Raw genomic sequence first — 288358 nt, forward strand, 5'->3', positions numbered from 1 at the left:
CAATGGGAACAGTTCATGCCTTTCATTCAGACAATGTTCTATGCCCCCACTAAAGCATGTATGGATGTAACATCTTCTCTGAGAGTATGGCTGCTATATTTACACCATTGCACCCAAAACACTCCTGTGGTGTTCGGGTCATTGTATGTTTGTTTTACAAAAACAAACTCCCAGTTTGTGGGTTTGCTTTGGTAAAATAAACCCAATTTCGAGTTAATGCATGAATCATGGCGGCCACTAAACAAACCTTTAATGCTTTTTGAGGAGTAGCTGTAGGGGTGGCTCCTCTGCAGGCATATAGATGTCCACTAGGCAGACACGGATCACTTAAAATAGTGGTTATTACTATCCCAAGGCAACTGAGATTATTACCATTCTCTTGTGGCAAAAGGTGGGCTATGCACTAAAGTCTCTGAGGTGGTAAGTATCCTAAAAATATATAATATGTACAAAAATCATTGAAGTTGAGGTCACCAATTTTGCAAGTAACAAGTCACACCCATCTTGCAGTAAGCTTTAGAAATATTTGATTTAAAGAAGATTAACAGTCTTCTACAAAATCTAAGCTGGACTGGCATCCAAGTTTACCTCTTTGTCTGTCTTCCTCATTCAAATAAAGAGTAGCTGAATATCTTCACAACCAAACAGAATAAACATCCGTAAGGTTGGTTATTCCTTTGGCTACTTTCAGGTACGCTGGGTATCCTACTTTATATTAAATATATTCAATACGCTTTAAATAATCACTAAACTAGAACCTATCAAATAAACTTTTATAGTTTTTTGGCTTCTCATCATATTTGGATAAGGTTTCATGAAATAGATTGGGATTCTTTAGAACTTGATATCAGTCTTTTGCGATGCTACATTCTGAAACCCAGGTCAAGGAGATGTGGTTAAATTAATTAAACTTCATAGCTGGGTGCCAAGGTCAATAATGGTTATTAAAGGCCCTGATCCTGTGTGGCCTATAATGAAATTGAAGCCCTTTAACAACAGTTGCAGCTTGAGGTAGTAGGGCTATAAGAAATCAAAGTATGTTACACACCGAGGGTAGAATGCTATAAATTAAAAAGGTAGAAACTGAAAAGTGAGCTAAATTTTGAAGTAGAAGGTGTATATCAGCTGATATTGCCCAGGACTACTCCTTTGCCTAGCATCTCAATATTTTAATTCTTATTCCATCCCCGGCTATGGACAGGACCATGACCAGTAGTCCTAGTATCAATTGATACACTGTACTCACTAATAGATGATAAACGATCTGTGTGTGTCTTATTCAATTTCACTGGCATAGCAAAAGTACCATAGGTCCAAATCCAAGCAGCAAAATAGGGACCATCTGGCATCACTTTTGTTAAGAAATAAAAGGTAACTATAATTGGAGTGCTGTAGACCCCTCATATACCTGGACCTGTTGCAACTGTGGCTGTAGCACTAATGATAGCTACACTGTTTAGTTGTTAACTTGTTTCCGCAGAGAAATCCCTTTTTAACTCATCACATCCAAGTTTTAATCGCGATTTAATGTCACTAAATTGGATCCATGATATGTTCAAGAATTTAGGGCAACTGATGGATAATTCTGTGCTTATTTATTGCACAAAAGTTCCCTCAATGTATGGTATATTTCAAATTGATTTTTTAAGTAGCTACAGCTCCCACTTTTATCAAAAGGCTACCAACTGCTAATTTATACTTAATCAATCAATCTACGTTTAAAGCGTGCTAACTTACCCATGAGGGCCTCAAGGCACTGAGGGGGGGTGGAGGTGCTGCTACTTCTCGAAGAGCCAGGTCTTGAGAAGTCTTCTGAAGGTGAGTAGGTCTTTGGTCTGCCGCAGGAGGGTAGGCAGGGTGTTCCAGGTCTTGGCGGCGAGGAAGGAGAAGGATCTGCTGCCTGAGGTCACTCATTGGATGCGAGGAACAGTGGCGAGGGCGAGGCTGGCAGAGCGGAGTTGGCGGGTGGGGTTGTGTAAGCTGAGTCTGCAGTTAAGGTAGGCTGGTCCGGTGTTGTGGAATGCTTTGTGTGCGTGGGTGAGGAGTCTAATGGTGATCCTTTTGTCGATGGGGAGCCAGTGTAGGTCTCTCAGGTGGAAGGGGGATGTGGCTGTGGCGAGGTATGTTGAGGATCAGCTGGGCGTAGGCGTTTTGGATGCGTTGAAGTCGTCGTAGGTGTTTGGCTGAGATTCCTGCATAGAGTGCGTTGCGGTAGTCCAGTCTGCTGCTGATGAGGGCCTGTGTCACTGTTCTTATTGTTTCGGTAGGGATCCATTTGTAGATCCTGTGGAGCATGCGGAGAGTGTTGTAGCAGGAGGAGGAGACGGCGTTGACCTGCTTCGACATGGAGAGGGAGGAGTCGAGGATGATTCCTAGGTTGCGTGCTTGGTCAGTGGGTGTTGGCGCTGCTCCCAGCATGGTTGACCACCAGTAGTCTTCCCAGGCTGATGGGGTTGGTCCGAGGATGAGGATCTCCGTCTTGTCTGAGTTTAGTTTTAGTTGGCTGCTCCTCATCTATTCGGCGACGGCCTTCATACCCTTGTGGAGGTTGGTTTTGGCAGTGTGCGGGTCCTTGATGAGGGAGAGGATGATCTGGGTGTTGTCGGCGTAGGAGATGATATTGAGGTCGTGCTGGCCGGCCACTTGTGCAAGGGGGTCTTGTAGCCTTCTTTTGGATTCCGGCTTCTTGGAGGCGTGTCTTTAGTGTGTGGTGGCAGACCGTGTCGTGAGAAATATTGAAAGAAATTGATAAACTTTTTGGAACTAATATTTATCCCTTGTTGAAGGTGATACATCCTGTATAATCCAATAATATTCCTTCAAAATTGTTATAATTACTCAATAAGTGCATAGGTTTCTATATTACGTATGTCTTTCTTTCTTTTTTCTCAAATTACTTGTAGTGAATAAATAATGACTGTTTATTAATTTTTCTTTATTTACCCTTTGAGCAACGTTAATACATCTTCTTCAAAATTAAAAATAAAAGAAGAAACCTCTTCTTCACTATTACCTAATTTTCAAGGCTGCTCCACCAAGTAAAATAGTGAAGGTTGTTTTTTTATGTCATGAAAAACATGTTAAACTTTCTTGATTACAAGAAAAGCTGCACTGTGAATATCTCTCGCTGCCACACAAGGGGGAATGAGCTACATCCAAACTAATTAGGGATTTTGGTTTTGGTCATAGATCTTTTCAAAGTAGGATAAAGAGGGTGGCTATTATGAATCAAATGTTCCTTGATGGCTCGAAGACTTGAATCATGACCCTCAGTGATAGGAGCAGGGGGGTAACTTAAAGTTATGAAATTAGAACCAAATAAAGTGTGTTTACAGAAAACCATTTGCTGCTTTAAGATTAAATCAGTTGTGTTACCACTCCACTCAATTAGAAGTCTAGTATTTTCAGTTGAGAGATCGCTTGCATCAGCTTTATACTGCTACCGCACATCAGTGCTCCTAATAGTCTTTTTAGTTCTGATCTAACTCCATCCTGTCAAAACAGAACAGTTCTCAGGAGACCCCAGCGCTACAAACATATAACTTTTTATTTATTAGTATGCAATATACAATGCAAAAAGTATTGTGAAATGGGCATTTAGCATATAAACATAGAATTTCTTATCTTCTATCAGATACCCTCATATTTCTGCCTTAACTAAACCTGTAGTGTTAAACCTTCCTCCTACTCTAATCTCGTTGTCCATTGTGTGAATACATTGTTTTTCAAACTGTTATGTGTCAAGGAATCTTTGAACACATCCATTAATATCCAGATACATCTTTTAACACTGCCAACCCCATAACTATAAAATGACCCTTACCACCCTTTACAGCTACCCACCTCCAAACCCTTAAATCACCCTTAACATCCTCTACCATCGCTCACTTCATAACCCTAAAATGACCCTTATCACCCTCTACTACTACCCAACCCTAAACCCTAAATATACCCTTACCACCCTTCACAACTACCCACCCCAAATCCCAAATTTAACCATTCCTAAACCCTAAAATGACTCTTACCACCCTTACCACCCTTTACCACTACCCACTGTTAAACCATACATTTAGTCTTATCTCCTTTTACAACTACCCACCACTTACCTTACCAATACTTACCATGTGTGGTAAAGACATATGCAGTAAATACACACATACTTACCTGTGGGTAAAGGCTTTCCAGGTATAGGCATTGCAAGGTAAAGGCATAATTGTGAATACTATTTCAAACACCATGACGTCAATATTTGCAGTATTCGCAAACTTTGGCTTAAAAATGCCTGAACTATTGAGGTTACATAGTGGGAATTAGCATTCATGATCTCAAGAGCAGCAGAGATAAAAGAGCTAGTGGTTTATCCTCTTTTCAGCACGTCATTCCAGAGTCCAGATGTTGCCTTTTGGTGGTGAATGCCTGCCACTACTAGATCACAGAGATAGGCTGGAAAAGTCAGGATCAATGGATTCAGAGGCAGCTTAGATGGCAAAGGTAGTGAACTCTTCCAGACTATTTTGTGCACTATCAGGTCACAATGTTAGACCTCGGACGTGCCAGGAGTATCAGGGAGCAAAGTTTGCTCCCTGCTACTCCTGGCACATCCTTTGCGACCCCTAGCCTCAGAGGGGGAAAAACCTTTGCCTCCTGTAAGGCCCGGGGTCACAAAGGAAGTCCCTGGCGTAGCAGGTAGCAAACTAGAGGTCACAACTGTCACCCCTGACAACCTGCAAATTACATCCATGAGAATACTTCCACACCTATATAGAAACATGGGGCTGATTAGGATGGAGGATGCGGAGAATCCTCTGCGGACCCACCAAGACCCACTGCCACATTAGGATGGCTGGTGGGTCCTGGTTTCTGTTCGCAGCTTTTCCTCCGCGGTTGGCTTACAACCGCGGCGGAAAAGCACTAATATGGTGACGGTGTCTCTCAGACACCGTCAGCCAGATTAGGATGTGCTTGGAAACATGCTTTTCCGCGGCGGCTTTTTCGCCGTGGAAAAGCATGTGTAACTTCACTGCGGGAGCCCGTTGCGGGCCCCCTAGGTGTAGGGGGGGTGGGGGTGCACATGGGGGGTACCTATGGTACCCCCCTGCATTTGTATGCAGTAAGCGGCAGGCACCGCGCGGTGCCTGCCACTTTCTACATACAAATGCAATGCATGCATTTTTAACATTGCTGCGGGTGCAGCTTGAAGCTCCACCTGCCGCAATGTTAAAAATAGAGGATGTGACCGCCACCCTGGCGGTCACATCCAATCTTCACAGAGGGAACGCCGCAGCCCATGCGGACGTTCCCTCCTACTCAGGGGTCCCGGACGGACTCAAGTCCGTCCGCAATCCTAATGACTCCCATAGAGTGCATTTTAATAAATGATTTCACACCAGAATGACACAAATCGAATTAGTAGAACTAGAGTTATGAATTTTTAAAGTTTTAGGTAAAAACGAGTGTTTATAAGATCGGACATCTAGACACGGGAAACTGGTTCAAAGTTGAAAAATATGGCAAACCGCAATGGAACATGGTTCAGATACAAGAAGTGGATTAGACCCAGTCAGTGCTTACCTATGGACTTAAAATATATTTTGAGAAGAATAGCCTGAAAAGGTCAATTTCAGCAGGGCAGGGCGGCAGGTGGGTGTCCGAGGAAGAAGCATTGTCATCAGAAAGCCTTGGGTCGATAGCAGCAGTGAAGATATTGATGTTCAGACTTAGGGCCTGATTTACATCTTGGCAGACAGGTTACTTCATAACAACAGTGACAGATATCCCGTTCACCTAAACATAAATCCCATAGGATGTAATGGGGTTTATATTTTGGCGGTCAGGATATCTTTCACCATTGTGAAAGTGTAACCCACCTGCCAAAATCTAAATCAGGCCCTTAGTTTCTTTTTCAGAAATCAAAAATCTCAAGCCAGACAAGGGAGGCTGTAGGCAAAGACAGTTTCAGGGCTTTGGATTTCCCTTTGGTGAAGGACGGCTGAACATGATTTGATGCTGTGCAGAAGAACGTAGTAGAGCAACTGCAAATTCAGGCCAACCAGCAATGCACCTTGAGCAGATAGACTAACAGGTTGGTCCCGGTCTCCCCTTAGTTCCCAGAGAAGAATTTAGCCAGGAATATTTGGCTTTTGGCCATCTGGGCACCTTTAGCACCACAGGACTGTGGGGCACTACTTTGGGGATCAGGACCCACTCAGGCTGTGTCCAAGTGAAGGTTCAAGATGGTGATAGCCTTTTGTGTCAGAGAACTAGCCCTTGGATCAGGTGTACTCAGTTGTGACTCTGGGGAGTTTGCAGGCACCAAATGGCGGCTATAGGCAGGAAAATGACAACTTTCTAAAAGTGGCATTTTCAAAATTGTAATTTAAAATTCAACTTTACCATTTAAGAGCAATTTTCATTACAATTTCATAGATATCAAACATGACCAGGTCCCCATCAAAAGTTAGCACTTATTAAATATATTAAGGCAACCTAATGTTATCTTATGGCACTGGCAGTGAAAAACGTATGTAGGTGTTTCTTCACAACCAGGATATATTAAACCTAAAAGTACATGTCCAAGCTTTTAGTTAAAAAGTACCCTGCCCCATGGCTTACCTAGAGCCTACCTTAGGAGTGGGTGCCTATTTGCAATAAAAGACGAGTTTAAGGCTTAGCAAGGGGGTTATATTGCCAAGTCAAATTTGGCAGTTTAAAACAGCATTCTGGCTGCAATGGGAGGTCTGGGGCATGTTTTAAGGGTCTACTTCAGTGTGTGGCACAATAAGTGCTGCAGACCCACTATTTTTTGTGAGAGGGGAGTTTGAAATGTCTTATTGTATGACAATGGTTTCCTGAACAGTGGACTGACATATAGTTATGTGTCAATTTATGTTTTGCATGTTTTGTGAACAATTATGATATGCATTGTGTTTCACACTGATTCAACTGAGATACATTCAATGTGACTTTATAAAATGCAATAAAGTTTTGTGTTAAAAAATGTGCTGCAGGCCCACTAGTGGCATTTCATTTGCAGGCCCTGGGTATTTGATATACCACACTACAAGGGCGTATTAGTAAATTAAGAATGCCAATCAGGTGTAAGCCAATTAAACCATTATTAGGGGAGTGAGTACACACACTTTAGTAATTATTAGCAGTAGTAAAGTGCACAGAGTCCTGCAGACAGAAAAACAATTCATTAACAAAAATAGAGGCAAGTAGGCAAAAGGTCTGGGTGTAGACCACCCTAAGGCTGCCAGGTCTCACAGTTCTGCACTCTTCTGATAAGAGACAGACCTATCACACTGCTGAAGTGACAGTGGCCTGACTTTTCAATGTGGAGCTGTTGAGTTGGTCATGGAATGCATTGTCCACAAGTGCCCATGGTACAAAGTACTTTGTTGACCGCCTAGTTGTGAAACCAGAGGGAGCCTTGTATTAGGTCCCTTGCTTTACTACATGGATTTGATCAGGTAGATTCCCTGATGGCTGGACATGGATCTCTGCTTGAGAAACTAATGGTTTTCACATTGGTATATGATGTCCAAAAATGTAACCTTTTACACTTATTACCCTGGTGGCTGGAATGTGTGCAGATGTCATCAATAATGCATTACAGTGATAGCTACTGTGTGGAAAGGTGATAGCTGTGAGTAGTTACAGTATAGATTAGATATGCTGGGTATTGTGGTTCAGATTGCACAACTATGCTAATAGAAAATGACACCTATTACTGGCCTTTTTGCGTTCCTGCTGAGATTCTGTGGTACTCAAGTTAGCTGAGTCATTCAAGAAACCCAGAAATTGTTTATATTATGCATTAAAGCTCAGTTATGCACACATATCAAATGCATGTTGTAGCTGCTGTATTTTGAGGGATATCGTGAGTAACTCTTTGATGGAAAAGTGTGTGTAACTGATGGGTCCCATTCCAAGATTAACGGATCAGGAGTCCTAGAAGTCATTATGTGCTTCTTATATATGATGTGGGTACCATTGTAAGGTGAATTGGCATGTTACAGGGTGTTTGAGAGATTATATGGCTTTTCACAGGGCTTTCTGTAGGATACTTGTAGTATTGTAATTGTATCTTCAGTTACTCCCTGAAGGGACACAACTGAATTGAACCATAATGGAGAAAGAACCTTTGTTTCACCTGACATAGCCTGAGTGTGTTTTTAATATTGTGTTGTTAGGCCAACCAGGCATAACAGGTTTGTGGTGATGTTCTAGATGACTCTTAATCTCTATAAAGATTTTCACTTTGTTTAGTCAGACGCTTTCTTTTTGCCAGAACCTTCATATGCAGTGGTCTCTTTTCCTTGTCCTAAGATCTCATGTGAATTTGTATGTGCCAAATGGAGTTGCAGAAAAGGAGTTTGAGCACTTCCTGCGGGTCCTTGAGATCAGCGGAATCCACTTAATTTGAATTCAGATCTCTATTTTGGTTGGTGTTTTACCATGATGCCATCAGTGTAAACCTGAGAGTTGTAGGCTAATGTGTGCATGATCCAATGCCGATTCTTTTCTTGAATATTATCTATAATAATATTGACCTACTGACATACTGAGGTCAAAATATTGACCACCAAAATAATATGAACAATGTGCTTTTAAATAAAAGAAAACAAATGTGGATTACAAAATATTGTTCTACTAAATCTTCAAAGTTATAAAAACGTTTGCTACAAAATATAGATTTTAATTATACTGAGTTATAAAATGAACATTAGAATTTACAAAAATATTGAAAGCCAAAATCTTGTGTGAAAATATTGATATAATTATTTAAAAGTAATTAAACAGACACTTCAAAACATTGCAGTTCTTTTCAAACTTATAATTTGTATAATTAAAATAGTTTGAAAATTAATAGGTATTTGAATTGCAATTAAAAGCATTATACATTTTACATTACAAAATATTTATTTTGCAAAGCATAGATTAATTCTAAAAATATTTAAAATACTTTGCTAAATATCTATTTATCTACAAATAAAAGTAAAATTTAATCTTTTTACAAATATTTTTATTGTTTCAAATGAATAATAATTTTATAGAAATATATAAACTTTTGTAATACATTTTAATTATTATTAAGGAAATATTTATACATAAACTCATAATCTTAACTAATACAAATTTTATAACCATATATACATATATTATACAAAATATTTAATTAACGAATTGGCTAATGACAAATGAAAAAATATCTCAATGTGAAACAGCAAATCAACAGAAATTCCACAGTGAATCTAAAATATTTAGTAATACTAACTCATTCGTTAAAGTTATTTAAAAAAAATCTTTACATGTGGAAATTACTTTGTTCTGTTCTTATGCTATTTCAACTAACAATGGGGTTATCATTAACTTCACTCCTTCCAAAAGTGGAGATCGTGCATCTAGTTATGGGGTCAGCCTTGCTATTCAATTTCTCATACGACCAGCATTAGAAATAATCCATATCTCGAGGCTGGCCAAATTTCCTATTCTAACTCAAGTCTGAAGAAAATTGGGGAAAGTGAATATATTTGGGGGGTCATAGCTTTACTATTCTAAATCATCAGAAACTAAAATTAGGCAAAGTGCATCTACTTGAATTGGTGTTGTGGTCACTGTTTATATTCTGACACCAATTCAAATAACAATGGAGAAAGTGCTTTTTTTAGGGTGGTCAGTTTTACTAATCTAATTCCATTTCATCTAACATGTGAGTATGTGCATACTTTCTCAGAGAGGCATATTTATAATTTTATCTCTAGTCTAATAAACATTGTGATAAATGTATATATTTGTTGTCAGAGCACTTTTAATAATCTACTTCAATGCAAAAAACATTGAGATCATTTTATATAATTGGGAGTGTCACAAATAATGAACAAACTACATTTTCAAAAATACTACTTATTTAAAACATGTTTTTAAAAAATAACTTAAACAATTTAAATCCAATCCTACACATATTGTTAATTTCCAAGTTATTTAAAAATATAACACATTTAAAAGATGTTAAATATCAATAATATATTTTATAAAGATTCAATGTATCTTCATATTATAGTTTGTATTGTTTGAATATTGTTAGCATTAAATACAATAAAATAAATGTAAAACATTAACATACTGCTAATACTAAACATCAGAAAGGCATTTCATAACTTAAATATTTTTTAAAACAAATCACAATTTATGGGAATGTATATAACATATGTTTACACATTTTAATTTATTTTGCAGTCCCTATTATTATATACTTAAATATTTACATGTTTTCAGAATCCATATTATAAACAAAATGTTGAATTATTTTGATAATAAAATCTAATGACTTACTCTCAGTTATTTTTTTACTTAAACCACTAGGCATCCTATGCCCTAAATAAAACTCAAAATCCCTATATAAAACAATCTTAAAACATTTGTACAATAATAACATATATTAATAAAATAATGTTCATACACAATTACTTAAAATATCAAAAACATACAAAATAAAATAGTTTTAAAAACAGAAGCCAAGCTATTAAATACCCCAATAAAACCTAGCAATACAAAAAAAGATAACTTTTTATGCTATGTTTTATATTAATGTTAACAACATAACAAAAATCTATCTCAAGAGAAGACAAAAACAATATTTATTTCTATGATATTCCAGCAATAAATAATGTAAACTTTGATATTATTGTAAAACAAAATGCAATATATTCCCCTTCAATATTCCCTACTTTGATTTTTTTGAAAGTCAAAAGAATTTGAGTTCGATGCTAAACACCATAAATTTTCTGGAGCTGATATGTTAACCTTATGTTCAGGCAAAGCCAGAGAAGATGATTCGCTTATTTTGTTTTTCTGTTCGGCTTATGCGGTAGCTAGAAAAAGATGGATTACACTGCTCTGTTTAAATATAGGTTTGAGATCACATAAAGAGGCAGAAAGGATTTTAAAGGCTGATACTAGTCAGGTTATTATCTTTGGTATTAGTAGGTTTTTGCTACCAATAAATCTTATAGGAGCTAAAGCCGGCTTGAAATTTTAGAGAAATGTTTGTACTGTCACACAACATCGATTAAAATAGAAGAGCTGCTCTAATGAAATAACACTGTTAATCGTATTACTAAATAATTTAAAATGTACATATATAAAATGGCTTGATTATTATATTAACCCTGGAGCTTTTTGATTAACTATGTCCTCAATTTTGAATGTCATATGTTTTTTTATTTATCACAAATGCCTTTTTAACTATTTAAATAAGGTTTTAAATGTAAGGATAGACACCCCACCATTGCCTCCTTGTAACAATCATCGGACTGCACTTTACTTGGTATCTGTAATAACGTCAATCTATGTTTTATGTATTAGTACATGTTTTTATGGATCTTTTATGGTACTAATGTACCGAAATAAAGACTATGATTTAATAAGCTCTGGTTGTGATGTTACAATTAATTTAGAGACACTGCACTTCCTTGATTTGTATTAATTTGTACCTTGCATTTTATTGCATGTGCGCTTTCCTTACCAGAAATGTTTTTCTTTGCACGCTTCTGTGTCTGCTCTCCCATTTTTGTCGTTAATAATTAGGTGGGAGTTTGCCTTTTGTTCAGGTTTGCACAATATGTTCTTATGTCATTTCAATTTTCAGGTGTGAGAATCAAAGTGTGGCAATGCAAGAAACGTGGTTGTTGTTTTGTGTACTTTTTTGCTGCCTAATCTCAGTCTTGATGTGACCAGATCAAGCCACGCTGTGCTGATGACAGTGGTTGGCATAAGACCATAGGGTGTGTGTTGGCATTGGCTGGACCCAGATCACTGGAGCTGCGGTGACTCTGCTCCTTAACTGGTTCTTCCCCAGCTACTGACTGCCCCACCCCGAATTGCAGGCACATTGTGTCCTGTGCACCCAATGCTCAATTCTGGCCCCCAGTCATAGTCGCAGTGCCATGTAGATGCAAAGGGCCAAGTGGCAAAAGCTGCAGAGAAGCTACTGGAGACTTTGGGGACGGACGCTGGACCATACTGTGGAGAGTAGGCGAGGCATTAGGACAGGGTGAAAACAGACTGAGTCTGCTGAGCATGCCATCTGGACGCTAGAGGCCCAAGCAGGCCCTCAATGATCACAAACCCCTCCCACAACCCTAAAGCCTCCCAACCCCACAAACCTTAAGCCAAGCAGGTCACAGAGGAGGGTGCTGATAGGGGGTAGCAGCTCTGGTTGTGTTTGGAGGTGGCCCATCCAGGTACCTGTACGGCTTGTGTGCCCTGTAACCCCCACCAGACTTCTGGATCTGCGGACAACTGAGTACCCAGCATAAGTCTAGCATAAGCGCAATTTTAAGAGATTCTATCATGAGGTCTGAAGGCTCGGATCTGTCCTGCCGGTGGCTGCAACAAGAAGGCGAAAAAACCTCACCAAGAGCAAACACCCCAGGTCAGTTCCCATTACGTCATGGGTGTCTCAAATGCAAGCCCATAGACTCATAAATAATCCCTTATCCCCCACTGGTGGTTGCCTCTTTAATAAGTCCAAAGAAGAATGCAGAGCTTTTTTTACCGGGTACAGAAACTTTCCCAAGTAGGGCTTCGACAAGTAGAGAGGCTGCCAACCATGCCAGCATTGGCAAAAGTCCAAAGGGGGATGGGAATGGGGTCAAAATCTTGTGCACAACTCCAATGTGGATTCTCCAGAAGCAGGCACCACAGGGAATGGTGCAATGAGCTTGCCCTGTCAACATATAAATCACATTATGAACCTTAGCACAGATTGTATTTAGTTTAATCTGCCCAGACACCAGGATCATCGCGATGAAAAACTATTAACGGCGACCTCAACATCAAACCCCTTTCCTCCCTTTGACGCTAACTGTAACGTTAGCTCAGATCTTGCCTGAACCATGACATCGTAGGGGTCTACTCCCCAAATAAAAGGGGCAGGCAAGAAGAAAGCCTTGAATGCGAGGAGATCCATCATTTAAACCATATTATTCATGCCCCTGTTCTACAAAATCTAGATAGCTGCCCAATAGTGAAAGGCAAGTGATCGAGAAACCTAAAAGCACAACTCCTGGAGCCACACAGTTGTTTCCTAGTTCCAACGGGCTTGGTTCATTAACATTCATGTGGCCACTATACTTAAATGAGCAGCAATTCCAGGCAAAGGAATCAGCAATAATTCAGTATGTTGGGCTATGCTCTTGGATACATTACAGGCAACCGTGGAAGCAATGAACTTCCATTCAGCGAAGTTAGTACTGCAGGTCGAGGTGTTAATCACCATGAGGTCATTAACCCCGGGAATAGATACCAAGCTGGGGGCTCTAAATAAATGAGTCTCCAGAGTCCAGAGAGATTCCGAAATCATATTTGCCTTGTGTCACTGCTCACATATTAAGGAAAAACTGTGCACACCGCCACGGTTTCTAAGCAGCCTGGCGGCGGCACTAAAGAGAGACACGTCAAGTGCACTTATTTTTTTTTTCAGTTTGAAAGCTTTATTGAGATTAAAGGATATATAACAACAAGGTGACATCAGCAGAACAAATAGGAACAAAATGCATGGGAAAAACATATGGAAATAACTTTAGACCGCTGATGACAACAGTGAGAATCTAAGCATTTTCTAATTTTTAGGGGGGGAGGTAGGGGGAGGGAAGAAAGGGAGGGAAATAGAAATCATGTCAGTACAAGTCATGTTGATATAAAAAATTGTCGGCAGATAAAACAAATGCACAATAACTGAAAAAAGGATATACAATATGTAGAAGTCTATAATAAAACCAGAACTGTGAATTCTAAGAAGCAAAACTGCAGGCGAGAGTACAAATCTTCAAGGGGGTTTAAAGTTGTCGGAGGAAAGGTGAGTGTAACCTCTTTTGGCAGAGTGACCTAAGTGTAGGGTAAGGGGTAACCAGTAAAGTTCAACATTGCGTGAGGGTTTACAGGAAGAAGCAAAGGCAACATCAAGTCTATGGAAATTACATAGTAAATTCCACCAACAACGAATGGAAATTTTAGTAAGGGACTTCCAGTTGGAGGCAATGTGTTGGAACGCAAGGGCCAGCATAAGGTCAAAGATGCCAAGTGATTGTGGCGGGAGATTCAGAGAGTCCGAGAGACTCCCCAGAAACACAAGGGAATTAATAAGGAACAGAATGTGTAAAAATGCATGAAATGTAAGACCAGACCTGCTTCCAGAAGGTTGCAACAGAAGGACAGAGAAAGAAAAGATGAAGAAGATCAGCATCAGGTGCGCTATATGTCCAGCAATTATAATTGGAGGAAGAAAGAAAGTGAGAGAGAGAAAGGGGAGAAAGATATAGTCTATGATAAAAGAAAAATATAGATTGAGTGAGGGAAGCAGAACGAGAAGTCTTCAGGGATTTAGACCATAATTTATCCCAGAGAGGAACAGGCCACGAACAATCAAAATCTGTTTCCCAAGAGAGCTCCACTTTAGTCTTGGGACGCACAGGGTTGGGGGCAGAGAAGAAGCGATAGGTAAGAGAAGCTTTAGGAAAAGTGGTAAAGATGGCGAGAAGAGGGGAAGGGGGGAGAGGCGACTCAGAAGATGAAGAGAATAATAGCGGTCGAGGACAATTTCCATAAGAACATAGTATTTCTGGGCGAACGAACGAGGACAACAAAACTGCTTTTGAAATTGCGGGAAAGAACAAGGTGACGAGCCGTCGAAGAGGTGATGAACTCAAATAATGCCCTTCGACCTCCAAGAAGACCAAGCAACAGGTCTATTCTTTAGTATAATGAGCGAATTATACCAAATGGGCAAGAGTAGGAAAGATTCGCGAGATACAGTCAATGGGGAAAACAAGGTTTTCAAAAGAGAGGAAGTATGTTTAAATAGTGGAGGAACTGTATAAGGGGATTTAGAGGTAAAGCGAAGTACATCCTGAAATGAAAATGGCAATAATAAAGAACGCTCAATATGAAGCCAGAGGGGGGAAAATGGAGATAGCTCTGACGATAACCAACGAGAGGCTTGACGTAGCGAAAAGGATTTGTGATAGAGACAAAAATACGGAAATTGGACCCCTCCATTTGATTTGGCCTTGCGAAGAGTTGACAGAGATATCCAAGCTTTTTTCTGTTTCCAGAGAAATTTGGATAGAACAGAATCAATACGATTAAAATAAAGAGCCGGAATATGAACTGGAAGCATAGAGATTAAATAAATCAAAATAGGAGCAATCATCATCTTAACAGAATCAAGACGACCCCACCAAGAAAGGAATAGAGGGTTCCAGGAAGAAAGCTGATGTTCAATTCTAGAAATACCTGCATTCATGTTGAGTTTGATAGAGGACGAAATAGAGTTAGAAAATAGAACACCAAGATATTTTATTTTAGTGCTATTCCAAGCAAAACCCGTAGAAGTGAAGAAATGCGGGAGACAAAATTTAGTTAACGGGAGAATCTTCGTTTTATCAGAATTCATTTTATAGCCTGAGACAAGAGAAAACTTCTCAAACAAAGCTAACAAAGAAGGAACAGAGGATACTGGATCTGACATAAATAAAAGAATATTATCGGCATAAGCAGATAACTTGAGTTGATGCTCTCCATATGGAAAACCGGAAATAGAGGAGTTGTTACGAATAGAGGAGATAAAAGGTTCAAGAGCTAAGACAAAAAGAAGAGGGGAGAGAGGGCAACCCTGACGAACTCCACGTTGAAGCGTAAAAGAGGAGGTGAGTTGACCATTCACAAGGACGGAGGCTTTGGGCATGGAGTATATCAAAGAGATAAAAGAAATAAATTTGGGGCCAAAACCATGCCATTTCTTGGAAGCAAGTAAAAAAAACAGTCAACCCGATCAAAAGCTTTTTCAGTGTCAACTGAAATAGCTGCTAGGGGGATAGAGAGAGAAGAGGCTTTATTTAAGACATTGAGGAAAAGTCTAGAATTATCCGAAGTAAGGTGCCCATTAACAAAACCGCACTGTTCTTTCCAAATGAGGTGTGGCATGAAGGGATCAAGACGTAGAGCGAGCAATTTAGCAGAGAGTTTATAGTCCACATTGACTATGGATATTGGTCGGTAATTTTTACAAAACCTGGGTTCGCGGCCTTCTTTGGGGATTAGGCAAATAGTAGCATCTTGAAAAGAGCCCTGAGCAAAACCGGAAGAGCAAAACGATTGGAAGAGAAAAATAAGTTTAGGTAAAAGAAGGTCAGAGAAGTGCAAATAGAATTCAACCGGAAATCCATCCGGACCAGGCTTTTTGCCTTTAGTGAGGGAGGACAATGCAGTAGAAAGTTCATGGAGGGAAAATTCTGCTTCAATGTCTGAGAAATGGAGTTGAGACGTATCAGGCTTGGATAAGTTGTCAAAGTAAGACTAAAGAAGAGCCGGCATGGGGGGTGCTTCTGGAGTGTACAAAGATTTATAAAAGGAGTGAAATTGATCCAGAATCTCCTTATTTGTGTGTAGGAGAGTATTTGTGGGGGAATAGATAGATTCGATAAAAGTACGCTCCTTACGCGATTTAAGGTAATTGGCAAGGAGTTTGCCCGATTTTGTTATGACCACCGTAGTAACGCGCACTACTTCGAAGAAGAAAGGAAGAAGCCGAATCAGTGGTAAGTTTATTGAAGGCAATCTTGGCTTGAAGAAGCTCAGTGGACATGTAATTAGAGGAAGAGGTATAAAACTGATGCTCCAAGGTTTTGATATGGGTTAACGCAACCTTCCGCTTTTGAAGAAACTGTTTCTTTTTCTTAGAAATGAAGTCAATAATGAAGCCTCGGGCTGTAGCTTTGAAGGAATCCCAAAGGACATGGGGGGAGATGAGAGGATCAGAGTTGAGGTGGAAGAATTCATCAGTGAAAGAACGGAAGGAAGAGGAAAAATTGGGATCAGTTAGCAGGAAGGAGTTGAATCGCCAACGAGAGGATTTAGGAAGAGGGGGAAGAAAGTCAAAGTCTGTAACAATAGGAGCATGGTCCGAGATTACAATAGGTTCAATAGAGGAAGACAAAAGATTTTGAGATAAGGAAGAGGAAAGAAAAATATAATCTAGATGGGAAAAAGAGGCATGGGGAGGAGAGAAGAAAGAAAAATCTAAAGTATCTGGGTGAGTGAGTCTCCAAGAGTCCACACGGTGTGTTTGTGAAATGGTATCCAAAAACTGCTTATGGGGTTTATGAGGTACAAAACGGACAGAGGACTTGCAATCCAAGAAAGGATCAACTATCTTATTGCAGTCGCCTCCTAAAAGGAAAAAATTATCTTTATGTTGAATGCCTTTGGTAGTGATTATCGGCCAAAAGGAAGGATCAAAGTTAGTGGGACCATAAACATTAAACACAGTAATTGGAATTGCATTAATAAGTAATTTAGCTAAAAGCCAATGACCTTAGCATCCTTTTCTTCTAGTATGATCTTACATTTGAGTCTTTTATGAATTAAAACAGCAACCCCATTCTTTTTATGATACGCCGGAGAAAATAAAACAGTACCAACCCAATTCCTTTTCAACTTCAAAGACTCAATTCCAGAGAGGTGGGTTTCCTGGAGAAGGACAATATTGGGATTATAAGAAGATAAATGGGAGATTACTCTCTGCCGCTTAATGGGATTATTTAAGCCTTTCACATTCCATGAAACAACTCTAAAGGATTAAACAGGATAAACATGTCAAATTCAGAAAGTGCAAAAAATACGTTAACATTAATGAACAGAGCATTAAAAGGCTGGAAAAGAGGAAAAAGGAAAGAAAGGTAGAAGAGGGGGAAAGGGAAAGGCAGGATAAAGGAAAGGAAATAGCACTAGAGAGAGAAAGGGGGGAAAAAAGCCAGAGAAGACAGTACAAATCCATAAGGATGACTGCAAAAAACATACCTGAAAGGGGAATACAAGGGGAAAGCGGGGAAGTGGTGATGCGTAACAAGACGAGACAGCCGAGGAGCAGGGACACAGCCGCACCGGGACCTCACAGAACCACAAAAGGAATGTTACAAGGTGAAGGGAAGGAAGAATACAAATCTGCAAGAGGGAAGAAAGATAACAATTAATGAAAATCATAACTACAGCAAAACAACACAATACGTAGAGTACAAACTAGAAACACGCAATAACGAAGCATTAAAGAGAGAGGCGTAGAAATATAAACAAAAGGAACCAGTGAGAGACAAATAATAGGAGCATATGGAGCATACCAAAAGAGCAATAGGGCAACCAAAAGAAGAGAGCAAAACTAAAAAATAAAAAAATTAAATTAGGTACAAGAATCAAAGAACATCCAAAAATTAAGTCAAGAGCATCCAAAAGATAGTTCAGCCACTAGAAGAAGGGGAGGTCTCCATTCCTCCATTATTTTTCAGAAGGATGAAGTTTCGGAGTTCCCCCGGGTCTTGAATCGTCCAAGTCTTGTTTTGGTAGGTAACTATAAAAGTGCAACGATGAAACAAGCCATAACGCGCTCCAAGGGAGCGCAAGGAGGGACGGACAAAGAGCTAGGAACTCCTTTCGTCTAGACGCAGTGGCATTAGAAACATCGTGGGTCAGGAACACACGTTGACCTAGCCAGGAAACCTGACGCTTAGCTCTAGCCGCAGTAGGACCGAATGAAGATCCGTGAATTTAAAAAAAAGGATGATAACACCACGAGGTTTTGTAGATGCAGTTGTGCGTGGACCAAGTCTGTGAGCTCTTTGAATGCTGACGGAAGTAGATGGAGGCATGTCCAAAAGTTTTGGAAGAAAGGAGGTGAAGAAGGTAACTGGGTCATCCCCTTCAAGGGATTCAGGTATGCCATAAATACGCAGGTTGTTCCTCCTGTTGCGATTTTCTAAGTCCTCCGTATGTTGTTGAAGAGAAAGAACAGTTTTTTTCCAAAGAAGCAATACGTTGTGAATTGGATTGTACTGCAGGAATTTGCTGTTCGATTGAGGAAATACGGACGTCCATGGCCGACCATTTGTCTTTTAAGAGTTGCATATCTTTACTTGTTTCTTCAATGAATAGGCACAATGTGCGGATTTCTTCCTAAATCAAGTCTATGGAGGATGAAGAAGGAGACTTATCCAGGTGAAAGAGGATCCTGCTTTAGTCACTTGGAAGAGGATGCAGGAGGCGAAGATTTATTTGAAGTGGGTTGTACAGCAGAAGAACGAAGAGAAGCAGAGGCAGCCATTATGGTAGTATGTGAAGAGGCACACAGCTCTGTAGAAGGACTCTCAAAAACACTTGTGGAGGGAACAAAAATAAATGTTGGCTTGCGGAGTTTGACCATGAGAGAGAGACCAGTCCAATTTTATTCGAAGAGGTAGCTGTCCACAGAAAGGGCCCTTAAGTAACTCCAGGGAAACATACAGTGCAGCATATGACGTTGAGGTGCAGTGGGAGATGGAAGTGCGAAGTATAAAAAAGAAGTCTAAAATGGCGGTGGCACGATCCACTGTGAGAGGAATAGATCGCAGCCACTATATAGCGCTGTCATTCGGAAAAGCCGGGGACCACTACAAAAAGGCACTGGTGTCAGTAGAAGGAAAACATTGTAGGTCTAATGAAGACCATGTCAGTGGTTAAGGTGAGCCTTACAATCAGGGAGACATACACTTGAGGCTGTAGAGGGACCCATGCAGACCATCCCAGAAACAAAGAAGCCTCTAAATTCGTTGTTGAATGGGCTTAACGCAGGATGACAGAAAGTAGCTGAGGAAACATTGTCAATCAACAAGAAAAGTAAAAGCTCACCATGACAGGGTTGGTGCAATGTAGATAGAAGCTGCAGGTTCCAGCAACAGTATGTGGCGAATAACCTCCATGAAAGAGCCACATAAAGCTCCAATTGGACGGAGAGCGAGATAATGAAGAGGCGCCGTTAATGATGTCAAAATGGCGGCCTGCCAATGTACGACATTCGCATCGTGAATTTCAGACCCAAATAAGGAGTAGGAGGCTTCGGAAACCACCTATTGGCTCACTGCGGGTTCCGACTTGCAAAAACAGCAAATACACTAAGAACGGTTCCCGTTTCATGAAGAAGTCAGTGAGGAGGGTTGTCGGTGCGGCAGAGCTCCGCAACTAGCCGGCCATTTTGCACGGCATCCTAGCCACGCCCCCCGTCAGGTGCACTTATTGAACAGTGATAAAGAAAGAACCCAAACAACATCTAATATAGCTCCACCTCGACTCCAGGAGGTGCAGGATCACGACGCCCCTGTGTTACATTGGTCTATATTTGGTGTAATAAAATACACTCCAGGTAGCACATACTACAGAGAGCAATTGTTCATGATTTGTAGACTGAAAAGAAGCAGTTGGACATGTATCCCTTTTCCTATTTCAGAAACCCCATCCGTACTGCAAATTCGAGTCAATGGGATCAAACTGACAGATCTTAAGACGGAAAACTCTGTGTCAGAAGCACCCCACATGTCAATGCCCTTGCAAAATCTGATTGCCCCTGGCTCCCCTAGGCCTTGGCGGAAAAAAACTGGAATCATAAATGGGGAACAAAGTGCAACCACCCACCAATGGCCATCAGGTAACTGACGAAAATGTACTGACTGCAGCCCCAATCCAATTCTGTTCATTGAATATATCAGGAATACATGAATGTATGGCGTTACAAAGCATACCTTTATGGAATGGAATGGAATGGAATGGAATGGAATGAGGATTTGTATAGCGCGTTGGCTACCCAGGGGACGGGGTGTCCCAGCGCTGCGAAAAGATTGAGTTGAGCCGGAGGTGCTGGAATGAATGGAGCTGAATGATGATTTAAACCGAAGTTTTGCTGAAAAGCCAAGTTTTAAGAAGTTTTCGGAAGGTAAATAGATTGGGTTCTGATCTAATTGGGAGGGGGAGAGAATTCCAAATCTTGGCTAGGTTGTAAGAAAGCGAGCGGCCTCCACACCTGGCTTTTCTAATGCGTGGTACTGAGGCGAGGTGGGAGGTCGCAGATCTGAGGGGGCAGGAAGGCTGATAGGCTTTCACCAGGGGGGAATTGATGGAGGGGCCTGTTCCCCAGTAAGAGCGGTTTATAACACATGACTTTACAATGCAGTTTTTACACCACAACATCCCTTACAATGCATACATTTACATTACATGTCATTACAAAAAAAAATTCAAACTACATTTACAATGCATTCCATTACATCGCATTATACCATTACAATGCATACCATTACAACGCATACCATTACATTGCATTTAGGTAAATGTTGGATAGTGTAGTGGTAAAAATTGCTATTCTAACTCCAAGGGGGTGCAACAGTAGGGTAAGTGTTGGATAGTGTAGGGGTAAAAATTTCTATTCTAACTCCAGAGGGTGCAACAGTAGGGTAAGTGTTGGATAGTGTAGGGGTAAAAATGACTATTCCAACACCAGGGGATGCAACAGTAGGGTAATTGTTGGATAGTGTAGGGGTACTATGCGTTGTAATGGTATGTGTTGTAATGACATGCAATGTAATGCCTGCATTGTAGTGACATGCGTTGTAGTGTCATGCGCTGTAGTGACATGCAATGTAATGGCTGCGTTGTAGTGACATGCATTGTAAAGGATGTTGCGATGTGATGACTGCGTTGTAAATGTAGCGCAATGTGATGACTGTATTGTAAATGTTTTTTCCCGGAATTCACACCAAGGTTACTAGGCCAGAAATGGTTGACTGCCTCAGGAAGTTCCAATTTATATTGTTACAAGAGACATGGGCCGAGCATTAGGTGCCCCTGAAAGAGTATATACATTTTACCAAGACCACAACTAGATCAAGCGCCAAAGGACAGCTGAGTGTGGATATAGCAATATAAATCATGTTACATTCATAAATAAAGGCCAAACAGCTAATCTGCCCAGAGAATTGGCTACAGGCAGTCAAAATAGAGGGTTGTGTCCAAGGGGAAAAACATCCACTAGTGCTACAGAATGTTTATCTCAATCCTGCTCATAGAAAATGGGCAGTGATACCGATGCTGGAAACAGTGAGGGCTGATGCATGTAAACTGTCATGGGGTGGGTAAAGGAGGTGAGGGGTGGATTAAGGATGGTCAGGGGGGAGAACAAAAGGGAGGGATAGCATGTATTTAAAAATTAAAAATAAAAACGTACCTGATGCTGCTTCTGCCGCCTTGTGCCTCAGTTCTCTGATGCTTCCGTGTACCAGCAGCCCCTGGGCCAGCATCAGAGACTCCTTGTGCAATCCCTGCACTGCTCTCAAGCATGAGAGCAGTGAGGGGATTGGCCTGAACAAGCTACTTTGACACTCCGCTCAGAACAGGGAGTCCGTGCTGCTTCTCCAGCTTGGCTGTTCATTACAGCCGGGCTGAAGAAACCTAAGTGCACATGTGTGCCAAATACACATGCACAATTATAGTGCAGGAACCAGTCCTCCTTCCCTCCAACGGCCCCAATCCACCGCTCCCTGCACGCAATGGATGAGAAAGCAGGTGAAAAATAAAACAATACTAAAATATTGTTTTATGTTTTCCCTACTGACTCTCAGCCAGGGAGACACACCCCTCCACCATTGCGGAGAGGCCGCCACTGGCTGGAAACAACTGTCAACAATCTAATAATAACTCATGATACAAAGTTTGTACCTCACAAGAGTATGATGAAACATCACAGCACAAAACTTAGAAATGGAATATTCTGGAACTGTGAGCCCCAACACCAAGCTGAAGCGATACCCAGGGTATTTGGCTCACTATGTGGTTAACAGACTCAGGATTATGATTCCTAAATGGGGGATTCAAAGGGGACAGTGATTAATACTAGAAGGACCTTTCCCCTCCTGAGGCGGAAGCCGGGAGGTCTCTTTCTTTAACCTTTGTTTTGTAAAACCCTAGGAAGTGTATTTTAACTTTGTAAAATTGTATTTGATTGCAAAATCTTTTTTAAAGTCTGCATTCCCTAGCGTGTTGCCCAGCGCTTGACCAAAAAGCGCTATAGAATCGAGACTCCTTAGCGCTCCTAAGCGCTCTGTGCCCCTCCCTTACCAGGACCGCCCTCGGCTGAGTATCGACGCCGAGGGCTGGGAATAGAACTTGGCGGCCATATTAGGTGTGGGCCAGGCCAATCGCGCGCTCTAACAGCGCTATAAAACGGAAGCAAGAACAAACCTCCAGTGATTAATACTAGAAGGACCTTTCCCCTCCTGAGGCGGAAGCCGGGAGGTCTCTTTCTTTAACCTTTGTTTTGTAAAACCCTAGGAAGTGTATTTTAACTTTGTAAAATTGTATTTGATTGCAAAATCTTTTTTAAAGTCTGCATTCCCTAGCGTGTTGCCCAGCGCTTGACCAAAAAGCGCTATAGAATCGAGACTCCTTAGCGCTCCTAAGCGCTCTGTGCCCCTCCCTTACCAGGACCGCCCTCGGCTGAGTATCGACGCCGAGGGCTGGGAATAGAACTTGGCGGCCATATTAGGTGTGGGCCAGGCCAATCACGCGCTCTAACAGCGCTATAAAACGGAAGCAAGAACAAACCTTCAGTGATTAATACTAGAAGGACCTTTCCCCTCCTGAGGCGGAAGCCGGGAGGTCTCTTTCTTTAACCTTTGTTTTGTAAAACCCTAGGAAGTGTATTTTAACTTTGTAAAATTGTATTTGATTGCAAAATCTTTTTTAAAGTCTGCAATCCCTAGCGTGTTGCCCAGCGCTTGACCAAAAAGCGCTATAGAATCGAGACTCCTTAGCGCTCCTAAGCGCTCTGTGCCCCTCCCTTACCAGGACCGCCCTCGGCTGAGTATCGACGCCGAGGGCTGGGAATAGAACTTGGCGGCCATATTAGGTGTGGGCCAGGCCAATCGCGCGCTCTAACAGCGCTATAAAACGGAAGCAAGAACAAACCTCCAGTGATTAATACTAGAAGGACCTTTCCCCTCCTGAGGCGGAAGCCGGGAGGTCTCTTTCTTTAACCTTTGTTTTGTAAAACCCTAGGAAGTGTATTTTAACTTTAAAAAAGATTTTGCAATCAAATACAATTTTACAAAGTCTGCATTCCCTAGCGTGTTGCCCAGCGCTTGACCAAAAAGCGCTATAGAATCGAGACTCCTTAGCGCTCCTAAGCGCTCTGTGCCCCTCCCTTACCAGGACCGCCCTCGGCTGAGTATCGACGCCGAGGGCTGGGAATAGAACTTGGCGGCCATATTAGGTGTGGGCCAGGCCAATCGCGCGCTCCAACAGCGCTATATAAACGCACGGTCATGACTCCGTGCAGCGGACGCGCACAGCGGACGCCCCAGACCTGCGCCGGAGTCGTGCCAGAGTCATGCCCGTTTGCGCCCGTTCGCGCACAGTCGGGCTTAGGGCCCAAGACTCTTGATATCTATACCACATGCCCTATAACATACTCCCGCTCGCATTTACTTACGCTCAATAGGACACTCCCATCACATTGCAGCCATTCGATTGACCTTGGTCTCGGTCCCTCCTCCTGTAATAACTGCCCTTTCAGTACCACTGAGGCCATTATTAAAACCACGCCAGCACAAAACAATAAGACAGTAGACACCGCTCTAAAGATGGCACTAGTTAATTGCCGTTCCTTACCAAAGCACTCCACAGAAATAGCTCTATTGATCGAAGATCTAAACGTGGACGTTTTGTTTCTAACAGAAACGTGGCTTGGCCCGTCCTCCGGTCCCGACATCACCCAGGCCCTACCTGCTGGATACCTGATCCAACATAGAGACCGAGAAATTAAAGTTGGCGGAGGGATCGCCATTTTATATAGGGAACATCTAACCTGTCGCCTGACTAACACGACTATCCTAGATTGTGAGAGCACACTATTCTCTATCTCCTATTCTCCAGAACTTTCAATCTCCGGTCTCTTAATCTATCGCCCCCCCGGCCAAGTTGGCCAATTTATTGAACGACTGATCGAAACTATTCTGGACTCAGCCACTATGGTATCTAATTTTATAGTGTTAGGAGACTTGAATCTCCATTTTAACAACCCTTTGGACACTATTGCTATGGAATTAATCAAAGACCTAGCCGCATGCCAACTCAACTTGATTGTTCAACACCCTACTCACTCTAAAGGCAACCTTTTAGACCCAATATTCTCCAATGTCGCGAACTTGTCTACATCCGCACCTTATTCTATCCCTTGGTCAGACCATATGGTAGTACCATTCTTATGGAAAATTAACAGACCTTGTACCAATCAACCCCTTCATAAACCTCTAGGCAGGCGATGGACAAAGTTAGAGCCCAGTGATTGGATAGACTCGCTGAAGCAGAACGAACCTATAAACAATCAAAATATCGACAAGGCCAACACAGATTTTAATCAATGGATAGAACAATCATTAGACAGTGTGCTTCCTAAAACACGCATCTCTAAGAAAAAAGGTCCAAACAAACAGCCCTGGTTCAATTAAGAGCTGAGGCTCCTTAAACAGGAGTGTAAACGAGAAGAAAGACAATGGCGAAAACTTTTTGACGAGGAGAAAAAAATTAAATACAAACTCACAGTCAAGAAATACAAGATGGCACTCAACGCAGCCAAATCCACTTTCTATGCCGAAAAAGTTGAGAACTCTACCAACGCTCCGAGAGAAATGTTTAGAATAGTAAAAACGCTGATTAAGGCCCCTGACCCCCCTACATCTGAACTTTCACCGGAAGAATCTGGTGCTCGTTGCAACGAACTAGCAAACTTCTTTGCCACGAAGATTGAAAAAATTCTACTTTCCCTTCCCCCACCCCCAGTAGTAGAGCTCAATCCTCCATTGAGGGATGATATCAATTCTACCTCACCTCATTTAGCATTTTTTCACCCCCTCAGTGATGACCTTTTCCCCTCCCTTTTCAACTCCATAAAGAGTGGTTCCCCTCTTGACCCCGCCCCTATGTCTATCCTGAAATTGGTCCTCCCCCATGTTAGTAGAAACATCATTGATCTTGTCAACACCTCCTTGGACTCCGGGATAGTACCTCAAGATTGGAAATTAGCCATGGTAAAGGCCCTGTTAAAAAACCAAATCTTAACCCTCACGACTTCTCTAATTACCGCCCCATTTCCCTCCTCCCCGGTATCAGCAAGCTTGCTGGAAAGTGGGTCAATAAACAACTGGCATCCTATTTGGAGTCTCAAAACCTGCTACATCCCACACAAACAGGTTTCCGAAAAGGACAGGGAACTGAAACAGCTTTGTTGAGGGTGGTTGAGGTATCCAGGAGGATTCTGGACGCAGGTGGCAGCGCGGCCATTATCCTCCTGGACCTCAGCGCCGCCTTTGACACGGTTAATCACCGTGTCCTTCTTGCCCGTCTAGAAAGAATTGGAGTCACAGGCAAAGCTCTTGAATGGCTTGAATCTTTTCTTAGCAATAGATTCTTCAAGGTCTTCTCAGATACCAACTGCTCCCTCCCAATACCATTACAGTGTGGGGTACCACAGGGCTCCTCCCTTAGCCGCACACTGTTTAATGTGTACATGGCCCCCTTGGCAGAGGTAGTAGCCCCCTTCGGAATCCAACTGGTGAGCTACGCTGATGACACCCAGCTAGTAGTCTCCCTCACCCAGACAGACTCCCCTCAGAACAATTTTTGTAGCTGCCTGGGTGAAGTCGCAGAATGGATGGATGCCTCCCATCTAAAACTGAATGGAGGAAAAACCGAGCTGATGTTGCTCGGAAGAAAGGCCACCTTTAACACCCCCTCTATGTGGCCCTCCTGCATGGGACCTGGACCTACCCCCAAAACGGAGATAAAAAGCCTAGGGTTTTGGCTCGACACAGAGCTTTCTTTTAAAACTCAGGCAAAAAAGACAGTGGCTACGTGCTTCTGTCTAATAAAAACCATTCGTAAAATTCTTCCCCAGCTACCTGAAACTGCGAAGAAAACCATAGTCCAGTCCCTCATTTTATCGAGGCTGGACTATGGGAATGCTCTCTACTTAGGAGCCCCCACCTCAGTCATCCGTCAACTGCAGATAGCTCAAAATTCCGCAGCAAGGCTACTCACCGGAACCAGCCGCCATACCACCGCAGCCCCCGCATTGAGGGCCTTACATTGGCTCCCAATAAAAGAGCGAATACATTTTAAAACTCTCTGTCTGGTCCATAAAACTCTCTATGGGAACGGCCCCCCCATTCTGAAGGATATGATCAGACCATACATTCCATCCAGGCACCTTCGCTCTAACCAACAAAATCTCCTTATAACACCCAGGACCAACAAAGCCCGATCTGGGGACCGCCTTTTCTCCCGAAATGCAGCAAAGCTGTGGAATGCCCTACCGCTATCACTTCGCTTAGAACCCAGCCTGCTGGTGTTCCGAAAACAGCTAAAAACAGCATTGTTTCCTAGGCCATAAACTAGTCTTCTCCATCTTTCAATTTCTGCATCACCCTTCTATTTAACATCAAGCGCTGGGATGCTTCCGAGTAGCCATGCGCTATATAAGAGCCTTTCAATTAAATTCAATTCAACCCCTCAGCCTGGACACATATCTAAAAAAAATCCAACACAACGACAGACTATCTGGCTGCCTCGCTGGCTCTTTCAAATACATCACAGAATTTTAAAATCGAAGAGTGCAAAGGAAGCGCTCACAACCCAGAGAAACAGTATTGAATCTCCAGCCACAGCTTCACTTTTCAGCCAACATTTAAATTTTTGACAAAACAATGAAAATCCGAAGCAGTTGTGATGGCAAGTACACCAGCAAGAGGAAACTCTATCATATTGCATGAATTTATTAAATGAATATGAATACCCATTTGCACCTCCAAATGCAATTAACTGCTGGGAACAGTTCTATAAGACTCTGATAAAGTATGGCAGAGAGAAAACATTCTCATTCCAATTACCCACCAAACAGAAACTCTAGCCGTAGCTTTCAAAACAGCTTACTGTAGGAAAATGGATATTAGTAGAAAAGCAATCACCTCAAGGCTCAATAAGATAAGTGAGGAAACTGCACCGAGAGTATAAGAAGACAGCATTCCAAAAATGTCTGGGGCAAATTGCTTCCTAAATGCAACAATAGAAATTCCAGATTTTTTGGGAAAATAATAATTGAATTAAACAAGGATCACAGTGAAGTTTACGGTGCAAACATAAGCGAGGAGTTCTGGGTACACCATCTTTAGTAATGCTATTCTATCATGCCAAGGAGATGATGGAAAATTGAAGGCAAGAAAACTTCTGCTTCAACAAAAACCCAATTAACCATAGTAGTATCACCCAGGACACTGGAGCTAGATGACCACTCACCTAACACACAATCAACCACAGTAGTTTCATCCAAGTCCCCAGAGCCAGGTGAACGAGCAGCTAACAGGACCTTCACGTGATCCAGCTGTCCATTCACCTAGATGCCCTCACTAAACCACACAGACCGAAAGAGCATCAATAAGGACTGAAGTAAAAAAAAGTGGGGTGGTCAGTCTGGGCGTACAATAGGTCTAAGGCTAGCTAATCGAAAAACAAGCCCAAAGAAACTAGCAAAAGGGTGAGCAAAAAAAATGGGGCTCCTGGACCGAATGGCCTATCTCAGCCTTTTATAAAGCATTCTCAGAGCTATGGGCAAAAAACACTCGAGTTCCTTTTTAGTGTGGTGAGCCTTCAAAAGGCAGTCCCAGACTCGGTGTGGATCCATAAACCACCCAGTTTTCAGAGTTGGTCATAGAGACAGCTGCGGCCACCACTTACAAAAGTTAGTGGGGCAGGGAGTGGGGTGCGTGGGAGGGCAAGCGTGGGGGAGAATTAAAAAAGAAAAAAGTACCTTCAGTTGATGCCGCGTCCGTCATCCTACCGGATGCTTCTTCTTCAGTGTTCCAGCAGGAGCTGGAGCTCCATTAAACTCCCTGTCCAATCCATGCACTTATGAGCAGTGCAGGGATTGGCCAGAGCAAGCTAGAAAGATACCCTGCTTAGAACAGGGAGTCTGTGAGGTTTCTCCAGTGCTGGAGAAACCTAAGTATGCATGTGTATTTTGGTCAGCCTGAAACGGCCGTCCAAACACAAATTTGCACTTAGAGAGTGCACATAGTGCTCCTCCTTCCCCCTCCCAGGCCTAGCCCCCACCATTCCCTGCACACGCTGGCTGAGCCAGCTGCTTAAAAATAAAACGATAGTCGAATATCATTTTAATTTTAGCTGCTGGCTCTGCTAGTGGGGCGATGCTCTTCCGCCATTGCGAAGGAGCCGCCCCTGGATAGAGATGGCACAACAAACTACAAATTAGTAGCCCTAATCGACATTGTATCCAAGTACTAAACAAGCCTAGCACTGCAAGATCCACAACAATGGGTTGACAACCTGGCACTCATTTAATGGAGCCAAACAGGATCCTGGACAGATCAGGGCACACTCTCAAATTTGGCAGCACTAAAACTTTATATTGAAAAGGCCTTCATCGCACATTCAACACTTCTTGCTTGCTTTTTCGATTTCAAGGCAGCATTCTACAAGGGTCCCTCGAAATCTCCTCTGGGGGAAACTCAACAGTAATGTCCCCCTTCTGAAAATAATGAAAGCCATCCCACTTCTCTATAACAAAAGGTGGCTAGTTGTCAAACTTGGAGTTGCCACTAATCTCTCACAGAAAATCCATACTACAGTTGGCCTGAAACAAGGATGCATCCTCACCCCTTATTGTTTATCTTCTACATTTCAAACCTGTCTATCGAATTGAACCTCATCCAAATCTAAGGAGCCATCGCCTTACTCACCTTTTATACATCAACTAGCTTACCCGTCGCGCGTTGCTGCAATCTCAGAAGAAAGGAAATTTAAGGAAATTTGTTATGATAACATTCAATTTACATTGTGTCATTTTTATTGAAACTTATTCATTTTAATATGGAAAACATTTTAAAGTGTTGCTTTAATTCTGTTTATTTATTCAAGTGCTTGTGGATACACAGTATTTTTTGTTTTCCATCTGGTGTGTACACGAATAAATCAGAAGGTTTTCCGACGCGTGAGCTGGCCACATACAGTTGTCCATGTGAGAAGCATGGATTCTCCAAATCTATTCTACACACTTGCAGCAATTGATCTTGTGCTTTGATGATGGTCATTGCAAAAGCGAGTCGCACCGGAAACTGTAAACGTTCAGTATTGGAAAGATTATAAGGGCCCTGGGGGGCCAGGAGGCCGATATTTGACGCTTTTTTTTTTTGCCAGAAACCTTCGCGGGAGTGTACTCAACAACTTTTAACAATTTTTTTTTTGTCAGAAACCTTCGTGGGAGTGTACTCAACAAATTCCCAAAGTTTCATGCCGATCGAATGAATGGTGTAGTAATGCATAAAGAACAAACAGACATACTTTCGTTTTTATATATATAGAAAATGACTTGCTCTTAATGAGCCTGAACCCCTGTAGGGCTGCAACAGCTTCTAGACAAAGTGACATAAACTTGAAATCAATTATAAAAATACAAAGGCTGTGAAATGTAGCAGTAAATTAAATATACCTGGATCTTGGACCATAGAAGGGTTGCAGCTATCCATTGAATCAAAATGCAAATACCTTGGGATGGTATTTGATTCAAGAGGCATCTTCATCCCACACCTGGGCACAATGAAATCTAAAGCCGCCTACCTGACTTCAGTATTGCGTCTACTTTCAAGATCAATGCAAGGTCCCATTTTAGGACCTCTACAGGAGGCCATGGCAGCTCAGTTGCTACCTTCCATCACTTATGGCTGCAAAATAATGGCAGGAAAGAAGGTGGGAAGGTTACTATACACCTGCTAAATCTATCGGACCATCTGCAGATGTCCAAATTACACATCTGCATTTAGAGTTGGGCTTAACAAAACAATGACTCGCTACAACATGCTCTTTTGTAAAAATATGCCACAGATTTAGAACTGCAAAAGACAACTCATTAGCGGCAAGCGTCTGGCTCGAAATAAATAAGTGGAAATCAAAATTAATATTCAGAAGCTGCTTAAGCGATGCTCTGCAGCCAATGCAAGCCACTGACTTATGTATCACCGAAGCATCAGGCGGTGAATTCAAACAAATCCTCAAGAGAACCACTTGATTCAATTCCATGCAAGAAGATAAAGCGACTTTGGCGAAGCAGGCTCATGCCTGGCAATCAGGGCCCATCTGGCAGTAGCGGGCACTGGACATTTCCCCGGTGGACCGGAGGGGTAGGGGCCACTTTTCCAACTGGGGTCCTGCAATATCGGCCCCATGTAAGAAATGCGGGAGCTATACTTTTTGCTAGCACCCCTCCCCCCACACTCCGCGAGGGCCGGAGCAGCAACCGGACAGGGCTAGTTGCTGCTCGCAGTCTTGCCCTGCTGGCAATTCATTAACACTAACAAGTCTTTAAAATCACCTCTCTATTACAAATTTGGATTTCCATTTCTGATCAAGCTCATGCACCTCCTAATTTGGACCAACCACCCCCTTGGTTAAAATCTGTCAAGACTGCAGAATGCAGACTCTGCAGTGAGGAAAAGTAGAAAACCAATACATGTTCTTTTCTCTGTCCTGCAATGTTACCCGATCGTAGAAGGATGCTGAGTGGTGCCGCTAATGAAGCCGCCATTTGAACCTGCAAGGAAGCCCCCATAACTGCACTCAATCGGGAATAGACACCTAAACATGAGGGTGCAGATTTACTAGGGAGTTCCACAGCGCAGCATTGCAAGCCCTTTGTTTGCGCCAGCTGCAGCACTTCCAAATCACAGGAATGCGACGTATTTACAATAATATGTCACATTTCTCTGCTCTCCCCTGCGCTGGCGCAAAAACAGCTGCCATGCGCCGGCGCAGGCAGCCTTGCACCATGGTGCAAGGATGCCTGCATCATGGGTAGATTGTTTTTGTGCAGGAAGGGGCACCTTCCTGCACAAAAACAATCACTACAGGCATTTCCCTCTTTCAATGCATGCATGCAATGCATGTATTGAAAGAGGAAAAAACGAGGAGAAATTAAAACACATTTCTCCTCGTTGCGCCTCCCTACGCCTCCCCTGGGGAGACCTAGCATTCACACGCATTTAAAGATTTACAATTCCTCGTAAATCTGGATATGTGTCTAGTTCCATGGGTGTTGCCCCTTTCACGCAAAGTGCTGCGTATAAAAGGGTCATATTTACAAGGACAGGAAAAACCACGCAGGGTGGTTTTCCTGTCCTTGTAAATATGGAGCAGTAAAATACGCCACCTATACGTCCCAAAAAGTGATGTACTGTTGGCGCAGGGTGCTTGTAAATCTGTCACCGGATGGTAAAGATCGTAGAAATTTTCACAGCAAGAACAAAGGCCATCGTGGGGAAATGAAAAAATACAATGGTAGCATGTGGTACTGGCACCCAGGTGCACACTGATTTTTATCCAAAGCAAATACATTTTAGATGATTTTCACAGTAGGGGTTATGACCCCACATGTCTGACATTTAGAGGCCGATGGTGGCACTACAGCCAGCAAAGGATGCTGTGGCAGAGCACCATCCTTCTGACGCAAGGGGCTTGTAAATAAGCCCCTGAAACTTTAGCAAATTTTGCATAGCTATGTTTACGGTCGAGCACTGACACTTTATTAAACTATGCACAGCCTTGCCCATTACTTTCTATCCAATAAGAATACGTTGCACTTTAAATATGCATTTTATGATTCTTTAATCCAATTGAATGAGTCCATTTTATGCATCTAATCATAGTTTTACTGTATACTTTTAATTGTAGTATTGTTTTACTGCATGAAAGTGTACTGGTTTTAGTTAACAATGAACATTAGCAATAAACTTGAACTTGATGGTCACAGCAATGGCAACGTTATGTGAATTAAGCTACGATTTCAGTTGATGAAAGCTTTGTAATCAACCAAGGGCAATGTCATGAACAGTAGTACTTGCTCTATGCAGAGGTCTGCACCTGTTGATTTGCATGTCCAATATCTAAAGCGCACACATGTAACTTGGAATTTTTCCTAGTTAGTACGATTTACATATAGCACAACTTCGATAAAAACTAACAGGAGTTGCCTTTTTCATTCCACAAGTTGTCCTACCTGAACATCATGTTCTAACTAAGAGAAATTCAGGGTTATGTGTATACATTTTAGAAGTCACAAATGCTTAAAAAGAGACACTAGGCGTAATAAGTATTGGCATTTTTTGCGCCCTACGCACCTTTGAAAAGGTGTATGCGCTGCCCCCAAGGCAGTGCATTCAAGTGAAAACACGGGGCAGCCGCTCCATGTTTTCACTGTGCGAAGGGCACCCGACTGCACTTTCAAAGGGGTTTAGAGATCCTGACACTTATCTGAGCCGTATTTATCAAAAAGAGGGAGGAGGATTGATCTTCTGATCAATGGACACAGATTACCACCAAGGTTGGTGGAAGGTCCAGTCACAGCTTGTGTCCGATATAGAGGATACAATGGGGAGATTGCTGTACTGTTCCTATGTAGAAAGGAAGGGAGGTTAAACTGGCATGACCATAGGTGTTAGACTAACACCCTGGGGCATCCATTATGTTGGATGTATTTGCCTCACACACCCCGAAGGATGTCATGCTTCATCATCGGCGTTTGCTCCTCGTCGGGGGGGCGGTGCAATCCCCGACGGGCTCACCTCGAGAGGGGCTCTTTGGCGGAGATCTTTTATCCAACAGCCTTATGGTGAAGTGGGGGTGTGTGGGCAGGAGGGTATGTGATGATTGGCTGATTGCTAAAATGTAGCTAGGGGTACCGGAAATAGTTTTATTCTGGGGGTCCCCTGGCTGCAGTTTAAAATGTGAGACTAGCTTACTAGATGTCAACAATTTAGGTTGAGTGATGCTAGAAAAGACTAGGAGTCAAAGGGGTCAACATGTTTCTCGCTAGGGGTCGAATCACCCGCGATTCATCAGGACCTATACAAACAGTGAGAAGAGGGGGGGGCACATGCTCGTGTCATGTAAGTGGTGCGTGTTACCTCTATGGGGTCTCCTATGCCCAGGGGTCAAGGACTAGACACCTCATGAGGGTCGGCGGGATTGGAAAACGGGGGCGAGCCCAATGGTTGAGGCTCTGCAAGCCCGTTACCTGGCCGTAAGACCTACCCGTCGCCGCCGAGCTCGAGTGTGAGGCAAATACATCCAACATAATGGATGCCCCAGGGTGTTAGTCTAACACCTATGGTCATGCCAGTTTAACCTCCCTTCCTTTCTACATAGGAACAGTACAGCAATCCCCTACTTATCTGAGCCGGGCAGGAGACTACAGCCCCCAGGCTCCACCGCTGCTTCCCGTCTTTCTCATTGGTGCCAGGAGGCACATAAGCCCAACGCGAGGCCCCGCTGTGCGGGATCCGACACGTATCTGAACTGGGGCAGGAGACTACAGCCCTAAGGCTCTACTACTGCTTCCTGCTTTCCATCTTTCTCGTTGGCACCAGGAGGCTCCGAGCTGCTGGAGAAGCCTCCTAAATGGGGAAGAAGAAGACAACCGCAATGGAATCGAATGGGCTAACTATAACAGCTCTTGATTCTTTTTTGGACAAAGCTTTCACTGCCATTTCAAAGGAGATTGCACTAACCGAAAGAAGGTTAACGCATGGCGGGGAAGGAACTCTGACCAATCTAACAAACGTTACTGACAGTACACCTCAAGATAACTCAAGTAGCAAAGGTGTAAGTAAAGGTGATAGTATACCCCATGTTGATTTGGTTCCTCCTATTCCCTTAGGCAGTGATCTAATGTCTCTGCTGAAAGATATACCACGAAAAAAGAAAAGAGGACCTCCTAAAGAACCTTTATGCTAGTAATCAAAGAGACTTATAAAGACTTCATCTATCTAGATCACTCCTAATTCTCAGCCAGTAATACAGGAAACAATACAGACACCGACAAATTTAGATATTGGATTGGATAAACTGGTCTTAATTTTGCAACCCATAAGGCAACAGCTTGACACTATTGAGTCAAAAGTTCAAAATATAGTGGAAAACGGTTTACTTGTCCTGAGGAATTTAGATGGTTATGCAAAACAAACACACCTAGAACAGAATCTATCTTTAAAACTACCAGTTACTGTATCTGAATCTGAACCTACTATAATCAATCAAAGGAAACAAGGGACAAATACTAACAAGAGCTGGTCTACACTGGATCAATTGCCTAGAACACAGGGCATAAATGTGTTGGTTGCGGTTTCAACCAACCAGCTGACTTCCAGCCCATTTTAGAACCTGTACTCCTGAGGCACAGCCGGGAGCTACGTCCGTGGAAACGATATTTTAAAATTGTGTCTGTAAATTGATGTGAATAATTTGCGCACTAACTCCTCACCTGTTCTTTATTTTGGGGCACTTTCCCTCACTCGATCTCACCCGTGCAGCCGATCTGAACGCTGCCACGGGTTAGGAAACTGACATCGCCGCCATTTGTGAGCCTGTACTCAGGCCACGCCCACCTGACAAGGCCACGCCCTAACTCCAGTATAAAATATGTGCATTCCGCATACGCACAGCGGACGGGCGCGCCGTCAGCGCGCCGAAGGCGCGCCAAAGGCAAGCCCGTCTGCGCCCGTCCGCGTCCGACCGGGGCCAGGGGCGACACCCCCTGCGAGTCCTGCCCAACACCTGCAGATGCCCATTCACTATTCTCGAAGCGAACTGCTAACTCTCCAGAAAGACAACAGAGGTACTAAAAGACACCAATGTACCCGCACAATGCCAGGTTCCACTTACGGACCCATCTCGTGCCTTGCCTGTCACTGGTCCAGTATAACTCCAACTCCACTAAACAGCCATTCACCCCATATGAATAACAACCTTGCACTGAACTGCCTATATTTCAATGCTAGATCTTTACCGGGACATGCTCTAGATATCTGGGAGCTAATCATGTCTAAGACACCGGACCTAGTTTTCGTAACAGAAACCTGGCTATCTGAGTCCAGCGCCCCAGACCTGGCAATTGCTATTCCCCCTAACTACAAAATCATCTCTAAAGATAGAGCCGGGAAAAAGAGAGGAGGCGGGGTTGCTGTTATATTCAGAGAGCATTTAACCTGCCTGACTGAACCAATGACCGCCCATATCGAACATGAAATTTTACCGTTCAAAATACTCCTGGATGGTTTCACTATGTTAGGAGGCGCAGTGGTTTACAACCCCCCAGGACAACAAAAAAGCATTGGCGCAAACCTATTAAAACAACTCCTGCCAATATGTTTAAAACACAAAAACTACATGATAGTTGGTGATTTCAACATTCACTACGAAAAAACTGATGCCCCAGGATCTTCCCAACTGAAATCTGATATGGAAATTCTTCAACTCAAGCAGTGGATTGTGGGGCCCACGCACTCTGCTGGTCACACATTAGACCTATTATTCACCAACATTAATTCTACCAGCCTTAAAGAGACCAATCCGCTGCCTTGGTCAGACCACTTTCTTATAGCTTTCTCTCTCACTCTTCCTGGACGACCCCCTAAAACCAAGACCGCTCAACAGATATCTAAACAGGCTTGGAGGCTGATTAACGAAGCGAACTTTGACTCTAACTTCCCAAAAGACAAGGTCATATTCCCGGAGGATTCTTCTATCTGCCTTAATGCCGCCTTAATTGAAGAGGTTATATTGCAAACATTAAACACACTAGCCCCGCTGAGAAAAGCCAGAACTAAAACCATATCAGAGAAATGGTACACTCCTAGCCTAAAAAGCCTTAAAAAAACCTACCAAATAAAGGAACATCTATGGAGGCAGTCCAAAGATGGTGAAGCCAGACTAAATTACGTTAACACACGGAAACAGTATATTCTTGCCATAAAACAAGCAAAAAAGGACTATTTCACACAACGCATTCAAGAAAACTGTAACTCAACAAAAGAGTTATTCAAAATAGTTAAAGAACTCGGCAAACCCCCCAGTACCTCACAAACACTCACCCCCTCAACAGAGGCCTGTGAACGCATCAGTACATTCTTCTCGGAAAAAATCAGAAACATCTACTCCTCCTTCATCCCCCAAAACATCAATCCGCCCGACACCTCCTCCATACCTGTTCCCCCGTTAGAAACACACACAGACCCTTCAGATCTAGATACTGGGCCTCATCTTACCAGCTTTGAGCCATTCTCAACTAAGGAGGTCCTTGCAGTGCTGAACACAATTAAATCTGGATCCCCCTCAGACCCCTGTCCCAACGTTGTGTTTTCGAAAATTGCATCCACGCTCTGTCCCCTAATTACCCAACTTTTTAATAAATCACTAACCACAGCCACTTTCCCCCACGCCTGGAAGCACGCCTCTGTTACCCCTTTATTAAAGAGAGCAGGAACCGACATCCTAAACCCCGAGAACTATAGACCAATATCACAGCTTCCCTTTCTCTCTAAAGCCTTGGAGAAACTGGTCAACATACAGCTGACCAGATATCTGGAGAATAACTCCCTCCTAGACCCGTCTCAGACTGGGTTCAGAGCCAACAACAGCACTGAAGCAGCATTGTTGGCAGTGTCGGACAGTATCAGAACCTCCACCGATCAAGGTGGAGCGGTGGCACTGATATTGCTCGACCTCTCAGCAGCCTAAGGCTTTGGATTGGTTCCATTCCTTCTTGTCCAATCGCACTCAGTCTGTACATATGGGACAGTTTCACTCCAGACCAGACACCATCAGCTGTGGGGTGCCGCAAGGCGCCTCCCTGAGCCCCACCCTTTTCAATGTCTATGTTTCATCTCTAGCCGACATTGGGAGGAAGTGGGGCATTGGAGTCTGCTCATATGCAGACGACACACAGCAGGTGGTGACTATGGACGAAGGCCCCGAGGTCATTAAAACCAAATTACACAACTTTCTGGGAGAAATGGCTCAATGGATGCACAAGCATTCCCTGAAATTGAATGCTGGGAAATCAGAGATCTTACTGTTTGGGGGAGCAAAACACTTGTGGGATGCCACATGGTGGCCTCCCTCACTAGGAACGGCCCCCTCTCCCAGTCAACATGCCAGGAACCTGGGAATCATCATGGATGATGCACTTTCCATGAAAGATCATGTTAGATCACTCTGCGGAAAAAGATTTGCCATACTTAAACTCCTTGCCAAAATATTCCCCTGGCTACCCCTGGACTGTAGACGGTCTGTCACTCAAGCCCTACTGGTCAGCCGCCTGGATTATGGCAACGCACTTTTTAATGGGATGAATGACCAGCTATTTTCACGCCTACAGATTGTGCAAAACCAGGCGGCCAAACTTATCCTCAACAAAAGTAAACACGACTCAGCATCGGAGTGCTTGAGTAAACTTCACTGGCTCCCGATGCGTCAGAGGGCTGCCTTCAAATTACTCAGCCATGCTCACAAAACTCTACATGGAACAGGCCCTTCGATACTTCAAGGAAGGATCGAATTCTACAGACCCAACAGAAACCTGCGATCCTGCCAATCTGCTTTAGCGAAGCCTAAACGTATTTACAAGGTCAGAACAGGTGGACGTTCCTTTTCCCACCTGGCAGCCAAAAGGTGGAACGAGCTCCCTTCTGACCTAAGACATACCACCAACTATCTTCAGTTCAGAAGGAATCTTAAAACGTATCTCTTTCCCAAGCCGTAAGTTTCAGTATACACCTCAGCAGCCTTCCTGGTTCTTAGCGCCGTGATAACCCTTGGGATGAGTGATGCGCTCTACAAAAAAAAAATGCAATAACTGCTAAGGGGCTTATGCGATACCAGAGTCTATTTATCCCATCACCCTAGAGTCAGCAGGAGAGGCAGATGTTAGTTCGGCCCAGAAAATAAGAAATCCCCCTACTAGGGACCAATTGCCCTGCCCTATTTCTGAGCATACGAGAGGAGGTAGCTGCCAGGCATTACATCATCCACCAGCTGCCTGTCCTCTCATCCTAGTATTGGTTAATACCCCAGTCCTGAGTTTGGCACAAGTGGAATCTACTGCCCAACTTATGAATAAAGCAAAGCATTGGCTAACTAAGCATGCTAGGATGGGGCCTTATATTGAAGACCAACTGATTATGGCTAGGAGAACACCATGGGTTGGCCAATCACCTAAGACATGCATGGTTCTCAATTTTAATAATGCGAATGCTATGGGAGAGTTACAAGCACAACTCCCAGCAGCGTGACCGCCAGGTCTCAGATATATCCATTTCCTCTTGACCAGCCCACAATCCGAAACCACCGCTTCACAGGTCAGATACTGGTCCAATTACTGATAGAAGCTGTTATATCTCAACAGATAATTCGATAAACCCCATTATAAATAGATTTCTCCCTTTAGAAAAACTGGGTTCTCATGATTGACTTTTGAGCTCTTCTTCATCATTATTCACTTCAATACGTTTATCAGGGTCCTATAGAAAGAACGTAGAAACCGATGATACTGGAGTTATTAGTAATGTAATTCGCAAACCCTCAGAGGTAGTGGGTTCTAGTGGGGTATTAAAGGTTGCACATTACAAGGATATAGATGTAGCTAAATTACTCTTTTTTGTCATAGAACATAGCAGGATATAAAAACAAAAAGGATAATAAGAAGTGGCTAAATGAAATAACAAAATTCCAGATTATATGTGTCCAGGAAAGTTGGGAGTATAACTAATTTATTTAAATGGATATCAGTCTTTTAATACCTCAGCCCTTCCACCGATAGGAGGGAGAGCGAAGGGGGGTATTCTTACTATGCTAGCAAATACACCTACTTTTAAAGTTTGACATTCTGGAATAACTCGCCTTACTTTCATGTATTGATAATAAAAGGATACAATAACTGGGATTTATTGTTAATAAATGTCTATAAAATCAACTTTGAGAATCCCACACTAGTGACAGAGTGTCTTGATAGGGTTATGGAAAACATAATCCTTCGTCACCCTATCCCATTACAAAAATTCTGGGTGGGGGATTTTAATATAAGGAAATGTCCAAGAGAAGAACCAAGATTTTGTGGGATAGTGGACCAAAACGGCAACCAAATATTCCCCTTTATGCTTTCACTTTATGGAAATTCGCTAAATTCTATCTTGATGACTTGGGTATTAGAACCTAGGAATTATCAAATTTTAGACATTGTAAATAGGGTTCCCACCTTTCAATTTGCCGCTACCATTCAAAGATCAGATGGCAGGTCTACGATCGACTATGTAATTACCTGTGATAAGTTTCAAAAATAGTATTGTGAAAGTTAAGGTTAAAATGACAGAATTCAGTGACCATGGGATGCTTGCATGTAATATGATTTGGAGAGATGAAGGCAAAAAGATAAGGAAATCTGTACTCAAACCCATTCTCGCAACAACAAAAAAATGGTTATACTATAAAGTGGAATAAAGTTGATGAGGTCTATTTACTCATCAAGTCTATAAATACTAAGTATAATGATGTCCTGCTTTGTTAAGATTCCTCGAAAAACGATGTAGAGGTGGTTGAAGTATTTAAAAAGATCCTAGAAGAGTTAAAATTACAATTAACCCACCTAAGGCCTACCCATGTGGGCTATGAATATCATTGGTTTGACAAAGCCTGCTCAGAAGCATCAGCAAACCTACGCAAAGCCTTAAAAACTCAACTTAGAGAAAAAGATCTATTCGAACCTTAAGGGGAAATTATAAAACGGCCAGAGTAAATACTCAGAAACAACTGAAGGAGGAGGCTTGGGACAATTTAAAGCATGCTTCACTTCCCAATGATAGTAAAGCTTGGTGGATTATGATCAATTCCCCTTTATGTCGGGAAAAGGATGGAGCAAACCTTGATGTGCATATAAGTGAAAAAAAGTGGATAACCTACCTCCGAGCTATATTTCAAAAGGACAAATATCCCGCTCCAATTGAGGCAACCTTCTTTTCTAAGGAGATACATTTGATGTCTTTTAGTTTAGAAGAAATGGAACTTGCTCTTTCGCAGTCCCCTTCTATGAAAGCAGCAGACCCAGATGGTATCCTGGCGGATGTTTCCTTGCAAATATTGAGCTATGGTCCCCCCTATTGACAATTGTTTTTAATTCAATAACCAAAAAAGGGCCACTACTTTCGTGGAAACATTCATTGATAATACCAGTGTAAAAAAAAAGGTGATCTGTTTAATCCGGCTAATTATCGTCCTATATTATTGATAGATGGCACGGTAAAACTTATGGCGAGGCTTTTACTAAATCGGCTTGAGAAATGGGCAGATGAAACAAAACTTTTGGCTGAAGTTCAGTATGGTTTTAGGAAGGAGAGGGGAACCCTTGGCCAATGTCTGAACTTGAGCCAAATAGCGGCAAAATATACAATTGCAAAGACAGGCAATCTTTACATGGCATTTATGGACCTGTCTGCCGCATTTGACTGTGTTTCACACAACAAATTGTGGTCTATTTTGGAGACGATGGGTGTAGAGAAATTAATAAGTGTGTTCATAAGACAACTCTACACTGATGCAATAGCTTCAGTTTGATATGGGATCAAAGGGGAGTGTACCAAATCTTTTAAGATAGAGAAAGGAGTCAGCCAGGGCTCTGTAGCGGCCCCTTTCCTAATCGCCCTTTATACGAAGAACCTGATTGAGAGCCTGATGGAAAAGATTAAAGATGTTCCAAAAGTACACGAAACCACCCTTCCGATCCTATTATATGCGGATGACTCTGTTTTATTAGCTCGCACCCCATTGGCTCTTCATTCACTTATAGAACAATACACGACCTTCATGGCCAATATAGACCTGAAGGGTAACAAAAATAAATCTTTATTTTGATCATAGGAGGAACTCTAAAGAAGTTGCCTACTTTCTATCTAGATGGGAATAAGATTCAACAAGTTGATCATTTTAATTATCTAGGCGTACTTTTCGATTCCAAACTGAGATGGAAAGAGATGGTTCAAGATGGTATAGACTGTCTAGGTAGGGGTATAGCTGGAATTTTTAGATGTCCCAAAAAATTGGAATCCAAACCCATACAAGAAATGGCTAAGGTTTATCTTGCAAAAGCAAAATCTATAGGTACATATGGGGCATCAAATTGGGGGACAGTAGATGTGGGGGGACCACAAAAGATGGAAGATACATTTGTGAAAAGATTACTGTCTGTATCTGAGGCATGCTCAAACTTCACATCTCATAAAGAATTAGATCTCCCTTTTATGTGTGACACTTTCAAAATGGCTCCACTTTTATTGTGGCTTCCAATTTTAAAACGTAAAACAGTACTGTTAAACCAAATGATTTTAAAAGATGTGATGAAGTTAGATTATGTTCTTAAAATCCAATGGATATTATATGTTAAAGAAACTTTTCTCTCGCTGGGTTTGGGGGATCTGTATACTACACCAACTTTGTGCAAAAGCTTTCCAAAAATTAAATTGAAAGAAATCTTCTTGAAGAAATGTAAAAGGTACAAGATGGGAGTGTCATAAAGGGGAAAGTACAGTTTTGTTATACCAAGCCTTACTGAAAGCACAATATGGCTATTTGTGCATACTTTTCCTTTGTAGAGAATTCCCAGCATTGTTTCATTTTGATGAGATTTCGCCTGACTTATATACTGCTCATGCTGGGTTATCCTCTGAATGTATACTCAATAAGCCATGTCTCCCTCTGCCCCTATGATGGAAAGTCTAAACAAACTATTTTGCACATAATATTTTTCTGTCTTTTTCATACCGCTGAACGGAATAAATGTATTGTGCCATTGGTCCGGAAATTTTATCAGCAATATATTAAGGAGGTATTACTGGTTCTTCAACATCCAGAAACCCCATTTGCATGGTATGCAATTGCCTCTTATTTTTGGGCAGTTATAAAGGTGCATGGAGTTGCAAATACACTATTAACTGAATAAGGGATGAATGTGATGACTGCTTTAATAGGACTCCCTATGTTGAAAACACACACTGACCATAAAAATATAAATTATGTGTGAGATTTTAATTGAAATGATTTAGCGGCTATGTTCTTAAATTGCAATAGTGGTATATTTGTTTTATATGGTCCTTATTAGCAATGACTTTCGTTTTAAATAATTTTATAAAAATTAAATTGACCTGATTACTGTTTTGGATTATATAGTAATAACTTTTATTGTTTTATATGTATGAAATGGATTTTGTCAGATGTACTTTTATGCATTTTATCTTTTGAGATGTGAAATAAAGTTAAAATGACGATCTCCTTGCAGGTGGGTGGAGTCAGTGACTGTACCCCCTCCAAGGGGATGTCTGGGGGGTCCATGGGACCCCCTTTACCACCTGCACAGGGCTGCTGTCATGAGGCACACTGCCAGTGTGCCACCTTTCAAATGACGCACTGTCAGTACCCCTTCTGAGGGCTTCTTTAACTCTGCGCCCGCGTCTGTAAGATGACACAGGTGCAAAGTCAAAGGACTTCCCTCATTTGCACAGAGCACACCCCATGTGCAAATGAGGGAACACCCTCTGTTGATAGCGCTGGTGCTTTAGATGTGCCGGCGCTAACAGTATTACAGAAGGGGACGCACAAGCATCTGAGCCCCCTTCTATAATACCAAAGTGCCCCGGGGGGCGCAAAGTAGGCGCAAATGCCTGTTGCGCCCCTGGGGCACCTTATGTAATACGGCCCTAGTGGTGACTATTGCAGATTTGGGAAATTCCTCAATTACCGTTTATTCTGCCTCTGTTTTCTGCACTCAGCTTTTTTTCAAAATCTATGATTAACAATCTGGGCCTCTCAAAGTCCTACGGTGCATTGTTTTGTAACCTCCAAAGCTATCTGACCGCGTTACCTGTTCAATTGAAAAACAGCTAAGGCCTTGTTACGACTAGCCTACAAACTTTGATTAAACTGTAAACTTTTGAGAGCACCAGAATCAGGATTAGGACTGATGGAGTTTTTTTGTATTTTGTATTTCTTATTTTTGTGCATTAATAACAACTTGCAGAATGTTGTTTTATTTTCAAATTTGCATACACATACTGACATGATGTCATTGCGTTTGGAACAAATTTGCTATATCTTGTGAAAATGCCTTTAACTATGCCGCAATTTATGCCTCAACACCATCTTGTTCAAAACAGATGTCTCCTCCTGCGTATGTACTGTTCATTATTTCTGAAGCGCACATTCAAACAGACTCATGTTTGTTTATTTCCATTGATGTTGTTCCTGCTGTTCTAGAAGACATTTTTCCAACACGGACTCATTAATGTTGCGTTTTCCAAGGCCCTTCTGCTAGATCAATGTATTCAATTCAATCATAACAGCAAGCTGTTGTTCTTGTAACTAGTTTGTCCTGCCATCTCTGGATGACATTAGCATAGAGTGGCAGCATCAATATTCATGTTGTGGGATAGTGCATAGATGTTAAGGTAGTATGATGTCTTGCAAAATTGTGCTCTGATTTGCTGGGCTTGTAATTCCTATGCTCACATCATAATGGTTTGCCAGAAATTTGTAATTTTCTATGGAAAAAACTGCATATAAACGCTCAATTTTGGAGGTGAGCTGAAGCCTACCTTTTTAGGTCTCGCCTGTCGATGCGCATGCGCATCGAGCAAGCGAGACTATGGGGGCTTATCCACTCTTTATCCACTGCAAGGAATCGTGGCGATTCCTTGCAGTGCCCGTGACTTTTAAGCTCAATGCGCATGCGCATTGAGCTTAAAAGCGCGTGCACGTCCATCTTGTTTTACCCGCTCCGCCCCCTCCCCTTCCCGCCGTGTCGCATTTCTCCTCCCCCCTCCCCTCTCTTCCCTCCGTCTTGTTTATTTTACCCGCTCCGCCCCCTCCCCTTCCCGCCGTGTCGCATTTCTCCTCCCCCCTCTTCCCTCCGTCTTGTTTATTTTACCCGCTCCGCCCCCTCCCCTTCCCGCCGTGTCGCATTTCTCCAAACAGGGTGTTTGTTCGTCAGCGTCTGATTGATCTGGGCATCTTTTTCCAGCCGAGTACTTTCCCCCCTTTTTTCTCCACTTTATTGTCCTCGCCCTGTTGATAATCCAAGCACGGGCAGCGAGGATCTAAGCCTGCTTTATTAGAAACTGGCAAATTCTCCTCCACTTCTTCTGTGCTCCGGTTCCTGTATGTGCGTTGCGGGGAGACTGGCCTTCAGAGCACCGTGGACAGCAGAGAGGGCAGAGGAAGTTCATTGTAAAAGGACTCCTAAAAAGCATCCCTCCTACAACTCAAGTTAGAGGCTGGCTTTGACTGACGAGTAGGCTTCCCACTTGGCCAGCTTCCGCCACACATCACCAGTAATGTTGGAGCTGTTAAAAATAGGTAAATCACCTACAGCTAATATTTTTCCCATCAGTTCATACTTGAAACACGAATAACCCTTTTAAAAAGTGTTCTACCGTTGCCCATACGATCCCCGACTGATAAAGTAAACAGACAGAAAAGCGATGCTAAAAAAACAAGCATTGGCTATGCTGATCTGTCTGGAATTGGCTAGCAGTCTTTTAGCTTTGCCACTGCCCATTTTGCTTTGCCATGGTTTTTATGAAACATTGTGAGACCAGCCAAGACCTGGCCAATATTAAAAACGAATAATAAATAAAAACATATTTGTGGTTCTCAAAGAGAACTGTGCGGTGCTACAGTCGTTCCTGGCACTGCAGCGAACTAGTTTTCTTGTGTTGTGATGTGCTCCTTGTAGAAGAGCAGAATGCTACCAAAGCACTTATTTTCACAATTTTAAAAAAAAACACATCCTCACCCTCAAACGTGCACCCTCAACTCCTCACTCACCCTCACTCTCACTCACCCTCACTCAGCCTCAACTACTCCCCCTCACCCTCACTCACCCTCAACAACTCACCCTAACTCACCCTCACCCTCACTCACCCTCAACACCTCACTCGCCCTCACCCTCACTCACCCTCAACACCTCACCCTCAACACCTCACCCTCACCCTCACTCACCCTCACCCTCACTCACCCTCACTCTCACTCACCCTCAACCTCTCACCCTCACTCACCCTCACTCACCCTCAACACCTCACCCTCACTCACCCTCACCCACCCTCACGCTCACCCTCACTCACCCTCAACACCTCACCCTCACACAGTGCAATAAGTCTCAGACCATTTCAGTTAGAGCTTTTAGAAATGTTTATGGCTTTTTTTATTTGTAATTCATTTGCATTGGCTACAGGAAACAAAAATGCTAAACATTTGCAAAAAAAAACCCATAAACAATTCTAAAAGCACTAACTCTAATGGTGCGAGACCTATTGCATTTCCAATGCTTGTTTACTAGGCAGGCTGTCCATGTTCTTATAGATATCGCTGCTCAATTGGAACTTCAAATTTTTTCTAATTCTGCACATTATTCTGTGTAGCTCTGTTTACTGAATGCCTCCATGGCAATGATTTTATGCAGTTGTATTTATGATTCTGATACTGCATACTGATACATTTGTAATAATTCCTTAAAATGTACTTCTGCCCTAGAAAGCAGTTATTGAGTCTATCCTTACTTAAATAACTGTAATTTTCGATGTGCTCTGAGGAACCTTATCTCAGGATCACTCTCCTTTTCTGTTCTGTTCTCTACTCTTTTCATGAAACTGAGGATTACCAACAATTCCAATTCATCTGCCTGTTGGTGTTTTAAAGAGGTAATATTTTAGGGTGTACAACGTTAGGGGTTTGCCATTCCCCCACTGGCAAATGAAATGCTGACATCTAACTGGTTTTTGCCTGCGTGATTTTACAGAGCAAATCAGGCAGGCAAACTAATCAGTTTACATATTTCTTCACCATAGATGGTTGAAAATGCATATTATTAACTTGGTATCAGTGGCGGCTCATCTGCTAAGACGGAGGAGTGTCGCCACACAGCTCAAAGTCAAAGAAAAATTATAATAACTTATTGTTATTATCATTTTATTTTTCCTCTTGAAGTCAGGCTCTCGGGCGGGGTTGGCCAGAGCAGGGAGAGGAGTGGTTTACACTCATTAACTGTGCATGACTGCTTGGTCGGCCCAAGAACAATCCTCCGCACTTTGATCTTCCACACCAGGTTTGCTTTACACAGCCTGGTGAGGAAAATGCAAAGCCCCCCAGTCCCCGTCTGAGCGCCGTGGTTCGGTGCTCAGACCAATCACCACGCTGCATTGCAGCGTGGTGAGTAGCTATGGGGAGCCTGTGAGCCCAGGTGCTTCCTGCTGCTTCCTGTTGCCTGAGACAGGAAGAAAAGGACAGAGGAGAGGTGGCGGCGGCTGGCCCAGGTAAGTGAGTTTTTTCATTTTTTTTCCTTCCGCTCCCCCACCCCGCCTCACCACTCCCGATTGGTAGCAGCCATTACTGCTTGGTATGCCCTCTTTCTAGGTCTGAAATTTAAAATAATTGCTCACCTGCTAAATACAATATTCTGACTTGTGGTATCGGAATCTCTTGGATGCACACCCATGATAGCAAGCACTCATAAGACAGTCGAAACTGTGTTTCAGGTGCCATAATATGATCTGATTTTAGTTCCTGCAGCCCATACATAGTAATTTATTGAGCAAGAACACAGGCAACACTCCCTGGCCATTTTCATGTACAAGGTCTTGCTACTTGCAACTTTTCACACAAAATAGTATTTGTTTCCCTCTTCTAAGAACATTTGCAAATTTCACTTTGTGTGAGTGCAGTTTTTCTGACTGGCCATATTGATTATTGCTGTTTTGTTGTGATGGTGTCCATTTTGAGTAACTCATAATACAATTCAGAATACAATAAACTGTATCTAGCTATTACATTTAAAGAGAATTTAGTACATCAACTCGTATTGCTTACACAGCAGCTATGCTCCCAAAACTGATTTTGGCTGTGTCGTGGGAGGGGCCCTGGTTCTTTTGTAGCTCGTGAGGAACTGGCATTGCAGTCTGATTCCTATGAAACTGGGAGTAACGTCCCTTCACTTGAAAGATGAATGTGATTGCAAAACCTGCAAGCAGTGTAGTTGGCAATAACTACAGACTGGCATAGAGGAGGGGGGTGCAGAGTTCAGGCTGAGGTGGAAGAGTAGTGAAAGACATACTAGGAAAGGAGACAAACACTGTAGACATTGCAGTCTAGGAGGCTGTGAAGGAGAGACAGCCAGGACTTTGTTTGTGAAAAAATAAGTGCCATGGCCCTCCTCTGGAGGCCACCACAACTTGCACCACCCATTGCCCCTGTCAGCACTGTCATCACAGGGTCTACACAACTACTAATCATTACAGTGCTACAAGTGTCATCATTCAAACTGTCTGAGGCCCCCAATGATATATGAGTGGCTTGGGCAGGAAGTATTAGTTCTTTTAATGTATATTGAATTATTAAAACAACTGTTCTGCTGATCATTAAATCATACAAATAGCGTCACCATGTGACAGCTGTCATAGGTGCTGGTACCGACAATTAAGGCCCTCATTTTGATGTTGGTCGGAAAGTCTCCGACCTGTGTTTGGAGGCTTTCTGACTGATATCTTTAGTTTCACTTTAGACCACTGTATTACAATGACGGAGGTTGGAACTGAAAACGGCCGGTCATTCCAGCTGGCTTCGGACAGGTTCAAGGAGCCCGTCGGCCAGTCGGAACCGGCACGCAATCCCTTAAGGACAGCGTTTGCACTGTCAGGATTACGATGTCAGTTTCCCACAGGCTTTTCATGTCAGGCTTTCCAACAAGCCTGTCAGAAAGTGACTTTAGGGGACCCCTAGCAGGGCCACCTTGCAACAGTGGCCTCTGGTTGGAGGTCTGGGGGCACATATGGTGCCCCCGGTCAATCCCTGCACTACGTGGCAGGCACCATGTGGTGCCTGCCACACAGTGCAGCGATTAACAAAATCTCCCATTTCTCTAAGGGAGCATGTGCTGTGGCCAGTTTCCGACAACAGCACAAGCTCTTATAGAGAAATGGGAGTGTGCAACCTCACTGTGTGCGATCAGATCCTAATGCTGTGGTCGGACCTGCCTACCAGAGGCCTGTTGGTCATGATTCAGCAACGGTTTCGGGCAGACGTGAGTCCGCCCAACATCATAATGAGATCCTGAGTGTCAGTGCTGGGCACCAGAAACCCCAGGCTTACATATAGCACTGGAGGCAGCCCAAATAGTCTTAATGGGAGTAGTTTGTGCACACAGATATTTTGTATCAGACACATCAACTCCCTGGCATATATGATTGGTTGTAGAAATTGTGACAAGCAGGTTACATTCAACCTCTTATAGAAGATTCACAAGCTCAATCAAATATCCTTCTGGGATAGTAAAATTCGCAAATCTCTGGACCAAGCACAAACCTACTGATCTGCTTTTCTAGAACCAGAACTTATGACCCATGGGCTGTATTCAAACTTCTGTGGTATGCTCAATAACTCTTGGACTGTTTCTCGACTTTAAGAACAAAAAGCCTGTAACCTACACAGCGAGCGGGGAGCAGAGGTGTTCAACTATTCGCCAGCTAAAGAGCAGTTCCATTTAAAGACAAAAAACGCCTGATGCGAATGAAATCGTGATGGAGCACCAGTTGCAGGATCCCTATCAGTAGTATTCCCAGGGAACCAATGAAAGTTAATCTTCGGTTAATGCAGTATTTGGGATACATTCAACAATTGTATGTTCTGTTGTAATATCTATTTGCCAAAATAGTAATTATTTTCGTTTTTCGTAGCTAAACAGCATCAAAACACTACGACTAATGAACTCCCTTCAGCATTTCAGCAGACAACACGCTTTTGGGCGCTTGGTTTCGAGAATCATGAACCTTCTTTCTGTACTGAAGCATTACAAAGTGTTTTGAATCTAGAATTTTGGAAAAGTTATTTGTGTTTTATTTCAGTGGCAGTGAATGAAATCATTGTTTTGTGTATGTCATTTCATGGTGGTCAGATGGTTTATTGCGGCCAGTTCCCAGCCAGAGAAGTTAAACCCATTTCCCTAGCCTTCAGGCCTACTTTAGTAGCCAAAATGTGATCAGGTATTCATTGTACCGCCTTGCATTATTGCCGCCTTAGTTCTACAGTTTCAACAGCTGATATATTTTAGCTCATTTAAAGACCATCCCTACTCATTGTCAAATATTTTTATGTGCTGCCTATTTTTTTAAATTAAAGCATTTGAATGTAATTAGGCTCGGCCACTGGATAACAACCTAAAACAGCAAGAGGCCATGGAAATGTCAAAAGATGTGTTATAAAGGAAAATGTAACATACCGTACCATACTAATGCATCGCCCTGCAAAATTACATGACAGCACATACCATACCATGCACACGCGTCACTATACAAACCGTGGAACGAAACATATGTGGCGACATGAATGCAGTTCTATATTAAAAAAAGTATGAGTATACATCATATGAATGCAGCACTTTACAATCATAATTTATCAAAACAAAGCGTACCAAACTATACAATGCACACAAAGGAAGTGTATCAAAAACAACAAAATAAGTCATATTATACCATGAAGAGGGATGCACCATAGAACAACAGCATAACAAGGGTCATTCTAACCTAACATACCAGAATAATATAGCATATCATAAAAAACGATGTGGAATATCCAAACATGCAAAATAACATGGGGCCGGATACAATGTTGGTAAGACTGACACAGACGTGCTGTTGGTGCTGACCCCACCGACATCTATATCTGCATTCAGTCCGCTGCATTATGATGCGGTCGTTTGGACTGTATTGCCCCAGGGACTGACTGACAGCTTCTGACAGGCTCAAGGAGAAGTCGGGCAGTCGGTCGGATCGCATTCCTAAAAATGGAGGCGTTGACTGTGGGGATTATGACCCACCTATACACCAGCAATTTCATGTCTATTCTTCTGAAGTAAAAATGCTGGCGAAAAGAATGAAAAGGGGGGCCCTTGGCCCCCCGCCCGCATGGTGGTGCGGTTTTCCCCTCTCCCCTTGCCTCCCGGTGGTGGGGGTGTGACCTCCCGGGGTCCAATGATGATGCGGGGGTGTGTGCCGCACCACCGGCTGGCTGGCGCCCGATCCCTGACCCGGAAGGCGTTGTGCAGTCTTCCAGGTCGGAGGGGCGGGCGGCTGGGGGGCGGGGGAGGGGGCGTGCCGCCCCCTCCCCACGATTCGGGGAATAAAGGAGGGGGGAGCGCTCAGGTGGCCCTCTTGTCGCCTGGACGCTCCCACACACTGGTCGTGCCCCACGCTCGGGCTTCCTAATTTTCTTTTCTTGTATTTCAGGTTGTTTGTCGGCGGTCAAGCGGCTGAAGGAGGCGCCGAGTCCTGAGAGGACGATTCAGAAAAGGGGGTGGTGATGAACAGAGTGTCTGAATTAAGCAGACCACTCTTACCCAGTCCAAAGATCAGGGCTTGATCCATCACTGTTTTTCAGCTCACTGCACCATCCCAGCTCAGAACTTGGCTATATGCAAATTAGTCTGACCCTGGCCCAGTCCTGAGAGGACAGCGGCCGAAAGGGAACGCGTCGAACCCGGCAGCGCCTTGACTCAAAAAGCCGTAATATTTTCCCTTTCACTGCAGGTCAGCGCCGAAGTGAGGACTTCTGTCTGGGGTGTGTGGGAGCGCGACATTGGAAGCAGGCAGTCTGAGCGTGGACTGTACGTTATGGAGCACTGACCGGGACCTTGGAACACGCAGGACGTCGGTGGTAAGAGGAGAGCGGGGGGCTCGCATTTCATTGCTTTTAGTGGCCGCCGGGTGGGTCTACGTTAGAGTTTGGTCACCCCTGACAATCGGACAAGCCGGTGTGTTGCGGTCGCAGTTGCATGGTGCTCACAGCCCCCTGCGTATTCTCAGTCTGTTGAAGGTACAAGTGTGCACGGGTCGCGAATCTGGGCAGTAAGAGTGTTGTACAGTGGGCAGCAGAATGCCAGGAGCTAAGGAGGCTAAGGGGACGAAAATGGAGATGATGATGCAGGCCATGATGCGTAGGATGAATGCCATTGATAAAAGGTTGGGTAAGGTTGACAATCTTGAGGCTTGCATGAATGAAGAGGATTGATGGTATTGTGGGCCCACAGGCTAGGCCCAAACAGCAGAGTACGGCGCCTTTGCCAAGGGGGGTCTTCGACACCTCACCTAGGAGGAGCAAGGCCAAGAGATCTAGGCGCAGGGCACTCGTTCCTGCACCTCCGGCTGATCCCCCTGCACCCGAGCCGGTAGTACCGGCTCCCGCGGCACCGGCTCCTCCTGTGGGGCCGACCCCGTCTGCCCCGTTGGGTCGCCTCCGACGGCCCCCGTGCCAGCACCTATTGGGCCCCCCTGCCACCGGTCGCCCCTTTACCTAGCCCATCAGCGCCGCCGGGCATGCCCCCAGGGGGGCCGTTAGTGCCGGCAGTTGTGCCAGATTCAGAAGCTCCAGTCCCGCCCGAACTAACAGCTCAGATAGCGGCCATATTGCCTTGGTTGCAAAAGGGGGGTATGTTGCCCTGAACGTTGGATCATACAGCTGAGGCGGCTAAGATGGTGGAGAAAATTAGAGCAGCAACGGCTGCTGGTGGTGCTGCGGGCCCCTCTTCTTCTTCAATTGCAGGTGCGAATACCGCTCAACCGAACGGAATCGAAGGTGGACCGGCTCAAGTGTCCGGAAATGGTAAGGAAGTGGCTCTGCCTCTCTTGGGGGATGGTTCAATCCCGTCCAGGAGTGAGGATCTAGCACAACATGTTTCCCGGGCTGTGAAAGAAATGGTTTGGGCTGGAAAGTATATTTATATTTTTTCTCTGTTGCTGGACAATAGGGAAATGGAAAATGCCAAAGTACTTAAAGAATGGATGCATCCTTGCGAATGGAGGGTACAGTGTGCAAAATTCAGGGTGGAGGAAACTTTGCTTAATTGGAGCAGGGCTTTCTCGATCCTTACGGTTATCACCGTCGAACGCCCTCCTAATGTACAGGCAGCAATGGCTTGCTACCAGAGCAGGATTGTAGGGTGGAGCGAGCAGTACCCTGGGGAGGCGTGGAAAGAGTATGATGTTAATTTCAGGAAATCTAAGGAATTTGACTCCTCATTGACATGGGACAAGGTTGACTCTTTGTCTTGGCATAAGCAGTTCTCAGGGAATACGGCCCCGGCCCAGTCCACCAGTGCAGTCAAGGTGTTCTCTCTAAAACCTCAGCAGCCCTTTCGGTCAGCGCAGGGGAATGACTTCCTGGGGAAGAATAGGGGGGGGGTGGGGGGGAAAGGAGGGGTGTTTGCTGGGACTTGAATAAGCGCTCCTGTGCAAGGCCGGCTGGCACATGTAAATTTAGACATGCCTGCGCAATTTGCGGTCACACCTCCCATCCTGAGACAACGTGCAGGTCCAGAAATGGTAACCAAGGTCAGAGAGGGGGGAAGAAACCAGAATAGGGTAGAAGGCACGGTTGGTCCCACTCCCGTAGACGTCTTGGCAATGATCCCATGGTTGAACAGATACCCAGACCACACAGCGGCTGCCCTACTGCAGGAAGGTTTCTCCCAAGGTTTCCGGATCCCGGCAGGGATATACACAGGCAGCCCACATTGCAGGAATCCGTTATCGGTAAAGCAAAATCCTGGGGTAGTGGCTGCTAAGATTGGAAAGGAGCTGTCCTTGGGCAGGATAGCTGGACCATTCCTGGAGGTGCCTGTCCCCGACTTTGTGTGTTCGCCACTGGGTGTAGTATCCAAGAAGGAAAAGGGCGAGTTTAGACTGATTCACAACCTATCTGCACCAAGAGGGGCATCTTTGAATGATGCGATAGATGAGGGTGTTTGTAGTGTGAAGTATGCTTCATTTGACCAGGCCGTGGAATTATTGCAGAGATTAGGGCCAGGCGCATTAATGGCAAAATCGGACATTGAATCTGCTTTCCGTCTCCTACCTGTCCATCCTTTGGACCACCTCCTCCTGGGTTTCGCTTTTGACGGCAAATTTTCAATGGATAAGTGCATGCCTATGGGTTGTTCCATTTCATGTGCATACTTTGAGACTTTTAGCTCTTTTCTAGAATGGGTCATGAAGCAGTCGACAGGCCACAAACAGGTCATGCATTATTTAGACGATTTCCTTTTCCTAGGAGCGGCGGGTACTCGGGAGTGTGCTTGGGCATTGCAGGAATTTTGTGTGCTCATGCGGGCTTTCGGGGTCCCGCAGGCGCCAGGGAAGACGGTTGGCCCTTCCACCTGTTTGCAATTCCTTGGCATTGAAATAGACTCGGTGGAGGGGTGCTTCAGGTTGCCCAGGGACAAAGTGTCAAGGTTTAGGACTGTGCTGCGTCAGTGCCTACTCAAAGACAAGGTTACCTTACAACAACTGCAGGAGACGGTGGGGCAACTGAACTTTGCATTGCAGGTCATCCCAATGGCACGCCCCTTCTCACGCTCTATTGCCCAAGCCATGAAGGGATTGCGGGAGAAACATCACCGCACTAGGTTGTCATCTGAGGTTCGCCAGGATATGCGGATATGGATGGCATTCCTGGAGGACTAATAGTGTGGCCCGGCCCCCACACCGCATCAGCAGAGTTGGGTTTATGGACAGACGCTGCTGGTAGCGTGGGCTTTGGCACCATCCTGGGGACCAAATGGGTCGCCCAGAGGTGGCCCAAGGAGTGGAGGTCGTGGGGTTTGACCACCAACATCGGCTTTCTGGAACTGTTCCCGATATGGGTAGCATTGATGGTCTGGCCAGAACACCTATACAATCAGTCGGTGGTGTTCTGGTCTGATAACATGAGCGTGGTGAAATGCATTAACCAGTAAGCGGCACGGTGTCCATTCATACTGCGCTAGGTAAAGGAAATTGTGCTGCAATGCTTGAAATGTAATGTAGTTTTCAGAGCCAAACATGTGCCAGGTGTCCTCAATAATGCGGCTGATGCCCTTTCTCGCTTCAAAATGCAGGTATTCAGGGAACAGCTTCCTGTAGCAGACCCCTCGCCAGCACATTTCCCGGCTGCTCTCTGGCAGATTGGTGCCCCAGACTACCGCACCTCGTGGCAGCTAGCTTAGCTCCCAGGACCAAGACAGCATACGAAGGGGCGTTCTTGTCTTACCGTACTATCTTGGGGCACGGTGGGAGGTTAGCTGGGCGCAAGAGGACAGTTTTGTAGCTTATCTGGAATTGATGCACAAGGAAGGACGCTCAGTGGCAGCGGCAAATAGGCATAGGGCAGCTGTCTCCTTCTTCGCACAGGCCAAGGGCATGAGGGATCCTACGAACACTTTTGTGGCGCGCAAGGCTTTGAGGTGTTGGCGCTGCATACAGGTACACTCGACGGATACGAGGAAACCGATAGGTCTGGTAAGGCTCACAGCCTTATTATCGGCACTTCATGACGTTTGTAGCTCAACATGGGAGGTGCTGCTGTTCAAAGCTGCGTTCGCACTAGCGTTCTATGGAGCGCTAAGGATAGGCGAGTTTGTAGCGACGTCAAAAAGTGATAAACAGGGTGGCCTCCAAGTGGCCTGCGTTGTGATCAGAGAGAATACAATGCGGGAGACAATTCAAAGATCAAAAACTGACCAGGAGGGACGGGGGGATACCATAGTGCTCCATCGGGCTCGGACCAATCCTTGCTGCCCGGTCTCGCATGTAGAGGTCTTTAGAAGGCAGCGTGAGGGTGCGGCGGGGGGGAACTATTGTGTCACGCCGACGGTACACCACTGACCAGGTATCAGTTTAGAAGAGTCTTGGAGTTGACGGTCGCAAAAGCAGGCTTGGATCCTACGGAATTTGGTACCCACTCTTTTAGAATTGGGGCAGCAACTGAGGCAGTTGTAAGGGGACTCTCAGTAGAGAAGGTTAAGAGAATTGGAAGATGGTCGTCTGAATGTTACAAACGATATGTACGGATTGACATGCTATAACATGGCAAGGTGACTCACGCCTGGTATTTTCTGGTCTTTGCAGTTTCTCAAACTTGTCTCGCGGGGGAGGAACTCGACGAGGGGCGTCAAGGAACAATGGCAGCTCAACGCAAGCGACATTAAGATCAACGGACATTGGTGACTTGGATTGTGGGCCACTCTTATGTGCGGCGCGCTAAACATGTTTTTCTTTCAAGTGAAAGGAGGAGAAGGGCGGAGAAAAAGGGGTTTTGTGTTTCCTTCTTTGGAAGGGGGGGCCTATGCATCAGCCAGTTCAGAGATTACTTTCAGGAACTCTTATCTCAGCAACCCGCCCCCCCGTCAGTGGTGATACTTCACCTGGGGGAGAGCGATTTGGCCAAACTGGGGAGGCGCCTCCTTATAGAGGAAATCATCTCCACTGCGGGTCGGTGGCCAGGACATGCCCAGGTTGCACGGTAGTTTGGTCGCAACTTATACCTCGGTGGCAGTGGCGAGGGGGGGACTCGGTCAAGGCGTTGAATCACTTGGTAAAGAGGATCAACACACAATTGGACAAATTATTTCGAGCCCCCCGGTTGCAGACGATACCTCATGGGTGTATTTGGGGGGGAACATTTCTACCTGCGGGACGGGGTACACTTGACTGATACAGGGAACGTGTTGTGGTCTAATAACATATTGGCATGGCTAGAGGGATTTGCGAGGTGAGTATGACCTTTCTTAGGAGTAGGTAGGGGGAGGCCAGATCGTCGGGTAACAATGCTGGCCTGTGGCGGTAAGGTCATGACCGGTGAGCAGCTATTTTAAGGTCTGAGGGGGCGACATCATCCTTTGGAGGTGTCCGCCCGGGGGGGGGGTTACTGGCCCCTCCTAGAACTTCAGGGGCAGGTATAACTGGGGCTGCATAGGGGTGCGGGTAGGGGAGTCACGCTGTCCTTAGGCTGGTAGCCACCCTGCGCGTACTCATGACATCAGCGTATGACACGAGTAAGGGCCCTCCTTCAGTGGTTAAATGGAGTTCACGGAGTGGACCGAGTAATTAACGGGCTCGGCTGCACGGGTGGACCGAGTAATTAACGGGCTCGGCTGCGCATGCGCACCTGCTGTAAGGGCACAGCTTGTAAGACCTGACACCGGTTAGCGACCTCGCCATATGGCCAGAAATGTTAGTATGCAAACATTTTCAGAGGAGGATGTTCGATTCGGTTAGGAAACAAGCTGTATTAGAATCTTGTTATGGTTAGCCTATCATACTTGTTGATATGATTGTATCTGATGTTCCTGAATATTTTTGCATAAAATTGTATCATTTGTTTAATAATTTTATTATTTTGTATCTTAATAAATACGGCCGGGGGGTCTTGCGATCCCTTCCAAAGACAATCACGTTCTGTGTCAATGTGTTCTGGGTTGATGTGGGTCCACAGGGAGGGGGGCGGTAGCTGTCACTGACCATGATGTATTGGTGCTCCTAGCTGGTCCCCTGACCCCTTTGGCCCTCTGCTATGGTCCCTGATCCCCTAAACATCCCTGCATCACGTGGCAGGCACGTTTAAAGAATTTGAATAATAAAAGAAAACTTTTTTAAAACACTACAACTCTCTTGGACTTCTACTTTTTGTGCACCATCCTTACCTATATGATCCCCTAAACATCCCTGCATCACGTGGCAGGCACCGCATGGTTCCTGCCACAGGGTGCAGAATGTTTAAAAACATGCCTTTTGACATTGTGACTTGTGCTGCGGCCCTTTTCCAGGCCGCAGCACAAGCCTCAATGCAAAGAGGCATGTTTCCTACTGCCTCAACAGCGGTTGGATCCTAATATGGCAGTCGGGACTGCCGACTACCTGTCTGTCGGTCCCTTTACTGCAGCGATGGCATTGGAATCGGCCCCTTAGTATATGACTGCTGTGCTACACCAAAAATAAATAATACAACGTACCATTTCATAAACTACCTAGTCCTTAATTTGTCCTCAAAAAATTCTTAAGGGGCCTCAGCCAACTTTCAGTGTTGGAACCACCCATTTCCACCACTGCTGCTGATTAATGAAAATATGGTGTTATGGCAGCATAGTTCAGGCTACACCCTTTATACGTCACAATCATACACATATATATTCAAACACATTTCTATTCAGTGTGCAACTTAACCATATGAATGTGTGTGATGCATTAATCTGATTAATAGAGACCTAATGCATAAGAGTATTAGATTGATTAGTTGTTCAATGTAATCATGTGTTATTCAAATTGACATCTCTCATTTATTCTCAATATATGAAATGTATGTATGTATACTTGTGTATCTAACATTCATGCTGACTACTGAGTTAACCCCTTCGCCGCAGGGGTAATGCTCCCATGGCGGCGGGGTGGGCGGGCACCATGGTACTTGTGACAAGCCCAGCTTGTCGTAAGGCACAGTGGAGCTGTGCTCATGGCAAGCTGGACTCGTCATGACTCATCCCACTCCTTCAGAACGCCCGCACAGGTGGGGAATTCGCCAAGCTTGGGAGTGCCGCAGCCGTTATGACGAGCCCAGCTCGTCATGAGCACAGCTCCACTGTGCCTCATTACGAGCTGGGCTCGTCATAGCATGGATGTGGTTAACTTAGCCTGATTTAGGCCCTAACTGAAATTGTGTTTTAACCTTGAAATTCTGTTGCCTCTTCTTATTTTCAGGTTCATCATATTTCTGTTTAATTAGAGAAAGGCTCTTTGCTTGTATTAGACATCTGATAGTGAGAAGGAAGGACATCCTGTCTGTGCAATTATCTTGATTTTCAGATCCTCAGAGGCAGTCGCCCTCAGTCTTCAGAGCTGCACCTGCCCGACCCAAGCCCCAGGAGGAAGAGAGGCCCTAGAAAGGTCAGGACAGGTTTCTGCTCAGAGAGCAGATTCATGAGAACATATTCTGAAAATTAATAAGGAAAAGAAAACTGTAATACTTGAGTCTGTAATACAATCTTTTGACATCTGTATCCTCCAGGAAACTTGAAATGTGATACTAGTGCATATGCCAGGGTATGTAACTTACTATTGTCCTGCTACCTCCAACAAACCAGGACATCCTTCTGGGGTTTAGTGATATGGGTTAGGATATCCCTTTGTTGAAAAATTATCAAGCTTCCCTCTGACAGTTTAGACATCTTAGGAATACAACTTAAGGACCAATCAGGTTATATTTGAGACCTTTATATTGTCTGAGCTAGAGGAACTGGGGAGCAGGTTATCAGCTACCCTACAAAAACTTGAAGAGCTTCTGGATGAAAGAGGCTCCCCTCCCCCTTGATACTAGCAGGTATTTTCAATGTGAGTTTTGAACCATTGGATAGGGAGGATGTGTGAAATGCAAGGGAGGAAAATAAACTTTGGTCAGTTCCTTGTTTAGACCTACCCCAATTAAAAAAATAGCTGCACATCATGTTGCAACTAAAAGCTTTGTCCCAGGATTTTAGGGTGAAGGCCACAATAGAAGGACAACATCTGACAAAATAGGAGCAAACACCTTCAATAAAATAATTGGCATACGCCATATTGACTATCCTTCTTTATATTTGAGGCTCTGGCCTCTGATCATCGACATGCTTGCTGGCACAAGTGTAGATAGTGACCATAACCCACTTAGCTTGAGTTTGGTGTCCCCATGGGGTGATTTGCATAGTAGGCCCAGAGACCAGCAGATAATAGGAGGCTTCATCCATCCAATGACAAGCACCCTCTCTAATGGCAAAAGCTGATTCCTGGTGAAGACAAGCACTAGCTTATCAACCAGTATATGCTAGCATGCATGTCAGAGATTACCGCCCAGTACAAGGAGCCCGGAGGGCTGGATGCAATACCTGACATTCAGTCCCACTTTTCTGAGCGATTGGGCTCGTACTTTGTTGTGCCTTCACACATTTGAAATGCTAGCCTGAACAGAAGAGTGTTGAAAGTCAGGCTCAATCTAGAGTGTAGACAATTAAAAAGCCAAATTTCTTTGGCAGTTAAAACGAAGAACTTGGTCACTGTAAGAATATTGAGAAGATCTTACAAAAAAAGTTTCTTGTGATCTTAAAGACTCTAAAAGGTTCTGATCCTTGGTTGTGTGAGGAGACCAATTGAGGCCATCCCCCCTAGCTAACAATATTTCTGTCTCAGCTTGGCATGATCATTTCAAAACCTTATACTCTGAAACGTATATGCCTGAAACACCAGAAGCTCCTCTCAAAATTTGTAGGTTGACAACGAGGACTTATTCACCTTGAGCGAAATTCAGGCTTCTATCGACTCAATTGTCCAATCTAATGCTCCGGGAGCAGACGGCATTCCCAGTGATCTTTTTACATGAAAGAGATATCAGGTAACAGTACATTTTGCTACTTTATAATGCCATATAGGGGGGCGCTTGAATTTCAGAGTCTTGGAAGGTTGCAGAAGTGATTACCCTATTTAAGAAAGGCGATATGAATCTACCCAGCAACTATAGGCCCATTAGTCTCATTGACTCTATGCAAAATGTGTTTTGTCATGCCCTTTGTCTAAGATTAATGAGTGGATAAGAGACTACGATATTTTAACACCTTACCAAGCCGGGTTTAGACAGAAGACAGGGACAATAGATCAGGTGTTTATTCTTTTCCTTTTATTTTGGAAAACCGTGATGATAGGCCAGGGGCTTTTGTATGTTGCATTTATTGTTTTGAAGACAGCCTTTGATAATGTCCCGAGAAATATACTGTGGCAAGTGTTAAAAGATATGGGGATGCTTATGCATATCTTATCCTAAGTTATTCGCCTCCACAAGGCTAATCATGCCAAAGTGCGTTGAGGTTAGCTTACCGACCCAATTAATGTCAACAGGGGCATTTGCCAATGGTGCCTATTAGCACGAATACTCTTTTCTCTCTTCATGAATAATGTAGTACAGGTTTTTATCTCAGATCCCAGCAGAGGCACCCATGCTGGGGAGGGAAAAGTTGTGACTCTAATATTTGTGGGTGACACATTGTTAGTGTTGAAAACACCAGGGGGCTCCAGTTGCTTTTAAACCAATTCAAAAACTTCAGTGACATGTGAAGCCTAGAAATCAATACTTCTAAAACTAAATGTATGATTATAAATCCCCATAAATCCTATAGAGGGAGACCGACTCTTGCCAGCATTTCACTCGAAAGAGTAATCATTTTCGATTATCTCGGCTCAAAATTATCTGAAGACATGTCCTGGAAATCGCAAAAGTCCAAGATGACTCGGAAGCACAAGCAAATAGTTGGGGCTCTTCGGAAATAAAACTGTATATTGATGAGTAAACCTGTTGTGCTGTCCTGCAGATCTACAATTTAAAAGCAGTGAGTTCTGCTCTATATGGGGCCGAACTGTGGGGATTTCACAGAATGGACGACCTTCCCAGATCTGAACAAACGTTTCTGAGGAGTTGGTATTGTTAACCCCAAGTACACCACTTCATCACTTAACGCTGGATATTGTCAGAAAATCCTTTGCAGCTAAGGCTAAATTACAGTCGCTGTTATTCTGGAGGAGAATCAGGTCTACTCCTGAACTGCTCCCTTATGCCAACGCTCTTACAGAGGTTAGCCGCCTGGACAAATTTAATAAAGTAGGGTGGATGAGCTATATTAAGTGACTATTAGCTGGTATTGGGTTGCAAGGATATTGGGAAACTTCAGTAGTTTAGTATTCTTTATTGATACCTTCCACAGATCTTGTGAAATCTCAGTATTGGGATTTGTTGGCTCAATATGAACTTAGTAATACATCTTGGGGTAGGTTAACATCCACATTCATGGACTTTAAACTGGTCAGTTCCCTGGAGAGTTATCTAAATATCACACAGATACAAATGACAGGAAACTATGTATCAATTTTAGGTTCAGTACACTTCCTCTAAATGCATTCACAGGTTCTTGGCACCGTAATCCAGTAGCTACCCAGCTTTGTTCTAGTTGACCACGGATGCAAGAAGCCTGTTCACATGCTCTGTCTCAATTTTCTTGGGTCGTATATGGGGTATTAGGAGAAAAGTGCAAAAGCCTTGAAGTGTTCATTTTAGCATGTAATTATTAATTATACAACTTTCTATATTATCTTTTAGATAGTCTCATTTTATCTTTTTATTCATGAAAGCACCCTCAGTTTTTTTAACACATGTTTGTAAGTGTTGTATGTTTATGGATATGAGCTCTTGATTATTGCCTGTTATTGAAGATGTGAAAACCTTCATGGCATGTATTCGGAAGTAAAGAAATTGAAGCAAAATAACATAGTATGCGATTGCTGTGCTACACCAGAAATAAATAATGCAAAGCACCAAGTCATAAACTACCTATTCCTTAATTAGCAAAAACAGCTACATTGTCCTTTATAGGCCTCAGTTAACTTTCAATATTGGAACAACCCACTTCCACCGCTGGGTGTTGAAAATATGGGGTTGGAGCTGCATACTTTAGGCTACATCCAATATAAGTCACAATCATACCCATATATATTCAAACACAACATTTCTTCTCAGTGTGCAACTTAACTTTATGAATGTGTGTGATGCATTTAATCCAATTAAAGTGTAACCATTGTAGTCATCAGGAACTCATGAATAGGAGTATTAGATTGATTAATTGTTCAATGTAATCACGTTTTCTTCATATTCACATTTCTCATTTATTCTCAATATATATATTTATGTATACATGTCTGTATAAATATATAACCAAAGTTCAAGTTGAACAATTGAGTTAACTTAGCATGATTTTGGTCCTAACTGAAAATGTGTTTTAATCTTGCCAGTATGTTGGCTCTTCCTATTTGCAGGTGCATCATATTTCTGGTTAGTTAGAGAATGACTAATTGTTTGTATTTGACATCTGATCGTGAGGCCTGCTGGGGAGGAAGCTGAAAGCAGGCAGAAAACTCAGAGAATTAATGATCAAAAGAGGCCCCCTGTTTATCACATGTAAGAAGTGTGGGATGTTCAAGGTTGACTGCTGCAGTCCCAGTTTGGAAGAGATGGGAACTAAAGGAAGTGTGCTGCTGCTCTTCACAGTCAACAATTTCCTTGGTTCCTGGTGGTGTAAGGCAAGATAAGGATGTTTTTGAAGGCACTTTTATATTAAATTGTTGTTTTCATAGTTAGTTAGGCAGACCTTGCCTGACTCTGAGAGGGAACAGCTATCTCTTGCTGGGCTTTCCCCTAAGAGTAAATCTTCAGGCTGAATACTCCTGCATTTTCCTGAACTAGAACCGAAGTTCGATTCTATGATGGCACCTTCTTCGCTCACTGAATAGAAATCCCCTTTAGGATCTCTGTTTTATATCTATGTTTAGAATAAAATAGGAAAGTTTATTTATGTTTGAGACAATTGTTTTACTCTCATTATGGCTGCTGACATTTTGTATCTCATATTACGGTTCAACTTATTGAGACATTTCAATCTGCAATTCATATTGCTGTATCTTGTGAACTTGTTTTTACCCTGTTTATATGCTCGAGTGATCAATAATCTCCAAGAAACCCAGTTAACCATAATTAGTGATTCCTGGTTCATATTGTGAAGTCGCATTGGCTTCACAAGTCCGTAGCTACCTTTCAGCACTTCAAATCAACGAACAAAGGTCCATACGACCAATGGGGAAATCTATTTGATGATGTTGCAAAAAGATTACAGTGTAAATACCAGTGGACCATCAGATGGTTACTTATTGAAGCAAAGAGAGCTAGAATACCCTCATATGAGATCTAGACCTGCCCGAGCCCAGACCCAGCCGTTAAAGGCTATGTCTTGGTTTGGAGGATTGGTGGTATTCCAGCGGTTGGGAAAAGAGTTGCAGCATTGGAGAGTGAGTATAGGATTGTGTGTTGCAATTGTTTATGTCAAGCTAGTGGTATTTTGTGAAAATTGTGAAATGCGAAGGCGTCTTAGTTGTTGTACAGATTTAGATGCACTTAATGTTGAACAGTTGAAGTTGTTATCTGCCTAGTCATAGGCCAAGATCCCATGTTAGGTAAGAATCTATTGTGTTGTAAGTTGTCTGCAAAGATTTGCGGTGTCAGTCGTGAAGTGCCATCAACTGAACAATTGACATAGGGAACTGTAACTTGTTTTAAGAGTCTTAACATTGATTGGTGCTAATTTATCCTATTGCAAAGCGGTAAAGCTGCATTAGTCAGGGTGATTTCTGCTGGACAAGATGTCATCTATGTGAGTGAGTAAGTCAGAAAGTGTTACTCTGGACTATTTTTTGTGATTGAATACTTTGAAATCTTTAGTGAAGCAGACAAAGCTTGTGTTTGCTTAGTGTTTCATTGATTATGCTTGCTCAGAACTGTGAAAAAGATGTGCTCATGAAGATTGTAAAGGAAGGTGATCCACTAGAAGGAGTGGGAGTTACATCATTAGGTGCTGGAATTGGATGGTTGGTGTAGGAGCTCTGCTCCTATTGGTTGTTGCATCACAGAGAGCTGTGCTGCAGTAGGACAGAACATGAAGTGCAGCGCTGAGGTTGGCTGTTAGTGCTGGACAAAAAGTTTGTGGCTAAAAGAGTATTTTCCTTTAACTTGAAATAAAATATGCTGTTTGTGATTGTTGAAATTGTCGTAAAAAATGAAATGTTTCAGAGCTATTAGACATTTAATCAGGGTACATAAGATGGATCCTGTTCAAGAGGGTTAAGAAGTGCCTCCTGAAGGTGCAGTAGGTCATTATATGGCCATAAATGTAGTGGTCTGCATGCGCATTTGGTTGAGTCAGTGGCCAAAGATCACAGAAAATGAGGGTGCATTGAGGTTTCCTCGCTATGACAAATTTAATTTAAGAATTATCGAAAATGTAAGAAGGGTATTGTAAGAAATGAAGCCACCCCCAAAGACCCACACAGTATGAAGCACTTAATGCTTGGGAACATGCAACCCATGCTAAAGATAAAGAGAAGAATCAAGGTAAAGTTAGGAGAGCATTGCGTAGTTGTGTTGAAGCCAAGTGGGATGCAGAACAAAAATGGTTCGCAAAAATAATCAAGGGAACCAGGTTACACCTGTTATTGATTAGTGAAGAAACTAGACAAGGAAAAACAAAAAAGGAGAGGGCAAAACAGAGAACACAGAGGGCTCAGGTGGGTTATATGATAGCAATGGCAATTCTAGTGATTACTGTAGTAATGTGTTACTCTCAACCCATCCATTGTCTTATAATGTTGCGCCATCGGAAGGGATGGGTAGTGTTGTTACAGGTGGAAATTCTGAGAAAGCCACTGCACCAGTACATTTAAATCTGATCTCTATGGGAGAGGCTTCGGGGATTCATGCTCCTTTGAACTCTTCAGTTCTTAATGTGCCAGATGCAATAACTGTTACAATTGGTCCTGTAGTTCTTTTGTATAAACCAGAGTTGTCGGGGTTAAAACAACGCAAAAGAATCCTTGTGTCTTGGACCGTCACTACAGAAGAGATTGCAATGGAGGGAACTATGTTCGAGCTTTGGCAGGAACGCTCAACATTCTGTGATTCTGGGCAAATCACGTAATCTCCCCATGCCTAACAAAATGAATATTTCCATCTGCAACACAATTGGTACTCATGTAAAACCCTCGGATACCTTCGGGTCGAGTTTGTACTATATAAAACTACCCCAAAAAATTATGCATTCACCCTCAACAAGGGTTTCAACTTGTTTTTCAACATGCAGTTATAGAGATAACACACTGTCCATCAGCCTGCAAATGGTGTGAGCGCCATTGTATACTACTAACGTGGAAGAGGCGGGGCCAAACAGGCACAGCTTACAGGTGATTTTGCACCTTTGAATACTCAGCAGCAACTAAAAGGGAGAACTGTGGACCCTGCCCTCAGACCAGGAGATTGCAAGAAAGAATCCACTTATCTTGGGCAGTCACTACAGAAGAAATTGCACTCCAATAAATCAATGGTGCATTCACCTCCATCAAGGATTTCAGATCGTTTTTTATCATGCAGTTGTAGAGAAAACAGAGTGCACATCAGCGTGGAAAATGGTGGGAACGCTGTTGCATACTACTAATGTGGAAGGGAGGTGTGCAACAGGCAGAGCTTTTAGGTGATTTGACACCTTTGCATGTGCAGCAGCAACTAAAAGGGAGAGCCGTGGACTCTACCCTCAGACCATGAGCTGACAGAACATTGTCTTGGCTATTCACCACAGAAGAGATTGCTCTCCAATAAATCAAGGATACATTCACCTCCATCAAGGATTCCATATCGTTTTTTAAGGAGCAATTGAAGAAAATACACACTATCCATCCAGTCTACGCTATTCTGTTGTACGCCACTACACTGTACCTCACTCCATGCCACTCAACTGAATGCAACTCTTCTGTATGCTACTCCACTGTACTCTATTTCACCCTACATCACTCCACTCTAAGCCACTCAGGTGTACACCATTTCACTGTTTGCCCCTCCAGCACATGCCACCTCCACCTATAACACTCAACTCTACGATATTCCACCGTGTGCCAGTATACTGCCTTTCACTCCACTCTACTCCAGTCAACTCTTGAACACTCCACTCTATGTCACTTCATTCTATGAAACTCCATTGTACACCACTCCACTATACACTAATCCACTGTATGCCACTCCACTCTAACCACTGTACACCACTACACTGTAGGCCAGTCAATGCTACACTAATCCATGGTATGCAACTCCCCTATAAGGCACTACGCTCTATGCTCTCCCACTCTATACCTTGCCACTGCACACCATTCCACTCTTCGCCACTCTAATATAAAATATTCTACTATATGCCACACCAATGCACACCACTGCATTCTATGCCACTCTTCTTTACCTCACTGCACTATACACCACTCCACTCTATACCTCTCCACTCTATGCCTCTCTACTCTATGCCACTGCACTCTAACCTAATCTCCTTTACAATACTCCAATCTAAGCCCTTCCACTGTACGCTAATCCACTCTCACCACTACACTCTATGCTATTTTACTCTACACCACACCAGTCAATGCCACTCCACTCTACACGACTCTACTGTATGATATTTCACTCTACGACACTCCATTGTACAACACTCCACTATATGCTATTACACTCTACGTTGTTACACTCTATGCTGCTCTTTTGTACGACACTCCACTTAACTCTATTGTACTATATACTCACTCCACAGTATGCAGCTCCACAATATGCCACTACACTCTACTCAACTATACACTTTTCCACTGTGTGCCAATCTACAGTATCACATTCCACATTACTCCACTACACTCTACTGCGCTCTACGACACTATACTCTACTATAGTACACTTTAAAAAACTCCACTCTACTGTACCAAACTCCACTTAATGACACTCCCCTCAATGATAGTAAACACTACAGTTTCAATAAAAAATAAACATTGAAATTCAGTGAAAATAACAAATGTTAAACCTTTGCTATTGTTAGGAAAACATCATTTATTAACTCTATCCAAACCAAACTTAAAATACACAAACATTAGAAATTTTTCAGTTACAATTATTGCTTAAATCAATAATTTACGCTCCACCTTTAAATGATTGTAGCTTTATTTGTTCTTTAGCAACAACAAAAGTTAAAGTACAGAATTGTTTATTTAAAAATGTAGATTTCTAAACGTATACATTCAATTTCGAATTTACGCGACACCTTCACATTATTAGAAAGCAACCACCTCCATATACAGTGTATTCACTTCAGTAGCCGCATTACATTACCATGTTACTCTATCATGCACTGTGTTCTCACAAAAGATTTGATTTGAGATGACATAACTGCTCTTGTCAATACGATTATTTTACATGATATAAGTGAGATAATATAAAACAGTGAATGGCAGTACAACTCTAGAAGGTGTCCTAAGCGGCACAAGTGGTGATGGTGCTAGTGCTCATTCTGATACCTACTCTGACGAAGAGGAGACTTTCGAGGAACCCTACGACGAGTTCGTTTTCGACCCTAATGATTACTTTTTCAATGACTCTGACCCCAACTCCTTTTCCGAGTTAGACCCTCCTCCCTCCTCCAAGGATGCCATCCTTGACCCCCTAGGGGGAGAGATGTTTTCTCCTGAGAATATCTCACGCCCTAATAGCTCTAAATGGTCCCCCCAGGAACATGTCGGCAAGTTTTTAACCAAATGGTTAAGAAACTCCTTGGAAACTGATACAAGGAACATTATGCGGGCTGAGTGCCCGAGACCATGGATTGGGGATAAGGTCTGCCAGACCCCCAACCTTGACCCAGACCTTATTAAGTTTCTTTTTAAACTGGGAAAGGACCCAAGAAAAGGACATGAAAGAACATTTAAATCCTGCCAGGACCGTCTCCTAGACATGCTAGGCCCTCTCACCAAAATCCTTGACCTTGCTGAGGAATCCTATATTTCAGATACTCCCCTTGACACTGTGCTCATTAGGGGTTGGAGCCAGAGAGCTATCATGCTCTTAGGGAATGCTAATTCGAGCCTGAACATGGAAAGGAGAAAAACTGTCCTAAACAGAATTAAGCCCAAACTTGGGGACCTTGCCGACAAGGAGCCTTCGTCCGAGCCCCAAGGCCTACTTTTCGGGCAGGACATGATTAAGTCAATTGGCAGATATGTTGCGGCCTTTACGGCGCTTGATAGGGCTCAAAGCAACTTGAAAAAAGTCTTCCCTTCTAATGTTTTTGGTCAGGCCGGAAGAAGGGGCCGTTCTTCCGGCCGTGCCAACTTCCGGCCCTATAATTCAGGCAGAGGAAGAGGTGGTGCAGGAAGGGGATACTACCCCTCGAACAAACAGTTTTACCCCCAACGAGGAGGTCGTGGTTCCCGAGGCAGAGGCTTCTCCTCCCGTGGAGCACCTAATACCAACACTCCAAGTAAGTGCCCTCTTTTCTCTTTCCCCTCCAAAGGTCGGGGGAACGCTCAAATTGTTTTACCATGTTTGGGAAAGTTATACCAAAGACCCGTGGGTCCTACAAACTGTCCGCGGGTTCAAGATAGACTTCGTGGACATCCCTTACCAATCCACGACTCCAAGACCTTTGGACCTCCCCCCGGAACATCTAGCTATCGCCAAGGAGGAGGTCTCCTCTATGCTGAAAAAGGGAGCTATTATCGAGGTTCCTTGGTCACAAAAGAATTTTGTAAGTACCCTCTTCCTGGTAGAGAAAAAGGACAAAGGTTGGAGGCCAGTGATAAACTTACGGGAAGTAAACAAATACCTAGTTTATCGCCACTTCAAGATGGAGGGCATCCATCTTCTCAGGGACCTTCTCCTTCAAGGAGATTGGTTAGTCAAGCTAGACCTAAAGGATGCCTACTTTACAATCCCCATGGCCAGGGAACATCAATCCTTCCTCCAATTTATTTGGGACGGACACCTCTACCAATTTCAAGCTCTCCCCTTCGGTCTCTCATCCGCCCCCTGGTGTTTCACCAAGGTCATGAGAGCCATTGTTTCGATTCTGAGAGCAAGAGGGGTTTGTTTAATTATCTACTTAGACGACATCCTCACCATGTCTCAAACCCAGGAACAAATTTTAGAAGACCTCAGGGTCTCCATGGAGTTGATAGAAGATCTCGGCTTCATTATAAACAGAGAAAAATCCATCCTGACGCCCTCAAAATCCCTCGAGTTTTTAGGCTTCACCGTGAACACTTCAAGCTGTCTTCTTTCACTGCCGAAAAAGAAGATTGCGAAAATTCGAAAAGAAATCAGGTTTGTCCTGAGACATCAATCTCTCTCCCTACGAGAATTAGCCAGACTCTTGGGTCTTCTTTCTTCTTCGATCCAAGCTATCTTTCCGGTCCCCTAAACTACCATGCTCTCCAGAGGGTGAAAGCTCAAGCTCTCCGGTCCGGTCTCTGGTATGGGACAAGATCTCTCTGGACCAACCAGCGAGACTGGAACTCTCTTGGTGGCTGGACAATTTGGATGCATGGAATGGAAGAGCTATCTTCGGTTCCACCCCAGACTTTGTCTTGGAGTCAGAAGCCAGTCTCCGCGGCTGGGGCGCTCGCCTCCTCGACCAAGACACCAGTGGGGTTTGGACCCTTTCAGAGTCCTCCCATCATATAAACTTTTTAGAGTTGACCGCTGGTCTCTATGCCTTGAGGGGTTTCAGACACTCACTTCAAGGCAGATCTGTCCTACTGAAAATGGACAACGTTTCTGCGGTCTCTTACATCAACCGTCTCGGTGGCACGAGGTCGGCGGACCTATTGGATCTGGCCAAGAAATTATGGATGTTCTGTCTAGAACACAAAATTTCCTTGAGAGCAGAATACCTTCCAGGGAAATCCAATATTTCAGCGGATTGGAACTCAAGGTTCCTTCAAGATTTCAGCGACTGGAAACTCGATGTGACGATCTTCAATTCCCTGAACATTCTTTGGGGTCCCTTCGACGTGGACCTTTTCGCAAGCAAGTTGACTTTCCAACTCCCCCAGTATTTCAGCTGGATGCCAGACCCGGGTGCTCTAGCTGTGAACGCCTTTCTCCAGCCTTGGGCTCCCCTTCGCCCTTACGCCTTTCCCCCTTTTGCAATGATTTAGAGGGTTCTTCAGAAAGTGAGACAGGAACAATGCTCCCTTGTCCTGATAACTCCTTTCTGGCCGTCTCAAGCCTGGTTCCCCACAGCTCTGGAACTTTCTTGCGACGTTCCCTTCCTGATTCCCGCAATTCAGGGCCTCCTCCTAAACGCAGACGGAGAGGATCATCACCTGGTTCTTTCAGGGAGTTTGAACCTTCTTGCCTGGAAAGTCTCAGGCAATCTCACCAATTGTCTGGACTTTCGTCGTCTGCTCTCACTCTCCTCGGAGAGTCATGGGCACCTGGAACCCATTACAGATACAATAACATCTGGAACAAATGATCTAGTTGGTGCTTGGAGAGGAACTTGGATCCCGTGGAGGCTCCTATAGTCTGTATTGTTAATTTCCTTGTTGAAATCTATGATAATGGTCTCTCCTATAGATCAATTAATTGTTTTAGATCTGCAATTTCAGCCGGTCATGCTCTTGTCAATGGTAAAACGGTAGGTAAGAACGTTATTATCTGTAGAGTTCTTAAAAGTATTCGCCTTAAGAGACCCCCTCGTCCTAGATATCAATCCTTTTGGGATGTTAAACTTTTGCTTGATCTCTTTTGTTCATGGCTTAACAATTCTCTCCTTAACAGGAAATGTCTCTCAATTAAGCTTGCCTCTCTTTTATGTCTAGTTTCTTGTCGAAGAGTTTCTGATGTCAAAGCTCTGGACATCTCTAATAGATGTTATGATATGTTTGGTGTTAAATTCGAAATATTTAGAAGAACTAAAACCATGTCCGATTCTATCTTTTACCCTCGTTTTGATTCTCATCCAAAACTATGTGTTGTTGATTGCATGAAGGAATACGATTCCAGAATGTCTAACCTTCGTCCTCCTAATGCAAATCAACTTTTAGTTTCTTACGTTAGTCCCTTTAAACCCATCTCATCATGGTCTATCGCTAGGTGGGTTAAAATTGCTATGAACCTTGCTGGTATTGACCTGTCTAAGTTCCAGGCTCACTCTCTCAGGAGTGCTATGGCCAGCAAGTCATTCTGGTCTGGTGGTAAGTTGGATGCTATCCTTAAGTCCGCTGATTGGTCTAATGCCTATACCTTCGCACATCATTATTGTAAACCAATTGAAGATGTTTCTGATGCAGTTATTCAAGGCTACCAACATGCATAATGTAGCCTCCTGTCTTGTAATGAAATTGCGATTCTCCTATTAACATGACGAGAGAATCTGGATTTCATTAAAGACACGGAGGCTAACATTATCCCTCCCGTCCCTCCCTGAAGGTAATTGTGAATTGTTATTTAATCTGGTTTACAATTCTTTTTTCATGCTCTCTTACTCTGATGTTTCTGTTCATGCTTCTTATGAAGACCTTTTCTCTCCTTCTCGTTGATTTACTTTGTTTTTCCATTTCAGACAATTCTAATTGATGAATCCACATGGAATTCAAGATGGTCTCCTATTCTTCATTCAAGTTCAAGTTTTATTCCTCTGTTTCAACTTCTCCTGTCACTCGAGGCATTTAAAAGAGGCTGATCTCCCTTGGCACCTGGCCTTTATGGATACTATGATGTCACCTAATTCTTATTCTTACCTTTGTGATGTAAGCGGCTGTGTTTGTGAGCTGCATTAAAAGGATTAATGCATAATGTTAGCCTCCGTGTCTTTAATGAAATCCAGATTCTCTCGTCATGTTAATAGGAGAATCGCAATTATAGTTAATGTAGTATGGTGTATTCCTTTCCTCAATTATTATAAGCATTAGTATTCTAATCGGCACTCTGGTTTTCCACATAGGACAGCAAAGCAAAGCCTACCACAGTAAAAACAGCCTTTTCACCTTGTCACAGTTAAGATATCATTAGAATTTTCTACTTGTCCCATTCTTAAATTCCATGCAATCTGCCTTTTGGACTTTAAGGCCTACACAGGGTTGACTTACTAATATTAAAACGGTAAGTTTTGCCTGTCAAAAAAGTTTATTCTGACAAGCTGCACTGCAGGTTTTACACCGCAGTAATCAGACTACATAGGATAGTCATGTTTGCACTGTCACTTCAGTGAATGTACAGTAGGTGCTGCAGTCCACAAGTGGCATTTAACTTAGGGACTTACAGGCAAGTTAAATGTGCCAGTCAGGAGTAAGCCAATTTAACAGTGTTCAAAGGTGGAGCACATGCACTTTAGTCATGGTTAGCAGGGGTAAAGTGCACAGAGTTCAAAAGCCAGCAAAAATAGTGTGCAAGATAAGGTGAAACATCTGGGTTGGCCTTGCTGATAACGCAGATTTCCTTCAGATATGTTAAGTTCAGGAGGTTGTTGTGGTTCTGGAACCAGTTCAACCAACTTTTAAGTCAAAACAGTTCCTGTGATATTGACATTTCAGTCATCTTTGAAAGCATAACCTTAAGCCCAATTCCATTTGGGAAGTTGTCAAGCCATCAGGTGGTGTAGGTACTTAGACCACTACAAAGTTTGATGCCACAGGCAGAATCACAGATATTTACTCATAAGCTTGAGCCACCCTCACGGATCAAAGAAAAACAGACTGTCATTTTTTAACTTACTTGAACTGAACTATGTTTGTACCAAACACCAGAGGCTAGCTCCCTTTTTGCTATTGGCTCCAATAATGAAACTCAGGAAGACCATGTAGGAAATCAGTTGCTTTATTGATGTGGCCTCCTTCCTATCTCAGTGGTAGACTTTTGGAACTTTTATTTTTAGTGCCACATAATCAGCAGCTAAGGTTAAACCAACTCAGTTGTGGATTTTGGACTGCACAGTTGGATAAATAGAGAGACGTGGAGAAAAAAACACCACATCACTAACCCTAGCATAAGCCTGAATCTCATATGGGAAAAATCCAGCTAAGGAAGCAAGAAACACAATGAGTATTGGCAATCTCTGAGTTGACCCAAAGAAGGCCCTCCATATTAACTTCGACCGTATGTCCAATGTTGTTCGAAATCTAGTACACAGCATTTAGGAAGTCAGAAAATATATGTGCATCATGTCTATTTCCATTGAAAGCTCTGGAGGGTTTTGGGACCATATCATAAATGTGTGAACTCAAACAGGGTACAGTTCTGAATCTGTATTAATGCAACTGCAGTGTCCAAAACACACACACACATAAATATAGGAAGGTTGGTGTGCATATATATATATATATATATTCCACCACACTCGTTCACCTTTCGTAAATAACGATGTCCAGGCCAGCAATTTTGTTCAAAAACTGGTGTTTTATTCACAGCCCACTCACCGCGTTTCGGGAACAACTTCCCTTGCTCACGAGTAAATGTGTCTGTTTACAATCCAGTATTAAAGGTATATCATGTGATCGTGGTTACAACAAACATAATAAACAGACTACCAGCTCATTGCTCATCTGGAGCTGTTTAGACAGATTCATCATTCTTGTCAGCAATATGTGGCAAAAATACAGCGTGTCTTTACTTTGATACTCGTATATCAACAGTTGCTTCAAATAACTTGATAAATCATATAACCTTAGTGCGGTCTTATTAACAAAATTAAGTTCATTAAGCAAAAAGCGGGACTAGAGCCACAAATTCTCATCCTTACAGTAAAGCTATGCCTTTATGGCATGGTCTCTGTGCTTGCGTTACCATGGTACTCAACCAGTAGACTGTCCTGGTTAGTTCAAGGCGCCTAGTGTTATTAACAGTTGTGCCGCTATAATGTCTCGTACCGGCATGTTTGAGACAATACCTGATCCTTCTGAAATTAGGATAGTACATTGGATCGCATGCACATGTTCCTAACAGAAAATACAAATAACAATTCTGCATATTTTTTTTTGATAATCATGGGGTGCGCACACCCCCCGATTTTTCCCCCAAAAAACCTTTTTTTTTTTGCCTTGGGACCCCCTGAGCAGGCTTAGCGGGTCAGGTTGCTTCTAGCCTGCCCCCTTTTTGAGTTCTACACCTTGGTTTTTCTGCTTTCCTGTGCCTCAGTCTACCGAGGCACAAGATGGCTGCCAACAATTTCTGTTTTAGAGTGTTGACAGACAGTGGCAGCCAATCAGCATGAAGCTCTTGCACGGCAAGGTGCGCGCACGGTGCGCGCACCCGTGCGCGCTTACAGATATATAATTGATTTTAACTTTAATTTTCACAGCAACTACTGGAGGGATTTACACCATTTAAACAAAAGCGTGATCTGCGTACCAGACCCTACCATTTTCCCAAATTTGGTGTAATTCCGTTCAGCGGTTCGGGCTGTAGCCGCGTCTAAACGTCCTATGGAAATTAACATGGGGAAAACACGTTTTGGGACCCCCCTTTTTTCTCGGCCCCCGCTTGACGAATCTTCCCGAGATTTTCAGGGAAGGAGCGGAGCATAGCGAGCCATCTTCTTTGAGAAATTCGCGGAGATTCATCAACCGGCGCCAAAGTTAATCCCAATAGAATGTTGCAGATTTCCTATGGAAACTAGGTCCTAACTATAACTACCTACTGGCTACCGCCAGTAGGTAATATATATATATATATATTTTGCATTCATGCATTGATTATTTGGGAGCCAAATAACGTACACAAAGGTTAACGTCCCTTTGCACTATTTGTAAATATATGTATTATGTCGCATTAGAATACTGTGGTTAACTATTAGATGCACAGCAGTGCACAATAGTTGTCCGCTTTATTCTCAAAGCTTCTGTTTTGATGATGCCGGATATTGAATATGTATTTAAACAGGAATAGTGAAAGCACTTGCACTTTATTTCCATACCCTGCTCCGTGATTTTGCACATGTATTTGAAACAATGTTTACAAATGTGTTTTCAATTTGTCCGTTTAAGTAACGACCAATCAGTGAAGACGCTGATGCTGCACCGGCACTTTAAATTCACGCAACTTTTTTCGTTGCGCCATGTGACCAAGCCCTCTGTGTAGGGCGAAACGTTATCCTGGCGTGGTGTGCGAAAGAATAAAAAACTCACCTGCACTCTGGGTCTTCCGTGTCCTTGTTGGAGTTGGCTGATCATTGATGGCTGGCGCAGCGGCGGGCACAAGTGGCGATATATATATATATATATATATATATATATATATATATATATATATATATATATATTCACTGAAAAAACCATAGGTTTTAGCCCATATATAGTTAGGGATTAGCATTTACAAAACCTTAATTTACTCGCACAAAACCATAGAAATTCGCATATATAGTTAGATGCAATAACTATATATCGCGCACCCGCAACCCAAAGCTGATGATGTCACATATAGTGAAGTAGTGTGGCTCACTGGTTAGAGGCGGCAGACCCGAGAGCAGAGGACGGCTCGGGACCAGGGTTCGATTCCCGGCGCGGCAGGTTTCTGGACCAGGGTCAGCGGACTCGATAATTCTCTCGCCTCGGTGCCCACTCTGATCAGCGGTCACACTCGGCAACTCTGGGCATTAGCTTGCCTCATCTTCACTAACGGCCCCCCAGACCGCCGGGGATGCCTGGTCGCACCCTGGAGATACCCATTAAGGGCCAAAAAGTAAATTGGAAGGTTCCCCTGGTTCAGTCACAGGGAGGGGAGCAGATACAAAGAAAAAGGAGCGACCCTGTGTGTGTCTTGGTCAATTTCGCTAGACCAATAAGTTGTATCGGCAGTATATTGTGGGTTTGAGTGCTATATGGCTAATAAGGGTGCTATGCAGTATCTATTGAGTTGAATAGTACAGGAAGAAACTAAAAAAACTTTGTGTATATAAAAGGAATGCAGTTTATTAGGTACCTCCCTTTCCAGGGTTACATTCTAAGTTATAAAAACATGTTAAAAAAACATAAAACCATTTTAAATGATTGGAAAAATACCATCTAAGGCTACAGAGTCACACAATGTACGAAATCATTAAGAAGTCAAAAGACAAAGTCGACGCAGCGTTTCGGTGGTTGCAAGGATAGTTCCACCTTCTTCAGGACGTGTTTTGACTAAATTAATAACAAAGATCTGTAAACAAAATGACATATTTTAGATACCATTTCCTGTGCAACAGCGTATTAAATCTTTTTTACTATCTGTGTCCCATATTTACACTGCATAGCCCTATCTCCACCCTTATTGTTACAGAAAAAGGTTCATGTAGATTAACCCTTGCCTCTAACATTTGCAGTCATAGACTATAATTCCTAGTCCCATCATGTACCTTTAAATTGAAGACTTTGTAGTTGTCAAGACCACTTTTGTATAGTAGTGAGTCTGATCAGTCGGAGCAAAACCTTCTGTTAAAATTGAAGGAAAAAATAGCAATTGTTTACTATATATTTATAGGCTAAAAGGTGCATTAAAACCTCAATAATTACTTCTGCCGGTACCTTGTTATGGTTGCCTTGCTCATTGTAACAGTGCAGAGGAGCCACCGATGTTTATTTAAGTGGTTTATTCACTTATTTGAAGTTTTCTTAAAATCCTTTTTTAGAATTAGGATCACTGAAAAGAATAATACAGATAGTGTAGTATTTCTATATTAAATATTCTTTCATTTACTATTTATACTTTTAGGTTGGGAGTTCATTTATACTCACCAGGGAAGAACCGATTTGTTCTTATCTACTTCCAATTCCACTTCGGTACCGTACTCGAAGGGTAGGTTAATGGGCGCTGTATATTCTGTTGGATTAATGTGTTATAAAAGGAAGCATTAGTCCTGTGTTTTATTTATTTCGCAAACCCAAGGCTGTAATCAACCGCTTAACATGCGGTTAGCCCTGAAATCCCCAATAGAAGGAGCGCGCGAAAAAAAGTTACCGAGTGAGACACCATGCACCGGTTTTTTAATAAAGTAATATTTGTAAGCAGCTAAAAGTCTGTTATAGACAACTTTGTTTTCGAAACTCTAAGACCTGATTACATAAAAATAGAAACTAAGGTCGACAACCCCCGGTGCCAAGTTTACATACAAGTAGCCAGCAAAGAAATGGATTTAAAACGCGAAGAGCGTGCGGCTAGCCTAATCTAAGAAAAACGGGACGCATAGGTGTTTTTTTAAAAAAAGCTCCTGTCGCCCACGTGCCCAAACTCCCCTAACAACTATCTAAGGGTCAGCTAGAAAAATAAGCGAGTATAAATAAAACACAGGACTAATGCTTCCTTTTATAACACATTAATCCAACAGAATATACAGCGCCCATTAACCTACCCTTCGAGTACGGTACCGAAGTGGAATTGGAAGTAGATAAGAACAAATCGGTTCTTCCCTGGTGAGTATAAATGAACTCCCAACCTAAAAGTATAAATAGTAAATGAAAGAATATTTAATATAGAAATACTACACTATCTGTATTATTCTTTTCAGTGATCCTAATTCTAAAAAAGGATTTTAAGAAAACTTCAAATAAGTGAATAAACCACTTAAATAAACATCGGTGGCTCCTCTGCACTGTTACAATGAGCAAGGCAACCATAACAAGGTACCGGCAGAAGTAATTATTGAGGTTTTAATGCACCTTTTAGCCTATAAATATATAGTAAACAATTGCTATTTTTTCCTTCAATTTTAACAGAAGGTTTTGCTCCGACTGATCAGACTCACTACTATACAAAAGTGGTCTTGACAACTACAAAGTCTTCAATTTAAAGGTACATGATGGGACTAGGAATTATAGTCTATGACTGCAAATGTTAGAGGCAAGGGTTAATCTACATGAACCTTTTTTTGTAACAATAAGGGTGGAGATAGGGCTATGCAGTGTAAATATGGGACACAGATAGTAAAAAAGATTTAATACGCTGTTGCACAGGAAATGGTATCTAAAATATGTCATTTTGTTTACAGATCTTTGTTATTAATTTAGTCAAAACACGTCCTGAAGAAGGTGGAACTATCCTTGCAACCACCGAAACGCTGCGTCGACTTTGTCTTTTGACTTCTTAATGATTTCGTACATTGTGTGACTCTGTAGCCTTAGATGGTATTTTTCCAATCATTTAAAATGGTTTTATGTTTTTTTAACATGTTTTTATAACTTAGAATGTAACCCTGGAAAGGGAGGTACCTAATAAACTGCATTCCTTTTATATACACAAAGTTTTTTTAGTTTCTTCCTGTACTATTCAACTCAATAGATACTGCATAGCACCCTTATTAGCCATATAGCACTCAAACCCACAATATACTGCCGATACAACTTATTGGTCTAGCGAAATTGACCAAGACACACACAGGGTCGCTCCTTTTTCTTGATACCCATTAAGGGACCATCTCTCAGGGAAGCCAGGAAGGGTTTCGCAGCGGTCGAAGCGCCAGGACGCCTACGGGTAGCAGTGCGCTATATAAATGCCAACACATTTACATTTACATTTACATATTACATCATTCATGACATGGTCAGTGACATCACTGATAACATCACTGATGACTACACCCAGTGACTGTATGTTTCTGTAAAGTTAAAATATGTCTTACATATTGAAGAATGAGTGGATGTATAAGTGTTTGGATGAAGGATTTAGTAGGTGCATGACTGACTGTATGAGAGAATGATTAAATGTGTCTCACTGAGTGCATGGGTTAGTGACTAAACTGTCTTAATTTGTGCATCATTATTACTGTAGTTCTGTAAACTGCTGCATGTGTTGATCAGTAGCTATATGAGTAACTATATGGGTTATTGATTGGTTGCCCAAATATTTGTTTGGGAGACTGAGTGTGTGTGTGGGAGTGGCTGAGAGGTGTGTGACTCTGTGCATAGATGTGTGAGCAGTTGATTCAGTAGATGTATGGGTTCAAAAGTGCATGTGAAAACAGCTGTATGGGCGGTTGACTGTGTGCATGAGTATATTGGTGAGTGAATGGATATCTCAGTGCTACATGTCAAAGTAACTACATATGTAAAACACAGTACATGTAAGAGTTGACATATATAAATAACTGTGCATAAGAGCCAGTGAATGTGTGAGTGGCTGTATGGATCATTGTGAACTTGTATCAGGGATTGTATAAGAGAGTAAATATGTGTTAGTATATGTTTGATTAAGTAAGGTGTGTATAACTGTATAGTTGAGGAAATGGAGGTGTGATTGATTCTTTGCATGACTGACTAGGTGAGTGAGTAACTCCATGGATGAGTGACAGTCTGTGAGAGTCTGTTTACACTGATTGTATCTAAGGTTATATTAGAGTCTGAAGAGGTTGATCGTATTATCACATGAATGATATCATCAGTGATGTGATCAGTAATGACAAATGAGATGTTATCAGTGATTTTACAAGTGATGTCATTTGAAATATCATCAGTGATGTCATCAGTGATGTCACTGACCATGTCATGAATGATGTCATTTGAGATGTCATCAGTGATGTCATCAGTGATGTCACTGACCATGTCATGAATGATGTAATATGTGACATCATCAGCAGTGGGTTGCGGGTGCGCGATATATAGTTATTGCATCTAACTATATATGCAAATTTCTATGGTTTTGTGCGAGTAAATTAAGGTTTTGTAAATGCTAATCCCTAACTATATATGGGCTAAAACCTATGGTTTTTTCAGTGAATTTCAATGGTTTTTTAATAGCAAATATCAAAAGCTGTCAAATGTCAAGTACGTGATAGGTAAAAACTTTTTCGTGTTTATGCACGCTGATGTGCTTTGAACGCAGCCCCCACCCCCTCTTTTCTCTTAGTAGTACTCTCTCTTTGCAGATAGTGAAGGGTAGTTAACGCAGGCCTTTGCCCCCGTTGTAATCCGTCGTGCCTGCTTGTCTCTCCATTTGATTGATTGTTATCCAAGCATTTACTATTTTACAATTGATTCTCTTTGATTCATTCTCTATTTACAAACAAGCACAAAGTCGCAATACTCTGTTTAGTCTTTGCAGATAGTGAAAAATCGTGTAAAAAAACAAAAGTAATCGAGCAAAATCAGTAGGCCACTAATGGGATCTCTTTTTGACCTCGCTAAAATAGAAACATTAGGAACAACCCTTCATGAGAAATACGAAAATAGTGAGATGAACTGAGCTTCACACCATGAGGGCTGCAAGACAGCTCGGCTCCGCCACCCACCCCGCTCAAAATAACGATAAACTCTATGCAAATATTATAAATATATACAACACACCAGCAAAGTAACAGGGTAAAACATTTTATTAAATAAGTATTTAACAACTATTTTATACTTTTTGTTGCCTGATCCGGCTAGCTCAATTGATCGAACATGAAACTCATAAACTCTGATAGCAAGCGTTGCTGCTGATGCTATGCAGACAAAAACTGGTTTTCAGTTTGTACATTCATCAAGATTTTTCCATCCAAGGCTGGTTGAGAGTTTGTAGAACGATGGCTTCAGATTTTCAACATACGATGTGGTGGCGCGGACTGGGAAGGGGCGCTTGGCTCCTGCCCCCTCCCCAAGCCGTGTTGCCCTGGTGTGGCCTAAGATCGCCCCCGACATAGGCGGCCGGCTCCCGGGGTCCGGCGGAACTTTTTGCCTTTTGATGACTCTTCCATTCTGGACCTTGTCCCACAATCCGTTTGACCTGAAGACACGCTGTAGTGGGGCGCCCCTTTACCGTTTCAGTTGCCATTCCGCCCGCTTTTGCTACACTGTGCCTCTTCCACCATTCAGCTGTTTACCGCCCGCTCTTGCGACTACAGCGTCTGGCTCACCATGTAGTTGAGTTGCTCCCGCTCTTGCGATGCAGCGATAGGCGGCTGCCACAAGACTCTCAAAATGGCGGCCGGCTCTTCAGATTTGGGCGTGATCCACTAAAATGGCCCTGGGACACCTTGGAACTCGGACGCTTGTCTGCTAGGACTTGGGCCCCATTCTCGAAAGCGTCCCCTGAGCCTTGAAGATTCTACAAAAGTCTTGGGGGCCCCCGACTCCCGCAGGCTTCTGGTGGGGAGCGGCTGCCATGATTGCTCGTGGAATGGCTACGACTGAGCTACGAGATGGTGGTGCTCTCATGCTGATGCCAGCTTCAGTCTGAAACATCCAGAAACACTGTAGACTACCAATTCGATCAGTTCCGGTAGCGCCCCAACGTGACCCGGTAGGGAAGAACTTGCCCTCCCCTCTTTGACTGATGGTTCTTGTTGCCTGTCCCTTCTGTTGTCATTTAACAGAACTTTTTAGACTACTGAAAGGGGTTGTGTTCCGACCGCTGGTTGGTGGAGACATTTTGACTATATTCTGGACCTACGTTGTCGCGTAATGCGTTATATGACACGCCGCGTTAGCGCACCCGGAAGTGATCCGGTGCGCAAAGCGCAGTTTCCCGGAAGCGATCCGGGGCATGGCGCGTAACGTAAGGTCATGTGACTTGTTTATAAAATTTTTCATTGGTTCATTTTACTTTTGTTATTCTAATGATGAAAGGCTTGGTCATATGACCTAAAAATTACGCTTTTTATTGCTTTCGAACATTATTTTTTCTTAAACATATATGTTATAATGTTCCAGGCTAATGTACTTTCCCGGAAAATTTACAACTGTCCTGCAAGTAAAATAAATTCCTTTTTCTAGCAAAAGGGCGTTTCTTCGTCCCATGACGGAGCCGTTGAGCAAAAGATGCTCGGCCTGCTGTCTTAGTCGCCGATACGCCTGAATATCAGATTCTTATCGATCACTTTATGTTGCAGGAGTAAAAAACACAACAGCCCTTGACCATTTATCTTAACTGCGTTCCTGCGTATTATACCTTTTATCCGTCATGTAATTGGACTGCTTTATTTCACTTGCCTTTTACTGATTCGAAAACAGTGACTAAAATTAAAAACTTTACCAATGTAAATATACTACCATGTTTTGTTTTAAAAACCTTTATTGTGAAAATGTCAGTATACAAATACGGGCCTATAACCACGTGGGCCGGCCACGGAGCAAACTGGAATCGTATATGATGAGGAAACATTTACACTGTAGAGGAACGTAACGAGCGGGCCATTAGGTTGCAAGAACTAAGGTGTCTAACAGTTGCGGAATCGGTGGACGTACATTTTGTAATTAAAATACAACAGGGCCACTTACAATAAAATTTTCTAGATATACATTTGCGGGCAAGTACCATGGGTGACGTTAATTCGAACTTACAATAGTACAGTAATCAATAACACATCAGAACTTAATATCAATAAGGATGTCGAAATATTCAATCAATTCTCGTCCCCGCTCGCCATGTGCTTCAAAACTGCATACGTATCTCGTGATATCAAGGTTGTTCAACCAGTACACAACAAGGAGTTACGAGTCCCATTTATACCGGCGCCATTTTGGGCGAGGCCGGGCAGGTCCAGGATATAGTCAAAATGTCTCCACCAACCAGCGGTCAGACCAGAACCCCTTTCGGCAGTCAAAAAAGGTTCAGTTAAATGACAACAGAAGAGATAGGCAACAAGAACCAACAGTCACAAGAGATGGGAGGGCAAGATCTAAAGCCATTGTTCTACAAACTCTCAACCAGCCTTGGATGGAAAAATCCTGAAGAATGTACAAACTGAAAACCATTTTTTGTCTGTATAGCATCACCAGCAACGCTTAAGTCAGCTTTGTGTGAAGCCGCCATTTTGATTCAATCAATAGCGTCCCCCTGCACACATTCAGGGACCTGGTCGTGTCTTCAGGTCAAACGGATTGTGGGACAAGATGCAGAAAGGAAAAGGAAAAAAGTTCCGCCGGACCTCGGGAGCCGGCCGCCTATGTCATGGGCGATCTTTGGCCACACCAGGGCAATAGTGAAGCTGCAGCAGGTGCATATAAGCTTCAGACAGTGTTACAAGCACTGCTCAGAACTCTCAACTATGGCACCCAACATCCAGGACTTGCCATCCGGATCTTGGCGCCTTGTGCTGGTTCCGACCTATTCACACATCGGTCCGCTACTGACACCACCTCATAAGCCAACGGGGCACCCCACGCCGACTTTCGGCGCAGCATTGTAGGATGGCCACACCAGTGCGGCAACTTGCTGGACACCACCTCGGTGCCATCCGGATCTCGGCGCGTTGTGCTGCCTTCGGCCTACTGTAGCCGCAAGTGCGGACGCAACTCAGCTGGATAGCGAGTGAAACACCAAGGGGCGCCCCACTGCAGCCGAGGAGCCTCCATCTTGGGGGCGACGCACAGCATCACATTGCTTTCTCAAACAGCCCCCACTGACTGACGCGACCTCACAGGCCAACGGGGCGCCCCACGCCGACTTTTGGCACAGCATTGTAGGATGGCCACACCAGTGCAGCAACTTGCTGAACACCACCTCGGTGCCATCCGGATCTTGGCGCGTTGTGGTGCCTTTGGCCTATTCGCACATCGGTCCGCTACTGACGCCGCCTCACGTGCCAACGGATTTTCTACGCTTTTTATACCAGCGCGTAACGTAAGCATAACAGGTCATGTGACTTGTTTATAAAACTTTTCATTGGTTCATTTTACTTTTGGTTTCCTAATGATAGAAGGCTTGATCATATGACCTAAAAATAACACTTTTCATTGGATTAAAACATTTTTTTTCCCAAACAATGAAAGCCCCACCTTGTTTCTGGATGTTTCAGACTGAAGCTGGCGTCAGCATGAGAGCACCACCATCTCGTGGCTCCGTCGTGGTCATTCCACGATCAATCATGGCAGCCGCTCCCCACCGGAAGCGTGCAGGAGTCGGGGGCCCTCAAGACTTTTGTAAAATCTTCAACGCTCAGGGGACATCCGAGTTCCAAGGTGTCCCAGGGCCAATTTAGTGGACCAGGCCCAAATCCGAAGAGCCGTCCGCCATTTTAAGAGTCCTGTAGCAGCCGCCTATCGCTGCACCGCAAGAGTGGGCGCAACTCAACTACATGGTGAGCGAGACGCTGTAGCCGCAAGAGCGGGCGATAACCAGCTGAATGGAGGATGAGGCACAGTGTAGCAAAAGCGGGCGGAATGGCAACTGAAACGGTAAAGGGGCGCCCCAGTACAGCAGACGAGCCTCCCCCTCCCCCCCCCCCCCCCCGGGCGCCCCACGCCGTTTTTCGGAGCAGCATTGTAGGATGCCAAAACCAGTGCAGCAACTTACTGGACATCACCTGGTTGCCATCCACATCTCAGCGCATTCTGCTGCCTTGGGACTATTCGCACAACAGACCGCTACTGACGAGGCCTCCCCCCGCACCACCCGGGACGCCCCACGCCATTTTTCGGAGCTGCATTGTAGGATATCAAAAACCAGTGCGGCACCCAGGTAACATCACCTGGGTGCCGTCCAGAACTCAGCACGTTGTGCTGCCTTGGGACTATTCGCACAAAACACAGCTACTGACCATTGTTGCTTCTTTTTTAAAAAAATGTTTAAATGTATTTACTGTTTTTGTTGCGTTGTATATATTTATAAGTTATTAAAATTTTATAATCCTACTACTTTGTTGGAGTGCTATATATTTTTAATGTGACACATAATTGTAAAAACTTTGATGTACAAAGAGGCATCCCTGGAATCTTCCGCTTCAGACTCGGACCCACACACCCTCACAGTGAGAATCCCCTCCCCAAGCACAATACAGGATGGTTATCAGATAGTAGGAACGCGTGTGGTGTGACGGATCTCATCGGGTGGGGGCCTTGATCTACTGTAACTCCTTTGAAGAGGGGTGATTCTCTACAGCTGGGGCCATAAACTACACCTGCAGGACTAGGTGATAGCCTGGGACCGGCCTGGACAATCGGACACAGAGGAAGAGGAGTGTCAGAGGGTGCGGTAGTGAATAGGGTGAAAGGGAGGTGTCGGGCAGGCACAGGGTGTGATTCTCAGAGAAGAACAGCGCAGATGGGAGGAGGTTTCTGGCCCATGCATGAGAGAGAGAGCGGGGGTGACCAGTGCGTGGGGGAGATGCTTGCGAGGGTGGGAAGCCATGCTGAGGATCAGCGGCGTGCAGAGAGTGGGTCTGGTCAAGGCATCTAAAATGGCTGCCGTGCTCAACAAAAGTGTGGCATTGCAAAAAAGGCAAGATGGCGCAGACAATGTTTATCAATAAGGATTAATTTATAACAATTATTTTTAACAAAATATTTAATCGCAGTGACAAAATGGCAGTCAACAGTTCCTGATTTCCATCGAATCGAACGTTAACAGACGTCACGCAGCAAAAAAAAAAACGCTCACGAACAGCGCAGATGGGAGGAGGTTTCTGGCCCATGCATGAGAGAGAGAGCGGGGGTGCACGCAGCAAAAAAAGAAAAACGCTCACGAACAGCGCAGATGGGAGGAGGTTTCTGGCCCATGCATGAGAGAGAGAGTGGGGGTGACCAGTGCGTGGGGGAGATGCTTGCGAGGGTGGGGAGCCATGCTGAGGATCGGCGGCGTGCAGAGAGTAGGTCTGGTCAAGGCATCTAAAATGGCTGCCGTGCTCAACAAAAGTGTGGCATTGCAAAAAAGGCAAGATGGCGCAGACAATGTTTATCAATAAGGAATAATTTATAACAATTATTTTTAACAAAATATTTACTCGCAGTGACAAAATGGCGATCAACAGTTCCTGATTTCCATTGAATCGAACGTTAACAGACGTCACGCAGCAAAAAAAAAAAACGCTCACGCACAGCCGCTGGAAGACATGTATCAACATATATGAGCCTCCTCAGCCACCCTCAGAAAACATAAGGTGTCAGGATACGTCTCCCGTACCCCCTTATACCTAGTAATTTAATTAAATCGAAACACAAAATGGCGAATTCACGTTTCGCTACCAGTTTGCGACCCGGATCGCGAACCGAGAAGCGCTTCTACCGCGAAAAATCAAATTTTTATTATTTGCCCCACGGGACCCTTTAGTAACCCCAACATCATTCCTAGGGGGTCAAGAAGGATCTACCTTGCCCCCTTTCATTAAATTCCCCCTTCGTTTTTCTCCTCCTCTTGTCTCTCAATCCTACCGAGAGACAAGATGGCGGCCGCACCGGACTGTTTAGAATGTTGACAGACACCGGAGAGCCAATCAGCTTCGCTACGCAAAGCTCCGTTACGCGAAAAGTACGAGATCTGGTGCGCTATCTGGGACGCTGTCACAGATATATCTGTTTTTTTAAACGTTAATTTCTCAAAATCCACTGGAGCACATATATTGAGACCCAGCAAAGGCACATCGGGCTAACAGTCCCTATATTTTTGCCAAGTTACGTGTAAATCCATTCAGCCGTTCGAGCTAAAAGTGAGGCCAAAGGCCCTATTGAAAAATGAATAGGAAAAACGCGTTTTGGGACCCCCCTTTTTTCTCGGCCCCCCCTTGACGTAATCCCCCCAAATTTTCGGGAGCTGCTCAGAAACAAAATGTGCCATTTTCCTGAGAATTTCAGCCGATTCCGTCCACAAACGCCAAAGTTATTAGACATAGAATTTTCAAAAGTTCCATAGAGAAAAAATCCTAACTTTATATACCTACTGGCGACCGCCAGTAGGTAATATATGTATATATATATATATATATATATATATATATATATATATATATATATATACATTACCTACTGGCGGTCGCCAGTAGGTAGTTATAGTTAGGATTTTTTTCAATGTTAAATCTCACAATTCTATTTGGAATAACTTTTGCGCCGGTTGACGAATCTGCCTGAAAATTTCCTCAAAGTGGCCTCGTTGAGCTCTGGTACTTCCCTGAAAGTTTGGGGGGGATGCGTCAAGCGGGGGCCGAGATAAAAGGGGGGTCCCAAAACGTGTTTTCCCCATGTTAATTTCCATAGGGCGGTCGACCTCACTTTTAGCCCGAACGGCTGAATGGATTTACACCACATTTGGCAAAATTGTAGGGACTGGTAGCTCGATGTGCCTTTGCTATGTCTCAAGATATGTGCTACAGTGGATTTTGAGTAATATTGGTTCAAAAAAATATATATATCTATAAGCGCGCCCCGGTACGCGCTCCGGGGAGCGCTCCGGGCGCGCCACGCGACTTGCGCGCAGAAAGCTGATTGGTTCTTGGGTGCCTGTAAACATTCGAAACAGTCCATAGCAGCTGCCATCTTGTGTCTCGGTAGGATCGAGACACAAGAGGTGGCCAAAACAAAGGGGGAATTGACCATAAGGGGGCAGGGTAGACCCCCCTGACTCCCTAGGTTTGATGTGGGGGCTATAAAAGGGTCCCGCTGGGCAAAATGTTTTTTTTTTTTCGATTTGCGCGGGGGCAGCGCCCGGTACGCGTACCGGGGAGCGCACCGGGGAGAAAAGAGAATGGCAGACTTTAAAAATGTAAGTCATTTTATATAAATGGGAGGTAGTTCTAAAAAGAACTGTTTTTTTTTCTTTTCGTTGTTTTATATTTTTTTATTTTTGTTTTTTGGAACATTTTTTTGGGGGGGATTTTCAGAACAATTTTATATTTTTTTTGTAGTTTTTCTGGGGTGAAACAAAAGACAGGGAATTGCAAACAGCTCAACTGGAGCTAAAAAATAGAAAAAAATTAAGGTTGCTTGCTGCAGTGATGGTTGTCTGCAGCTCAATTAAGTAAAGTGATGCTCTGCTCACCATATGATATAGTTTTGTTGCAATATATGCAAACAAATTTAAATTTTGAAAATTTGGTTTGGACATTAGGGACCATCTCCCTAGCCTCTGCACCCGATGGAGTGGGTTGGTTGGAGGTGCCTGAAGTTGAAGGATGGGGATGGTTCTTGGTCATTTGCCTGACTTCTGCTCTTGAATAATTGTTTGGGTGCTTCCTCTGCATATGCCTTATCATCGTGTGGTTCCCAAACGAATATTTCCTGTTTGGGTTCCCTCTTGACAGTTCTTGGTCAAAGATGAGGCAAGTGACCTTTGCCGCATTTACTTTTTTGGCACCCCTTGGCATTTTGAAAAACTCCCAAATAAAATGTTCTTTGGGTTTGTATCCTCAGGCAGATATTGCCTCTCCTCCTGCTCCTCTTCGTCCTCCTCTTGTTCATGTCCACCAATAGGGTATTATGGTGGTCTTTGTGGTGGTGGTGGAGGTGGTGGAGGGTGTAGATGCACCTGCAGCTGCTACCAGTGAAGCCATTTCTTACAGAATGCAGGTCTTCTTCACTCAAACAACAAAGTAAAATGAGGAAAAAAGGTGGGGTCTTTCATCATTTTTAAAACAAAACTGTTGTGAACCAATCAAAAGTGTTATTTTCAGGTCACATGACCCGACGCGCTTACGCTACGCGCCCCGGGGTGCGTCCCGGGGCGCGCCCAGGGGCGCGTCGCGTAAGTGCGTCGAATGCTTCCGGGTGCGTTTACGCCGTGCGTATCACGCGGACGCGGCTACGCGATACGTCACGATCATGTTTTCATTCGCGACATTGGCGCTAACGGGACGCTTCCCGGTTCGCGCACCGGGGCGCTTCAAACGAGTACGCTCTCCGGGGCGCTCACCGGGGCGCGCACCGGGAGCGCTCCAAAGTTAAAAAAAATAAAAATACATTTTTAAAAAAATGGGAAAATTGTAGGGACTGGTAGCCCGATGTGCCTTTGCTATACTCAAGTGGTTTTTACGAAAATTAACTTTGAAAAAAATATATATTGTGCTACATTGGGCTATAGATATGTTAGAGCCCAAATGTAGCCCAAATGTAGCCCAATGTAGCCCAATGTAGCCCAAAGATGGCCACCAGAGACAATGCAGGTCTTCTTCACTCAAACAACAAAGTGAAAATGAGGAAAAAAGGTGGGGTCTTTCATCATTTGGAAAACAAAACTGTTGTGAACCAATCAAAAGTGTTATTTTCAGGTCACATGACCCGACGTGCTTAAGCTACGCGCGTCGAATGCTTCCGGGTGCGTTTACGCCGTGCGTATCACGCGGCCGCGGCTACGCGGTACGTCACGATCATGTTTTCGTTCGCGACATTGGCGCTAACGGGACGCTTCCCAGTTCGCGCACCGGTGCGCTTCAAACGAGTACGCTCTCCGGGGCGCTCACCGAGGCGCGCACTGGGAGCGCTCCAAGGCAAAAAAAATTAAAAAATTAAAAAATTAATTAAAAAAAATGGGGAAAATTGTAGGGACTGGTAGCCCGAAGTGCCTTTGCTATACTCAAGTGGTTTTTACGAAAATTAACTTTGAAAAATATATATATTGTGCTACATTGGGCTATATATATGTTAGAGCCCAAATGTAGCCCAAATGTAGCCCAATGTAGCCCAATGTAGCCCAATGTAGCCCAAAGATGGCCACCAGAGACAACAAAATACAAATGTAGCCCAAATATCAGCCATATGTAGCCCAACTATAGCCCAATGATAGAATGTACCAGAGTGTTCCAAAGAACAACTAGAGCGTTAACAGTCTTACTTATAAAGTGAGACTTATAGTTAGGAATTAGCATTTAAAAAACCTATTAAATTCACTGAAAAAACATAGGTTTCACACCAGTTATAGTTAGGAATTAGCATTTAAAAAACCTATTAAATTCACTGAAAAAACCATAGGTTTCACACCAGTTATAGTTACCTGGAAAAGTTACTGACATAAAACCATTGAAATTCCCACGTTATAGTTAGTTGGACTCACTATAACTTGCGCGCCTGCAATGCACTGCTGATGATGTCACATATTACATCACTCATGACATCACTGATGACACCATCCTTGTGACAGAGTGGCAGACCTCCTTTCAGTGTAATGTAACCCTTGAAACACATATTAAAAAATAGAAATTAACATTTTCAAAAAATGGAGATACCCATACCAGTTACAACAAACAATTCAGTAATTCCACCATCTATATACAGATCCACTCATTCACCAACAGTTCTATATAGTCACTCATACATATACCCACTCATCATATGTAGTGATACACCTATACATCCTGTTACACACCGACAGTCATCCAAAAGTTACTCACACATGCAAATAAACTATTGAACATCCATTTATTTGCATATAGAACTATACACACACTACCACTTTACTTCTATGGAAATTTACACATACTTGCTCTCTTAAACAATCACTTATAGAAACACATACTTATTTAAACAGGAACTCTTACAATCTCTCGCTCTCACATATACTCACTTATATACATCAATACTCACATATAATAGATTAAAACATATGTAGTTACTGATAAAGACACTAGTGAGACAGTCATTCACTCACTAACACACACATATACACACTCATCCACCCATACAGTCCTGCACATATGCTGCCTTCAAAACACATACAAAAAGTGAGTCAGTCACCAACCCATGCAGCCTCTTATACACAAAGTGAAACACTGATACATATATTCCAATATTTAAAAGTTACTCGCTAATATATGTATTCACTAAGATACACTTAAGAAGGCAGTTAACAAATCATTTTTTTTAAAACATCCATTTACACACTTATTTAACCATTTATTCTTCCATCGACCTTTACAAATACATATATAAAACAAATTTATTTTTCGGAAAGACACACATTCACTGGATGGTGTCATCAGTGATGTCATGAGTGATGTCACTGACCATGGCATGAGTGATGTAATATGTGATATCATCAGCAGTGCATTGCAGGCGCGCAAGTTATAGTGAGTCCAACTAACTATAACGTGGGAATTTCAATGGTTTTATGGCAGTAAAATTTCCAGGTAACTATAACTGGTGTAAAACCTATGGTTTTTTCAGTGAATATATACCCGTGTGGCAAGTGCAAAGTGTGTGCAGGAAGTAAGAGGGTCCTCTCCATAGAAATTCCCGACACTGGCAGGAAACTTCAGATCAAACAATTCATAACATGCAGCACACCTCTGGCGGTCTATTGTTTGACTTGCCCATGTGGCCTCCGCTACATAGGCAGCACGGTCAACATGCTCAAATTACGAATTCTAGAGCACCTAAGAGCGATTGACAAAGCTGATCAATCTTATCCAGTTGCCCGGCATTTTGCCGAGAAGCACAATAGAGACCGTAGCCAGCTGCAATACTTTGGTCTTGATACTATCAAGAATAATGTCAGAGGAGGCGACCGTCTGCGACGTTTGCGCAGACTTGAGTCACGCTACATTATAGACCTTTCAACCAAATGGCCCAGGGGGATGAACAGTGGTGAAGAAATCGTTTTCCATTTAGGCAAATGATCCAACAAACTGTGCGACTGTCCCACTGTATCCTGTATTTGTATTTCCGTATTTCTGTGGATCATCTTATGAAAGAAATGCTTGTTTGAGTTAATAACGATGGTTTACAAAGATGAATTTATAAACTGAATTTCCATTGTTATTTAAAAACTCTGAATTCACAAGACACATATGGCACTTTTTCAAGGTTTTTTCCTGACTTTTTTTCTACTTTCTTTCTTTTCTTTCTTTCTTTCTACCCTGAACCCTTTAGTCCATACACGTTGTTTTAGATTGTATATTTAATCACGGTTGTACAGAATTCTGAGAAAGAATGTGATGCACCTCTACTTATTATGAGGACTATTGCCGATCCACGGCTATATGAAATGGTGTAAATGTAGCACATTATCTTTGCATACCCTCCACTAAGCGTCTTAACCTATCAGCAGGTTTAACAATGCTTGTTGCACAATGATAACAACGTATAATGCAATGTATATGATGTATCTTTTATCATTACAAGATGGAACTCGCATTAGTTGGAGGGTTTTCTGTCCTCTGTCGATGTCGACTAAGAGGTGTAACCCTTGTACACTGTGAATAATGATAAATGTACCGGTTTGTTCGTGTGGAAACACACACATTGATGAAGGCTAATCGCCGAAACGCGTCTGTGGGCTAGCTTGCAGCAATAAACTACTTCGTGGTTAAGGTGCCTCCCGAGTGCTGTCTTTTTGCAATCCTTGGATTGCTTGGAGTTGTTTGAGCGCAATATATATATATATATATATATATATATATATATATATATATATATAGATATATATAGATATAGATATAGATATATATATAGATATATATATATATATATATATATATATATATATATTACCTACTGGCGGTCGCCAGTAGGTAGTTATAGTTAGGATTTTTTTCAATGTTAAATCTCAAAATTCTATTTGGAATAACTTTGGCGCCGGTTGACGAATCTGCCTGAAAATTTCCTGAAAATGGCCTCGCGGGGTTCCGGTCCTTCCCTGAAAGTTTGGGGGGGATACGTTAAGCGGGGGCCGAGATAAAAGGGGGGTCCCAAAACGCGTTTTCCCCATGTTAATTTCCATAGGGCGGTCGATTTCACTTTTAGCCCGAACGGCTGAATGGATTTCCACGAATCTTGGCAAAATTGTAGGGACTGGTAGCCCGATGTGCCTTTGCTATGTCTCAAGATATGTGCTCCAGTGGATTTTGAGTAATTTAGGTTCAAAAAAATATATATATCTATAGGCGCTCTCCCGTGCGCGCACCGGAGTGCGCTCCAGGCGCGACACGCGACTTGCGCGCAGGAAGCTGATTGGCTCTCAGTTGTCTGTAAACATTCTAAACAGTCCGGAGCGGCCGCCATCTTGTGTCTCGGTAAAATCGAGACACAAGGGGTTTGAAAAAAAAAGGGGCAAATGACCATAAGGGGGAAGAGTAGACCCCCTCTGACCCCCTAGGTTTGATGTAGGGACTAAAATAGGGTCCTGCAGGGCATTAAAAAAAAATTTCGTTTTGCGCGGGGGAAGCGCATGGTACGCGCACCGGCGAAGCACGGGGAAAATCCAGGACCATATTTATGAAGGCCTTGCGCTGTTAGTTTTGCGCTTCTTGTGCGTCAATTTTTGTGACGCACCAGCGGTGTAAAAAAATACGCATTGTTATGCAATATTTAAAAAGTGACGCATCTATCTAGATGCGTCACTTTTTAAATATAGTGCAACGAGGTACATTTTATTACACTGCTGGTGTTATGCGTCACTTTTCTGTGCGCACTCCTTATGACATTCCAGATGTGTCATATTTAATGTATGACGAATCATGTTGCAAGGAGTTACAGATACGTCAGTATTTCTGACATATCTGTAAACATAAAAGTGATGCGAGGCAGGTGCAAGATTTTGATGCAACAGCATCATAAAAGTGACGCAGAGAAATCTTATAGATTTCAGTACGTCGTTATTACCAAGCTTTTTGCGGGGGAATGCCCCCTTTGCATACATTATACCTGACGCAGATATAATGTGGCGCAGAGTTTTAAAAAGTGACCCATGTACCTAGATGCGTCACTTTTTAAAAATAGCGTCAGGTATAATGCATGCAGAGGGGGTGTTCTCCCGCAAAAAGCTTTGTAATAGCGACGCAGTGAAATCTTTGAGATTTCACTGCGTCAGTTTTAGGATGCTGTTGCGTCAAAATCTTGTGCCTGCTTTACAGCAGGTATTAGACTGAGGCAAGACCTTTCACATGCTGCTTTCCACATTTGAAAGGACACATTACTGGAGTTGCGTCACTTTTGTGACGCACTCCAGCAATGCGTTACTTGGAATGTCATAAGGAGTGCGCACAGAAAAGTGACGCATCGCACCAGTAGTGTAAAAAAATGTGCCTCGTTGCGTTATATTTAAAAAGTGAGGTATCTAGGTAGATGGGTCACTTTTTAAAATCAAGCGCCACATTATATCTGCGTGAGGTATAATGCATGCAGAGGGGGTGTTCCCCCACTAAAAGCTTTGTAATAGCGACGCAGTCAAATGTTTGAGATTTCACTGCGTCACTTTTAGGATGCTGTTGCATCCTTTAAATATAGTGCAACGAGGCACATTTTATTACACTGCTGGTGTGATGCGTCACTTTTCTGTCCACAGTCCTTATGACATTCCAGATGTGTCATATTTAATGTATGACGAATCATGTTGCAAGGAGTTACAGATACGTCAGTATTTCTGACATATCTGTAAACATAAAAGTGATGCGAGGCCGGCGCAAGATTTTGACGCAACAGCATCCTAAAAGTGACGCAGAGAAATCTCATAGATTTCAGTACGTCGTTATTACCAAGCTTTTTGCGAGGGATTGCCCCCTCTGCATACATTATACCTGATGCAGATACAATATGGCGCAGAGTTTTAAAAAGTGACCCATGTACCTAGATGCGTCACTTTTTAAAAAATAGTGTCAGGTATAATGCATGCAGAGGGGGTGTTCCTTGCAAAAAGCTTGGTAATAATGACGCAGTGCGTCACTTTTAGGATGCAGTTGCGCCAAAATCTTGCGCCTGCTTCACAGCAAACCTTTCACATGGTGCTTTTTCCATGTGAAAGGACACATTACTGGAGTTGCGTCACTTTTGTGACGCACTCCTGCAATGCGTTACTTTTGTGTTTACAGATATGTCAGAAATACTGACATATCTGTAACTCCTTGCGAATTGATTAGTCATATATTAAATATGACATATCTGGAATGTCATAAGGAGTGCGTCCAGAAAAGTGACGCATCGCTGTTTTCACGTAGCGATGCGTCACTTTTCAGAAATGAGGCCTCCAGTTTATTCACTGTGTCATAACTTTCTTTTCTAACACTCACCTTCTTTCATTCCTCCTACTTCACTTCCTTTCACCTCTCATACCTTTCTGTTCTTTCTTACTCATTCTCCTTTCAATTATCAATGCACTATATTTCACTTACTCTTCATTTTTTAAGATTATAGCTCTTTGATGAGAATTGGAGGTAGTTCTGAAAAGAACTTTTGGTTTTCTTCTTTTAACTGAACAGGAACAAAAACAGGGAATAGAAACTGCTCAACAGGAGCAAAAAGAAAAGAAAAAAATTAGGGGTGGGAAGGGCAGTGATGGTTCTCCAATGCCCGAACCATGAGCAGGACACTTTGCTCCCCATAGGTGAGGAGTTGATTGCAGTATCTGCATCTGACGACCCCATGGTTAAATGCAGGTTGAATGTTTGCTACCTGCCCCTGTGATTGTTCTCTTCCAGAAGAAGTTGCTCCTCCTGTTGATGTAGAGGCCCCATCTCTGGGAACCTCTTGTGCCAGAGCCCTGACACTTTCCCGGGCAAAATTCTGGGGGTGCCTCCTCTCCACATGGCGAATCATGGTGAAGTTGCCAAAAGAGTATTTTTTTGGGGGGTTACCCCGTGACAGGACCTGTTTGCAGATCCTGCACTCTACTTTTGGTGCATTCACCTTCTTCTGGTCTGCTGGAAACTTAAAAAATTTCCAGATGAAATGTTCTTTGACCTTCGGCTGAGGAGGCTCTTCATCAATGAAATCATTGGAGTCATCTTCACTGCTGGATGGTCTGGCAGCCATGATGAATCCAGGAATATGGAGCAGCAAAAAAGGCAGGTCTTTCAGTCACAAAAGTGAAAGAAGAAGTGAAGGAAATGGGTGGGGATTTCATTCATTGTAAAAAAAAACTGTTAGCAACCAATGAAAAGTGTTATTTTAGGGTCACATGACCCGACGCGTTTACGCTGCGCGCTCCGGAGCACTTCCGGTGCGTTTACGCAGCGCGATCGTAGGCGCTTCCGGGGCGCAAACGTGGCGCGATCGTAGGCGCTTTTGCGTGCGTTTAGGCGCCGCGCACGTAGGCGCTTCCGAGGGCACTTACGTTGCGCGCCGAAGTGACGTCATCAATCTTTTATAGAAATGCATAATCATTTTCCATATTAAAAAAAACAAATTTTATTTGTATGGTACGAAATGTTTTGCATTATTATTAACTTTTCATTCATATTTTTTTTTCACGAACGACAGTTGCGCTCTGGGTGCGCTTTCAGATGAGCTCTCGGAGAAGCTTACAGGAGAGCTTAGCTGAAAGCTTCCCGGAGCACGCACCCAGAGCGCAAAAGAAAAAAATTATATAAAAAAAATGAATACTTAAAAAAAAACAGCAAATTGTAAAAAAAAAAAAAGGTTAGAAACTCGATATACAAAGGAATTAGCATTTAAAAAACCTATGAAATTCACTGAAAAAACCATAGGTTTCACACCAGTTATAGTTAGGAATTAGCATTTAAAAAACCTATGAAATTCACTGAAAAAACCATAGGTTTCACACCAGTTATAGTTAGGAATTAGCATTTAAAAAACCTATTAAATTCACTGAAAAAACCATAGGTTTCACACCAGTTATAGTTAGCTGGAAATTTTACTGATATAAAACCATTGAAATTCCCACGTTATAGTTAGATGGACTCACTATAACTTGCGCGTGCAATGCACTGCTGATGATGTCTTATTAAGCCAGTTAACCAATCAATTTTTAAAAACCATCCATTTAGACACTTATTTAAACATTTATTCTTCCATCAACTTTTACATATACATATATAAAATATATTTATTTTTCAGAAAGACACACATTCACTGGATGGTGTCATCAGTGATGTCATGAGTGATGTCACTCACCATGTCATGAGTGATGTAATATGTGATGTCATCAGCAGTGCATTGCACGCGCAAGTTATAGTGAGTCCATCTAACTATAACGTGGGAATTTCAATGGTTTTATATCAGTAAAATTTCCAGCTAACTATAACTGGTGTGAAACCTATGGTTTTTTCAGTGAATTTAATAGGTTTTTTAAATGCTAATTCCTAACTATAACTGGTGTGAAACCTATGGTTTTTTCAGTGAATATATATATATATATATATATATATATATATATATATATATATATATATATATATATATATATATATATATATATATATATATATATCACTTCCTTATGGCTCTCTCCTTCCCCAAATCGGCGCTGCAATCGTGGTCGCGTCACTCCCGCAGTTGAGCCCAACTGCTCTTTATTTGCACAATATTTCTCCCTTCGAGGGTGAAAACACGGAGTCGCTTTCAAAAAACAATTCCAGCACTCCACTGCATTAAAGTTTCATGGTGATTTATTAATCCATGGGGTCAAAAAAACAACAAACACCAACGCGTTTCAACAGCGTCCGCTGTCTTGCTCACGGTCAGTTTGTGTGTGTGGCTCACATTGTTTTGAAACCTTTCCAAACATTACAGGTACCGCCCACTGCGTGTATCATTACAAGCATTGTGGGATTTGTAGTTTTTAGCATAATTGAGGCATTTCTGCAGTTTTAAGACTCAAATTATTTCAATTAGCAATTACATTTCTTAGTGTTGTGTCAATCACTTTTTGACAATATTTCTCACAATGTTTCAAACTCAAAGTCCTGCCCTCCAGTGGGCATATCAATCTACCACAATTATCAGCATTATGGGATTTGTAGTTGGAGTTGCATTCATGTATACAATGTTTCTAATTGCTTGGTACCCACGTAATATCACATTTTATACATTGGAAAACCTTTTGTGATTCATTGCAATTTCATGTTTAAACAACAAAAGTACAGCCCTCCGGTGGGCTAATTTCCTGGTATGCATAAGTGAGCCCATGTGCCAAAGAGTGAGGGAAAAGTGACGTGCAGGGATAAAAAATATAATAAAAATGTTCAGTGTGAAATTCATAACAATAAGGAATTTAAAATCATGGATGAGCGAGAGGAGGCAAAACATTTATAGCATAATGATTTTTCTACTTTAGAGTCCGCTATAGGTGAATATAAAGTTCTTCTGACTGGTTGAGGCCAAATGGAGTCATTGTTCTGAAGGATAAGATGTGTCTAGATTCCTTGCGTCTCAGGAGTTTTTCCATGTGGCCTCCCCTGTCAGAGAGAGCCATTGTTTCCAGACCCCAGAAGCGTAGTTGCTTCCAGTCTCCATTGTGATGTGCCTCCATGTGCTTGGCAACAGCATTACTTCTGTCCCTGTGGATTGTTGCCCGCACATGTTCCAGAATTCTTTTCTTTAATTCGCAGATGGAGCTGCCGATATACCTCTTGTTGCAGGGGCACTCAATCATATAGATAGTGTATTTGCTATTGCAGGTTATGCATTCTTGGATTTTCCAAACTTTCTTATTTGGCATTGTGAGTTCTGTAGTAGGTTTCGCAATCTCGCATACCTTGCAATTGTAGCACTTGATGAAGCCCCGCGTTTGTAGCCAATTTGTTTTTTTCTTAGATGTTTGGAAATGACTGTGGACCAACTGGTCCTGCAGATTTTTTGCCCTCCTGTATGTGATGACTGGGTGGTTGCCAACTTTGTGACCAATTGTTTGGTCCAATTGAAGAATTTTCCAGTTCTTTCTCAGTATACGGTTTATTTGCTTTGCCTCCATACTGTAATCCAGTATTAGCCTGATGGGTTCTTCCTCCACGTTTGCCTGTTTTTGTTTCTTTTGTAGGCACTCTGTTCTCGTGATTTTGTTTGCCTTTTCCCAGCATCTTTGTACAATTTTTCTATTGTATTTTCTCCTTTGGAAACGGTTTATGCATTTGGCACTTTGGTCCTGCCATTCCGTGTTTTCACTGCAAATTCTTCTCAGTCTGAGGAATTCACCGTATGGAATACTTGAGATTAGTGACTGCTGGTGGAAGCTGGTCGCTTCCAATGTGGCATTTGTTGCTGTCTGTTTGCGGTGGAGTGTGGTTTGTATCCGGTTGTTATTTATGTACACTTCCGTATCCAGGAAAACAGCTCTGCTGTGATTTGTGGTATGGGTAAACTTTATGCAGGAAGTACTGTTGTTGAGGATGGTGAAATATTCCATAAATTGTTCTTCCCCTCCGTCCCATACAATGAACAGGTCGTCGATGAAACGTTTCCAAGTGATGATATGCTTGGTATAAGTTTCATATTTGTCCTGCCAGGCTGTTTTCTCCTCCCACCACCCCATGGCAGTGCAGGCGTAGTTGGGGCTGAAGGAGAAGCCCATCGCGGCTCCGTTCTTTTGTCTGTACAGTTTATCCCCAAACATGAAGATGTTGTTTGTTAGCACGCATTTTATCATCGTTCCGTGTTTTCACCCTCGAAGGGAGAAATATTGTGCAAATATATATATATATATATATATATATATATATATATATATATATATATATATATATATATATATATATATATATATATATATATATATATATATATATATATATATATATATATATATATATATACATATACATATGCATAATTTGGAATTTCTCAAAATTAGTGCTTGACAAGTAGAAGCGCAGCTTGGAAAGAGCGAGCAGTGGTTGCCGACCCCTTTTTTCAAGCTATACTGTACGCAGCACTCAAATACATTTTGTGTACATTATTAGCGCTTTGGGAACTGCCATTGCAAAAAACAAGATACAAGCAGCACCCAGCACAAGAGCACATATGCATGTTTTCTTATGGTATTAGAATTCAAACTGTTCTATTTCCTTATATGTATATAAGAATCATGTGCTTATTTGAAGTTATAGCACTGAATACATATTGGTGCTATCGAGTGAATAGAAGCCATTGGCCAACCATGCAATCTGTGATTATTTGCATAACTTTCAAGGCATGTGTTCATATATAAAAACCAGACACATTTGCCTGAAAGATTGATTGGGAGGTAGGACTATAACACATGTGTTTAAGGTAGTTGAGTTTTTTAGAGTTTCTGGACACAACATTCCAGGATGTGCACCCATTAAAATTATGGAAGGAAAGAGATCCAAAGCACAGCCCAGACATGTCTACCCCTCCAACACCCTGGGGGAGAACACAATACTCCCCTCCTCCACAGAAAGACCACAACATCCACAATCTCCAAACTCCCTTCCAGTCACCACCCAACACTGCACAGCACACTGGGCCCGATTCACAGAATGAACTTAAGACTTAATTCTAAATGTACTACCATTTGGTATTCACAGAATGCACTTACTACTTCTGGTATTCACAGAATGAACTTACTACTTTCGGTATTCACAGAATAGACTTACGACTACTAACTTTACGTCCGCCGCCGGGCTGTAATTTCCGCCACCGGGCCGGAATTTACTGAACTCCGGCGGAAATTACGATTCCGGCCATAATTTGCGGCAAAGCGCCATAAATTACGATTACGGCCCGTAATTTACGATTACGGGCCGGAAGATACGATTTTTGGCAGTTGGTTATGTTAGCCAAGGGTAAACACCAGTCCAAGTGCCTACCACCCACCACCATGGATCAGCTGACACACTGCAGCCAATCCCAGCCCTGCAGCATGTATGAATGCAGAGCAGACAAAAACAAACCCTTTAAGTATGTCCCTGAATGTGTTTGTAGCACTGCCCCTTGCTGTCCGGCAAAACTGCTTGAGGAGCAGGATGAAAGCAGAAAGGATCTTCAGACAGAGGACCAACCTATTTGGAATAAGGTACTGAGATGCATCACTGCTAGAGCCCCGAACTACATACAAATGCCACATACACTGGCCATGAGATAAGCGGCAGCAAGAGATTTTTATCTCCTTGCACAATTCCCACGTGTGCTGGGCGCAATTGATTGCACCCATGTGGCCCTTCAGCCACCCTGCCACATTGCACACATCTTCTGCAACAGATACAGTTGGTATTCTATCAATGTGCAAGCTGTCTGTGATGCCAGTGGGAGGTTCATCAATGTGCATGCAGTGTTCCCAGGCAGTACACATGACAGCTTCATATTCCGCATGTCACCTCTTGCCCGGCTTACAGCTGCAGGGGAATACAGGCATGCAAACACTGTACCTCAGCGTAGGTACAATAGGGCACCCATCCGTACTTGAGCCATCATTGAGTGCACTTTTGGTCTGTTGAAGTCGTGATTCCGATGTCTCGACCATACAGGGGGTTTGCTTCTGTACTTCCAGAAGTCGTGTGCAAGATCATATTAGCCTGTTGTGTTTTGCACAACATTGCTTTAATGCATGGCTTACACATGCCTCTGGAACCTCGGCTAGCTCTGAATGTGGGAAACCGGGCCATCGCACATGACCGACGTCAGGGCATGCAAGTCCAGGATCAGTTCGTTGCCACGTTTTTCACATGAGCAACCTGTAGTATCACGGACAACATGTGGTTTGCTGTCTGTTGTCAATGATGAAACTTGGATAGACACGACAGTGTCAATAAATCCCACCCTGAGACGACTTTGCAAGCCACACTAACTGCATGCAAATCAGAGCCGCTGACAGTAGTCAAAAGGAGGAGTGTGCCTCAGGTAATGTGACCATGTCAGCGATCAGTCTAGTGGACATCCCTAAAACCAACTATTCACGCTGATGACAAACAATACATGTCCTGAGAGACATACCTGGACCTCATAAGGATGGGTCACGAAATCACAAAAGGTTGCAAACTCAGGCCTGTGACCTCAACAGATTTTACTCACCCAAAAATGATGGGCCCTGAATGTGAGTGATGATGTTATGGGAGAATCAGGCACCATGGGTCAGATTTACAATAACTGGTGCATCCCTGCATATTAGCAGGGATGCCCCATTTATTGTGCCTCACAGCAGACACCCCTAGCACCATCATGGATATGGGGCAAGTATAGACAGAAGCGCGACGCATGAGCTGCCATAAAGGTGAAGCACTGCTGGAGTTGCGTCGCAAGCACAACGCAGTTCCAGCTAGGCAAGCGGTGACCCTATGCCTAACATGCTGTGTCAATCCTTACCCTCCTACAAGCAGGCACAGGGTTCTGACGCAGCATGGCCATTAAAGTGACTGAGAGAAATCTTGTAGATTTCACTCTGCCACTTTTAGGAGGCGTTCGTGTGCTGGTACGCCCCCCCCTCCCTGCGCAGGAACGCTCAACTGTGGCGCAGGGCCTTACAACAAGACACATTTCCCAGATGCGTAACTTTGAAGATACCCCACAGCATGGCGTGACCCAACTGTGGCGCAAATGTGGCATACAGGGCTCGTAAATCTGCCCCTATGTGTCTGTGACATATCCACACTGCTCCACACCAATGTTACGTAACACATCACACAACTCTGATACTGAGCACTCAATATGGACTACATGCCCCATAATGCAAAGTATGAGAAAATGAAACTGGGGTTTGATGTAACCCTGGGCGGAGTTCGCGGAGTGGGGCTTCGCGGAGCTACGCGAAGTGGGCGAGAAACTACGCCCACCTCCGCACTCCGCGTAGCCCCACTCCGCAAACACCACTGGCCGCCAGCCCCGCCACCCGCCTCCCTCCCGCCCTCCCTAAATACTTTGAAATCAAAGAATCAAATAATTTATAAAGCACTTACCTTGCCGCCGCTGCCCGCCGCGTCCCCGGGGCTCACTATCTTCCGTCATCTATACTAATGCGCATGCGCGGGCGGCCGCGCATGCGCATTTTCACGAGAAAATGCGCATGCGCGGCCGCCCGCGCATGCGCATTAGTATAGATGACGGAAGACGGAAGATAGTGAGCCCCGGGGACGCGGCGGGCAGCGGCGGCAAGGTAAGTGCTTTTTAAATTATTTGATTCTTTGATTTCAAAGTATTTAGGGAGGGCGGGAGGGAGGCGGGTGGCGGCCAGCTACGCTCCGTCTGCGGAGCGTGCGTAGTGCCGCCTGGCTCCGCCAGCTCCGCAAAATGCGGAGTAGGCGGCACTACGCACACTCCGCAGACGGAGCGTAGCTGGCCGCCCACCGTTAGTTTGATGTTGTGTCAGCCCCCCCTGTCTGTGCAGAAATGTCATAAAATGATCTGTTCCCCCTTTTGATACATATTCATGATTCACACCTACACTGTCATGTCACTTTTTCCTACCTCAGAACAACAGGATAGTAGTGGATTTGATTACTGATTGTGGATGGACCAGGATGAATAAAAAATGGCTGCCAACTACTTCCTGTGATGTATTTCCTGTCTCCCACTCCCTCTATAAAATCTCCTGTATGATATAATGTGTTCTGGGTCATTTTCAGAGGTTACGGTGCAAAATCGTAAGTTCCGGTGTCGCAGCATAATGTGCGTGCGCGTAAACGACGCTCCGGAACCGGAAACTACCTTTTTGGGCCGTGAATTCCAAAACTAAACTGGAACACATCATTTCATACAGGCAATGTAATACAGGAAGTGGGAGACAGGAAAAAAGTCAAATCGCACACCACCAGACTACGCCCAACACTGCAGGAACGAGGATTGCCCCATTCCTCTGCCACCACCCCCGTGACGTCCACTGAATCTCAAACACAGTGAACCTATCACTGGGGTACCGGGAGAGGGTGGGAAAAGGAAAATGGGTAAAGACAAGACACGGAGTTTGAGAAAAAAAGCACCTCTGCTGGCCTCCTCCTTCGCCTATTCTATGTAACATAGGGCACGGATTAGCACCTGCATAAGGAGACAAACAACAAACTTTATACATGCAGTATGTGTCTCAATAAACATGCACACACAAGCCCAGTCTTCAATAATAAGAAGAATCCCTTACCAGTCCAGGCTAGTAATGTTTCCTCATACTTGGGTCCAGGGATTCCATGAGGACTCAATGTCCCAGAATACCACTCCTCTGTTTAGTAGGACTAAAATCACTGCAGGGGAAAAAACCCCGTAAACAGACAAAAACCCCTACTATATAGAGGCCAAAAATAAGGCAACCCAAAAAACACAACGAAATAGTGGCCACTACCAAGTAAACAAAAGCAAAATGTGATTAAACAACTCACTCGCGTTTCCACCCAAAACTCAACACAACGACGTGGAGTGGTAGCAAAAGTTCCGGAAGTGAAGAGGACGCGAATCACCGGTACAGCGATATCACGTTTAATGTCCAAGCACAAGGGATTTCACGATAACAAGAGTCTTATTGTTAATTCATAAGGCTCCTCAATGCTACACATATGCTTCCATTTAGTCCACGAACAACAGCAGATTACTCCGATTCTTGCTGCATCTGGTCCAACATGCAGCCTGACCCCGAACCAAGTGCTGGCAGAAAATGAAGGGATCCCAACCAAACAACGATCCACATGAAGACACGGAGTCACTGGAAACTCCAAGACCACGATCCTCTGGGTCAGCTTTAACACAGTAGATAATAAGCACTGGGATCTGCTCAAAAACTCCCTTTGTAAGCTGTTACCAGACCTAAATGTACAATGATTGAGACAGGACTGCAGGAAACTAGACTAATTCCTAACAGTATCCCCCCCAAAGGCCTCCCTACAGGGCGGGGTTTAGTGGGATGATGAAGATTAAAAATACGCACTAGACGGGGAGCATGGACCTCACCTGCAGGCTCCCATGTACGATCCTCCGGGGGATAGCCCTTCCAATCCACTAGGTAATATAACCTTCCCAGCCTTCTCCAAGAATCCAGGATAGCATTCACCTCAAATTCTTCATGCCCATCTACCTCTGAAGGAGGAGGAGGTGGCAGTCTCAATGTAGTTCTGACATATGGCTTCAAAAGGGAAGTGTGAAAAACAGGGTACACACGGTACTCATCAAGCAACTCGAGCTTCATCGCCACAGGATTCACCACCTTAATGATAGAAAAGGGACCTACATAACGAGGCTGAAGTTTACTAGACCCACTTAGGTGCAGATTTCTTGACACCAACCATACCTGATCCCCTACTGCATAAGAAGGAGCAGGTACCCTATGCTGATCAGCATGTCTCTTCATAACCTCCTTAGCTGTCTGTAACTGTTCCATGGCCATTTCCCAAACATGAGTCAAAGACTTGCTAAGTGTGTCTATTGCTGGCACTAGTCCTGAGGGTTGGATAGGGATTGATTTAGGATGATATTCCATGGAAGAAAAGAAAGGGGTCATCCCTAAAGCTGAATGCATGCTGTTATTATACGCAAATTCGGCCAAGGGAAGAGGCTCTACCCAATTTCATGTCAAAGAGGTTTACAAACATCAAAGGTACTGCTCCATGGTTTGGTTGGTACGTTCCGTCTGGCCATCTGTCTGTGGATGGTATACAAATGACAGAGGCACATTTATTTGCAGGTACTTACACAATTCAGTCAAGAAATGGGACACGAACTGTGCGCCCCTATCTGAAACTATTGCTGATGGCAAACCATGCAACCTCACCACCGAGCTCACAAACACCAAAGCCAACTCCCTTGCTGTTGGGACCTTAGGTAGCGGAATGAAATGTGCCATTTTAGTGAATAAATCCACTACAACTAGTACGGCAGTAAACACAGACATAAGGGGAAGATCTGTTCCAAAATCCATACTTATCGTATGCCAAGGGGCAGGAGGAACTGGCAGTGGGTGTAAAGACCAGAGGGACTGGAATGGGAGGACTTACTAATGGCACACACAGGGCAAGATGCAACAAAAACCTGAACATCATGAGCCAACGTATCCCACCAAAACCATCGCAAACAAAACTCCTTAGTTTTTGCCATCCCAGGATGTGCCACCAGGGAAGAAGAATGACACCATTGAAGAACATCGTTTCTTAACTCAGGAGGTATAAACAACTGTTCCTCCCGATACAACAACCCATTCTGTACCACAAACTGAGGGGTAGACAACCAAGGAGTCAGATCTATCCCCTTCAATCTCTCCTTAACCAATAACATGAACTCTCCCACAGAAAAACTTCCCACAATCTTTTCACTCGCTATCATTGGTGTTATCTCCTTCTCTGTCCCCGTTTCTGCTTGATCCACATGTATGCTTGACAGAGCATCAGATTTCACTTGTTGGGCTGCAGGTCTATGTGATAACGAAATCATATTCATTAAAAAACAACACCCAACGCATCTGCCTCGGGGTTAGTGCTCTAGCAGAGTGAAAGAATTCTAGATTTTTATGATCAGTGTAGATTGTTATCGAATGGCGGACACCCCATAAATAGTGTCTCCATTCCTCAAATGACAACTTGATCACCAGCAATTCCCTCTCAGCCACGGTATAATTGCTCTCGGCTGGTAGTAAGGTCTTAGAGAAGAACGCAATTGGATGCATACACCCTGCCTCTGCATCTCTCTGGGAAAGCACCCCCCCCCACCCCACTGCACATAAGGAAGCGTCAGTCTTAACAAAAAAGGGCAAAGCTGGATCAGGATGCACCAGAACAGGGGCCAAGGTAAATTTATCGATCAATTGCTGAAAAGCGGCTTGCGCCCCAGGAGACCAAACAAAAGGAACCCCTTTCTTTAGTAAAGCGGTTATGGGTGCCACCACATCAGAAAAATGAGAAATAAACCACCGATAAAAATTGGCAAATCCTAAAAGGACCTGTATGTCCTTAACCCCTTCGATGCTCATGACGGAACAGTTCCATCATGAGCATCGGTTGAGCTGTGCTCATGACGGAACCGTTCCGTCATGACCACGCCCGTTTGCATTGGGGCCCAGCACAGGGGGGGAATCTGGATAGCATGCATGGGGTTAACACATACGGGTATAGGGCAGGTGACAATGGCTTCAGTCTTGCGTGGATCCATCTTAATGCCTTCAGCAGAAACAATGAAGCCAAAAACTCTACACTTGAAATATGGAACTGACATTTCTCTAACTTCACAAACAACTGATGTTCCTTCAATTTTTGCAACACTCGGTAGACATGTAACTCATGCTCAACAGTGGATTCAGAATAAATCAAAATATCATCAATGTAAACAATAACACTCAAATCCGAAAACTCCTTCAGAACCTCATTAATGATAAACTGAAAAGCGGCCGGAGCATTACATAAACCAAAAGGCATAACACAATATTCAAACAAACCAAATTTCATTCTAAAAGCTGTCTTCCATTCGTCTCCGGCACGAAAACGAATGAGATGATACGCTCCCCTTAAGTCCAACTTGGTAAACACCGTGGCATGCTTCAACTGATCCAATAACACAGGGATCAAGGGAAGGGGATATTTATTTTTAATTGTGACCTTGTTGAGAGCCCTATAGTCCACACACGCGCGCAGACTACCCTCCTTCTTCGGTATAACTATTCAATTTATTTAAATATGATTTTGGAACTCCGTGGAGATCCACATATTATACAATAACAGACAAAATATAATAAAATGAGACCATATATAAACAACTCATGCAGGCAGGAGATATACAAGAATAACATACCTTTCAGCTAATATAGATCTAAGAAACATTTAAAAAAAAATTTGTTACAAAAAATTCCATTTGGGGGACTAAAGATAGCATCCAACAGGGATTTTGCGGATGAAATACCAAACTGGACACATACCGGTTTTACCCAGAGGCGGCGATAAGTCAATAATGCTGGACAAACTAGCAAGACATGTGTAGAATCTTGAACTGAAAGATTACAGTAATTGCACACATTGGATATGCCGTGCCATTTGGCCAACAACTTATTCAGGGGGAGTAGATCCTGCCTAAGAAGTAGCCAAAAGCGGCGTAAACCGTGAGGTATGTTCCATGACAGGTAAGGTTGTATTTGTCTGATTAAACAAGTATCAACAGCTTGAATGACCCCCTTCTTTTTTAGAACAAGTTTCGATCCCTTTCGTAACTTAGCTTCCATGTGGCTTGTTTTAGTTGTAGTTTTAATTGGTTCATGGAAAGGTCTAAAAGAGATACTTCATCCAAGTCCAAGAGAGTAATGGCCTTCCTATAATTCTTTATGAGAATCGAATATTCTTTTAGTGGGCCCATCAACTCTTTTGTAATAAGGGATCTGAGAGTAGCTGGCTTTCCTTTAATTAAACAGGTAACCCAACGGATAACTCCTGCTAAGCCTTGTGCCCAGCTGCTTCTTAGACCAAGTTCTAAACGCAGGGTTGCTGCACTACAACTATTGTTAACAGAAGTTAAGTTTCTCAAGAGGATGCCCTCGACGGTGTCCAAAAAACCCCATTCCACTAAATCGATTAGTTCTACACCGTAAAGAAAGAGTCGGGGGACTTTTGCCCGAAAAGCCTCCAGCAGGTGAGCAAAATGTCTCTTACCTGTTGATTTATACAATGCTTTTAGGCCGTTTCCCTGGGACTTTGCCTTACGGGAGCTATTTTCTATGTGGGATTTGTTACTCAAGCTGCTATTGACAACCATACCCAGGAAAACATATGTCTTTACTCTTTCTAATTTTTGGCCTCCCAGCTCCCAGCTTACGTGCTCCAACTTCAATTTGTTTCGTCCCTCCATGCACATTATCTTGCTTTTGGAGATGTTTATTTTCAGGAAATGCATTTCAGAAAAGCTGTGTAGTGCATGCAGACGGTTGTTAAGACCCTTAGGAGTAAGATCTAAAATTAAAATGTCGTCCGCATACATTAAACAAGAGATGTGTCTATCTCCTAGGCGTGGCGCGATTCCTTCGCATGTAGATATAGTGAGGGGAAGGTCGCTAACATAAAGGGAGAATAATAGGGGAGCTAATAGGCAGCCCTGTTTAAGGCCGTTCGCCGATGGAATGAGCCGGGAAAGACCCCTTTCTCCCCCCAACAGCACTTTGCACCACGTATTATCGTGCAGATCCTGAATCAAACATAAGAGTCTATGTGGCATTCCCAAGGCATGTAGCTTTTTCCACAATACCTGGTGGTCGACCTTATCAAATGCTGTGGAGAAATCTATGAATGCCGCATGACTCTCCCCTTTCTTGCTCTAATATATTTGTCAATTATTACCTGGAGGGCGGATAAATTATCCATGGTCCCATGTTTTTTTCTAAAGCCTGTCTGCTCTAGTGGAAGAATATTTGAGGACTCCACCCATGCATTTATTCGTTTGAGCAGGCATCTTGTAAAAACTTTGCCGATTGCATCCAACAATGCAATCTGGCGGTAGTTCTGGGGGAGTAAACGATCACCCTTTTTAAACAATGGGACCAGGATACTTCCCTTCCAGGAAGGTAGGACCTTGCCGCTAAGTAGGCAGATATTAAAAACTGGGCAAAGGAGCTTGCTCCACTTAGCCCTATTCTGCTTTAATACGTTAATGGGCACTTCGTCTGGGCCCATTGCCCCTGAACGTTTCATTTCCCCGATAGCTAGATCTATATCCTTTTCTGATAAAGGCTCTAACGGTGGACTCGTTTCTATTGGCCATACTTGGGGAGTTACTGTGTAATTACTAGCATAAAGGTTTGAGACAAAATCCCACCATGTTTGTTCCTCGATAGGGATGGGTAGGGGGCTAATTCTCATTCCACACCCCTCACCTATAAGGGACCAAAATTGTCTCATTTCCCCATTAGTTGCAGCTTCCCTTATTTTTACCCAGATCGCATCCTCTTTTTCTTTGCGAAGTGAGACTAAGAGCCTTCTCCTTTTCCTTCTTAATGTTGTTATTTGCCGTATTATGGCGTTTGTTCTATTTAAATATTGGGCCCTTATTAATTTATTCAGTTCTATGTTGAGCAGTTTCAGAGGGCAGGGGATTATGTCAATGGACTTTTTCTTATTCTGTTTTTGTGCCCCTGTTATTACCGACTTCAGGAACAGGGAGAAATGTTCGATTTCGCAACCGTACCAGGAAGGGAGCTCTGATAATGCTACATCGAGCATAACTTCCAGATATCGATGTGCCCTTGCATTCCAATAGCATCTTCCTGATCTGTTACCGAAGTTTATTTGGTCACTGTTCAAAGACCATTGGTCACATTTAGGAGGGTTTATATTCATTGAGATGAATAGGATTCTGTGATCACTTAATGGAGTATCGATTACAGCGATGTCCTTTAATATCTCAAATGATTGGGTCCCTAGTATTACATAGTCAAGAATTGATTCCCCTTGATAGGATTTGTGCGTGAAATTTGCTGGGGAATCCGAAGGGAGTCTCCCATTTGCAATTATCCCATCTGTTTCTGCCAACTCATTTAATAATAGTTTGCCCCGTTTATTTGTTAATATATTTTCGGGGAACATTGCTCGGGGAATATGAAGTATTTCTTCTCTCGTTTTATCACTGAATAAATTTAAACTAAAGTTGGAGATCTTACAGTTCAAGTCCCCAACTAGGATGATGACCGTTCTTGGATCTTTCTCCTTAATACTCTGTATATGGAGGAAGATCTTTTTTAAGATTACGTTAAAACCAGCTTCAGGAGGTATATAGGCATTTATCAGGGCTAGGCAAGTACCGGCTAAGGGATTGCCTGACCCAAAAAGAGTTACTACCTGAAACAGGTTACTCGGGTCCATAAAATGCTCGTAGTCCCAGTTTATGCGATTTGATAGGAGGCAAGCTATACCCCCACTAGCGTGACCTTTTTTATTTGCAATGGCGCTACCTTCTAGTACATAATAATCTTTCCCTATTTGAATATTGCCACTGCACCATGTCTCCTGGAGGCATATTATGTTTGCCTCTAACGACAAAAGGAATGCTGTTTTCTCCGGATTGTTTTTTAATCCTGCTGCATTCCACGATATTATGGATAAATCTTTGCTAAAGGTACTGGTTGGATACTTGATTTCTTGGAGATTTTTCAGCTAGTACTCTGGGGAGCCAGTTCCATTGATCTTTTTCTTCTCCGATAGAGGTTTGATAAGATAACGGAGTAGGATTAACGTAGGATACTACTCGAGAGTCATTAGGCTTACTTATTTTTAATTCTTTGATTTCCCTTACTTTATTTATATTACCTGATGCAGCTTGCAGCAGAGAAAAGGGGGGTTTCCGTTGATTTAGGGATTTGGAGGCATTGTTTTGTTTAATGTGTGTTAGCACGGGAATTACATCTATTCCTCTACTCCGTAGATCTTCTGCACGTTGTAAAATAAGATTAGCTACTAATTTAGAGTGAAATTTCACCCTCGTTATCGTCCCCACTTCAGATTTTAGTTGTTGAACTATGTCTAGATCGGCTGATTGAATAAGTTTCAAGTTGGCAGATTCTTGAAAGTATTTCAGCAAGAGAGATCTATTCAAGATGCAATCAACATCAAAGAGGAGAGAGAATTCTACCCATACAGTATCTATATTCTCCTCTTTAGATTCTTTTGGAGAGGCACCTCTTACAGGAGCTCCCAGAGAGGCAGTTATAAAGGGATTGAGTGATGAAGTTATTTGGGCAGGGGGATTTTGCTCATACCCTAAAGAAGTTGATTTACCTCCCTCCATGGAACCTTTTGGTGGGGCATCTATTGTGGATGCTCCCCGGAAAGCAGATGCAAAGGGATTGAGTGACAGGGCAACTTGGGCAGGGGTTTTTTGCTTTTGGCCTGGGGAAGTTGGTTTGTGTGCCACTATTGTATCCCTATTATTGTTACCTTGCTGACCAAAGGTGTATATGCCAGCTGTTGCCAATGAAGGGGATATATGGATAGATGAAGGAACTTGCGCCTAGCAGAGCGCTTCAGGTGAGCCTTGATGCGCTTCCTCAGTCCACCAGCGCTTTGCTCAGTCACAAAATCAGCAGGTTAGGTTAGGAGAGGTATCCGCAGTTGGGTCAAATCCGGTGCCTTTTCAACAAGTAGCAGGGGGCGTGGCCTACAGGGAGAGCGTCACCGGGTGGGCTTGGTGAAAGGAACTGCTGGGACTCTTGGGAGTTTGAGTCCAGCAGTGTACTCGCTCGCAGCCCTGTTAGCCTACAGCCCTGATTCGGTGACAGCAATGAGTAGGTCCGTGAAGCGGGACCCGCGGAGCGGGTCCGGCGAAAGGTAGCGCCTAGCAGAGCGCTTCAGGTGAGCCTTGATGCGCTTTTTCTGTCCACCAGCGCTTTGCTCAGTCACAAAATCAGCAGGTTAGGTTAGGAGAGGTATCCGCAGTTGGGTCAAATCCGGTGCCTTTTCAACAAGTAGCAGGGGCGTGGCCTACAGGGAGAGCGTCACCGGGTGGGCTTGGTGAAAGGAACTGCTGGGACTCTTGGGAGTTTGAGTCCAGCAGTGTACTTGCTCGCAGCCCTGTTAGCCTACAGCCCTGATTCGGTGACAGCAATGAGTAGGTCCGTGAAGCGGGACCCGCGGAGCGGGTCCGGCGAAAGGTAGCGCCTAGCAGAGCGCTTCAGGTGAGCCTTGATGCGCTTCCTCTGTCCACCAGCGCTTTGCTCAGTCACAAAATCAGCAGGTTAGGTTAGGAGAGGTATCCGCAGTTGGGTCAAATCCGGTGCCTTTTCAACAAGTAGCAGGGGGCGTGGCCTACAGGGAGAGCGTCACCGGGTGGGCTTGGTGAAAGGAACTGCGGGGACTCTTGGGAGTTTGAGTCCAGCAGTGTACTTGCTCGCAGCCCTGTTAGCCTACAGCCCTGATTCGGTGACAGCAATGAGTAGGTACGTGAAGCGGGACCCGCGGAGCGGGTCCGGCGAATGGTAGCGCCTAGCAGAGCGCTTCAGATGAGCCTTGATGCGCTTCCTCTGTCCACCAGCGCTTTGCTCAGTCACAAAATCAGCAGGTTAGGTTAGGAGAGGTATCCGCAGTTGGGTCAAATCCAGTGCCTTTTCAACAAGTAGCAGGGGGCGTGGCCTACAGGGAGAGCGTCACCGGGTGGGCTTGGTGAAAGGAACGGTTGGGACTCTTGGGAGTTTGAGTCCAGCAGTGTACTCGCTCGCAGCCCTGTTAGCCTACAGCCCTGATTCGGTGACAGCAATGAGTAGGTCCGTGAAGCGGGACCCGCGGAGCGGGTCCTGCGAAAGGTAGCGCCTAGCAGAGCGCTTCAGGTGAGCCTTGATGCGCTTCCTCTGTCCACCAGCGCTTTGCTCAGTCACAAAATCAGCAGGTTAGGTTAGGAGAGGTATCCGCAGTTGGGTCAAATCCGGTGCCTTTTCAACAAGTAGCAGGGGGCGTGGCCTACAGGGAGAGCGTCACCGGGTGGGCTTGGTGAAAGGAACTGCTGGGACTCTTGGGAGTTTGAGTCCAGCAGTGTACTCGCTCGCAGCCCTGTTAGCCTACAGCCCTGATTTGGTGACAGCAATGAGTAGGTCCGTGAAGCGGGACCCGCGGAGCGGGTCCGGCGAAAGGTAGCGCCTAGCAGAGCGCTTCAGGTGAGCCTTGATGCGCTTCCTCTGTCCACCAGCGCTTTGCTCAGTCACAAAATCAGCAGGTTAGGTTAGGAGAGGTATCCGCAGTTGGGTCAAATCCGGTGCCTTTTCAACAAGTAGCAGGGGGCGTGGCCTACAGGGAGAGCGTCACCGGGTGGGCTTGGTGAAAGGAACTGCTGGGACTCTTGGGAGTTTGAGTCCAGCAGTGTACTCGCTCGCAGCCCTGTTAGCCTACAGCCCTGATTCGGTGACAGCAATGAGTAGGTCCGTGAAGTGGGACCCGCGGAGCGGGTCCGGCGAAAGGTAGCGCCTAGCAGAGCGCTTCAGGTGAGCCTTGATGCGCTTCCTCTGTCCACCAGCGCTTTGCTCAGTCACAAAATCAGCAGGTTAGGTTAGGAGAGGTATCCGCAGTTGGGTCAAATCCGGTGCCTTTTTAACAAGTAGCAGGGGGCGTGGCCTACAGGGAGAGCGCCACCGGGTGGGCTTGGTGAAAGGAACTGCTGGGACTCTTGGGAGTTTGAGTCCAGCAGTGTACTTGCTCGCAGCCCTGTTAGCCTACAGCCCTGATTAGGTGACAGCAATGAGTAGGTCCGTGAAGCGGGACCCGCGGAGCGGGTCCGGCGAAAGGTAGCGCCTAGCAGAGCGCTTCAGGTGAGCCTTGATACGCTTCCTCTGTCCACCAGCGCTTTGCTCAGTCACAAAATCAGCAGGTTAGGTTAGGAGAGGTATCCGCAGTTGGGTCAAATCCGGTGCCTTTTCAACAAGTAGCAGGGGGCGTGGCCTACAGGGAGAGCGTCACCGGGTGGGCTTGGTGAAAGGAACTGCTGGGACTCTTGGGAGTTTGAGTCCAGCAGTGTACTCGCTCGCAGCCCTGTTAGCCTACAGCCCTGATTCGGTGACAGCAATGAGTAGGTCCGTGAAGCGGGACCCGCGGAGCGGGTCCGGCGAAAGGTAGCGCCTAGCAGAGCGTTTCAGGTGAGCCTTGATGCGCTTCCTCTGTCCACCAGCGCTTTGCTCAGTCACAAAATCAGCAGGTTAGGTTAGGAGAGGTATCCCTTCTTCGGTATAAAGAAAATAGCAGATGACACAGGCGAAGAGGATGGGCGAATAAAGCCGTTTGAAAAAACAATAAAGGAGTAAACCCTCGTGGGTAGAGAGAAAGATAACTCTCTTACAATGAGCACTAGTGCTCTGGTTAGCACATTTTGCCCCAACCTGTTACTGGATAGAGCATATCCTTATAGAAGACCCCTCACTCACCAACCTAGTTGGTGACATGCTTCATCATCGGGGTCCCACCCCATAGGCCGAGTGCCTACAGGGTGTGCTGCGACACCTGATTACAGTGGAGCTGGTTTCGTTTTTATGTGTACAAGACTATCAAAATTGTGTATTAAAAAGGGCCAACACTACTCACTTCAAGTATTTATTCTTGAGCGCTTGAACCCTTAGTAAAAATAAAGTGTGGCACCTTTGCCCAATTAGGAAGGCTTTGGTGTCAAAAAGTCGTGTTAAAATATATAAAAATAGCGAAAGTGTGCTATGTGAATGTGAATGTACAAAACTATTGTTTAAAAAGGTCTACATGTTTCAACCCAAACATGGATTCAAGGGTTTTCGTCAGGACCGTAGGTGATTTGAACTGGGTGGTCCGCCCACGCTAAGGAGCGTCCTGCCCTAGTTCAATTTAGAGATCGTAAATAGGGATCTCGTGCAAAAAGGTGCGTTTTTCACTTTTGAAAAAACCTGTGAAAAGACAGGGAAACAAAAAACAGGAAGGGGTCACACACAGGGGTAGACAAAATGGATTGTACCACATGTAACATATATATTAATGATTATTTAGGAACAATCATAATATCCACGTGTGGAATCATACCAGCATATCACTATCGTGATTAGAACATATCTACTGCGTGGGTGGCAACAGAAATATAGTGATAAAATGCCGGGAGGTGCCTTTCAATCAAAGGGCAGCCGCCAAATGAGAGGTGTCGAAATGGTTTGGCGTCTGGGATACGTGAAAATCAGGGGTCGGTAAATGGGAGAGTGACCTGTTAGCGTGCTGCGCTGTGAACGGCTGCCAAATAATTGTGAGCAGTCGTGAGAAAAAACCGTCTCAATAGTATTGAGGCGGCTGGTTATTCAGTGCTTACGCTTGAAAGCGAAACTCTCGCTTCATAGGCACCAGCGTTACCAAGTGGACAGGATTCCGTTCTCCTGTAGGTGAAAAAACAAGTTTCCAGTGTCAGCGCTGTGATCAGAGCGCATTGACAATCGAGTATTGCCCCAAGAAGAAATAGTAAATAATACAGGCGGTCGTTCCCGCTTAGTGGTCCTTCAAGTGTACTTACTTGTCGCTTCTGTTCATCAGACCGATTAACCTACTTGGTTCTTGCTCGGCGTGCCCCGTGGAGTGTCTCCGGTGCCTGTTTGCCGGTAATGTGAACACTTCCTCGTTGGGCGTGGCCGGGTCACGTGTGGTGAGCACGTGATCCGGAGATGGCCAATCACAATCTTCGGTGAACACTATTGTAGGACTTGCCCGAGTCAAGCAATGTATACATTGCCATGGGAACAGGTGCAGTGATCTCGGGCGGACAGCGCTCGCGTTGCTTAGCTATATTTCTTGGGTATTTTTATCGTGTTTCTAAGCACATACATGGGAGTGGATGGGCAATATTTACAAGGTGTTTAGTATACAGAGATTACTTTCAGGACATAGGAAAATGATTGCCTTTTAGAGACTTTGACAAAACCGGACAGGCATAAGATAAATCCGTCGGGTGGGGTGCTCTCTTATGTCAGTACATTGTTCCACGGAATGTTATCGTTTAAGCCGGTTTTGTGCGTGGAAAGTCTGTAGACCCACCTCTGTTCCTTCTCGTATAGGCGTTTTTCTAGGTTTGTACCAGGTTGTATTTGTTCAATTATTGTCCACTTTATGTCATCAGCAGTGTGACCTACCGACAAAAAATGTTCAGTAAGCTTTGTATTCGTTTTCCTGCACCTGATGGTGCTTCTGTGCTCTCCTATGCGAAGTTTTATTTTTCTGCTGGTCATTCCTACATAATGCAAGTCGCATGAGCATGTCAATCTGTAGATGACATTCTCGCTATTGCAGTTGGTCTGTCCTCTAATTGTCCACACTTTGTTAGGTTCCAACAGTAATGTTTTTGTATTTGTGGTAAAGGGGCAGACACTGCAACTTCCGCATTTGTAGTGACCAGTTACCTTAGGTAGACCCCATAGATTAGTTTGTGTTTCTTTCTTAGGGTGTATCGCTAGGGGTCTGGTATTGACTACCGCATCTTTTATGCTTCGTGCTCTTTTGAAAGAGAATAACGGTTTGTTCCATCTTAGGTTGCCTGTATTCAGAATGTTCCAGTGCTTTTTTATTATTCTTGACACGTCATTGGATATAGTGTTATATGTTGTGACACACGTCAAGGGGATCTCTTCCGGGACCCTTTCTTTTGGTTCCAAGAGCGCTGCGCGAGGCTGATTACGAGCTCGCTTCTGGCTTTTCTGGAGGATTCTGTTAGGGTAACCTCGGTTTTGAAGTTTCTGAGAAAGATCTTTGGCTTGGCTCTTGTAGTCATCCAGTTCACTACAGTTCCTACGGATTCTAAGGTATTGCCCGTATGGTAAATTTTCGCGTAGGGGTCTGGGGTGAAAACTTTCAAAATGAAGGAGGTTATTTTTGGCAGTAGGTTTGTAATGGGTAATAGTAGTCAATTTCCCATCTTTTTTTGTGATTTTTACGTCTAGGAAGACCAGGGTGTCACTGCTTTTTTCATATGTGAACTTTAGATGATTGTCTCGAGTGTTTATCCAGTTGAAGAAAGAGGTTAGTGATTCCTCTGAGCCTTTCCAAATGGTTAGCACATCGTCGATGTACCTACGCCATATCAGGAGATTGGAGCTATAGGGGTTTGTATCGCTGAGAATGTATTTCTCTTCAAAATCAAATACATACAAACCCGCTATGCTTGGAGCAAAAGAACTGCCCATGGATGTTCCACCCGTCTGTAGGAATATTTGGCCCTCAAACTCAAAATAATTCCTTTTTAGTGCTAGCCTTGCACACTCGAGAATGAAGTTTTTGGGTGTTCTTGATGTCCATGTTTCCTTCTCTAGAGCTCTTTCTAGTACTTCCAGCGTTGCATCTTGAGGGATGCTAGTGTACAGGCTCTCAATGTCAAAACTCACCAGGATGGTGTCATTATCCACAGTGAGTTGGTCAAGAATTTGTAGGAGACTCTTTGTGTCCTGTAGGTATGTGCTGGTTCTTTGCACCATGGCTTTGAAGAAAACGTCGCAAAATTGTGATAGTGGTTCGAGGACTGATCCCAAACCAGAGACAATTGGTCTACCTGGCGGTGGTATCCTGTTTTTATGTATTTTGGGGAGGGTATAGAAGTAGGGGATTTTCCCTTCGCTGTTGCAAAGGAAATTTGCCTCCTGTTTAGATATAAAACCCTTTGTTTCTCCATATTCCACTAGCGATGTTATCTCGCTTTTCAAGTCTTCTGTTGGATCCACTGGTAGTCTTCGATAACTATTGTCATCTGCTAGAAGTCGAAGACATTCGGTTTGGTAAGCTGTGCGATCTTGCACAACAATTCCTCCACCTTTATCCGCAGGTTTTATCACTATTGTTTCACAGTTCCGCAGGGTTTCGAGGGCCACTCTTTCCTGATTAGTCAGGTTCATGAATTGTTTCTTGGGTTTTGTATTCTCAATTTCATTGAAAACAGCCTGCTCGAATGTGGAAACTTCCACAGGTATCGAGTGTGGCGGAGGGGTGAAAGTGGCTTTGTTTCTCAGACCTGTTTCATTAGGATATGGATTCTCCTCAGTGATTGGTCTTTTTTCGAAAAAGGCTTTAAGTCTGAGTTTTCGAAAAAAAGACGAGAGTTCGCAGTGAAGTCTGAATTTGTCCAGATTCGCTGTCGGTATAAATCCTAAGCCTTTATTCAAAACTGATTCTTCGTCTGTGCTCAATGGTCTAGTTGCGAGGTTGGTTATTAGGTTCTCCGGTTGCTTGGTCCTGCTTGTTGCGGTCTGGGCTTGTTCTGGTTCGCGCTCGGATCTTCCGCTGCCCAGTGTACCTGAGCTCCCTGGTTTTGATTTCTTCGTTTTCCCCTTCCTCTTCCGCCCCGGTATAAAAAAGGGGGTGTGTAGGGGTTTGGTTGGAAAAACGGCTGCTGGAATGGTGGTTGCCAGCCATACATTGGCATATTTTGTGGGTGATAGTATGGATCAGGTGGTCCTTGCATTGGTACCGGTGCGTAATGTGACCAGTTCCCTTGACCTCTACCCCGTCCTCTCCCTCTTGGTTTGGAGTTGCTTCCTCCAGAATTTATACTTGAATTAGAAGTATTGCTTGAGGCATTACTGGAGGCATCTGAGGTATCTTCTCCTTTAGATTGAGGGGTATCACAATTTTGCGACGTTTTCTTCAAAGCCATGGTGCAAAGAACCAGCACATACCTACAGGACACAAAGAGTCTCCTACAAATTCTTGACCAACTCACTGTGGATAATGACACCATCCTGGTGAGTTTTGACATTGAGAGCCTGTACACTAGCATCCCTCAAGATGCAACGCTGGAAGTACTAGAAAGAGCTCTAGAGAAGGAAACATGGACATCAAGAACACCCAAAAACTTAATTCTCGAGTGTGCAAGGCTAGCACTAAAAAGGAATTATTTTGAGTTTGAGGGCCAAATATTCCTACAGACGGGTGGAACATCCATGGGCAGTTCTTTTGCTCCAAGCATAGCGGGTTTGTATGTATTTGATTTTGAAGAGAAATACATTCTCAGCGATACAAACCCCTATAGCTCCAATCTCCTGATATGGCGTAGGTACATCGACGATGTGCTAACCATTTGGAAAGGCTCAGAGGAATCACTAACCTCTTTCTTCAACTGGATAAACACTCGAGACAATCATCTAAAGTTCACATATGAAAAAAGCAGTGACACCCTGGTCTTCCTAGACGTAAAAATCACAAAAAAAGATGGGAAATTGACTACTATTACCCATTACAAACCTACTGCCAAAAATAACCTCCTTCATTTTGAAAGTTTTCACCCCAGACCCCTACGCGAAAATTTACCATACGGGCAATACCTTAGAATCCGTAGGAACTGTAGTGAACTGGATGACTACAAGAGCCAAGCCAAAGATCTTTCTCAGAAACTTCAAAACCGAGGTTACCCTAACAGAATCCTCCAGAAAAGCCAGAAGCGAGCTCGTAATCAGCCTCGCGCAGCGCTCTTGGAACCAAAAGAAAGGGTCCCGGAAGAGATCCCCTTGACGTGTGTCACAACATATAACACTATATCCAATGACGTGTCAAGAATAATAAAAAAGCACTGGAACATTCTGAATACAGGCAACCTAAGATGGAACAAACCGTTATTCTCTTTCAAAAGAGCACGAAGCATAAAAGATGCGGTAGTCAATACCAGACCCCTAGCGATACACCCTAAGAAAGAAACACAAACTAATCTATGGGGTCTACCTAAGGTAACTGGTCACTACAAATGCGGAAGTTGCAGTGTCTGCCCCTTTACCACAAATACAAAAACATTACTGTTGGAACCTAACAAAGTGTGGACAATTAGAGGACAGACCAACTGCAATAGCGAGAATGTCATCTACAGATTGACATGCCCATGCGACTTGCATTATGTAGGAATGACCAGCAGAAAAATAAAACTTCGCATAGGAGAGCACAGAAGCACCATCAGGTGCAGGAAAACGAATACAAAGCTTACTGAACATTTTTTGTCGGTAGGTCACACTGCTGATGACATAAAGTGGACAATAATTGAACAAATACAACCTGGTACAAACCTAGAAAAACGCCTATACGAGAAGGAACAGAGGTGGGTCTACAGACTTTCCACGCACAAAACCGGCTTAAACGATAACATTCCGTGGAACAATGTACTGACATAAGAGAGCACCCCACCCGACGGATTTATCTTATGCCTGTCCGGTTTTGTCAAAGTCTCTAAAAGGCAATCATTTTCCTATGTCCTGAAAGTAATCTCTGTATACTAAACACCTTGTAAATATTGCCCATCCACTCCCATGTATGTGCTTAGAAACACAATAAAAATACCCAAGAAATATAGCTAAGCAACGCGAGCGCTGTCCGCCCGAGATCACTGCACCTGTTCCCATGGCAATGTATACATTGCTTGACTCGGGCAAGTCCTACAATAGTGTTCACCGAAGATTGTGATTGGCCATCTCCGGATCACGTGCTCACCACACGTGACCCGGCCACGCCCAACGAGGAAGTGTTCACATTACCGGCAAACAGGCACCGGAGACACTCCACGGGGCACGCCGAGCAAGAACCAAGTAGGTTAATCGGTCTGATGAACAGAAGCGACAAGTAAGTACACTTGAAGGACCGCTAAGCGGGAACGACCGCCTGTATTATTTACTATTTCTTCTTGGGGCAATACTCGATTGTCAATGCGCTCTGATCACAGCGCTGACACTGGAAACTTGTTTTTTCACCTACAGGAGAACGGAATCCTGTCCACTTGGTAACGCTGGTGCCTATGAAGCGAGAGTTTTGCTTTCAAGCGTAAGCACTGAATAACCAGCCGCCTCAATACTATTGAGACGGTTTTTTCTCACGACTGCTCACAATTATTTGGCAGCCGTTCACAGCGCAGCACGCTAACAGGTCACTCTCCCATTTACCGACCCCTGATTTTCACGTATCCCAGACGCCAAACCATTTCGACACCTCTCATTTGGCGGCTGCCCTTTGATTGAAAGGCACCTCCCGGCATTTTATCACTATATTTCTGTTGCCACCCACGCAGTAGATATGTTCTAATCACGATAGTGATATGCTGGTATGATTCCACACGTGGATATTATGATTGTTCCTAAATAATCATTAATATATATGTTACATGTGGTACAATCCATTTTGTCTACCCCTGTGTGTGACCCCTTCCTGTTTTTTGTTTCCCTGTCTTTTCACAGGTTTTTTCAAAAGTGAAAAACGCACCTTTTTGCACGAGATCCCTATTTACGATCTCTAAATTGAACTAGGGCAGGACGCTCCTTAGCGTGGGCGGACCACCCAGTTCAAATCACCTACGGTCCTGACGAAAACCCTTGAATCCATGTTTGGGTTGAAACATGTAGACCTTTTTAAACAATAGTTTTGTACATTCACATTCACATAGCACACTTTCGCTATTTTTATATATTTTAACACGACTTTTTGACACCAAAGCCTTCCTAATTGGGCAAAGGTGCCACACTTTATTTTTACTAAGGGTTCAAGCGCTCAAGAATAAATACTTGAAGTGAGTAGTGTTGGCCCTTTTTAATACACAATTTTGATAGTCTTGTACACATAAAAACGAAACCAGCTCCACTGTAATCAGGTGTCGCAGCACACCCTGTAGGCACTCGGCCTATGGGGTGGGACCCCGATGATGAAGCATGTCACCAACTAGGTTGGTGAGTGAGGGGTCTTCTATAAGGATATGCTCTATCCAGTAACAGGTTGGGGCAAAATGTGCTAACCAGAGCACTAGTGCTCATTGTAAGAGAGTTACCTTTCTCTCTACCCACGAGGGTTTACTCCTTTATTGTTTTTTCAGATTAATTGGGGGACCAGGAGTTCCCACCTCACATAGTGCCTAGCATTATTATTTTCCCTCTCTCTCTCCATTGTTGTGAAAAAAAAGAATAAAGCCGTTTGCCAACATCTCATCCAAATATGCCTTCAAATGTTGTTCCTCCGGTCCCGACAGAGCATATATTCGACTGCATGGTAATGTAGTACCTGGCACTAAATCATTGCGACAGTCGAAGGGACGATGCGGCGAAAGACTATTGGCCTTACCTTTGTCAAACACATCGCTAAACAGGGCATAGAGGGTCGGTATCTCCCTTACATCACCCCCTACTCCTGCAGCACAAGTCAACGGAGTAACCCAATCAGTTGTAACCTGATAACAACTCTGCAAACAATGACCAGAATCCAAGGTGACAGTTTGCCTTACCCAATCTATCCGAGGATTCTGCTTCTGCAGCCAAGGAACCCAAAGAACAATCCCAAAGGAAGAGCATCAATAAGGTCAAAGCAAATGAACTCTGAATGTCCAATGTCACCTAGTAAACACATAGGTTCAGTTTGTCGTGTTATCGATCCCGAAGACAATTCAGTCTCATCTATAGCGCGTACAGGTTATGGCTGTTTCTTGAATACACAGGGAACCATCAACCATTCTGCTAACTGGATGTCCATAAAATTCCCAGTCGCCCCAGAATCAAGCTAGCCCTGCAGCATGTATGAATGCAGAGCAGACAAAAAGAAACCCTTTAAGTATGTCCCTGAATGTGTTTGTAGCACTGCCCCTTGCTGTCCGGCAAAACTACTTGAGGAGCAGGATGAAAGCAGAAAGGATCTTCAGACAGAGGACCAACCTATTTGGAATCAGGTACTGAGATGCATCACTGCTAGAGCGCCGAACTACATACAAATGCCACATACACTGGCCATGAGATAAACGGCAGCAAGAGATTTTTATCTCCTTGCACAATTCCCACGTGTGCTGGGCGCAATTGATTGCACCCATGTGGCCCTTCAGCCACACTGCCACATTGCACACATCTTCTGCAACAGACACAGTTGGTATTCTATCAATGTGCAAGCTGTCTGTGATGCCAGTGGGAGGTTCATCAATGTGCATGCAGTGTTCCCAGGCAGTACACATGACAGCTTCATATTCCGCATGTCACCTCTTTCCCGGCTTATAGCTGCTGGGGAATACAGGCATGCAAACACTGTACCTCAGTGTAGGTACAATAGGGCACCCATCCGTACTTGAGCCATCATTGAGTGCACTTTTGGTCTGTTGAAGTCGTGATTCTGATGTCTCGACCGTACAGGAGGTTTGCTTCTGTACTTCCCAGAAGTCGTGTGCAAGATCATATTAGCCTGTTGTGTTTTGCACAACATTGCTTTAATGCATGGCTTACACATGCCTCTGGAACCTCGGCTAGCTCTGAATGTGGGAAACCGGGCCGTCGCACATGACCGACGTCAGGGCATGCAAGTCCGGGATCAGCTCGTTGCCACGTTTTTCACATGAGCAACCTGTAGTATCACGGACAACATGTGGTTTGCTGTCTGTTGTCAATGATGAAACTTGGATAGACACGACAGTGTCAATAAATCCCACCCTGAGACGACTTTGCAAGCCACACTAACTGCATGCAAATCACAGCCGCTGACAGTAGTCAAAAGGAGGAGTGTGCCTCAGGTAATGTGGCCATGTCAGAGATCAGTGTAGTGGACATCCCTAAAACCAACTATTCACGCTGATGACAAACAATACATGTCCTGAGAGACATACCTGGACCTCATAAGGATGGGTCACGAAATCACAAAAGGTTGCAAACTCAGGCCTGTGACCTCAACAGATTTGACTCACCCAAAAATGATGGGCCCTGAATGTGAGTGATGATGTTATGGGAGAATCAGGCACCATGGGTCAGATTTACAATAACTGGTGCATCCCTGCATATTAGCAGGGATGCCCCATTTATTGTGCCTCACAGCAGACACCCCTAGCACCATCATGGATATGGGGCAAGTATAGACAGAAGCGCGACACATATGCTGCCATAAAGGTGAAGCACTGCTGGAGTTGCGTCGCAAGCGCAACGCAGTTCCAGCAAGGCAAGCGGTGACCCTATGCCTAACATGCTGTGTCAATCCTTACCCTCCTACAAGCAGGCACAGGGTTCTGACGCAGCATGGCCATTAAAGTGACTGAGTGAAATCTTGTAGATTTCACTCTGCCACTTTTAGGAGGTGTTCGTGTGCTGGTACGCCCCCCCGCGCAGGAACGCTCAACTGTGGCGCAGGGCCTTACAACAAGACACATTTCCCAGATGCGTAACTTTGAAGATACCCCACAACATGGCGTGACCCAACTGTGGCGCAAATGTGGCATACAGGGCTCGTAAATCTGCCCCTATGTGTCTGTGACATTTCCACACTGCTCCACACCAATGTTACGTAACACATCACACAACTCTGATACTGAGCACTCAATATGGACTACATGTCCCATAATGCAAAGTATGAGAAAATGAAACTGGGGTTTGATGTTATATCAGCCCCCCCTGTCTGTGCAGAAATGTCATAAAATGATCTGTTCCCCCTTTTGATACATATTCATGATTCACACGTACACTGTCATGTCACTCTTTCCTACCTCAGAACAACAGGATAGTAGTGGATTTGATTACTGATTGTGGATGGACCAGGATGAATACAAAATGGCTGCCAACTACTTCCTGTGATGTATTTCCTGTCTCCCACTTCCTCTATAAAATCTCCTGTATGATATAATGTGTTCCGGGTCATTTTCAGAGGTTACGGTGCAAAATCGTAAGTTCCGGTGTCGCAGCATAATGTGTGTGCGCGTAAACGACGCTCCGGAACCGGAAACTACCTTTTTGGGCCGTGAATTCCAAAACTAAACTGGAACACATCATTTCATACAGGCAATGTAATACAGGAAGTGGGAGACAGGAAAAAAGTCAAATCGCACACCACCAGACTACGCCCAACACTGCAGGAACGAGGATTGCCCCATTCCTCTGCCACCACCCCCGTGACGTCCACTGAATCTCAAACACAGTGAACCTATCACTGGGGTACCGGGAGAGGGTGGGAAAAGAAAAATGGGTAAAGACAAGACACAGAGTTTGAGAAAAAAAGCACCTCTGCTGGCCTCCTCCTTCGCCTATTCTATGTAATATAGGGCACGGACAGCACCTGCATAAGGAGACAAACAACAAAGTTTATACATGCAGTATATGTCTCAATAAACATGCACACACAAGCCCAATCTTCAATAATAAGAAGAATCCCTTACCAGTCCAGGCTAGTAATGTTTCCTCATACTGGGGTCCAGGGATTCCATGAGGACTCAATGTCCCAGAATACCACTCCTCTCTTTAGTAGGACTAAAATCACTGCAGGGGAAAAAACCCTGTAAACAGAGAAAAACCCCTACTATATAGAAGCCAAAAATAAGGCAACCCAAAAAACACAACGAAATAGTGGCCACTACCAAGTAAACAAAAGCAAAACGGGATTAAACAACTCACTCGCGTTTCCACCCAAAACTCAACACAACGACGTGGAGTGGTAGCAAAAGTTCAGGAAGTGAAGAAGACGCGAATCACCGGTACAGCGATATCACGTTTAATGTCCAAGCACAAGGGATTTCACGATAACAAGAGTCTTATTGTTAATTCATAAGGCTCCTCAATGCTACACATATGCTTCCATTTAGTCCAGGAACAACAGCAGATTACTCCGATTCTTGCTGCATCTGGTCCAACATGCAGCCTGACCCCGAACCAAGTGCTGGCAGGAAATGAAGGGATGCCAACTAAACAACGATCCACACGAAGACACGGAGGCACTGGAAACTCCAAGACCACGATCCTCTGGTGAGCTTTAACACAGTAGATAATAAGCACTGGGATCTGCTCAAAAACTCCCTTTGTAAGCTGTTACCAGACCTAAATGTACAATGATTTAGACAGGACTGCGGGAAACTAGACTAATTACTAACAGTATCCCCCCCAAAGGCCTCCCTACAGGGCGGGGTTTAGAGGGATGACGAAGATTAAAAATACGCACTAGACGGGGAGCATGGCCCCCACCTGCAGGCTCCCATGTACGATCCTCCGGGGGATAGCCCTTCCAATCCACTAGGTAATATAACCTTCCCAGCCTTCTCCTAGAATCCAGGATAGCATTCACCTCAAACTCCTCATGCCCATCTACCTCTGAAGGAGGAGGAGGTGGCAGTCTCAATGTAGTTCTGACATATGGCTCCAAAAGGGAAGTGTGAAAAACAGGGTACACACGGTACTCATAAAGCAACTCAAGCTTCATCGCCACAGGATTCACCACCTTAATGATAGAAAAGGGACCTACATAACGAGGCTGAAGTTTACTAGACCCACTTAGGTGCAGATTTCTTGACACCAACCATACCTGATCCCCTACTGCATAAGAAGGAGCAGGTACCCTATGCTGATCAGCATGTCTCTTCATAACCTCCTTAGCTGTCTGTAACTGTTCCATGGCCATTTCCCAAACATTAGTCAAAGACTTGCTAAGTGTGTCTATTGCTGGCACCAGTCCTGAGGTTGGATAGGGATTGCTTTAGGATGATATTCCATGGAAGAAAAGAAAGGGGTCATCCCTAAAGCTGAATGCATGCTGTTATTATATGCAAATTCGGCCAAGGGAAGAGGCTCTACCCAATTTCATGTCAAAGAGGTTAACAAACATCAAAGGTACTGCTCCATGGTTTGGTTGGTACGTTCCGTCTGGCCATCTGTCTGTGGATGGTATACAGATGGCAGACGCACATTTATTTGCAGGTACTTACACAATTCAGTCCAGAAATGGGACACGAACTGTGCCCCCCTATCTGAAACTATCGCTGATGGCAAACCATGCAACCTCGCTGTACAGGGGTTTTTGGAGATTTCAGATACTAGGGGCGCTCTGCCTCAAATTCTACGTTACAGTGTGTGGTGTAAGTAAGTCGATGGGTAGTGCGTGAAGAGCAGACGGAAAAAAGCCCTTAACCGTCTAAAAAAGTCAATGACTTAACAACAAATACACAGCTGTGCTCTCGCAACTACAATAGGGTATAATAAACTTCGTACAAATGACAAAAGCAATTAAACAGACAGAAGCAGATTCTTGAGTATTTTTCTTGTCATAGCAAGATGATGATTTAATGTGTCCAGACTTGAAGAACAGTCACAGTTAGCCGACACGTGTTTCGTCGTGCTTCGGTGAGTCAACACGACTCTTCAGGGCTGGTAATACAACATAACGTATGCATATTCAGTTGCGCGTCTTATCACTTTAACATACTGCATTGGTGACAAGGGTGCATCACACATGCAGTTGTGACGTGCGTTGTCTGTTAAACGTTGTGAGTGTGGATTGTGATGACGTTAGGTTTATTAGGCGTGTTCCACTACAAGGATGTGTGTGGGTGTCCTTGAGTGGTAGTGCACTAGGAGGGGCATGAAGTCATGATTCTGGTTACGTGTTTAACAAGTGTTAGCAAGCACACGGCAATCCTGCACAATGAAGGTTACAGTCGTGAAGAACATAACATGCGAGTGTGAACAGTGTAGAGTGCAACAAGTATGTGGAGATTGTGGTAATGAGTCCAACATGGGGCGTGTAACCGAAGTGGAAGATCTATAGTATCGGCGGTGCCTGAAGTGAAGTAAGAAAAATACTCTCTCTCTAAAGGGTAGAGTTATTACCTTTAGACTCAACTCGGGTTAAGTGAGTTGAGATTAGTCTGGTACTCGTAGTAGCGATCTGTATAGGTAGATTAGAGAGAGGGTGGAGGGAGCGAGAAAAGATCATAAGGAAGGCATAAAAAAGGGGGAAATGTCCGAGGACATCTGTGTTAATCAAAGAAAAGTGAAGTGGAGAGTGTTCTTACCACTACGTGTTCATATCCTTAGATAAGCTAATATACTGGAATGGTTCGTCAGGTTAAGTATGGAGCAAGAAATTAATCTTGCTTCTATGTATCGCCCAGTAGGGTAGGTAAGGATTTCAAGAATTGGAGCTATAGGTAAAAAAGAGAAACACAGAATGCATATGCCATCAGGCTGGAGATAGAGTTCATGGCGTCACTCTAAATCACGTTAAGGTTGAGTTTACAAAAAATAGAAGGCAAATTAGAACATATATGTACCTTAATACGGGTGCGTAATATGCTGTACCGGGAGGAGATACACCTGCTAAAACGCTTATGGAAACGGGTGCGTTTTCACATTGGCGGTGCTCTGTGTAGGGAAACATAAATGTATGCGCACGCATTAGATATGCGAGGACTTGAATTAAAGTTAAAAGTTAAAAAGAAAGGGGCAGAAAAGACAAGGTCACTGCCGGTATCGGTCGATACTCAGTGGGGGTTTAGCCTGGTCATGTGAGCTGATCAGACAATTGGAAAGGGGGATAGGGTTATCGTTGAAAGGGTAAGGAAACTCACCAGTAGTGCGGTATCCCTCCTCTGCTGTTTCCCGGTCGCCGTGTTTCGAAAGACGGACACGTGACCGGAAGGGAGGTGCCTATTTATTTGGAGTTTTTTTCTTTAATATAGAAGATGCCGACTGTGTGCTTCTATAACAAAGCCGCCATGTTTAAGAGGAGAGCCGATATGGCGAAGTGCTTGGCAGTCGAGTACTTCTATGATTAGTGAACGACTGGTAGTATGTAGATGAGCCACATATAGTGAAAGGAGATAATAACGAGTATAGGAGCGGTATATGTGTTATATCTCAGCCTAAATAATGGTGAGTTGAAAAAATTGTCATTGAGACCAAGTAGCATAAGCAAACGATTAAGTCATTTAGTCTTATGTTATTGTTGAACACGATTCTCGGTCTGAGTATTCTATCGGTGAGTCAATAATGTTAAATCGGTGATGAGCTCTTGTGGTTGCAAGAGACCAATGCGACCCGGTGCCAATAGATATTGTCATGCTGGTTGAAAAGGAAAGGTGAAAGATGGCGATTTTGAGGGTGAAGGTGCCACATCAACCAACCCATTTGTGACCTTGCTCATCATGCTGTCAACAACATTTCGTTCTGTAATGTTTGTCACATTGTGTAGTTGATATCATGTAAAAGACCATCAAACAAGTAAAAATACAATTCAGTACATTTCATCATGATCATGTGTGTATGAAAGTACATACTATGTAAGCGTAATCTCATTCCAAAATGCATAGTTCACTGCTGAAATGTTTACATATGGTAATGTAAACCTGTAAGTGGTTATTACTTGAATTTCAGAGTAAATGTCTCACTTAGTGGATCCCAAGGGGTAACAGTTAGTCACCCAAGAAATACTGTAACTCAGGGTCGTAGTTAAGCCCATGTTCCACGCATTGTAGACGCATGATCCATGTTGCTTCCCTACGTCTGAGTGTCAGTTCTCGGTTACCCCCTCTAATGTTGAGGGGAATCATATCAATCCCAAAGACACGCACTTTAATATCATCCTCCAATGGTTGACATTCTGCTATGTGTAAGGCTACTGGGTATTTGGGATCTCTTTTTTGGATGGCTCTCATATGTTCTGCAATTCTATCCTTGAGAGCCCTGATGGTGCTGCCCACATAAATCTTGCCACATCGGCATTCGATTATGTATACTACGAATTTCGTTAGGCAAGTGATGTTGTGTCTGATTTTGTATATTGTTCCGTCGGGACCCTGGAACATTTTGGTGCCATGTTTACCCCAAATACACATGGAGCAGAATCCACATTTGTGGCATCCTAGGCCTCGTGTGGTCAGCCAGTCCCTAGCTGTAGTATTTGGGGGAACTGTGGGGCTCAGTTTATTTCTCAGAGTAAAGCCCTTTCTGTATGTAATGGAAGGTTTGTCTGATAGAAATTCTTTAAGAACAGGATCTCCTGTTAAGAGTTTCCAGTGTTTGTTAAAGCTCTTTCTGGTGGTGTGGTTCAGTGCGTTGAATTCTGTTATTAGTCTAATTTGTTGGCCGGAGGATTCAGGCTCCGTGCGTGTCTTTAAACAATCTGGTCTTGGGGTGATTCTGGTCCTTTGTTCTGCTTTCTTGAGGGATGCATGTGAGTATCCTCTCTTGCGGAATCTGTCTCTCATGTTGGAAATACAGTTTTCAAATTCAGTGGATTCACTGCAATTACGTTTGGCTCTTAGAAATTCTCCATATGGGATAGAACGTAACTGGTGTTCAGGGTGGAAACTAGACGCATGGAGTATAGAATTACAGGAAGTGGGTTTCCTGAACAGTTTAGAGTGTAGTAGGTTGTCCTTCACATAGAATTCAAGGTCTAGAAATTCCATATTGTTTAAGCTATGTCGCATGGTAAAGCTAATTTCCCAAGTATTATTATTTAGATGTTCGAAGAAGGAAAAAAGTAGTTCCTCAGAACCAGACCATAAAAGAAAACAATCGTCGATGTATCGGCCCCAAAAGAGTATGGAGTCGACGTATTCCATTTCTTTGGTGCCCCAAATTAAGTCAGCCTCCAAAGCCCCCATGAAGAGATTAGCGAAGGAGGGTGAAAATTTGGAGCCCATGGCTACTCCCTTTTTCTGTCGATACCACTTGCGATCAAAGATGAAAAAATTATTCTCTAGGATAATAGCCATCATATGTAACAGCATGTTGGTATGTGCCCAGAGTGAGGCCGGTCTGTTAGATAGTAGTTTTGTAATGGCTGATAAGCCCAGTTCAGGATTGATGCTGGTGTACAAAGACACCACATCCATGGTGACCAATATCGTGCCTTGTTGCCACTCCATGTCTGACATGATGCTCAATATATGTTTGGAATCTTGTATATATGATGGTAGGTTCTTGACTAGAGGTCCCAAAAAAAGATCAACATATTCAGCAATTCTTTCAGTGGGACCCCCGATTCCCCATACTATCGGTCTCCCCGGAGGAAAAGGTAAATTCTTGTGGACTTTTGGCAGTGTGTATAGCCAAGGATAAGTGGGTCTGAAGACTTTAAGGTAAAGGTACTCATTGTCATCCAGAAGACCAGATTGTTTCCATTTTAGTAGAAGTCCATTTAGTAGAAGTGTTAAAGGACCCATGGGGTTATGGTTGAGTAGCTCATAACATGAGTCATCATTAAGTTGGCTCTGGATCTCATTGTTATAGTCGGCCAGATCCATCACCACCACATTGCCCCCTTTGTCTGCCTCCCTGATGATGATGTCAGGATCATTGCTTAAAGTGGAAAGTGCTAGCCGTTCCCCTTTAGTCAAATTGTCCTTGTATTTGAATTTGGTATTCAAGTTCTTAGTGTTAGTTCTGTTTAGATCTTCAAGAACATGTCTATGGAAATTATCAATCACATTGCCCCCTGATAACGTGGGGGTCCATTTGGATTTACTTTTCAAACCACTCGCCATTCTATAGTCAGTTTCAACATCAAGCTCCTCAAGTAATCATTCCATTTCAAGGGGACTATCCTCCCTATCTGTTAAAGAAAGAAGCAAGTGTGTTGTCTGCACATCTTTAATGGTCAAAGATACATCATCAAAAACACTAGGAATGTGTCTGGATTGTCTCTGGGTGTCCTGTTGTCCAGCAAAATGTTTCTTTAGTTTAAGATTACGTATGAATCTAAAAATGTCAATCTTAGTTTGGCACATGTCACCAGTAGCATAGGGATTAAAGTTCAGGCCTCTACTAAGTAAGGAGATCATGTCCGGTGTAAGAGGATGTGAAGAAAGATTAATGACTTGTACTGTGTCAACTAATGTGGTTAGTTCCTCTGTGTTCCTGATCTCAGTTTCCTGCGATAATCTTCGCTTGTTCCTACGTTTGCCCCTGTGGGGTTTGGGTCTGCTGCGACCCTTGGTGGCTGTGTCCTGTTGCCCTTCCTGACACGTTCCATTTCTAAAAAAAAGGTTGAGCTTTGGGCCTCTGTATTGGCTAAAATCTCATTTTCAATTTCGCTGAGTCCGGTAGAGCTCAGTGAAGTGGTACTGGAATTGACAGAACTGGTGGTTGTTGATCTACCTGTCTGTGAGCTTGGTTTGGGCCTAGGAATCAGAGAATCGTATTTCCGATCAAAAGTGTAAATTCTGCCATTTTTGTAGTCTGCCTTATCTCTCTTGATCTGACGTGCTTTTCTATTCTTGATTTCGGCTTGATGTTTAAGAAGAATCTCATCTAGTAGAGTGTAGTTCTTGACGGTCGCTTCTGGTTTATTTAAATCTTTGATATCCTGTTCTACAATGGAGATTTCTGATTGTAATTTGGTGGTTTTACGGTCAGCACTCTCAATGAGAATGTCCATAAGTGTAATGGAATTCTGGTTGAGCGAGTCTTCCCATTTGGTCATGAGATCTCGGTCTAGATCATCATAAGTCGGGAAAATGTGGGACCGTAGTCCTCTAGGAACTAGTTTGAGCCTTAAGTAATGTTTCAGGGTGGCTCCATCCCACCAACGGGAGTTCCCATGCTTTTTGAGTTTCTCAAGTTTGATGAACTTATCTTTTAGACCATCTATACGTGCAGGACCTGTCGTGGCCGATGCCTGGTGTGTGGGCATGCCTTTGGCCAGATTCTCAAAGAGATCTGCCGCTGCTTTATCTCTGTCCATGATATGCAGGACAAATAGGAAAGGTATATGAGAAAGGAAGTTAAATGGTAACGTGGAGGCACCCAATCTGACAAAGTTAAAGAAGCCAGCTGTACAGGGGTTTTTGGAGATTTCAGATACTAGGGGCGCTCTGCCTCAAATTCTACGTTACAGTGTGTGGTGTAAGTAAGTCGATGGGTAGTGCGTGAAGAGCAGACGGAAAAAAGCCCTTAACCGTCTAAAAAAGTCAATGACTTAACAACAAATACACAGCTGTGCTCTTGCAACTACAATAGGGTATATAAACTTCGTACAAATGACAAAAGCAATTAAACAGACAGAAGCAGATTCTTGAGTATTTTTCTTGTCATAGCAAGATGATGATTTAATGTGTCCAGACTTGAAGAACAGTCACAGTTAGCCGACACGTGTTTCGTCGTGCTTCGGTGAGTCAACACGACTCTTCAGGGCTGGTAATACAAAATAACGTATGCATATTCAGTTGCGCGTCTTATCACTTTAACATACTGCATTGGTGACAAGGGTGCATCACACATGCAGTTGTGACGTGCGTTGTCTGTTGAACATTGTGAGTGTGGATTGTGATGACGTTAGGTTTATTAGGCGTGTTCCACTACAAGGATGGGTGTGGGTGTCCTTGAGTGGTAGTGCACTAGGAGGGACATGAAGTCATGATTCTGGTTACGTGTTTAACAAGTGTTAGCAAGCACACGGCAATCCTGCACAATGAAGGTTACAGTCGTGAAGAACATAACATGCGAGTGTGAACAGTGTAGAGTGCAACTAGTATGTGGAGATTGTGGTAATGAGTCCAACATGGGGCGTGTAACCGAAGTGGAAGATCTATAGTATCGGCGGTGCCTGAAGTGAAGTAAGAAAAATACTCTCTCTCTAAAGGGTAGAGTTATTACCTTTAGACTCAACTCGGGTTAAGTGAGTTGAGATTAGTCTGGTACTCGTAGTAGCGATCTGTATAGGTAGATTAGAGAGAGGGTGGAGGGAGAGAGAAAAGATCATAAGGAAGGCATAAAAAAGGGGGAAATGTCCGAGGACATCTGTGTTAATCAAAGAAAAGTGAAGTGGAGAGTGTTCTTACCACTACGTGTTCATATCCTTAGATAAGCTAATATACTGGAATGGTTCGTCAGGTTAAGTATGGAGCAAGAAATTAATCTTGCTTCTATGTATCGCCCAGTAGGGTAGGTAAGGATTTCAAGAATTAGAGCTATAGGTAAAAAAGAGAAATACAGAATGCATATGCCATCAGGCTGGAGATAGAGTTCATGGCGTCACTCTAAATCACGTTAAGGTTGAGTTTACAAAAAATAGAAGGCAAATTAGAACATATATGTATCTTAATACGGGTGCGTATTATGCTGTACCGGGAGGGGATCCACCTGCTAAAACGCTTATGGAAACGGGTGCGTTTTCACATTGGCGGTGCTCTGTGTAGGGAAACATAAATGTATGCGCACGCATTAGATATGCGAGGACTTGAATTAAATTTAAAAGTTAAAAAGAAAGGGGCAGAAAAGACAAGGTCACTGCCGGTATCGGTCGATACTCAGTGGGGGTTTAGCCTGGTCATGTGAGCTGATCAGACAATTGGAAAGGGGGATAGGGTTATCGTAGAAAGGGTAAGGAAACTCACCAGTAGTGCTTTATCCCTCCTCTGCTGTTTCCCGGTCGCCGTGTTTCGAAAGACGGACACGTGACCGGAAGGGAGGTGCCTATTTATTTGGAGTTTTTTTCTTTCATATAGAAGATGCCGACTGTGTGCTTCTATAACAAAGCCGCCATGTTTAAGAGGAGAGCCGATATGGCGAAGTGCTTGGCAGTCGAGTACTTCTATGATTAGTGAACGACTGGTAGTATGTAGATGAGCCACATATAGTGAAAGGAGATAATAACGAGTATAGGAGCGGTATATGTGTTATATCTCAGCCTAAATAATGGTGAGTTGAAAAAATTGTCATTGAGACCAAGTAGCATAAGCAAACGATTAAGTCATTTAGTCTTATGTTATTGTTGAACACGATTCTCGGTCTGAGTATTCTATCGGTGAGTCAATAATGGTAAATCGGTGATGAGCTCTTGTGGTTGCAAGAGACCAATGCGACCCGGTGCCAATAGATATTGTGATGCTGGTTGAAAAGGAAAGGTGAAAGATGGCGATTTTGAGGGTGAAGGTGCCACATCAACCAACCCATTTGTGACCTTGCTCATCATGCTGTCAACAACATTTCGTTCTGTAATGTTTGTCACATTGTGTAGTTGATATCATGTAAAAGACCATCAAACAAGTAAAAATACAATTCAGTACATTTCATCATGATCATGTGTGTATGAAAGTACATACTATGTAAGCGTAATCTCATTCCAAAATGCATAGTTCACTGCTGAAATGTTTACATATGGTAATGTAAACCTGTAAGTGGTTATTACTTGAATTTCAGAGTAAATGTCTCACTTAGTGGATCCCAAGGGGTAACAGTTAGTCACCCAAGAAATACTGTAACTCAGGGTCGTAGTTAAGCCCATGTTCCACGCATTGTAGACGCATGATCCATGTTGCTTCCCTACGTCTGAGTGTCAGTTCTCGGTTACCCCCTCTAATGTTGAGGGGAATCATATCAATCCCAAAGACACGCACTTTGATATCATCCTCCAATGGTTGACATTCTGCTATGTGTAAGGCTACTGGGTATTTGGGATCTCTTTTTTGGATGGCTCTCATATGTTCTGCAATTCTATCCTTGAGTGCCCTGATGGTGCTGCCCACATAAATCTTGCCACATCGGCATTCCATTATGTATACTACGAATTTCGTTAGGCAAGTGATGTTGTGTCTGATTTTGTATATTGTTCCGTCGGGACCCTGGAACGTTTTGGTGCCATGTTTACCCCAAATACACATGGAGCAGAATCCACATTTGTGGAATCCTAGGCCTCGTGTGGTCAGCCAATCCCGAGCTGTAGTATTTGGGGGAACTGTGGGGCTCAGTTTATTTCTCAGAGTAAAGCCCTTTCTGTATGTAATGGAAGGTTTGTCTGATAGAAATTCTTTAAGAACAGGATCTCCTGTTAAGAGTTTCCAGTGTTTGTTAAAGCTCTTTCTGGTGGTGTGGTTCAGTGCGTTGAATTCTGTTATTAGTCTAATTTGTTGGCCGGAGGATTCAGGCCAACTCAGGCGTGTCTTTAAACAATCTGGTCTTGGGGTGATTCTGGTCCTTTGTTCTGCTTTCTTGAGGGATGCATGTGAGTATCCTCTCTTGCGGAATCTGTCTCTCATGTTGGAAATACAGTTTTCAAATTCAGTGTATTCACTGCAATTACGTTTGGCTCTTAGAAATTCTGCATATGGGATAGAATGTAACTGGTGTTCAGGGTGGAAACTAGACGCATGGAGTATAGAATTACAGGTAGTGGGTTTCCTGAACAGTTTAGAGTGTAGTAGGTTGTCCTTCACATAGAATTCAAGGTCTAGAAATTCCATATTGTTTAAGCTATGCCGCATGGTAAAGCTAATTTCCCAAGTATTATTATTTAGATGTTCGAAGAAGGAAAAAAGTAGTTCCTCAGAACCAGACCATAAAAGAAAACAATCGTCGATGTATCGGCCCCAAAAGAGTATGGAGTCGACGTATTCCATTCCTTTGGTGCCCCAAATTAAGTCAGCCTCCAAAGCCCCCATGAAGAGATTAGCGAAGGAGGGTGAAAATTTGGAGCCCATGGCTACTCCCTTTTTCTGTCGATACCACTTGCGATCAAAGATGAAAAAATTATTCTCTAGGATAATAGCCATCATATGTAACAGCATGTTGGCATGTGCCCAGAGTGAGGCCGGTCTGTTAGATAGTAGTTTTGTAATGGCTGATAAGACCAGTTCAGGATTGATGCTGGTGTACAAAGACACCACATCCATGGTGACCAATATCGTGCCTTGTTGCCACTCCATGTCTGACATGATGCTCAATATATGTTTGGAATCTTGTATATATGATGGTAGGTTCTTGACTAGAGGTCCCAAAAAAAGATAAACATATTCAGCAATTCTTTCAGTGGGACCCCCGATTCCCGATACTATCGGTCTCCCCGGAGGAAAAGGTAAATTCTTGTGGACTTTTGGCAGTGTGTATAGCCAAGGATAAGTGGGTCTGAAGACTTTAAGGTAAAGGTACTCATTGTCATCCAGAAGACCAGATTGTTTCCATTTTAGTAGAAGACGCGCAACTGAATATGCATACGTTATTTTGTATTACCAGCCCTGAGAAACCATGCAACCTCACCACCGAGCTCACAAACACCAAAGCCAACTCCCTTGCTGTTGGGACCTTAGGTAGCGGAATGAAATGTGCCATTTTAGTGAATAAATCCACTACAAGTAGTACGGCAGTAAACACAGACATAAGGGGAAGATCTGTTCCAAAATCCATACTTATCGTATGCCAAGGGGCAGGAGGAACTGGCAGCGGGTGTAAAGACCAGAGGGACTGGAATGGGAGGGCTTACTAATGGCACACACAGGGCAAGATGCAACAAAAACCTGAACATCATGAGCCAACGTATCCCACCAAAGCCATCACAAACAAAACTCCTTAGTTTTTGCCATCCCAGGATGTGCCACCAGGGAAGAAGAATGACACCATTGAAGAACATTGTTTCTTAACTCAGGAGGTATAAACAACTGTTCCTCTCGATACAACGACCCATTCTGTACCACAAACTGAGGGGTAGACAACCAAGGAGTCAGATCTATCCCCTTCAATCTCTCCTTAACCAATAACATGAACTCTCCCACAGAAAAACTTCCCACAATCTTTTCACTCGCTATCATTGGTGTTATCTCCTTCTCTGTCCCCGTTGCTACTTGATCCACATGTATGCTTGACAGAGCATCAGATTTCACTTGTTGGGCTGCAGGTCTATGTGATAACGAAATCATATTCATTAAAAAAAAAAAAACCAACGCATCTGCCTCGGGGTTAGTGCTCTAGCAGAGCGAAAGAATTCTAGATTTTTATGATCAGTGTAGATCGTTATCGAATGGCGGGCACCCCATAAATAGTGTCTTCATTCCTCAAATGACAACTTGATCGCCAGCAATTCCCTCTCAGCCACTGTATAATTGCTCTCGGCTGGTAGTAAGGTCTTAGAGAAGAACGCAATTGGATGCATACACCCTGTCTCTGCATCTCTCTGGGAAAGCACCCCCTCCCCCACTGCACATAAGGAAGCGTCAGTCTTAACAAAAAAGGGCAAAGCAGGATCAGGATGCACCAGAACAGGGGCCAAGGTAAATTTATCGATCAATTGCTGAAAAGCGGCTTGCGCCCCAGGAGACCAAACAAAAGGAACCCCTTTCTTTAGTAAAGCGGTTATGGGTGCCACCACATCAGAAAAATGAGAAATAAACCACCGATAAAAATTGGCAAATCCTAAAAGGACCTGTATGTCCTTAACCCCTTTGATGCTCATGACGGAACGGTTCCGTCATGAGCATCGGTTGAGCTGTGCTCATGACGGAACCGTTCCGTCATGACCACGCCTGTTTGCATTGGGGCCCAGCACAGGGGGGGGGGGTCTGGATAGCATGCATGGGGTTAACACATACGGGTATAGGGCTGGTGACAATGGCTTCAGTCTTGCGTGGATCCATCTTAATGCCTTCAGCAGAAACAATGAAGCCTAAAAACTCTACACTTGAAATATGGAACTGACATTTCTCTAACTTCACAAACAACTGATGTTCCTTCAATTTTTGCAACACTCGGTAGACATGTAACTCATGTTCAACAGTGGATTCAGAATAAATCAAAATATCATCAATGTAAACAATAACACTCAAATCCAAAAACTCCTTCAAAACCTCATTAATGATAAACTGGAAAGCGGCTGGAGCATTACATAAACCAAAAGGCATAACACAATATTCAAACAAACCAAATTTCGTTCTAAAAGCTGTCTTCCATTCGTCTCCGGCACGAACACGAATGAGATGATACGCTCCCCTTAAGTCCAACTTGGTAAACACCGTGGCATGCTTCAACTGATCCAATAACACAGGGATCAAGGGAAGGGGATAGTTATATTTAATTGTGACCTTGTTGAGAGCCCTATAGTCCACACACGCGCGCAGACTACCCTCCTTCTTTGGTATAAAGAAAATAGCAGATGACACAGGCGAAGAGGATGGGCGAATAAAGCCGTTTGCCAACATCTCGTCCAAATATGCCTTCAAATGTTGTTCCTCCGGTCCCGACAGGGCATATATTCGACTGCATGGTAATGTAGTACCTGGCACTAAATCAATGCGACAGTCGAAGGGACGATGCAGCGAAAGACTATTGGCCTCACCTTTGTCAAACACATCGCTAAACAGGGCATAGAGGGTCGGTATCTCCCTTACATCACCCCCTACCCCTGCAGCACAGGTCAACGGAGTAACCCAACCAGTTGTAACCGGATAACAACTCTGCAAACAATGACCAGAATCCAAGGTGACAGTTTGCCTTACCCAATCTATCCGAGGATTGTGCTTCTGCAGCCAAGGTACCCAAAGAACAATCCCAAAGGAAGAGCATCAATAAGGTCAAAACAAATGAACTCTGAATTTCCAATGTCACCTAGTAAACACATAGGTTCAGTTTGTCGTGTTATCGATCCTGAAGACAATTCAGTCCCATCTATAGCGCGTACAGGTTCTGGCTGTTCCTTGAATACACAGGGAACCATCAACCATTCTGCTAACTGAATGTCCATAAAATTCCCAGTCGCCCCAGAATCAAGCAGCACTGATAAAGTGGTTCTATTACTGTTGGAGATCACCAAACAAGCAGAAATGAAAAAATGCAGAGGAACCCTTTGTACAGCCCCTGCCACTTCATACGACGCATTCTTTTCTTCCACATCCATTATTCCACCCTGTTTACTCACAAACACCACAGTGTTTTTTGGAGGGAAGCTAGATGGTTTACACGGACATTCACAGGCATAATGACGCCCCTTGCCACAATAAACACAAAGGTTTTGGGCTTGCCTTCTTCCTTTTTCCTCACTGGACAATCGGCCTCTAACCCCACCTATTTCCATGGGTTCAGGACCTGATTTCGATTCTACAGGATGTTTTACTTCAATCCTTGTTGGCAGTACGCGCGAGGCCTGATAACTATTCCGCTCCCCGCGCCTTTCCAGTATTCAATGGTTTAGTTTCACCACTAGATCTATAAAGGCTACGCAATCATCAGGGGGATACACTACTTGGGATACAATATCCTTTAGCTCCTCACAGAATCCCTGATAAAAGAGGGAGGTTCTATTAGCCGTGGGCCATTGTGTCTCTGATACCAAACGGTTAAATGAGGAAACATATGTCATTAAATCCTGCTTGCCCTCCCTCAATTTTAACAGTTCAGCATCGCTAGCCTGCATGAAAGCATGTTTAGCGAACAAACACTGCATCTGTTCTTTAAAAGCCACATAATTGTCTAGCACAGGATCATCATTATCCACTAATGGTACTGCCCACAAGGCAGCTGTACCTGCCAAGTACGATATAATAAAGGCCACCGTGGCAGAGTCATCAGGGAATGCCATAGGACGACACATAAAATGCAGATGACACTGATTTATAAATGTGCTGTATTTGTTACAATCACCTGAGAACCGTTCGGGGACAGCCAGAGGAACAGGGACAGGAGTGGTCACAGTAACTGATATTGGGGTGCTTCCTCCCGCCCCCTTCCCAGACCCTCTATTAAATTGAAAAGTGGACGGTTGTACTTTAGGCCCCTGACCCCTCATCTGATCTCTTGCCCTGACAACGGTCAGCTATTGACGTAACCCCAAATTCTCCTGCCTTAAATCCTAGACCTGTGACTGTAGGGATGAAATGGCACCCATTAAATCCTGCAATGTAGGACTACCTTCCCCTCCTACTGCGTTCCCAGTCTCGTCCATCCTCGCCCGGGCAGTGTATATAAAACGTGGGCTTGTTATTCTGTCAAATCGCACACCACCAGACTATGCCCAACACTGCAGGAACGAGGATAGCCCCATTCCTCTGCCACCACCCCCGAAACATCCACTGAATCTCAAACACAGTGAGCCTATCACTGTGGTACCGGGAGAGGGTGGTAAAAGGAAAATGGGTAAAGACAAGACACGAAGATCGAGAAAAAAAGCACCTCTGCTGGTCTCCTCCTTCCCCTATTCAATGTAACATAGGGCACAGACAGCACCTGCATAAGTAGACAAACAACAATCTTTATACGTGCAGTATATGTCTCAAAAAACATGCACACACAAGCCCAGTCTTTAATAATAAGAAGAATCCCTTACCAATCCAGGTTAGTAATGTTTCCTCATAATGGGGTCCAGGGATTTGAGGTTCCGTGACAATTGTAAGTGGTGTTTTTAACTCGCACGAATATGGTCGAGTCTGGTATCTATGAACCGCAAATGACGAGTTTAGTAAGTGTGCGCAGTTTCGCTGTGCTAACTTAAACCGTTCGTTTGTTATGTGGGTTTTTCATCTGTACCCACGGGTTCCATCTTAGATACGGCATCCATTTTGTCTCTTGCCCTCAAGTAGCCAGCGAACGGACGTTGTCCGCTTCGCGACCCTGGGACTCCCAAGGTATTTGCGGAAGACACATGTTCTTTGTAAGTGTCTTTATGACGAGGGGGATGCTACTGTAAAGCAGATGGTGCCGCTCGAGGCTCATCTTGCTGCACGGACTTATTGTCTCAGCCGTGCATCTCATTAGGCACGTCCCTTTGATGCCTGTATCTCGTGTTTCCCGATACCTCCCCTTTTACACCCTTTCCGATCTCCCCACTGTCTCCGTCTTCCTCTGCACCTGTCCTTGATCCTATTTCGATCTGTTTTACTGCTGATTGGAATTCGCTAATAATGGGAAGATGGGTTTTTACAGTTGGGAACCACCAAATGTTTCCGCACTTATGTTCCGGACCTCATGTGTATCAAAGTGACCAAAGCGACCCCTCTGGGGGATAATGGTGGGAACCGGGTTGTAAACTTTTGTGTGTCATGTTGTCCTATGGGTAAAAACTGTATAAAAGGAGCGATCCACAGAACCAATTTGAAGCAGTCTCCCCGAACTACACTCGATGTACTTCCTGTGATTTCTGTGTTCCCTGCAGCAAATAAACCTTGAATCTTTGACGCCGAAGGAAGTGTCCCGTGTCTCTGTCATTCGTACGCCGGAGCAGGTTACCCACGAAGGTTTCAGGTGTTGTGCCCTGGCACCGCTGGGTCTTAAAGAACCCAGTCCTTCAGTTGGCGCCCAACGTGGGGCTGCATCAGTGGTACCGGTCCAAGCCCGACGATCGTGAGGAACTTCGTGTGAAATCTCCGAGGGAAGGTGCACTCCGCTTCATCGATCCTGTTGTCGAAACAAGTGGCCCGAAGACTTTTCCCGCGAAGATTCCCGCCTCCTGACGGCTGCGACGGACTGCTGCCCTGACTGTAGACCTGTTTTGGCGCCTGGCGTAGACCTTGGTATAGCGAGACGATTGACGGGCCTTCCTGGTGACGCCATCGATCTTTGAGTTAAGTATTTGTGGGTCGCTCCCAGAGTTCTTGGTTGTTGACACTTTAGCGAGTGTTCTCGTTGTTAACGCTGTGTGAGTGTTTTTGTCGCTGACACTTTGCTAGCGTACTTTGTTGTGTTGTTTGACGACTGCAGCCGCCAAAAACAGAGGGTTTTGTTCTTTGCTGGGACTTGGTAAATCCCGTAACCCTTGAAGTTTGTGAAACTCGGCTAGTGTGCAAGATGCCTGGCCGCAGTACTTTGTTTAGTTGTTTCAGGCCTTGTGGTACGGATTCCCGACTGGAGGACTCGTGTCCGATACCTCCGGTTGGAACTCCCACGTATGAACTATATAGCAAACATGGGCTAGGCCCGATTACTTTTAATGAATACTGGATCAAATATACGAAGAAAGATGGTGACCTTCGCTGGCCACCACATGGTAGCTTCGAGGCACCGATCTTAGACAATCTAGAGGTTAAATTGTTCGCGAAAAAGTCAAGGCCGGCCATGTTTGATGCCTTTCGGTTGTGGCGTAAAGAAGCCCGACAGAAAGAAATCAGACAGACTAAACGAAATCAGCGAGATAGTGCTGGTACCATTGTAAAGAAAGCAGAGCAGTTCCAGCATGATAAGGAGGTTAGGGAAAAGGAAGTGTTTGACAGATTACAGCGTATGACTATAGATAAATGCTATCCTACTTTGCCTACGGAGCCGGAAAAGAAGGATGAGTCAGTTGAGGATCCTTTAATGTCCTATCTTATGAAATCGCCACCTCCGTACGTACAGGGTACCACAGCTCCCGTGGCTCCCCCTGTACCTGTTCCTGCACCTATTCTTCCTTTGCCTGTTCCTCAACCTGCACCCGTTCTTCCGACTGTTCCTGCTCCTTCATCTGTTTCTATTCCTACTGCTCCTCCGCTTCCACATACTCCTGCTCACGCTACTGCTCCTGTTCTGTTAACCCCTGCTGTTGTTTCTGCCTCTACCCCTTCACTTGTTAGTCCTGTGTCCTATGCTTCTCCCTCTACTCGTAGTCGTAATTCTCCTCTTGCGGCTAGCTTCTTTCATTCACTCGGACCTGTTCTTGGGTCCGCTGGTTCAGATGGTCCTCAGAGACGTAGTCAGCTCCCTGGTAATAGGGAACGTGCTTCGCTATACAATATGGCGATGGGTTGGATGATGCACCCCCTTAGAAATCCACCACGTGTTGTGCTCGACACGTTTTGTCAGTTCAATATACCAACCCAGAGATTTGTGTTCGAGGAAATGTGTAAGGTTCTTCGTGATCAGATATCGGCCGACGCGCCTGACGAGGTGCTGACCGCTTTGTCTGATCTACAGCTTCAGTTTTCGACTGGACTGATAGTGGATACTAATGTTCGACGTGCTGTTGAACGGTTGCTATCTTTTCGTCCCACTCCTATACCTCAAGCCTTGTTTGTTGAGGATGTTGAAAGACAGCCAGATGAGTCTGGTCAGTATCCTATGCGGGAAGTTCCGCCAGTTTGGATGCCAGGTAACCCCGCAGCTGCTCCTCCGATCTTGCCGTTCTTCCAGAGAGTATGGATACATCTCCCGTGGAAGCGATCGGAAGTGTTACAGGTGAAGCAATCTTTGCCTGATCCACGCAAAAATCCTACAGGGTATTATAAGGAATTATCGCAGCTCGTAGATGCTACGGTAATGAATCTTGCCGATATCGATATGTTGTTCGGCAATGTCGTACCGCAACCGGTATGGGCTAAAATTCGCCATGAAAACCATCCAAATGAATTAGGTGGTGCTTGGGTTGCCATTGTAGCGGCAGATGCCGGACAAGTTGGTGGTGCTAAACCCGACCAGCTGATTATTGACCTTCCTCAAAGAATTATAACGCTAATGAAAACTCTTATGCCAGCTATGAAGGTGAACTGGGATACATTGTCGGCTTGTAAGCAAAAGAAGGACGAGAGTGTTTCCGACTTCTTTACGAGGTTCGAGGAGGCATTCATCGACCATAGTGGCCAGGATATGAGCACGGAGGGTGGTCAAAGGTTGTTCGTGGATAAATTTGTTTCGAACTTACTGCCCGATTTGAGCAATAAATTGAGGAATTCAGAAAGTGCATGGGCCGTTTCTACTTCGGCTCAGATATTGGCTATGGCACAATATTATGAGAACAGAGAGAAAGAAGAGAATGACCATGCTGATAAAAAGACGAAAGAGCTGAAAACTAAAGTGTTGCTTCAGCAAGCGTATCCTCCACGCTCAAATCAGAATAATTCGCAACAGAATAGATCGCAGCCGCAATCAAACAGATCTCAAACTCGTAATGACTCCTCTTCCCAAAGATCTTCGTTAGGGTACAATCAATGTGCTTATTGTAGACAAGAGGGTTACATTAAATTCAATTGTCCTGTTTTGAATGAACGTAATAGTGGTAACTCGTCTAGAGGAGGTCGGGGTGGTTCGCAGCAGGCATCACGTGGTAGAGGTCGTGGAGCTCAAAACGATCGCTCAGATAATTCATCAAATTCCGATAATTGTTTCGATCAACGTGGATCGTCGCAAGGACGATCTGCGCAGTACAATGTAGACGATTATTACGTCGATCAGGGAACTGACGACAGTAATTACTAGGACAGCCAAAGACAAGGAGAGGGAGTGGTATCAGTTCCGGTTGATCAGAGAGGGCCTTACGTCGCAGTTGCTACATCGGGCGTCGTTGAGCCTTTTCTGTTGGACACTGGTGCAGCGAAAAGTTCCATTAAGCATTCGAAACTCCCTGGCGCACCTTTGTCTGGCTTAACAAATGTTTCCGTTGGATTCTCTGGCGCCCCTGTTAGCAATCCAGTTTCGCGCCCTTTGCCCCTTAAAATTGGGCCACGTGAGCTAGAAGCTCCGTTGATTTTGACTACGGGTTGTGGTGAAAATCTTTTGGGCCTGGATTTGCTTAAACGTTTGTATGCGACTTTGTATTGTTCTCCTGCGGGTGTAAAGCTTACGTTAGGAGAGAGGGTTGTCTCTCCCATGTACTTGTCCCTCGATAAGCTCCCACCGGAATTGAGTTCTCTTCCTGCGTCTTTGTGGGCAACGGGTCCAAACGATGTGGGCCTACTTGATATCTCCCCATATGTTGTTCAGTTGAAATCTAATGTGCGATTGCCACGTATTCCCCAATATCGTATCTCCCTTGATGGTGAACGAGCACTGTTAGCGATCATCTATGATTTGATCGAGAAAGATGTTATTGAGGAGACTCGGGGAAACGTGTGCAACAGCCCTGTGCTGCCCATTCTTAAACGTACTGATCCTTCAAAGCCGCCTGTTTATCGCTTTGTTATCGATTTACGGGAGGTGAATAAAATTGTGGTTCCTCAATTCCCCGTTGTGCCTGACATCACGGCGCTACTGACTCTGATTCCAGCTTCTGCATCATGGTTTTCGGTGATTGACTTGAAAAATGCGTTTTTCAGCATCCCGATTGCCGAGGAGAGCAGAGACCTTTTCGGTTTCTCTCTTGGTGGACGCAGCTTCCGGTTCAAACGCGCTCCTCAGGGCTACTGTGAAAGTCCATCTATTTACAGCCAAGCCTTGAAGGGTCAACTAGATGCGTTTAGGTTGCCGGCTGGTGCGGCCTTAATCCAATACGTCGACGACTTATTGGTGGCTGCTGATACTCAGGACATTTGCAAAATTGCTACGGTGTCGTTGCTGCAACATCTCTGTGAGTTGAATCATAAGGTGTCCCCTTCTAAACTCCAATATTGTTGTCAAGAAGTAACCTATCTAGGTCACTTATTGTCAAAGGAGGGAAGGAGGTTGACCCCAGAGAGAATTGCAGCAATTGCGCGCATGGCTGTGCCAACAACCCAAAGAGATGTGCGTGCCTTTCTAGGTATCACGTCGTACTGCAGGCAATGGATTCCTAATTTTTCATTGCTAGCGAAACCATTGGTGGCTCTTACGTGCAAGGATGTTTCAACTCCTTTACCATGGACGGAAGAATGTCAGAAAAGTTTTTCTAAACTGCGTGATTCATTGTGTTCGGCTCCTGTGTTAGGTACTCCTGACTACAGTAAGCCGTTTACGTTATATGTTCACGAGAGGGAAGGTTGTGCGTTGAGTGTCTTAACGCAACCTTTTGGTGGTAAGCAACGTCCATGTGCATATTTTTCCTCGACCTTGGATCCGGTAGCCAGAGCATTGCCGAGTTGTTTACGAGCAACGGCGGCAGCCGCGGTCTCCATCCGACAATCAGCAGGATTGGTCATGGATAATATGCTTACGGTGATGGTTCCGCATGCAGTCGATACTCTTTTGAATCGGACGAAAACTCAGCACTTGACGAGTGCGAGGTTGTCTGGGTACGAGTTGACGCTGTTGGCAAGCCACATTCAGATAAAACGTTGTAATGTTCTGAACCCGGCAACTTTGTTACCAATTAGCACAGAGTCAGATGAAGTAGCAGAACATGATTGCTACTTGAGGACAGAGGAAGAAACAAAAGGTCGAGTGGACCTTAAAAACACCCCATTGGAAGATCCGGACGGTACATTGTATGTGGATGGGTCATGCTTTAAGTTGCCGAATGGCGATGTGACTACTGCTTATGCTGTTGTAACGTTGAATACTGTTGTTGAGACTGCAAGATTAAATCAGAATTCTGCCCAAGCTGCAGAGCTGATCGCTCTTACTAGAGCGTGTGTGTTAGCGAAAGGGAAACGTGTGAATGTGTTTACCGACAGCCAATACGCATTTGGCGTCGCACATAGTTTTGGACGATTGTGGAGAGAGAGAGGTTTCTTGACGTCGCATGGTACGAAGATTCAGCATGGCCAGCTTGTGAATGATCTTTTGGATGCACTTACGTTGCCTAAGCAAGTTGCGATTGTTAAATGTAGTGCGCATCGTAAGGTCACGGATGATGTTGGTCGTGGTAATGCGTTTGCGGACGAGACTGCTAAGGAGACTGCCCGGAACCTTAGCACTCGAATGTATGTGACGAGTTCGGTTAGGTGGCCTACAGAATCGAGCATGTGTGAAGACACTATCGAAAGTGTGAAAGAAATTCAGAATGAGGCCACCGAGACTGAAAAGGCGAAATGGAAAGAAAGTACGGGAAAGTTGGATGCGAATGGTTGTTGGATTGATTTGTCTGATCAGAAAAGATGGATGTTACCGGATGCGTATGTGCTGGCCGTTGTGACTATGGCGCATGGGTTAGCACATATTAGCGCAAAAGGTATTTGCAAATTATTGTCTCCTGTGTGGAAGAATGATGGTATCACGAAATGTGCTGAACGTCTGGTGAAGAATTGTATGGTGTGCATGATGTACAATCCTGGCAGAGGAACCCCAACTCCTCCTGGCAGTTTTGCTCCCCCTTCATGCCCCTTTGAGGTGATTCAATTGGACTTCATCCATATGGAGCGATGCAATAACCTGAAGTACGTTTTAGTTGTGGTTTGCGCATTCTCCCGATGGATCGAGGCCTATCCTCTCAAAGACAATACTGCTTTGTCTACTGCGAAAATCCTACTGAAGGAATATTTTCCTCGGTATGGAATGCCTAGAGTCGTGTGGTCAGATAACGGAAGTGAGTTTGTGGGTAGTGTGATGAAGAGTGTGTGTAAGGGCCTTGGAATTAATCAGAAATTCCACAGCGCCAATCATCCCCAGTCAGCTGGATTGGTTGAAGGGTATAACGGCACCCTCAAACTAAAGCTAGCGAAGATTCAGGCTACGACTGGTCTTTCGTGGCCTGACGCTTTACCTTTAGCATTACTGTCAACTAGGGCGACTGTACACTCCCGAGTAGGGCTTAGTCCCTATGAAATAGTGTTCGGCCGTCCTGCGAATGTGTGGGGGGTTCCTAGGCCAGGAATGTTCTGTGATCTTGAGTACCCAATGTTGATCGATTATCTTCATGACTTGACTGCTAAACTGAGGTTAATTCACCAACAGGTTTACGACGCATTGCCGACGCAGACGGAGGGTCCAGGCCACCAGCTCCAGCCCGGAGATTGGGTGGTGACGAGAAATTTTTCACGCAAGAATAACCTGGACCCGAGGTTTACTGGACCCTATCAGGTTCTCCTTGCCACGAGGACTGCTGTTCGTCTCGAGGGACGCAAGAATTGGGTGCATGCCACCCATACCAAAAAGGTCCCTATCCCTTTGCCAACAGACCCGTGGGTAAGGAGAGGCATTGCATCAACTGAAACCGAAGGATTGCCGGCGTTTGTACCTTTTAGCGACGCACAGCCTGTTGGAGAATCCTCAGCGCAGCAGAAAGACATTGTTGAACAATTATCATCAAAAGACTCAAGACCAAACCACTCAACTGATCATCGGGACGCTGTCTCTTCAACGGATCCTTTGTTTGACGAGCAGACACGTCCTGGGAAAACTCGATACTTTCTACGATCTAGCACTAAAGACTAATAAAAGATCCTGCTTTGCTGTATTGACAACTGCATTATCCCGTTTTCCGTGATCAGTTTTGAACATTCATATTACTGTGAATATTTCCGTATATATATATTGAGCTTCATTCCTTATACTTTTTGCTTTTACCGCTGAGAGACTTTGTTTTTGCATATATACATATTGTGCATTAAAGGCCGTAGGACCGCGCGCGTACTTCCTTCTGGATAGTAGGTCTTGACGTTAGGTTAAAGGCCGTCGGTTCCTGGGAACTCCTAGGGATTGACTATTGCTACACAGAACAAAGTGCGTCAAGAAACGTTGCGGACGGTCGTAGGGAATGGCATTCTCGAAGCTGAATGATTTGGAAGGAGCTCAGGCTCATAGATTTAAGCTGCAGCAACTCAGTCGTACCAAATGTTTTATATTCCAACTGTTTGTATTGTTTTTGACTGCTTCTGCATTATTGGCGGGTGGGGTGTATTACACGATGTCTTACTTCTTACTTTCTGCTACACCTACTCCTACTCCTGACCCTAAACTTACCTCCACTGTTTCTCCTCATTCCTTTCATATGTTACCGGAACACGAACAGGCTAGACGTGTAGAATTCCGCAACAATTCCTTTATTCAGCTCCTTCATCAGCATCAGTTAGTGGTTAACACTACTAATTGTTGGGTGTGTGGGTTGATGCCACATACTACGGATAAGGGAATTCCATATCTGGTGTTACCGTATAGTTCCCAAGGGTCAGCTCGAGCATTTCAAACAATGTTTCGAAGCGCACTGGGTTTCCACCCCATTCGAGAACCACGTTCCCCCTACTCTGGTCCTACCTCGTATCAAAAACCTTTGTCGATAGCAATAGAGGATTTAGATAGTGATATCTATGATCCCTCGCTTATTCCCGAAGAAGAGATACAGGCCTATAGGGTCCTAAGTAGAGGTGAATATAGTGCGTTCACTAGCGAAAAGCAGCTTAAAAGCTCGCCTCCGATATGGGTCGTACCCCACACTGGTAATTTTTGTCTCATGGGTCGTGGCCGAAGATCGCAAGCCCGACTTGGAGCGAGTGCTTGCACTGAAAATTACATTCTGCCGATGGTCTCGTCCCCTGTGTTTCTGGCTGCCAAGGGTACATACTTTATCTGCTATGATCGTGCATATGCATGGTTGCCCGCTGACTTCATGGGCTCATGTTTCATTGCAAATCTGTTGCCTCCGACGTTCACTGTAGATGCCGATTATCATAAGACTAGAGTTGTGCGAGGCGTAATTAGCGAAGAGGATACTGCCGGTCAAGAGGCAGGAGACTTTTTCAAGGGTTTCCTCCCGTTTTGGGGACCTATGGTTAATAGTAGGAACCTGAGACAGTTGACTCGAGTGGTAGAATCGACAGCTAATATTACTGCCAGTGCCCTTGGTAATATCACCACTGAACTTCAGGCGGATAGACTTATGACGTTACAAAACCGTATGGTTTTAGATGTCATCTTAGCAGATCGAGGTGGGGTATGTAAGGTGATCCATTCGAGCTGCTGCATTTTCATTCCAGATAACGCTCCAACTGTCTATCAAGCCATCTCGAGGTTGCATAAGATCTCCGAATCCATACACGTGGATGTAGGGGATTGGACGCTACTTGGGTGGTTTTGGGGCCTGATGTCGACTTGGGGTTGGAAGATTCTGATGATCATCGGAGTCGTTGTGGTGTTCCTGTTCACGTGTTGCCTTTGTGTGCAGTGTGGTCCTGCCTTATGTGGCCTCTGTGCTACAACGTGTATGAGACAACCACCTGTTACCAAGGGGACTCGGTTGGACAGAGCTATGCTACAGCAACATCTAGATGGTCTGATGAATATCGAATATGATTCCGACTAGTGCTTGCCTACATGAGGGCAAAAGGAGCGTCTGAGGTTCCGTGACAATTGTAAGTGGTGTTTTTAACTCGCACGAATATGGTCGAGTCTGGTATCTATGAACCGCAAATGACGAGTTTAGTAAGTGTGCGCAGTTTCGCTGTGCTAACTTAAACCGTTCGTTTGTTATGTGGGTTTTTCATCTGTACCCACGGGTTCCATCTTAGATACGGCATCCATTTTGTCTCTTGCCCTCAAGTAGCCAGCGAACGGACGTTGTCCGCTTCGCGACCCTGGGACTCCCAAGGTATTTGCGGAAGACACATGTTCTTTGTAAGTGTCTTTATGACGAGGGGGATGCTACTGTAAAGCAGATGGTGCCGCTCGAGGCTCATCTTGCTGCACGGACTTATTGTCTCAGCCGTGCATCTCATTAGGCACGTCCCTTTGATGCCTGTATCTCGTGTTTCCCGATACCTCCCCTTTTACACCCTTTCCGATCTCCCCACTGTCTCCGTCTTCCTCTGCACCTGTCCTTGATCCTATTTCGATCTGTTTTACTGCTGATTGGAATTCGCTAATAATGGGAAGATGGGTTTTTACAGTTGGGAACCACCAAATGTTTCCGCACTTATGTTCCGGACCTCATGTGTATCAAAGTGACCAAAGCGACCCCTCTGGGGGATAATGGTGGGAACCGGGTTGTAAACTTTTGTGTGTCATGTTGTCCTATGGGTAAAAACTGTATAAAAGGAGCGATCCACAGAACCAATTTGAAGCAGTCTCCCCGAACTACACTCGATGTACTTCCTGTGATTTCTGTGTGCCCTGCAGCAAATAAACCTTGAATCTTTGACGCCGAAGGAAGTGTCCCGTGTCTCTGTCATTCGTACGCCGGAGCAGGTTACCCACGAAGGTTTCAGGTGTTGTGCCCTGGCACCGCTGGGTCTTAAAGAACCCAGTCCTTCAGATTCCATGAGGACTCAATGTCCCAGAATACCACTCCTCTCTAGTAGGATTAAAATCACTCCAGGGGAAAAAACTCAGTAAACAGAGAAAACCCCCCACTATATAAAGGCCAAAAATGAGGCAACCTGAAAAACACAACAAAATAGTGGTCACTACCAAGTAAACAAAAGAAAAACGCAATTAAACAACTCACTCGCGTTTCCACCCAAAACTCCACACAATGATGTGGAGCGGTAGCAAAAGTTCAGGAAGTGAAGAGGACGCGAATCACCGGTACAGCGATATCGCGTTTAATGTCCAAGCATAAGGGATTCCACGATAAGGAGAGTCTTATTGTGAATTCATAAGGCTCCTCAATGCTACACAAATGCTTCCATTTAGTCCAGGAACAACAGCAGATTACTCCGATTCTTGCTGCATCTGGTCCAACATGCAGCCTGACCCCGAACCAAGTGCTGGCAGGAAATGAAGGGATCCCAACTAAACAACGATCCACACAAAGACATGGAGACACTGGAAACTCCAAGACCACGATCCTCCGGGTGAGCTTTAACACAGTAGATAACAATCACTGGGATATGCTCAAACACTCCCTTTGTAAGCTGTTACCAGACATGTGACCTAAATGTGCATGAAGATTGAGACAGGACTGCGGGACACTAGACTAATTCCTAACAAAAAACATCACAGGAAGTAGTCGGCAGCCATTTTGTGTTCATTATGAGCCATCCTCTATCACTGATCAGATCCTCAGGCATCCTGCTGTTCTCATCAAACCTATTTCCCCATAATGGCTGAGGAGTATGAGGAGAGAGCACCCCCTTTCTCAGAAAGGGAATTGGACATCTTGGTGAAGGGGGTGCTGGAGAAATTTCCTCAGCTATATGGGGACCCTGAGCACCAGCTAAGCACTGCAGCCCGGGCAGGATATGGGCCAACATCGCCGAGCGCTGCAGTACAGTGGGAGTGTCCACCAGGAGTGCTAGGGCATGCCGCAAGCGCTGGGAGGACCTAAAGCGCTGGGCCCGTCACAAGGCTGCGGAGCTGGCTGGCCTGTCTTCCCAGCACCATGTGCATCATCCTCACCTCTCCCCACTGTACTGGAGGGTCCTGCGAGCAGCTTGGCCGACCCTCCATGTTCAGCTGGAGGCGCATGAGCAGCAGGGACCTAGTAAGTGCATCATATGCAATATGTGTCTGGAAGTATGATGTGAGTGAAACAGTGCTGTACCATTGTGTGTCCCATGCCTCCATTCACCAATTCCGTGTCCAAATAGCAGTCACCAAGATTAAAGAAGCTCACTGTGGCATATGGACTGTACAGGGCAGAGTGCATCTTGGGAGTTGTAGTTTCTTCATGACAACTGGGTAAATGAGCCACACTCATGCATCCATATTGAATTCTGCTCTGCCAGCACCCCTACCATTGCACCAAGTAAATCATAACTGATGTGTACATTGGATAAGCTATGGTACAGAGACTATCCAGTGTGCACATGGCAGGCCATAGGGTATTGGATGTTGTGATCTGCCCACCCAAGCCCCACGGTGTGCCACATTGTAAATGCGGTGCATCAGGGGTGACGCACGGCTGGGCAGATGCGTCGCAACTCTTCAGGCACACCTCTGTAGATTAGCAGAGATAGGCCAGAAGTTGTAAATCGGCCCCTGACAACTGTAGAGTGTGATCAGAGGAGAACAAAATCTGGCCTTGGCTCATCTATGTTTGTGTATCGTCCTGCATGAAACAACCACCACATCAGGATTTTGCTTACACTTCTGCAGGCACAGTTGGTGAGACAGATGATACGCAGGAAAAAGTCTAGGAGGACCGCATTGTACCTACAATGATAAGTGTGTTTTGCAACTTTACATTCCTGCTGCCACATGTGATGCATTCAATTTCTGGCACAGGGGACGGGCAAAAGCAGTTGTGGGCACCACCGTTGCAGAAGTGTGTGATACATAATGTAATGAGTGATCCCACATATAACTTAGAATGGGCCCACTACATTGATGCTACCTATATCACAATGACATGCCTACGAATACAGAGGTAAGGTCCACTATCGTGTTTTGTTGATGCCCAGAAAATTATCCATCCAATGTACGCAGTACATGACCAGCTGTGTGGACTGTGCAATTTAATGTATGTTGGAAAGATTTGAAGTTGGACAGTGTATGCATTGTCAATACTACAGAGAGTGGTATTTCACTATTTGTTTTTCATTTTCATATCTGTGCAAATACAATTTCTTGATTAGGTCTACAGACACTATTACAATATAGTGAGTACACCCTTTTGACTATTTGTGGCCCTCGATTACAGAATTGGTTTCCCGGTTCTTGATCTGTTGGTGAAATACATGTTGTGTACCACAATTACAAAGGTATGATGAGCCAAGACATGTTATATTTTGTCTTTCGCTGTTCACAAATGTCATATGGTAAAGGTGAATGTCCATTGACAACTCGAATTGTAATGAAGCAAATTTTGCATCACTGGTTGACTTACATAGGTGGGCACCATTTGTCCCTCTGTCGTCTCCTGACAATGGATGCATTCTGACCATTTCCTGGCCAGTTTAACTTACCAGTTAGTGTGGTTGTCATGCCTTCCTCTGTACGTTGCCGAATCCTCCCATTACATGCGGTGAGCTCTGCTACTGCAGTTGTCTGTGCTCTGGCTGGATGTGTCAATGGGTGAGAAGAGAGAAAAGTAAACAAATGGGAAATGTGCTTGAGTAACTTTCTGGGGATTTGCCCATATCTTCTACGTGCTAAAAGTGTTGTGAAGTACTGCCGCAGACGGGGCAGGTAGGAGCAGTGGTGTGTTGGGGATGTAATGGCGTGGCAGAGTGGAAAATGGACACCAGAATATGTGAATGACATATTTACATGTAATCATACTCTCACCTTCTGCTTTGTGATTTAGGCTGGCACAGGGTGATGTATTTCTTGGAGAATTTGTGGCAGGTTTACAAGCACCTTGAATTAGATTTACACTGCTGTTGCATCACTTCTGTGACACAACGGTGGTGTACAACAGACGACACATTTAGAATTATTCGCAATGTGACGCTTCTATGGTGAAGCGTCACATTGTGAAGCCCTGCACAACATTAAACCTGAGTCAGCTTTGATGTAGCCAGGGTGGGCATTCCTTTGGGATATGCTGCGTACAAGTGATTCAGTGAAATCTACAAGTTTCACAAGTCACTTTTCAGAGGCCGCTGCGACGCAACCTTACGCCTGCTTGAAGCAGACGTCAGGAGTGGCGCAGCACGTTAGGTTTGGGCAGTGCATGGACATTATTGGAGTTGCATCACTCTTGCGACATGAATCCAGCAAAGCCCCCCTACACACCATCTGCACACCATCTGATTCAACACACATCTGTCTATCCCTGCGATCTCCTACTCCAGTGGGGTGAGACGGATGCGGGGTCCAGGGCATGCAGCAGGGAGGATCCTGCGTAAATCAATCCTGGAGTATTTCTCCATCACCCTCTGCCTTTCGTCCTGCCACTTTTTTTTTATGTCCTGTACTGTGCGCCTCTCCTCCCCAAGGCTGAGACAGCAGTGGCTATCTGCTGCCATAGGTCTGCCTTCTGTGTCCCACTGGTGCAGTAGGGTGGGACTCCATATAGGCGCTTGTGGTGACTGACTATGAACTCCACAAGCATGGTGGTCTCCTCTGCTGTAAAGTTCCTTTTTCTCCTCATTTCCATTTTCTGTGGCACTGTGAGCGTTGTAGACACGAACTCTCTGTGGACAAACCTGTTCCTTCAATGTGTGCTGCTTTTATGTGTTTTGTGGTGCTGGTCAATTAGTGTTAATTGACTTCAGCTGCAGCGTGGTGGGGGATGGTAGGCACAGGCAACATTCACCATGGCAAAATGGAGCTGTTGGCTGGGATTGGCTGCAGTGTGTCAGCTGATCCATGGTGGGGGTTGGGAGGACCTTGGACAGGTGTTTACCCTTGGTTAACATGAACAACTGGCAAAAATCGTATCTTCCGGCCCGTAATCGTAAATTACGGGCCATAATCGTAATTTACGGTGCTTTGCCGTAAATTAGGGTCCGGAATCGTAATTTCCGCCGGAGAGCCGTAAAGTCCGGCCCGGTGGCAGAAATTACGGTCCAGCGGCGGACGTAAAGTTAGTAGTCGTAAGTCTATTCTGTGAATACCGAAAGTAGTAGGTTCATTTTGTGAATCCCGAAAGTAGTAAGTTCATTCTGTGAATACCAAATGGTAGTAAATTTAGGATTTAGTCTTAAGTTCATTCTGTGAATCGGGCCCATAGTGCTTTTGTATTATAGTACAGGAAGAAGACGTGTGGAATGGGATACAACACAGCAAACTCAGGAATCTGCTCTGCTCAGTCCTTGTAAAGATACTCTATTAAACAGCTGAATTGAAGGTCTCTGCAAAGTCCATTCCAGATCCACAGTACCCAACCTAACTATCCTCATCCACACCCATACCATTTTCCAATTTCATCACATCTACCACACCTTCTCCTTTAAAACCCTATGTAGACCTTCTACCACCTCCTACCCTTACAGAAGGTTTATCTGAAGACCCCAATTCATTTAAGAAATGGCTTATCAATACGGTCAACAAATTAGTACCCCTAATTCACCCCAGCAAACATCGGCCAAATAATTCTACACCCCCGTTTGCCCTGCCTTAGCAGAACAAAAACTGTACTGCAATCGGCTCAAATGCAAATGGCATCAGGCATCAATGTGGCCTGCGGGACAACTATAGTGCCTCTCTCAATATCCCTGCACCATGTGACAGGCACCGGATGATGCCTGCCGCACAGTGCAGGGATGTTTTAGAAGCTCAATTTTTCAATGGAAGCTTGTGCTGCTGGCCTTTTCCACCTGCCGCACAAGCGTCCATTAAGAAATAGAAGGTTTGCAACTGCAATACTCCGATCAGAACCGCCGAAATGAGGTCGGTGGTTCCTTTCTGCAATGTTGTTGGGCGGACAAAAGTCCACCGACATCGTAATAGGCCCTCTGTTCTTTTCCTATAGGGTTCTCTTACTCTGATATGAAATGAGTGTTAGTCACATAATCATGAAATTAACAACTATGATTTCATCAAATGCTCATTAACATGGTGTTTTGTGGGGGAGGAGCCAAGCTAGCGACCGAGATGGCCGCATAGACGCTCGGCTCCGTGAGCCCTCTCACCCCGCGCATACATCCTGGCAACTATCCTGAGCCGTAACGGCATATTTGAGTAGGCGAAGGAAAACTTTCACTGACCGTTAGCTCCTGAGGCTTCTACGTGCAGCAGACCCGGAGAAATGTCCCCGACTGTTTTGCCGCCCTCACGGAGCTGGGACCGGGGTGTCGAGTGAGAAGAACAGCCAGCCGCGACTGTGACAACAGCGGCCATTGGTGGAGGTGAGGAGTCGGCCGGAGGGCACCGGAGGTTTGATGGGCCGATGGCGACAGTGACGACCCAGTCCATCTAGCTGAGTGCCTCGTGGGGATGCGTGGCAAAGCAGGATCGAGGGGAGTGCATGATATTTGGCCCCCTTTCCAGTGTTGTGTCTGGGCATAACTAAGGACTTCCCCCGGAATCGGAGGGCGGCTCCCGGGGAGCGGCAGAGATTTTGTTTAGCCCTTTGGTGGCTCTTCTCTGGGAAGCCTGCCTTGACTTTCTGGGTCCTCGCTGTGACTCCTGTTGCGCCCTGGTGTGGGGCCCGGACCCGAGGTGAGGTGAAGAAGGACGATGCCGGATCAGCTAAGATGGGGGCTGGCACCCTCTTACGCAGACCACATCCGGATAGAAAAGCTGCCATGCGGGAGGGTTCAGGGGTCTGGCGGCATGAGAAAGAGCCCACGTCCAAAGATATATTGGCTGCTCTAACGACCCTGCATGCGACCCTGATCCGTAACGCCCGGGACCTGGGAAGAAGGACGGCCGCCATTGTTGTCCCGCCATTCCACACGGGCACAGTTCGATCTCAAGGAAGTGCCGACGTGCCCGCCTTTTTTGTCAGTGGAGAGTGCTCCAGCTACGCCTAGGTTCGTGGAGACGCTGGAAGACCCGGCTCATGAGATCGCCTTGGACAGATCTGTAGTACATGTGAGTGACTCGTCGGGGCACATATCTAATCAGCGGCTGGGGAAACAACGCCGATCTATGTCTTGGGCTGCCCCGGCAACGTCTCAGCGCTCGCCGGATGGTGTGACTCTCTCTCCTTGGATGGTGAGACTGTGTTCGGACTTGAGGATGTTTTCGGGGTCGATACCGACACAGACGGATTTCCGCCATACATATTCGGCTGGGTTTTGGTTGCTGAAGTCCCATGGAGTAATAACACGGCCCGGTCCGCCCGGATCACTTGGACCCTCCATGCCGCTCTGTATGCCAATTGATAAGTGGACGTATGTTGGTACTACTGATAGAAAAGGCCAGGGGTGATACTGTCTAGGATCCAGTGGACTTATTGATGGCTGACGGTGATTTGGGGGACACTCGGCGGGGATTTTATTGACGGTGCTATCGGTGATTAATGTTTTCCATGACTATTCTGATCTTGCTTTTAGGATGTTTACTGGGCGCGGGGGTGGGGGGGGCCAGGTGGCAAGATCCAGGGCCCTTCTCCACTTTTTCTTCTTTTTTTCCTTCTCCTCTTTTTCTATATTTCGGGTCTCTTATTTAGGGCGACAGGCATGCTGCTGGGGGGGGTAGGCCATGGCCTTCTGCAGGGGTGCAGGGTGGGGATAGGGGGATGGGGTTTGTTAATTTGTCCGTTATTTGTTTCTATGGCCCTTTTGTCTTTTTTCCTTTTTGGTGGCGTCGTTTTTCATGTTTCCTATAGTGTGTTTCGTTTTGGGGGTGGGGTGCAGCTTTGCTACGGAACGGGTTTGTGTTCACATTTATCCTGACTCGTATACCTTACCCCCAATACTTCAATTGTATTTACACTATTTGCGGATTTCCTGATTCATGCTTGTTATTGTAGGACCATGTATGACTGTATGGCATTGATTCTTAGTTTTTTCTTTATTGTTAAATGAACCTTCATGAATCCTGAATTCCGGCCAGTACGCTTGAATACAAGTCATATCCTGGACACTTGTTAGACCCCGGTTTCCGGGCTGCTATATTTTCCCACATTGATTTGCTGTACTTACGACTTGACTAGCGGCCGGCCGGGGTGGTTGTGGGCCCTTGCTTGTATTTGCTTGAAGTAATAATAAAGGTTCCCCAAAAATTTAAAAAAAAAGAAAAAACCATGGTGTTTTGTTCTTCAAATGTTTCATGCAAATATTATAATCAAGTTTATCCAAATGCATTCATGTTATTTAATCATTTCTGTTGAAGCAGATCATTATTATCCAGTATTAAAATACATGTTTCTAGAAGGTTAGTAATATGTGTTATATTTTCTTTTCTCTCAAAGAACATTGTTTAATAGTTTGGAATAGCTGAATCAGTATTGGCCTACTTCTTATTGAGTGTTTATTTAAACAGCCATCAGTAGGCCTCTTATTAAGTATTATAGAAGTGAACAAAAAGGGCTGAAAGTTAGAGAGGAGATCTTTGTGCCCATTCTATAGAAACAAGACGGCCATGACTTCAGCACTGACTCTAATTAAAGGTTGCTGTGGGGCAGCATGTGTTTTTCACCAGCTGCTCGAGAGGCTGCATTTGTTCTTTTCTACATGCAGCTGCTATGTGACAGAAATATCAGGATGGCTATGTACACAGAAGAATAAGTCATGCTGTTCGGAATCAGATACGGAGGTTGCACTTAATTTGAAACATAAGATAGATTCATTATTTACTAATCTCCTGGAACTGGCATAGTTCCTAGAGGTTGCAAATGGGAGTGCTAGTGTTGATTCTACTAGTACACTAACCAATTTACTTGTGAATTCATTTTCTTGCTGCTCTTTTTTTTATATTCTGTGCGGTTACAGTTCATTATCACATGTACTAGTGGTCATTGAGTATGTGATTCATTTATGGAAAAGGTTTTGGACCTTCAATTAAGTGTCCCTGTCTTGTCTTATGGGACAGGTCATTGTCAGAAACACACACATATGCAAATATTGTTCAAGTGGGTTATGTATTGCCTGCACTCCAACTGATGTTATGGTTTGGGTTGGCACACTGACCGAGCCCTTAATGCTAAATGGGCATAATATTGAATCCTGTTGTTCTGAAAGGCTGGAGAAAATATATTAAACACTGCTGATGTCTTCTTTCAGAATCTCCATCTATTAGACTTCAGATCTCTAGCATGATCTCCCCTGACTTTTTGCATCTACCTCCAGTATGTTTGATGGTACGGTGACCTAGATGTTGTGGGCACTTTGACACTGCTGATCAGTGTCAAAGTGAGTGTGCTCCCTGTGTAAATTGTTATTCTGATTGATTATCCATGATTGGCACATTTGATTAACTGGTAAGTCAATAGCAAATTGTGCTCAGTGTGCCAGAGCCTTTACATCAAATGCTACTAATGGGCACCCAGCACTGGTTGTGCCACCCACAGTAGTAGCCCTATAAATGTATTTCAGACCTGCCACTGTAGTGACTGCGTGCACAGTTTTAAAATGTCATGTCAAACTGACAAGTGCACCCACTTGCCAGGCCCAATCTTTCAATTTTTCAACATGTAAGGTACCCCTCAGTTAGGCCTGAGTACCCCAGGGGGCAGGATGCAGTGTACAGGAAAGGTAGAACATGAACTGTTGTGTTTTACATTTTCTAATAATGAAATGCTGTCAATTTCGTTTTTAATTTCATAGGCTAACATGGGAGTTGCTTCGTAACAACTGACAAGTGCAACTTTCTATTGGGACAAGATAGATGAATGGAGATTAGGTTCACTGAGCTCAGAATTGAATAACATATCTTTTTAGGAAGATGGTTTTGAAATTGTTTGTTTGAAAATGTAACTTTTATGTAGTAAAAGACACACAATTGATGGACGGAATGCAAAAGAAATCAAAGCATTCCCCCCAGTCAAGAGATCTGGGTTAAATCCATCATTCTTTTGCTCACCATGTCACTCCAGTTTAGACCTCACCATATGCAAATCAGTCTTGACCCTGTGCCACATGGGAACAGTCAAGTCCGAACTGTCAAGCCAGGTGCTCCCTGGACCGGAAACAAGCATCCTAGGACCGGTTTTGGGGTTTCACCCCATATCAGTTAGGATAGCTTGAATTCAGTGGCACAGTAAACCCGGGACACACGTCTGGATATCCCCTGCGCACTTAGGGTGAGAAAGCCAAAGACAAACAATTCATGGACGTAATGCAAAACATATCAAAACATTCCCCCCAGTCAAGAGATCTGGGTTAAATCCATAATTTTTTTGCTCACCATGCTACCCCAGTTTAGACCTTGCCATATGCCAATCAATCTTGATCCTGTGCCTCATGGGAACAGTCCAGTCTGAACTCCCAAGCCAGGTTCTCCCTGGACTGGAAACAAGAATCCTAGGACCGGTTTCGGGGTTTCACCCATTATCAGCCAGGATAGTTGGACCCAGGGGTACAGTGAGCCCGGGACTCACGTCTGGGCTTACCCAGCGTACTTAGGGCGAAAAAGCAAAAGACACACAATTGATGGATGGAATGCAGAACAAATCAAAATATTCCCCCACAGTAAAGAGATCTGGGTTAAATCCATCATTCTTTTGCGTACCATGCCACCCCAGTTTAGACCTGGCCATATGCATACCAGTTTTGACCCTGTGCCTCATGAGAACAGTCCAGCCTGAACAGCCAAGCCTGGTCCTCCCTGGACAGGAAACAAGTATCCTAGGACCAGTTTCTGGGTTTCTCCCCTCATCAGGATAGCTCAAATCCAGTGGGACAGTGAGCCCAGGACCCACGCCTGGGCATACCTGGCGCACTTAGGGCAAGAAAGCAAAAGACACACTATTGATGGATGGAATGTAGAACAAATCAAACATTCCCCCCAGTCAAGAGATCTGGGTTGAAGCCTGGCTGATGAGGGGTGATTCCCTGAAACCGGTCACAGGATACTTGTTTACGGTACAGGGAGGACCTGGCATGGCAGTTCAGGCTGGACTGTTTTCATTGGAGCAGGGTCAAGACTGATTTGCATATGGCTGGGTTCAAACTGGGGTGGCGTCATGAGCAAAAGAAGGATGGATTAAACCCAGATATTTGTGACTGGTGATGAATGTTTGCATTGTTTATCATTCTGTCCATCATTTGTTTCTTTTGCTTTTGTCACCCTAAGTGGGAAGGGTATGCCCAGACGTGTGTCCCGTGCTCACTACACCACTGGATTCAAGCTAGCCTGACTGATCAGGGTGACGCCCCAAAACCCATCCTAGGATGGTTCTTTCTGGTCGAGGGAGGACCTGGTTGGCAGTTTGGGCTGGACTGTTTCCGTTGGAGCAGGGTCAAGACTGATTTGCATATGACTGCGTTCCAACTGGGGAGGTGTGGTGAGCAAAAGAATGATGGATTAAACCAGATTTTTGTAACCGGGCGTGAATGTTTGCATTGTTCATCATTACGTCCATCATTTGTTTCTTTTACTTTTAGAAAGTAGGCATTTTCTTATTTAACCATTCTTTGTGCAACTGTTATTTTGGAAATTGACTGTAAGGGTTTGGAGTGACAGGGGCTGGGGATGAGCATTTATAGCCACCAGGGTGGTTGTGGTGTGTCCTAACTTTCCTGGATGACTCATGGTTGGCCTGAATAGATCCTGGCTGCATTTAGAGTGGTAGGAGGAGTTTTCACTATCACCTGAATAGGCTGTGTTTTCTCTGCACGATGATGTTTCCACCTCCTGTAGTGATGCTGCACCAGAAAGGCCAGAACCGGTTTGGACTGGGCTAGGAGACCCTTGCCATAAAGAGAACCCCAGGGATTTAAATCACTTCTGGACTCAAGAAGAACTTCTGCCAAGGAGAAGAGCTAGAGAGCTGTAAGGAGGAGTACTTCTCCTTTGCTGTGTGTGCTTTGTTGGGTTGACCTCCAGTTGCTGCTTCTGCCAAAGAGAGGACAAAGACTGGAACCTTGCTGTGAAGAAGAATCTCCAAAGGCCTGTGTGTACTGGTCTCCTGTTCTGAAGTCTCAGGGCCACAAAGATTTCACCTGCAACCCACTGTCCAGCACCTGGACACCTCTGTAGATTCCTCTATTCAAAAGGGTGACAAATCCACTTCCTGAGCCCTGAAAATTATTTTGGTTGGTGCTGCAAAACAAGGAAAACAACTATGATGCCATCAGTGACATTGCAAGTGATACTGTGACCTGCAATGAGGCTGTTGGTATCGCTTGTGAAGTGCACAACGCACGGTCCTGCCTGCACCGCTGCTGCAACACCTGTTGACGCCTGCTGATGCCTGCAATTATAGACCTTTCCCACACCAATGCACGCACTGATGCCATCACCAACAGCTCCTGCATTCCATTATCGCTGAGCCGATAACCGAAGATGGTGACTTCACAAACTCTTTGACTTTGCATTGCCTCATCGGAACTGATACCTCGCCACCATCTCACTTCCCCTCTCTTGGATTCAACGCCTGGGCTTCTCACGGACTCGATGCCTCGCCTCCTCAGTGGCAACTAGGAAACTGGCTTCGCCTTGGTACTGAAGCCTCACCTCTACGATGCCGTGCATGGTCCATAGACTTTGTTTCCAAGGCACTGTTGGTTGGGGGTCCATGTGACTCTTGCGCGACATCCCACACCTCGTGGTCGGCGCCGTGCTTTGGATTTATGCCTGTCACAACATCATAATAGTCCCAGGTGGAGCTGTTCGTTTCTACAAGTGCTATTTTTGTAGCAACTGTTTTAAAAGTGATATCTTGATACTTGTATATTTTTTTCTGTTGTTTTGGTCTTGTTTAGTTGAGATTAAGATACTATGGGCCATATGTAGGTAGGTCTTTTGCGTTCGCAAACCCCGAAATTCGCAGAATTCCGGGTGTTTGCATTCGCAAAAGTGTGTGATGCGATGTAGGTAAGTAATGTCCCATGCAAAATTGCTAATCGCAAAATTTGCGATTACCAATTTTACGTGTAATGGATTCTGCAAATAAATTTGCGAATTCACAAGCTGCGTCTCAGTATTTGCAAAAATGCAAATACCATCACCAATATGAGAATTCGCAATTTCCTATGCAGGTAAAAGTCGCAAATAGCGAATTCTCGAAAATCGCAAATTTGCTCTTCTCAATTACCACCAACTGGTGGTAATCAGGTGCAACCTATTTAAAGTGGCCCATAATGCAACAGTGGCTTCTCACAATGGCTGGGCTTTATGTTATTGCCAGGAGGCTGTGTATCCGAGAGGCTGAAGAGAGAAGGTGATGCCAGGAGAGGATCTTCAGGACACGCATCGCCCTCTTCCAATGCACTGAGGAGGACAGCCATGTGCACTACAGGCTGCATCCAGAAAGTATCCTGGAGCTGATAGAGGAGATGAGACCCATGCTGCAGCACCCCATATACAGGCCCACACCATTCCCACACACATACAGGTGTTGTGCTCACTGCACCTCCTAGCGTCAGGGAGTTTTCAGGGGGTAATAGCCACAGTATGAGGGGTGTCCCAGAGCGTACGTTCATGCTTTTTCCATGCTTTCCTCAATGCTATGATGAAGAGGATGCATCACCACATCAAAGTCCCAGAGACACAGCAGGAACTGGACCAAACCAAACAGGATTTCTACCAAATTGCCCAATTCCCTCACGTGATTGGCTGCGTAGACGGAACACATGTCGCACTGTCCCCATCACACAATGAGTATGTTTTCATAAACAGAAAATCATACCATTCGTTAAACATCCTGGTAGTCTGCAATGCCAAACATGTAATCACAGGCATAGTAGCAAAATTTCCTGGAAGCACTCATGATTCCTTCATTTTTAGACACTGTGGTTTACATCGCAGACTTACAAATGATGATTTTGGAGAGGGATACCTGCTTGATAATTCTATGGCACACACAAACAGTAGTATAAAATGTTTCAACTTGCAGTATCTCACTAAACATCTACATACTTTATCTCTGCAGGAGATAGTGCATGTTCTGTGCGGAACTACATCCTCATCCCCTACCTCAATCCAACCACAGTTGCTGAGCGGAGATACAACACTGCCCACAGAGCCACAAGAGCCACCATTGAGAGGACCTTTGGTATCCTCAAAAGCTGTTTCCGGTGCCTCCATAAGAGTGGAGGTACTCTACAGTACAGCCCGGAGACGTGTTGCAAGATTGTGGTGGCCTGCGCAATGCTACAAAACATTGCTACCAAGAAGGGCACCCCAGTGGATCTGACAGAGTCCGACACATCCGATGAGGAGGATCCAGCCCCTCAACACAGACGTGCAGGTGGAGCCGGGGCAGCTGCCGGGCGCCTGAGACGTGATGACATCGCACAGAACTACTTCTAGGTGAGATAATGGACCACAGTGACCAATTTTGATGTAAAAAAATAGGTTTATTCCCTTAAATGCAGGGTGTGATAAGTCACACAGTGTGACTGTAACTTTGCAGTTAGCACATGTTAATGTCATCACAGTGCCATAATATCAGTGAGTACGGTAGTCCTCATGACATGTGTTGCCTCACTACATGCCATTCTCCATGCCACCCCTTCACCTCCGGCGTGCACGCACTGATACACCTCCTTCAGCCTGTGCAGTTGCCTCGCTGTTGTCATCCACAGCTCTGCCCTGACGGCCACTCCTACGCCTTTCTGCAGGAATAGGTGGAGTAGGTGCGCTCCTGCTGGATTGCCCATCTGTGTCTAGGCTCCCTGGTGTTACAATTCCCCCAGTGACAACAGCCCGCAGTTGGTCTAGTGCATGGGTCACCTGCACCAGGCTCTTGGCAACGTCCTAGCAGCAGTGTGCTATCTCATGTTGCATGTTCACTGTTCTTCGTGCTTGCATGGATATAGCTGTGGATTGCCGGCTGACAGCCCTTGCAAACTGGTCCAGGTGGGTGTGTAGCCGACGTTCCCTACACTGGGCGTGCCTATCACTTCTAGCTTCACTCAGATTTGCCTCTGAGGCTTGTGCAATTGCTGTTACCCCAAATCTCAGCTCTGACATGTGCTGGTTGTGTTGTGCTAGCTGGCGCTATATTGATGTGATCCCTTTACTTTGCAGGCGCTGCTTATCAGAAACCTGGGATTCCATTTCAGCAACTTTGGTTTCAGAGACAATTCCACACTCCCTCCTCACTGTCTCTCAGCCAGCAACTGACTCTGGAACAGGTGCAGGCAATCAGGTGCAGCATGGGAAGTCACACTTCCTGGTTGTGACTTGTTATGGCATCATTCTGCTCCTGAATTGCTTTTTCCCGGTTTTACGATTATTTATTAGCGAATTCGCTAATAAGGAATCGCTACTTGAGTAATTGCACAATAATTCTGCAAATTTTTGGTAATCGCGAATTAATTGCGATTTTTTACCTACATCCCGTTTTGCGATTCCGAAAGTGCGATTCACGGAAAATCGCATTTTCCGATTCGCAAAATTGGATTTACCTACTTATGCCCCTTTATTTTTCTAAACTGGTGTGGTGTCCATTTGTTGTATTTTACCTGTGTTACTGTGTGCTTTGAGTACAAATACTTTATACATTGCTTTAGGGATAAGCCTGTCTGCTCATGCCAAGCTACCAAGAGGGTGAGCATGGGTTATCTGAAGTGTGTAACTCCCTTACTCTCACTAGAAGCAAGGGTCCCTACTTGGACAAAGGTACACGCCTCTGCCAATTAGATACCCTCCTTTCTAGAACCATTGCTAGCTCTCTGTCCATTACCCAGCCTTTCTAACCCTCCTACAGTGACTAAGAGACTTTGATCCTCTATGATAACCCTCTGAAATCATCTTCTAGTGATCATATCCCCACTATCAATGCTCAGTGCCCTCACCACCTATCTGACCACATCCACTAACCATCAGATTCCTTAAGCCAAAACCACTGGTTCTCAGAAACCACTTGTATGGCAAAAGACAGTTTCTCTCTGCCACGTTTCTATCCCCCTGCATGCCCTAAGAGATTGTACCACGAGTACTCAGCTCAATTGTGCCAGGTTTACCCCAACGAAATTATTTGCTACCCTTGTGAAAATTATGATTTCTTTCGATTGGCACTAAGTGCCCACTGTCAGCCCCCAAACCACCTCTAGATGCTCTCTGGTGGTTTTCTGCCTTTAAACACTTCTGTCCATCTTTACATTTCTCTGGCTGAGAACACCTCTTCCACTTGTGACACAAAAATCCCTTTGCCAGTGCTCCAAACACTTCTACTTAATACGCACCTTCATCACCCCTTCACCTTAACCCCTTCATCTTCTCTGCAGAGCTTTACAGACCACACTTCTAGGAATAGTCTACAACTACTGTCCTCTTCTCTCAGTGCTGTCATTGCTGGCAATCAGTGACCCTTTTATGAACATCTATCTTCGGCTTCTCTTTCAGAGCCTTCTTCAGATCCTGAGCTTTTCTTTTTTGATCCCCAGTGCCTATTGAACCACTCTGTTAGCCCTTGACAATCTATGCTAAATTCAATCCTACTAGTAACTCTATCTCATTTGTCCATTCTTCACAAACCATAACCCTTTTCATCCTTCACCTTTCAGCCTCTCTGCCATACTTCAGCCACTCTTTCCTCTATCCACCCGGGTACCTCATTGCCAGCATCAGGCAGCCTATATTGTCCTTCACAGAATCTTTTCCATCCTTTAGTACTCTATCCCATGTTGGCCTCTCTGCTGGTACTTAGAATAGCTACCAAGAGGTCCATGCCATGTATGGCAGTCCCAGCTTCTTAGCCAACAATACTTTGCATGCTGTGATTTGTGAATCTTACTTTTCTGGGTTATAGTTCTCCTAGTTTCCTTCCTTGCCCTGGTTGCCCTGGCCCTAACCATTTTCTTCCTTCTTGCTGTCCTGGTTCAATTGCTCATTGATTTGGTCCATCCATACTATTGTCTCACTCGCCCTATCTTTTGTCCTCCTTGCCATGCTGCACCTTGCCCTTGCCCTTCTGATCCTCCTCAACATGATCCTGCTAGTAAGCTTTGTTTTTGTCTACCTGCCCATTCTTGTTTTGGTTTTCCTGTGCTTGGCTCCCTTGGATTAGGTCACACTGACTATCCTGGTCTGTGTCTTTTTCGTTTGACTGGTAAGGCGTCCACTATCCCTGGTTCTCCTTTCTCAGGTCCTCTTGGGTGTCATCATTTTGAGCCTTTTCCTAGACCCCTGGCCTAGTCCCACTGGCTCTGGTCACCTTGGTTGTGGCATCAAATTACAACAGTAAGGCCAAAATAATCTTTGTGGTATCCCAATGGGGCTTTAAGAAACAGGTGAGGTTGGCCAAAAGAAGTTCCCTATAGACCAACTCACGAATGCAATTCATGTTTGGAAATGTTAATGAGTCTATTAACCCCAGTTGCTTTCCCCTAAATCTCACTAAACCCTTGAGGCTAGCACTCATTTAGCCTTGTTTTTTCATAAAAACATTTATGTCACTTTACAGGAAATGTGTGGATTCGAATTAATACCACTATAGCCATGATGGTTAGATGGCAACTGCTCTTCAGGTTTGATTCAACTTTTGGAGTTTGCTTCCCTTTCAGATAGTGATGTAAAAAATGCTCACCCTAAAGGTTAAACCTGATTCCCAAATGGCAGATGGCCTGCCAAAGTAGCATGCATTGTAGTAAATAAGCTGTGTGCAATGCCTAATAAACTGTGCCGTGCCTTTTTGAGTTTAGTGATGGTATCAAGAAGATGAAAACTTGCATCGTAAATCCAATCTCAAAGACATCTACAATAGATCCAGCTATTCTTACTATCGCTCAGTCTCCCTGTTGCCTGTCTCAATTAAAGCCATGGAGAGATATTTCGACAGTATCTTGTATGATTTATTAAAATCTCACTTGCTACTAGATTCTGAGCAGTCAGGATACAGACCCAAGCACCACACAGAACCAGCCTTAGTGGCTGTTGTTGGTGATCTATGAGGGCCTTTGGATTAAGGCAGTTCTGCAGCCCTGATCCTTCTCCATCTCTCTGATTTTGTGCCTACTGAACTCGATCCTCTTGCTTCTGGTCCTCCTTGTTAGAATCATCCAAGGCTCAGTGCTTTTTGTGATTAACTTCTTTGTTTTAGTCCTCGGGTCTTGGTACCCCATGTCATCCTAGTCATTCTTGGTTCCCTGGTTTTGGTTCTTCCTGATCCTGTTCTACCATGGTTCTTGTAGCCCTGTTCCCCTTGTCTTTGTCCTTCTGATGCTCCTCACTATATTCTTCCTTGCCCTGATATCACCGGTTATGTTCTTGCAGGGTCCCTTGGTCCTGGTTCACCAGGCCTCTTGTGACCTGTTTCTTCTTGGCATGGTCCTTTCTGGTTTAAATTGTCCTGATCCTTTATTGGCCCTGTTCTGTGTTCTAGGACTGTATCCACTGGAGATGGTTTTCCTGGTTCCGGTTCTCCTTTCTCAAGTCCACCTGCACTCATCCTTCCAATCTTCCTATTACCCCCTAACGTGTTCCTGATCCTCTGGGCCCTTCTTCTCCTTGTGTTTCTACACCAAATGGTCTGTGCCTGGTCCTCCTTGGCATGGCCATTCTGGCCCAAAAGCCCAACATGGTCATCCAGCATTCGGTTATCCTAGAAATGTTTATTCATTTAATTTATTTGTAAAGTTTTATATAGCGCAAACAAGATCTGAAGGATATCAGAGCGCTTTACAATATGTTGGTAGTGAGGACAAAATGAAATATACACAGCAATTGTGGAAAGTAAAAAAAAAATGATGAACAATAAGCAATGGTACACATAAAAGGTACAATATTAAGAAGACAATATTTTAGTTTTGCCATGGAGCTAGGAACCAAGAGACAGCTGCCTTATGATGCCAAAACCCGTTATGGTAGGAATTTGCTCATTAAGAATCTTTTGGCTTCTAGATTGAAAGCTGTCGTCGAGGCGAGTCTGCGTACATCCAGAGGAAGAGAGTTCCAAATTTTAGGGGCAGCACCAGAGAAGCCTCGGTGACAAGTTCTCCTTTTGCTAAGGATGATAAAATTCAGGAGGAGAGTAGAGGCGCTTCTAGATGTCCTCACCCCAAAGTTCAAGTTTTTGCGCTAGATAAGTGGGAGTATTCTAGTGAAGGCCTTTGTTCGTCAGGATTTCAATCTTTAGCTGGATTTGTGCTTCAAAGGGTAGCCAGTTGAGAAATTCAAGGACTGGGGATATGTGCTCATTTTGTTTGGAGCCTGTATTAATTCTTGCTGCAGAGTTCAGTGAGGACCTAAATGGAGCCAAGGCGTATGTAGGAAGGCCACAGAGAGTTGCACTGCCATAGTCTAACCTTGGTAAGACAAGAGCTTGTACCACCTGCTTGAACTCCTTTTGTGGCTAGAAGGGTTTGATCATTCTGAGTGTCCTCATCAGGTGGTTTGCTCCCTTACAAACTTTGCTGATATGAGTCATCATACTCAGGTGCTTGTCCACTGTGACTCCAAGAAATTTGACTGAGTCTATGATGATCGGAGTGCAGTTAAGAGCAGTGAGGTGAGGCAACCAGAGATCAATCTTGGGGGTGTGGTTTGGCGGGGAGATGAGCAAGAATTCCGTTTTGGAAGCAGTGAGCAGGAGATGGTTCTCCGTTAACCAATTTTGGGTCGACGTGAGGATAGAATTTAGTGAGATGATTTGTTGGTTCTTTTTTTGATTCTCAATCTGGTTCTCCTGGTCCAAGCACTACAGGTATTATCCTCTCCTGGCCCTCAGAGACCTGGCAGCCCTGGTCACCGCAGCCCCGGTTACCCCAGTCTACCCTGTCCTGATTTATCTCGAACCTCCTTTCTGGTTCAGTTTGCCACAGCTCTTGTCCTGACCATCCCGGTTCCCTAGGCGCATGTCACTCTGGTCCTTATGATAGCACTCCTCACACTGGATCCTGTACTTCTGACTTATGACTTCCTATTCCTGGCCTTCATAATCCTATTTTTTTTCTAGGGATCTGATCCTCCCATTATTTGTCCTTCTTGTTTCGGTTCTACTGTGCCTAGTTGTTCTGGACTTAGTCTTCCTAGCCATTCTAGGTATGCTTTTATTAAACCTAGTCTTCCTTATTCTGGTTCTCTATTGGTGGCCACCCAGATCCTCCTGGGCATTCTGGTCTTTCCTAGCCCCCTAGTCCTGATCCTTCCTGGTGCTGTTCTATTCTCTCTGCACTGGCCCTCCTTTTACTGGTCTTCCTGATTCTTCTCACCCTGTTCCCATGCCCATTTTACTACAGGCCATGGCCTTGATGAGCTCCTTAGATCTAGTCAAATGGCCCTTCTAGGCCTGGCCCATGTAGTCTTTGGTTGGAGTCCACTAGGTCCTCCGTGCACTGGTACTTCCCATTTTGAACATTCAAGTACTGTGCCCATTGGTCCTGGTCCTTTTGGTCTTGGTACTACTAGGCAAGCTATTGTGTTATGCTCTCCTGGCCATGCATGGTACAGTCCGGTTGATCCTCCTGGCTCTGGTTTTCCAGTTTCTCATGATCTTCTTCACCTTGATGATCCAACTGGCACTCTGGTCCTGGCCCATTTGGTCTTTTTCTCCTGACCCTCCGAGACCTCTTCCTGGCCCCACTGGTCCTTATCCTTCTAGTCAACCTAGTCCTCATTGTTCTAGTCCTGGCAGCGTAGCCCTGGTCCCTCTGCTGCCCTTGGCCCTTAACCAACTGGTCTTGTTAGTCCCTCTACAGCTGGTCTTCGCCATCTGACACTAGTGGCTTTCCTATATCTGCCCCTGACCTCCAAGTACTTCTGGTTCACCTTAATATGGGCCTGGTCATGGACCTCCTGGACCTCCCACACTTGTGGTTCTGCACCAATGGGCCCTCATTGCTCTGAGCATCCTATTCCACATCCGCTTTGTCTTCTGGCACCTAGCTCCTGGGTCCGGTCCTCCTAGTTCTGGTCACATGGCCCATCTTGTTCTGACTGTCTGTATACTTCCATCCCGGTCCATATGATGCTGGTCTGCCAGTTCATGGCCGTCATCCTCTGTGTCTTGCTCATCCTTGTCTCCTTGGTGCTGTTTCTTATTATCTGGGTTCTCCTGGGTCTAGTTGTTGTGCGTCTGCATCACCAAGCCACCCTAGACTTGAACTCCTTAATCCTGGTCCTTCTGTGATAGTCATAATGATCTGGATCCTGTGGGCTATACTGGCCCTTCCTGGCCCCCGTAGTCTTGGTGCTTCCTAGCAATGTGCCTTCTTGGTCCTGATCCTCCTGGGCCCAAGTACTACAGGAACTGGCCCTGCTTGTCTCCTCGATCCAGTAGTTCCTGGTCTACACAGCTCCTCAGTCCCGGGTGCTTCTAGTCCTTATCCGTTGAGGTCATCGTTGTGTCATGTTCAGCCTCCTGTTACCTTGTCTACTGGTCCTAGTCAATTTGGTCACAATCCTCCTGGACATCTGGTTGTTGATTCTACTGGCCATTTGGATCCACACCCATCCTGGCTCCTAGACCTGGTTTTTCCACCTAAGAATGCTTCACATAGCACTTTCTTCCTGGTCCTCTGGTCCTCATAGCCCAGTTCCTGCCCCCAATTTTACCAATCCTCTAATGCACCCAGTCCTCCTTGCTCTGTTCCTTACATTTCTGGCCCTGGTCCTAACTGTGCCCTTGTTTCTAGGTTAGTGTTTTTACCTTAGTCTTCAATCTTAAACACTTCTGATGAACCAAGAGTGATGTTAATTCCCCTGTGGGATTTTGACGCTCCACAGCTAGACTTCGTCAACATGTAAATCAAATTTCAAACATCTCAGAGTTAAATGGTAGGCAAATAAGGCTTCATATTAAAGACTGGGCAGTACTATAATAAAAAATCATGAAGGTTTTTAAAAATTTCAGGGCATTACAGAACCCAAAGTCCATGGTAAAAAGTCAATCAATTCATCATTTGCCATGCAAAGACATGACGTTCTAAATAAATTGCAAATCATGTAATAGCTATAATGCAGCTCATTAAATATGTCATACATCAGAGATCACTCCGACAGAGAATCTCTTGCTTAAGGCCAGGGGAAAGTGAATCCAGCATATTCCAGGTACGGCTCATATTATAGGGTAAAATACAATAGAACTCATACAGTTGGAGGTGAACGTGCAAGGACCATATGACCCACGGACTTACACTACAAAAAGAACAATACAGTTTGAACTATTTTTGTCAGCACTGTCCCACAGAGCTTTACAATACAGTTCCCCTACCCAGTGGTCCTATGACCCATTAAGGTTAGTACAAATTCTGCTACATGTCCAGGTTAAGTTCTCATGAGAATTACATTGAGGTCCCAAATGGTGAGACCTTGAGACAGCATTCAGTTTCCTAACACCGCATGAGAATAAAGCTTGAGAAAGAAGCAACATGTTGTACATGAGAGAATAAATGACACTGTTTCAAAACATCATTTTTAAACTATTCACAGTATACTAGCTGAATGGTGAGGAAAAGAGCAGAGTAATGACTCTGTGCAATAATAAGATGGCAGAGAACAGCAACAGCCATTTTGAAATTGAGGCCTATCTTGCAATGTTAAAAGAAACACAGTTTCCCAGTACAATATCTCTAAATCAGTATGTTAATCACATTGTGCTAATAGAGTTTAAGAATCAAAGCTGCATCACCAGTCCTAATGCCCATGGATTTCCTAGTCCCTGCCCTGATAATCCTGGTCTCCTGATGATACTGGGCATATTTCTTCTGCTCCTCCGAATCCTCATGATACTCCTCACTCTGGTCCATATCCTTCTGACCTTGGTCCTCTTGCTCTGTATGTTCATAGTTCTGTGGAAATCGACCCTGGTCCTTTTAGTCCTATTCTTCCTTGTTCTGGTCTTCACATGCCTGGCTACCCTCTTTCTTGTTTTGCTCGCTACCCTGGTTATCCAGGTCCTGGTACCTCAGGTTCTGGTTCAACTTGTTCTCTATGTCTGCAGTATCCTGGTCTTCCAGGTTCTCTTAATTCTATCCCCAATGTTTATTCTTGACCTGGTCTTCCTGGCTATGTTTGCCTGGGCCTGCTTGTCATCCAAGACTTAGTCTGCATTTTCTTGACCTCTCAGTCATTGTCTTTCTTGTTCTGGTCCTCATGGACTTGGCAATCCCTTCTCTTTCTGTTTGCGACCTTCATGGTCCTCCTTGCCCTGGTTCTCGTACAGCATCATCTAATCCTCCACTTTCTGGTCTTCCGAATGTCTGGCCTCTTTCTGATTCTGTTTATACTGGTCCTGATCTTCTTACTCATAGTATTCCTTGTTTGGGGCTCCTGTACTGTGCTCTCCTGGTCTTGGTCCACCTTGTCAGTCAGTCAGTCAAAAAACTTTATTCGGTTAGCTAAAATCATAAAAGCAGTACATGATACATAAAATCAGGTTAAAAAATACTATTAAACAGGTGTAAAGAATTGATTGCTACTCCTTCACAAAACACAAAAGGACACGTTCTTTCTTTAAAAGGAAACGATAGATGTGGGGAACACCTATATCGACCTGTTAGAAACATTCTCACCAAGGTTTATACGAGAGTCAGATTTGGTGATTAGGTAATGCGGCAGCTCTTAGTTTGTTTTGTCTGGCGGCTGCTACCAAAAAACAGGCTACACCGTATGTGACCTGCACCGAGTTCAACATCTGAAGATATAATAAGGCTGGTCGTACCTGGACAAAATTCAAGTGTTTCAAGATGGGAACAAGAAATTTTTTCCGAGGCACCAGGTAGTGATCACAGAACATGACCAGGTGCAGGGTGTCCTGCGTGGAGAAACAATCACAGGTACAAGGGGGAAAATTTTCTGGAGTGCCCCATTCTGTATACGAGCCAAGGACAAGGTGGATCAGGTTGAATCTGAACCTTGTGAGCAGGAAGCGATGATAAGGCTTTGTAACATATTTTAAATAGGGTTCAATAGCTGTAGATGTGGAAAGTTGGAAAAGTGATCTCACCGTAGGCTTACAAAGTTCAACCGTTTCCCTTTCACATTCCATCAAAGTTCGAAAGTGCTGCTTCACCCACTTTACATCCTCTTTTTTAAGGTTTTGTGGAAGAGAGTACATTTCCGGGCGCCCTAGCCTCGCGCATGCCGCTCTAACATACGCCAGCCACGGTATATTATGAGCTTTGTCCAGAGACATACAATCTTTAAGGATGCAATGATTCAAACTGATTTCCTCGTTTGTCCAGGTTTTAATCCAGCATAACACTGGGGACATTTTTAGGAGATCAGAGACATAACCCATGCCTATTTCATTGTGGATTGAATGTGTGGGTGAAAATTTCGGGAGTGACAACAGGGCCCGTATAAAATTATTTTCAGCAATTTGTATGCCTGGGGTTGAAACGTAGCCCCATATGTCTGCCCCATAGGATGCGATTCTTTAGTTTTGGTCTTCCAGCTTCTGATCTTCCTTGTTCTGGTCACCTGGGCTGATCTTCCTGGGTGTTTTGCTCATCCTTTTTCTGGCCATTCTGTCGAGATCCTGGTCCAAGTCCTCTATAGTGTTCATTGTCCTGGTCCTCTTCCTCCTAATTGTACTGTTCCTCCTGGACATGGTTCCCCTGGACCTTTTCCTTCTCTCTCTGTACCATAGTCCTCCTTGTTCTGCTCCTTCTAGGGCTGGTCCCACTGACCATTTTGATGCCCATCCCTACCCTCCTTGTCCAGGTCTGCCTACCCTTCCACACTCTGGGTGTGCTGATTCATGCCCTCCTGGTGGCCCTAGCTCCTACACAGATACAGCCTCTAACTTTATCACAAAAGATGTTTGACAGAATTAGAGATACCCATAGAGATCTGCTGCAACACCTGTATTTTAGTTTCTCAGGGCTGATATCCAGCAGGACCTGGACCACTCAAAATACCTATTTCCACAGCAATAGATCACTAACACATCAGGTGGTAGATAACCATGAAACAAAAAACCTTGCACCCCCCATGTAAGTTAAATGCAAAGTTGAAATACTCAAATTAGAATCCATGCAGCATGACTGGCAATGTAATCAATGGAAGTGCAGCCAAGAATCTTCCATCATCCAGATAACATGCCTGATGGGACTTCATTCAAACCGAAGAACGAATTCGGAATGAAAGCAGAAAGCAGCACAATTGCTTTATGAAGCACAGGAGGACAGAATATGACTGTTGTATATATGTAGGAATGGGATTGGAGAGTAACAATAAAAAATACTAGAATTTAAACTGCTTGATTACTTTCTGCACAAATAAAACAGTAGATTTGTTTTTCTAAAAGAGCCTTGTTACTAAGACCAATGGTAAATGTGAACAAACGGTCTTTAACCATTCAAAAACAACAGGACTTAGCCTATCTCAGCATTCCCGCCCAAGCAGCTCACAGTATGGTGGTAAAAGGACTGTCACCCATTTGGATTCCAAGTGGCATTCTACATCATGGAGTTCTTGTCCAGATACCTGGGCAAAATGTATGGGGAATAGGCAAAGGGCAGCGAAGCAAGTCTCCTTACAGCGCTGCCCTATGCCAATGTGAAAGAGCAGGAATGCACTGAATTTATTAAATACAGTGCATTCCTGTCCTTCAGCCCTGCGGTGGAGCAGAATTTCCTGCCTGGTGCCAAAGCAAGCACCCTTGCAAGCATGCCTGAGCTGCACACAGGATTTTTTTGTGTAGAAAGGGGCACCTTCCTGCACAATACCAATCTTGACAGGCATTGTCCTCTTTGAATGTGTGCTGCAAAATGCACAAAAGGAAATAAAAACATTATCCTCGTTATTCCTGCTCTGAGGAGGGGTAAGGTTTTGGCCTTGTCCCAGGTTTACGTGATTAAGTAAATCGGGGGCAGAGTCAAAACCCCACAGCACACTGGCTGTCACAGAGTCTCCAGAATAAAAATTCTCAAACCTCTCGGGATAATGCCTTCTTGAGTAATGGACAGTTCATCTTTGACATTTTAAAATTTCTGGTCTTCACTGTCACTGGTAAAAGGTTAATGCAAGCCAAGCTAATGTCTACACTGAGATATGGCCACCTTGCTTCCTGGTATGCTGACCAAAAAATGGAAGGGCCCATTCATAATGGCTTATAGAAAAGTTTTTTCACGCTCCCATATTCGACTAAGAGTTCACTGATCCGTCTAGAGTTTAACATCACAGCAATTGACATTGAATGCAAAAAAGATATAGTCAGATTTCAATATAATGTGACTAATACTTGTCCGGGCACAATCAGGGCAGCGCTAAAGGCGGTTTTAACAGACAACAACAGTCACTGGGCAAGGTATTTCTTGATGGCCAAAAAATCATTGGGAATAGCAGCTGATCTTTTAACAGACATAACATTAACAAAGCTTAGTCTAAAGAAGATACTAAAAAAGTGTGGCAAGAAAATCTCAAGGCAACAAGACCGTGAACAGATCAGACCTGTTCAGGTGCAGAGGGACTTATTAACTCATATGAAGCAACTGCATGCCAGCCCCACCTAAAAGCAGGACTGGGAAGGCAGGCTCTACAAAATGCCATGATGGTGAGGCTCTTAACTTTGCCAATACAAGACTAAAGAGCTCACTGGAAAAATTGGTCGTCAAGTGGGACTGGATGTTGTTTGTGCCAATACCATACAGAATCTGCGGAGCATGTCATATGCTGTTGCCCAGCTTTGATATCCCCAAGGCGTTTGCACTTAAGTATCATGTTCATTCAAAATGGCGTTAAAACATGCAAGGAGGCCTTAAGGCATATTTACACCATCATTGTGCCGATGGAACTCGCACGAATTGGGAAGTGTTATGTGGTTGCTAGAAAAACTTTACGATTAGCCCGAGAATTGATAGTAAAATAATTTATGATTCACGGACTACCAGCACCCGCACTTGTACAGCATTGCACTTTTAATACTAATATTGTCTACACTATTAATAACAGGACATAAAACTGACTGAGAGGGGCCCAGCTAAACATACAACATCAAATTGTAAGTTATTTCGACACCCTCTAGTATGCCTACGCACTTCCACCTTTTAACCCTCTGTGGTGACGCTGCTTCGCACACCCTCTGCATGTTATATCCTACATGTGTTTTTATTCTAAATGTACCTTTTTTCACAAAGTAACCATACTTATGTACTGGTGACCAAGACAGCGTCTTTGCATCTTAACCCCCCTTTTTAGATTGTATCTATTCTATTTTTACCCTTTTTTAATGTGTATCTATTTTGCTCTGCTTTTGTAAAGGATGTTAAGTAATCAAACAATAAAGTTTTCATTCATTCATTGGTAAGAGGTTGAGTGCGCTGATTCCAAGACTGATGTGTAATGATATATTTCGTTTTTAACATACCACTATGTTGAAATGTGGCATTGACAATTTTTTCCAACGAAATGGCAGCTGGTTCATTTAATTTCACAATGAAATTTATGTATGATTCAGCCATCTTGGAACGTGTGCACTTGTGGTAAGCATGGGCGAATTTTGCGGATCTCGCGTTCGCGAATTTTGCGGATTTGCGGATTCGCAATCCGCAAAATCCGCGAATTCCCGCGAATTTGCGGATTTTTTTTTTTTGTGTGTTCGCCCGTGTTTCTGCCAGTTCGCGAGGGTTTTTACAATTTCGCAATTTGCGAACTTACCTGTCGGGTCGCAAGTTTTGCGAACTTGTTGTTTCTACATGTCCAGCCTGTTTGGGACACTCTTCTTCATCACTGCCACTCTCTGTCACCACTGCCACTCTCTGACTACTCATGCCACCCTCTGGCCCACCCATGCCACCCTCTGTTTCATCACCACACCCTCTGGTTGTCCAGTGTACATTATTTTCGGCAAAGCAAAGCACACCTTCCCTGCCTCAAGTGACCTGAATTAATTTGGGGCTGATTAATGTGTCACAGAATATTTTTTTAGCTGGCACCTGCTTCCTTAGTGCGCCCTGATTAGTGATCTTTTGCACTTGCTAAGTGCTTTCATTGTTGCAAAATTAGTTACAACACCTGCCCTGCCCCAACTGACAATAATGAATTAGGGGCTAATTAATGTGTCACTGAAAGAATTTAAAGTTCCAGCCTGGCACCTGCTTGTCTGCTCCTTTAGCTGTAAATCAGGACCTTTGTGGCATACAGTTAAGGTCAGAGCAGGGTCACACAAAATAGTTGCAAGCAGGCAACCGAATTCTGGAGGGCCCCCTCAGGAAGCACTACAAAGAATCGTTACAAATCATGAGGTTGACCTTTTGCACCTGCTCATTGCTTTTGCTTTTGCTGAAATCGTTTTTCGGTTTTTTCCGCGCTATTCGCGGGGCGCGGCGTCGTGCGAAACCGACCGCGGAAGCCGCCAATTCGTGCGAATGAGCATTTTATTTTTTTTGCGGCTTGTTGTTTCGCGAGTTTTTTTGCAGTATTCGCGAGCCGCTTGCAGCGCAACACGCGAATTTACCCCAAGGTCGAGTACGGGCGCGGCCATTTTGTTTCCGTGACGTATTTCCGTTTCCCCCCGCTATGTATAATCTCGCGCAGTAAGCGCATTGCGAGTAGAGGTTCGCACGAGATCGCGCGGGAAATCTACAGGTTCGCACGAGATCGCGAGGAAAATCTCGCGCGAACTTTCTTTCGCGCTCGTGAACGGGCGCCGGCCATCTTGTTTTTCATTCATTTCCTGTGTCTGGGCATGGTGTTTAATCCTCTTGGTATCTTTGCCATCCTTTGCTTGTTTTCAGTTATTTTTTTTTACGATTTTGCTTCTTATCTATCCCTCTCTTTTCCTAGCTGTATATTTTTGTCTTTTCTGCTATTTTTCTTTACTTTTAAACTACTTTTTTAAACTCTTTTCTTTTCTTCTTCCCTATCCTATTCTTTCTTAATTTTCTACTTCTTCCTACCTTACCTGCCCAGACCATGGTCAAGCCAGGCGCCGTGAAGCTGCCCAGGCACTTGAGGGCCGCAGCGGCGGCGGGGAGTAGTGCTGGACCCAGTGGCAGGACAGCATGCGGGAGATTGAGGGGGGAGCAGGTGACGCGACGGGAGATATTCAGCCCGGAGGAAGTGGGCGCGCTGGTCTACTTCGTCCAGCGCTGCCTGCCCAGGACCATCGCGGGAGGCGGCAGGATCGCGGCCGGCGGCTACAACATGCGGGAGCGCCGGAAGCGGTGGGAGAAGGTGTGCTGGGCCATATCCCACCTCTACGGGGTCCAGCGCACCTACAGCCAGGTCACCCATCGCTGGACGGACCTCCTGGACCGCGAGCGCGACCTGCTGGACCAGCTCGGCTTGGAGATCCCCGGGCTTGGTGAGTAGTAGTAGCCATTTAATCACTCACTACTATGATGTTTTCTCCTGCTCTGTGTTGTTGTATTGCAAATATTTGTTTTTTACATGGAGCAAGCCAATAATGCCGCTGATGACGATTACATTGTAGTTAAATTATATTTCAAAATCTTCTGTGCATTTCAGGTGCACTGCTCTCCTTCTCAGTGGCGTTGCTACTATGCTTATTTGTTTTCTATTTCGTGGTCTCATTGGCCTGAGTAACTATTATGTATGAGTGTACTTTACAGAACTGCGTAATGCTAGACACTAGGGGGCAGATTACATTTACAAGCCCCTTGCGCCACGTTTACGTTGCCTTGCGTGACGCAACAGCGGCGTAAACGTGCCGCATCCCTGCGAGTCATTTACAGCATGACGCATCTAGGGAGATGCGTCACGTTATAAAGCCATGGGCCTGCACCACAATGGGTGCGTTCCTAGTACGCAGGGTGGGCGGTCCAGCGGCTGTGCGCCTCGCAAAATTGCCTGCGTGAAATGTACAAGATTTAACGCAGGCACTTCTGCGACGCTGCTACGTCAATTCAATTCCTTATGTCTGCTCGAAGCAGGCGAAAGGACTGACACAGCATGTTAAGTATTGGGTGGCCCTGAGCATTACTGGAGTTGCATTGCGTTGGCGACGTGACTCCAGCGATGCGCCGCTCTTATGTGACGAGATGCGTCACGCAAGTGCCTACCCTTGCGCCAGGGCGCGCCGCATTGTAAATGAGGCACATCTGCCGTGTCGCAAGGGTAGTTTTGCGTGACGCATTTGATCTGGCGCATCTCTGGAGATGCGCCAGAACGCGTAAGTAAGTATGCCCCTAAGGGGCAGAATTGCAATTACCGTCGCATCCCTGCAAAGTAGCAGGGATGCGCCATTAATTGTGCGGCCCGCTACCACCACCAAACATGGTGCGCCGTATTTGCAATGCGGCGCACCATGGGCCCAAAACGTCACCGAAGCTTTACTGCTGGAGTTGCGTCGCAACGATGGCGCAGCTCCATCAATGCTCTGGGGTACCCTATCTCCCCAATGCTGGGTCAAGCCGTACGTCTGCTTCAAGCAGGTGCAGGGTTTGTGTGACGCATCATTGTCCTAAAGGTGACTGATTGATATTTTGTAGATTTCCCTCAGCCACTATTAGGATGTGTTCCAGCGCAGGAATGCCCTCCCTTGCGCCGGAACGCCCCCTGATGGCGCAGGGCTTTATAACGGGATGCATCTCCCAAATGCGTCACGTTGTTATAATATTATACGCCGCACCATGGCGCCCTTTTTTGTTTAGCTGCTGCGTCACAAAAGTCACGCAAGAACGGCGCAAAAGAGCCGCAAGGGCTTAAATCTGCCCCTTCCTTTGTAACCCTGACAATAAGAAAAATAGTGGCGGTGGATTGATAGTTTGACTATTTAAATGACTGGTAATGTAGCAGGCAACTGTTAGTGTTGTCACTGATCTGACTGAAATCACAATGGAGTTTGTCTGTCACTTTGCGTCTTGCCTGCGGACTGCTGCCTGCCAGTCCTAGGTGAACGTTTCAGTACTTTGTTTAGTGAGTTACGTGACTTTCGAAGTCACAGGTCCGCAAATAAATGAAAAGTAACCATAATCAATATAATTTCGCGGAAATATTTTGTTATTGTTCTTTTGAAATGTTTGATTTGGTTGACATTGACAAGCAACAATCATCCATGTTTTCTGTTCTTTCTTTCATGTTGTACGTCAGCTCCCCCCAGGGGCGAGAGGAGGACACAGGAGCAGCAGGCGGCGGATGCTGTTCAACAGGGCCAGGATCGGGCAGGCGAGGGCTCCTCTGCTGGCCCCAGTAAGTTTTCATTTTAGACTAGTACCTATTTTTCCTAGCGTTCCTCATTTGACTTTTTTCAAAATTGTCTTTGCTCTTCTTGTAGACTGTATCTAAATTCTTATCCTGCCTCTACTATGACTCCCTGTGGTATTACTAGATTATTCTTATTAGTCTGTCTGTGTAGCTAACTAAGATTGCACGGTTGGCGAAACTCCCATGATTCTAGTCAGCAATAGCTCTATCAACTTAGTGCAGTCCTCTGGGATTGTCCATAATGTCTTTTGAAGTGTTCTATCTGGACTCATGCTTGCAAAAATTGCAAAACCTTTCGCTCAGTCACTCTAGTCTGGACCAAAAAACACAGATTGTATTTAAGTTTAAAAGCTTTATTAAAAGTAAACACATTTATTAAAATCAAGTCATAATAAAACTAAACGTTTAACTGATAATGGAAAAGTGGTTAGTGCTGACGATTAATTGAAGACATTTCTTGTGGTCGAGCCGAGCTCTCACCTGGTTTCAACTTGATCTTGTTGTTAGAAGTCCATCTTCTGTCTGTGTGGAGAAAAATGGTGCGTGTTAAAAAAACAGCCTTCATCAGTTGTGCCAAAAAGTGCAGCAAGACAACCTTCCCTGGAAAAAGGGACATTTTTTTTTTAACTTTAACGTAGACAGTCACAAATTACATTGTTTTCACATGTCTTCATTCCTAGACCAAATACTAGTGACTAGTGAGTGCTTTATTCTAACATTCTTAAATGTACTTTGTAGGTGGAACATCTGGTGGCGGGGCCAGTGTGGAGGTGGTGGTGCTCGACACGGAGGCGGAGGGCGATTCTTCAGGGGAGGAGGCGGCGGCTGTGAGAGTTGAGACGGTGGTGGTGGCGGCCAGAGGTAAGCTCTTATATATTCCTTACTTATTGAGATTGAAGACTAGCTGGGAAGGCAAGAATATGAGATGCATGGCTGGGTGAATGATGAAGCAATGATGGGTGGAAGGACAACAGCCTGGGTGGGTGACACAGAAACTGTATGTGTCCATATACCTGGATCATGCTACTATCTGACTCTTAGATAGCATATGTGTATCTAGAGCACGGGTACTCCTAGTACGGCCCGCGGGCCGGTGGTGGCCCGGCAAGCCTTCCTTGGCGGTGCGCAGACCTTGCAGACAATCACTGCTCCCCCGGCCCCCACAGAGCAGAGGCTTTTTTGTATTTCACCTGTTAGCGCCCCTGCATCTCCACTCTGACAATCACTGCTCCCCCGGCCCCCACAGAGCAGAGTGGAGATGCAAGGCCACAAAGAGGTGAAATAGAACAAAGCCTCTGCTCTGTGGGGCCGGGCAAGCAGTCATTGTCAGGGTGGAGAAGCAGGGGCGCTAAAACAAACAAAGCCTCAATAATATGTTAATGGTCTTTTAAAGACCTGTTAAGTACTTTGGTGTTGTTGTCTGTGTGTGCGCGTTGAGGAAGCGGTCTCAACCCGGGCTGAAGGCTGACACAGATAGACACACACACAGTGAGATGACAGAGGGGGAGGGAGAGGGAGGGCAGGAGGGAGAGAGAGATGGAGGGAGGGCAGGAGGGAGAGCAGGAGGGAGAGAGATGTATGTAAATGCTGGGTCTGGTGGCTCAGTGGATGAGGGCATCTGCTGCAGGGACCTGTGTGCAACCTCATGGTCACAAGTTATCGTTTTGCTTTAGCCCCGCCCCCTCTGACTCCGCCCCCACCAGTGCGGCCCTCGGCCCCAAACTACACTGTAAATGTAGCCCCTGAGAGAAAGTTTGTGAGTACCCATGATCTAGAGAGAGTAGACGGTCAGTGGATGAACTAAGTGTAACTTTGAAGAGCATGTAACACTGCACCCGCACGTCCGTTCCAGTGTAGGAAAGGCAAGGAAAATAACTTTTAATTTTGTCCAAATACTACCATAAATAGTAGCAGTAGTTTGTATTGCAAGCACTGCATAGATCCGGTTATTATGGTGGCCACTCCCTACCTCTCTTAATAAGTTTAGTAGTACTCAGTCATTCATGTGTGGATGTATCACTGGTCACTCAATAAAAAGCAAAGCACCTAAAGTCATCCCATATATAAGCAAAAACATCCCATGTGAAGTGATAGATAATCAGATTATTTATCTTCTTCAATTTTCCATTTCTAGTACTCATTTCCACTGTAGGGTGAAAGTTAAATTAATTAAGCAGTAGCCCTTGAGTTGTAACAGAGTATTCTCAGTGCCACCCGTAATAGAAAAGTAAGAGCTTCACCACCTGCATGTACTGGACGGGTACAGTAACGCAACGGCAACGCAAGTCTAGGTCACTCCTCATGGCGTGCGTCTCTTTTTCTCGGGTGCAAGTTTACTGCGCTGGCATTATGCCGGCTTGCAGAAAATAATGTACCAATTTTCCAAAACAAGAGATAAGAAGAAGAATAAGACTGGTGTACTTTCATAGTCGACTCCAATGGAAGTCCACAGTGCTCGTAGAATTTGTTCCTTAAACTCCCACTAATGTTAGAGCAAGGATGAAGAAGTGTGAGGTTAGATAGATACTGGCCTCAATAGTTATGTAATGCGCTTGGAAGTTGCTAGTTGTACTGCAACACAAATTTCTGCTGAATGATTGAGTTAATCTTAAAGAGCATTGGTTACAGACTATGTCTTTCTTTCTTCATATAGGTTCTCCTTCCAAACGAACAAGGAGGAAGGAGCTGGCTAGAGCGGCCCGGCAACGGAGGATCGAGGCCACTGTTGCGGAATATCGGCGGCTGGTGGCCCTGGAGGACGTGGAAAGTGTGCAGTCGACAACTACAACAACGTCGTCTGCATCGGCCTCCGTGGCCCCACGGGCTGCCACCCAGCACAGTGGTCCACCCAGACTGAGCCGGGCTGCCAAAGGCAAACGCCACCGCCGAGCAGCAAGGCCAACAGCTGCCTCTCACAGGCATTGCACCTGCAAGGCAGTGAAGGCACGCCTGCGCCGCACTACCCTGATGGTGTCCCGCCTTCAGCAGGAGCTCGCCTTGCTCCGCGAGGAGCATGATGCCCTGGCCCAAAAAGTTAACAGCATCCACCCATAGTGTCCCTTGCCCCTTTTTTAGAGACTTTTGGGGGGTGGGAATTGGGAGTTGGGTTTTTGGGGACTTTTGAAGGACAATCGTTGGGGTTAGGGAGGGTCTTGCGGGAGATTATTTTGTTAGGGATATAAATATACTTTTTCAAACTTTATCTGAGCATACCTGTTTTTTACTGCTTGCCTGGTGGGTGGGGGTTTAACGTTGACTGTTTTCCTGAAAGTTTAGTTCCATTTTCTTCCTTTAAGTGTAAATGCCCAAATGTTTTCAACACTAAGTGCCTCTCACAGACTAAGTGAAGTGAATCCAAGAGTCCTAGGACTTTAGTAGTACTACCTTCAGTCTCTCGTCTCTCGTACTAATACTCCATTATACCCCCAAACCACCAAACGCTTATCTTACCTGTAATTTGTGTTTGAAAGTAGGGCTAGACCCAGGGCTGGCTCCACGGGAAACACCGAATAACGTTGGCAATCTTGGTCGGATAAAATTTCCTCATAGCGGTGGTACTAGTGGTGTGACACAGTGGCAGTTGCATGCCTATGAAAAAAAAGAAAATGAAATCTGGTTTGTCCTCCTGAGCAATTCAACGGTACAACTGAGAATATAGCAGGTGACAGAAGTACAGTAGAGCAGTGCCACATTGTAGCCTAACAAATGGTAAAGTATAAGTACTAATTCGGTTGAAGTTCTTTCACATTAGCAATGGTTCTTTGTCAAGCAGAGTAAGAATATATCCTCGGATTTCTTCACCAGCCTGTTGCTATCACCTTATCCTCCCCACCCAGCAAGTGTGTGGATTTATTGCTGTAATAATAATTTAGTCACACATCAATCAAAACCACACAGCCCGGGGGAAGAGGGTTAGGGTTTGAAAAATGGATGGGTACGGGGGTTTTTGGGAAAGGTTTTGGGAGACAAGAAAAAATAGCACAGCATAGACAAACTATTGTGAACATAAACAAATCTTTGGGTACAAACCTATCCATCAATCTTTGAAAGTGCATGCACTACTGCATGCATGTCAGTGAAAAGTAAGTAGTACATTCGACAACTGTGGAAAGAAAGAATGCGACAGTACAGGGCCTGTGTGGAATTATTGATAACGATATTCAACATAAGGTCTCTGTAGCCAGATACCCGAGAGCCTTGCTGGTCACTATAAATCCATTCACAACAACACTCAATGGGGTTGGTCTGGAAGGTGTCAGGTTTACTCCCCGTGATCCAGTCGATGCAAATATGGTTCCACCTCCAAATGTCACCAACACCCAGAAGTGTAAACACAGGGTGTTCGAGCCATTAGGCGGGGGAGAAAAATAACAAACTAAAATAAAAAATGTGGGATGGGTAAAGGTAGGGTCAGCAGGGAAAGGATACCTGTAACAGAAGACAAGACAGGCATCAGTGAAGTGCTGTCCTAACATACAAGGGTACTCTCATATAGTCTCACTAAATAACCAAGGAAGTAGACAAGTACCTGAGCACCAAGAAAACATGACCTTGGATAGGAAATACTATAGCCCTTCTGCCACAATCTGTGAGGAAGGCCTAAGAAACACATAAACATATAGTTAACGAACACACTCCTGTCGCACCAAACACACTCGCGTTATACTAAGACATCAAACCCACTACTCACAACATACCACAAACATGGTAGAGGACTCAATGTACAAAGGGGGTTCCAAATAGTCAAAGCAAAGATGTATGGTCCAACAAAAAGGAAGAGGGAAACGGTAGTGTGTAGGAAGCAAGAACTACAACACTGCGCTCTCTAAGTAATGACCCAGTAGAGAATCTTTGGTGAAGGTCAAACAGAAAAACGTAGTTGCTGTTGCGACCACCACTGAATTCTGCCAACAACACACCCCACGGTGCACTACACAAAGAGAACTGGGGTAGCCTGTAGTTACCTCACTACATGCCCAGTTATGGAGGTCATTTGAAATACACAGTTATACAACGGAGACGCGTAGTTGTCCTTACTACCGCGCTCCGTTTTAATAGTACAAAAACGATCCCCGATGTGAACGCTAACACGTGGTATAGACTGCCACTGTGCTCCGCCACACACAATTCAACCAAACAGGAATTCATCAAAGCTAGAATTCTGTTAGAAAACAGTCACAGAACCTCCCTTAACAATCCGTTCAGGCAGTAATCAGCTGACCGCACGGGCGGCCGAAGAGTTTAGAGCGGCTTTACCTGAAGACGCGTGAAGTCCGTCTACCGCCAAGGACAGAACACGGAAGCGCTCCCCACTGAGCCTCAGGGGGGGGGGGAAGGTGATAGTCCACAGGAGACACGATAGAAAAGCATGCAGAGCGTCCGCTCTCATGCCGGTGCAGAACAGAAACCAGAATAACGCGCAACAGGAAGCGCGTCTGTTCCCCAGATAAACTTCCTGCAAGTCTCCCGCCTACTCATGGGAAATGTAGTTTCATAGTACGGTAGGCGCTTAGGGGCTGCGTAACCTGACAGAAGGTATAGTAGATAGAAAAGGAGAAATTGCTTTTTTTCTAGGTGTCCCCTCACTCACCAGGGTTGCCCCTTGGTGACATGCTTCATCATTGGGGCCATCCCAGTCCTCTACGGCCTGGGGCGTGCTGCGACTTGCGAATTACGTAGGAGCACTTACAAATGACTATGTGTGGTGCAGATGTGATAGTGGAGTGGACTAAGTGATGTGTTAAGGGATCAATTTAGAAGCATAGAGAGAGCCAAGAAATGCAGTCACAGTCAGAGAAAAAGGCAAGGGATACTGTATGTATGTGGTTGTAGTGGTCCTCTTGGAAGTGGTAAGTAAGTTGCCTGCAGAAAAAAAATCCTCCTATTAGCGGCACTCCTCCATTGCAGCCGACGCTTCGTCCATCGATGTTGGTCACCAGAAGACACCCTGTAAAAAAAAGCACAGCATAGACAAACAATTGAACATAAACAATTCTTTGGGTACAAACCTATCCATCAATCTTTGAAAGTGCATGCACTACTGCATGCATGTCAGTGAAAAGTAAGTAGTACATTCGACAACTGTGGAAGAAAGAATGCAACAGTAAAGGGCCTATGTGTAAATTATTGATAACGATATTCAACATAAGGTCTCTTTAGCCAGATACCCGAGAGCCTTGCTGGTCACTATAAATCCATTCACAACAACACTCAGTGGGGTTGGTCTGGAAGGTATAGTAGATAGAAAAGGAGAAATTGCTTTTTTTCTAGGTGTCCCCTCACTCACCAGGGTTGCCCCTTGGTGACATGCTTCATCATTGGGGCCATCCCAGTCCTCTACGGCCTGGGGCGTGCTGCGACTTGCGAATTACGTAGGAGCACTTACAAATGACTATGTGTGGTGCAGATGTGATAGTGGAGTGGACTAAGTGATGTGTTAAGGGATCAATGTAGAAGCCGAGAGAGAGCCAAGAAATGCAGTCACAGTCAGAGAAAAAGGCAAGGGATACTGTATCTATGTGGTTGTAGTGGTCCTGTTGGAAGTGGTAAGTAAGTTGCCTGCAGAAAAAAAATCCTCCTATTAGCGGCACTCCTCCATTGCAGCCGACGCCTCGTCCATCGATGTTGGTCACCAGAAGACACCCTGTCCACTGCCTGCCTGATGCTGAATTGTGGCTCGCTACTGTGAAGCCTGACTCCATCCTTTTTTCCCCATTGCAGAGACTGAAACCTGGCCTGTAATTATTCAACGAAAAACAGGAAGTGATATAATATTACAACACCACTGATAAATAAATATAAGGTATGTAGGCTGTGGAGTGCAAAAAGTCACAATTTGATTTTCCTAGTAGACAGTACAATATTTTTGAAAGTGCGTACTCTGAGTCACCTTTTGAAGGATAAATAAGTATGGGCAAATTAATGTAGCGGATCTTGCCCCTCAAGCTAGGTGTACTGTAAACTGTGTTTTAGAACAAAATTAGATCTTCCTAGCAGTGCTCCCACCCAGACCCTTACTAAAGCCAGTCGCAAAAATGTAGAAGACCCCCAATCAAATCTCAAAAAACAAGGCCTAGCAGAAAACTGGTGACAAAACTTACTTTGAAAGTAAAAGTAGGCCGAAGTACCCCCTTCCTAATTACCCATTACCCACCGTGGATTGCATTCAAACCACTTGCAAGCAACCAAGCAAAAGTAGCCATAGCCAGCATCGCTCCAAGACTCGAAATCCCCCCCACTCAAACACATGCAATAGAAATACTGCTAACCCTAACGAACCCTAAGTTAAGAATAGTGGCAAAGGCTTTCTTTAACTATGCCAAATCCCCCCTTTCCCACCATGGATTTTCTTCAAATGACTTGCAACCAAAATTACACATTCTCACGAGTGCTCTAAGACCCCAGAACTCAGTTGGAAAAATCTAGAACACCCCGAAACACATGCAATCCTGCTGCTAGGGCTAACCCTAACGAACCCTAAGTTACAAAAAGTGCCAAAACTAAAGGCTTTTCCGCGCGGATTTTGTCCCAACCACTTCTACCCGGTATTAGACCTTCCCAGGAATGCCCCAAGACCCGGCAACCCACCCGCCAAGAAGCATAACACCCCCAAACAGGCCAAAAGCAAAATCTCATACTTGCAATATTTCAGGGCCTTCGGTCCAAACGCGCTGCGTAGCTAGGCCATAAGTCGGGGTTGGCACGACGGATTTCCTGAAAAGCAAATGCAATCAAGATTAGAGTGTCCCAGCAGTGCTCCCAGACCACGAAACTCACCCACAAACACCAGGAAGCCCCCCAAACAGGCCCCCGAAAACGCTACATAGAGCAAAATGTCAGAAATAGCCCAAAAAAAAATCGGCCTGGATTTTGTCCCAACCACTTCTACCCGGTATTAGACCTTCCCAGGAATGCCCCAAGACCCGGCAACCCACCCGCCAAGAAGCATAACACCCCCAAACAGGCCAAAAGCAAAATCTCATACTTGCAATATTTCTGGGCCTTCGGTCCAAACGCGCTGCGTAGCTAGGCCATAAGTCGGGGTTGGCACGACGGATTTCCTGAAAAGCAAATGCAATCAAGATTAGAGTGTCCCAGCAATGCTCCCAGACCACGAAACTCACCCACAAACAGACGGAACCCCCCCTAAGAGCACCTCAAAGGCAAGCAAGTCATCAAAAACACAAAAAAAATTCCGCCTGGGATTTGGTCCAAAACACTTTTATCCGGTATTAGAGCTTCCCAGCAATGGCCCCAGAGCCGTCAACCCAGGAGAAAACGAGTAGAAGACCCCCAAACAGCCAAAGAGCAAAAGTACAAAAATGGGGACTTAGTCAATTTTTCACACATTTCCCAAATCACTCCGCGCGCCCTCTGCAGCTAGGCCCTAAGTCCCCTCTGCCACCATGGATTTGCTTCAAACCTCTTGCAAAGTAAAGTATATATAGCCAGCAGTGCTCCCAGACCACGAAACTCACCCACAAACACCAGGAAGCCCCCCAAACAGGCCCCCGAAAACGCTACATAGAGCAAAATGTCAGAAATAGCCCAAAAAAAAATCGGCCTGGATTTTGTCCCAACCACTTCTACCCGGTATTAGACCTTCCCAGGAATGCCCCAAGACCCGGCAACCCACCCGCCAAGAAGCATAACACCCCCAAACAGGCCAAAAGCAAAATCTCATACTTGCAATATTTCAGGGCCTTCGGTTCAAACGCGCTGCGTAGCTAGGCCATAAGTCGGGGTTGGCACGACGGATTTCCTGAAAAGCAAATGCAATCAAGATTAGAGTGTCCCAGCAGTGCTCCCAGACCACGAAACTCACCCACAAACACCAGGAAGCCCCCCAAACAGGCCCCCGAAAACGCTACATAGAGCAAAATGTCAGAAATAGCCCAAAAAAAAATCGGCCTGGATTTTGTCCCAACCACTTCTACCCGGTATTAGACCTTCCCAGGAATGCCCCAAGACCTGGCAACCCACCCGCCAAGAAGCATAACACCCCCAAACAGGCCAAAAGCAAAATCTCATACTTGCAATATTTCTGGGCCTTCGGTCCAAACGCGCTGCGTAGCTAGGCCATAAGTCGGGGTTGGCACGACGGATTTCCTGAAAAGCAAATGCAATCAAGATTAGAGTGTCCCAGCAGTGCTCCCAGACCACGAAACTCACCCACAAACACCAGGAAGCCCCCCAAACAGGCCCCCGAAAACGCTACATAGAGCAAAATGTCAGAAATAGCCCAAAAAAAATCGGCCTGGATTTTGTCCCAACCACTTCTACCCGGTATTAGACCTTCCCAGGAATGCCCCAAGACCTGGCAACCCACCCGCCAAGAAGCATAACACCCCCAAACAGGCCAAAAGCAAAATCTCAGACTTGCAATATTTCTGGGCCTTCGGTCCAAACGCGCTGCGTAGCTAGGCCATTAGTCGGGGTTGGCACGACGGATTTCCTGAAAAGCAAATGCAATCAAGATTAGAGTGTCCCAGCAGTGCTCCCAGACCACGAAACTCACCCACAAACACCAGGAAGCCCCCCAAACAGGCCCCCGAAAACGCTACATAGAGCAAAATGTCAGAAATAGCCCAAAAACAAATCGGCCTGGATTTTGTCCCAACCACTTCTACCCGGTATTAGACCTTCCCAGGAATGCCCCAAGACCTGGCAACCCACCCGCCAAGAAGCATAACACCCCCAAACAGGCCAAAAGCAAAATCTCATACTTGCAATATTTCAGGGCCTTCGGTCCAAACGCGCTGCGTAGCTAGGCCATAAGTCGGGGTTGGCACGACGGATTTCCTGAAAAGCAAATGCAATCAAGATTAGAGTGTCCCAGCAATGCTCCCAGACCACGAAACTCACCCACAAACAGACGGAACCCCCCCTAAGAGCACCTCAAAGGCAAGCAAGTCATCAAAAACACAAAACATTTTCCGCCTCGGATTTGGTCCAAACCACTTTTAGTGCTTCCCAGCAATGGCCCCAGACCCGTCAACTCACCTGCAAAGAGGTAGAACAACACCCCCACAAGTGCTGAGTCTTTCTTCATTGGGCGTAAACCAGCCCTCTGCTTTGATGGAAATAGGAGTCTGGAGGAGGAGGATAGAGGAGCATGTTCTTCTGAACTTGTGAACCTGAGGAATGCAGACTGCGGCACCTTCAAATAAATTAGCAAACAAGTGAAGACAGTTCTGCTGATGGGCTTGTTTTTGTGATTATCTGATTAAAGTTTGAATTATATTAACTGTGCACAACAAAGAAAGACAGACACACAGGAATAAAAGTGAATAAGGATGAAAAAGAAAGTTATTGATTCGTTGTCTCATTTTCAGGGCTCGAAGTCGGAATCACGGTCCAGGAATAAGAATAAGGCTTCGTCATCATACTCTGCGAATTCAGGCAGGGTGAGGTCAGTGTCACCTGACAGAGTAGAAATTCCCTCATCTATGTTGCTGGCCACCTCCTCTTCATCCGGCACGCTCTCTCGTACTCTGAAATCTGGTGGTATGAGGTGCTGATTCATTTTGATCATTGTTAACCTCTCCACATTTTTGGGCGAGAGGCGGCTCCATTTGGGAGTTACAATCCCACCAGCCGCACTGAAAACCCGTTCAGAAGACACACTTGCGAGTGGGCAAGACAAGTAGTTTAAAGCCAGGTTGGTGAGCTGTGGCCACAATTCTTTTTTCCCATGCCAATACGCCAATGGGTCAGAATTAACATAGACCTCTGTTGAGTCATTCAGATAGTCCTTCACCATCGACTCAAGGTCCTCATCCAAGGTTCCTCCACTTTGCTTAGCTCTTGCTGTGCCTCTGACCTTGTGAGAACCAAACCCACGCAGAGCTAGCCAATCCTCTTCAGCCTCCAATGTTTCTGTTGTCTTTCGTGCAGATGATCCGGTTGCCGGTGTCTTTAACGGCTGAGAGGTCACTTGTGCCACAGCCACAGGTGCAGAAGTGGATTGTTTTGACTGGGGATGGCCTGCTGATGTACTGCCATTTCCTTCAATTTCCAGCCGTTCTGTTTCAAACTTCTTGGCTGACAAGGCTAGCCAACGTTTGTACTTTGGAACATGTTCATCATTAAAAGGAAAGAATGCTTGGCCTGCCAGCGCCTTTTTGTAGCGTGGATCCAGAATAGTAGCACAAATGTAATGCTGTTCTGAGTGGATCTTTTTAAGACGTTCATCACCTTGTAGGAGCTCTAATAATTGCTCAGCCAGAAGCAAAGAGTCTTGCTTTTTGTCATCTTTTCCAAACACAGAACACACCTCCTTCAGTTGGTCCTCCAGCATGTACAACAATGGGATAGCTTTTCCCAAATTAGAGTCCTCCTTGCTGACTGCACGCGTGAAGACCTCAAAAGGACGAAGCATGCGTGTCAGGCTTTCAACTATGTTCCATTGCGGCCCACCCATCCTCAGCTCCTCTATACCCTCTTTCAAGAAATATTGATTGAGTTGCGTATACTGCTCATACAGACGCTCAAGCATGTAGAAGGTTGAGTTCCAACGTGTTACCACCTCCTGGATGAGTGCTTTCACTGGCATTTGACATTGATATGTCATGCTCCTCAGCTGCTTCCGGGCCTTAAAAGAATGCCTGAAATGCTTGCAAATTTTTCGGCAGGTCTCCAATACACCGTACGCTGCACTGCGTTTATTACCCAAGAATTTTTGGACAACCAGGTTTATACAGTGCGCCAAACACGGCACTCTGAAATAGTAACCGTCCCTCATGGCCTTAACTATATTGGCGCCATTGTCCGTGGAAACATAACCAACCTTGCGTTTTAGTGGGGACAGACAGTTAAGGACCTTTGTGTTAAAGACATCCAAAATGTTTTCTGCTGTGTGACGTTTCTCCAAACCAAACATGGCTAGTGTTGCATGTTTCCGAGCACCTTTAAAAACAATGTTAGTGTCAACACCTGAGTTTAGCTTTGCTTTAGCCCCTGAAAAAGAGACCCAGTGTGCAGTGATGCACATGTAATCAGCGCCTGCGCCACTGGTCCACATGTCTGTTGTCAGATGTATAGTGTGAACAGCACTCTTCTGCAAAGCTGCCCCAATCACCTTCAGAACATCTTCATGTAGTGCTGGAACCGCAACTCGGCCAAAATAGAACCGGCTAGGAACCTTCCATTTAGGGCAGAGCGCTGTCACTAATTCTAGAAAACCAACCCCTTCTACAAAAGAAAAAGGGAGAAGGTCCAGAGCTAGCATTTTAGCCAGCTTAGTGTTATACAGACGGGTCATTGGGTGGTTGCGTTCATATTGCGCTTCTGTAAACAACATCTTTTTAATGTTGCCCTGGACCAATGATTTACGGGATGATGATGATCTCTTCGACCCAGTTACGCTCGCTGATGAACTTTTCCGCATTGATGTCTCACTCTCTCCCACACTCTTAGTGTGGCTCCCATGGGGTGTGCTGCTGACATGGGAACTGGGTGTAAGTGAAGTGTTTGAATCGTCTTCTTCTACCTCCTCGTCATCAGCAGATGAAAAATCAACGTTTTCATTACGTGCAATTCCGGCTTTCTTGACCGCCTCTAGGTGCGGAAACCATTGGACAGCTTGCCTTCTCTCAAGATGACCTCTCTGGCCTCCGGTACCATAGTTAGAACCAAGCTTACCACGACTAACTCGAAGCTTACAAAGGCTACAAATGGCTACGTTTTCCTTTTTTGGGCAAACACTAAAGAAGTCCCAAACTGGAGACTTGAAATGTCTTTGGGGGCCGGAGGAGGCGGCGATACTGGTGGTGGTGGTCCTGCTGCTAATGCCAGATGAAGTGGAGGATGTGGATTGCCGAACTTCAGTACGTTTTGCACTTTCACCACCACGAATTGAGGTCGAGGACGAGGTGGGTACCTTCTTGCGAAGAAATATGGAAGCGGTAGGTTTTGGTGTACTACTTAACTCCAAATCTAATGATTCCATTTCCATTGCCTCCTCGCCGACATCATCATCACGCTCAGCAGCTTCTCGGGATAGGGTCAAAATGTCTCTTTGCTGCATGCCCGGTGGGGCTGCAGTGACCTTTGTGATGACTGGCTCGTCGTCATCGTGAGAGGCTTCATCACCAGCAGTATCTGTCACTTCTTGTTGAGCCTCATCACACTCCATAGGTTTGAGTTTTTGGACGACCTTCCTTTTACGCTTAGGTACCGGTGTCAGATCATGGTGTGCCTCACTGTCAGACCGCAGTTGTGGTTGCCAAGACAGATCACTTGCATCAGAAGGAGGTGGGCTTGAAGAAGATGTAGACACCCCCCTTGATCTTTTCCTTGCTAGGGATGTGGAAGACAATGAATGATCATCAGGAGGAGTGGCTTCCAATGATACCTCGGCTTCATTGTCGATTTCCTGATGTGCCCCTACTTCGGGAGGAACAACTATTGTGGGCACTTGTGAACCTCCATGCACCTTTGCTTGCGCATCTCCTTTTGCTGCCTCTCCTTCCACATGTACTTGGGCGTGTACTTGCACATGGTGTTGTTGTTGCGGCTGTGTTGATTCAGGGACATTGCTGCTACTTTCTTGCGATGAGCCAACATCACTGGTCGATGGTGATTGGAGAAGTACACTGACTGCCTCTGAAGCACTCAAGGGCTTTGACTTAAGTTGGCGTGGTGGTGGAGGCACTGAACCCAATGGAGCAGGGGTGCTGCTCCCAGCTTGGTCCCCAGCAGAACCTGCTGCAGCAGGCGTACTTTTTTTTTTGCTCCCAAAAAACGTGGCGGGTGGCACACCAGCCTCCTTGGTAACTTGCTTCTTCTGCTCCTTACTAGCAACTTTCTTGCTAGAGGAGCTACGGAGAACTTTCTTTGGGGGCGGGGCCATCTTCTTCAGAGCAGGTCAGACAGCAGGCCGCAGTTGCACGAATTGTAGAGTTGTCTGAGGCCAGACGTGACGTCGCGTGACGTTATGCTGCACACACACACCGCTGCAGGACTTCTTCCTGGCACTGGTGGTTCTCTTGAGTCTTGTGCACCTAAAAAAAATGGAAGACAGAGGAACACCAGTTCAGTTATAGAGCACAAAAAAAATCGAAAAACACTGCAAAATCAGCACAATCCCAATCCATCCATGCCCTCCATAATGTTTAAATTCAAGACAACCCACAGAAAGACTAGGCCCATGCAAGACTCACTAGTACCCCTGGGCATAAATAAAGGTTGAAAAGTAGGCAAAATGGTTGGAGGCCTAACAACAAAGCCTGCATTCAAAATGGCCACTTGCCTCCTAGCACATGGCCAGGGCCTGCCTGTACCAGCACTCAAAATGGCCCCCACCCACATGGCCTGTCCCCATGAACACCCCCAAAAATCGAAAAACACTGCAAAATCAGCACAATCCCATTCCATCCATGCCCTCCATGATGTTTAAATTCAAGACACCCCACAGAAAGACTAGGCCCATGCACCACTCACTACCCCTGGTCAAGGCCCCAACAACAGGTCAAAAATCGAAAAACACAGAAAAATCAGCACAATCCCATTCAATCCATGCCCTCCATGATGTTTAAGTTGAAGACAGCCCACAGAAAGACTAGGCCCATGCTAGACTCAAATACCCCTGGTGAAAAGGCCACAAGTACAGGCCCAAAAAACGAAAATCACTGAAAAATCTGCACAATCCCATTCCATCCATGGCCTCCATGATGTTTAAATTCAAGACAACCCACAGAAAGACTAGGCCCATGCAAGACTCACTACCCCTGGGCATAAATAAAGGTTGAAAAGTAGGCAAAATGGTTGGAGGCCTAACAACAAAGCCTGCATTCAAAATGGCCACTTGCCTCCTAGCACATGGCCAGGGCCTGCCTGTACCAGCACTCAAAATGGCCCCCACCCACATGGCCTGTCCCCATGAACACCCCCAAAAATCGAAAAACACTGCAAAATCAGCACAATACCATTCCATCCATGCCCTATATGATGTTTAAATTCAAGACACCCCACAGAAAGACTAGGCCCATGCACCACTCACTACCCCTGGTCAAGGCCCCAACAACAGGTCAAAAATCGAAAAACACAGAAAAATCAGCACAATCCCATTACATCCATGGCCTCCATGATGTTTAAATTCAAGACAACCCACAGAAAGACTAGGCCCATGAAAGACTCACTACCCCTGGGCATAAATAAAGGTTGAAAAGTAGGCAAAATGGTTGGAGGCCTAACAACAAAGCCTGCATTCAAAATGGCCACTTGCCTGCCAGCACATGGCCAGTGCCTGTAGCTGCACTCAAAATGGCCACCAGCCACATGGCATGTCCCTCCCCATGAACACCCCCAAAAATCGAAAAACACTGCAAAATCAGCACAATCCCATTCCATCCATGGCCTCCATGATGTTTAAATTCAAGACAACCCACAGAAAGACTAGGCCCATGCAAGACTCACTACCCCTGGGCCCTGGGCATAAATAAAGGTTGAAAAGTAGGCAAAATGGTTGGAGGCCTAACAACAAAGCCTGCATTCAAAATGGCCACTTGCCTGCCAGCACATGGCCAGTGCCTGTAGCTGCACTCAAAATGGCCACCAGCCACATGGCATGTCCCTCCCCATGAACACCCCCAAAAATCGAAAAACACTGCAAAATCAGCACAATCCCATTCCATCCATGGCCTCCATGATGTTTAAATTCAAGACAACCCACAGAAAGACTAGGCCCATGCAAGACTCACTACCCCTGGGCCCTGGGCATAAATAAAGATTGAAAAGTAGGCAAAATGGTTGGAGGCCTAACAACAAAGCCTGCATTCAAAATGGCCACTTGCCTGCCAGCACATGGCCAGTGCCTGTAGCTGCACTCAAAATGGCCACCAGCCACATGGCATGTCCCTCCCCATGAACACCCCCAAAAATCGAAAAACACTGCAAAATCAGCACAATCCCATTCCATCCATGGCCTACATGATGTTTAAATTCAAGACACCCCACAGAAAGACTAGGCCCATGCACCACTCACTACCCCTGGTCAAGGCCCCAACAACAGGTCAAAAATCGAAAAACACAGAAAAATCAGCACAATCCCATTCAATCCATGCCCTCCATGATGTTTAAGTTGAAGACAGCCCACAGAAAGACTAGGCCCATGCTAGACTCAAATACCCCTGGTGAAAAGGCCACAAGTACAGGCCCAAAAAACGAAAATCACTGAAAAATCTGCACAATCCCATTCCATCCATGGCCTCCATGATGTTTAAATTCAAGACAACCCACAGAAAGACTAGGCCCATGCAAGACTCCCTACCCCTGGGCATAAATAAAGGTTGAAAAGTAGGCAAAATGGTTGGAGGCCTAACAACAAAGCCTGCATTCAAAATGGCCACTTGCCTGCCAGCACATGGCCAGGGCCTGTAGCTGCACTCAAAATGGCCACCAGCCACATGACATGTCCCTCCCCATGAACACCCCCAAAAATCGAAAAACACTGCAAAATCAGCACAATCCCATTCCATCCATGGCCTACATGATGTTTAAATTCAAGACAGCCCACAGAAAGACTAGGCCCATGCACCACTCACTACCCCTGGTCAAGGCCCCAACAACAGGTCAAAAATCGAAAAACACAGAAAAATCAGCACAATCCCATTCCATCCATGCCCTCCATGATGTTTAAATTCAAGACACCCCACAGAAAGACTAGGCCCATGCAACACTCACTACCCCTGGTGAAAAGGCCACAAGTACAGCCCAAAAAAACGAAAATCACTGAAAAATAAGCACAATCCCAAGCCATCCAGCCCCTCCATGATGTTTAAATTCAAGACACCCCACAGAAAGACTCAGTCCACCCACCACTGAGTACCCCTGGGCAAAAGGCCCCAAAACAGCCCAAAAATCGAAAATTCCAAAATTTTAATTGCAGCAACTGTATCGCCCCAAACAAACTTACTTGTAAAATTTCTAATCCAACAGTGATCCAAAGAAAGTCAAAAAGGCCTCAAATCCAAAGATCCAGCAGCATCCACAAAAAGTAATCCTTCCAGCTGCACATCCAAATGAAAAGTGACCAGGAGATGGACAAAGCACTGGGAGGAGCCTGCTGAACAGGAACAGGAAGTTGAAGACTATGGGGCACTTCCTTCCTCCCACCCCCCTGCCCCCCTCCCCAAAATGGACTCCTCGCTAAAAAAGTGCAGGCAAATGTCAAACTAAGGAGTTATTCACATAAAAATCATCATTTCTAGAAGGTTTATGCTGCTTGCTGGTGGATTTCTTGTGCAGAATTGCAAATTTATATTTTCGCTCGCCGCATCTCAAATCTCGCAATTGCGAAGTACCGCGAGACGAGATCTCGCCGTACTCGCGTTGACAAACTATCGCTGGCAAGCCGCGATGACGTAATCGCGCTCGCCAATTCCCGCGGGATCACACAGCAAGATCCAAAATGGCTCAGCACTCGCAAACTATCGAAAAAAACAACTCGGCAAACGATGATAAACGCTGCGCGCCGCAAAAATTGTATCACCAACGCCGCGCGCCGCCAAAAAAATCCGCTGCGTGCGAATTTGCGGATTTTGCGGGAAATCCGCAAATCTCGCGGATTGCGGATTACCCGAAAATCCGCAAAATCCGCGAGCGTAACGGATTTTCCGCCCATGCTTAACTTGTGGGACACCCCCGCGCCGCACGGCCACCAGCTGCTGCGTGTGCCCCATTGCCTGCCGCTACTGACTCGCTGCCTGCCTCGCTGCCGCTGACCACGCCCCCTCCTCTGAGCGGCGTGGTCCGTGCTTGCCTGCCGGTTTTCCTTTTCTGCTCTTAGTTTTGCTCTTGTTTTCATCCCTATTTGTGCCTGTTTTCTTGGTTTTTGTGCCCGGGTTTATCGTTTTCCTTCCTGTTTGCCCGCCTACCTCGCCGCCCTCCGCTCTCCTTCCCCGCTTCCCGCCACCGCCGCTTACCCCACCCCTTTTTCTCTTCTGTACCCTCCCCGCTCCCGCCTCCCAGCTGCTCCGCCCACCCGCGCACTTGGCCTTATATGGCGACCGTGCGACGCAGGTGAGTGTGACCCACTTGTGGGACACCCCCGCGCCGCACGGCCACCAGCTGCTGCGTGTGCCCCATTGCCTGCCGCTACTGACTCGCTGCCTGCCTCGCTGTCCCTGACCACGCCCCCTCCTCTGAGCGGCGTGGTCCGTGCTTGCCTGCCGGTTTTCCTTTTCTGCTCTTAGTTTTGCTCTTGTTTTCATCCCTATTTGTGCCTGTTTTCTTGGTTTTTGTGCCCGTGTTTATCGTTTTCCTTCCTGTTTGCCCGCCTACCTCGCCGCCCTCCGCTCTCCCTCCCCGCTTCCCGCCACCGCCGCTCACCCCGCCCCTTTTTCTCTTCTGTACCCTCCCCGCTCCCGCCTCCCAGCTGCTCCGCCCACCCGCGCACTTGGCCTTATATGGCGACCGTGCGACGCAGGTGAGTGTGACCCACTTGTGGGACACCCCCGCGCCGCACGGCCACCAGCTGCTGCGTGTGACCCATTGCCTGCCGCTACTGACTCGCTGCCTGCCTCGCTGCCGCTGACCACGCCCCCTCCTCTGAGCGGCGTGGTCCGTGCTTGCCTGCCTGTTTTCCTTTTCTGCTCTTAGTTTTGCTCTTGTTTTCATCCCTATTTGTGCCTGTTTTCTTGGTTTTTGTGCCCGTGTTTATTGTTTTCCTTCCTGTTTGCCCGCCTACCTCGCCGCCCTCCGCTCTCCCTCCCCGCTTCCCGCCACCGCCGCTTACCCCACCCCTTTTTCTCTTCTGTACCCTCCCCGCTCCCGCCTCCCAGCTGCTCCGCTCACCCGCGCACTTGGCCTTATATGGCGACCGTGCGACGCAGGTGAGTGTGACCCACTTGTGGGACACCCCCGCGCCGCACGGCCACCAGCTGCTGCGTGTGACCCATTGCCTGCCGCTACTGACTCGCTGCCTGCCTCTCTGCCGCTGACCACGCCCCCTCCTCTGAGCGGCGTGGTCCGTGCTTGCCTGCCGGTTTTCCTTTTCTGCTCTTAGTTTTGCTCTTGTTTTCATCCCTATTTGTGCCTGTTTTCTTGGTTTTTGTGCCCGTGTTTATCGTTTTCCTTCCTGTTTGCCCGCCTACCTCACCGCCCTCCGCTCTCCCTCCCCGCTTCCCGCCACCGCCGCTTACCCCGCCCCTTTTTCTCTTCTGTACCCTCCCCGCTCCCGCCTCCCAGCTGCTCCGCCCACCCGCGCACTTCGCCTTATATGGCGACCGTGCGAACGCGCAGCGGTCACGCGCAGCGGGCGCGCCGATTGTGCGCCGAAGGCGCGCCAAAGGTAAGCCCGTCTACGCCCGACCGCGCCTGGACCGCGCCCAGTGCCAGGACCCCTGGCCCCCGAAGACCCCGACCGACCCGCCTGACTTACACCGCCGCCACCCTCATCGCACTCAACACCGGCCGAGTCCCAGGATGCTGCAGAGCCACCCCACGACGCGTCCACGGACCCTTCAGCTGCAACACCTGCAAGTTCACCTGCATCCGGACCTGCCCGACACCAGCACCTACCACGCCGAACACCAGCAGCAACCACCTCAAGTGCATCCTGCTCAACACCCGCTCCGTCCACAGACACGCCATCGAACTCTGGAACCTCCTAGACACCACAGCCCCTGACGTTGCCTTCATCACGGAGACCTGGATGAACGCCTCCTCAGCGCCCGACATCGCCATCGCCATCCCAGAAGGATACAAGATCACCCGGAAGGACCGCAACGCCAACCAGGTGGGAGGAGGCATCGCCATCATCCACAGGAACACCATCCGCATCACGACCAGCACCGACAACACCCTACCCTCCGCCGAACACCTGCACTTCCAGATCCACACCGACCCGAAGACCACCCTCAGAGGCACCCTGATCTACCGACCTCCGGGACCACGCACTCAATTCAGCGAGGACATCGCCGACTTCGTCAGCCCGCACGCCCTCCACTCCGCTGACTACATCCTCCTGGGGGACTTCAACTTCCACCTGGAGAACAACAACGACTGCAACACCAGCACCCTGCTCGCCAACCTCGCCAACCTTGGACTCAAGCAGCTGGTGTCCACCCCCACCCACCTCGCCAGACACACTCTCGACGCCATCTTCTCATCCAGCAAAGACATCGCCTTCAGCCACGCCACAGAACTCCACTGGACAGATCACAGATGCATCCACTTCACCTTCAGAAGAACGACGACCCACCACCACCAGCAACAGGTTGCCCGAAGAAGCTGGAACAAGATCACAGCCGACCAGCTCGCCGCCTCCCTGAGCCAGCACCCTCCGGCCAGCTCAGCGAACCCCAGCCAGGCCGCCGACAACCTCACGGAGTGGATCATCAACTGCGCGGACGAACTCGCCCCACTGAGGACCCCGCCCAGCAGACCCGGCAGCAAGAAGGCCCCATGGTTCACCGACGAACTCAAGAGCTCCAAGAAGAACTGCCGAGCCCTCGAGAAAGCCTGGAGAAGGGAACCCACGCCGGACAACAGGACCACCCTCAAGCTCGCCACCCGGAAACACCACCAACTGATCCGCATCGCCAAGAAAACGGCTTTCAAAAACCGACTGGACAACAACGCACACAACTGCAAGGAACTCTTCAACATCGTGAAAGAGCTCTCCAACCCCAACGCCGGAAACAACGACATCACCCCTTCGCAAGACCTCTGCAACTCCCTCGCCTCCTACTTCCACAACAAGATCACGGACATACACTACAGCTTCAGCACTCAACCGACGCACGCCACGACCGCAGCAACGCCACCCACCACCACCCTCCGCGCCTGGACCCCGGTCAACACCGAAGACACCGTCCACACGATGAACTCCCTCCACTCCGGATCTCCGACCGACCCCTGCCCTCACCACATCTTCAACAAAGCCGACGCTATCATCGCACCCCACCTGCGGGACATCATCAACACCTCATTCGACACCGCCACCTTCCCTGAGAGCTGGAAGCACGCCGAGCTCAGCGCTCTACTGAAGAAACCTACAGCAGACCCCACCGAACTCAAGAATTACCGCCCCATCTCTCTACTCCCGTTTCCAGCCAAAGTCATCGAGAAGACCGTCAACAAACAGCTGGCCACCTTCCTCGAGACGAATGGATCCCTCGACCCATCGCAGTCCGGATTTCGGGCCAACCACAGCACCGAGACCGCCCTCATTGCCGCCACTGACGACATCCGAGCCCTGATGGACAACGGGGAAACAGCAGCCCTCATCCTCCTAAACCTCTCTGCGGCTTTCGACACGGTCTGCCACCGCACCCTAGTACAGCGCCTCAGCAACGTCGGAATCCAGGAGAAGGCGCTGGAATGGATCGTCTCCTTTCTCGACGGAAGAACACAAAGAGTCCGCCTACCACCGTACAAGTCAGAGGCCACCAAAGTCATCTGCGGCGTCCCTCAAGGATCCTCACTGAGCCCGACTCTCTTCAACGTCTACATGAGCCCCCTCGCGGCCATCGCACGCCAACACAACCTCAACATAATCTCCTACGCCGACGACACCCAGCTGATCCTCTCCCTGACCAACGACCCTGCCGCCGCCAGAGCCAACCTGCACGAAGGGATGAGAGAGGTAGCCGAGTGGATGACGACGAGCCGCCTGAAGCTGAACACAGACAAGACGGAGGTCCTCATCCTAGGCTCCTCACCCTCCACCTGGGACGACTCCTGGTGGCCCCCCGCCCTGGGCACCACACCCAAACCAACGGACCACGCACGCAACCTGGGTTTCATCCTTGACTCCTCCCTCTCCATGACCAGGCAAGTCAACGCCGTCTCCTCGTCGTGCTTAAACATCCTGCGCATGCTTCGGAAGATCTTCTGGTGGATCCCCACAGAGACCAGGAAGACCATCACCCAGGCCCTCGTCACCAGCCGACTGGACTACGGCAACGCACTCTACGCCGGAACCACCGCCAAGATCCAGAAAAGACTCCAGCGCATCCAGAACGCCTCAGCCAGACTCATCCTCGACATCCCACGACACAGCCACATCTCCGGACACCTAAGAGGCCTGCACTGGCTCCCGGTCAACAAGAGAATCACCTTCCGCCTCCTTACCCACGCACACAAAGCTCTCCACGACCAAGGCCCGAGCTACCTTAACAACCGAATCAACTTCTACGCTCCCAAACGCCACCTCCGATCCACCAGCCACGCCCTCGCCGCCGTCCCACGCATCCGCAGAGCCACCACAGGAGGAAGATCCTTCTCCTACCTGGCCGCCAAGACCTGGAACTCCCTCCCGGCCGACCTGCGCCTGACCCAAGACCACCTCTCCTTCAGGAAGAAGCTCAAGACCTGGCTGTTCGAGCAGTAGCAGCATCCCCCCCCCCCCCCCCAAGCGCCACGAGACCCTACGGGTAGGTAGTGGGCTCTATAAATGTCCTTGATTGATTGATTGATTGAATGGTACTGTAGAGGCACTCATGAGAAGTAATCAGCAGTGTTTCTTAATTTTTCCCTGGATTGTGCATGATTGTGCAATTATATTCTTGTAATCGTAGAAAGCAACGTTCAAAGTGAGGAGGCATCTTGGCCTTTGGATTGCCAAAGACGTCAACAACGCTTGATGATCTGTCACAAGTGTGAAAGGCTTTCCATATAAGAATACGTGGAAATATTTACAAGCCCACACCACTGCTAAGCTTTCTTTCTCAGGCTGTTAATAATCACTCTCAGTTTGGAGCAAACTTCGGCTTGCACAATATGTCTTTGAGCATTTGGGTGTCTGCAGTGCTGTGCAAGAATTGTACCTAACCCGATGGGGCTAGCATCAACAACAACCACTGTATGAAGCTTTGGATTAAAGTATGTCATTTCAGTAGCATTCTTGATAGCTTGTTTGTTCTTTAAGCTTTGCCTGCTTTCATGTGGCCAATTAAATAAAACATTATTTTTTCGTCAAGTCTCTCAACAGAGCACTTACGGTGGCAAGGTTTTGTGTATATCTGGAACAGTAGCTGGCCATCCCATGGAATTAACGTAACATGGAAACATCTTGTGTGTGACTGCCAGTTGGCAAGGCTTGCACTTTAGCTGGATGGGGTGTCATGCCCCTATCAGAAAAGACATGGTCAAAGAATTTTAGCTTTGTTTTATGGAACTCCCATTTATCACCATTCAAAGTCATACTTGCATCCCCAATTAAACCACAGACTTGTGTGACAGCTTTATTGGGCTCCTTCTGTGTAACTCTGAAAAACAATGTCATCACTATAATTAAACGCATTCATGACAGGCTGTATGATATGTCGAATGACATCTTTAATCAGCTCTGCAGCTGATTACACGCCAAAACGTGGGCTTTAGTATCAGAAAAGACCGATATGCGCAGAAACGTTTGTAATGTACCTGCAACTCTCCTCACGTTCCAACTGATGATATCCTTTAGGCGAATCAAGGGGACAGAAGACCTCTGCACCATTCAATTGGGTTGTCATATTGGCGATGTGAGGACCTGGATGTCACTCTCATTCAATTCCCTTTTTCCCTTGACGCATGTCAATGCAGATCAGCTGCAGCAACTGCAGGTAAGAGCGGTGGGGCCGGCTGGGGGGGATTTCGAGAGACAACCACAAGGGAATATTAAATAAATAAATAATTTTCCCTCGGGGTCATCTCTCTTTAAATCCCCCCCAGCTGGCCCCACCGCTCTTGCCTGCAGTGACTGACGCAGATGTGTATAGCTCCTTCAATGTTTTTTTTGGATACTACCACAATGGAAGAAACCCAGGGTATTGGACTAGTGGAATGTTCAATGATATTATGCTTGAGCAATGATTCAAGTTCTTTTTCAACAGTTTCATGTAAATAAAATGCAGTTTGTCTGTGTCTTTGAGCAATAGGATGAACTTCCTCATTAATGTGTAATTGTACTTTCATAGTCTTGAATTTTCCTAACCCATGAAACAATTAAGTGAACTGACTCATTATTTTGTGATGAACATTCATGTTATAGTTCACTGGTATCAGTCCCATATCAGCAGCTGTGCTATATCTGAGTAAACAGGCACTTGACCCCATAACTGGACAACATGAATAGGAGCTTGTACTTACTTTTTCTTGTAGTACATCGTTGCTTCAAATGAACTTTGACTTTTTAATGGCACTGATGCAGCCCATGTATACATTTTAGTTTTTGATGGTGTAAGTCGTGGCAATGGAGACAGTTCAAAGAATTTCTCCTGAGGCATTATTTTTATCGACACACCACTGTTAAAAATAATATGCATTGAACAACCGTTTATCTTTAGTATAATCTTAGGACAAAGTTTGAATGACTTTGGTGCTTTTTATAGTCGATTTATCTTTGAACTGTATTTTTCTTCACAAGCGGCAAGTCCAACATGTACACATTTTTCTAAGGTAAAGATCAACATTGCACAACCATCGTCCACACATTCCCTTGATGCAGATACTGAAAAACATTTTGACAATGATTTAAATGACAAACAGCTTCATTTGGTTCAATTTGTCTCATTTGGTGTGGTCGTTAGCCCTCGAGCGTCGTTTCTGAAGTGATCGAGCTGCCATTTTGTCTTCTCATTGTGACACACTTACTTTTTCCTTTGCCTTGAAAACCATTACGAAAAGGCTCTCCTTCCCACAGCAAATTGCCCAGAATCACAGAATGTTGAGTGTCCCTGCCAAAAACTCGAACCCGGTGCCCCAGTATAAAGGTCGACCGCTGTAGCCACTAGGCTCCCATGGTGGGACTTTTTGCTTTAGTGTGGAAACAAAAATCCACATCTGTAGTACAACTTCCTTTTCTGACATCACTCTGTGTCCCTTGCCCATGTGCTCTAGCTAGCTTGTCACATTCAAGACTGACTCACTCTGGGCACCTTCAGCCTCCATGTTACCAGCTCGTCAATTGACACACTCTTCAGGTTTGGCAGCCAAAAGAACTTGCTCCAGACTATGGGCCCGATGTAGATAATCCCAGATTACCGATTCTTAAATACCGAAACATACTGATTCGGTATTTAAGAAAAGGCAAATGGGATGTAGGTAAAAAATTACCAAATCGGTAAGTTTCGGTAATTACTGAATCAGTATTTACCCATTCGGTAATTGACATTCATTCCTATGGGCCTGGAGGCCCATAAGAATGAATGTCAATTACCGAATCGGTAAATACCGATTCGGTAAAAGGGGGAAACATTGAAGGGTGGCAGGGTGTCACTTTGACACCCTGTTGCACCCCTCAATTGTGTATGGGTGCACATGTTGCAGACATACATGCCCTAAGGGCATGTATGTCTGCAACATGTCATTGTTGGAAATGCAAAAAAAATGCTTTTTCAAAGGTTTTCATTATTTACCACCAACTTCTAGTTGGTGGTAAATAACGAATCCTAAAATGGGAAAAACACTCATTTGAGTGCTCCCTACATTTCAGATTCGGTAATTTACAGATTCGGTATTGTTAAGAATCGGTAATTTACCGAATTCTTAAATATCGATTCGGTAAATTTCCGAATCTAAAATGATACCACCTACATATGAAAAGCCTAATTCCGGTTGGTAACGGCCGAAATTCGGTAATTTCGGCCGTTACCGACCGACCGACCGGAATTAGGCCCTTAGAGATTCTCCCAGCATTCGCCATCTGAATGAATCTGACAGGCATCCATTGATAACTCTGAAAAGTATAGCTTCCTCGTCATTAAATGTATAGAACTTACAATGTTTGATGCTTGTATTCAGTCTCTGAAACAATTTGTTGATAGTTTCACCATCTTTATATCGTTCTTGATTGAAAATGCACCTGTAATAATCTAAATTAGGCACTGGTTTGAACTTGAGATTCAAGACTTCCTGTATTTGATGATATGTTTTTTTATCAACTTGTGGTATTTTCTTTATGACTTCTTTTACACCTTCACCAGATATATTCTTAAGGTATTTGATGATCTTCTTGTTATCTGTTTCTTATAGCACATCAATTAAATCATCAAACGTCTCTATCCAAGCAGTTTATGTTTCGCAATATTCAGCTTTTTATCAGTGTAAAATAGTGGTGGTAGTTTCTGGAAGGCAGTCGCATTATAACCGTTGGTTGAACTTACTGGTGTTGAATGTAGTGTTGTTTCTGATGCTGCTTAGTGATCTTGTTTTTGCAAACCATCTCTGAGGCCTTGCAAAGTGCTGGGCTTTGGGCCACCTTTGATAATTACAGGAAATGTGTCTTCTTTCTTGGTTTCCATTCGGAAAACACATTTTCACTGTTACAATCATGGCTCTTGGCTTGCTGATCTTCGACTACCTCTGGAGCTGTTCTGAGCCCCACTCAGCAGTAGTGGTGATGTGCGATTTGGGTATGGATGGGTCCGTAAACGCAACCCCGGGCACTTCGTCTGGGGCTACATCCTTCACCACTGTGGGATGATGACTCTCTTTACTCTGGTATGCAGATGACCGTTTCATGTATCTGAATCGCTTTGCTTTTAGGTGTATCTTTGTAAAGTCTGGCAACTTGTTGATCTCTGCCCAACATCACTTCTTGTGGTATGGGAATTTAGGATCCGAGCGAAATTTCCCGATTCATGCCATTATATAGTTACAACTCACATTGCCCTAATACAGGCATATAAATCTTACCCATATTTAGATATAGCCCATGCAGTCCAAATACAAGCATGGCTACTTCCACCCATACCAAACAAAACGATTACTTGGAAAATCGGCTTACGCAGTCGGGGACCTCCCCTTGCTTGAATATTGATTTGTCCAAGACCTCATGGAGTTTACAAAGAAATACCATTCCCTTGGGGTTCTTTACTGACGTTATTATGCCTGACTTAACGTCAAACTAGGCACCTTCAAGGTATAAATATGCCTTCACTCGCTCTATCAAGACACAGTGGTTCGGAGCAGCTCGACTATGTACTTGCCCGACGCAGCTCGCCACAGCAAGTGCCGAAGGAAGCCGACAATCCAGCTGACGCACTGATGAGAGGCTGCATTTGTCTCGATGAGAATCCAGCTCCAGTGTTTCCAAGCTCCCCTCGCGGGGTGTTGGGAAATCGAGTCCCGAGACAGAGATACCAGACCGCCTTCATTCTAAACTAAGGTATGGAGCTGATTAGACCCTAAGAGAAATCTTGGATAGTTTCTTGGCAAAGAAAACTGAACCTATGCTACACCACACTTACTTCTTCCCTCGTACTAGACTTACGTTAGGTACATTGGGGTAGGCGTATTTTAGAAGCACCAGTTGAGTACTTTTAGCCATTGTTATTTATGTATGTATTTATGTATGGTTTAGAAACCATACAATGCTTTTACAGTATTATTTTATAATACTATTCTCGATGTAAGCATTATACTTTGCAGCCTGCATTATGATGGTAGCAGTTCACTGTACTTGCGTGAGAAAGAAGACTGTTCAATAAATCCTTTTATTGAAAACGCATGTGTCTCTATTTCTCTGCACTTCTGAAGAAACAAAGCATGCACGATTGACTGAGTAAAATATTTATCTATTATCTCCACAACTCAGAAGATACTTTTATTCTTGGGGAAACAAAGTTGTCATGTTTATGCAGTTGTTAGAAACGAATCCCTTCTTGTGAATGTGAGAAAGTTTCTAGTGACCTCTGAGCTAGCTGGCATACAGAATTAAGTTTAGTATATTCAATAGAGACCTAGTAGACATAAGTCCTACGTCAAATCTATAGGATATATTATTCCAGTGCGCAGAGCCTATTGGGAATATAGGAACTACACTACATGACGCCCAACGTTTGGTAAGGCACTAATTTAATGCTAGATACTAGAGTAACTCAGTCGTGCTGTTCACAGAGACCCCTTTATCCGCCATAACTGAGTAGGACGAAAATCCTATGTATTAGTTTTTGGCTTGTTCAACGTTGAAGGATACAGTGTTTCAAAATATTGTGCACCTTATCTTTGTTTCCTTGAAACTTGCTCTGCAAACTTTCATTAAAAAATGCCGGACGGCGACAGCAACGCAACCGGTGGAGCTGCAGCAGCCCAACCGAGGATGTTGAAATTCCACTAAGTTAATAAGAGCATGCGCTCTGGTTTAAAGGCGCCCTACAACATCAAAACCACATTACCATGCTATGTCCACTAGGTAGGGCAGGAGCAACATGGCCGGTACTAGCCAGCTATACACCACATCCTGACATTGAAGAAATGACGGATGCGGAACTATTAGTTCAACTAAAACAACTAATCAAAATCCATAGACAATTGGTTCAATATGTCATGCGGACTCTTACAGTCCAACCTCCTATAAGGATTCCACAACAAACCCCTCACCTGGGGAACACAAATAAAATAATACCACAGACTATGCAATCAGTCATTGGTAAATTGCCCGCAAAAAGAGAGCAAATTCCATTCTGGATAGCTCCAAAAATTACTCAAATCGAGGCAGTATTTCCTGATACTACCTATTATGAGAAACACAGAATGTTAACAATCTGTTTACCAATGGGGATTGCACCACACCTGGAGGACAGTGACACTTGGGGTACAGTCTTTGACGCAATCTACACTAAAACACATAGTGTTCCGCTATGGCGGTAATACCAGATGTCCTGAAACAGATTCAAAATTAATACGGGTCAGAGCCTGCTTTTAATCTGGGTATGAAACTACTGAGAGATTTTAAACAGGTCTCAGCTATAATATTAGCTAATATTAAAGGTGAGGCAGCATCTGTGGCGATCTGCCAAAAATTAAGAGAATTTGATGTAACTGAGCAACCATATGAACTGGCCAGAATAATTGAAAACTCCTATGAAGAACTAGGTAGAGATAGTTTGGGTGGAAAACCAGTTAAGCCCCAACTAACAGAAAGTCCTGATAAGGTCTTTATTAAAAACCCTCTCACTGTTCACAAAAAGAAGTGGGAGAATACTAAACAAACTGCTAAGGAGAAGCGCTCTTAATTCCGAGGAAGGTCTCCTCAAAAGGAGCCCTCTGAAAAGAGGTATAACCTCAGGAACAGAGATAATTTGAAAAAAAAACAAATAGATATCAAGATACTGATACACGTCCTCTTGTCCCTTTCAGACTTCCCTCACAGAAATCATAAAGAAGAGGACGGTCAGAACACAAGTAAGAAGGCATGAAGTTCAAAGACGATCAACACGTTCCAAAAAATAAGAAAACCCAATTCACCAAAAAGAAGGTAGCAGGTCTAGAAATCGGACATGCCAAGGATCTTGAGGACACAACTCAAGAACAGGAAGTGGGTTGTCGCAGGGTTTCCGTTCTACCACAGAACTGTGCATAGAGATCTAGAACCTGGGTGAGTTAGGGTGACCCAAAACTCACCTTTGTTTCAGAAATCCCCTTACCAAGCTAGCTACAGTGTCTCATCGGTAGTAATTACTTCCCAATGACTTAGACAATCCAGAACATGAACTTAGGGTACCTCAGGTATCGTGGAACACATGAACACTCTTTCGTTATATGATCATTACAAACCGAAACTGGGAGGCAAAGAACACACGTGCAAGTTTGAAATGTTTATTTTTCAATGCAACATTCTCAAACGCAATATCTTGTATAATATCAACATACATATTATAAAAATCAGAGTTAGCAGCATAGTCACTAATCCATAATAAGCAAAAGGTGATAGCATGTTATGATGCAAAAATCTATAGAATTCTGTATCACCTATATTTCGCGCACCCTATTCAGTATATTATATTATATCTAAGAAGGTCTCGTTTGGGTTCTAGCAGGGCGGGCCCATACCTCTAATTCTCAGTAGGAGTAGATCACATCAACAGCTACCAGCTCTCTGCATGCGAAGCATCAAGTGTGTTGATTCATTCCCTGTAACTCTATCTTAAACCCGCGTAGAGCCCAATGTTGGCAGCAACATTATTTGTGTTATGTCTAATGTGGTGCGAGGATCAGGGCTTCAGCAACCTTGTGTTAGGTTATTCTTAGAGTGTGCAGTTCTCAGTGTGCAGACAGTTGTACCAACTGTACCAAGCACGACTGATACCAAAGCAATAACATATTATTCTCAAATAAATCATATCTTTTGTCTAGGTTGAAAGCTACAATAACAAGTAGGTGTCGTGTGCAAACTGAAGCTGAAAGAAAATATGGCGTTTAAACATTTAATAAACTCATGCTAACTTAACACAATATATAGAAACGTAGTAACCATATGACACCCCACCAACGATCCGAGGACGGTTAAAAAAGGGAGAAAATATAAGCCAATACTCTATGAGAGGCAAAACATGAAAGCAGAGTTCAATGATATTGAGCCAAGCTAAATGTATGTAAATGTATATAAGTTTTTAATAACAAAAATATGTATGAATGCCTATAGTGGCCACACAAAAATATAAAAAGTCGAACTTAAGGCCTACTCCCAGTTCATAGGCCTAGAACATATGAAAGTCGAATGTTCGTATTAAAAAAGGCACCATTCAGAATTACTAAAAAGTCACGTGCCATAATAATGAAAGTCTTCAAAGTCACTCATGGGTTGAATGAATATGCAAAATAGGTAGCTACAGCTTCCAACATGAAATCACTGTCATCATCCAAAAACAGTTCAGCCATCCAATTAAGCAATGGGAAAGAACATACGTGCTCCTCCAACACCGATTCCTCTAGCAACATCAGAGGACAACTCAGTGGGTTCTCGAGAACGCTATGTGCCAGAAAGTCATGCGCCGCTGCGAATATGTCCCACTGACCCATTAGTCCATGCATCGCTGCCAAAGCCATAACCCTTTCGCCAGAACAAACCAACTCGTGAGCAACTACGGGGCTCATCAGCTGATCAAAATTGACATCAGGAGAAGTCGGTAAGCAGAGACACAAATCAATGGCCCAGTCAAAATCACAGCTCAGGCAATGAAACACAGGCTGGACACATGTGAAATAGGAAAATCGAAACGATAATCCAAACACTGTGCTTAAAGTCGCAAGCGGTAAGGAGCCATAGTATTCAAGCATCCGGTTGCGAAACTGCATCAGTAGGGGCTGAGCGTTTCCTTGGGCAGGATGGGCATCCATGTTTTATAAAGCAAAATACCACCAGAACTCCTGCAGCCAAAGCCAGCAAAATAGGGAATCCGCCAAACAGGCTTGCGAATATAGAATGAAACACCACCGGGATAATACCAAATACTTTTTCAAACGTAGTCACGAGACCACTGCTAACCAATTTAGAAAAATGTGCTAGGCCAGTCGTGGAGGAGGCATTGAAGATCTGATGAACCAGCTCGCAGAAATGAAACGGCAAATCAGTATTTAAAAGTGCCTGCACCTCTGTGCGTGTGTTTGCAATGTAAAGGACATAAGTTTCTCAGGCTGAACTCAGGGCCACTTCTTTCTGAGACAATAGTGCTCTTATACGGCTCAAACCATTGAACTTCGCTCCCAAGGTTGGTATTCGGGGCCAAATAGAAACATCTGCACTCCCATGCGTGGGTGGATATAATACATTATTGCAGCACACCACTCGTTCTGATACAGTAACCACATATGCGATACCGACCATTAACCCACAACACAGTTCGTTATTCAAAAGTAAATAACTACCGTTTGACAACAAAGTGAATGTGGGAACTATTGCAGGAACCGGCGTGCCTTTCAAAACACAGGCTAAGTTAGGCGTGTCCTGATTACAAGAACCATGCAACTGGATGTGTCTGCATATTAGTGAGCGGTCAGGTGACTGTGTACATTCCTCACCATTCAGATTCACTTCATTTCCCTCCTTAAGACATCTATATGTGTACGGTAAGGACCATGTCTCATGGAGGAAAGCACTTCCTAATGGTTCATATCGCCCTATAGCAATATATCGCATACAATTTGTAAATTTATACATAGCAAAAGGCAAGGTAATAATACCATGGATAAGCCATGCAGCAGCAGTAACCTCAGCCACAGAGAAAGGCAAAGATTCTAACTTCTCAATGTGTAACATAGAAAATGATGCATCTCGCATGGAAAGCATACGCTGCTTGTTAGTCAAATTAAACGGGGCAAATAATGATGAAACGTTCATATAACTCCAAGGCACTCGACCAGACTTCAGAGTCTGTAGTGTCCAGGCAAACTGCATAACAGAACGCAATTGATTTTGACCATGAAATAATACTGACACTTCATCATGCACAATGTCAACAACAGAAGAAACAATATTGTTCAATATATAAATCCGGGAAGAAAGCGTGTTAATACTGTTATCGACCACTGCAAGTACCTTTTCCAAATTTGCTTGGTCAATTGCCCTTAGGCGCTTAGCAGCCTCAATTTGAGACACTTTCCAAATTTCATTGTAAACAGCATAAATCCACCGTTTAGATCTACCCTTAGCCGGGCCTCTTATGAAATCATTCAAATCCACATTTTCAGTTAATTGAGATAGATGTAGCTTAACTGCAGCTAATGTGGAATGTTGCAACCAATTCTGACTCAGTTTCCACACAGAGTAAGTGGTGACAGTATAATCAGTTTCAAAACGAGGATCTGGTCGTACTTGTGTGAACCCTTCAGCCAACCCCAGGAATCGACGTTGGCAAGAATCAGAACTCTTTTGCCACAACAGCCAACCTTTTGGATCCAAAGTGGATATGTTAAAGGACGAATTGTGTAACAGAGACAGTATCTCATTAATAGACAAATTTGAAAAATCACCCCATCCTGAATATTCTTCCAATTCGGGGATAATTGGTGTATTTAATTTTTTAGAAGTAGCCAATCCAAAGCATGTTGTTTGGGAAACAGTAGAATTTAGAAACAACATGAGATTCGGGATGAGACATGCACGGTGCAAAGCCTCAGTGCCTTGTACCTGCCAATCTTTGGTACCCCAACCCGATTTAAGGTCAATTATTCCTTTCCAGAACTCGTAGCCATCTAAAGCCAATCTGTCTAGAAAGGACTTTGAATACACCAACTTTCTATCGGTAAGTCTAACTTTGGACATGGACTTTTCTGTCACTCTGAAATAAAAGGACTCAGGATTTGATTGATTGAAATCTGTAAAATATTTGTATCTTTTCAGAAATGTACTGGAGCTCCTAATTAAAGGAGCTGGGCAGTGTTCCCATTGCGTGTAATTCACAGTAACTCTCCTGGAATTTGTCTTATGGAGAAAATGATTACCATAATGTTGGAAACAAAACAGATCACCATAATTTATAGAATCTAAATATAAGTCTTCAGCATCAAAAGCCGCATAGTATTTCAAATCAGAAAATAATGCCTCTACGGCCTGAACATCCCAATCATCAGAACGTATATCTTGTTTAATAACATCTCCCATGTTTACTCTAAGCACATTAGGAACATTAATCACTTCAGTGGGCCCATGTATTTGAAATCTAACCGCATCCCACACAATCCCATCAAGGACAGGCCAAGCAGTAATGTTAACTGTATTTAAGTTTCGTTTCAGTCTGTGCGCTGAATGTGAAGAGGAAAGAGGGGCTAATGTTCCATTAAGGTACAGAATTCCTGTTCTTTCTTTAACGTAGTGACCATCGATCAGGCGGAAAAAATAAAACACAAAACCAATTGACATAAAAAGGTAAAACGAAAATAAAATCAACCAAATGTATGTCCAAGGGGGAACTAAAAAATTTTTTTTAAACAACGTGGCATATCTTGCAATAGTTGAGGGTTTCTTTGAAGGTTCCGAAACAGAGTCAAAAGAGAATCTGGACTGGTCGGCCAAACGAGTCTGTAAATCAGGCATTGATAAATCAGCAGGATAGGTGTAGGTCAGCTCATCAATGTTAGCAACAGGAACAGTATTTAATAAAGGACTAGATATGGCAGGCATCTCGAGGGACACCTCCTGTTCTGCACCAGATGTAATAGCCAGCACAGAGTGCCTCACCATGGAAGGACAGGATACAGCCGGTGTCATGCTATGAAGAATCGGCCACCCTGTGTGTCTTGACATTGTCAATAGAAATAAATCTGTTTTCCTTACGACCTGGAAGTGGTGGTAAAATGACTGTTCTTGTGCCCTTCACTCCAAGAACTCAAACCGGTGCACGATATGATGGACCAAACTCTTTTTTGTTATCGATCTTCTCTCGAACCAGTTCTCCAACTTGGGGCAGCCAGCCAACTACCGGGATCTGCAGCGCATCATCCGATGTGGAGGGCAAATGTTCCTTTGCAAGACTGTCTCTGGTCTTTTGTAGATCCAGTAAAACATTGCAATGTTCATCTACGTCAAAGGCTGTGGCCTGGGCCTTGTAGTCTAGCCCATCGAGGTCAGGGACATACATCTTGATACCAAAGAGCATTTCGTACAGGGTCCGCCCACCCAGAGACCTTCTAGGGAGATTATTAAGTGCACGCTGCACGCCTATGAGGTGGGCTAACCAGTTTCTGCCAGTGCCTATAACTCGAGCTGTCAAAGATTGCTTTAAGTCGCAGTTCATTCGTTCAACTACACTATTTCCCTCGGGCCTGTAGGGACTCGAAAACTTGACTTGGACCCCCAACGAAACCATAGCATCCTTATACGCCTTAGAGGCGAAAGCCGGACCCTAATCCGAATGGAAGGTACCACAGGCAAAAATTCCCACAAAGACTCGCAAATCCTTAATGACAGTTTGTGAATCAGCGCTCCGATGTGGCCATACCCACACAAAGCGTGTGCATGAATCAACTGCTACTAAGATGTACTTGTATGCAGTATCAGAAGAAAATGGACCGCAGTGATCCAAATAAACGCATCCAAGCGGTTTATTCGAGATGTACAACTGTGTCTGAGGCGGACGCGCAGCAGTTGAAGGCTTAATCTGCTGCCAAATGTCACATTGAAGGACATAATCGCGCGTCTGTTTGTACAGTCCCCACCACCAGAACCTTTGTTGTAGCTGAGTTACAGTGGCTGAGACGCCCGCATGCGCAGACGCCACACCTTCATGAGCCACTGTAATCAAAGTAGCCCTGCGATCCGAGTTGGGAACTAGACGTTCGCCAACATCAGGGATTTTCACATAAGGAACCTTATCGGGACTTAAGTGGTATGTGTATTTAGAAGGGAACCCCGCAGGATATTTACTTCCCTTCTCTGTTGCAGCAACTGCTGCCAAGATGTCATCATCTATTTTGCTTTTGGACCTCGTAACTGCTGCAACTAAGTATTTTGATACCGCTGACTTCGCTGCTTCATCAGCAAGCGAATTGCCAACAGCGTGGACCCCCACACGCTGATGACCGAGAGTATGAATCACAAACACGAGTGGCAACTTCTCTTTAAGTTCCGCCACTCGGACCCAGATCATTTTATGTTTTATTGTGCTACCTTTGGAATCACGAAACTCATTCTGAATCCAAAAGAACAAGTTTTCATTGTAAGACTGGACACAGTAGTAAGAGTCACTTACGGTCAAAGTCGTCACACTTGGATCTGCGTACTCCAATGCAAGCATCAGCGCACGAAGCTCAGCTAATTGTGCGGTGCAGTCCCCAAGCGTCTGCGTGTGCACGACACTGGACTTGAACTCATCGTTCACCATGGCACCGACCACAATGGCGCAAGCGGAAACGTAGGCATGTTTAGAGCCATGCGCAACCTGCTCCAAACCATCAGTGTAAATTATGCAATGGAAATCCTCCAACGGCCACATTGCTAGAGGAGCAGGATGAACAAATTCATACTGTAAATACTCCTGCGACCGTAAAGTGGCATCAAAAATAAACGTGACATCTTGTGATGTCAAGGATGCAGCCCATTGAATCCACCGAGGGTGCAAAGCTTTGGAATTAGGTACACTGGCTTTCATAACCGCCTCTAAGGCAGGACACGGGGTAACAACCAACATGCGCTTTCCTTGTGACAGGGCACGTTCCTTAAGAATTGCCATCTGTACAGCCGTTAAAACTTTCTCCACAGTGGAAAAACGCAATTCAGCCGATGTGTACAAGTGTGACTTGTAAGCTATAGGTACTGTATCTCCTTCATTAAAAGTCAGGTACGTGAAACCCACCGCCCCAGGGATAATTCTTATCACCAGGTTGGTCTGGTTATCACGAGTCTGTAAGTATTCAGAAGCCAGCAAATCAGCCTGCAAAGACTGCAGAATGGCTGAATGCTCAGGCAGCCAGCATGATTTGGAGAAAGATGGTTGTATCAAAGCATACAAAGGCTTGATACGCTGGGCATATTCCGGAATGTAAGTTCTCCCGAAATTCAAAAATCCCAGCAAAGACTGTAATTTTTTCAGTGTTGTCGGAGAGCGCAATTGTGCGCATTTCTCCAGGAAGTGAGGGGCTAACCCTTTTCCCTCGTTGTTAAGCTCGTAACCGAGAAACAACACTGTGTACTCTGCAATGTGCGACATTGCAAAGTTAAATTTGTAACCAATGTCAGCAAAGTTACAAATTATGCTATTTACTCGACACAGATGCTCCCAAAGATCGTCGTCTGTGAGATAAATGTCATCCACATACGAACAAGCAACCGGGTCGATGCCCTCCAGAAGAGAGACAATGCGGGCGGAGAACACTCCAGGACTGTTCTTATAGCCCATTGGGAGACGCCGAAACATTTTTTGCACACCGCCGCATGTAAAACTGGTCCATTGGGAACTTAGACCGTCTAATCTATGCGCATAAAAACCATTGGAAATGTCGAGCGTGGTTTTGAACCGTTTACGCTCAAGACTATTCACTAAAGCAGAGCCATGAGTATTCTGTACTGCGCAGTTACGGCAATGCGAGTTTAAATGCCTATAATCCAAAACCAAACGATATGAGCCGTCCGGCTTGTTTACAGTAAAAAGGGGGTTATTCATCGGTGACACACACGTTTCAATTACACCTTGATATTCCAATTGTTCAAGGATAGCCGCGACTGAAGCTTTGGCTTCACGCCGTATGGGATATTGAAGTTGAGGCTGCGGTTGAGACTGTAAAGGAATCTCGTGGCTTGGTGACAATTTATCCCAGCCACACTGATTGCGGTACACAGCCGGCGCAAGCGCCAGAGCCCACTCTTCTGCAAAATGCAGCGCTTCCACTCTCGGTACAGTGTGCGTGAAACTGGGTAGGATTACCTCCTCCCCTCGCGGAGCTGCGAGGAGAAAAGGTGGGGGCCAGTCAGTGTCCGAAAGCAAAATGTCATACGTAGACGAGAGATTTTCCCAAAATACCCCTTTTACAGTTCGCTGCATGTCAACTTCTATTAACAGGACAATTTGAAAAAGACGTTCAGGGGGAGCAACATGCGTATCAGCAGTTTCAATCACAACATAAGTATCAGTAGCTGTCACCTTCAACAGTGGACGGAGGGCCTCTCTCACTATGGTGCTGGTCCTTTTGGATCTATCTGCCGCGTTCGACACGGTGGATCATGACATCCTTCTCCACCGTGTCGGACAGGCTGGCATTCAGGGCGCAGCCCTTAGGTGGGTGGAGTCATTCCTGACAGGAAGATCACAAGCTGTACGCCTTGGCCCCTTCACCGCATCAAAATCCCCAATCACCTGTGGTGTCCCTCAAGGTTCCTCTCTCTCCCCGCTATTGTTTAATCTTTATCTCCGTCCCCTGATTCATTCTCTTCATAATTGGGACGTTACCGTCTTCAATTATGCTGACGATTTGCAGCTCATCTTCCCCCTTGATTCTCCCCAGGCAATCAACAACTTCCATGCCGTTATGACTCATATCCAACAATGGATGAATTTGAATCAGCTAAAATTAAATCCTGGAAAGACCGAGCTACTTCTCCCCGGTTCCAGTGCTGTACACTGGGGTCCGCAGTTCTGGCCCCCCGTTTTGGGTCCCCCTCCTACACCACTCAAGGCCGTCAAGAGTCTGGGGGTGACGATCGACGCCGAATTGTCGCTTAAAGCTCAAGTAGGGGCCACGATCTCTTCGTGCATGTTCCAACTTCGAAAGATCCAGAAGATCAGACACCTCCTCCCACATGCGGCTCTGTGTCAGGTCGTCATGTCCCTTGTCTTATCGCGCCTTGACTTTTCTAACTCCCTCTACCATGCACTTCCACGAGCTCTCCTACATCGTCTTCAGGTTGTACAGAACCAGGCAGCCCGCCTGATATTTAAGATCCCTAGGTGGCAATCCGCGAAGCGTTTGCTCCGCGAGCTTCATTGGTTGCCAGTGAAGGAGAGAGCTGCCTTCAAGATGGGCTGCATGGTATTCAAATCCCTTCACTGTCCCTGCCCCGCGTTTATAAAATCTCTGGTCACCTTGTATCAACCTGCACGCTCCCTCCGTTCAGCTTCCCTTCATTTGGTCGTCACTCCTAAATTCAAACTTAATAAGTTTGGAGGTCGTCGATTTGCCTCGTCGGCCCCCAAACTTTGGAACTCCTTTCCTCTGGCCATTAAATCCAGCAATTCTCTTCTTCAGTTCAGGAAATCCCTCAAAACTTTTCTTTTCACTCTGTCAGGATAAACTCTCCTTGCCCTCACCTCAGTTGTCCTCCCAGTAAGCGCCAAGAAACCCTCGGGTGTTAGTGCGCTCAATAAGTGTCATTTAACATAACATATGGTAATCTCCGCCGCGCTGTCCAGCAAGGTCAGAGCCCACGTCATATTCCGAAGCCGCGTTCTCACTATCTGGGGCATAACGATGCGCTGTCAGGGCGGCGACTTTCTTTGTGGCAAACTGTGGTCTCTTGGGCGTAGAGCCTTCCTGCTGATCTCCACCGTTACGCGGGCGGGGCTGACCACGTCCTTGCTGGCCACCCCGGCCCCTGCCGCCCCCTCCACCACCGGTTGACGGAGCCGATGAGTCCTGAAAGGAACGAGGAGAGCGTTGGTCAGAAGCCTGAAACCTCTCAGGCGATTTAATCATCGCGCGGTCGTGCAAATCATAAACACGATCCGACTGCGCAGGCAACGGAGACGCAGGAGCAGAAACCTGTGTTTGTTGTTGTTGTTGCTTACCCTGATTCTGCTTATTAGGCCAATTTTGTTTCTTGGACTTTTGTTGACCACTAGTTTCCGATGTCTGACCCTGGGGCTGCTTTTTCTCTTTATCAGGAAAAGCCTTAAGCCCCTTCGCATTGCGGCCAACCGTTTTATAAGCAGCCACAAAGACCCTTGCCAACTGACGGGGTCTCTCGGCCTCGGGAATCAACGCCAAGGCGTTAGCAATTTGAAAGTTCACTGCATCTCCCTTGACATTTGCAAGGATCAGATCGCAAACTACATCAAAGGAGCCACACAGGCGCATACCCAATTCGACCGCCGACTCCGGTCCGTGTTCATCCTGAACACGTTTAAGGACCGCACCCAGATTGGTCACAGACGGGGTGCCGTAGCACCTCGAATGGACCGCTGCAAAAGTCTTACCCCAGGTCTCACAGTCAACAAGCTCAGGTGCCAAATCTTTCGGTAAACTTAGTGTAAGAATCCGGTGCTTATCACCGGGATTCGTATTAGGAAACACAGCTTCTAGCTGGCCGAATTTCTCTGCAAGCCAGAACGGAAAATCATCCTTGTCCTGCGGCTTTTTGCCCATCACGGAATTCACCATGACAGGATTGATTTTCAAACCAGCCTGTTCTGCACAAAGCTGTGCGCCCCTAGGGGCTACGTCCTGAACATTACGGCTAGTGTAATGAACAAGCGCACTAATCACTTCCACTGCGACTTCATGAAGTTGCCGCAGATCAGCTACGTTGCAAGTGGCGCGCTCAGGGTGAGGAGTGAATCCAGCCAAAGCGGGCCAAGGTGTGCCCGGAATGGACAAAGGACCCAACCTCGGAGCGGTTAAAGCGTGTGGTAGGGCGCCACCAAACCAAACTCTATGCTGCCAAGCGTCAATAGGAACCTCCAGTGCGCTGTACGGAGCATACGCAGCCGGGACAGCCGTAGCAGGGTAGGTGTGGAAAACACCAGAATTAGCGTTCACCGCCGGAAATCTCACCCACGAATAAAACAGTTCGTACGGGTAAGCATGTTCCGCACTCACCACCAGAACAACAGCCAAGCCTTCCATAGGGACATTATAAGCCCGCAATTTGTTTCAGAAATCCCCTTACCAAGCTAGCTACAGTGTCTCATCGGTAGTAATTACTTCCCAATGACTTAGACAATCCAGAACATGAACTTAGGGTACCTCAGGTATCGTGGAACACATGAACACTCTTTCGTTATATGATCATTACAAACCGAAACTGGGAGGCAAAGAACACACGTGCAAGTTTGAAATGTTTATTTTTCAATGCAACATTCTCAAACGCAATATCTTGTATAATATCAACATACATATTATAAAAATCAGAGTTAGCAGCATAGTCACTAATCCATAATAAGCAAAAGGTGATAGCATGTTATGATGCAAAAATCTATAGAATTCTGTATCACCTACATTTCGCGCACCCTATTCAGTATATTATATTATATCTAAGAAGGTCTCGTTTGGGTTCTAGCAGGGCGGGCCCATACCTCTAATTCTCAGTAGGAGTAGATCACATCAACAGCTACCAGCTCTCTGCATGCGAAGCATCAAGTGTGTTGATTCATTCCCTGTAACTCTATCTTAAACCCGCGAAGAGCCCAATGTTGGCAGCAACATTATTTGTGTTATGTCTAATGTGGTGCGAGGATCAGGCCTTCAGCAACCTTGTGTTAGGTTATTCTTAGAGTGTGCAGTTCTCGGTGTGCAGACAGTTGTACCAAGTGTACCAAGCACGACTGATACCAGAGCAATAACATATTATTCTCAAATAAATCATATCTTTCGTCTAGGTTGAAAGCTACAATAACAAGTAGGTGTCGTGTGCAAACTGAAGCTGAAAGAAAATATGGCATTTAAACATTTAATAAACTCATGCTAACTTAACACAATATATAGAAACGTAGTAACCATATGACAGGGTTCAGACAATGCTGGACAGCGCAGCAGAAGTCACCATAGCTCACAAGATCTTGAAGGATCATCTGGAGACAGTGGACTTGAATAAGTACATCCAAGTTGAAACTGCTGATACCAGGGTAAGTGTACCCCATAAGTTATATGAAGTAACGCTCCGGATGGAGGGGGACATGACTAGGAAAATTGCTGGTAAATTCCAACCTAAGGTCACAAAAAACACAATCTCTCGGAGATTGCACAGCTCAGCGAGCTGAACTACAAGCATTCAAGATGGCGCTTGAAAATACTGATCGCGAATTCCCCACACTCATAGTGTGTGTTTCCTTTTACTGCGTCCAATCTTACAATGACTACTTGCAGAACTGGATTCAAAACGGTTTCAAAGATGCAAAAGGTGGCCCAAAGTAGTTCAATTACAGAAAGAACTGTAAAAGACTCACTTGATCCATACGCTGAGTCAGAATCAGAATCCGAAAAGAGCTTTATTCGATTTTAGCAGCAACATAAAATCATAAAAGCAACAATTATATATAGACCATTTCATAAAGGTGTAGCAAGAAAGGCAATAAACATCAAAAAAAAGGATTACATTTTTGCAATTTGCAAGCTAAAACCCTTCCCTTCATACAATTAACATGTTATAAAATTCCGTTTCCTCAGGATACTTTTTAAAAAGTCAGTCACAGTCATAATGCAATATACATTTTCCATTTGTTCTAAAAATAAGTATGCTGGCCTGCATTGTCGCCAGGGACCCTGCTTTAAATACTGTCTAATCCACCTTCTGCGTTCGCTCTCATAATATTTACAAAATAAAACCACGTGAAATGTGGATTACAGTGATAAATGATCACATGGGCAAAGCCCCAACGTTCTTGACCAGTCATTTTTAGCTAGAAATGTTACCAGGAGATGGAATATTTCAAATCTAAACCTGATCAAAATAAATCGATCAAATCCCTTTATGCATTGTAGGAGGTAAGGTTGGATCGTGTAACAGGCCAAGGTCATCTGATGTTGAATTACTGATGTTTTGGTTGTTTCGCCCGATAATCTAAGCAGTTCAAAATGGTTCATACATAAAATTTTAAGTTCCTTTCTTAATATTATGCAGATTAATTCAGGGTTATCATAGAGATCAGGTCTATGCAAATCAATCAGCGTTTTTCTAACATACTCTAGCCATGGAATATATTTTGAGTTATCCAAAGCCATAACGTCCTTGATGATTTCCTGATTAAGGCCTAACGCTTCTTCAGACCATACTCTCTGCCAGAGTAAGATTGGTTGCAATTTTATGAGGTCTGAGATAAACTCCATACCTAATCCCGCATGGCAATTAAAAACTGACGTGTCCTGAGGAAGTGCTAAAAGATATCTTAAAAGGCAATTTTCTGCAATTTGAATAGACGCTACATTTTGAAAACCCAGATGCCCGCCCCATAAAGTGTTATGCTTCTACATTTAGCTGTATATATTTTTAGAAGAATCTCAGGAGGTCTTTTTCTTAATTTTTGGGCAAAGTTCATTAATGCCATGATTGAGCGTTTAAACAATAGGGTCCTGCTCTTAACTGCCTGGCCCCATGAGCCCGAGCCGTAAAGGAGCACCCCTAAGTAGGAGAAAGTTTTGGTGTGTTCAATAGAAACACCACCCACCTGTATTTTTTTACCTTTAGCCCGACCTTTCCCACACATCATCGCAAACAACTTCTTGGCATTTAATTTAAGGCCCATTTTATTCATTGTATTCATGAACTCGATATATTTGGAAAGTGCCTTCTGGGCACATATCTTAGTTCTGGCCATTAACACTGCATCGTCCGCATAGAGAAGGGAGACAGCCTGCTTATTTCCAAATCTTGGAGAGTCTACTACACCAGCCTCCAATTCCTCCTCCCATGCGTTCGTATAAATGGAGAAGAGGAACGGGGCCAGGATGCAGCCCTGTCTGACTCCCTTTTCTATGCGGAAAGGCTTGGTACACTCTCCCTTTATGCCGTGTCTCACTTTCGCCGTTGCTCCTGTAAATAATTGTCGAACAAATTGCACAATTGCAGGTTCCGCCCCTAAGTCTTCCAAGACTCCCCAAAGTTTATTTTGGTCCACACAGTCGAAAGCGGCCGTGAGATCGACAAATATGGCGTATAAACATCTTGTCTTTGCCTGGGGGTATTTCACCTGTTACATCAGAAAATTTAGGACCTGCTCTACTGTGCCCATCCCCTCCCTGAACCCATACTGTACAGGGCTCAGAAGAATGTTATTATTATCTGCCCAGATTTGTAGTTTATTTAAAACCACCCTTCCTGCAATCTTCATGAGTGAATCCAGGAGTGATATAGGTCTATAATTTGCTGGATTCTCTATGTCCCCTTTTTTACAGATCGGCATTATTAGAGATTCGGACCAGGTTTTTATGACTCCTTTGGCACAACAGGCCGTTAGGACACGTGTCAGGAGTGGGGCCCAAAGTTTGGTGGTCATTTTTAAAAAATCATTAGGAATCCCATCGGGACCCGGGGCTTTATTTCCTTTACTGTTATTTATTGCCAGTAGAACTTCTTCGTGTAGGAACTCTATAGGTATCGGGGAATGTTCCTGAACTTGGCCATCCAGCTCGTTTTTCTCTGACGGCCTAACAAAATTTCCGTCCTCTTTTTTATATACATTTGAGAAGAAATCAATCCAGGAACTTTCATCTATGGCGACTTCTATTCTCTGGGTTTCTTTTTTAGAAAAATAGGGAGCATTCACTGCCTGCCAAAACAATTTGGAATCTCTAAGTTGGGCAGCCTCACACAAATTTTGCCAAGCCAGTTCTTTTATTTCTTTTTTCCGTTGGTTCCGAGCTGAGTTATATGCCTTTCTACAAACTCTGATTAGTTTGTAATCCCTTATTTGTGTACTAAGTGCAGCCTTAAGGAGAGAATATGTTTTTGTGCACTCGGAATCAAACCATCCATTATTCTTGTTTTGTTTCTTTTTATTTGGCCTAGAGAGGAAATTTTGGATAGCTATAGAGACCTGCCCAAAGGCATCCAGAGTCTCAACATAAGTGGGCTCCTCATCTAGACATACCAGGATAGGTGTTAGTGCCTTTGCTATAATATCATCATTAATTTTTATTGGGTCTTTTTTACCCCACTGAGTCATCAACGTGATGGCGTTCACATTGTAGGAGATTCATTGGCTGATGAAGCCGCAAAGGCAGCTGTGCAAATAGCTTCCGTAGCTGCAATCACTCGTTCGAAAATTAAAATAGACAGCGAAATAATGCAGGGTGTCACCGCTTCCAACAAAGACAGCGGTAAAACATTACCAAAAGGCTTTCCACTCAAATACTCGTATAGAACTGATGCAAATAATGTTCCGTTTGCTTGAATCCCTGGAGTGGGGGATAGAGTAATTCCAAACATGGAACATAGATTAGGACTAATTGTAGCAGCACATGAAGGGCTTGTCTCTGCACACGCAGGTGCTTCAGCCCCAGTGTCATTATTAAAACAGCGATACTGGTGGCCGCACATGAGGAAACAGACCAGAAACTATGTTTTGGAATGTGAAATCTGCCAAAAGATGAAAGTATCTACAGTAAAACGTCCTGCACAGATTCCCCTTTTAATTTCAGATAAACCATTAGCTTGCTAACTGGACCACTACCGAGGGATGGTAACTACAAATATATCATGGTCACAGTGGATTCATGCTCAAGATTCATTTAAATGTGGCCTCAGGGCTCGGCTGATGCCCGAACTGTTATAAAAGATTTGCAAGTCTTTATCGGCACATACAAAGTTGGCACGCTACATTCTGACCAAGGTCCTACATTTAGCTCCAAAGCTTACAAAGAGGCCATGGCCAAGCAGAGCGGTGCATTGCGGTATTCTAGTCCATTCCATCCTGAGGGAAATTCTGTAGGGGAGAGAAAAAAACGGGACATAAAGCAATCTATAAAAGCTAGGGTATTAGGCTCGGGTGACGGGTGGGTCAAACATCTAATAAGTTTCAAACGTAGTCTAAATAATCTGCCAAGAAGTTCTCTGGGTAGAATCACTCCACATGAAATCCTTTTTGGTACTAGAATGATTGTCCAGGACCTTGATCGCCACACTTCAGTGGTAAAACAAAAACATTTTGATAACAAAGACCGTTTGGCTGTTTTGCAGGACTTAAATGAAACAAGAGGAAGTCAAAGCAACACATTACAGAGCCAACCACCACTGAAGGGGAACCACCTACCCCAGCAAGGCCTGTTTGGATTCCAAAGATTGGGGATCTAGTCAGAGAAAAGATCGTGGATAAGAAGAAAGTTGGGCCTTCTTACAGACAACCAGTACCTGTGCTAGCAATCCACGGATCAAGAACAGTGTTACTGCTGCCCCCTGATGGAAGAAAGGAGAACAGGTTTGTATCTATCGACCTGGTCAAACCACATCATGTGGCCAATCATAAGTAGTAGGCCAAGTGGACTCCAAAGATGTAGCGGACGACCAAATCTTGCTACTATCCAAGAGGTTCAAACTGAGAGACTCATCACTTTGAAGAATATGCAGTGCGAAAAGGACAAAGCAATAAAGTCATGGACCTTGTGCCTCTTGAGACCCAAATAACAGTTCATCAAGAAACACCTGTCTACAATGATATAGCATCTGACTATACTAATATGACAAAGGATTCAGTAGCTCCAGTGATTTTAAGAAATCCTGATGCAATACCTACCAGTGACAGAACTGCCCCTGGCTACTTCATTAACTTTGATACGTTTTCCGAGGATCCCAGTGAGCCTGAAATGACGCCAGCAAAATGAACTTTCAAAGAACAAGCAACATAACTTTTTCATCAGCTTGAAAAAACGTATCTGGTTTCACCATGGGTTGAACCTTGGATTCTCATAGGTGTACTTTTTCTCTTACTTTGGCTAATTCTTGTATCAAGTTTAGGAACGCTGATAAATGGAAGATATAGTAAAATGGTCACAGCAAGTAAGAACATCAACTTACTCCTCAAGCCACACAAATCATCTCATTGTGAACAAAGAGACTTGACATCAGTAAACATCATAGCCGTTCCTATACCTGGTGGTATAGCCGGGGACAGAACTGATTATGACAGCTTTGGTCCTGCAGAGCTGTTGAAGATTCCACACCAATTCAAGGTTTCCTTGAGTGACTTTGTTTCACCCAGCAAATTTTCTGTTGATTGGGACTTTGAGACTGTTAATAATATGATGTCAGACTTAGAGATGTCTGCAAAATGTATAAAATATGAATACTTAGAAGGTTCATCAGATTAGGAACGAATGTACTGTTATAATCACTATGGCCATCATTTTTTGCACAAATCTGCAAACCCTAGAAATGTTTATACTTTTAATCAATGGGAACATTGTCCAACGCCACCGAAGGGTAGCTCAAAAACATTCTAAGAAAAATGTCCATACTTCTCTGGTTTTAATGTCTCTAATCCAGAAACGTTTTACTTTAAAGATGTGGAATGAAAAGTATGTTGACTAATACTAAGCAAATTTATTCTGCGGTCTTTTATGCCCAGCTGTCCACATTAGGTTTTGACTTTTGGAGAGACAACATCGAGACAAAAACTGTCTGGGGCACAAAAGACTGGCAGGTGCAGGTAATAGAAGCTTTATTTCCAGGCTGCATTATCCATGAACAAATAATGTTGTGGCCTAGCTAAGATAAAAGATTTGAACTAACCGTCCATACCTACACCTACACCTGATAGTAAAAACACTACAGAAGGAGGGGTCGATGTGAAAACAATTTTACTTAAAAACAGAACTGATCCTGATTGGAAGAAATTATTAATCTAGCCCACAGACACAAACAACTGTCAAGATAGATTCCTGAACAAGACACAAGGATTTACATTCACTAGGCCAGATCCAAGATATGTCCAGAGACATTATCCTGGTATGGTAAAAACAGACAGTGTAGGAAAACTGTGCCTTGAGTGGCTACAAAAGTCCACACTAACAGTGGTAAAACAACACTTATCTTTACTTAAAGATGGCGTTGATTTAAGGGACTTCTTACAAGGACCAACTAAACTGCGTCATAAACGTTTTATATACGCTGGTATATATGCAATTCATAATGAAGCTTGGAAAGCGACACAAGCAGAGACTGCAGAACGAATACGAGAAATTGATCGTATTAATTTAGAGAAATCTCTCTGTAGTAGATAATGGGTTAACAACTCTGTCAAACAGAATTTATTCTTTGGAAAGCATACTAACCTCTGCCATAGACATAGTGGAACAGGATTTGCTCATGCTACAGCATGGACAATCACAATTGCCTTCAATAATGCTTTTAGGCTGGACGTTACAAAATCTTCGTTCTGGATTTGTGCCTAGGCATCTAATCAACACCACGTCATTGTTTTCTGTATTTAACCTTACAGATAAACAAATCACTTTGGCAGAAAGAGGAGCAAACTATACGGTGCTGAGCATTGAGAAACTGGAGAGATTACCATTAACTGTTTCAGAAAAAGCTACAACAGAATGGCTAATACACAGGACAATCACTCTGCCTGTCACAATTTTCCATTTTCAATATTGTTTGAAACATATACCAGCTGGCGTATATGAAAGGTTGGGTAAAGAATACATCAAGTCAAACCTGGGAATTACCATATACACACATATGTTGGAGTGGTGTAAAAGAAGTATTTCTTAGTGGTACAAACTGCAAAGGCGCACTAAGTGGTACACTTTTATGTCATGGTATTAATTTACATGGAGCATGCGATTGTTCTTCGACCAACTTATCCTGCCACCTGCAAGGTTCTCAAGCTGCAGTGATAGATCCAATTTTTAGGCAGCTTTCTAATGGAAGCTATATTATGTTGAATGATCACAGCTGCTGTGGCATGTTGCCAGAAATATCCTATCTCGTAACGGTGTCAGGCAGGGTAATTTGTTGTATACAAGTATTGCTTCCTAACACTAAGACAGACGGGGAGTCACCGTTATGGCATTCACTGAACATCTCTTCTATACAAATTGATACTTTAAGCAGAATGAAAGCCATTCTTTTACAAAAAACTGTGCCATTGACCTCGTCCAAAGAGACATATGAACTACAAGTTGCAAGGTCCTCTGCAGAGATACATGCCCTTTTATTAACAAACTGCCCTATACATCTCGTAGAAATGTTAGGTCGTATCTAAAACATGTCTGATACCAGTGACATTGTACATGTATTTTTTGGGACTGTTAGCTCTATTTGAAGCAGTCCTCAGCATATTTCCAAACTTCGGGCACTCTGTGTTTGGGGCCATCCTCTCATTTTGGGACACGTAGCAGGAATACTATTTTTGTTCCTTCTGCTCTGATATGGCAAGTCCAGTCACCAGCGACACCCAGATTACCTTAGAGAACACTCTCCTGGCAATGAAGTGTTGTGAGCGCATGATACAGATTCTGGGCTTGGCTCGTTTTAGAGATCTGAATTAACCCTGGGCGTAGTTCGCGGAGTCGGACTCCGCGGAGCTACGCGAAGCCACACTTGCACTCCGCGAACTACGCGTAGCTCCGCAGCCATGCGTAGTTGCTTGCTAGACCCGTTCGCGCGCCGTTTTTCGTTTTCGGGAGCGCGGTGCGCGTGTTCGGGGCGTTGCCTGCATGCTCGGAATGGCTAGCGCGCTAAGTTACCCAAGAGGTTTGTCCCGCCCGCTTGCGTTCCCTTATTTCCTGTTCCGGGTCACAAGTAACGTGTTCGGGTCCTTATGACGCTATCGCGCATCCAAATGACGTTATCGCGTTCGCACAGTCGCACGGAATGGTGCGGGAGGGTTTACAAACATGGTGGCACGCGCAACCGGGAAAAAGCGAACGCAGAACCAAGGTAAGCCATTGCCGCGCACGCGATAATGTTATTCAGCGCGCGAGAACTACGCTACGCATCGGATCGCGGAGTAATCGACAGCTACGCGTACTCCGCGGAACGCGGAGTTGACGAAACTCCGCAAACTCCGCGAACGGAGCGTAGTTCTTTGCCCAGGGTTAATCTGAATACCATGTGGTTTCTATCATTCCGACCAATCTGACAAGATTGCATCTTACCTGTTCTACGATGCCTGCTATGTGGAGAAGAATGCGTGTTATACATCTGTCTGACACTCCCATCAGTCCTGCCAACTGATGTTGATACTTTGCTTGGATCGGTAATGGCTCATGCATTGTGTTGTCCCCAGCGGCTCCCAATCCTGATGACGGCATTCATTGAGGTCTCACAGACGCAAACTTCTGACGGTGAGATACATGGATCGACAAGCACAATAGTACCATCTCCATCTCCTTCGAACATTGCTATGCGGCTTACGCTGATGGCTATGCTTCACATTTTTGTGCAATCGGTCTACTTAACGAAGTGGTCCAACTTTCAACTACTGTGGTAGACAAATTCTTTACAAGCTTAGAAGATTTAATGTTTTCCCCAACCAATCAGACTTACTTTTGAAGTTAGCACGCAGCGTCTTATGGGACTCTGTATTCGACCTTCACTTTTCAAAAACAAAACTTCTGACTTTAGAAATCTATTTTTCTATGATTTGACATTTTTCCAAAATTGAAAATTTTTTTGGGCACAAAGTACTCTGCTTAAAGTAGAACTATTCATAGAGCACAAGAATTCTTTGAATACTTCCAAGAGACAGTATTTGACCTTGTCCACAACCAAAACAACTTATATATTTTCTCTTGGTATGGTCTCAACCTTTTTCTTCTGTATTTAAGAGCCATTTCATAAATGTTTTTTCATGATTCATTCGGAGAGCATGTCCAATGTCATACTATATGCTTTGAATGAAAACATTTCTTTTAAAATGCTCATTTTCATGTACAACCATTTTTAATGCATTTTTATTTATTTTGGGTGGGGTTTTTACACATCATGCTTCAGATATGTTTATATGCTTAGAATTTAGCATGTCAAACACAATAAAGTGGAGTGGGTGTTGTATGGCGTTTTAGGATCCGAGCAAAATTTCCCAATTCATGCCCTTATATAGGTACAACTCACATTGCCCTAATATAGGCATAGAAATTATACCCATATTTAGACATAGCCCATGCAGTCCAAATACAGGCATGGCTACTTCCACCCGTACCAAAACTTCACAACGATTTCTTGGAAAATCGGCTTAAGCAGTCAGGGACCTCCCCTTGCTTGAATATTTATTCGTCCAAGAACTCATGGGGTTTACAAAGAACTACCATTCCCTTGGGGTTCTTTACTGGCATTATTATGCCGGACTTGATGTCAAACTAGGAACCTTCAAGGTATAAATATGCCTTCCCTTGGTCTAGCAAAACACGGTGGTTCGGAGCAGCTCGACTATCTACTTGCCCGACGCAGCTCGCTACACCAAGTGCCTTCCGGCTGATGCACTGATCGAGAGGCTGCATTTCTCTAAGTGAAAATCCAGCTCCAGTGTTTCCAAGCTCCCCTCGCGGGGTGTTGGGAAATGGAGTCCCGAGACAGAGATACTAGACCTCCTTCATTCTAAACTAAGGTATGGAATGGATTAGACCCTAAGAGAAATCTTGTATAGATTCTTGGCAAAGAAAACTAAACCTATGCTACACCACACTAACTTCTTCCCTCGTACTAGAGTTAGGTTAGGTACACTCGGGTAGGCGTATTTTAGAAGCACCAGTTGAGGACTTTTAGCCATTGTTATTTATGTGTGTATTTATCTATGGTATTATTCCAATGTGCAGAATCTTTTGAGAATATAGGAACTACACTACATTCTGATCACAGTGTTATCTTGTAATTGGCTATCACTATTTGCTACTCTTTCAAAACCAGGTTGTATCCTCCTTTAGCATTATCAATCCATATGGTGCATAGCTTTAAGTTGCGTAGTAGCACAGTACCTCTCTTTACGACCTTCTTAGCAGGTTCTTGGCCGATGACGTGTAAATGTCTCAGACAAACCTTTATTATCTTCACAAGCTATACACAGGCTTGTGCTACAACTTCACATATGCCAAGCGTCGATTTAGCCCTTCCACTGAGGCACATGTGGCATGCAGAAGCTAAAAGGGTTTCATCATTGTTAACACATACTACACTACAAGGGGGATGGAGCAACCTCATTTCCTGCCTATCGAAGGATCAATGGTTGTGATAAGATGCCAATACCTTTGGCTTTTGTTCTCAAAGTGTTATACTCATTAAAGGTCCAGCCATGAAATTTGAGGCCAGAACTTGGGGCCAGATGTAGGTAATCTCAATTTGCCTATTCTTAAATACCGAATTTTACTGATTCAGTATTTAAGAATAGGTAAATGGGATGTAGATAGTTTTTTGGTAAAAATTACTGAATCTGTGTGATTCGGTAATTAAGAATCGGTATTTACCGAATCGGTAAATACTGATTCAGTAATTCCCATTTATTCCTATGGGGAATGAATGGGAATTACCGATTCGGTAAATACCGATTTGGTAAATACCGAATCGGTAAATACCGAATCGGTAATAGGGGGAACCCTTTTAAGGCTGGCAGGGTGTCACATTGACACCCAGTTGCACCCCTGAATAGTGCATGGGTGCACATGTGGCACACATACATGCCCTAAGGGCATGTATGTCTGCCACATGGCACTGAATTAAAAGCAAAAAATTGCTTTTTGAAAGAAATTAGTCATTTAACACCACCTAATAGTTGGTGGTAAATAACAAATCCTTAAATGTAGGAAGCACTCACTTGAGTGCTTCCTACATTTCAGGATTCAATAATTTACTGAATCAGTATTTTACGAATTCAGTAATTTACCGATTTCTTAAATTACAGATTCGTTAAATTCTCGAATCCTGAAATGAGGCCTCCTACATCTGAAAAGCCTAATACAAGTCGGTAACAGCCGAAATTCGGTAATTTCGGCAGTTACCCACCGGAATTAGGCTTCCTACATCTGGCTCCAAATCTCTTAAGTGTCACCTCAAGACAGGGCCAGTGCACTTAATCAAATGCTTTCTCTGTATCTAAACTTAACATAAAAACATTTTTACAGTGCTTTATGGTAGCTGATATTGTGGAAGTTGTTTTGTGTTGCACTGCAGTATCTGTTGTAGATAAATCCCAATTGATTTGGGTCAATAAAACTGGGCAAATGCAGGTTTAGTCTGCTGGTCAGTGTGCCAATGAAGAGTTTGGCTTTTACATACAATAAAGTGTTCGGCCTGTAGGAGGAAGAAGAGGTGCAGTACTTGCCAGGCTTGGATATTACATCGATGCCTGCCACTATCTTTGTGTCTTTAAAACCCTAGAATCCAAAAAGGAGCTGTTGTTTTTTAAACAAGAATAATAGCCATCTTGGCCTGGTAATTTTCTAAACATGACTTGACCTTGTCCAGTGTGATTGGCTGATCTACCACCTCTGCTTAACGTTGTGTGAGTTTTGAGAGATTGGAGTTTTTAATATATCTCCATCCTTGCAACACTTTTGTTGTATAGCATTACGCATCCTAAGGTACATTGAACTCAAAGTGTTGCATTTTACACCTTAGAGAACTAAGCTAATTCTACCATTTTTAAAGTGCAGTGTGGTGGATTTTTGTTGTTTGTGGTCTTGTGTTAAGTCAATATAAAATACTTATTTTTATACTACAACTTGTGTGGTGTCCATCTGTAGTGTTGTCACTGGGTTACTGTATGTGTTGACAAATGCTTTACACACTGCCACTGAGATAAGCCTGTCTGCTCATGCCAAGCTGCCAAGGGGGGGAGCAGGGGTTCTTTTAGGAGTGTACCCCCTCACCCTGACTAGACAAAAGGGTCCCTATTTGGACAAAGGTACCTACCTCTGCCTACTAGACACCCCCCAAATCTAACATTGGTGGTCAGCAGTGAGAATTTGGACTTGCATTTGTGACACATATACAGTGATTGATGAACACTACTAGTAACTAGTAAATGCAGACCAAAACGCGACCACATACTTTTGGTATAATGTTTTTCCTGGGACTTTCTATTTTGGCAAAGAACTCCAAGTTTAGCCACCATGAGTAAGGCAGCATCCATAGCATCTGTTGATTTTGATTGGGAAGAGGAGAAACTGGAATGCTACAATGTCAATCAGCTAAAGCGCTTCTGCAGGAAATTTAAAGTTGCAATTACCGGTCTCTCCAAGAAGGATGAGTTTCAAAAGGTGCTGAGGGCCTGGGTCGAAGCAAAGAATACCCCTGAGAATGAGAAGGGGGCTGAGAATGCAGATGAGCAGCTGGAGGGGCCATTGCGTCCAGAGGGGAAGACAGCAATCTCCCCAGCAGGTAGCAGTGTTTCTGCCAAAGGGACATCCCCAGAGGAATTGGCAGACAGGAAGGAACACAGGATGCACAAATTGGAGCTTGCCAAGCTCAAGTTGGCTGTGCAACTGGAGTTAGAGAATAGGAGATTGGCCCTGGAAGAAAAGAGAATGCAGTTGGAGCATGAGACAAGTTTTAGGGCGTTGGTGTTCAAAGCTAGGAGCCTTGAGATTACTCCCTCTGGTGGCAGCACACCGTTCATGCCTGTGCGAGCTAGGGTGTATATTCCTAAAGATGTGGTGGAAGAGTTTTATAAGAATGATGACACTGGGCAGTGGTTTAAAGCCTATGAGGTATCCATGCCCTCCCACCGGGTCCCTGAGAAGGACTGGGGAGAGGGGTTGTGGGGGCGGTTCCTTAGTGAGGGGCGAGATACACTGTTAGAATTGACCTTTGAAGTCCATAATTCTTATAGCCACATGAAAGATGCATTGATGGTATGGGTTGACTCCTGAATTGTATAGACAGGGGTTTAGAAATTGCAAGAAGTTGGAGTCAAGCGCATGGGTAGAATATGTAACTTTCTTTTGCAGAGCATTGGATGGTTGGGTGAAGGGTAGCAAAGTTCAATATTTTGAGGGGCTCTTTGAGGTAATTGCAAGGGAGCACTTGTCAAGTAATTGTTTTCCAGAGCTACGCCAGCACCTTATTGTTAGCAGGCTGACTAACCCTAGGAAGCTAGCTGAGGAGGCGGACCGCTGGGTGAGCACCCGTGTCCACAAGGGTCACATGGGAGACTCAGCCAAAAGTTGGCAGGGTCCCCAGCAGAAGAGTGGGGGGGACAAGGGTGAACAGACGGAGTTCCAGAAAGCGCCCCAAAGTAATACCCTAGGGAACCAAGGGAAGGGTTCCCAGCCTCCCACTGAGAAGAAGCAAGGGACCCTGACAGGAAGACCTGTTTCCAGGGGGCCCCTGAGGTGCTTCACATGTGGCGAGTGGGCCACAAGTCTGTTGATCCCCAGTGCCCACAGTTTGGAAAGACAGCACCCACTGGTGCTCCACCCCGGCAGATGGTGAGTGCAGCCTTGGGGTAGGAGATGGGTGTCCAAGGTGGGTGGGGTCCTGCAGAGATGATTATGGGTCTTGAGGAACCTATGAGGCATAAGTGGGATGTTCTCTTACCATGCCTGCTCTTTGCATACCGTGAGGTGCCATGGAAATCTCTAGGGTTCAGCCCCTTTGAGCTGCTCTATGGACACTCAGAGAGAGGACCTCTGAGTCTGGTCAAAGAAGACTGGGAGCACTCTGCAAGGAAACCTCCCCAGGATGTAAATAGCTACATGCTGGCCTTCAGGAACCAGACTAGGCATTTCAGGCAACTTGCTGAGGTGAATCTGGAAGCCAGCCAGGACACACATGCTGCTACGAGAGATTCCAGTTAAGTAAAATAAGGCGGTGAAAGAAATAAAAAAAAGGGTTATTGTTCTTTCACAGTCTTATCAATTTAAAACTGATGCATGTTATATTCTAAGAAGCCATGGTTGCTGCTTTTTTATTTTATGCCACTAACAACCATTGGGAAAGCCTATAGTTCTGGCTTGTTGTAGATGTAACATTACTTGCTGTATTATATATCTGAATGCAATGACAGAAGCAGCAAAATACCAGTCGGGCGGCACACTGTGCTAAGCAAGATGTTTAGCTTAGGTGCTTTAAGCTACGCCCTTAATTACATAGAACACCCCCTTTGGAGAGACAACCTAGTTTTGTCATCCCACTTAAAGCCCTGGAAACAACACCATGCAACAGTCACCTCATGTCCTGGCACTGTGCATCATGCATGACTCATGACTTCCAAGGTTTCGGATTGACTATGTGCAGGGGCACCTCGAACACCTCGCATTGCTTTAGGAACTCCAGCAAGGGGTGAGTTTCTGATAGGTCTCTTCTGTCTGCAACTCTGCAAACATAGACTCAGCTCGCAATTAATGTGAAAAGGTGGGTGAGAGAGTAGCAGGCACATGCATCAAAGCTTTTTGCGATCGCAAACAGTGCGAATCTTAAAAATCGGCCATTTGCGATCGCAAAATCAGCTTTTGGGATGCATCAAGGGTGAAGGCCCTCGCAATTTGAGCATTCGCAAATATTTTCGAGTTCTCAAGTTGCGATTGCATTTAAGGAATAGCATTTTGCGATTCCTTAAATGCAATGCATGAAAGTTTTAAAAATAGCCATTTCGCAATTAGGGAGAGCAAATTACGATGAGGTTGAACCTCATGGTAATTTGCGCATTTTTCAAAGTTTCATGTTGTGCACACACATGCCCGCTTCGGCACCCGACATAGCCATAGTCATCCAGAAAGGCTACGAGATCACCCACAGGGACTGCACCAAGGGAGCAGGAGGAGGAATTGCAATCGTCCATAGGAACACTCTCAGAGTCTCGACCAACACTGAAGACACCCTCAGCATCGCCGAACACCTGCACTTCCAGATCCACACCAACCCGAACACCACCCTCAGAGGAACCATCATCTACAGACCCCCCGGACCCCGACCACAGTTCAGCAACTCCATCGCCGACTTCGTCAGCACACATGCCCTCGCCTCCATGGACTACATTCTCTTTGGGGACCTGAACTTCTACCTCGAGAACAATAACAACACCAACTCCACCACCCTGATCGACAACCTAACCAACCTCGGACTCAGACAACTCGTCACAACACCCACCCACTCTGCCGGTCACACGCTTTTCCCTATCTTCTCCGCAAGCCCCCACTTCTCCTTCAACCACACCACCGAAGTCCACTGGACCTACCCTCGCTGCATCCACTTTACCTTCAACCCACCATGCACCACCACAACCAACAGATGCCTCGCCGCTGCTGGAACAAAGTCACCCAAGACCAGCTAACCACCACCCTCGCCCAGAGCCCACCCACCGACCCCAACACTGCCGCCTGCAACCTCAGACAGTGGATCAACGACTGCGCCAACACCCTCGCCCTGATCAAAAAACCCTCCAACAGTCACACCAACAAGAAAGCCAGCTGGTTCACTGAAGACTTCCGGGCCTCTAAGCAAACCTCCTGAAAGCTAGAGAAGATCTGGCTCCGTGAACGAACACCGGACAGCCACGCAGCCAACAAGAACGCCACCCACAGACCCGCCAAAAGGACCTCCTTCAAAAACCGCCTAGACAACCACGCGAACAACAGCAAAGAGCTCTTCAACATTGTGAAGGAACTCCCCAACCCCAGCTCCAACACCAACAATGTCCCACCCTCGCAAGACCTGTGCGACTCGCTGATGACCTTCTTCCACCGCAAGATCGTAGAAATCCACGACAGCTTCAATGCTATGACCACCCTGAAAAATACTGAGACCTCCGCCCCCGCGACCACCATCCGCACCACCTGCCTGCTCCCACGGACCAACATCAGCGACGACGACAAAATCAAGATCATGAACACCATCCACTCCGGATCTCCTTCAGACCCATGCCAACACCACATCTTCAACAAAGCCAGCACAGCCATCGCACCCCATCTCCGGAAAGTCATCAACACCTCCTTCGAGACAGCAAACTTCCCGGAGAGCTGGAAGCACGCCGAGATCAACATCTTACGCAAGAAACCCAAGGCGGACCCCAAGGACCTCAAGAACTTCCGGCCCATCTCCCTGCTCCTGTTCCCAGCAAAGGTCATCGAGAAGACCGTCAACGAACAACTGACCCGCTACCTCGAGGAGCACAACATCCTGGACCCTACCCAGTCCGGGTTCCGCAGCAACCACAGCACCGAGACTGCCCTCATGGTCGCCACCGATGACATCAAGTCCCTGCTGGACAAAGGAGAAACGGTGGCCCTCATCCTCCTGGACCTGTCAGCCGCCTTTGACACAGTCTGCCACCACAGACTATGAACACGCCTCCACAACGCCAGGATCCAAGAGAAGTCCCTGGTCTGGACCACCTCCTTCCTCTCCGGCAGAACACAGAGCATCCACCTTCCCCCCTTCCACTCCAAAGCCACCAAGATCATCTGTAAACAAAACAGGTGATGGACCGAATGTGGATCAATGTCACACATTCACCCCAGTCCAAAGATCTGGGCCCAAATCCATCGTTTTTTTGCACTCCACACCACCCTGGGTTAGACAATGGCGATATGCAAATCAGCTCTGACCCTGTGCCCCATGGGAACAGTCCAGTCCGAACTACAAAAGCCATGCCTTCCCAGAACGGAATCAAGCATCCGAGGACCAGACCGGTTTCGAGGTAACACCTCTCATCAGCCCGGCTAGCTTGACTCCAGTGGTGTGGAGTGCCTGGGACCCACGTCTGAGCATCCCCAGCGCACTTATGGCGGAATTTGCAAACAAAACAGGTGATGGACCGAATGTGGATCAATGTCACACATTCACCCCAGTCCAAAGATCTGGGCCCAAATCCATCGTTTTTTTCCACTCCACACCACCCTGGGTTAGACAATGGCAATATGCAAATCAGCTCTGACCCTGTGCCCCATGGGAACAGTCCAGTCCGAACTACAAAAGCCATGTCCTTCCCAGAACGGAATCAAGCATCCGAGGACCGGACCGGTTTCGAGGTAACACCTCTTATCAGCCCGGCTAGCTTGACTCCAGTGGTGTGGAGTGCCTGGGACCCACGTCTGAGCATCCCCAGCGCACTTATGGCGGGATTAGCAAACAAAACAGGTGATGGACCGAATGTGGATCAATGTCACACATTCACCCCAGTCCAAAGATCTGGGCCCAAATCCATCGTTTTTTTGCACTCCCCACCACCCTGGGTTAGACAATGGCGATATGCAAATCAGCTCTGACCCTGTGCCCCATGGGAACAGTCCAGTCCGAACTACAAAAGCCATGTCCTTCCCAGAACGGAATCAAGCATCCGGGGACTGGACCGGTTTCGAGGTAACACCTCTTATCAGCCCGGCTAGCTTGACTCCAGTGAAGTGGAGTGCCTGGGACCCACGTCTGAGCATCCCCAGCGCACTTATGGCGGAATTAGCAAACAAAACAGGTGATGGACCGAATGTGGATCAATGTCACACATTCACCCCAGTCCAAAGATCTGGGCCCAAATCCATCGTTTTTTTGCACTCCACACCACCCTGGGTTAGACAATGGCGATATGCAAATCAGCTCTGACCCTGTGCCCTATGGGAACAGTCCAGTCCGAACTACAAAAGCCATGTCCTTCCCAGAACGGAATCAAGCATCCGAGGACCGGACCGGTTTCGAGGTAACACCTCTCATCAGCCCGGCTAGCTTGACTCCAGTGGTGTGGAGTGCCTGGGACCCACGTCTGTCCATCAAATTGTTTTTTGTAATTTTCTCCCTGAGTGTACTGGGGTAGCTCAGACGTGGGTCCCAGAGCCTCCACACCCCTGGAGTCAAGCTAGCCGGGATGATGAGAGGTGTTACCTCGAAACCGGTCCGGTCCTCGGATGCTTGATTCCGGTCTGGGAAAGATATGGCTGTTGTAGTTCGGACTGGACTGTTCCCATGGGGCACAGGGTCAGAGCTGATTTGCATAAAGCCATTATCTGACCCAGGGTGGTGTGGAGTGCAAAAAACGATGGATTTAGGCCCAGATCCTTCTACTGGGGTGAATGTAAGACATTGATCTACATTCTGTCCATCAAATTGTTTTTTGTAATTTTCTCCCTGAGTGTACTGGGGTGGCTCAGACGTGGGTCCCAGAGCCTCCACACCACTGGAGTCAAGCTAGCCGGGCTGATGAGAGGTGTTACCTCAAAACCGGTCCGGTCCTCGGATGCTTGATTCCGGTCTGGGAAAGATATGGCTGTTGTAGTTCGGACTGGACTGTTCCCATGGAGCACAGGGTCAGAGCTGATTTGCATAAAGCCATTATCTGACCCAGGGTGGTGTGGAGTGCAAAAAACGATGGTTTTAGGCCCAGATCCTTGTACTGGGGTGAATGTAAGACATTGATCTACATTCTGTCCATCAAATTGTTTTTTGTAATTTTCTCCCTGAGTGTACTGGGGTAGCTCAGACGTGGGTCCCAGAGCCTCCACACCACTGGAGTCAAGCTACCTGGGCTGATGAGAGGTGTTACCTCGAAACCGGTCCGGTCCTCGGATGCTTGATTCCGGTCTGGGAAAGATATGGCTGTTGTAGTTCGGACTGGACTGTTCCCATGGGGCACAGGGTCAGAGCTGATTTGCATAAAGCCATTATCTGACCCAGGGTGGTGTGGAGTGCAAAAAACGATGGATTTAGGCCCAGATCCTTGTACTGGGGTGAATGTAAGACATTGATCTACATTCTGTCCATCAAATTGTTTTTTGTAATTTTCTCCCTGAGTGTACTGGGGTAGCTCAGACGTGGGTCCCAGAGCCTCCACACCACTGGAGTCAAGCTAGCCGGGCTGATGAGAGGTGTTACCTCGAAACCGGTCCGGTCCTCGGATGCTTGATTCCGGTCTGGGAAAGATATGGCTGTTGTAGTTCGGACTGGACTGTTCCCATGGGGCACAGGGTCAGAGCTGATTTGCATAAAGCCATTATCTGACCCAGGGTGGTGTGGAGTGCAAAAAACGATGGATTTAGGCCCAGATCCTTGTACTGGGATTGAATGTAAGACATTGATCTACATTCTGTCCATCGAATTGTTTTTTGTAATTTTCTCCCTGAGTGTACTGGGGTAGCTCAGACGTGGGTCCCAGAGCCTCCACACCACTGGAGTCAAGCTAGCCGGGCTGATGAGAGGTGTTACCTCGAAACCGGTCCGGTCCTCGGATGCTTGATTCCGGTCTGGGAAAGATATGGTTGTTGTAGTTCGGACTGGACTGTTCCCATGGGGCACAGGGTCAGAGCTGATTTGCATAAAGCCATTATCTGACCCAGGGTGGTGTGGAGTGCAAAAAACGATGGATTTAGGCCCAGATCCTTGTACTGGGGTGAATGTAAGACATTGATCTACATTCTGTCCATCAAATTGTTTTTTCTAATTTTCTCCCTGAGTGTACTGGGGTAGCTCAGACGTGGGTCCCAGAGCCTCCACACCACTGGAGTCAAGCTAGCCGGGCTGATGAGAGGTGTTACCTCGAAACCGGTCCGGTCCTCGGATGCTTGATTCCGGTCTGGGAAAGATATGGCTGTTGTAGTTCGGACTGGACTGTTCCCATGGGGCACAGGGTCAGAGCTGATTTTCATAAAGCCATTATCTGACCCAGGGTGGTGTGGAGTGCAAAAAATGATGGATTTAGGCCCAGATCCTTGTACTGGGGTGAATGTAAGACATTGATCTACATTCTGTCCATCAAATTGTTTTTTGTAATTTTCTCCCTGAGTGTACTGGGGTAGCTCAGACGTGGGTCCCAGAGCCTCAACACCACTGGAGTCAAGCTAGCCGGGCTGATGAGAGGTGTTACCTCGAAACCGGTCCGGTCCTCGGATGCTTGATTCCGGTCTGGGAAAGATATGGCTGTTGTAGTTCGGACTGGACTGTTCCCATGGGGCACGGGGTCAGAGCTGATTTTCATGAAGCCATTATCTGACCCAGGGTGGTGTGGAGTGCAAAAAACGATGGATTTAGGCCCAGATCCTTGTACTGGGGTGAATGTAAGACATTGATCTACATTCTGTCCATCAAATTGTTTTTTGTAATTTTCTCCCTGAGTGTACTGGGGTAGCTCAGACGTGGGCCCCAGAGCCTCCACACCACTGGAGTCAAGCTAGCCGGGCTGATGAGAGGTGTTACCTCGAAACCGGTCCGGTCCTCGGATGCTTGATTCCGGTCTGGGAAAGATATGGCTGTTGTAGTTCGGACTGGACTGTTCCCATGGGGCACAGGGTCAGAGCTGATTTGCATAAAGCCATTATCTGACCCAGGGTGGTGTGGAGTGCAAAAAACGATGGATTTAGGCCCAGATCCTTGTACTGGGGTGAATGTAAGACATTGATCTACATTCTGTCCATCAAATTGTTTTTTGTAATTTTCACCAAGATCATCTGTAGCGTACCCCAGGGCTCATCCCTCAGCTCAACTCTGTTTACCATCTACATGGCACCGCTCACCCACGTCACCTGTCGGCATGACCTCAACATCATCTCCTATACCGATGACACCCAACTGATCCTCTCCCTCACCAAGGACGACCAAACTGCCAAAACCAACTTTCGCAAAGGAATGAAGGCCGTTGCTGAATGGATGAGGAACAGCCGACTGAAGCTGAACTCGGACCAGACGGAGGTCCTCATCCTAGGATCCACCCCTTCGGCCTAGGACGACTCCTGGTGGCCGACCGCACTGGGAACCGCCCCAACACCTACTGACCACACACGCAACTTAGGGGTCTTCCTCGACTCCACCCTCTCCATGACTAAACAGGTCAACGCCGTCTCCTCCTCTGCTTCAACACCCTCCGCATGCTCCACAGGATCTAAAAGTGGATCCCCACTGAAATGAGAAGAACGGTCACCCAGGCCCTCGCCAGCAGCAGGTTGGACTATGGAAACGCCCTCTACACAGGAGCCTCGACCAAACTCCTGAGGTGGCTCCAACGCATCCAGAATGCCTCTGCACGCCTGATCCTCGACATCCCTCTCCACATCACACCCCACCTGAGAGACCTGCACTGGCTCCCGGTCAACAAGAGGATGACACTCAAGCTCCTCACCCACGCACACAAGGCACTCCACAACACCGTACCAACATACCTCAACAGACGACTCAGCTTCTACACCCCCACCTGCCAGCTCCGCTCTGCCGCCCTGGCCACAGTCACCCGCTTCCAAAGAGCAACCTCCGGCAGCAGATCGTTCTCCCACCTTGCCGCCAAGACCTGGAACACCCTCCCCATCCACCTACGGCAGACCCAAGACCTACTGACCTTCAGAAAACTCCTCAAGACCTGGCTGTTCGAGCAGTAGCAGCATTCCCCACCCCAGCTCCTTGAGACCCTGTGCTTTACAAATGATATGATTGATTGATTGTTTGATTGAAAGGGTGAATGGATGAATGAAAGGGTGAATGAATGGATGATGAGAGAAAGAATGAGTGGATGGATGAGTGAAATGATGGATGGATTGATGAATTGATAAGTGAAAGGGTGAATGGATGGACTGTTGTGTGAAATGGTGGATGTACGGAGGGATGAGTGAGTGAAAGGGAGGGTACATGGGCAAAAGGTTGGATACATGAGGGAAGGAATGAAAGGGTGGATGGATGAGAGAAAAGATGGATGGATGATTGAAAGGTTGAATGAGTGATAGGGTTTCATGAGTGGATGAGAAGATCAATGGTTGAGTTGATGGAAGAAAGGATGGATGTATGGATGTATGGATGGATGGATGGATGGATGGATGGATGGATGGATGGATGGATGGATGGCTTTGTGAAAGGGTCGATGGAGAGAGAAAGGGAGGATGGATGTGTGGATGACTGGAAGGGTGAATGTGTGGAAGGATGAGTGACAGGTGGATGGATGATTAAGTGAAAGGGTGGCCGAATGGGTGAAAGGGTAAATGGCTGGAGGGATGAGTGAATGGATGGATGGGTGGAAGAGTGGATGGATGAGTGTGTGGATAGATAGGGCGAAAGGGTGGATGGATGAGTAAAAGGGTGGATGGAGGGATGCATTAGTGAAATGATGGATGGAAGGATACATGATGGATAGGTTTGAAAATTGTTGAATATGTTTGGATCTGGATTAGTTGCATCTTATGCGTGCCACTTTACATGTCACCAGTAGCGGCTCCTGGAGGGAGTGGTGCGGGGCAATGGGGCGGGGCCGGGAGGGGCAGGGTGGGGCTAGTAAACTACGGCATCGGCTGCACAGAGATTAGTAACTAAATAAATAAATAAAACGAATTACATTGTGCATGCTGAAATGCCATCAGCGTTTCATCACGCACAATGGAATTAGTTTTATTTATTTATTTAGGGCCAGATGTAGGTAAATTCAATTTAGCGAGTCCTTAATAGCGATTTTTACCGAATCGCTATTAAGGACTCGCTAAATTGAATGTAGGTAGGAATCGCTAAAATATTAGCGATTCCTTAAAAGTCCTTATTAACGAATCGCAAATTGAGATTCGTTAATAAGGAATACCTACCCATTCATTCCTATGGGCTAGGAGGCCCATAGGAATGAATGGGAATATATTCACTATTTGCGATTCGGTATTAAAGAATCGCAAATAGCGGTAGCAATTTCAAGGGTGCCAGGGTGTCAAAAGCACACCCTGTTGCACTCCTGAAATGTGCATGTGTGCACATGTGGCACACATACATGCCCTAAGGGCATGAATGTGTGCCACATGGCACTTTGAAAAAAGTGCTTTTTTACAGGAAATCGCAAATTACTGCCAACTTGATGTTGGTGGTAATTAGCGATCTTCTTAAGCCTAAAGTGCACTTTCTTTTGTGCTACCTACATTGCATTTAAGGAATCACAGTTAGCGATTCCTTAAAATGCAAGAGCAAAATAAGGAATCACAAATTTTGCGATTCCTTATTTTGCTAGTAGGTTTAAACTCACCTACATTGCTCTCAGCCAAATACCGGTAGTTAGCCACCTACATTTGGCCCTTAGTTACTTATCACTGTGCGGCCGACGCCGTAGTGTAGTTAACTATCCCGCACCTTGCCCGTCCCCCGCCCCACCCCACCGCCCAAACCACTTTCTCCAGGAGCTGCTACTGCATCTCACAATGTCTATCCGAGCAGATCTTCCTGACCATTTCTCTCACCAAACATGCCTGCTCAGGACCATGAATTGTACACAAAACATCAGACTGGACAACTCAGCACTGTAACCATTTATATAGATACGTATCATAGGAAATACCACAAAAACACCTGCACAGTTGATCAAAGCTGTGTGCATACTGAAAAACCGTGAAGTACATGATTCTTTCTACCTAATATAAACTTATTTTGACTAGTGCCTAAATGGTTGTCTATTTACTTACTTACATACTATTGAGCAACCGCCTCTGATGGGTCTGTAAAACGTATCTTTTCTCCAGAATTTTCGTCCTGAATTTTGACCTCCTGTCCTGAATTTTTGCACTGAATTTTGACCCTTTGTCCTGAATTTTTACACTCACTGTCCTGAATTTGCATCCATGCCAGTTGGTCACCCTATCTTCGGGTTCTGCTCCACCCACACTACTCCGGATTCTCGATCCTCATTCCTGAACAAAATAAAAACAGATAAGTGATATACTTACTGAGCGGATGCGCACTGCTTCTTAGCAGAGCTGTATGTTGTTGATGACATTGACTGTATTTTGTAACAGTGGCTCAGACATGCACCGCTTAATTACCCTGCATAATTTAATCAAGCGCAGATGCACACTGCTGCTTGGCAGCATGCGCCGTCGTATGAGGTTAGATATTTTGTCAACAAACTTCGGCTATAAATTGGTAACTGTTTCACGGATGAGCACCGCGCAGATGTTCACCACTTAATTACTGACATTTGCAAGACTTTAACCCTTAAACTTGATCTAAGGATTACACTGTATTCTAAAGTGCATACCAGAAACTATAGAGAGAACTTTCAGAGAACCTTCACCTCGAACTTGCCTTGAAAGTGCTAATAAGAGTTGAAAACAATGAACCTTATGAACCAATGAATACCCAATGGTTGTTGTGTTAGGAACCCCTAAAACAATCAATAGCAGTGTTATGTTTATGTTTAATATGACACACGTTCAGTTAATACGGGCTCAGCTGTCAAGAGTATAAGTTGTTTCTCTCCCCTGGATAGCTGAGGGTTTAGTTACAGACAAGCGCTTAGTGAAGAAGTTCCCAAAAGTTGGCAAGCAAATCAGAGGTGTCGAGGTTACACCGCAGTGTATTCTCTTTTTCTCTTCCGATTCCCCTACCATTTTGGGACACCTGCTAAGACTCCTGTACTGTCTTAGGGCTGAGAAGTGTCCTGGAGGTCAGGGAGGAAAGCATCACCCCTGCAGAAGATACCTGTTTTTTAGGTGAGTGTTTGCAACACTAGTACCCCCATTTACACTTATTGGATATGATGAGTGTCAGCCTCTTCGTTTGACGGGGTCCAATGACAGATATAACCTTGGAAAGCATTTCCAGGCATATTAACAAGATGTGCGTTAAAAAACGCACATCGCACATTACACTATCGCCGGATTTTTTTGCCGTGTTAGCGCGTTATTATCAACGCGCAACACATAGGCGATAGTAAATCCTGCGATAGCCGGTGATAGTGAACATTAGCGCGTGAAAACAAGCGTTGTTTTCACGCGCTAATGTGTGCCTTGTTAATATGGGGGGTGGATTCAGCTTTATGATCCACACCCCCATGTTAAAAATGCCTAACGCCTGGTCAGAGCAGGCGTTGGGAGACCTGCGATAAACAAGTTTATCTCAGGGCTTTTCCTCCCAACGCCTGCCTTGGTGATAGGGTGTTCCCACCTCCAACCACATTTTACATGTGGTTGGACGTGGGAACGCCCACTTAGCATGTCATTAGCGATGTTTCTCGCTGACATGCAAAGTGGGCTTGTGGCAGGCGTTGCAATGCCCTTGTTAATAGGGCGCTGGAAGTATCGCCGCTTTCTCGGCGAATTTTGCAGAGAAAGTGGCGATACTTCAGCTTGTTAATATGCCCCTTCGTTTTTTATGTATAAGCCAATTTCTTTCTATCAAGTTGGCTCCTTGTTTTAGTCTTTTGCCAGAAGCATTTAGGTTGTGAATGATAAAGCAAATTTTCTTTAGAGTGTTTGTGTTCAGTCTCATTATGTCTTTAGTCATCTATGTCTTCCTCCTTGTATGATGTTTTCTTCTTAACATATGAACCTACTCCGTGTGCCTGGTAAGGAGTGAATCTGCCCATGTGCATGTTTAATAATTATGTCTAAACCCCAACTTAGTACCTGCCCTCCCATTTTCCTAAACGGAAATTCTCAAAAAACATTAATTGAGGAACAGGTGCTCAAATTTGAATAGTTTTTTCCTTTTCGAGTTCGAGTTCGAAAAATCTTTATTTCGATCACTTGATCATAAAAGATATACATAACATCATAAAATAATTTATTTACATTTTAAGAACGCATTAAATAACAGTAGTGATCAAAGTTAATTAATATTGATTGAGGTATGCCGGGAATCAAATCTATACTAAATCGCCAAGTCTCTTAATGTAGCGATTACGGGCATACCACATTGAAGTAAAAAATTTAGATAGTGCAAATACAGTAGTCGGGGCCAAGTCTGTCTTTAAAACTCTATGGGCGGGTAAAAAAGTTCTGAATCCCATGTTTTTGAGTAAAGGAACGAGCCAGTATTTCCTACTCATCTCACAGGCTCGGCAGAAAAAAAATCACATGTACATCATTCTCCTTTATATGGGCACATGCGGGACAATTTTCTGTAGGGGAGTGGGAGGACCATGTTGCTGTGAAAGATGCCAAGGGGAGGGTCCCATATCTCCATTGAAGGAATAGTTTCCTAGTTATTACCGGAGTCAAGGCATCTAGGACACTTTCCAGTTGGTAGGAGTCTTTGAATGTTATGAACTGGTTGGTCAGAGATCCATCTCAGATGCCATTAACAGTTTGTAAGAGCATTTAGTCGTAATAGGCTCTCGATAGTGCCTTTCTGGAGGTCCTATTACTTGTGTTTACTGGATCTAACCAAAGATCAGGAAGTCCAATTACCTCGGCAGTTCTCTTAATGTAGTTTAGCCAAGGTGTTCTTGTGGCATTCAGCAACGTTAGGAATTCCTGTAGCTCCGCTCTGTGAGTACAGAGATCTGGGCTGCTCCATAGGAGTCTCCAAAATGCAAGGGGTTTGAGCCCTAGCTCCTCCGTTATGGGCCGAAGGCCCAAATCCAGCCTTAAAGGGAGAATTGGAGTACTCAACGGAAGAGCGGTAATCTGCCTCAGGAACTTATTCTCAGTTGTCAGTAGTTTAGGTGATGGAATGTGGCCCCACAGTTCGCCCCCATATATGACACCCCCCCGGGCTTGTGCCTTGTAGATTTGGATAACGGGGGTGAGTGGCCGGTAGGGTGATTTATTCGCTACTCTCATAATACCACCCGCCAACTGTGCCAGTTTGATATTTGCTTTTAACTGGTGGGCTGACCACGTTAGATTTTCATTAAGCGTGATCCCCAGGCATTCGATTGTGTGGACCCGTTCCAGTTGGACTGTACCTAGGGTGGGCAGTTGAGGGGTTTGGGGTTAAGAATCATGAATTTGGTTTTCTGAGGGTTGATTTCGAGTCCCCTTTCTGTGCAGAACTCCAGAAAACCATTCAAGACTCGTTGTATGCCCATCGGGGATTTAGACAGCAGCAGGGTGTCGTCTGCAAACTTAATTGCAGGCACCCTGCTGCCAGTCAATTTTGGGGCATCAATGTTGGGAATCCTGTCCAGATGGGCGATTACCCCGTTCACAAAGAGGCAGAACAGGGTCGGTGCGAGCACACAACCCTTTCTTACCCCTATGCGAAGGGGGAACCTTCCGGTTAATTTGCCACCTCTACCGCACCTGACACGTGCGTAGTTGTTGTAGTATAGTCTCATAAGGATTGCCAAAATATCCCCCGGGACATTCATCTCCTCCATAACCTGCTCTTGAGACCAAATCGAAGGCGGCACGCAAGTCCACAAACACTGTACAAGGTGCCGCCCTCGATTAATGCTGTTTTCCAGTATAATAGGTTCAGCCTAAAAATTTGGTTGGTTGTGGACACCCCTTGCCTTAATCCCACCTGGTAGGGAGTCAAGATATCCATCTCCTCCATCCAGTTCTGTAACCTATCCAAGATCAGTCTCCCAAAAAGCTTTTGGGATACGTCGATAAGACTGATCGGACGATAATTGGCTGGTAGCAGAGGGGATCCCTTTTTAAAGATAGGAACCACCTCTGCCCCCAGCCAAGTATCTGGGACCTCCATCCCCCCCAAGACAGCATTAAATATCAGCATGAGATAGGGGGCCCATATCCCTGGTTCTTGCTTTAATAGGTCACCGGGTACCCCATCAAGGCCTGGGGCTTTCCCTGTTGACGACCCAGCTATGGCTACCCTCACCTCTTTTTCTGTAAATGGTTCTCCTTTAGAGTCTGATACTATCATGTTGGGTGATATATTCGGAGCCCCTTCCTCTATTGAGTACAGTGACTGGAAGTGGTTCTGCCATATGCTAGGAGCTATATTAGGCTCGATAGCCATGGATAGATCCTCCTTTCCATTGGCCACTATACGCCAAAATTTACTAGAATCTCTGATGGCAAGTGATCTTGCTAGTTCCTCCCAATATTGTTGGTCCCACTCAGCCCTGGCATTCACCAGGAGTTTCCTATATGCCCTTCTCCAGGATTGAATTTCTTCCCTGCCTTTACGCGCCTTTATTGCAAATAGCAATTTGGTTTTGGCGGCCCTACATATAGCATTGTACCACGTTCTCTTAGTTGTTGGGCCGGATTTTCCCCCTTGTTTTCAAGAAAGGTCCAGCTCCAAGGTACAAATTAAATCTACATGAATCTGGCCCAACTTTTCTCTGTTATCCTCTTCTCCTATTTTCACCCCAATGGAGAATGCGCTCTCTAAAAGTGGGGTAATTCTGGCATACAATTTTGGTAGCTTGTCGCTACTAGTAGCCAGTATCTCCCACCTTACTCTTCTCCGATTATTTTCCAAGAGCAGGCCTGACTTATTATTACTAGGACCGGGGGCTATATCCTCTTTGCCTGGTAGAACATTTCAAGCTCTAGGGCATTGTGGTCACTATCCCATCTCTCAGTAACCTTAAAATCGATGATGTGTGACCACAGCGGTAATTTAACAAGAATATAGTCGAGTCTAGATTCGCTGCCAGGTTTGTTATAGGTGTGTTTACTTGGCATGTCTGATTTACAGCGCCCATTGCAGGCCCTTAAACCTTGGTTTAAAGTAAGGGCAGCTATCTGTAGGGCGAGGGGAGTCCAAGCTCTAGGTGGGGGTGCCACCATGACCGGGACTAGCCATCGTGAATCTTCTTCAAAGGATGATCCATCGCGAAGGCCTGGTAATGGCTCATAGTGTGAGTTTAAGTCAGCACCCACTATGTAGTGGAGTTCCCCTGGGATACCAACTAGGAAAGCCGAGAGCTCCTCTATAGTGGTGGATTCTTGTGACGTGGGTACAGGTCTCGAATAGACATTTACTACCACCAGTTTCGTAGAGTTTGGCCATTCTAAGAGGACAGCTAAGATATCATCAGAATCTGTCGCCATACAACTGGCCTGGCAGCCTAGATCTGAAGCTACCCAAGTTGCCAACCCTTCTGATGGTCTGCCCCGTCCTCCCCACATAGCTGGTTTAGAGAATACTGCATAACCCTGAGGTATGAGTTCTTCTCGAGCCCAGGTCTCCTGGAAGAGGCATACGCTCTTTGGATTAATAAAGGAGACCCACTCAGGATTATCAATTTTATTGGCCAACCCAGCAACATTCCATGAAATCATGGTCATAGATGATGGTTTGATAGAAGGTGGCCCTATATTTGGGGCATTGGAACCGTTAGTCTCATGGTTGACCATCGGGAGAGGGGACAATTGCCCCTGGACTGAGCCATTGTTGGAATTAGTCTCGGTTATGTCCACTGGGGAAGGCTCTGGCGCATGGTGAGATGTTAGTTCACTTTGTGCCCCTGTGGGTTGCGGTTGTTCTAGGGATGTGCTATTCCCTGTCCAAGTGGGTGGAAAGGACTCTCTCCCCTGTGGGTTAAATTGTCAATCAACCATTTCGAGACTGCTATATCTGTTGTGAGTTGGAAAGTGGGCTGGGTAATGCATTCTGTGGGGCTCCGGAACTCCTCTCCTAATCCCCCCCCCTCCGCCCCTCCTCCCAACTTTGTGCTCCCATCCTACCTCCTCCCCATATGATATGAAGTGATCAGGGACTCTGCCCCTCTGATAGTATGGATCCCTTCTCTCCCTACGACAGTACCCCCAGTCGTCCATCATTTCCTGGTGTTGCTCCCATCTCTGATCCTCCGAATTATATAAATTTGAAGGATAGAAAAACGAGAGCGGGAGGACTTGGATGTTACTACCTTGGTCATCAGAAGGCCAATGGGAAATGTAGGAGGCTGTGTTTGGCTCTCTAAAGGTAACCAAAACACAATCTGCTCTGATTGATTTTCTAGAGTATCCCACCCATGGGGCCCGCCTAACCATGATAATGTCGCTAGTTATGCCTTGTGGGAGCGGTCTGTTTATAGACAGCCAGCTAATGACTTTATTTTTAAGGGAAGGGATTGATTCTTGTGTCGTAGGTTTTAGTTCTGGGACCCCTGCCAAGATCACAGTATAAGGGGACGCCTCTGGTGGCAAATTCACAGGTTTGGTTTTACGGGGAATATTGGGTTTCTTCCCCGAGAGAGTTAATTCAGTCTGTGGTGTGGTCATAATTGTAGGAGGGTCTTTGGGTGGGGGAATAATAGTGGGAGTTGGGATCGAAGACTGATGAGTCTTTAGAGGGGCGGTATTTGTGTTAGGGTTAGGCAGAGATTGGGGGGTCTTATTTTGAAGTAATTTGGGTTGTGGGTCCTGAGTGGCTATAACCAAGACCTTTTTGTTTAGAATTGTTTTGGACTCACTTCCTTTTGTGCACTTTGGATCTGTGGTCCCCTTAGCTCCTTTCGATTCGAGTTTCATTGAGTCTGCTAGTTGGACAGTTGGATTTTTCTATATTGACCAACCTAGCTTCGATCTTAATCAAGCGAGCTTCAAGGGGACTCAAAAAGTGCACCTATATCAGCCAGTGTGATATCGTCACTAGAGTTTTCCACTGAGATGTTGTTTAAATCAGCCGATTTAGCTGTATGTGTGGGGGCCAGAGGTGAAATTGTTATACTGGGCATGTTCGAGTTCATTTCGACAATGGTGCCATTGGCGCCGTTGCCCTTCAGTGGGTTAGATTTTGGGGCCTTTGTCCTGCTACCTTCTCTGTTATGCCCCCCTTCCTCTTTTTTAGAATTGCACATTCCCTAGTACCGCGTGTTAAATCAGAACTAATCTCTTTGTCATTGACTATAACTATATTAGGTTCAAAGATCGGGGCGGGATTACGGGTGAATTTTGGGGTGTTTGGGCTTTGGGAAGAGCCATTAGACTCATATCGTCAAGGTCGCTGGGAGCCTCTAATGTAAAATCTGGGTTGGTGGTTGAATCGCTAGATGGCTGATTTGCCCCCCTATCCCTTGATGGATAGTTTGTGGGTTCTAGTCTCCCATCCGGAGTTCTAGCTTGAGCCATTGGCCCCATTGAGGATCTCCTGACCCAGTCTATTTCCTGGGAAATTCGTCTCTCCAGAACCTCTAATTCCTCAATCAAAAGTGATCCAGCTTTGACAAAGTAATTGTCGATGGTACCTTTAGCGGCTCCAGCCGCGGCCAAAGAAGATTTGCTCCTAGTTTCCCTGGTACACATCGCTTCGTTCCTTGGGTGGGATAAACGGGCAGGGGGGGTGGGCCCGGCCCGGTCTCTTCCGTCCTCGAACGGCCTCAAACGGCCCGCTCTTTGCCCGGTCTTCGCCCCGGGCTCTGTCCCGCGCGCGTCCCGCTTCGCGAGACGGATAGACTGGTTTTATCCTCCCAGGCGAGGGGGCGTAGCCGCTGCGGGAAGAGGCTGCAGGTGTGGAAGATCGCCTCGCAGTCCCGCAGCGGTGTAGGCGGTGTGGGCGGGTCTGGGGTCCAGCAGCAGCCGAGGAGTGGGTGCCGCGACCGGGGAACAGGAGAACAAAATCCAACGCAGTTCCAGTAGAAGAAGCGCCCAGTCAGGTCAGCAACAGCCCCAAACACTGAGTAGCACCCGCGCAGCGGGTGCTGCGAAAGTTTATTCGGGAGCCAGGCCGGGGGGGGCGTAGCCGCTGCGGGAAGAGGCTGCAGGTGTGGAAGATCGCCTCGCAGTCCCGCAGCGGTGTAGGCGGTGTGGGCGGGTCCGGGGTCCAGCAGCAGCCGAGGAGCGGGTGCCGCGACCGGGGAACAGGGGAACAAAATCCAACGCACTTCCAGTAGAAGAAGCGCCCAGTCAGGTCAGCAACATCCCCAAACACTGAGTAGCACCCGCGCAGCGGGTGCTGCGAAAGTTTATTCGGGAGCCAAGCGGGGGGCCGTAGCCGCTGCGGGAAGAGGCTGCAGGTGTGGAAGATCGCCTCACAGTCCCGCAGCGGTGTAGGTGGTGTGGGCGGGTCCGGGGTCCAGCAGCAGCCAAGAGCGGGTGCCGGGACCCGGGAACAGGAGAACAAAATCCAACGCAGTTCCAGTAGAAGAAGCACCCAGTCAGGTCAGCAACAGCCCCAAACACTGAGTAGCACCCGCGCAGCGGGTGCTGCGAAAGTTTGTTCGGGAGCCGGGCAGGGGGGCGTAGCCGCTGCGGAAAGAGGCTGCAGGTGTGGAAGATCGCCTCGCAGTCCCGCAGCGGTGTAGGCGGTGTGGGCGGGTCCGGGGTCCAGCAGCAGCCGAGGAGCGGGTGCCGCGACCGGGGAACAGGAGAACAAAATCCAACGCAGTTCCAGTAGAAGAAGCACCCAGTCAGGTCAGCAACAGCCCCAAACACTGAGTAGCACCCGGGCAGCGGGTGCTGCGAAAGTTTATTCGGGAGCTAGGCGGGGGGGGCGTAGCCACTGCGGGAAGAGGCTGCAGGCGTGGTAGATCGCCTCGCAGTCCCGCAGCGGTGTAGGCGGTGTGGGCGGGTCCGGGGTCCAGCAGCAGCCGAGGAGCGGGTGCCGCGACCGGGGAACAGGAGAACAAAATCCAACGTAGTTCCAGTAGAAGAAGCGCCCAGTCAGGTCAGCAACAGCCCCAAACACTGAGTAGCTATCAAGTTGGTTCCTTGTTTTAGTCTTTTGCCAGAAGAATTTAGGTTGTAAATGATAAAGCAAATTTTCTTTAGAGTGTTTGTGTGCAGTCTCATTATGTCTTTAGTCATCTATGTCTTCCTCCTTGTATGATGTTTTCTTCTTAACATATGAACCTACTCCGTGTGCCTGGTAAGGAGTGAATCTGCCCTATGTGCATGTTTAATAATTATGCCTAAACCCCAACTTAGTACCTGCCCTCCCATTTTCCTAAACGGAAATTCTCAAAAAACATTAATTGAGGAACAGGTGCTCAAATTTGAATAGTTTTTTCCTTTTGCTTCTTACGGTGTGCCTCTCACTCATATGTTGTGCCTCCTTGATTTCTTCCCGAGATCTTTGAAGTGACTTTGCAGATCCAGGCTCTGGCCCTTAATGATAAACTGCTCTTGATGCTGTGCATCAATCTCTTCCGCTTTCGTGTCCCCAGACTCCTGTAAAATTGAGATCCACCATCTATGGCAACAATATCTTGTTTCCCTTGCTAGCTGGATGAAGACCTCGATTCTCCTAAAGATATCTCACAGTGCTTTGCCATTGAAAAAGCACACAGTACACTGATGGCTAGGCCCCCCAAATATTACATGTAGAGGTCCATTATTGCAAGTCTTTCTAATTATAATGACTGGGACATAATCCTCACTTCTGCATGCAACATTTTTACTGATCTGTGTGAAAATCACAAAATAATAGAATTTTCTGTTAACAACCTCTTTTGCAGCCCCAACAGTGCTCCTTCAAGGCTATTAAGCAAAAATAACAGTGCTATTTAATTTGGCTTTTTGTTAGCATACCACGCAAGGCTTTGAGTAAGCGTCTATAGTAAGATCTTGTTTGACACCCTGGAAACAGTATGGGACTGGGTAGAGAAGAGAATGGTGCTGCAGAAGAAGACATAGCAGCCTGGGTCTGTGACTCCAGCACTGAGGTCTCAGATACATCCATGACCCCCAAAGAAAAAGGTCATTTTGGCAATAGGGAAAGTGAGAAGAATACCCGTCTTGACATGGCAAAAGTGGGGGAGTTCAGTGGCTCTTGTGATCAAGATCTAAGAGTTGAACTGTCCACCTTTCTATCTCATGATCTCCACCCTTGGTGTCTGAGAAAATGGTCTCTACACACTATGGAGCACAAAATGCGAATCAAAGACATTGCTTTTGCCAGTCCTCATGTGAAACACTCAGGGGTAGCTGTCCCTAAAAAGAATCGGCCATATAGGCATCAAAATGCAAAAGGGGGGATGAAGGTGTCTCAGGATGAATGTATAGGTCGGGGAAAAATTCTCTTATTTGGAAAAGTTGCCCTCACACACTCATTAAGGTGTCATGCTTCAACATTGGGCACTTTTGCTCCTCGCAGGGTTGGCGCTGCAACACCCCCTGGGTAAGGGCACCTTTTCCTCAGGTACAAATAGCATCCCCCCTGAGTACCTTTAAGCCTATGTCTCACTATTGCCCTGCAGGCATTGTTCGAAGAGGTGTCCAATTCTGGGGCATTCTTAATATGATCATCATAATACAATAGGATATGATCACATTAGCTTTATAACGCTAATTCTGAAAATTGGCAAACCCCTTAACAAAGGCACTTCATGTCCGCAAATATCTTTGATAAAAATGTATGCAAACTTTCTGCCCAAAATCTTCATGCTGGATAGAAGGAATCTGAACTGTCTCTTGCACTTGCACTTGCACATAGCACTGGTGAACTTTTGTACGATGCATGCCTTTACCACACATGCATTTATCCTGCATCATTTACCACGCAGGCATTATAAAGGCAAGGCATTAGTTGTAAAGGCAATGACTGGCAAATTTTGCACAGTAAAAGCGTTGCTTGGCAATTCCTGCGTTGTAAAGGCTGCTGTCCCTGGTGAACTTTGATGAGATTCGATGCTTGGCTATCCTGCTGTCAGTGGACTTTCTAAAGGCTTTCAATATGGTCAACTGATTGTTAATTCAGCGGATCGTACACAGAATAGCTTACAACCCCCTTTACCTTAGATGGAATGTTACCTATACCATTCTCTATTAAGCAAGGCACAAGTCAAGTTGGCCAGCTCTCACCATATGAATTTCTAAGGTTTAAGTTGAGGAATTAGAAAAGGGGGTGGTGATGGGGACCGGTTTCTGGCATTACAGCCGTCTTCGGCCCGGCTTGCTTGAATCCTGATGGTGCAGTGAGCAAGGGACTCATGTCTGAGCATACCCTTCCACGCTTATGGTGGACAAAACGATTCAGAAAAGGGGGTGGTGATGGACAGAGTATCTGAATTAAGCAGAACACTCATACCCAGTCAACAGATCAGGGCTTGATCCATCACCGTTTTTTAGCTCACTGCACCATCCCAGCTCAGAAAATGGCTACATGCAAATTAGTCTATCCTTGAATAAGTTGAGGAATAGCATCAAAAATCTCAACAGGCAACTGGTTGCATTACACCAGGTCAAGGCCTAAAAGTTAAGGTTAGTCGGGATGTAGCGTGGGCCGTATACCGAGACACAGTCCAATCCAGTCAGAAGTTTTACTTTCTGGCTAAGTCTCTTAAAAGAAAGTCAAAAATCCTCTGTGAGCCAAAGTGCAGGCTGACGCCAAAATGAGTTTCACAAGACCAGATAGCTGCCTAATAAACTTCCAGTGAGGCTGTAGACTTTTGATGGGAACGCTCAGAGTGGGAGACATTTTAAATGTGTTCCCAGGGAAGGACTCTCACTGGCCAGATGCTTTTCTTGCCTTCACACAGTAAAAATGTCAATCATTGAATTTAGTCACTTTTAGAGCTCCGATTCCTCCAATGGGACAAGGCTGCAAGCTAAAGCAAAACTGGACTCCATGAGGCCAGATACCTTCTCTTTGGACCTCCCACTGAAAAGGATTTTGCTCCTATGGGAAAGCTCAAATTGGGGGCTACCTGAATCTTTGGGCGATCGGCATAGCATCATCACTGGATTTTCTAAGTCTCAGATTTTATAGGTATGTAGGAGGACACGCTGACACTTCTGCAAGGGCCCTAGGATCTTATGGACACTACTAGGAGGTCAGACTCACTCAAGGATAAACCACCATGATAGTCCAGGACAGGTCAAAATGGAGCTGGTTAGCTGTGCTCTTCAAGAAGCTGGGATCTCTAGCAGCCTTTCGGTCCCTGAATCTTAACAGATGTTCAACAAACTAACCCTTGGAGTCCACTTCTTCAGTCCTCGGTATAAGTGAAAGCAAGTCCAAACTTGGAGTCTATCTCCACAGGTTCAACAGCAAGTGCTGTCCTTCACCTGTCCTCTACAGGCAAGATGTGTTCTTAAGAAGGTACTGAGAATGCCACCTTTATCCTCAGCCACAGCCTGTGGATGGGGGAAACTCCTGGCCACTCCTAACCAATGAGGTAAAAGTTCCCAGGGGTGCCTCTAGCCACTTCTGCAGCACTTCCGCCTGCGTGCTGAGCACATGCAGTGATTACTCGGTGATATCAAGATACGAACAAAGGGCCTCTTGGATCTTGACTCTGTGGACATGTAATTTGGACACTAGAGGACCAGGACTCCTGAAGTGAGGGCTATTTCCTACAACATGCCACCATTAACTGTTGAAACCACAACACACAGCCTAGGCGTTGGGTCAATGTGGATGTCCATTGAGACAATCTATCAGCTCTGCGAGAGGCTGCTGATTTTTGGCATCGGCCAGCCCCTCTCCCCATGAGCCCTGTACTTTGGATGAGAGGGGTTCTGAGACAGCCTTGTGGGTTTGCCTGTTGGCAAAATAATTGAGATGAGCACGAGTGGGTGGTAGTGCGTGGTAGAACAGGCCCCTGGACCCAAGGCTTTTACTCTGACTTCTGCAGCCATACACCCTTCACTGGTTTGGGCCCTTGTGCCTAGCTCAAAAGGCCCTCAGATCTCATTAAAAAGACTGATTGCTTCTCAGCACCAGGTGCATTAAACAGGTGGTTTTGGACAACTGGGACTCACACCACCCAATTTAAGTGACCCAAATGACAATTGGCACTCAACTGCACCAAGAAGTCTTTCTCTTTGAGTGCCATTCCCCTGCACTCAACTCTTCATTGCCTCCGAACAAAACACCTCACAGAATGGCTCACCTTCAATATGGCCCAAACCATCGAAAAAGTTACAAAAAGATCCAATATTACAGATGGCTTTGATCCAGCGCATCTTCAGAAAACACCTGCAAACCATCATCGTACTCCCTGGGAGATGTTCACATATTACTCGTCAGTGGGAACCATAACACTGCGAGTCATTCATACACACATTCATCCTACTCCCAGGATTGATGAAGACTAGAAGGGCTACTGGATTTTAGTGGAGTGTCTTATTGCATCCTAACATTTTATACACTATATACATCTGCAGTTTATCGATATTACCATGGTCAATGGATCTTCTAGCAAAAGTTAACTAATGAATAACAAGACCAGCTTAATTCTCCATTTATTTAATTTTTATTTAGAGATTAAGGGCCAGATGTAGGTAATCACATATTACCGAATCCCAAATACTGAATTTTACCGATTCGGTATTTCGGAATCGGTAAATGTGATGTAGCTAATGGTTCGGTAAATGTTACCGAATCGGTAATATTCGGTAATTACCGATTCGGTATTTACCAAATCTGTAATTCTCATTCATGCCTATGGGCCAGGAGGCCCATAGGAATGAATGGTAATTACCGATTCTGTCAATACCGAATCGGTAATAGGGGGAAGACTTACAAGGGTGGCAGCTTGTCACATTGACACCCTGTTGCACCCCTGAATAGTGAAGAAAGAAGGGGGTTCCCCAGTGGGCTTTTTGAGGATATAGGCAGGACGTGGGGGGAAAAAGACTGAACAAAGAACAAAGGACGTACCCCGCCAAATGATGAGATGGTCCCGACAATAGGATCCCAATATATATGGGGTGATAAACCTAGGAGCTGGCACTGCACAAGAGAAAATTAACTTAATCCAATTATACTCAAGAGAAGGTTTTTAGCAAATATATAAATATTTTTATTCTTTTATATATACTCTTAGAACTGATGTAGAAAACACTTACATACATAAATAACACATAATTTTCTTTAGAATATTGAACAACATACATAAGAAACTCAAGAAGGGTAAAAGAGACAGAAATTCATTTTACTTTTGGGCCTACCCAGTAACACTTCACACTTCAGTCATACTCTCATACATTCAAATTTTCAAAAAAAAGGGGGGGATCCTACCTAAAGTTCTATCATTCTACTTTAATTCTTCCAAACATTCTTCATCGTTCTGGTGTATGCAACACATAGATGCTAAATATGTAGCATAGACCAGAATATTGTTCCAGTTAGACTATCTTAATACGGCCTCTAGTTAGTATAGTACAATATGCCGTATTTCTGGAGACACAAGCCGACGCGCGTTTCGGTGACAAGCCGGATGGGCCACACCTTCGTCAGGGCTAGGAGATGTTGACTGGGAGGGGAGGAGACAATAATCTATGAATTTCTATTCAGAAATGACATGGAGGCTCGGAACCAGATGTCTTGAATCTACGGAAGAATATTTTCTAATTTCTTTAAGGCCGATAGTAGAGATGGAGAACCTGATAAAGTCTTTAGGACGATTCCTCAGTATCAACGCGCATTTCATATGTTTTGAAGGGACAGAGATCCTGAGTCGTTGAGCTAGTGTATCAAAAAATAGGTTCCACTGCGCGGGGGTAGACGGAGGAGAAATAGAATTTGGTTCGCCGTATTCAGGATTTTTTTAAAAGCTTCAGGTATCAAGCAGGCATCCCGTGGGCGAGTAGAGACTATAAGGCGGTTGGGTGTAGTAAGGTATGAGACCACCGTGGCTGCTGGCATGGGCAGGACAACAGGTATCACGAAGATGACCCTGTTAGAGATAGATGTGCATGCTCGCTACGTTTTTTAGCTGAAGAGGGAGCTGCCTTGCGCAGTGGAAGCGCAGTCCATAGATGGGGTTCCGTCGATCCGCCGTGTCGACCTTACATCTCGGGAGCCAGGGTTCTTTGATACACTAGCTCAACGACTCAGGATCTCTGTCCCTTGAAAACATATGAAATGCGCGTTGATACTGAGGAATCGTCCTAAAGACTTTATCAGGTTCTCCATCTCTACTATCGGCCTTAAAGAAATTAGAAAATATTCTTCCATAGATTCAAGACATCTGGTTCCGAGCCTCCATGTCATTTCTGAATAGAAATTCATAGATTATTGTCTCCTCCCCTCCCAGTCAACATCTCCTAGCCCTGACGAAGGTGTGGCCCATCCGGCTTGTCACCGAAATGCGCGTCGGCTTGTGTCTCCAGAAATACGGCATATTGTACTATACTAACTAGAGGCCGTATTAAGATAGTCTAACTGGAACAATATTCTGGTCTATGCTACATATTTACCATCTATGTGTTGCATACACCAGAACGATGAAGAATGTTTGGAAGAATGAAAGTAGAATGATAGCACTTTAGGTAGGATCCCCCCCTTTTTTTTGAAAATTTGAATGTATGAGAGTATGACTGAAGTGTGAAGTGTTACTGGGTAGGCCCAAAAGTAAAATGAATTTCTGTCTCTTTTACCCTTCTTGAGTTTCTTATGTATGTTGTTCAATATTCTAAAGAAAATTATGTGTTATTTATGTATGTAAGTGTTTTCTACATCAGTTCTAAGAGTATATATAAAAGAATAAAAATATTTATATATTTGCTAAAAACCTTCTCTTGAGTATAATTGGATTAAGTTAATTTTCTCTTGTGCAGTGCCAGCTCCTAGGTTTATCACCCCATATATATTGGGATCCTATTGTCGGGACCATCTCATCATTTGGCGGGGTACGTCCTTTGTTCTTTGTTCTGCACCCCTGAATAGTGCATGGGTGCACATGTGGCACACATATGTCTGCCACATGGCACTTTTAAAAAAGCACAAAATTTCTTTTTTAACGGTTTTCGATATTTACCACCAACTAGTAGTTGGTGGTAAATAACGAATCCTTAAATGGGAAATGCACTCACTTGAGTGCTCCCTACATTAGGGATTCAGTAAATTACTGATTCGGTAACTTAAGGATTCAGTAATTTACCGATTCCTTAAATTACCGATTCGGTAAATTACTGAATCCTTCAATTTGACCTCCTACATCTGAAAAGCCTAATACTGGTCGTTAATGGCCGAAATTCGGTAATTTCGGCCGTTACCGACCGGTTTTTATCCTCGCTCCATCAGCTTCATTATGCATGAACAGAATAAGCCCACCCTGGCTGAGACTCCCCGCTCTGAAAAACACAGAAAGAGAAATGTCTGCCCCAATCACAAAAGAGGATTTCCAGGTATTTAAATAAGAGGTCCCATCACGGCATCAAGACATTAATACAACTATTAGCAAGCTCGATCATCCTATCATTGGGTACCACAAAAAGGTTCTAGAACTGAATTATAAGAGGGAGCCACAGTGGAATGTGACCATGAACAATACATTCTTTTTGAAAGAGTGGTTGGACTGGAAAAATCTCAGCCAGGTCATGATACGTAAGATTGAATATGGAGAAAATTGCTCTTGGAGCAATAACCTCCATATCAGATGCATTAACCTCACCATCTCTGAAAGGAATTTAGAGGGCCACATGCAGGCTTTTTTTTTTGCACCATTTTGGGTCTTCCAGCAGATGCAAGTATAGTTTTATACCGAACACATAGAATCTTCTCGGACTTCCAGAAGAGTGAGAATCTCACTGAGATGTTCTTACAAGACTACATTATTCCATCAATAGGAAGAAATCCTCTCTGCCTCGCAAAAAATTGATAACATTCAGTTTGAAGGTGATGAGATCTCCATTTTACAGGATATTTCTTCGTATGCTTTGGCTAAAAGAAAGGAATTCAAGCCAGCAATATAGTGCCTAAGGGGCCTTAAGAGTCCTTATCGTTGGGCATTCCACTTCAGAATCTTTTTTACGTTTCAGGAACAACTATGTTTTTCATTCACACTGAAAGAAGGGGAATCGATCCTCAATCTAAATGGATCATCTGCGATGGGACAAGCCAAGTAGGAAACCCTGAATATGGAAAAAGAAGCAAAGATGACCCATCCAAAGAACGTCAAAGCAATATCAAACTGCTCATAGAGGGCGCAACCTGACAGACTGGCCTGACCACGATTAGTGACACTGACTATTGTTCTAGAAACATGCAAGCCTACTGGACGATGGGGTGAGAGTGGCTAGTGTTGCTCTCCAGGACATGTCCTATTTGTCTCCACCGAGCCGCCACCACATAGGATGGCGATTGACACTCGACCCATTGGAGCAACTTCATCATGCCTCTCAGGATGGTGGTAGGACATTCTAGAGAGCTGATATAGTTGTGACAGGGCACATTTTGGTGTACTTAATCCCTGGAGGGCAGGATATTTTTTGCCCGTAACTACTCAAAGTGTTAATGTCTTGTGCATGACTGCTGGGTTCTGGGGAAAAGCTTGGATGCTGCTCCACCTCTTGTTTGCGTTTTGGCAACAATATCTCAACTGGATTCAGTGAGGGAGGCAAATACACATGCATGTACAAGACATTACAAGGTAGCCAAAGAAGGAGAGACTCCCAATGTCATTTTGGAAAAAGTGTGCGTAGCATCATATATTGAATTCACACTTTATACAGGACAGTTATAACAGCACTGTTGGCATAAAATGCGGTGGCAACCCAAGGGGGCTTTGTGCACTTGGTGCTCGTGAAACAAAGAGTGACGGCGTGAGTGACAGGTGGGAAAACACAGCTAAGGACGCAAGGTGACATGGTGAAGAGCAATATATACAAAAGCAATGGTTCGTCATCAATGAATGGAGAGCAGATAGTCCTTTGTGAACTAAAGTTAAGAGTGCGCCGTGAGTTGCGATGTATGCTGGGTCAACGGCGTTTTGATCCTATCAAGTCAGGATCATCATCAGGATCGGGTTGCCAATTTTGGAACGTGCTGTGTAGGAGAGGGAGAAATGAGGATTGCGGCCGGGAAGGAGGCAAGAGCGGAGGTAGCGCAATGTGCCTTGGGGCGGGGTGGCAGGAGGGATGAATGAAACATTGAGGGGCTTGGGGCGCGGTGGGGTGAGACTGAATGCTTGGGCTTGGGGGGGTGGCACAGGGGGTGGGGGGTAATGAGGGGAGTGAAGAGCAAGCAGGAGGGGGGAACAAGGGCGAAGGATCGGAGGGTACCAAGAGGGTGGGGGTAAACAGGGGGGAGTTGCTGGTTCGTGTTCTGCCTGGAGGGGCAGTCAGGAGTCCCGAGTGAGGGGGACCGTGAGTGAGATAATGACCCAAGAGTAAGAGTTTGTGTGTGGTGGTGGTGTTGAGGGAAGGGGAAGCGAAACAGTGTTGGAGCTACCAGGGTGGTGGAGGGCTGTGTAGTGGTTTGAAAGGTGAGGGGAGAACAAGGTAAGGGGGACGTGACGCGTTTCTGAGATGGGGAGAGGAGGAAGGTCCAGGGGTGGCGAAGGACTAAGGAGAGTGAAGATAAAGTGGCTAGGTCGCTCGGGCTACGTACGGACTGGTCATGGGGGTCAGGGGGGAAGAAAGGGAAAACAGGGGGAGAAGCGGTGTGGCCTCGGGGCAGTAAAAACCTACAGGTAGGAAAACAGTAGCAAGCTGGGTGGTCATTTACTATGCAGGGCTGATCGGGAGAACTTGAATCCGGATTCCAGGGAAGTGTGAGAAAAAAGGAAGTTGGGACAAGCGGGAGTGGAAGCAGTGGGGAGGGGAGCAAGGCGCTTGAGGCGAGCCAACTCACGTAATATATGAGGGGTCAAAACAAAACCGATGGTGGGCGGAGGCACAGGGCCGGAGCCCGATCCGCTGTGTACCTCCGGCCGTGTCAAGGAGAAGTTAGGAGCAGTGTCGGAACACCGATCCACTGCCGAGGTCTCGGGGCGGGTACTTGGAGCAGGCAAAAAAGGCATGGTTGGAATGGAGCCAGATGACATCACTTAGCATTGTTACTTTGAATACGCAAGGCTTGAACACACCCTTGAAGAGAAAAAGTCTATAAACATGGCTACACTACAAACATGAGATGAAATTCAATCTCCCCTCCAGGAGCAATCCATCAACAAATGCAAATCACGTTCACACTTCAAACAATCCCAAGACCATTCCACATCCAGTACGGCAGCCATTTTGCAAGGACACAAAGCTTTAATAGTGTATGGGCTATTCCAGAATTTTCTAAAAAAAAGAATTTCAGTGTGTGCATACCTAATCTCATAATACTCATCACAATAAGCATACCACTACAAACAAGCCACAATTGTGTTCCTACAGGAAACACACTTTCTAAAGCGAGATGTTCTCAGACTATATTCGCCATAATCTCCTTTACAGTATCACTCCCCGGGTCACCAGGGAGCCAAGGGAGTTGCTATTTTAGGGCCTACCCTTTCAAACAAGGGCCACATATAAAGATTCCAAGGGTCAGCTGTTCATATTAAAAGGGGAAACTAGAGGACTCACTGGTTGTCCTGATTTGCAATTATGCTTCATCCATGCGATAGGGAGAAGCATTTCAGGATCTAATGAAAAACCTAGCACACCTTCTCGAGGGAAATTGATCATAGTTAGAGATTTTATTACCACAATGAACCCAAATGTATATAGATCAGGGAACAGGAAAGGGATCCCTAAACTTCCCTGATTACTAGTAGATGGCATTGCAAATCAAAATCTAGTGTATTTTTGGTGAGATCTACATGGGACAGAATGAGATTAGGCATTATACTCTGAGGTCTGTAAGACCACTACTAGAATTGATGTGATTCACATGCCAAGAGTTCACTCCCTCAATTCCAGAAGTGCATCACAGGCACTCAGATTGTGTCTGACCACTCTGCTGTCTTTACTCGATACATGGAATCCTCACTGTGCATCTGCTGACTAGACAATGGCATATAAGTGACCCACTCATCTGGTACTCTATACAAGAGGCTTTGGACAACTACTTCAGAACGACAAGGACAACACTAAGCTAGTGGCTCATTGGGACACAGCCAAAACATTCACAAGGGAGGAACTTATATACCATAACACAGAATTTTAGAATAGAGCTAGCAAACAAACTCTAGATACTGAAATAACACAGCTGATGGAAATACACAAGAATACATGATCTAGAAATTCTTAAGAGCCCTTCAGGAAGCGAGGGAAACTCAAACCTCTTCTTATGGGGTAATCCACTAGGAAACTCTTGTGGATATGGCAGAAATGTTACAAGAGGGGAGATAAGGCAGACATACTTGCCTTTCATAATTAAAGCACTACAACACTAATATACAATTAAATGCTTTAGAGACTCTTCTGAGACCATGACCCACGCACCAGCAGAAATGCTTTGAGGCTTCCAAGACAGCTTCTCACATTTCTATGAAGCTACTCCTATGGTGGCAGCAGAACAAGAGGTATAATTAGCCTGTACTACGTTCCAGACAATCCCTACGTACACTCTTGATTCATTAGAGATCCCTGCATCACCTCAGGAAGTCATTGAAGCAATACAATTGTTGCCTTCTGGTAAGGCTCTGGGCCCTGAGGGCTTCCCATCCTCCTTAGTAAAACATTTTAAGAAATTCTGGTCACCCCTTTATCGCACCTCTTCAACTCTTTTCTCAATATGAGAGGAATCTCAGATACAATGATGGATGAGAAGATGGTCCTAGTTCCCAAACTGGGCAAAGACCTAGAACTATGCTCCTCGTACAGCCTATAGTCTTGTTAATTACAGATTTGAAAATATTCATGACAATTCTTTGTAAACAGTTAGTAAACAGCTGACCATGCTTACAACTGACACAATCAGACTTCATCCTGGGAAGACAAGTGAGTGATAACATATGATTAGTACTAGTCTCTCGCCAGAGAGTGGAGAGACAGAGACCTAGTTTCTTGCTGCTATATTTAGATGCTGACAAGGCATTCAATAGGCTGGACTGGCACTATCCTTTCAAAGTATTGGATAGGAATCCCTGTGCCCCCCAAAAATGATGGTTAGGAACTAATTATGTCTGTCCCAGGATGAGGTGGTGCACTCACAATACTCTAGGCCAACAACTATTGCCAAGAACTCCCGCACACCAGCAGAGTCATCACCACTTAGTCTCTGCTCACCACTCAGACCACTGCAGCCATCATGTCATTCATTCACTCCGGGGCAGCCACTGAGCCCTGCCCCCTCATCTTTTCAACCTCAGAACCAACCTAATCAGCATGGAGCTCACTAGCATCATCAACACCTCCATCACCACAGCAGGCTTCCCATACAGACACAGAGATCAGAAGCCCCTTTTAAAGAAACCCCCGCCAATGCCAGCTAGCTCCAAAATTGACGATCTCCTTGCTCCCTTACCCTGCTAATTCTCTCAAGAAGCGGTACAAAAGGGGGTGGTGATGGATGGAGCATCTGAATCAATCAAACACTCACACCCAGTCAAAAGATCTGGGTTTAATCCATCACCGTTCTTTAGCCCACTCTGCCACCCCAGTTCAGACATGGCTATATGCAAATCAGTCTGACCCTGTGCCTCATGGGAACAGTGCAGCCCGAACTGCCAAGCCATGTCTTCCCTGGACCAAGAACAAACTTGCGGGGACCGGTTTCTGGCATTCCAGCCGTCTTCAGCCCGGCTTGCTTGAATCCAGTGGCAAAGTGAGCAAGGGACTCACGGCTGAGCATACCCTGCCACACTTATGGCGGCCAAAAGCGGTACAAAAGGGGGTAGTGATGGATGGAACATCTGAATCAATCAAACACTCACACTCAGTCAAAAGATCTGGGTTTAATCCATCACCGTTCTTTAGCTCACTCTGCCACCCCAGTTCAGACATGGCTATATGCAAATCAGTCAGAGCCTGTGCCTCATGGGAACAGTCCAGCAATTCTCTCAAGAAGGCCACCAACCAACAGCTCACAGAATACCTGGAACAAAACCACCCACTTGATGCCTCCCAGACAGGATTCCATGTTTACCGCTGTACTAAGCCCGTACTGATTGCTGCTATAGACAACATCAGAACCCTCCTTGACTGCTGAGAGACTGTGACCCTGATCCTCCTCTACCTCTCTGATGCGTTCAACACTGTATCTCCCACACTCTCATCACCAGATTCTACAACATTGGCATACTGCAAAAGGCCCTCAAGTGAATCACCTCCTTCCTTGCAGGACAAACAGAGAGCAGCCAGTTGCATCCCTTCACCTACAAACCCAAGGACTTCATATGCGGCATACCCTGGGGATCATCCCTCAGCCCCATCTTGTTCAACACCTACATGACCCCTCTCACAAACATTGTCAGATCCTAAGGCCTCAACATAATTTCCTACGCAGACAACACTCAACTTATCCTCTCACTCATTGAAGACCCTCCACCACCGGAATTAACTTCTGCAATGCCATGGATGAAAGGCAATTGCTATGAACTCATCTCCAACAAGACGGAAGTACTGACATGCTGGAGGAACACTTCCATATAGGACTACAGCAGGTAACCAGCAGAATCTGGATCAACACCTACACCAACAAATCATGCGCGCAACCTAGGCATCGTCCTCAACAGCGAATTAACCATGAAATGACAAGTCAACGCAGTCGACTCCTCCTGCTTCCACACCCTTTGTATGCTTCGCAGAATCTTCAAATGGATTCCGGTCAAACCCAGAAAGGCCCTCACTCAGGTCCTCATCACCAGCCGCCACGACTACGGCAGAGCTCTCTACACGGCATCTTATTCAAGTTCCTCAGAAGACTCCATACCATCGAGAATGCTGCAGCTAAACTCATCCTGGACCTCTATAAACTGACTCACATTGCCACCCCACCTCAGAAACCTCCACTGGCTCCCCATCCAGAAGAGATGCCACCTCAAGATCTTCACACACACCCACAAAGCTCTACACCATCAAGGACCTACCTACATCAACCACTGCATGAACTTACATCTACCCACAAGACACCTTTGCTCCTCCTCCTAACCATTGCACACAGGCCCGCATCTGTCACAGCCGCAGCGGAGACCGCTCCTTCTCCTACATCACTGCTAAGACCTGGAACAACCTGCCCCTCCATCTTTGAACAGCACCCTCCCTGGTGGACTTCAGAAAGAAACTCAAAACCTGGCTTTTCTTAAGAGACTTCGTACCCACAGTGCACAGATACACCTAGAGGTAACAGTGCTGCACTTTACAAATGTTGATTGATTGATTGATTGATTGATTGATTGATTGATTGATTGATTAAGAGGGGAATGAAACAGGGGTGCCCTCTTTCACTTAGCATCTTTGCTACATCATTGGAGCCATTGAGGTGTAGGATTGAGGTGAACCCAGCAATTTGGGGTTGGAGATGAAGGGTATCACATATACTGGTCCTCTTTGCAGATGACAAATTATGCTTTTTAACCAATCTCCAAGCATCCTTATCCATGCCCATTGGTGAAATAAAAAACTTTTCAATTTCTTTGGGCTTTAAAATTCATTAGGAGTAGTCCACACACGGCAGGTGTGTCACACTGGAAGGATACTGACACAAGCCACGGCCAGAGCTTCACTGCGAACGATCGAGATCTTGTAATCTCTGACACACACCTGTGTCTTCCCCTGGCATCCACAACACTGATGTGGTCCAGATGAATTCGCTACTCTACACTCGAACAAACTCTACTTTCTTTAATTATGGATAATTGACTACATGACAGGAACCATTGTGCCTTCCCGTGGCTTACCCTTGACCCTACACTATCAGACAAGATTATACAGACACTTGGTTATGCTCTTACTCACCCTGCGGTTCAGACCTGCTGGTTTTGAATTATCACCGGCATCTTGAGTATACTGCTCTGCTCTACTGGAACACAGCCCTGAAGAAGTCGTGGGAGTATCCTCCTTGATGAAACACATGTTGGTTGGTTTTTGTTTGCTGGTTGCTTTTCTACGTGATTTGAATTAAAGAAACTCTTCGGCAAACTTTTATTCCAACTGACTTTTCTATAGACTTACGCTGTTTGACCTTATTTGTTTAAACCAATATACATGTGCCCAGGATTTGGTTGTATCACTTGGTTGTAGGATTTCTCCTACACTTGGTTAGGGGTGACAGGGGTCTCCTCTACCTGGTCAGCACCATATTCACCTGAGCCTGCCCTCAACACATACCAAATATAGCTGAGTGCCACTACTTCCTACTCACTCAAAACCCTCCCGGTGGATTACACTCCTTAGCATACCTTGGTATCTCCACCCAGTTAAGAAGGAGCAACTTTATTCCCCTTGTCCCCATATTTATTTGCTCTTGTGATGGAGCCTCTGGCCGTGTGGGTGCCAATGGACGCACAGGTCCAGGGCTTTGAATGGGCCCAGGGGTTGTCGGATAGGATTGCATTGTATGCTGATGATGTCCTCTTCTTCCTCACAAATGTGGACAGAACGGGGCCACGGCTCTTGCGCATAATGCACATTTTGGGGTAGATCTCTGGACTGTATTTGAACCCCCGCAAGTCTATGTTGTGGATGCTCGGAGGTCGGATAGATGGCGGCGGGACGACTGAAATATCTATGGGTATTTATAACGCACATGCCCATAGTCGCTTGGGAACGCAACCTGGTACCGGTGTGGCAGAAAGTATGTGAAGACATTAAGACCTGGTCCCACATGCCACTTACTATCTATGGGAGATAAGCGATATTTAAGATGGTTGCACCCCCTCGCCTTCTATATCAGTTACAGAACCCCCCATATCCGAATCCGCCCGTTGGTTTAGGCAAGTAAACCCGGCTCTTGGCAGTTCTTGTGGGAAGGGGGCAAGGTAGTGTGGCCCTGCGGATATGATTTTTATACACCTACTGTGGGGGACTGGAGTTGCCAGATGTTCTGTCCTATTAACCATTTGCTTGTGTTGAACGAAAGGTGGTATGGCGATCGGGAGGACCCGGCATACGCAGTAGAAAGACGGCTCTTGGGAGATCACTCGCAGCACAAGGTTTAAACTCTGGGAGGATTGTGAGGGGGATTTGGGTCCCTTAGTGGAAGAGGATTAGGTGGACACCCTGGCTGCCACATGAGGAGCGGCCACAGCAGTGTGCCTGTGCCTGGTTCAGTTTAAATACTTGCATAGGGCTTACTTCACACATGTACATTTATGGAGAGCAGGGTTGATTGCCTCCCCTGTATGTCTTAGATGTAACCGGGAGGAAAGCCCGCTATTGTACACAGTTTGGCAGTGTCTCTCCCTAGATCATTTCTGGAGGGGGGGTTTACAATTGCTTATCGGAGCTGTTGGGATGGGATTTATTTTTTATTTTAGAGGTTTTCTATAGCACTAGCCAGACCAGAGAATATAGGAGCGCTTTACAACATGATGTAGAGAAGACAAATACAGGTTAATGGCATGGTAGATAAATACAGAATTGTGCAAACATTACAGATCTGCTGAACGTCAGAGGTGCGTCGTTGAGGTAGAGAGGTCGAGGGATCCGAGGAGTAACATTGAGGTAGAGGGGTCAAGAGGTAGTCTCAAAGCCTAGGGAAAAAAAAGTTTTGTGCTGGTCTTACATCAGCCAAAAGGGACATAGCGGGGGTGTGGAAGGCACCGAGGCCCCCTGCATTGGCCGCATGGAAAAATGGCCTGGACTTTTGCATGGGCCTAGAGAAACCCATCTTCATCGCCAAGGGGTGCCCCCTCAAACACTTTAAAATATGGAAAAGGTGGGGGGACTATCGGGGACTGCCCTTAGATCAAGTTACCATAGAGGGGGACCCACGTCTATAAGATTAGGGCTCGTAGGGGAGGATTCAGGGAGAGGGGTGGGTGGTGGAACCCTGGTGGGTATCTATATCTCAACATTGGAATGGTTCTGTCTAAAGTGGGTGTGTGGTGCGATCTTGGGATGGCTGGGAGGGGAGGAGTTTGATGTTTATTGTATTACCTTTCAATTTTTCTTGGATATCACTCAGCAAACTTTCAAAGTCATTATTATATGTTTTTATTGTGCAGTCGTCCCTGGGGAACAGGGCTCTGCAGTACATGTGCCACTTGACAAATAAAATTTGTATAAAAAAAAAAAGAAGGAGAAACTTTACAGAGAAAATATCCCACCCCTGCTGGATACACTAAATAAAGACATAAAGACATATCACTGGGGTGAGCTTGAGATCTCCTAGTTTGGATGCATTCACTGCATAAAACCATGGGAAGTTTAGCGCACTATCCATGAAGACCTGCTGGAAATTATATGGATAGGCAGGGTACCTAGAGCAGACCAAAAACAAATACTACGTAGAAATCATTATGAGGGAGGTCTGGGTGTCCCACAGATTGACAGATACATTAGAGAAACACAGCTAGGCTCCTTGCTTGACCAAGCAAACCCATGAGGCAACAAACTATGGGTGCGCCTGGAAGAAAGTTTCTATTCAACTCCTAAACACAACCTGCCTGAATGCGACTTCTGGATGCCCTACTGACCTCTAAGCGAAACACCTTGACACATTGGCGTCCAAAGCTCTTTTAGGGGACTTACATCAGAAAGGAAAATATGCTCCCACCCTCAAAAACTAAACAGAAAAGGGGCATTGAACTCCGGGAAAGTCTTTTGATTGTTGCAGCCTCAACATTGGGCAACTGCCCACACAAGACGAACCATAGCGATTATGGGACTAACGGCAGTTGAATCCCTCATTAAAGAGGATGGGATGAAGAAAGGTATCATAAACCTTTATAGATATCTGGAGACCCCCAGCACCTCCTTCAAATCCTCATATGCAGTGAAATGGAAGGAAGAGTTGGGCTTGGAGTTAGACAAGGAAACCTGGGGACAGGGCAATCCACTTTGATATCCATCAGTGCTTGAAATGGAAAAATAGAAGTGCAGGTACTCTATACCAGGGTACCTGCTTGTTTCTGAGAAGTGCTGGTACTCTCCAATTAAAGGTATTGCATTGCTCTTGAGACGTGCCGCTGCTCTCTCTCTCAAAATAAAAAATTGCTTGTACTCCGTACTGGACAGTACTGATATCCACCCAATATAAAAAACATGACTACAAGATATTACTTATTATAGTTGGATCTTCCGCCCAATGTTGGCCATGCACAAGAGAAACAGGGCTGATATTACACAAGTGGTGGGACTGTGAAGTAATACAAACCTATTGGAAATCTATTATAACAAAAATCCAAGAAGTCACCTCATTTAGACTACAGATGAGCCCCCTCATGCTGATTGTGTGAGCTACTGCTAGGCAAACGCTTAACTCACTTGCTAATTACCACAAGGATGACCATTGCCCAATCCTGAAAGTCTCCAGGGATCCCACTGTTGGCAGTCTGGTAGTACTGAGTCTGGAACATATACGCCATGGAAAAATTAATCGCCTTTTTGCAAGACAGAAAAGCAAAATTTTAAAGAATATGGGCCCCTTTTCACACACGTCGGAAATCCCAGGGATCCATAACCCTCGGTTGAGGCAGTTTACCACGGGTCCTACTTGAAGCGGGGATTTGCAACCCAGTGTGCTAATCATGTCTCCCCTCTGAGCCAAAGTATTAATCTAAGCATTTTGAAATAGTTAAATGGTGTACTGTGGTACCCTACATTGTCATTTCCTTTCCAACTTTTATTTTTCTTATATACTTTGAATGTTCATATTTCTGTTTAAATATAGTTGTGCATACCAGGATCTTCCTTGTAATGTTAACTGCTAATTATGATTCTTTTATTGCAGCAACCAGGAAAAGCACTGGGCCCGAACGGCATACCGGTGGAACTCTATAAAAAGATGGCCACACACCTCACGCCCCACTTGCTCGAGATGTACACGGCCAGCCTAGAGGTGGGTGAACTCCCTGAGAACCAGTGGCTAGCAACTATAGTTGCAATTCACAAGGCAGGAAAGCTGCTGCAAGAATGTGCTTCCTACAGGCCAATCTCCCTTATAAATGCTGAGGTAAAGATTCCGGCCAAAACCCTGGCATTGCGCCTCCAGCCATATCTACTCACACTAATCCACCCTGATCAATCGGGCTTCATGCCCCACCGGAATACGACCCTGAAACTTCGTAGGCTCCAGGGAGTCATAGCTCACAGTTTCACAATTGGGGAATCCTCTCTCTGGGTGCCTGTATGGCGTTCAATATGGTGGAATGGCCTTTTCTTTTCGCTGTTCTCCAGCACATGGGATTTGGCCCCCAATTTTGCGCCTGGGTACAACTTCTATACACCAAACCCATGACACATGTTGTGGCGAATGGCCACATCTCACAGAATTTCCCCCAAAGCAAAGGTACAAGACAGGGATGTCCACTCTCCCCTCTCCTGTGCGCGATAGTACTAGAACCGCTCGCGGCATGGATCCACCAGGACCCAGTCCTAAGGGGACTCAGGTGGACAATGGGATGGGAGGACCGAATATCAATTCATGCAGATGACATCCTATTATATAGGACGTCTCCCGCCAAATCCCTAAATTGCCTCCTAGATATCTGCGCAGCCTATGGTAGAGCCCCGGACTACACCATTAATTAGTCACAATCACTGCTTTACATCCTTCATGTCTCGCCTCCGAAACTACCTCGGAACTGTTAGATACTGATAGCAGAACAGGGTTTTAAATACCTCGGCATTTATATCACCCCCCAGACGACATACTTCATAGAAGAAAATCTCATGAAGCCGTTGGCCCGCTTCCTCCGTGACGTGAAGCACTGGTGCTCTCTCCAGCTGACGTTACTGGGTAGAGCTTTTCAAAATGATGGCATTGCCCAGATTCTTATATGTCCTATAAAATACCCCCTTCCACATTTCTGCCTAATTTTTTGCCCAGATAAATACCGAAGCCACCAAACTCCTCTGGGACGGCAGGACAGCCCATATCGCTATGAAAAAACTAAGCATGGGGTGGTTTTATAGTGGAATTGCCCTACCGTATATACAGACCTATTACTGGGCAGTGCAACTCACTGCAATAAACCAATTGCTACACACGCCTCAGGGGGAACCTGCATTTTGAATGGATCGCCATCTTCAGGGCACAGACGGGCTTATGGGAGCGTTGTATAATAACACAAAGAAATCACACTTCACAGGCCCTACGGCCCACAAACTATATATCTGGCACAAGGCACAGAGGGCGATGGGAAGGGAAGCTCACACAGGCGACACTGTTATGGGATATTTGGCAACTAGGGAAATTGAAAAACACAAAAGTATTCTGGCAGTGGGATCTTATCGGAATCTCCAAGGTGGGGGACCTATGGCAGAAGGGGGGTTGGTATCATTAACTCAGTTACAAAACACATTCAAATTGGCGCAAACCGAAACATAAAGGTACACCACAGTCAATCATGCCTTGAGGGCATCGATCGCAGCAGACACACAGTTACCTGAGTCCTCCCCATTAGAAGACAGATTACTCACAGACCACCTCCAAACGATAGCCATTTCCTTGACTTATCGTAAAATAATAAACAACCAACAAGATCCCACAGTAGCCCTAAAATAAAAATGGGAGACAGAGCTAGGTGAGCTAGATGAGGAGGACTGGCAAACGGATTTGATGTCCCTGAGGGAGGTAGCAATTCCCTTCACCCTTAGATTACTCCAACTAAAAATCCTGCACCGCATCTACTACACAAGAACCCTGCTCCACAGAATTGACAGGGCAAACACTCCATTCTGCCTCCGACAATGCGATGCGGAGGGGACTTTTTGGCACACTCTCTGGGACTGTCCACAGCTCGCTTCTTACTGGACCTCGGTCCTACGCACTATGTCACAAGTCACTAATGTGGTTATTCCGTGGCTCCAAAATGCTGTTTACTTAATATCTGGGAGCCCACTGACTTGAATCACACAGACCAGGACGGGGTAACATTAGGGATGGTGTTAGCTAAACGAAACATAGCACAGCGGTAGGGTTCGGATCAGTCCCCAACGTCTCAACAGTGGTGTCAAGACATGGACTGTATAATGGTGGCAGAGAAATCTGTCTACATCCAAAGGGGATGCCCAAAACAATGGACGTGAATTTGGGGCAAATGGAACTATTATCGGGGGCGACATCTGTAAACCTCCCCCGCTGGAGCAGGTATCAGATGATAGTGACTAATTTAAGCAAATAGAAGATACAAGACCTGCTGCATTGGACTTTACCCAGGGGATGCGGAGAGGTTGTTGAAGTTGGTGTTCTAAAATGTGAAACTATGCAATATTTAAAGGTACCTTGATTCTTAATGTATGCCACTGATTGGCCATCATTATATTGTAAATCTGTCGATGTGTGTCAGCATTTAATAAAAAAAAAATATTTTTTTTTAAATGATGAGCCTCTTACCAGCACAGTTCTTTGGACAATTGTCTACTACAATTAACACAGATATGTGTCTGAGAAGAGATATGTCTCTACTATGTTATAATTAGGCTGTCCGGAATTCGGTTAAAACCGAATGTACTCGAAAATACCCTACCGGCTGAAAATCAGCTGACCCGGTTTAAACCGGGTGTCACTGATTTTCTTATTTGTTGCACAATTTGTTGAACCTTTTGGCCACTTGGCGGAGCCAAAGCAGTACAATGACCCCCCGATTGAAGTTCACATGGCAGCAGCAGTGGAGTTATGTGCAGGGGAGGAAGTAACGACGTGTGATAATGGTAGGGCGGAACAGTTGTCTGGGGCTGGCTTGATAGGGGTTATAAATGGGCAGAGAAGTGGGAAGGGCACAGCGGGGATTCAAGTACCATTCATAGGTGTGGGATGGGTACTTAGGTCCTAACAAGCTGCAACACGTAAGATATAAAGGGAGAACAGAGGATAAGGATAATTAAAAGTGGTGAATTTCCCGTCGATAGCTAGGCGGGGGAGGGTAGGGACGTCCAGGCACTAATATGGATATGGGGGGGAGGGGGAGGGGGGTAATGGTCGGTACTTAATACGGCAGGGGGGCGAGAAACGCTTGGGGTAGGTGTAACGCTCGAGAGGGCGAATATTTCTCGGGATGCTGGAGGCTTAGTGCAGATCAATGGGGCCCGCTGGACAACAGCAGGCAATAGCGGAGTGTAAGATCAGGAGACTGGTAGTTTAAGTAAAATAAGATGTATTGGTCTCCGTGTTGACCAAGGGGAAAAGCGATGCGGCCCTATGCGCAGAGCGGCTCAACATAGTGAACCTGGGTAGATAGGTTAATGTCCTCAGGCGATCACAAACGAGGTCTTTGGCCTGGGGGTCAAGCACTGACTGGTGGGGGGAGAGCTTCATTGTGGAGTCGAGTTACAATTTTGGTATCGGATTGATGGGCTGACAGAGCGGGTGCGAATGAGAGCAGCGAGAGGGGATGCAGGAGGCCCATTTAAGGAGTTGTGCACATCGTAATTGGGCGCAGGAGCACAAGGTTGTTACGCAAGGCAATAGTTGTAAATGAGGGAGGCGAGGGGGGCCGGGGCTCGGACCTGCTGACTCAGGAGCAGGTGAATTAAGTTTGAATCTCGATGTAGCTCAACATCCTGTGAGCCTGGGGGGATGATATATGTCCCAGAATACTGCAAAAAAATGTATTTGTAATGGGGTGACGCAACAGGGGCAGCAAAACACTTCAATATCAGAGGCGGGTTGGGGGGAGACAAAGCGTGTACATGGGGGTGTCGAGAAGGGAGGGGCATAGGGGGCTCTCGTTTCACCAGGTTAAGACAGGGCAGATAGGGGTCGAATTACTAAGTTAATGTAGGGAACCAGGCTGCCACGGGGGAGGTTTTTGTAAGGTAAGAATGGAGTCTGGCCGGTTCGGATCTATTACACCTACAATGAGCCAGGGCTATTGGCTTAGTCAAATGGTTGTCAGTAGCAAAAGATAAATAAGCAGCAACCATGGCATTGTTTATATAATATTGAAAATGCTTCCATGCTAAATTGATGAGACACTGAAGTTACATTAAATGCTTTGAGCAGTGGCACTGCTGCAGAGATAAAAAAAAATCGCCACGAGGGTGAGAGCCCAATAGAGAGGCGTCTGAGCACCTGCTTTAAGAATTGCCTGTGCCCTCTGGATGTAGCCCTTTGGCAGTGTTATCTACTTGCAGGGCATGGGGAGGTCATAACTTGCCATGTTGAAAGCAATGAAGTGCAAACTTCCCACACTGCTCTTCACTGTGCGTTAAAAATGATTTGCAGGGCAGATTGAGTGCTTGGGTGTTTTTTCTCAGATTTCCAAAAAATGCTATCACTGAGAAGAGAAGATAGGCTCCTGTTTTTATATAAAAAGGGCATGTTGTGCTGACATGGCCATTCAGAATATATCTCGAAGGAGCTGCGCAATCCTCTCACGCTGGCCACAGCTGTGCTTGCATACCTGCTAAGGAAGGTAAAGGTGAGCATGGACCCATAGCCTTTTTCTTTGTTACTCCAGATTTTCTGGGAATTCACTTTACAAAAATATCAAATATCACCCATCGGTTTCAAACTCGGAAAGGTAAAAAATACTTTTCAGGGTGCATTTATTTTTGTTCCAGAAGAATTAGATTACATTTTTAACCACACTCCTGACAGGAGCAGATTTTTCAATTAATCGCCAAAGGCCACCTACATAGGGCAAGGTTGTCTGTTCTCCGCCCTCGAATCAAATGCTGGGCTGGCTCCAACTCGGATGCAGGGTGGATTCATGGAGCCGCTGGTTTCCTTGGATAGCGGATTCGAGCCCAGTCTTTTTTCCCCAGCTTTCATCCTTCTAAGACTAATTATATAAGTTACAACTCGTTGCCAATAACCACAGTGCCTACGGTGGCACTCAAGGGGACTTGTCTGGGGAGGGATGAAGGGGCGCACTACAGGGAGAAATGCAAGGGAGGCTGGAGGTAGTTTGCGCAGGTTGTGGGGGAGCGGGTGATCACCTTCATGAAAGGGGGGGTCTCATGGCACGAGGCAGTAAGGACACAGGGGGATGATGCTGGAGATGGAAGGAACAGTCGGTGGTACGCTGGTGGGCACACAGGTGGAGGAGCGTGCAATAATTTGAGTGTCTGGCATGGCAGCAGCGAAAAGATTACAGATGGCTAATTGTGTCCCCTCTGTTGACAGACAAGGAGCAAGGAAGATTGTCTGGGTGGTGCCAGTGCTACACCGGGAGGGTGGGGGTGTAATGTTGGGCTGCATAAGAGGCTAATTTGGCCTATTGGCGGCATCGTTCATTGGGGGTACACGTACAAGGACACCAGCAGTTAGGTCAGGGTCCACGATAACGTAGATAGTTCTCCTCCCGCAATAAATCAAAGGTTGCACATACCCCAGAAAAAAAAATATGCAGCAAAAAGCAACTGTTAAACCTTACTCTGGTTATGCAGAAGTTGCTTTAATGAAGTGCCAAAGTGTTAGACATTCCAAATTATATTTGATATTTTATAAAATATTTTAACTCTAAACATTTCTGCTCTAGTGTCAACCCCAATCCCCATGCGTTTTCAAATGCAGCAGACTGCTAATACATGTAGGACTACTGTGCTGGTTTTGTTAGACCTGCATTTGTTAGGTAAAATGCACCTCATCACTATTGTTGATGGGAAAACAAGTAGCTTCTGGACTCCTTGTTGTGGCAGAAATTGTATGATCACATTTTTCAATTCAGTTTGCTCTTGTCTTTCGTTATTGTGAATCATCTGTTTTCCAAAGATTGACTGAAGAAGTATTGCATAGTGTACTACAATAAGTTCGACTTGTAAAAATATATTTGAGCCTCATATACACTGTACGTACACTGTCTACATACCATGCATCAGTGAAGAAAGCAAGCAATAATAAAAGCAAAGCGTTCCATAAACACCGGTAAAACACTGTTTCTGCTGTTTTTTATGGCGCGAAAATGGGTAACCACTGAAAAGCACTGTTTTTGTAAGGTATTGAAATCACTGAAAAGCACTGAAAAAACACCACCAGAATTTGCCAAAAATAGAAACTGAAAACAGGAAAGCCTAGTTATAATAAATCAATAATAACCTCGTGTAAAAAAATGGTATGACAATATGAACAGAAATATGTGGAACTCCATATGAGACAGGGATTAATGGGGATCTGGAGTATTCCACCTATACAAATGTAATTCTGCCAAAGAAGTAAGAGGTGAACTAATTTAAAACAGTTCCAGTGCTGCCTATGCATGACTATTTAGTTTAAGTACAACCGGGTGATCCATAATATCAAAGGTCGAAAGACTTGCCTAGATGTTAATGGGGATAGTAGCGAGCTCAGCGCTGACAACCCTCCGGATGGTCTTAATCATGGCGCTTGAGGTAAAATAATTATATTTCCGATGGCCGAAAGCCCGTAGAAGGGTTGTAGTGCTTGCAGAGGGCACCACTATGAAAAATCCCAGACGGGTTTTTTTCCAATGTTGTCTCTGGCTCCTCCAATACGGCGATGGCCCCTTAGTGGATCGCGCACCAGACGGCTGAGGGCTACCCCTGCACACATGATCCGGAGGCCCGGCGGGAAGTGTGGTGACAGCCGCCTGACCCTGGCTAATGCCTGAGGAGCAGGAGGCCCTGTGTATAGTGACTGTAGCTGCATTGAACTACTATATTGTTGGTGCCGGCCCCTTAACAAGCTGCTGTAATGACGTTGATGTAAAGTGCCCAGTGACCAAACTGGTCAGGCATTAGGACCGGCCCGTGTGAGGGACGAAGGCGGGCGGAAAGGGAGGAGCAGGGAGACCAAGTGGGCAGCTGGCATTGAGCCGTTGGGATTTGCAGAAGAAGGACATACAATAAAGAAGGTCCCTGATACTACCACACTGTGTCTGCCTGAGTTCTTGGGGCTGGACACTACAACTGGCGACGAAGGTACCGGACCCTGAGCGTGTGAACGGCTACAGCAGCAACCAGCGACCGACTGGTCCGGAGCTCGCCCCACGTCTGGAGGCTCGAGCGTGCTGCGAGAAACCGCCCACCGAGTGCCCACCTCAGCGGCGGAAGAGTGATAATAAAACGCCTACCGAGTGCCCACCTCGGCGGTGGAAGCGCGTTGCCGAAAACGCCCACCGAGTGCCCACCTCGGCGGCGGAAGAGCGGCAACAAAAGCGCCTACCGAGTGCCCACCTCGGCGGCGGAAGCGCGTTGCTGAAAACGCCCACCGAGTGCCCACCTCGGCGGCGGAAGAGCGCCAACAAAAGCGCCTACCGAGTGCCCACCTCGGCGGCAAAAGCACGCTATCAAGAGCGCCTACCGAGTGCCCACCTCGGCGGCGGTAGCGTGTGGCCGAAGAAAACGCCTACCGAGTGCCCACCTCAGCAGCAGAAGTGAAAGAAAAACTCCCTACCTGATCGTGACTCAAGCAGTGGATCACGGCTGCGGTGAGTGAAATCGCCGACTAACTGGACCCCTCGGTGAAGAAACAAAGAGAAACGCCCGAAATCTCGCTAGAAACGAGCTTCCCGGGCGGCCATTTTGAAGTCAGGCAACATTGACCAATCCCCTGCGAGGGATCGTCAGTGGCCATTTTGAAGTCAGGCAAAGAGCCTGAAACAGCAAAAAAGCATTGCCGAGTGAAACAAAGACAGCAAACAAGCACTGGCAAGTGCGACAAATAACAAACAAGCACTGGCGAGTGCAACAAAAACAGCAAACAAGCGCTGGTGAGTGCAACAAAACAACAAACAAGCACTGGTGAGTGCAACAAAGACAACAAACAAGCACTGGCGATTGCAACGAATAACAAACAAGCACTGGCAAGTGCAACAAAGACAACAAACAAAGAGTGAATTAGGACTGCAAAAGCCACCAGGAACCACAAGTGTCCAATGCCTGACTCAGCCCCCGAAAGCATAATGAGAGCATCTCTCCTGCGCCGCCCCGAGCCCCTTGTTCTTGAATCCGGCGGGAGCATGGGCCCGCGATGGCAAGAATGGATAGAGGATTTTGAGGACTTCATGAAAGCATCCAAGGTGTCAGACCTCTCCAGAACCTGATTGGCAGAGAAGGTAGACAACTCACAAAAGAACTGCCAGAAGACTCCTCTGATTCTTACACTAAAGTACGTGAAGCACTAGACAGCAAGTTCCTACACAAAAGGAACGTCGACTTTGAGCAGTACACTTTCAACTTGGCCGCGCAAGAGAGAGGTGAACAAATGGGGGCATTCGTAACACGTCTGAGACGATTGGCGAAACACTTCAACTTTGACAAATTCTCAACTGAGGACGCCCTGCGACTAAGAGTCATAGAAGGTATTCTCTCCGAGCCACTGAGACGCAAGTTACTCAAGAGAAGCTATGCGTTGGAAGGGATCGTACGGATGACGAGAGTGGATGAACAAGCTGATGAACATGCGAAGAAAATGGAAACCGGGAAAAGTGAGAGACGGGAACAAGTTTTCAGGATGCAGTCACGACAAGAGCACAGAAGGTCTCCACCACGAGCTCAAAGGACACAAAGACATGCGTCACACGAAGGGACGATCAGACAGACAACTCAAAAGCTACCGATGCGGATACAACTTCCTGCATGCAGATGCATGCCCAGCACTAGGACAACAATGCCGAAAATGTGGCAGAGACAACCATTTTGAAAGCATGTGTGGGGCAGTACAGAAGAGTGACCACGGGGGAAGACACCGGCGACACCCACCTTCAAACAGTCATCATCATGTGAGAGCAGTCCAGGATAGACGAGACTCATCCTCTGGGTCGTCACAATCTAGCTGCCGCTCCTGCAGGACATGTCAATCTTGGCGATCGTCATCAAGAGAATCTCGATCCCCATCACCCACCCCCCGAGTTCGAAAGGAATACCTTTACCGTGTAGCTGACCTTGATCAGCTGAAAGAGTACCAGCGTTTAGATATCAGGCTTGGCTCCCACTCCGCCCAATTTGTGCTAGATAGTGGAGCAACGCTGGACTACTTACCAGTAACACAGAGTACCAATGCATGAAACCACCGCCAAAGCTAGTTGATGCCCACGTACAAGTGTATACGTGGATGGCCAAGGAGCCACTTACATCTCTTGGGAAGTTCGAGACCGAACTGTCATATGAAGATCGAACAATACCAGCCTACATCCATGTCATCGAGGGGCCTGAAGGCGACTGCCTCCTGAGCCTAGCCACTGCTGAGCGATTGAAATTGGTGGACATCCTATTCAGAGTCACTGACAAACCAGCACTCGTCAAGAAGTTCCCCAAGCTCTTTCAAGGCCTGGGAAAAATGAAGAACTGCCAAATAAAATTGCACATAGATGAACAAATAACACCTGTGGCGCAACACCACCGAAAAATCCCATTCCACCTGCAAGAAGCCGTGGAGAAGGTACTCCAAGACCTGCTGGAAGCCGACATCATCGAGAGAACAGATGGACCAACTCCATGGGTCTCCCTGGTCGTGGTGGTCCCAAAGAAAGGAGAAACTGGCCGAGTCCATCTGTGTGTAGACATGAGGGCGTCCAACACGGCAATAGAGAGAGAGAGACATCCAGGCCCTCACATCAGTGACATGATCACTTCCCTCAATGGAGCCAAGATCTTTTCAAAACTGGACCTCAACAAAGGATACCACCAACTAGAACTGCATGAAAGGTCGAGATACATCACAACATTCTGGACACACCTTGGACTATTCAGATATAAAAGACTAAGCTTCGGGGTGTCATCAGCAGCTGAGATATTCCAAGAGGCCATCAGGAGAACAATACACCACATCCCACAGGTCCTAAACTACAGCGATGACATCCTTGTCTATGGAGCAACGACTGAGGAACACAACAAAGCACTGCATCAGGTCTGTCAAGCACTGATTGACGCAAACCTGACACTCAACAAAGATAAGTGCGAACTTCACAAACCAATGCTAAAATTTTTCGGACACCTATTCTCTGGAAGTGGCAGGAAACCAGACCCAGAAAAGGTAGCAGCGCTAAATGATACACCAAGCCCGGAGGACGTAGGCGATGTACGATCGTTCCTAGGCATGGCCAGCTACTGCTCCGGATATATACCTGACTATGCCATGCTAAGCTACCCGCTAAGGATGCTCACGAAACAAGGACAGCCCTTTCAGTGGTCCACTCAGTGTGAAGGGGCATTTCGAGGGATCAAGAGAACTGTAGAATCAGCAAAGAACCTAGCATACTTCAATCCAAAAAAGAAGACGGAGATAACAGTAGATGCCAGTCCTGTAGGATTAGGAGCCATCCTTGCGCAATATGATAGAGAAGGAGACCAACGGCACATAGTAGCATATGCCAGCAGAAGTCTGACGGACACAGAGAGAGCATATTCACAGCCAGAAAAAGAAAGCCTGGCTGTTGTCTGGGCGTGTGAACACTTCCACATTTTCATTTTTGGAAAACACTTTACACTGATAACTGCCCATCAAGCTTTGATCACTATATTTGGAAACCCGCGAGCAAAAATGCCACCGAGAATAGAGCGATGGGGCCTACGGCTCCAAGAGTACTCCAGATTCCCCATCTCACAACTGTGCACATCCACGAGAGCATCGTGTGTCATACCGATCCTAGAGGAGGTCTTTGCCGCATGGGGCATTCCCCTAGTGGTGAAGTCAGACAATGGGTCTCCATTCAACAGCCATGACTTTGCTGATTTTGCCCAGCACCTCAACTTCACACACCGCAAGATCACACCACTATGGCCACAGGCCAACGGAATGATCAAACGCTTCATGGCCATGATCAAGAAGACCATCCAGCAAGCAGAACTCACCGGAAAGAGCCTTCAGACAGCACTCGACGAGGTATTGCGGGCATACCGAAATACGCCTCATTCCACCACAGGCAAATGTCCTGCCACTCTCATGCTAGGACGCCCAGTGCGCACCAGAATACCAATGATGAATATGGCAGCGCTGAACTGTATTCCAACTCTGATCATGAGGAGATCGCGGCCAGAAACAAGATAAAGAAGGAAAGAATGAAGGACTATGCTGATGAGCGGCGTCATGCTACTACCCCTCAAATCCAAGTGTGAGACTGGGTGCTGGCATGACAAGAGCAGCACAGAAAGACTGATTGCCAATACCATGAGGTTCCACTGAAAGTGATACAACAAAAAGGAACCATGATCACTGCAGAAACCAACGGGAAAAGACTTACTAGGAATGTGACGTACTTCAAAAAGTGCAGACCCAAGGTCAAAGAGCTACCGACCGAACCGAAACTGGAGCCGGGAGACCCAGAGACATTGCCAACTAACAGTCAATTATTGATGGAGACTGCCGATGAGAATGAGCGTGACAGTCCCAACCTCCAGTCACGCCCCAGACGTGTGATCACGAAACCGTCTCGCTTTATGGAAGAATTCTAAAGAAAAATAATTTGCTGTTTGCTGTGGTGCATATTGTTTTGTTTTCTTTTATTCACAGACGGGGGAGATGTAATGACGTTGATGTAAAGTGCCCAGTGACCAAACTGGTCAGGCACTAGGAACGGCCCGCGTGAGGGACGAGGGCGGGCGGAAAGGGAGGAGCGGGGAGACCAAGTGGGCAGCTGGCAGTGAGCTGTTGGGATTTGCAGAAGAAGGACATACAATAAAGAAGGCCCCTGATACTACCACACTGTGTCTGCCTGAGTTATTGGGGCTGGACACTACAGCTGCAAAGCAGACGTCGGAGTTACACCCTACACCAAAAAGAGAGATAGTGATCGGGAGACATAACAGAACGCTGGCTGATGACCCGCGTTCCCCCTAGTAGCGCCAGTGGTGGCGAGAGACTCAAGGCTCTCAAAAGAGGCAGCTGAGGGCATGCAGTGGATCACACCCCTGGGGAGCTGCTGAGGGAGAGGCAACAATCCACACGCTAGAGAATTGTCAGGACAGGAGAGCATGAGGTAGGCCTTGACTGGCAGCGGCATGGGCCCCCTGGGTACTGTTTAGCCCCCCTTTTATACCTGCATTGGAGGGAATATACCATAGTGTGCGGGCGTAGGACAGAGTACAAAGGGATCAACCCAGTAGAGCCAGAATAGAGCTGGGACAAGTGTCAGAGGTGGCCCTAGACCTGGGATGCTCCCTGAATGACATTGTGCCCTTGCTGGAGACACAGGCAGACTCCACACAGCAGGAGTGCCACGAGCAGCTACTGAGGATCCACAACAGGCAGACGGTGCAGCTCGGCCACCGGTGCTAGTAATATGCGGTGCGGTGGAGGAGGCTGAGAGTACTGGTGAGGTGAAGGCAGGGCTACACAAGCGCCAGGCTTGACAGAGGTGAGTTAGGGATGCTCATACCAGCTCAGTGTCTGCTGTCTTGCAGGAACCGGTTGGTGTGGTGGCCTGGGTATTCCCTTTGGGGGTGTGGCATAGGGGCATTGTGTGGCTGGGCCATGGCAGAAAACCTCAATGTCTGGCGGCCCCTAAGCTCCGGACTCAGTACACAATAGCCTAGAGGCTGTCCATCATGGTGTGCAATAAACCAGTGAGACAGCGCTCCCCAACAGGATGAGGCAGGACCGGGTGGCCTTCAGTGGCATGGACCAGCCCATGCTAAATTCTGAATTCAAGGCGCACACAGCAGCAATTTTAGCGGTGACTGGGGAAACCAAGACAGCATTGTATAAAAAATAAACTTGGTCACTCTGGACTTGGGGTTTTTCTGAGCAGACACCTGCAACTAACCTCCAGGGTCCATAACGAGAAGCTGCAATTGCTTCAGCAATCAGTGGTGCGCCTACAGTAGAGAGTGGAAGACGCAGAGGGACACTCCCGACACAGCAACCTGCGAGTGGTGTGCTGCCAAAGCGGGTTGAAGGTCCCAGTGCAGAACTGTATATCGTGTACTGGCTACTGAATGTAGTTCTGGAGGGCAAGGCCTCCAGATTATTCATGGTGGAAAGAGCCCATAGAGTTCCGGGTGGCCTGACACGACTGGGGGCCCCCCAAGAGCAGTATTTCTCAGCCTCCTCAACTTTTGTGACAGTGACAACATCTTACAATGTGCCTGCGCTCACAGGCCCTGGCAGGTAGAGGGGGTATCAGTCAATATCTACCCACACTATACACAAGCTGTCCAGTGTCACAAAGAGTCATTCATGACTGTGAAACTGCAGCTATCTACTCTAAGTCTAAAATATGCTCTCTTCTACCCAGGCAGATTGAGGATTATGGACCAGGATCACTCCCACTTCTTCAGTATAGCTGCTGAGGCATGGCCATGGCTGGGGGGAATGACCGGAACACACCTTGATGCACAGAAATTCCTGGAACACAACAGCTGGCAGACACTGAAGTAGCAACATGGGCCACACCTCAGATCGAAGGTGGCCCCAACAAAAGACCAGGTGGAGACCGAAAGAGGGAAAGTGGTGGTGGCTCTCTCCACCAGCAACAGATGTGCAGAACTGGCACAGTCTTGAGGTGACCCATATGATGGCAAACTTGTTGATATGAGGTTGGGATCCTGGCATGATTTTAGAGGCAGGTATTACTAATGTGCACCTCTAAGGTCCACACCTGGGCACACTGGATTGAGGTCAATTGATGGTCTGGAGGGTCACCCCCCCCCCCATAGCGTTGGCAATGGCTCACAAACTGTAGGTGGAGACTATTCTCAAGCTTATATTAAGTTATGATAATAGGGCAACACACACATCTCGGCCATTATGGAGGTGGGTAGTTCTGAGCCTGCAGCATAAGGTGCTTGAGTGAGGGAGTTATGGTGGGGTTGAATTCATTTGAGGGCATGTGTAATATGGTGTGGGTCCTGCCAGATAGGGACAGCAAGTGTGGGTCATGAATCAGACATCATATGGAGAGCATGGTCCAAGTGGGCCACCACAGAGACCTAACATCGAAGATCCTCTCCTGGAACATGAATGGTTTGGGGGATAAACTCAAAAGAAGGGTGGTGAGATAAAACCTGCTGAGACATGACTCCGATGTGGTCCTGCTACAGGAAACACATCTTGTGGATAACAATGGCTGGTTCTTGGTCCGTGGTAGGTATGCTCGTCTGGCACATGCGGGCTTCACCAGGGGTTCCCGGGGAGTAGGGATCCTGGTAAGTACATGCCTCCTGCTGGATGTCAGCTAAACATGGGTTACTGAGAATAGGTGTGAAGTGGAAATATATGGGCAGTGTTATGGCATGGACCTGGTGTTAAGCTCCTGGTATTTTCCCCCTGGTTTGCAGTCTGAGAGTTTAGTACGTTTGGGTGTCTGGGTGGCAGAAGTCACAGATGCGTTGACTGTTATTGGAAGTGATCTGAATCTGATGTTACAAGGGGAGCTAAACAGGATTACAAAGATGGGGGGGCCCAGGACAGACACTTGCCTGGCCACCTTTACGGAGGCCACGGGTCTGGCTGACCTGTGAATGTAGACACATCGGGGACAATCCCAATACTCCTATGCAGCCTACCCCTTGGTCACCATGGTACAGTTGGATTAGCTTTTGGTGCCCAGGCATCAGATAGGTAGATTTACTCACACAACCTTTCCCCCAAAAGGGATATTGGATCACTTGCTCTAACCACAGTGGTTCAATTTCAAATGGGCCTCCAGGGATATGGGTGGCTTCATGGCTAGATCCTTGGGAGCATACAGATGATACCAATAGGTGACTGGTGCCCATGGATCGTTATTTCGTTGAGAATGAGGGCTCTGAAGAAACTGAGGTTGACTTGGGGAACGCTTCAAAACCATCCTTAGGGGACAGCTAATAGCGTACATAGTAGGCAGGAGATGTAAGAGGGAAAAAGAGTCAATTGATTGAGGAGAAACTGGTAGAGCTGGAGGCGACTATGTCAGGTCAACTTAAAGAGCACTTAGAACAGAAAAGCAAGGCAAGAGTACATGTCCCTGGTCTGTCCAGGAGTCCATGGCCCAGTTTTGAGCTCAGCAGGGTAACTCTACGAGGTAGGCAACAAAGCAGGGAGCATCATGCCTGGCTAGCGAAGAAGGAAAAGGGACAAAGAGGGTCAAAGGGGTATACAAAGGAGAAGCAGGTTTTCCTAGAGAGTCACTTGGAAATTGTGCAAGCATTTGTATAAGACGCAAACCGTGGCTGACTGAGAGGACCTTGAGGCTTTCACTGCCAACACGCCTGATCCCCGACCAGAGGAACCTATTGGATACAGAGTACACTGAGGGTGAGGACTCTCTGCCTGAGTTTTTCAAATGAGTAAAATCCAAAGTGGTACCTGGCCGAAATCCTGGGGCTTGACGTGACCGGCATCCCCCTTTTCTATTCCCTGCCGTTTGGACCGCTGCGGAGACGGGCAGCTGGCCGAGGG

Source organism: Lissotriton vulgaris, chromosome 6 (genome assembly GCF_964263255.1).
Source record: "Lissotriton vulgaris chromosome 6, aLisVul1.2, whole genome shotgun sequence".
In the NCBI taxonomy this organism is placed as follows: domain Eukaryota; kingdom Metazoa; phylum Chordata; class Amphibia; order Caudata; family Salamandridae; genus Lissotriton; species Lissotriton vulgaris.